Source organism: Chiloscyllium plagiosum, unplaced genomic scaffold, assembly GCF_037043375.1.
Source record: "Chiloscyllium plagiosum isolate Xiang-an unplaced genomic scaffold, Cpla_swu_hap1 HiC_scaffold_5, whole genome shotgun sequence".
Lineage (NCBI taxonomy): Eukaryota > Metazoa > Chordata > Chondrichthyes > Orectolobiformes > Hemiscylliidae > Chiloscyllium > Chiloscyllium plagiosum.
This window is the reverse complement of record NW_028270143.1, coordinates 12,149,797-12,407,175: the sequence shown is the minus strand read 5'-3', so window position 1 is coordinate 12,407,175 and position 257,379 is coordinate 12,149,797. Positions and strand designations below refer to the sequence as shown.

General features: G+C 40.4%; 1 protein-coding gene across 3 annotated transcripts; it reads left to right on the top strand.

The window, feature by feature from the left end:
* Positions 1–29,320: 29,320 nt before the first annotated feature.
* Positions 29,321–193,218, top strand: LOC122549716 (apoptosis regulator Bcl-2-like). 3 transcript variants are annotated; one of them, XR_006311648.2, is made up of 3 exons: positions 29,327–30,756; positions 187,181–188,219; positions 188,699–193,218. XR_006311648.2 is itself a non-coding variant. In XM_043689604.2 (2 exons), exons 1-2 carry the CDS (start codon positions 30,256–30,258, stop codon positions 55,550–55,552), a joined length of 558 nt encoding a protein of 185 aa, XP_043545539.1. In that variant the 5' UTR covers positions 29,321–30,255; the 3' UTR covers positions 55,553–55,644. The 3 variants fall into 3 exon arrangements, 2 of the variants coding, with proteins under 2 accessions (XP_043545539.1, XP_043545537.1); XM_043689604.2 differs by lacking the exons at positions 187,181–188,219; positions 188,699–193,218 and adding an exon at positions 55,496–55,644 and having other exon boundaries at positions 29,321–30,756; XM_043689602.2 differs by having other exon boundaries at positions 187,181–193,218.
* Positions 193,219–257,379: the final 64,161 nt, after the last annotated feature.

Below are 257,379 nucleotides of genomic sequence, written 5' to 3'. Positions count from 1 at the left end.
AGTTCGTTCATGGAATACAAATGGCATCAATAGTTCAAAAGGAAAATACTGTAAGTGCTGGAAATCTGAAAAGAAAGGACAAAACAAAAAGTTGGAAAAACTCAGTAGTTCAACAAAAAATGGAGGGTGGAATCTTCTAGCAAATGTGGCAGAATTGTGTGAGAAGTCCGGCAAGATCTATCTCATCAGGTACAATTTGCTGTCTTTTAACTCGTATGTGGGTGTTCAGGTGAGATTCTCACAAGGCAAACAACAGAACAACACAGGAACAGGCCCTTTGGCCCTCCAAGCCTGCACCGCCATGTTTTCGCCTTCCATACTAAAACGGTCTTCACTTACAGGATCCGCATCCCTCTATTCCCCTTCTATTCATGTATTTGTCCAGGTGCTTCTTGAATGCTGCTATTGTATCTGCTTTCAGCAACACCTCTAGTAGCGCATTCCATGCACTCCCCACCTTTGATGAGGAAAGGATGCCTTGCGCATCTCTCACATTTTCCCCCTTCACTCCTTGAAGCTGTGTCCTCTAGCAATTGACCCCTTCACCTGGGGTAAAAGCCTCAGACTTTCCACTTACTCATCCTTTCACAATCTTTTAAACTTCTACCAGGTCGCCCCTCAACCTCCTGCATTCCAGTGAAAAACAACTCAGTCTATCTGACTTTTCTTCATAGCTAAAATTCTCTATACCAAGCAACATCCTGGTGAACCTTTTCTGTACCGTCTCCAAAACATCCACATCCTTCTAGTAGTGTGGTAACCAGAACTGTACACAATATTCCAAGTGTGGTCTAACTGAAGTTTTATAAAGCTGCAGCATAACTTGTCTATCCTTATACTCAGTGCCCCTCCCAATCAAGGCAAACATGCCATAGGCCTTTTTTACTACCTTATCTACCTACACTGCTACCTTCTGTGGACCTGCATACCCAGATCCCTCTGCCATTCACTGTATAGTTTCCACCTTGACCTTGACCTTCCAAAATGCATCACCTCACATTTGGACAGATTAAACTGCCATTTTTTTCTGCCCATGCCCCTGACTGATCTGTATCCTCTGACAATCCTCCTCACTATCCCCAAATTGACCAATTTTTGTCTCATCCACAAATTGCTAATGAGACCAGCCACATTTTACTCCAAATCATTTAAGTAGACCACGAACAACAGAGGTCTCAGAACTGATCCCTGTGGAATACCACTAGTCACAACCCTCCATTCTGACAAGCATCCTTCCACCGCTACTCTCTGTCTCCTGTGACCAAGTTCTGTATCCATCTTGCCAGCTCACCATTAATACCATGTCACTTCACTTTTTCAACCAGTCTGCCATGAGGGACCTTGTCAAGGCTTTACTGAAGTCCATGTCGAACAACATCAACTGCTTTTCTATCATAAATCATCTTTGACACCTCCTCAGAAAACTCAAATCTGATAAAACGTGAGGCAGGATCTCCGCGGCACATGACCATCCTGTCTATTGCTAATAAATCCACTTGCTTCTAAATGCGTGTAGATCTTGTCCCTGAATCTTTTCCTATAATTTCCTCACCGACGTGAGGATCAGAGGCCTGTAATTTCCTGGGTTATCCCTGCTACCATTAAACAATGGAACAACATTAACTATTCTGCAATCCTCTGGAACCTAGGAGAAAGTGAGGACTGCAGACGCTGGAGAGCAGAGACAAAATGTGTGGTGTTGGAAAAGCACAGCCAGTCAGGCAGTATCCGAGGAATAGGAGAGTTGATGTTTCAAGCAAAAGCTCTTCATCAGGTACTCTTCCAACACCACACTTCAATCCTCTGGGACCTCCTCTGCAACCAAAGAGGATACAAACATGTCTGTCAATGTTCCAGCAATTTGTTCTTGTGGAGTGATGCCTATGAAGGGGGATTAATCCATGTTAGTGACCTTTTTAACAGCACCTCCATTAATTTGCGGCTCCTATTCTAGCCTCAGAATTCTGGACATGTAGATCAGAGCAGGTCCAGGCAAGATCAACAGGCACTAGCCACTTGTACCCTTTGTCTATGGACATTGGCTTCCCACAATTGTCAACCTTTCAGGATCTTCGTAGCACTGCTCCCATCCACCTGCAGGGTGCTTAGGAAGTCCAGACCTTTATTGCAGTGTGCATCAGCAGCTAACATTGAAAGACTGGCTTCGGAAGACTTGACCACATGGACAGGTACCCACCTCACTGATTAGACCAGCCTGCACCTCAGGGTTTCTCGCACACTGTCTTAGCACTTGCATACTTAGCACGTACATTCATGCTCGCAACATCTATGTCTTGCCTTACTGTGCTATGCCTATCAATGCTTTGGCTCAAAGTTCTCAATGCTGCTGTACTGCTGTATTACTGTGCTGTTATGCGTAGCGGCATGCTGCTTGTCATTTGGGATCTGTCTCATTGGGGGGGGGGGGGTGGAGAGGATTGTGGAATGGTTGGCACACAGAGACATTAATGTAACACTTAAAGCATTTGCCATATGTTTTGTATAGCAAACACGCTGCAAATTTATGTAACCAACTAGCCATGTCAGAATGTAGGTGGAGGTTAGTCCTTAGTCCAGTCAGGATTGGGGGCAACTCAGGGGGTACTTATGTTATCAGTCACGGCAGCAGTCCACATATAATCAAGGTATGGATAACAGTCAGTCTTGAAGGGTCATCTCAACTAATCAAGAGTATTATGCCTTCAGTTGGGGAGCTGCAAAAGTATTAGTCAAGGGTCTGGCCAGTCATGTTTTGAGGCCTGTTCGATGAAGTTACTCAAAGGTCTGGATGGCAGGGAGGGTACAAGGGTGAAGAGGGATCATTGCTGAAAGTAGCTGGGGCAGTCAAGGCTGAGAGTGGGGACGAAGGGGCATGTATCAATTTGGAATCTTGGATTGGGGATATGGATGTCAATCTGTAAGGGGATATGCATTACAATTTCAGAAAGCATGATTGTTTTGGGGACAGGAGTTATCATCAGTGATGACTACTATAGGAAGAGCGTACAGGACCACTGTAGACATTGGTAAGTTCTAATGTCGGGTCTTGGGGACTAGAAGAATAATTGGAGACAAAGTTAAATTTGATCGGTCTCCACTTGGGGTTGGGGGAAATGGATTGAAATGTGCTGAATCATTAGTCTTCATGCTTGCAATTGGTTTGCATTGTTTGCATGTATTTCACCATCTCATTTATACTTAAGTAATTGGTTTTATTTGGTACATTTTTGGGTGGTGAGAACATTTTGGGTACATCATGAACAGTTGAAGCAAGTCATTATCAAAGATATTTACTCGTTTGTCCTCAACTTTGCTTTAAGCATGTTGGCGCCTTTCATGTGTTCACTTGCTCTTTGATTTTTCCTTCTTGTTAGCAATTCCTTGGAGTGTCGGAGGCTGAGGGGTGACCTTATAGAGGTTTACAAAATTATGAGGGGCATGGATAGGATAAATAGACAAAGTCTTTTCCCTGGGATCAGGGAGTCCAGAACTAGAGGGCATTGGTTTAGGGTGAGAAGGGAAAGATATAAAAGAGACCTAAGGGGCAACTTTTCACACAGAGGGTGGTATATGTATGGAATGAGCTGCCAGAGGATGTGGTGGAGGCTGGTACAATTGCAACATTTAAGAGGCATTTGGATGGGTGTATGAATAGGAAGAGTTTGGAGGGATATGGGCCGGGTGCTGGCGGGTGGGACTAGATTGGGTTGGGATATCTGATCGGCATGGACGGGTTGGACCGAAGGGTCTGTTTCCATGCTGTACATCTCTATGACTCTAAGTGTCACCAGCAGTTCAGTTGATAGCACTCTAATCTCTTAAGTGAGAAAATTGAGGGTTCTGCTGAGGGACTTGAACATGAAAATTTACTGCAATACTGGGGGATTGCTATTGTTTCTTTCAGATGGGATGTTAGACCAAGACCCCTCAAGAGGACAAAATGAGATAGGAGAGTTTTCTGAATGTCTTGGCCAATAGTTACGCCTCTTTCAGCAGAACAAAATTCATATCTGGTTGTTACTTTATTGCTGTTGTAGGTGTTGGTGTGCACACCTTAGCCACCTTGTTTCCCACTTTGCAACAGTATCACACTTTGAGCACTTCATTAGTGTAGAGTGCTTTGGAGAGCAGTTGATCGTGCAAGTTCTATAGAAACACAAATCTTGCTGCTACTGCAGTTTTGAAATATGTTTCTTTTACAGTTTTGCAGAACCAGAATTGTTTTCCTTCGGTATCTTATCGTTTAATACGTTTTGTTAGTCCATGTATTCTTCGCAGAAAGGCCATTCTCCTTTCTTTTAAATGTTGCCATGATGGTAAAATCAATTTTCACCTTCATTTATCTGATTTAATAATAAGGTAAGAGTCCGTGGTGTTAGGGATGAGGTAGTTCCATAGCTGACTGGCAGAAGGCAGAGAGTAGGAGTAAATGGGTCTTTTTCAAGATGGCAGACAGTAACTTAGTGGAGTTCTACAGGGTTCGGTATTGGGACCACAACTATTCACATTATACTTAATGATTTGGACAAAATTACTGAGGGTATTGTTGCTAAATTTGCAGATGAAATAAAGATAGGTGGAGGGGCAGAAAGCATTGAGAAAGTGGGGAGGCAGCAGGAAGACTTAGATTAAGTGTGGGCAAAGAAGTAGCAGATGGAATACAATATGGGTAAGTGTGAGGTTATGCACTTTGGTAGGAAGAATAGAAACATAGACTGTTTATTTTCTAAATGGGGAAAGGCTTTGGAAATCTAAAGCACAACAGGACTTGGGAGACCCAGTTCAGGATTCTTTTAAGGTTGCCCATCTTCTCTCCTGCCTATCTGTTCCACCAATCTATTACAATTACCTTCTACCTGCATCCACCTATCTCCATCCCACCAACCTACTCCCCAACACCACACTCCCCCATTTATTTCTCAGTCCCCTTCTCCCCCCCTCTCCAGTCCTGATGAAAGGTCCAGTCTGAAATGTCGACTCACCTGCTCCTCAGATGCTGCCTGACCTGAGCTTTTTCCAGCGCAACACCTTATCAATTCTAAATCTCTAGCATCTGCAGTCCTCAGTATCTCTTGGCAGTTAGGAAGACAAACACAATGTTAGCATACATTTCGAGAGGGCTGCAGTACAAGAGCAGAGATGTCCTGCTGAAGCTATATAAAGCCCTGGTGACATTGCATTTGCGATATTGAGAGCAGTTTTGGGCCCCATATCTCAAAAAGATGTGCTGGTATTGGAAGGAGTCCAGAGGAGGTAACAAAAATGATCCAGGGGATGAAGGGTTTGTCATATGAGGAGTGGTTGAGGACTCTGGGTCAGTACTCAAAGGTTTAGAAGGATTGGGGGGTTTGGGGGGGGTGGGGGGGAGGTGGTATCTGTTTTAAAGTTACAGATTACTGAGGGACCTGGGTGGAGTGTACATGGAGATGATGTTTCCACTGGTAGGAAAGGATAGGATCCAAGGACATAGTCTCCAAGTGAAGGAGGGAGCCTTTGGAACTGAGATAAGGAACTTCTTCAGCCAGGTGATAGTGAATCTGTGGAGCCCATTGCCACAGAAAGCTGTGAAGGTCAAGTTATTGAGTGAATTTAAGACAGATTCTTGGTTGGTATCTAGGATAATGGAGAGAAAGCAGGAGAATGGGTTGAAAAACACCTCAGCTAAGATCGAATGCCAGAGCAGATTTGATGGCCTAATTCTGTTCTTCTGTCTCATCATCTATCTGGGACTCCCACTGATTCTGACTCTAAGTCACTTGAGGTTTTTGTAGTTTATCTTAGCTTGTTGAAGATTCCTGTTTTTTTTAAAAAAAACTTTTTCACACATTTTTGTAACATTCACATCACAAATGGCAGATGACAGTCATTGCCAAAAAGATAGAATCAAACCAATCCCCTTTGATATTCAATGGTGTTATTCCTGTTGAATACCCTAGTATCAGCATCCTGAGGGTTACCATAGTTCAAACATAACTGGACCAGCCATATCAATACTGTGGCCATAAAAGCCAGTCAAAGGTTAGAAATTCTCCCAGGAGTATCTCCCCTGTCCATCACCTGTAAGGCACAAGTCAGGAACGTGATGGAATATTCACCACTTGCAGCTCCAAAAGCACTCAAGGTTGACAATATCCGAATCAAAGCAGACCACTTGCTCTGTACCTTAAACACACACTCCCTCCATCCCCAAAGGTATGTACTGGACAGGGGCAGAAATAATGGGACTTGGCCCCTAATTAAAACGGGTCTCTTACAGCCTGATTACAGGGCCTTGGTGTACCCCTCACAGCTGTCCCTGGGAGCACTTATTCAAGATGCAGTGCAACAATGTGTCCTAACCTCCTTCGACAGCATCTTTCAAACTTCTGACTTACACCATGACCTTATTGAATGGTGAAGAAGGTTCAATAGGCTGAATAGATTGCCCATGATTTTTATTTGGTTGTGTGTCGACTCAGCACTTGTGCAAGAATGTGTTTGTCAAAGAGAGTAGACTCACAGTTGTGAAGGCTAGGCCATGTTTTCAGGCTACATCAGATTCCGATTCAATCAGGTGACGCTGATGGTACCTCCAAAAGAAATTCACCTGTCAGGAATATAGACTTCACTGCAAGTTGAAATTCTATCCTACTCTGTGGTAGGGTCACTTGACCTGAAATGTTTGCTGTGAACTCTCTCCACAGATGCTGCCAGACCTGCTGAGCTTTTCCAGCAATTAATATTTTTGATTCCAATTTACAGCATCCACAGTTCTTTCGGATTTTATTTGAAATCCTATAGATTGGAGGGAAAGGAGAGCTAAGGTAATTGCTTTGTGGAGCCAGAGAAGCCAGCCCTGCCCTTCTGACTCTGCTAAATACTGAAGACACCAAAATTATTGGATTCCTTTATGAATTGCAGATTATGTTGATCTAGATCTGAAGGTACCACTTGGAATTTATACATTGTATGATTTTTTTCATCATGCCTACAAAGCTAATTGGGAAATTGACATTATTTTGAAAAAATCATAAGGACATTGTACCTTCACAGGATGGACTTCTATGATTCCTTTTGTGGTTTCTGGACAGATCAGAAAGGCATGTCTACATTTTACCATTTCTGACTGCTTTAAAAGAGCTTTAAAGTGACAATGACTGGTAGATCTACTAGCTCCCTAAAGATGAGATGTCAAACATTTTCCTATTGTGTCAATTACATTAGCTACAACCCATTGTGCATGCATTGTTATACATTAATATTGCCAATGCATAACTGAAACTGGCTAAAGAGAAAATGAATGCCTTATTAATTAACAAGAGTGGCCCACTAAGATAGTTTGGGATAGGCAATCTGATGGAAAGTTCATTCAGAAGAAAGAAGTAACTATCATGAAAAGATGGTCATCTCAGACAATGGAAAGGGGCTAAATTGTTTTACCTGCAAGATTATACTTTAATACAGGAGCTCACCCACAATTTAAGAAAATTCTAATCTTCCTTTGTCTTCAAGAAACCAGGACAGAATCTATCAGGCCTGCAATGTTTTTGGTGATCATCTTCATGACTATGAATAAGTGACTTGTTTCTTATTACTCTGAGTAGTCATGTTACATCTCAAGTAATGCTTTCTTGTGTGTGTATTAAATTGACATCTCTACTTCTGTGAAAATAAATGTTTATCCTTTCTTGTTTGGTGTGAACTAGTATGGACACTCTTTCATGTCTGTTCTTTAAAGTTACAGTACTCAAATATGTTAAAATACTCATTCTCAAAAAAAAATCTTGTAGTGGTCAGCCAACAGATGAGAAAAGGTGGAAAATTACTCCAGACACCTTCTTGCACATAACAATTGCAATTTCTGGTAAGGGCAAATGAGTTGAGTTTTTGTCTGAAATTAGCTCAGGCCTTATTTCAATATAAGATCTGAAAGATTGCCCTAACCAAATTTTAGCCGTGGCTTGAATTCCCTTGAGGAGTTGTAAAATTCTCTCTCCAACTTGTCAGAAGTACTGGGCATGTCCACCATATCGTCATATAAGTGTAGATTAATACAACTCATGTAGTCTCCTTTCAACATGTGATAATTTAAAGTAGATGTTAGTTAAATATTTGGTTTATTACAAGTTAGTACTGAAGGTTCCTTAGGGATAATGAAAGTTGGTAACAAGAAATTACAAATATTAAGATTAGAACAGTTACAGATAAGAGAAAAGAATGTTTATAAGAAGATAGTCTTAGTAAGTTGCTGTGGTGTACCATTGAGGCCTGTTGCTGAAATGAACAATTTGAAATTGAAGTCAGATCCAGTAACTGTGATAGCGTTCATCAGAAGTTAAAGTTGTGTTCTTGTAAAGGCAGGTTGCTCAAAACAGCAGATTTTGGGAGGGAGAGAAAGTTTCTTGTTCATTAGTTCTGTAGTTCCATTACTTTCAGTCTGACTTTCCTTCAACAGAACAGAATATGGTTTCTGCATACCTTTTTTGGTCAAAACTTCCCTGAGCAGCTGGTTCTCAAAGGCTTTTCTTGGAGTTTTAAACACTTAAAAAAAAAGTTGTATAGTCAGTTCCACACAGGTCCAACTGATGACTCATCTTCACATCTGAGGGTTATTAGCTCAGCTGTGGCTAATGTCTGCCTCTGGTCTCAGTTTCTCTCAACAATCTGATTTCTGGAAGGAATCCTGAATTTAACCCAGTTTCCAACTGCATCTGATCTGCACAAACAGCTTTTGCGTGTAGCCAAGTGAAAGGACCTCCACTAAACTTTGACTAGTTGGATTCAAATTCATATGAATTAATGGCAATCACTTTGACTTTGAGTAATTCACAATTTTTCTTTTGTTTTTTCTTTCTTCCTTCAAAGTGTGGGTGTGTGCACACTGCAAACCATCCCTGATGGGTTTTGAATGCAGTCTTAAATTCTAATTTGCTTTTTGTTGTTTCCTCTAAGGAATTTGCTGTGGGTCATTTAAAACAAAATGAACTGCACAAACAAGGTTTAGGAAAACACACCATGGCCAAAAGGGAAAGGAAATAAACAAATTCGAAACGATCTCTGTTACAGACAAGGAGAAAGAAAAATGTGAAATAAGTCACTTCTTCCTCTTGTCCATGACTAAGTGATAGAGTAATGTCTCATTACAATCTACCTTTGTGTATAATACCCTTTGGGACTGGTTTAAATAAGTAACAATGTATTTTTATTGTTTGAGAGTTTTCAGCATCTGTCTACTTTGATGTCAATGGACTATTATTATATACAAAGATTCAGAGGAGCACCCTGAAAGGCAATAATACCAGCTGATCCCTTACTCTATATTTAAAATAGTCACCATAATCCCAGGAGACCAAACGGCTTTCTCAAAAGGCTCATTAGGTGAGTTTAACCTGAGGGTCATCATGCCTCAGGCAAGGAGTAAGGTCAAGAAGGTGGGACCTCTGCCAGTGTGGGAACTGAACTGGTGCAATTGGCATCTCTCTGCATCACAACTAGCTGTCCAACCAGCTGAGCTAACCGTCACCATGTTTCAATATTTTCATATGCAGGGAGTAATCTAGATCAGTCTTTCATTTTTATTTTTAACTTGTTTTTGTCTAAAGTCAAAAATAATCTCTTTTGAAATGCCCAAGCTGTATTCAACAGATAATGTTAATATTCGGGAATATGTTTTTTTTTAGATTAGATTCCCTACAGTGTGGAAACAGGCCCTTCAGCCCAATAAGTCCACACCGACCCTCCGAAGAGTAACCCACCCAGACCCATCTCCCTCTGACTAATGAACCTAACACTATGGGCAATTTAGCATGGCCAATTCACCTGAGCTGCATATCTTTGGATTGTGGGAGTAAACTGGAGCACCCGGAGGAAACCCACACAGACACGGGGAGAATGTGCAAACTCCACACAGACAGTCAGCCGAGGCTGGGATCAAACATGGGACCCTGGTGCTGTGAGGTAGCAGTGCTAACCACTGAGCCATCGTGCCGCCCTTTATAGAGTCATAGAGATGTACAGCATGGAAACAGACCCTCTGGTCCAACCTGTCCATGCTGACCAGATATCCCAACCCAATCTAGTCCCACCTGCCAGCACAAGGCCCATAACCCTCCAAACCCTTCCTATTCATATACCCATCCAAATGCCTCTTAAATGTTGCAATTGTACCAGCCTCCACCACGTCCTCTGGCAGCTCATTCCATACACATACCACCCTCTGCGTGAAAATGTTGCCCCTTAGGTCTCTTTTATATCTTTCTCTTCTCACCCTAAACCTATGCCCTCTAGTTCTGGACTCCCTGATCCCAGGGAAAAGACTTTGGGTATTTATCCTTTCCCTGTAGCATGTGATGGAGTTTGGGAATGGTCTTTCAAAAGCTGCTCAGTTCTGCCATCTGGTGACCAGAAGCTGCATTATCGTGTTGAGTTAACAACTAACATTTAATTTTGCTCTTAATAATCAATTTATAATGCTAAGTTTTGTTTCTTTTTTTAAAAAAGGTGATTAAAACTCGAACTGAAAACAACTTTACTTTTCATTCATTAAAAGTAGGGATTGCTTGCAAGGTCAACACTTGAGCCTTTTATTTGCAAAAATATATTTTAGTTTTTAAATTTGTGGAGGTACATTACAAAATAGTTCTGTTTGCAAATTACAGAAGTGCAATAAAATTCAACTTGCCTCCATAACATGTTCCACCCTTAGGTATTGTAATACTTTTATATGCATGATATACTCAGTGGTTAGCACTGCTGCCTCACAGCACCAGGGTCCCAGGTTCAATTCCAGCCTTGGGTAACAGTCTGTGTGGAGTTTGCACATTCTCCGTATCTGCTAGGATTTCCTCTGGGTGCTCCGGTTTCCTCCCACAGTCCAAAGATGTGCCGGTCAGCTGAATTGGCCATGTTAAATTGCCGATAGTGTTAGGTGCATTAGTCAGAGGGAAATGGGGCTGGGTTACTCTTCAGAGGGTCGGTGTGGACTTGTTGGTCCGAAGGGCCTGTTTCCACACTGTAGGGAATCTAATCTAAATCAGGTATACAAGTCAAGGGAAAATAACTTCAAATTGAAAATTACAGTAGCAGCAGTAAAATGAAGCTTTTTGCTATAAAGCATGTTCCACTCTGGGGTGTCTCAATGTCTACTACTTCCAGCCCTTGGTGTACAATGTTTGAAAGGCATTAGACAACAACCTTTCTCCTCGTACCTCTATGGCAGCTACCACAAATTTTAGGTGGTCTCTCAGCTTGGAATGTGCCAGGATAAACACTCAGTTGAGGGCATGCCTTTGCACTGGACACCCAACAAGTACCAGGCAAACAAGAGTGTCTCTTGTCGATTCGATGGCCCTCTAGCCACAGTTGATTTTTTGCCTGGGTGTGCATCTCTGAGACAGTCATAAAACACAGAATCATGTGTCATAAAGCTTGGGATGAACCACAACAAAATCCACTGCCTTCCTCTTCAGATCTTCTTTACAAAGGCACATTCCACAAGGAGATTGATAATGGTTGCTTCATAGCCACAGCCAACTGTGAGGATCATGTGTGGAGTCAATAAACTCGAGGCATAAGTGGCTCAGTGGTTAGCACTGCTGCCTCACAATGCCAGGGACCCTGGTTCGATTCCACCTTGGGCGACTGTCTGTGTGGAGTTTGTACATTCTCCCTGTGTCTGCGTGGGTTTCCTCCCACAATCCAAATATGTGCAAGTCAGGTGAACTGGCCATGCTAAATTGCCCATAGTGTTAGGTGCATTAGTCAAGGGTAAACACAGAGTAGGGGAATGGGTCTGGATGGGTTACTTTTGGGAGGGTCGGTGTGGACTTGTTTCTACCTGAAAGGCCTATTTCCATACTATAGGGAATCTAATCTCGCATGTAGAAAGCACCAGACTGGGGTGGGGGTGTTCTCACAACCAGCTGAGGTTTGTCTTGGTGCTTGTTTGAAAGTTTTGCCAATGTGGGATTCTGCCAAATGACCTTGACAGTGCTCAGGGAAACATCCCACAGGATCCATCATCGCTCAAGATTTTATGTTCAAATGCAACTAGATCTGGACAATATCCAAGCTTGTGCTGACATGTGGCTAGTAACATTCACACCACGCAAATTCCATCATCAATAAGAGACAATCTAACCATTGTCCCTTAACATTCAATGGTGTTACCATCACTGAATTCCTCTACTGTTAATATCCTGGGGGGTTACCATTGACCAAAATCTGATCTGGAATTCACTACATAAACACAGTGGCTACAAGAACAAGTCAGAGGCTACTGCAGTGATTAACTCACCTCCTGACTCTCCGAAGCTTGTCCACCATCTACAAGGCAAAAGTCACAAGTGTGATGGAATACTCCTCACTTACCTGGATGATTACAGCCCCAAACACACTCAAGAAGCTTGACACCATTCGGGACAAAGCAGCCCAAGTGATTGGCACTACATCCACAAGCATCCATTCCCTTCATCACCAGTGCTCGGTAGCAGCAGTGTGTGCTATCTATAAGATGCACTGTGGAAATTCACCAAGATCCTCAGACAACCCCTCCCAAATGCACAACCACTTCCAAAGACAAGGACAAGGGCAGCAGATACAAGGGAACACCATCATCTGCAAGTTTTTCTCCAAACCACTCACTGTCCTATTGCCATTCTTTCACTGTTGCTGGGTCAAAATCCTAGCATTTTGGTCGGGCAGCAGGTTGGCAGCAGCGGTTCAAAAAAGGAAGCTTACCACCCCCTTCTCAAGAGCAACTAGGTGATAAATGCTAGCCAGTCAGCTCACACCCCCCAAATCAATTTTAAAAAGACTGATCCCACACCATATACAGCATATACTGAGAGTGTCTTGCACCTGCTGATCAATTTCTTCCCCACAGTGGGAGATAGAGTCACTCACACATGCTCAATATTTGTTTCACCATAGCAACTAGCTCCCTTCAGTTGATAACACACTGTCCTGGCTCCTCTAAACCAAACCTCCAACACTGTCAGGTAATATTACCCAACTTTGAAGGCGTATAAGGATTGGTCAGCCACATTCTTAAAGACCACAGCACCACTCTTGATTTATCTTGGCTCTCCAGGCCAGTTCACTCACAGCTATTCGTCAGTCAGTGCACCAACAGTGGGTCTGACCACAAGATGGCGATATTATCCATGTCCAAGGCAAAATATACTTTTATGTCTGGAATCATCACCCTTCTCATGCTGCCACCTTTTCTGAATACTTCAGCAAAACATGTAGCACATGAAAAGGACAAAGGAGACACGACTGTCCTGCACTTCCACCAGATTTGATGGAAAGCTTTACAGTTCCCACTGATTGGTGAAAACAAGGGCATTTGTATCCAGTTGCGGATTCTCTCCTTAAACCCCATTTTGAAGAGCCCATGCATCATGTAGATGTTGATAGTTTGTCAAAAGCTTTCACCTGATGAGGTAGGTGTTCACTCTCCTGTCACGCACATAGGTAAGCCTGTGTCAGAATAGTTCAGATCTGGTCAATTTGGATCATCAGCTCCAGAGCTTGTCCAATGGGAGAAGAGCTTGCTCAGAATATAGTAGTTTATGTTCAGCAGTTAGCAGTGAATTCATTTCTAATGCCTTCACTTTACCTCTTCTGCTCGTAAATGATGATGTGTTTCATCATGGATTCTGATATGCTGCCTAATCAGCAGTATACTTGTATATATCGCCAGAAGGTCTGGGTTGATCCATTTCCACAGAAATAAATGTTACTCAACCAGTGACTAGCTGCTTCCTGGAATTCCTTCCTCAAAGGACTCAAGGGCCTAGTCAACTCATCCAGGATTAGTGAGTTGTCCAGATACTCCCATGTATTGTTAGCTAACATCTCCATCATAAAGAAAAAGGACAAGGAGACCAAGTCTGTGGCCTCATGCCACACAATCCAATATAAAAGGATTTCATGATGCTCAAAATTTCAGACTGCAATGACGTTATTAGTTCAGCATCTTCCTTTTGGCGCTACACAGAGCTATTTGTGTTCCTTTTGGAAGAAGTAATATGAGCATATCTTTTCCTGCTCCATGCAGAGGGCTCTGGACTAGAAGAGGAACCTGGAAGCCTTCAAGATAAGGCACGAGACTTGTTGGCTCCTCACCTTAGCAACCCTTTCAGAGAATGACCCTCATAAAGCTGCATCCTGCACAGTTTCTGCATGCTTTCCTGGAGTCAAGAGATTTTCTTCTTCCTTCTGTTCCTCTCTAACCTTTTGAATACATTTAAGGATGAAAACTCTCATGATGTCTGCCTTGAAGCCCACTATAAAGTGTTGGGAATTCAAAGAAGTGTTTCACTACTTTCCAACTTTTATAACCTCTTTTAAGTTCCTGGGTCAGCCAACTCACATTCAACATTTATTTCCCCTGCCAACCCAGTGGTGTTTTTGTAAATGCCACCAAGTCAATTGAAGGCAGTGGTCAAAAAAAATCCATTGGTGGATTTAAGTATGAGCACTTGGGAAACTCAGAGGAAGTCTACTCTGGACTCGGCAGACCTGTATTTATTTCAGAATTGCTGAAGACATTGTACAGTTTGTCATGTTTTACCACTCATTAGAAATCTGGACATGGCATTCAGTCTGTTATGGCTCCTACCAGATAGTCCAGCTACATCGATGGTGTCTGGCTCTGATTATTCTTGAGATGTGATCATGAGCCACCTTCTTAATTACAGGATGCTGCGATCATTTCAGAGTGAACCACATCATTTTGGATCTGGAGTCACATGAAGGCCAAAGGAGTTTGAGGAGGACAGATTTTCTTGCTTAAAGCACATTAGTGAACACGTTGGTTTTTACAGCAATCCAGCTGTTTCGTGGTCACCACCATTAATACTAGCTGCTCATTTCAGATTATGAAAAGAAATTGAAATTAAATTCTCCCACTGCTGTAGTGGGATTTGAACTCTACCTCCGGATCATTAATCAAAGTGTCTGGATTACTAACAACATGGCACTGTGCTACTGTATCTTCATTTGTACAACTGCAACACAAATTCACAGAGAAGTAGTGGATAGTTCTTTCATTAACATGTAAACACTCGCAGTTACAAGTAGAAAGAAAGATCGCCTTTCCGAGTCTTGATGTCCTCAAAAGTGTTGGGGAATCAAAGAAGGGTTTCAAAGTTTTCCACATTTGTAACCTCTTTTGAATTCCTTGGTATTTCCTGAGGTTAGCAAACTCACATTAATTGAAATATTTGCATGTATTGAAGAACTCTGACTCATGCTAGTGGTAGCAAGGGTTAATTGGACAGAAAATGAAATCTAAATATTATTTTGTCTTCTCAGATGTGGATTCTCTTTGTGGCTAAGAAATTTGGGGTATTTTATTTAATTAGAACATGCAATGAAATCAAATCAGATTACTATAATCCAAATGGCTTGATTCAGTCACAGTTAAGTTTAAAACTTTAAGCCACGGTGTCTGTACACTATTATGAAAATGCTTAAAATAAAATTATATGTACCTTGATGTGCACTTCAGCTACCTGGCTATTCACATCAAAGACTAAAGGCCCTCTGGTATCTACATTAAATATCATCAAAATGGAAAACTCTGTACTTCAGTCATCTCTGTGCCAAAATTAAACAGAGTTCCATCAGTACTCACATTCTACAATGTCATTGCACAAACTACACTCATTTCTGCTATAATGCACGTTTCTTCAACGCAAATTGGCTGTAACACGATTGAAGAGTTCAGACCATTATTTGTAGAACGCAAAGTTTTCTTACCTAGATTGGCTATAATGCAATACTGGTCCCATTGGTTTAAATGGCGCTGCGATTATGCAATTTTTTTTGTAACGTGGGATCACACGGGAACAGAACTATCGCGTTGTTTCAGAACCGACCTTACGGTATATCTGCAAACTACTCTCGATCTTTGTAATTCTGCAGGCAAGAAATATGACTTGTTCTTGAATATTGCCATAACAAACCACACCTGGTCAACCAATATTCCAGCAACTGGCGAGATTCTGGAATATGTTGAGCATTTATACCTTGCAGCCACCTGTCCGAAAAGACCATCATTGAAGAGGAGATACTACACCAATTTAGAGTCATAAAATCACAGACAGGCACAGCGCGGAAACAGACCCTTTGGTCCAGCTCATTCATGCCGACCAGATATCCTAACCCAATCTAGTCCCATTTGCCAACATTTAGTCCATATTTCTCTAAATCCTTTCTATTAATATACCTATCTAGATGTCTTTTAAATGTTGTGATTGTACCAGCTTCCACCAGCTCATTCCATACATTCACCATCCTCATGAAAAAGTTGACCTTTTAGCTCTTTTTGAAGTTTTTCCCCTCTCACCTTAAACCTATGCCCTCTAGTTTTGGATTCCCCCACCCTGGGAAAAGACCTTGCCTATTTACCCTATCCATGCCCCTCATGACTTTATAAACCTCTATAAAGTCACCCCTCAGCCTTCAGCGCTCCAGGGAAAGCAGCCCCAGCCTGTTCAGCCTCCCCCTCATACCCTCCAACCCTGGCAAAATCCTTGTAAATCTTTTCTGAATCCTTTCAAGTTTCACAACATTTTCCGACAGCAGGGAGACCAGAATTGCACACAATATTCCAAAAATGGCCTAACCAATGTCGTGTACAGCCACAACATGACCTCCCCACTCCTATACTCAATGCACTGATCAATAAAGGCAAGTATACCAAATTCACTATCCTGTCTAGCTGTGACTCTACTTCCAAGGAACTATGAATCTGCACTCCAAGGTCTTTTTGTTCAGCAACACTCCCTAGGACCTTTCCATTAAGTGTATGAGTCCTGTCCCGATTTGCATTTACGAAATGCAGCACCTCACATTTATCTAAACTCCATCTGCCACTCCTCAGCCCATTGGCCCATCTGGTCAAGGTTCTGTTGTACTCTGAGATAACCTTCGCTGTCCACTACACCTCAAATTTACTAACCATACCTCCTATATTCACATCCAAATAATTTACATAAAAAAGCAGTGGACCCAACACCAATTCTTGTGGCATACCATTGTCACAGGCCTCCAGTCCAAAAAGCAACCCTCCATCACCACCCTCTATCTTCTACCTTTGAGCCAGTTCCGTTTAGTTATTCCTGTATTCCATGTGGTCTAACCTTGCTAATCAGTCTACCATGAGGAACCTTGTCAAATGCCTTACTGAAGTCCATATAGATCTTGTCCATTGCTCTGCCCTCATCAATCCTCTTTGTTACTTCTTCAGAAAACTCAATCAAGTTTATGAGACATGATTTCCCATGCACAAAACCATGTTGACTATCCCTAATCACTCTTTGCCTTTCCAAATACAAATAATTCCTGTCCCTCAGGATTCCCTCCAACAACTTGCCCACTACCGACATCAGGCTCACCAGTCTATAGCTCCCTGGCTTTTCCTTATCATCTTTCTTAAATAGTGGCACCACGTTGACCAACCTCCAGTCTTCTGGCACCTCACCTGTGGCTATTGATGATACACATTTCTCAGCAAGACACCCAGCAATCACTTTCCTCGCTTCCCACAGAGTTCTAGGGTACACCTGATCAGGTCTTGGAGATTTATCCACCTTTCTAAGAGATCCAGCACCTCCTCCTCTGTGATATGGACATTTTCCAAGATGTTGCTATTTATTTTCCTACGTTCCATATCTTCTTTATCCTTCTCCAAGGTAAACATTGAAGCAAAATACTCCTTTACTAATTCCACTTTTTACAAACTACGGCAGCAAACATTTGACAACAGAGACGTCCAGAAGTCAACAATAGTCCTAGTGATCTGAGCAGCATCACTACCATACTTCTATACTGCAGAGACATCTGATTTGTGTATCAATAACAGATAACAGTGCCATAGATATTCCATCAGATTTGTCTCAGCTGCATGTTCTGGATTATCAAAGAATCCATCAAATATATAGCAGTGTCCTATTTGAGGGTAGCTCCAAGCAATTGGGGTAAACAACGGCTAAACCATCTTTGGTGGATGAAACACTGTGTCCTGATGGCTAAACTGTTTTGTCCACTAGGTTAAATGAAGAAATGAATGAGGAGCAGAAGTTGGATATCCAGCTCTTTGAGTTTGCTCTGCCACTCAATAAGATCATGGTTGAGCTGATTGTGTTTCAAATTTGCATTCTCATCTATCCCTGTTTACCCTTGATTCCTATCTCTGCCTTAAACATATTGAATGACCCACCTGTACTGCTTTCTGAGACAGAGAATTCCAAAGTTGCACAACACTCTGAGAGGAAATGTTTCTCCTCGTTTCTCCCAAAAAGGCTATCCCCAATTTTAAAACAGTGTCTCCTAGTTCTGGACTCACCTATAAAAGTATGTTCACCATGTCAAGATCATTTGGGATCTTATATACTTCAATTATATCACGCCTTGCTGTTCTGAACTCTAGTGAAAACGAGGTAGCCTGTCCCATCTTTCTTCATAACATAACCTACTCGTTCCAGGTATTAATGTGATCAGCTTACTCTGAACCACCTCCAATCCATTCATATCCTTCCTTAAATCAGGAGACTAAAATATTGAAGATGTGGTATTCAACATGTGGTCTCACCAATATCCTCTATCACAAATATAACATCCTTACTTTTATGTTTACTTCCTCTCGTTATAAAGGTCAACTCTCCCATTCGACATTAGCCTTCCTGATTAAGTGCTTTTTAAACTTTTTTGACGCAAGAATTTGGACATCTAAATCACTCTATACCTGTGAATTCTGTAGTCTTTCTCCTTTTAAGCGGCACTCTTTCTTTTTACTCTGCCTATGTTGAACAAGTAATCCAAATCTGTTTGCATCCTTGTTGTTTCATCTTCATGACAAACATTCCTATCTTTGTGCCATCTGAAACTTTAGCCACTGTGCCTTCAATACCCTCGTTTAAGTCATTGGCATAAATTGCAAACTTGTGAAGGCCCAGCACAGACTCCAATGGGATACCACTCACCACATCCTTCCAGTTTGAAACAAATCAATTTATACATACTTTGTCTTTTCTGCCAGCCATCTTTTATCCATCTATTATGTTATCCCATAGCAGGAGGTCTATTTTCTGTGCAACCTTCTACATGGAATCTTGTCAAAACCTTCTGGAAATGGAAGTACAACAATGGGCTCTCCTTTATCGACGGTTCATGACACTCCTTCGAAGAATTCCAATAAATTGGTTATACAGGGTTTCCCTTTCATGAAACCTCTTCCCAATTACCTTCAGTTTTTCCAAGTGCCCAGTTATAATATCCTTATTGATTGATTCTAACAGTTGCTAAGCCAAACAATTCAAAGTTTTCTGTTTTTTGCCTTCCTTCTTTCTTGAATATAAAGGGTTATATTTGCTATTTTTCCAAACTAAAAGAACCTTTTCAGAACCTAACAGATTTTGTAAAAAATAACACCAATGCATCTACTTTCTCAGTGACCAATTTTCAAATGGCCAATGTTCCAGTGGAGGGAAAAGAAAATTATTGAAACAAATGTTAAAGTTCTTGTTGAAATGCCACAGCATTACCTTTAATGACTGGGGATAATTGGTTGTGACAACATGCCCATCATGCTGCAGTTTGCTTTGAGTCCCATTGCCTTCATGATGTAGCAGAGTGGCAGCACAGAAGGAAATAATATAATGAAAACCTGCTCTCCTGACTCTACTACCTCACAGGAAGTCTTGCCCCAGTTTTCCAAAGTTCTGTGAGTCAAGAATCAGCTTCTTTATTCACATGATGATCCATGGCAAGAAAATTGTAACCATGAGTGGATATCACCCTCCAACCTGTGGCTGAAAGAATGGTGTAGGAAGGAGGGATTTAGAGTTATGAGGCAATGGACCAATTTTGGGAAAGATGATATCTGTACAAGCTGGATATATTGCCTCCAGCAGCATCAGCACCAATATCCTCCGTGGGGTGTTTGTTAGAACTGTGGAGTAGGGTTACAACTAGAACAGCCAGTGGATAAGAACCTGAGCAGAGAGACAAGGATGGAAATGAAAGATGGAAAAGTAGAATCAAAAGTGGAAGGCAGAGCAAACAAGGGCTAGCAGCTAATATGGCTGGAGTACAAAAAATTTACAAAAATGTCAAGAAGACAAATCTTAGGGCACTGTATTTGAATGCATGGAGCATTTGCAATACGGATAGATGAACTTACAAAGCAAATACTTATGAACAGGCATGATATGATTAGATTGCAGAAACGTGGATGTGGAGTAATCAAGGCTTGGAACAGAATATCCGAGTGTAATCAATCTTCAGGAAGAACTGGCAGAAATAAATAACAGTTGGTTGGCATTTGTTTTGTGAAAGATGCCATTAGTGCAAGTGTAATGGAGGATTTTGGTGCAGGAAACTTAAATGTGGAATCAGTCTGGGTGAAGTCAGGAAGCAACAAGGGATGGAAAAATTACTGGGAGTTGTATACAGGTCTTTTCAAAAGAACCACATTCACAATAATACTGTGCCAGATGAAAGCCTGGAATGTGTACAAGATGGTTTCTTAGACCAGTACCTGGAGGAACCAACAAGGGAACAGGCTATCGTAGATTAGGCTTCATGCAATGAGAAGAGGTTAATATAAAATCGAGATCCCAAATCTAAATTATGAAGGAAATTTGGAAGGTATAGGGATGCATTGGCTTGATAACTTTATTAAAGACATAACAAGTGTTAGGCAATGGGTAATATTTACACAACACATGCGTGCAATTACACATCCATTTTGGTGAAAGAAAACCATAGATAAGAAAATAAATTTCAGGATGGTATTCAATCCAAAAAGGAGTCCTATAAAGTGGTGAGAAAATTGTAACAGTCTCAGGATGGGGAGCAGTTTGGAATTCAGCAAAGGAAGACCAACAGGTTGATTAAGAGAGGAAAGAAGTTGACTGAGAGTAAAACTGCAAGGAACAGAAAAGCTGACTATAAGACCTTCTGGAAGGTATGTAAAAGGAAAAGAATGAGTCAAGACAAATGCAGATCCTTGGAGAAATGATCATGGAGAACATGAAAGTGGAAAAACAATCAAATAACTATCTTAGATCAGACTTCACAGAAGAAGAAACAAATAGCTGTACAGAAATCCATGGGAAGCAAGGAATTGAAGGAAATTGATATTAGTGGGAAAAAAATACTTCTGGAGAAATTAATGGGGACTGAAAGACAATAAATCCCTAGTTCCTGATAAGTTACTTTCGAGGGCACTAAAAGTCATTGAAGTGGTGGATGTGGTGATTGTCATCTTCCAATATTTTGGAATTTCTGAGAAAGGGAAGCGTATGGTAGAAAGTGAAGCTTACAACTTCAGATTCCCTAGAGGAGAATTGAAAATGCAAGGGGTTGCTGAATGAAATTAGGAACGCAAAAAGGAGACATGATTAAAACACTGGCAGGTAACATTACAAAAAATCCAAAGCTGTTTTATAAATATATTAGGGACAATAGAAAAGGGAAGAGTAGGGCCCATTAGGATCCAAAGTAGCAATCCATCGAGCCAAAAGGCATAACTGAGATTTTAATCAGTACTTTGCTTCTGTATTAATGATAGAGAAGGACAATATAGGTTTAGAAATAAGATAAGGGCACTGCAGTATACTTGGAACAAATTAGCATTGAGAAGAGTGAAGTATTAGTGGTTTTAGCAGCCTTGAAATTGGATAGGTTACCAGGCCCAGATGAAATAGCTCCAACATTGTTGTACAAAGCAACTGAGGAGATTGCAGTGGCTCTGACATCCATTTTCAAATTCTCTCTGGCCACAGGAGGTGTGGCAAAGGACTGAAGCAGTAATGTGGTACCATTATTCAATCAGGAAAGTAGAAAACTACAGATCAGTGAGTCTAACATTTTGGTAGGTATTGAATAAAAGATCTGAGAGACAGAATTAATTTATATGTGGACAGGCAAGGATTAACCAAAGAGAGTCAGTGTGGCTTTGTAAGGGGAAGATCATGCCTAACAATTTTGATGTAAGTTTTTGTGAAAGTGACCATGTATATAGATGAGCGTAACACAGTTGACATAGTCTACATTGATTTCAATAAGGCTTTTGACCAGGTCTTGCATGGCAGATTGATTAAGAAGCTAACAGTCCATGGGATCCAGGGCAATTTGGCAAATTGAATCCAAACTGGGTTCGTGATAGGAGTCAGAGGAGTGAAGATTTTTTTTGTTACCGGAAGTCTGAGTCCAGTTTGATACTGGGTCCCTTGCTGTTTTTTGTGTACATTGAACATTTAGACATGAATGGAGGTGGCATGATCAGTAATTATCCAGATTATACAAAAATTGGTGGTGTGGCAAATTGTGAGGAGGAAAGCCTTAGACTTCAGGACAATATAGATGGGCTGGTCAGATAGGTTGAATAGTGGCAAATGGAATTTAATCCTAAAAAGTGAGGTGATGAATTTTGGGACGACTAACAAGACAAGGGGGTACATGTTGAATGGTATGACCCTAGTCAGTACAGAGGATCTATAGGTGTACATGTCCATGGATCACTGAAGGCAACAGGACAGGTAGATAAGGTGGTTAAGAGGGCACACAGGATACTTGCATTTATCAGTCAAAGCATTCTATACAAGAGCAAGGACTTTATGATAGAACTGTATATAGGATTAGTTAGGCCACAATTGGAGTACTGTGTGCAGTTCTGATTACCATACTAATAGGAAAGATATGATTGGGCGAGACAGGGTGCAAAAGTGATTCACCACAATGTTGCATGGTTGAAATGATTCAGCTATGAAGAAAGACTAGATAGGGCAACGGGTAATTTCCTGAGAACAGAGACAGAATCAGGGATACCTGGTTGATGTGTTCATAGTTTAGGAGCATAGGTGGGTAAAATAGGGAGAAACTTTTACCCTCAGTAAAGGGGTCAATAACCAGGAAGTACAGTTTTAAAGTAAGGAGCAAGAGACTTAGAGGGGATTTTAAGAAAAATATTTTTACCAAGAGGGTTGTGGATATCTCTAACTCCTTGCCTAAAAGGGTGTTAGATGCAGGAACCTTCAAGATAGTTAAGATCTATTTAGATGAAGATGTGAAATGCCTTAGCATACACAGCTATGGGCCAAATGCTGGAAAAATAAGAAGAGATAGATGTTTGATGACCATCTGGACACAATAGGTGAAAGACTTCTTTCCTTGCTATGAAAACTTTGTGACTCTATGACTTTGTAGATTCTGGAACAATCCCATTGGGCTAGAGGTTGGCAAATGGATTACCACACTAAAAAATAGGGGAATAGAGAATACCGGGAATTAAAGACTCCATATCACCAGTAGGGAACCTGCCGGAGTCTATTATAAGGGATGAAATAACAGGAGACTTAGATATTACCAACAGGATTATACAAAGTCACAATGAATTTTTTAAGGGGATGTTGTGTTTGACAAACCTTCTGAAGTTATTTGAGGACACAACTTATAGATGAGGTGAACTGGTGGATGTGGTGTATTTGGATTTTCAGAAAGTTTTTGATAAAGTTCCACATTAGAGATTAGTGTACGAAATCAAAATGCAATATACTGGCATGGATTGGCAATCAGTTCAAAGACAGGAAGCAGAATAGCAAATGAATCATTTTTAGATTGGAAGGCAATGACAAATGGGATACTTCAAGAGTCATTGTTTGAGTTCCAGTGACTCTTAGTATTTATCAAAAATGTGGATGAGGGAATCAAATGTAATATTTCCAAGTTTGCTGGTGAGAATGATGTAAAAAGGGTAATTTAGAAAACTTGAGTGAGCAATTTCATGGTAGAAGCAGTATAATGTTGATAAATGACAAATTGTACATTTAAGTAGAAAAAAAATGGATAGCATATTATTTAAATATGTTAAGAAAGGTGGGTTTGAGTAGAAGACCAAGCTTGCTGCAACTTTACAAGGCCTTGGTGAAAACACTCCTGGAGTATCGTATGCAGTTTTGGACATCTGACCTAACAAAAGAAATAATTATCATAGCCAGAGTGCAATAGAGGTTTATCAGATTGATTCCCACAATGGCAGGTTTGTCCAAAGAGAAGACTGAGTCAGCTGGGCCTGAATTCACTGGAGTGTAGAAGAATGTGAGATCTCATTGATATATATAAAATTCTGGCAGGCTGGAAAGATGATGCAGAGATGATGTTCACCCTAATTAGGTTTTCTAAAATAAGGAATTACCGTCTCAAGATAGCCAGTGGGCCATTTCCAGAATGAGATGAAACATTTCTTCACTCAAGAGGATGGTGAACTTGTAGATTTCTTTATCACAGAAGGCTGTGGATGTCAAATCATTGAATATATTTCAGACACCGCACAATGATCAACACACAGGGGGCGGGGAGGGGGGGGGGAGGGAGGGTTCCATCCTAGTGGGTGAACACTGCGGTCCAGGACATTCAGCCTCTGACCTTCGGATGAGCGTCCTCCAAGGTGGACTTAAGAGATATGCAACAATGCAAAATCACTGAGGAGAGGCTGATAGCTAAGTTCTATACTCATGACGACAGTCTCAACCACGATCTTGGGTTCATGTCACACTACAGGTAATCCCACTGCACTATATACATTCACACACAGACTCACACATACTCTTGCACACGTACTTGCACATGCACCCTTTCCCACACACAAACACTCACACATGCACACTCGCTCTCCTATAAACACACAAGCATACACTCACACTCTCTCTCTCTCACATACACACAATCTCTCTTACCCACACGCACACACGATGGAGTGATTAGTTCAATCAAGATACTTTTCGGTCAAAAAAAAACACACACATACACGCTAGGGGGAGTTATTTTATTCAAGACTCTTTTGTGTCAAAGAAAACCAGACCTCAGCTTAAATCGTAGACAGAAGCGGGATCTCATACCTAACGTGCATCTTCTAACCTGAGATATCACCTAATAAAAGCAAATTACTGCGGATGCTGGAATCTGAAACCAAAAGAGAAAATGCTGGAAAATCTCAGCAGGTCTGGCAGCATCTGTAAGGAGAGAAAAGAGCTGACATTTCGAGTTTAACTGACCCTTTGTCAAAGGGCAAAGGGTCAGTTAGACTCGAAACGTCAGCTCTTTTCTCTCCTTACAGATGCTGCTAGACCTGCTGAGATTTTCCAGCATTTTCTCTTTTGCTCTGAGATATCACCTCTTGTATATTGATAAAACCTTTAACTGTCTAGGACAAAAACTTGAAAGGAGTCTGGATTTTGTATTTTAATCAGCAGTCTACCTCATAACTGATTAAAGGATTCAACAAGAACAACTAAATTTAAGTCATGATTTGGAGATGCCGGTGTTGGACTGGGGTATACAAAGTTAAAAATCACACAACACCAGGTTATAGTCCAACAGGTTTATTTGAAATTGCAAACTTTCAGAACTCTGCTCCTTCCTCAGGTCTGGTATGATAGAAGGTATAAGACACAGTATTTATCAGCAAACATTTAACAACTTTAAATTTAGTTAAAAATCGCACAACACCAGGTTATAGTCCAACAGGTTTAATTGGAAGCACACTAGCTTTCGGAGCAACGCTCCTTTACAATCACCTGATGAAGGAGCAATGCTCCGAAAGCTAGTGTGCTTCCAATTAAACCTGTTGGACTATAACCTGGTGTCATTTGATTTTTGACCTTGTCCATCACAGGTCAACTCCAGCATCTCCACATCATCCCATTTAAGAAATAAATAGAGATACCCGGGATTACATGTCTAAAGAGGTGTTGAGATATAAAGCACTAGATTAAAGTAGCATTGTTTAGACTCCTGTAGCTAATAATGATTTCGCGCCTTAAAACGGCGGTGCTCGCACCCGACGTAATGCACCAGTTGGAAGACGCTCAGGTGTCCGGTGGGATCCCGTCCGCGCTCACCCCAGCCCGGCCGGAATTTCACATTGGCCCCAAGGTCCCGTACTTCCCGCGGGAGCCTGTGCCCCACAACCTGAGCCGCCTCCGAAATTTTAACTTTGTTTTGTTTAGGGATATGAAAAGAAGAACCCTGTACAGACTGCTGCTGCACACCGTCCACCTCTTCTCCCTCATCCACCGTCCGGACACGCCTTGGCGTGCCCATTTGCCACCGGGCGGTGGGGATCCCCAGTGGAGGGCTCTCTACGCGGGAGTCCTCCCCCTTTCTCTCGGGGATCTGGGGTGGAGGGTGCTGCACGCAGCAGTCCCCTGCAACCGCAGATTGCAGTGGTTCACGGACTCCCAGCCCAACTGCTTGTTCTGTGGCGCTGTGGAGTCCGTGGACCATGTATATATTGGGTGTGGGCGTTTGCACTCCCTTTTTGATTTCCTTAACCTTCTCCTCTGTTTTTGGCTGCACTTCAGTCCCACGCTCCTGATCTTTGGGCACCCGGTACGGAGGAAGGAGGACAGGTCTGAAGACCTCCTCGTGGGTCTGCTCCTGGGCTTGGCCAAACTGGCCATCAACAGGTCCAGGCAGCGGGCCGTGGAGGGGGTCGTTAGGGCCGACTGCCTGCCCCTCTTCCGCGGTTACGTTAGGGCCCGGGTGTCCTTGGAGAAGGAGCACGCGGTGTCGACCAACACCCTGGAGTTGTTCAGGGAGAGGTGGGCACCGCAGGGAGTGGAGTGCATCATTTCTCCCTCCAATTCTATTTTGATTTAGTCCCTACCCTCCCCTTCACTGTTTTGATCACACAGCACTGCCCCTTGATGTGAAGGGCAGTGCTTGTCACTGGCTACCCGGGTGTTTTCCTGTCTTCCTGGTGGTGGAAATTGAATAAAGATTTGTGCACTTTGTGTCTTTCACTGTGTCTCACACCTGCACACACACACCATGAAGAAAAAAAAAATTAACAAGGAATTCCCTCCCCTTCACTGTTTTGATCACACAGCACTGCCCTTTGATGTGAAGGGCAGTGTTTGTCACTGGCCACCCGGGTGTTTTCCTATCTTCCTGGTGGTGGAATTTGAATAAAGAAAAAAAGAAAAGAAAAAAAAAGATTTCATTTTTAAAATGGTCAGCCTAAATTCTCTAATGTTTCGTGGAGCCATTTGGTGTATTGCAGTTAGTGACACCGTTATTTTCATCATCGAGAGAATGAACAGTTTAAAACTTGTTATTTAGCTTGCTTTCGTTTTATTATGTAAATCATCTGCCCAGGCCCACAGCAGGTTCCATTTAATCAAGTGAAAAGCTGGCACATGATGGCAATGCCTACTTTAAGGGTTCATCTTGCCAAATGCTGATACTAACCCAGTGCAGGTGAGGGACTTGCTATTATTGCACAACAATTAAACCCTGGCATGGGTGCTTACCAGTTTCAATGATTCTCCTCATTCAAAGGCACATTGCCTGATTGAGGGTCCTGGCATTGGGAAGTATAACACACCCTGCTGAGAGCCACATGCCCACCCCATTCTCTTCCTCCACTAACTTTATTCCCCACCTGAACCCCTTCTCACCATCACTGACCTGGAAACATGGGATCTTGCCGGGACATTTTTCCCTAGAGTGTAGAAGACTGAGCAATGACCTCATAGAGTTCATAAGACCATGAGGGGCATAGATAAGGTGAATAGCTAAGGTCTTTTCCCCAGTGTAGGGGAGTCCAAAACCAGAGGGCATAGGTTTAAGGTAAGAGGGAAAGGGGGTTGAGAGACAACCTTTCGTGCAGAGGATGGTGTGTGTATGGAATAAGCTGCCAGAGGAAGTGGCAGGTGCAATTACAACATTTAAAAGACATTTGGAGAGGTACATGGATAGGAGAGATTTAGAGGGATATGGGCCAAACGCAGGCAAATGGAATTTGTTCAGTTCAGGAAACTTGGTTAGCATGGACAAGTTGGGCTGAAAGGCCTGTTTCCGTGTTCCTGCCAAACCTAAGTTTTCCCAACAATTTGTTTTTATTTTTCTATCTCATATTTTGTAATATTTTGCTGGGTCTTATGGTGCTGCTTCACAGACATTTGATGAAGGAGCGTCGCTCCGGAAGCTAGTGCTTCCAATTAAACCTGTTGGACTATAACCTGGTGTTGTGTGATTTTTAACTGTTGGATTATAACCTGGTGTTGTGTGATTTTTAACTGTTGGATTATAACCTGGTGTTGTGTGATTTTTTTTCAGAACAGTTGGGATACAGCCATCATCATGCTGACAGGCGGAGCGGCTGGTCTGGGCTGAATGGCCATTCCTGCTCCTATCATCTGTGTTTCCAATCAAGGGACCACCGACAAGGATATACTGTCAGTCATTAGGTTCGGATGACAGAACTACTCGAGTGATTAATATTTTCCAATTACATTCATTTCTTAACGTCTTCTTGCATGTATCCTCTACATGGCCTATGGAGTTGATCACTGACTGACAATACCGGCTTTATCTTGGAGAACTGAACCTAAAGCTCAAATCCCTTCAGCTCGATTGCTCTTTCAACCACATTACTCCATCTTGTGTCTCTGTGTTCAGCACAACCCTGGCTCAATATTAACGAACATTATTTATCTGAAAATTGGTACACAGCTTGCATACATCAACAAATTGAGGGGAGCTTGCCGACAGTCCTTACAGCCCACCCGAGGTTTCCATCTGCAATTCAGATTTTGCATCGGAAAGGGCAGCAGCCTGTAACACATTAACTGGCGAGAAATGATCCGCCAGTTCGTGCGATTCCTGTCCACGTCTAGTTAGCTCCCACCCTCCATAACAAAAACAACTAATGGATTGCTGCGTTTGTGGACTGCGCTCAAAACCTTTCTCGCTTCTTCCCGGTTTCGAGGGGGCTCCACCGCGGGAAAGACATTTTGCTGAAAGGGCTGAGGCTTTGCAAATGTCCGAAGCGAGCGAGCGAGCGGGCGAGCCGAGGAGAGAGGCTTGTGCAAGCTGGGCGGAGGAGCCTGGCGCCTCCCACTCGGGGCTCTGAGAGATTTTAGTGAATGAACATGCCATGGGCGGCAAAAGCGGTGACGTGCAGGATATTGCGTGTTTTCTGGGGAAGAGAATGAAGTGCAGAGTGTGAAAATGAGAGAGGGAGGTCTGTGCCCTGGGGCTCTGACTGACTGACTGCAGGAAGCAAGCAAGAAGGGAATTGGAGATTGCAGAGTCCGAGGACTTTTCCCTCTGGCTGGGTGCAGCCGCTGTGGAGGTGACTGCGAGCTGCAGGACATATCTTCTCCGCCGGGTTTTCAGGAGTCGTGGGGGGAGGGAGGGAAGGGGCGGTGAACCGAGCTCTGCACAGGAAAAGAAAAACCGCTTGGGAGGCAAGTGTGGGGCGGGGTGGGTAGTGCTTGCCGGCGGGGTCTAGGGGGGGAAAAACGGGGGGAGGGGGTTGTCAAACATCACCAACTTGCCCCCTTCCTCCCTCCCTCCCTCCCCCTTCAAGTGCCTGTCGAGGAGGAGCTGCAGCAGTTTCGGATCTCCTTGCTCTGACTGTGGGAAGCGGGCAGCTTCACTCACTCACTCCCCACACCCCACTCCCACTGCTTTGGGATTGTCGCTCGCTCCCCTTTTCCTTCCTTCACTCACCGACTGTGAAGCAGCAGTTGGCTGTGGCAAAGCCTCTCCCGCTCCCCTCTCACATCTATCATCTATCTACACGTCAGGTTTCGGAGCGACTAGGCTAGAAGCAGCAGCAGCAGCAGCAGCAACAGACACACACAAAATCCCTAGTTCACTGCCATCATAACGAGAGGGAGCGTATGTCAGACAGAACAATTCCTTTCTCCTTCAACCGACGGAGCTGAAAAATCTCTCAAAACTACCCCCGGGGCCAGTTCCCACATCGTCTCGCAACATCAAGACAGCAAACTCTGTCCAAAAGCGGCGGCGGCGGCGGGGGAAAAAAAAATATAAGAGAATGCGTTCAGAATAAGAAGAGGGAGCGATTTGCAATCGACCGAAAAAAAGAGGAATCCGTTGCCGCAACGCAAGGAAAGTGGAATTAAAACGGGTAAAAGGAAGGAAAAAAAGGGAACGATTTTTAACGAGGAAGATTGACCAAGAAAGGGAACATGTTTGAAGGCAGAAAATCGAATTGAGTAAGGTTGCAAGGGACCAATTGAAGTTTGACACCTTGAAGGAGTTTTTTTTGGGGGGAATAAAACACTTATCCAACGAAGTGGACCCTCTAAGTGCTTGCAGGGATGTGCTGCTGTTGGCTGTGATACAGGATTTGAACCTCTTTTTTTGTTGTTGTTGTTGTGACATCTTTTATCATCATCATTATCTTCTCCTCCTCCTCCTCCTCCTCCCCCCGGCTGGATCGAGATGCCTTACAGTAGCCGTGAGTTGGTTTGCCATTACCTGTACTACCGTCTGTCCCGCCAGGGGTTTGTGTGGGAGGAGCCCCTGGAGTCAGCAGCCGGCTCTCCGACCCCCGCCGGCTCACCGAGCCCCGGGCGGACCCGGACCGGGACCGGGGCCCGGGCCCGGGCCAGCACCGCCGCCGCCGACAAAGCGCACCGCGTGCTCCGGGAGGTGGGCGACAGCTTCGAGCGCCAGTACCAGCAGGAGTTCGCCGACATCGCGCTGCAGATGCGCTTCGAGCCCGAGAGCGCCCGCGGCCGCTTCGAGGCGGTGGCCGAGGAGCTGTTCCGCGACGGGGTCAACTGGGGCCGGGTGGTGGCTTTCTTCGTGTTCGGGGGCACCCTGTGCGTGGAGAGCGCCAAGAGGAGGGACATGGCATCGCTCGTCGACAACATCGCCACCTGGATGACCGCGTACCTGGACAGCAGCCTCACCGACTGGATCCGCGCCAACGGAGACTGGGTATGTAGTGAGTGACCAGGACACACCTTCACCTCCCCTCTCCCTCTCCCCTTACCCAGACCCTACCCTTTGACTGTTCATGAGATTGTCAAACATCTGCCCACAACTTCACCTGCAGGGGAGTGTGTTTGGCGGTCTGTTTTTCTGCATCACCTACACACCTACCCCACACAGTTAAATGTTGCCCCTCCCCATCACCATCACTATCACTTTTGCTGTCCACTCCCCGTCGCCCAACATATCCACACAGCTTCTACCTTCATCCACGTCCGGCCATGGTTTGGCTGGCCATCTCTTTTCTGTCTCTTGCTCCACCATCCACAGGTGGGTGTTTGTAAATGTTTCCGAGGCCACGTGCTTCTAGTTATGTTTGAATGCCGATGTAAGTGCAACTGTTTCTGCATGGCATTCTTGTTCAGTCATCAACTGTCCTAAAGTTGAGTATTTCTGTTGAATATTTAGCCTACATTCCTCCTTCAGTCTGTATTGCGAATGCGTTCTGCCCCCAATCTTGTATTCTTAGAGAAACCTTGATAAGCTGTGAAATGCTTTGCTGCTTCCTGAACAAAAGAAAACTTCCTATTGTTTTATGTTCATAACTTTTTAAGGTACACATTTATTTTGTAAACTATAAATCATAGTGTACCACTTCAAAGCAATTGGCAGCCAGCTATTCAATGTGTAAAATGTTATCATCCATGTTCTATGCAAGGCTTGTCAGTTGAGTGATGACCTCATTTCTTAGATGTACAGGTTTGGTGTTTGTTTGCGTATACTGTAGTCACCATGATGTGACATAGCAGGAACTAACAGTACCGTGTGCATTTAAAGATTTTTTTAGGATTTTGGCTGAAGTATAATATAGTGTCTGTGGGATAGTTTGGTTGAAAGATTTAAGTGCTAACCAATACGTGAGCAGTTTTGAATAACACACAAGGCTTCCCAAAATGGGGGTCAGGACCCAAAGTGGTGTTGAGAACTGAAACTTTGGAATCGCAAACACTGAGACAACAATGTGGAGTTCTGATAGAGTTATAACAGCTGTGGTCCCTCTTTAACATACCGCTGCCCTCACAGAGCACCCCCCAGCCCACTCTCTCTGTTTTCGTTGAGGGGTCATGACCATTTTCAAAATTTGAAATGGGGTCACAGTGGGAAAATGTTTGGGAATCAAACTATCAAGGATTTTTTTTTGACTGTGATATATGTTCATGGTTGAGTATATATCTAGGAGAAATTTGCCGTCATTAAATTTGCATGTAAGTCAATAAGATAAATCTTAAATTTTATTTTGATATTTCTCTAATCAAAATAATCTTTACAAAGATTGCTCATCAATTAAAAAGTGTTCAAGACTCAACAAAACATTAGTGTTTAATATTGTTGTAAACACTTTAATCACTACTGGCATTATGTCTGGTTCTGTTTTTTTTAGTCAACAGCATATGTTCCTTTTGGGGGATTATGGGTTTGCCCTCCCTTATAAATCTTTTCTTTCTCCATCCTACATCTACACATCTGTTCACAAAATATCTTATTTATATATGCAAAATATATTATCACAGCATACTGTATTATCAAGGATAAATTCAAGTTAAAATCCTGATGAGTTGTTTTCAATGAAATAGTTCAGATGTATGGAATATTGGACTTTTAGCAGACATAATGTCAACAGTTAATCATTTAGTTAAATCTTCGAAAGCAATTACAGATAATCTGTTTAACAATTGCAAATGAGAACTTTGTTAAATTCTCTTCAGATTAATTTGTGCAGCAAAACTACTTTAAAATACCAAATGTAAATATTTGTGTTAAGTACCTTAAACTTAATTATGATTAGCCTCCAGATTAAACAAATAATATGACATTAAAACATTTGCATCCATATAGCATTGTTTTTGTCTTTAAGCTGTTCCAAAGCACTTTACAGTTATTACAACAATGACTAACTTTAAATGTAAAAATTTATAGGGAAAACCTCGTTAATGGTTACAAACTACAAAAGCCCAGTCCAGACCACTGCTTTTACTTTACAATTTTTTTCTTATAAAAATTAACAAAATCATTTGAATATAAGCATTCAAAGTACAGATCCTATGTGAATTAAAACAACTTTTTGCTTTTTTTCACAAATGTAAATAGTCACTGTTCTTTCTTTCAGTTGTTTTATACGTTTTTTAATTACTGCTTTACAGCAGACACTTAGGACATGAAGATTGAACAGGAATGAAGTTTTACTATCTGTTGAACCTATAATTTTGTCTACCATATGGGATAGGATGTCTTCTGTGGCCATGCTGCCTATATTCTGCACCATTCAAACTGGTCACAATATCATCATTCCTCAATTCCCATGTCAGACAAATAGCTTTTCCCTTTTGCAGTACCAAATTATACAACAGTTGTCTGCAGCATTCTTTATTTTTCTCTCTGCAAATCTGTTCTCTTCCTAGTTTCTGCGCTGTATATATCTCTTTTGGTGACTACTCTTTGTTTGAAACATGAAAGTTTCAACATAAGATTTTAAATAGGTAGAGAATATGTACTCACTGAGTTGGTCAGAACAAGAGCTTATACATGATTTAAAGGTAGTAGAAGTTAATGTTTTTAAAAGAAACTTCAGGTAGTTGAGAGTGAAGAGTTTATGGGGATGTAGACAACAGGTAGGAATGTAGCCGTAAGCACAAGAGCTGTTTCAAACAGCCAGTACAGAGGCATATGTTCTCTACCTGTGCTATGAGCTGCTGTACATTTCTATGATTCTAGCAATGACAGTTGCTCCATGATTTATGAAACCATGCCATTTCAAGATGCAGAGTTAATGCACCAAGTTTCAGTCCCACATAGTGACTGTGGTTAGCCTAAGTTTGGATGGTAATTATAATGTTTAATCTAAAATTGAGGTTTTCAGACAACATTTTTAAGGTTCCTTTTATATTAAGGAAAAGTTTTACTTGGATCTTATTGTAAAATTCCTATTTTACTCTAGGATCATGGCAAACATTGACAATTGCTTACTGATTTACAGTTGAATTACTCTTTTTAATATTGCTTTTGCTCCATACAGTTTGTTAGATTTCTTTAATTTGATTGGGGATCAAAAGCTAATAATTGATCCGGGCAAAGAGAGTCTTAAAATTTTGTTTTTATGGCATGGATTGAAGAGCTGACGTCTCGTTACCCATTTTCCAATTCTGTCCCATCTTTGCTCTGATTGAACATCTTCCATTAGTTAGATAAACCATATTTGCAAATGAGTACTAGTTACAGGTGGTTCTGTCCATTCTGAAGTGACAAGGTTAAATATTTCTTTAGTTATTGAGGGGTTTAGGAAAATGCAACAAGTCTGAATATATTCTGTGTTCGCAAATTATAACTAGAATTTTATGACTTTCTTCTGCATTTGTCTGGAGGTAAATATTTGTTTGTACACCACAAAGCTTTTCTATGTTTAACATCATCAGTAATTTTACAATGGTTAATGTTAGAATGATTTGATAATTTCTATTTATACCATGGTTTGTTGGCAACCACTTGAAACTGTATATCAAATAATCTGTTTATTAGATTGCTCATGCTTGTGTTGAATGATTGTTGCAAATCAGTGAACAAGGGTAATCAATGGGCATAATTACATGTGATAGAAACGAAGATTCACAATTGCAGGTTATTTTGGAATAAATAAGGATGATTTACAAGAACAAAATGAATTTTCTTTTATTATTTGTGAAGTCAGTCTATGTATATAATGGTTAAAAAAAAGCCTAACCTTTTTTTGGTTGAAATATTGAAAATGTCTTGGACATATTAACATTCAATTACAGACCAAACTTACATGCTTTAATAGCTTTTGCAGCAAAATCTTCTTGGGTGTATGATAACTTAATGGTTTTAGCACCGTTAGTTGAATTTATTTTGCAAAGAAGATCTAATAATCTTCCTTGAAGTTAATTGGAAGTAAAAAAAATTTTCATTGTACATTCTATTTTGTTAACTGGAAAGATGTACATACTATTTTCAAGCTATGCAAAGTTTTCTCTCTCCCCACCAAAGCATACTAGAATTCGTTAGGAAGTTTTATACAATTGGAATGTTGATGCTTAAGCAGCTATTCCATTCTAATTGAAACTTCCTGATATTTCTTTTCCTTTAAATCACCCCATTCAAAACTTTCTAAATTTAACAGTAAAATGGGTAGTTGCTATGGAGGGAGAAACCTAGTTAATGCTTCAAGTCTGGTATCATATTGGACTTCACAACAGAAATTCTGCCAGATCTGCTGAATTCTCCAGCATTTTCTGCTCTTATTGCAGATTTCCAACATTGACAATATTTTGCTTTTATTAAAGAGTGGTTTTCTTCAACATAGTTACTGTCTACTACATCTTGTGGTTTAATTGATTGTCAGGCAACTATTTTGTCTTATCTCATGTGTTTAATTATATGGAATCATAGAACAATAGAACAGTACAATAGGTCTTTCAGCCTATTGTACTTGACCTGGTATTCTCACCTACCAGTTTGATGTGCTCCCCTGATTTCCCCAGACTGTAATTTTAACCTTTTTCAAGTGTTCATAGTTTTCAGAGGGAGAGGGTTAAACTGATTCAAGTTATTTCCCAGATTTTTTTTACTTGATTGGTTTTTAAACTGTTCTTAGTTTAAAAGAATCTTGTAAGTTTAAGTAAAAGCAAACCATTCAATGGTTCTCTGGCATTCCATCCTTTTAGGAAAGAAAATCTAAAAACAGTATTCATGCAACAATATTTTTAGGCACAACTGAGTTGAAAGAAAGTTGCAAGTTTGTACACATTCTTGGATTTTTGTTTTAAATGTAATGTACTTTCATATATGATACAAAATTGTAGAATAGACACATACAGGAATACTTGAAAGATTAACAGAATTTGCTGGAAAAAAGATCTGGCAGCATCTGTGGTGATCCTCCTTCAGAATAGGAATATCTGGAAAGTATACTTATGTAAAACTTGTGTTGGTTTGGAGAAGGATATTGTCTTTGGAGAATTAGGAATTTACAAGCAAGTAATTTACATTTTCTGAATTAGCATTTCGTTCTCTGTCACAAAATTGGTGAAAGGAGGCAACTGAGGGAACACTATCAATACCAAACATAACAGATGCTGTTTGTAAACCTCTTAACTGTATCAAAGCTCTAACAAAGGAACACACCAGCTGTAAAACTGTGAGAAGAGATTTTCCCAATGACTGGTCATAGTACATTTATGTAAATGCATATAGTGTGAAAATGGTGACAAAATGTGTGTTTACATTGTTGAATTTGTTGCAGTTTGTTTTTAATGGAGAAGTGGGTGTTAAGTGTACTACTGTAGAAGCACTGTAGTATTCTTAATTTAGCAATAAACAATAAATTCTACGGGCTGAAGATGATATATTGAAAAAAGTGAATGCTTCAACCCAATTATTTTCTGTTAGTTTGCCTACTTGTGTAGTCTACAAAGTTTGGAGCCCTCTGCTCGAACAAGACCCAAGAGTTAACAATGCAATTTCCTAGATTTGTTTCTTCTTCCCTAGTTCTACTGAAATTAGAATTGTAGGTAGAACTTTTAGTCTCCAACTCTGTTTTCAATGTTAGAATAAAATAGTTTGCTGCAGTTGTTTACTTTTTTTAGAGCAGTCAGCTGAGTGTGCATGAGTGAGATACTGTGACTAAGACAGCATGCTGTTGACCCAATGACTGGATAAGGACTTTAATTTTAATCTATTTGTTTACTTTTAATGTTGCAACCATCTGTTATTCAACCAATTTTAGTTCCCTCTTCTTGTTAAGGTTCTCTTTGGAAGCCTATTTAGAATTTAAAAAATAATATTTGTATATTGGGAGTTTTCTTTTATTTGCCATAATATCACTAGATGAAGAGATGCTCGACTTGCATTAAAAATTGCATGGAGTAGAAAGGGTCCATAAAGAAATTTACTGCAGTTTTGTTTTCTTGGAGTGTTACTTTATATTCCCCAATGTCTCTTGGAGATGTCAGAACAAAACTGGGCAGAGCACATGATCAGTTATAGTTTGTGCAAGGCAAACTCATGATGCAGATACAAATTGCGCTGTCTTTATTTGTGTGCAGAGCAAATGTCAGACTCCAGTCTCTATTATCTGAAGCATGTGAGTGCCTTGAACAGGGAGTAGTGTGCCATATGGTTACAAACAAGATGTGCATGAGTTATCCACCCTGCACTCCCATCCTTTATGTTCAGACCAATCCCAGCATTATTAGCAATGTATTAAAGCAATAGATGAATGGAAGGCAAAATATCAATTAAAAAGCTCGACTTAAATTTTAAGTTGTTAAACTAATAATGTTCAAAATCTTTCAAGTTATTTTCAGAATCTTCTGAGTATTTGGAGAATATTTTGTTGCATTTTGAATCGTGGAGTTTCACCTGAATATGCAATGTGGCAACTAAGAATTGAAACAAGGGAGTTGGGAACTGGGAAAAGCTAAATTCTTTACATGTGCTTTTGTTGTCATGGATCAAAGTATCTCTCTTCCCTAGTCAAACAATTTATTAAGAATTTCTTTCTTAGGTTATGATGTGTACATTATAGCCTTTCAATCTAGTCAGACTTCACATTTGTATTGACATTCAACTCAAATAGATGGTACCAAGAGATCAATTTTTATAGAATGTTATTCATTTGCATACTTTACATGATTTGAACAATTCAAAGCAGGAAAGAAATTTTAATATGTAGCAAGTAATATCAAACCTTTGAGAGACTACTTATGGAGTCAAGAAATTTATATATTTCTGGACTAATTTATTTTAATTTGCTTGTAACAAATTTACAAACTGATAATTTTATGTTTGCTGTATATTTAGATTGAAAATACTTCTGGCTGATTAAAGATTACATTGAATAGAGAGAATTTGTGGTGAGTTGGCATGGGATGGTTCCAGCCTTTTGTCTCATTTTGATATTAACCCACCAGTTAAAACCTAAAATTATTGTCTGTCCTGCTGACCAAATGTAGGGTAATGACAAAAATGATGCAAGTCAAAAATTACTTTTTTAGGAAATCCCCAGGATGTTTTGATGCATCTTAATGTCTTCTAGTTTCTAATCTCCATTAACAACCAGAAGGCCTAATATAGAGTTACAGCCCTGAAAGGCTTGCAGCTGTGCTTGTAGATGTTCCCATATTTTAAATACAGGTTTAAGATGCCTAGAATTCCCTAGACTTCAAAGGAACAGCACACGTCTGTGTGTTGTGACTAATCAGATTCAGGGAAGGAAAAACCACTATTGATTTTACAGATTGAACACCCTATAGAAGCTGGACTTAGCTTTCCTTCCATTACATCCGTTTCATTCAGCAATGATGTAAATTGGAATATCATACAATGCGCACATTCATTTCTGTAGTGCCCAATGCTTTTGTAAACACTTTAGTAAATGCTTGCATTCCATCAGTTTATTCACCTCAAACATACAGTCTTCAATGTGAGTTGGTATTGTTAGTATTGTATATTTTGTACTTCATGACTTCATTTTAATATTTGGAAGTAAACCTCCTGGAATGCATTTTAAACATAAAGTTGAATATCCATTCCAATTCAGTTGGATAATGTTTTCTTTCCCACAAGTATCAAATTTTCTGTCTCCGGGCTTTTAAAACTAGCTGCAAGTGTTGTAAACAGCCTTGCATTTAATGGAACAACGAACTTCTTTACCAGGTGAAACAAGTTGTCTCAAAGATTTTCTTTAGAAAAATCAGCAGTGGTTTTGTGGGAAGGAGGAGTGGGTGTGCATGTTGATACCAACTGAGCTGGTTGGAGGGTGCACATGAGTTTGTTTGTGTGTGTGTGTGGTGGGGTGGTGTGCTGTTAAGGAAGCAGCAAGAAAAAATGTGCAGGTGTTGAGAAATCTAATTATTGGGACTTGTAAAGAAACCACTGATAAAATAATTGGAAAAGAAAGTGTGGGTTGTTGTAGCAGACCTCCTCCTCATCTCACCAACCCACAAACACCTACATCTGATATTTGATTTTTGTTTTCGTACTCTGAGATCATGCTTTTGGATGTGGTGCAGGGCACTCTGCCACGTGAAAGCAATGACTAAACTGTTTTTGTTTACTTTTTACTGAATGCTGCTTTGTTCAGACAGTTAATAGAAATTAGTTATATCCAAATAATTTATTGCAGAAATGCTACTATGTTCATTTTAAGGTTGAACAGGAAAAGAAGAAAAACATTTGTTCAAAGGAAGCATTCAGAAAAAATCTGGAAGAAATCCAGAATAGTTCACAACTTCAGAATTAGCACATAATGTTTTGAAGACAACTATTTCTGATGAAAACTTCCTAAATAATTTTTCATTATTATTATAGAAGTTTGACACCTGCTGATTTGAATTGACTTAGCACATACAGAGCAATTTTTTTTTGTCTCCCTTTATTGGATTATTCTGGAGTGTCCTACAGTAACCTCAATTGCAGGCCAAAAAGAACAATAACATACTTCACATTCACACTTGGTCAATCATCTTGAGAATAGCCCTCATGATAAAGTTATATCTACTTAATACTGTCTATAGTCAGTCAGCTATCTATTGTGTTAACTTCGTATCCATAGGTCTCATTTACAAATATTTTTAAAGTTGCTTCTCTGAAAAATCAGTTTTTGATGATCAGATAAGCTCTCTGAATAGGAAAAATTGTAAACAAGAAAGTTATTGCTTTCAAGTGCTATAATGAACTGTACCATATCCAGAAACAAGATAACCTTGCAGAATAATAAATCATATTTATTAAGTTTACTTAAAACTTGCTACAGATGTCCTGTTGTATTACACAGTGTTCATCTGGGTCTGCTGTGCAGCTGAATGTTTTAGTATGGACCTATTACTAGCTAAGATTGGAGTGCACCAGTACCCAGATTATGGGTGCAGCAGAGTAAAGGATGGATAAGGGAGCTCCTGCAGTAGAAATTGAGGTTGAAACAGGGTACAGAATTGTAAAGTGATGAAATCTGGAGCTAACAGAAAACAGTTGATGTGGTGAGGAAAGCATTTGATGTGGTGAATTGTGATGGCTCTCCACTTCTGAATTTACAATTGGAATTCTGTCTTTGAAGTAAAGAAAAACTGTTTCTCCCTATCAATTGGAAAGGATATTAAAAGCATGAATGGTCAGCAAATCTGTCACAATTTAGGTGTGCCCACCCCATATGACAGTCACATGTTATGAAATTGATAAGCATCCCAGAAGTTGAGAATTCAACTGGTAATAATTTGTCAGATTTAGTTTGTTTAATACTGTGATTTGCGGCCAAGGAAAACAACCATGAAAACTGCCAGATTGCCAGAACCGAAATGGTTCACTAATGTCCCTCAAGGAATGGGAGCTTTCAAGCCCGAGTTGTTTGACAAAAATTGTAACTCTTAACATGTTGCTGATTCTAAATGCACTCCCAAGTTGTCTAAGTAGTCTAAGTAAGCAAATTGCTGTAAAGTTCAATGATGAGAAGATTGACAACGATCAAGGCATTATATCAGTTTTATGACGAAAGAGCATTTCAGTACAGTTAACTGGTTCCTAACATCTGGGTTAGTGCCTCAGTTCAGAGAACTAGTATTAAGTGATGAAGGATTAACCACTGATAAGTCTTCAGCAAGAAGAACTACATACTTGAATTAAAGATGTAGTTTATTTCATACTAACAAAGTTAACAGGTTACATTGGCTTAAGACTAGTTAATTGTAATGTATTTGACATATGATGGTGGTACTGCCAGGCTAACTGAAATTGTTTGGTTGTTGACAGTGGAAGTAAGACTAATAGATTGGAACTTAAGAAATCAAATGTTTAGAAATCAATCAAGCAACAGCCTAAGATATTTGTATTACAGGAATTACATTTATCAGCCTACACCTTGAATTCATCCATAACTAACTGTTCACTGGTATTTATGTCGTACTATCAAGCAACATGGGAAGCTGCTATCATGGTGTGCTGTCAAGTGCAAGTGTCCCTGAGAATCTCAAACATTACTCCAGATTCATGAAATCACCTGGCTTTGAGTCAGACATATCCAGGAAACTTACTAAAGCTGCTTCTCTGTACTTGACTGGGAATGCACATACATACCTGTGACTCCATTTTACTGAATTATTTGTACACGTCTGAGAGTCTAGATGATGGCACTAATTTACTGGTGATGTCAGATGAGTCAACAATGTGAAAGACGTAGATTCTGTTTTACTCTAATGCTTGTAATTCATCAAACTTTTGAGGCATAGTATCATCTCTTAAGATGTATGACTCAAATTTATAACTTTTCTTTTACCAGCAATTGCTGCAATTCAGTAAATGACAGTACAAGATTCTGAAAGGGCTTGATAGTGTACAGCCGTGAGGTAAGGGACTGATTTAAGACTAAGATGACAAGATGCTATTTCTCTCAAAGTGTTGTGAATCTTTGGAATTTTTCATGTCAGAGTGTTTAGGAGACCTCGATATTTAGGACTGAGTTGGGCAGATATTTGGTCTTTTGAAATCACATGATACAGGAAGTGAAGAGTAAATGGAATTGTTTTAAAATACAGAGCAAATTCAAATGAGCTATATCATCTTCTGCTGCTGTGTTTTCTGTCCTTATGCAAAGTTTTGAGTTTGAAAAGGAACTTTTGTACTAAAAGTGTCCTCTGCTTTTGTGTCATATTGATGGGATCTCCTTTGGGTGCTGCCACCAATCCCTCATTTAATTCTAGTCTGTGGGATTCACTAGTATTAAGTGATTAAGGATTAACCACTGATAAATCTTCACCAAGAAGAGCTACATACTTAAGTTAAAGAAGTAGTTTATTTCATACTAACCAAGTTAACAGGTTCCATTGGCTTAAGACTAGTTAATTGTAATATATTTGACATATAACAATGGTACCTGCAGGCTAACTGAAATTGCCTGACTGTTGACAGTGAAGGTAAGACTAATAGATTGGAACAACTACAACTGACTAGCAAACTAACTATATAGTATAGGTCAGTGGGTGGAGCTGTGCAAGGCCTTCAATTAACTCTTTCAGGCTAATTGCCTTACACAGACTTTAATGAAGGTCAACTGGCTCATTTGTGTAGAGTTTGTACTTTAATTATACTAGTAGATTTTCTCCATGGAACAAAATTATCATTTTTTTTAAAGAATGTTTGTGATTTTGTTATTTGTAGTAAATGGAGAAATCTTTCCATTCTTATAAATTACTTCAGACTCTACTAAACCAGAAAATGAATGGTCAGATGAGTCAACAATGTGAAAGACGTAGATTTTGTTTTACTCTAAAGCTTGTAATTCATCAAACTTATTACGTTTATATTTTCAGAGGTGGATAAATACAGTCACCCATGTAAACCTATTGGAACTAACTTGTGGAAAAGAAAGAGGTGTCTGACCAACAAATTAGCCAGCAATCTGTAGCAATGAAGAATACATCATGAATTATGAATTGCCACAACTTGCCAGGCCAATTTCTGTTGCTCCATTGTTAACCTTGCAAAAATAACATTGCTCTGTTACACTCTGTGATTTGCATGAACGTGCTGCATTTTTATATCAATTCCTCATTAAAGTTGCTACAGGAAATAGAGCCGAGCAGTTAATAGCTTGAGTACAGTTTGACTGTGAGTAATAGTTAATGAGTAGTTCCAAATTGCTTTTGCCAGAAAGTAAATAAGTGTATTTTCATTCTTCCAATTTATACCTAGTCTAAGATTTTAAAAATGTATTTTTCTGGTTTTCTCTCTCTCTGTCCAGTCTTTCTTTTCTGCTGTTTTTATTTCACTATGAATTCAATACCAAAATCGGATACAATGTCTTCCTCAGGCCTTCTTCTGTTTATTTCCCTACATTTGTGTCTGATAGGATCAACACTGTATCTATTATCCTCCAAGCCTGCTATTGCTCAGTCACTTTGCATTTTAGCTCATGCTTTCAGCAGCCCTGTATTTTTTTTAAAGAACCTACAGAATATGGGAAAGACCAAGTCAAACTAACAGAGCTTGCTGCTAGATGCCCCACTCCGGCAAAATCTGGTGTGTAGAAAGAAAGCTTAACAATGATTGGACACTTTTTTATAACAGTGAATGTTTAAACAATTACAGTACTTGATCGGCTTGGTCATTGCCAATTCTTCTAGAAACATAGAATCATAGAGATGTACAGTACGGAAACAGAACCTTCTGTCCAACTCATCTATGAGGTCCAGATATCCTAGCCTAATCTAGTCCCATTTGGCAGCATTTTGCCCATATCCCCCTCAACCCTTCCTATTCATATACCCATCCAAATGCTTTTTAAATGCTATAACTGTACCAGCCTCCACCACTTTCTCTGGCAGCTCATTCCATACACGCACCACCCTCTGTGTGAAAAAGTTGCACCTAAGGTCTTTTTTTTTTATCTTTCCCCACTCACCCTAAACCTATACCCTCTAGTTCTGGACTCCCCCACCCTGAGAAAAGACCTTATCTATTTATACATGCCCCTCATGATTGTATAAGGTCAGCCCTCAGCCTTTGATGCTCCAGGAAAAACAGCCCCAGCCTGTTCAGCCTCTCCCTATCGCTCAAATCCTCCAACCCTGGCAGCATCCTTAAATCTTTTCTGAACTCTTTCAAGTTTGACAACATCCTTCTGATATGGAGGAAGCCAGAATTGCACGCAATATTCCAAAAGTGGCCTAACCAATGTCCTGTACAGCCGCAACATCATTTCCTAAATCCTATACTCCATACTCTGACCAATAAAGGAAAGCATACCAAACGCACCTTCACTATCTTTTCCACCTGCGACTCCACTTTCGAGGAACTATGAACCTGCACTCCAAGGTCTCTTTGTTCAGCAACACAACCTAGGACCTTACCATTAAGTGTGTAAGTCCTACTCTGCTTTGCTTTTCCAAAGTGCAGCACCTCACATTTATTTAAATTAAACTCCATCTGACACTTCTCAGCACATTGGCCCATCTGATCAAGATCCTGTTGTAATCTAATCTTTGTTGTCCACTATACCTCCAATTTTGGTGTCATCTGCAAACTTTATAACTATACCTTCTATGTTCACATTGAAATCATTTACATAAAAACGAAAAGTAGTGGACCCAACACCGATCCTTGTGGCACTCCACTGGTCACAGGCCTCCAGTCTGAAAAGTAACCCTCCACCACTACCCTCTGTCTTCTACCTTTGAGCCAATTCTGTATCCAAACGACTAGTTCTCCCTGTATTCCATGAGATCTAACTTTGCCAACCAGTCTCCCATGAGGTACCTTGTTGAATGTCGTACTTAAATCCATGTAGATCATGTCTACCGCTCTGCCCTTATCAATCCTCTTTGTTACTTCTCCAAAAACTCAATCAAGTCTGTGAGACATGATTTCCCACGCACAAAGCCATGCTGACTATCTCTAATCAGCCCTCGCCTTTCCAAATACATGTAATTCCTGTCCCTTGGGATTCCCTCCAACAACTTGCTCACTACTGACATCAGGCTCATTGGTCTATAGTTCCCTGGCTTGTCCTTACTAAGCTTCTTAAACAGTGGCACCACGTTAGCCAACCTCCCGTCTCCAGCACCTTACCTATGACTGTTGATGATACAAAGTATGTCAGCAACGGGTCCAGCAATCACTTCCCTAGCTTCCCATAGAGTTCTATTCTGATCAAATTCTGGGTATTTATCCACTTTTACACATTTCAGGACATTCAGCACCACCACCTCTGTGATATGGACCTTTTTCAAGATGTTATCATCTATTTTCCCAAATTCTATATCGTCCATGTCCTTCTCCACAGTACACACCCATGCAAAATACTTGTTTAGTATCTTTCCCACCTCCCACAGCTCCACACATAGGCCACCTTGCTGATCTTTGAGGGGCCCTATTCTCTCCCTAGTTACCCTTTGTCCTTAACATGTTTATAAAATCCCTTGGAATTTTCCTTAACCCTATTTACCAAGTCCATCTTATGTCACCTCTTAAGTATAATCCCACTGCCTTTATACTCTTCTAAGGATTCACTCAATCTCTCCTGTCTGTACCTGACATATGTTTCCTTCTTAACTGAAACCTCAATTTCTGTAGTCATAAAACATTCCCTACCCCTAATGGCCTTTCTTTTCACCCTAACAGGAATATGCTTTCTCTGGATTCTTGTTATCTCATTTCTGAAGGCTTCCAGTTTCCAGCCGTCTCTTTACCTGCGAACATCTACCCCCAGTCAGCTTTTGAAAGTTCTTGCCTAATACCATCAAAATTAGCCTTCCTCTAATTTAGAAATTCACCTTCTGGATCTGATCTATCCTTTCCCATCAATTATTGTCACTGGCCCCAACGTGCTCCCCCACTGACACCTCAGTCACCTGCCCTGCCTTACTTCCCAAGAATAGGTCAAGTTTTACACCTTCTCTAGTCGGTACATCCACATACTGAATCAGAAAATTGTCTTGTACACACTTAACAAATTCTTCACCACCTAAACCTTTAACACTGTAGCAGTCCCAGTCTATGTTTGAAGAGTTATAATCCCCTACCATAACCACCCAATTATTCTTAGAGATAACTGAGATCTCCTTACAAATTTGTTTCTCAATTTCCAGCTGACTATTAGGGGATCCATAATGCAATCCCAATAAGGTGATCATCCTTTTCTAATTTCTCAGTTCCACCCAAATAACTTCCCTGGATGTATTCGCAGGAATATCCTCCCTCAGCACAGCTGTAATGCTATCCCTTAATAAAAATGCCACTCTCCCTCCTCTCTCACCCCCATTTCCATCCTTGCTGTAGCTTTTGTATCCTGGAACATTAAGCTGCCAGTTCTATCCATCCCTGAGCCACATCTCTCTAATTACTATGATATCCTAGTCCCATGTTCCTAACCATGTCCTGAGTTTCTCTGCCTTTCCTGTTAGGCCTCTTGCATTGAAATAAATGCAGTTTAATTTATCAGTCCTACCTTATTCTCTGCTTTTGTTCCTGACCCTGACTGTTTGATTCGCTCTCTTTTCCCAACTCTACCACTCTCCGATTTGATCTCTTTCCTCACAATATTCCTAGGTTCCACCACCCCCACACACCAACCTTACTAGTTTTAATCCTCTGCAGCAGCTCTAGCAAATTGCCCTGCCAGTATATTAGTCTCCTTCCAGTTCAGGTGCAATCCGTCATTCTTGGACAAGTCACTTCTACCCCAGAAGTGATTCTAATGATCCAAAAATGTGAACCCTTCTCCCATACACCAGCTTCTCAGCCATGCATTCATCTGCTCCACTCTCCTATTCCTACCCTCATTAGCTCATAGTACTGGGAGCAATCCAGATATTACTATCCTCAAGGACTTTCTTTCTAAATTCCTGTGTAACTTCCTATATTCTCCCTTCCAATCTGTACAATGACCTCATGCTGGTCTCTCTCCCCTTTTGAGAACATGCTGCACCCTCTCTGAGATATCCTTGATCCTGACACCAGGGAGGCAACACACTATTCAGATTTTTCACTGCTGGCTGCAGAAACGTCTGTTTGTTCCTCTGACCAGAGAGTCCCCTATCACAATTGATCTCTTGGAACCCGACTTACCCCTTGTTACATTCGAGCCAGTCTCGATACCAGAAACTTGGCTGTTTGTGCTGCATTCCCCTGAGAGTCCATCACCCCCTACATTTTTCAAAACAGCATACTTGTTTGAGATGGGGATAGCCACAGAAGACTCCTGCATTACCTGCATACCCCTCCTATCTTTCCTGGAATTAACTCATCTACCTGACTGTATCTCTGGCTTTTCTCCTTTCCTATAATTGCCATCCATCACACCCCCTAGCTTTTGTAAATTCCTTATTACCTTTAACTGCCACTCCAACTGATCTATGCAATATGACAGGATTCGCAACCAAAGACATTTCCTGCAAGCATAATCAACAGTAACATGGAAACTCCATAAAAATCCACATCTGACAGCAAGAGCATATCACTCTGGATTTAGGTTTGCTCGCTGAGCTGGAAGGTTCATTTCCTGATGTTTCGTCACCCTACTAGGTAATATCTTCACTGGGCCTCAGGCGAAGCACTGTTCATGATTCCTGCTTTCTATTTATATGTTCTTGTAGAAAAAGAAATGATATCACCACAGGAAATGACAACACCAACACACAGAAAACCAAACTTGGAAATAGAAAGCAAGAATCACGTACAGTGCTTTGCCTGAGGCCAACTGATGATGTTACCCAGTATGGTGACAAAACATCTGGAAACTAACCTTCCAGCTCAGCAAGCAAACCTACATCCAGAACCTCAACCTGAGCTACAAATCTTCTCAAAACTCACTAAGCATATCACTCTGCTAAAGCCATCGTTGCTCCTTCACAATCTACAGATGCAGAAAATAGCACTGTCTTTTTGCTCTTAAAAAAAAAATTGCTCCAGGATAACTTAATACTTATGGTTTATATTTTTAAAATTTATTCAAGCGACAGGTCTCAATAAAACATACAATCAAGAAAGAACCCATCCTACTCATTACTGTAGGCTTATCGCAAGGTTACCTGTTAAAAGCTATGCACTTACCTGTTCCTGTGCTGTGAGCTCCCCCACACAGGTTCCTCCAAGGTCAGCTATGAATTTTGCTGTTTATTAATTTTTCCCAGATGCCCTGCAATGTCCAGAGACACATGAACATAAACAGCAAAGGCAGTAACTGTGCAGATTCCCTACTGTGTCAGTTAGCAGAGTAGGTTTCCTTCTCTCTCTCCCCCTCATTGATCGTGGTGGTCGCTGCCTTTTGTCTGTCTTCCTCTCTTTTAGAAATACAGTTAGTTTGACTTTTCTTTTTCTCCCCAAAGTTACTCAATGTACTTCCATTAGCAAACGTAGACATCTTGCATGTATCTCTTACAGTAAATTGCTGTCTTTTTGGACAGTTTCAGCAATAGCACTTATTCAAATTCAATTGGAAAAAAGTCCATGTTGTTTCTCCTCTGGCATGATGATCAGCATGCAGCTTAATAAGGTTGTAAATGTATTGAGATATGAAGGCAGTATTTACATGGACAATGAGTAGAAAATATCAAGTGGTGGGAATTGGTATCATTATTCATAGTGTTCATTACTAGAGTTTACACTTGTAACACACCCTAGCCACTTCGGAACCATATGTAATGCAAATGCTTCTGACAAACATGAAGAATTAATCCTGGCAGCTCTAGCTACTCGAATGGATAGATCATTCTTAATCAGCAACATTACACAGATAATAAATTTATTTACTCTAATCAGTCATTCATAATATGTAAGAATGTCAACCTTTGCATTGGTCGTGTCCCTACCTCTGGGCTAGAAGGTACAGATTCAAGCCCTACTTGGACCAGCCATATGTCATAATGTGTCAGAACCGATTGATTGAAAATATCTATAACAGAGAAGAAAAAGTGTGTCAATATAACTATGCATTGTTGCTGCATTTTCTTGGTGCATTTAAGATAATCCTAGCAATGAATGCCGGGCATTAGACAATGATGTCTGTATTTTCAGGCAGTTATTGCTTTATAGTTAGATCAGATGCATCTACTGCATGGAAGATGTGTGAATTTACACCATAATTGTAACACTGGATTGTTTTGCATAGTTGCAGTTATAATTCAGGTGTAGTCCTGATTGGAACTGGGATCATACAGTGAACTGGGAATGGTGGAAGAGGAACCTCCTGCCTAATTTGCATTGCACAGGTTGGTACTGAGCCAAAATCACTTGCGTTAATGTTAAGGCTGCAGTGTAAGTGCAACCTTTAACTTGCCTCGGTGCGACTTTATACTTGTATACGTCAGCCTGACAGCTAACAATAAAAGCTTGTCTCTGTGCTTTGGACGCCTTTACATCCCAAGGTAGGTAATGTTACCTTATCTGCTGGCAACTTCCTTCACTGTTAGGCATTTACCAACACAGAATCAGGACATGCCCACTCAAAAAAAAAGCAAACAGGCTTTTCCAATTTTTGTGTTTTTTTTTTTAAATCAGTGTTTCCTGTGTCAAGCTCCATAGCCTTAGTTTTTTAAAATAAATTACATGAGATGTGGGCATTGCTGGCTGGCCAGTATTTATTACTCTTTCCTCGTTGCCCTTGAAGGTGATGGTGAGCTGCCTTTATAAACTGCTGCAAGTATACCTGCAGTTAAATTAGCAGTTGAGCTTCGTGACTTCTTTCATTTCAACGTTTTGAATGATTGTTATATTGACAATGTACTCTTGGATAAGGATAAAATGTCATATCTGAGCAATTTTTCACTACACTCAGAAATCCCATTCAACATGGATTTCTTTGTATTGCTTTGCACAATGGTTATTAGAATAGTGTGAATGTTTTGCCTTTATATCAAGAATGACAATATCAGTGTAATGTCTCCAAAGAATAAATGAAAATAGTTACATCTGTTGGAGGTCATTTTATTTACAAAAGGGGCAATAGTATTGTCACCTCTTTCTTTCCATCTTATTTTATGTCAATAGGAAGGGTTATCAGATATGGTTTAATTATATAACTAGTAAACTGTTTCATTTTGCCTATTAGTCTCTGCTGGGTTGGGTTCTTGACTCAAAGACCTCATTGTTCAGAGAATAATTCTATAAGGAAATGTTTGAATATTATTTGAAATAATTTTAACTTTATGTAGACACTTGAGCGAGCTACAATGATTGTTACAATTTTAGAAAACAAGTGTGGAAGCATAATTTGAAAATTTAAATGGTCTTGTGTTGCTTTGGCTATATTCTTGAGGAGAACTAATGATCTTTTACTTCCATTGGACCGATTTGTGTAATGAAATGAGCACCCCTCATAATCCCTACTGCTTTACGTACAATTAGACAACTAGTTCCTGTGACATTTTTGAAGAAAAGTGAAGGAAGTCTCCATCCTCTTACCTTGGTTGGATTTGAACTGAGACAGCAGAGGCCAAAGGCAAATGTAGATTGAGCTTATTAAATGCTTTTTAAAAAAAAACAAGCTGAACATACCTTGGTGCTTTTTCTTTCTGTCTTAAGCATATTTTCAATTGGATGTGATCATTATACATCAAAGGCAATGCTTGCAAAATTTCTTTAAATCACTGTCTAAGTTTAGGTCAGTCTATCTTTATTGGGCTACTGGTTTGCAAGGCCAGGGAGAGCAATCATTGAGTCTGATGCTTTGTCTGTTTCCAAGCCTTTTTTTTAATATATGCTTTATATTATACAGACAATGTGGTCATTCAGATTGTGTAACCAACTCTGTTGCTTTGAACCTGGCCCTATACATTATTCAAACAGCACCATGCAAATAATTTAGTTTTATTGGCAGAAATACATATTGTGATACTTATTATGAAAATATTGTTTATTGTGACAAATCTATCTTCTTTTAGTATTGGTGCATTAAGTTTCACTTTACAAATCTCAAGATCAAGAAGCTTTTCTCGGGTACATGTGGGGCACTGTGCACTGTTAATTTACCTCATTCTGTGCTCCTTCAGCCCCCAGCTATGTTCAGCAGAACAGTCTTAATTGCTAACATGAGGTTAGGAAGCAATGAGGAACAGTGGAATTTGGCACGCCCTTTGTAGCCAATAATAACTGTTGTTCAGAACAGTAGCCATCATTGGATGATCAGCCTGTCAATTGGGTTGATTAGTACATGTGACTGTTTGTTTGCTTTGGGCACACTATCAAAACTTTTAAAGTACTTGGCCAATGAACCTGAGCCCCAGTGATCAGCATATGCTACCCCTACCTGCTCCCTACTGATTTGGATACTTCAGGACTTTCTGATGAATGTGCAGGAAAACAGAAAAAAATGGTGGCTGATGCATGATGGCTTAATTCTTCAGTGAGAATGTGGTCATAGAGAAGGTTGAGAGGGGAGGTAATGAGGAAATGGGAGAATGCGAGAATAGATATGCAGTTATTGTAAATAGAAACATAAAAATCATTAAACTGCACGCGAGTAGTAAGCAGGCTGTAAGGGATTGAGTGGGGCCCATGAGGAACAAAGAAGATGGATAGGTGTTTAGTGGGGAATGGGGTGAAAGCAAACATATAGCATTGAGAAAGAGGATCATCCGTGATCATATTGAAGGGCTTAAATAGTCTATTTCACCTCCTAATTTCTATGTTTCTCTATTCAAAATTGTAGAGCAAGGATAGAATACCCAGAATCCTTTACATCAGCTTTTTTACTAAAGAGGCAAAATATTGGTAGAATCAAGGAATATGGTGAAAATTGAGATGGAGGTGGTACTGGAAAGGTTGGCTGTGCTTCTAGTCTGGATAGCTCGCATCCCAGCTTGCTGCAGGAAGTGGAGTAGAGATTGTGGAAGGGCTTGCTATGATCTTCCAATCTTCCTTCGATATGGAAGAGGTGCCAGAGAATTGGGAATAGTGGATATGATACCCTCGATCGAGCAAGGGATAAGCTCAGTGCTGACAAACACAAGGCAGTCTAACACAAATAGTGAGTAAGGATTTAGGAACAATAATAGAACGTAGAGCGGGCTGGTGGGGAAGATAAAGTCATCAGGCACTTGGAAAGATCTTCGTTAACATAGGAAATCCAGTACACATTTTTCAAAGGCAGATTATGTGTGACTCAGCTAGCTTAATTTTTTTATTTAAGTAACAAGAGAAGGTTAATGTAGGGATTATGATGGATATATTAATGGATTTTAAGAATGAATTTGACAAAGTACCACATGAAAGGCTGGTAAACAAAATTGAGTTCATGAAAAAGGAGAATCCGTGTCTGATTGGATTAAAAAATGTCTTCAGGACAAAAAACTGGGCTGTGGTAAATGGTTATTTTTCCGACTGGCGGATGACAGACATTAGCATTCCCCAGGCGTCAGTGCAGGTACCACTTTCTTTCTGTTATAATAAGCTTGAGCCTTTGAATACAGAGTGGACTTTCAAAATTTGCAGATGATACCAAACTTGGAATGGCAAATAGTCAGGATGATATGAATCACCAGCAAAAATGGCACAGATATGGTTGCAGAATGGCCAGATAAGTGACAGATATAATTTAGTACAGAGAAGTGTGAGGTGCAAAATTTTGTTCAAAAGAATTAGGAAAACAAAAAGATTTAAGAAGTAAAAAGTGTGCAGGAATAAAATGATCTGATGGTATAGTTATGTTGATTGTTGAAGGTGGCCGGACATATTGAGAGAGTAGTTAAAGCATATGGAATCTTTGGAGTTTATTAATTAGAGGCATTGAGTACAAAAGAAGGGACGTTATACTGAAGCACTATTTAGGCTGCAGTTCTGGTCCTGGAAGGATGTGAATGAGGGTTTTTGACAGGATGCAGAAACCATTTATCAAAATTATTGCAGGGGGATGGGGAAGTTTATTTTTGAGTTTAGGTTAAAAGCTGGGCCTATTTTCTTCAGAACAAGTGTCTAAGATTATGCAAAATTTGGATTAGGTTGACCAGAAAAAAAATCGTTGAGTAGATAGAGATTCAAAGTTTTAGACAAGAAATGCAGTGGGATTCTGAGGAAAACCTTTTGTTGCAGTGGTTGATGTGAATGATTTGGAAGTTGTTGCTCATGAGGATGGTGAAATTGTCATTTGCTGGTAAACTTGAAAATGTAGTTGAGTAGCTTATCTTTGTAATTATTAAAAACATTATGGCTAGTGATAGTCTCTGACTGTGATCAGTCACAAATAAAGCTAAATGACAAGCTACTATGTTTGCAACAGTCCCTTTACTTATCTCGTAATTCAGGTTTTGAAGATCAAGTCTTCCCACTTATTTTTGTGCTTGATCTTTGGTTTAGTTCATTGGTACATATTAAAGTGGTGATGCCTGATCTTTGGTTTAGTTCATTGGTACATATTAAAGTGGTGATGCCTGATCTTTGATTTCAGATATCATTTTTTCTGAGCGCAACAGCTCTTTCATATACATACATTTGGACTAGCTTTAGAATCTTCTTGGAAATTAGCTTGAAAATGATCATGATTATACACAGTAAACATATGGTTCTTTTAAAAACTGTAGCATGAAATATATGTAAGTTCATGACACTGCTTCAAAACAACTAATATGTTTTGTTTTTATTTCACTGTGCCTTTAATCAGTCCCTGGGTTGAAAGCCAATATTCAGCTGCTTTGAATGGATGCTTGATACCACTAAATATAATCTACTTTGTCGGAGCTGAGTTGAATCTGGATATTTTGACATGAATATCAGATACCAAGGCACAAATTTATGTTCAGCATTGTTGCATTTAGTTTGCTGGCATGACCAAACCTTTTAAGCATTCTGAGCCATCATTCTCGATCACTGAAACTCTGTATAAATAAATGTTGTACATCTTAATCTTGCATGATCTCAACTAAAACCTTAACAAGTGTTTAGTTGTTGGCTGATGTAAGCAAGTAGTGTTTTGTTAATTTCTTTCGTTACAAGTACTCCATGACCAATGAATGCCTGTTGAAACAGACCATAGCAAAGATCTAATAGATTATTTTAAAAAGAAAATCAGTCTTGCTCCTATATTCTTCATTGGGACAGTGGCTATATATAGTCAGATCAGAGCGATAGCTTACTTGTCTGATAATATGTATTGGATGTTTGTTCTTATCTGTGTAATATTCTGCAATGATTATTTATTGCCAGCCTTGAGATACTAATTTAATTCAGAAAAATGAATCAAATAAATAATGTTGTTAATTTATGGGGTCCATTTTGTTTTGGGCTTTTATATGAACGAATGATTGACCCCCAAGTACACCACATATCTCGTCATTCATTCTCTGCTCTCCTTCTACGTAGACTTGTTTAAACTCGATTCATGTTTTAAAATAAAGGATGCATTCATTAAAGTATCTTCTTCACTTCCACGTGGTTAAGGAGGTGGGCAAGGAAGTAATTCCCAAGCCTTTGCCTCTGTCAAATCAGCCACTAGGCGGTGTGTTTTTTTGAATATAATGTCTGTCAGTTCAATTGTTCCTTGAGATACTTGTAGCTGCATAATAACGTGTGATATTTGAAGTTTAAAGTGTTGGTAGCAATGTACTAAAGCATGGCTTGTGTTTTTGGAAATTTAATTCAGGGTGATGTTCAGCATCACTGATTCAATGTTTTGATTTAGTTTTAAACGCAAGTCCTCAAGAGTAACTGTCTTAATAGATGGTCATATTTTGGCAATATTATTGAGAAGAATAATTTTTTGTCAACAGTGTAAGATGCATTTGGCAACCATGTATTCCTTTTTAACAGCTTATCTTAAAGTTCTGTGCTAAAAAATAGTTGTAGGTTAACTGTTGAAATTCTCAAGGAGTAAGGAGATAAACTTTAGACTATGTAAAATACCGCCTAAAAATAACTTTCTCTTCAAACCCTCCCCTTACAGTACCCCTGTGAACCAGCTGCAGTCCACTTGGCTGGTTGTCTATAGCCTTGGGGGTACTCCCAGATGACTAATATATCTAGGGAAAAGAATTTCAACCAAATCAGTTACCTGGAATAGAAAACCAGGGCTGACATGAAATCGACTTTTGGCAAGTTAGATACACAATGATGTTTTTGTTCGAGTAGAAAGTGGTAATGTGAATTTGTGAATTTGTGGAAGTGGTTGCATGAATAACATATTTACTGGCACAAAACTTTGAGGCACAGCTGTTATGGATCAGTTTGTAAAAAACTTCTAATGGGCTTGGGAAGATTTTATAACAATTTTAGTCGTTTTAATAATTCCTTTTATTTGTAAATCACTACTCAAAACCGTGGTTATTTTACTTTAATAACATTTCCTGAAATGAAAGTTGAGTTTTGAAAGCTTTGAATGGATTAACACAACTCTGATTTTTTGATTGATGTTGATTTGTGAAATGTAAAATTAAGATTAAAGTTTGCCCTTGCAGGTGTGCAGATACACTTTGGATTGTTGTACTGATTAGCCATCTGCTGAGATGCTAATTGACTACTATTTGAGCATTTCATAACATGATTATATTTTGTAAATTATGATTTGGTCAATTGTTTCAATTATGATCCCCCTAGCAAATTAAAATTTATCTCTAAATTGAAGATCTTGAAATATTGTTTCAAGATAACATTTTACCATCATCTTCAACCTTGGAGTACCATAAAACTGCACAATGGGATCTTCTTAGATGTACATTCCTTTCATGTTAATATGTAATACTTTTATTTTTGCAGTTTGTTAGAAATGAATAAGAACACATTTGCTGAAATATTATAAACGTCGCCTTTTCTTTATTCAAAATATTCTTTTCACATCATACTATTGATTTCCAATATTTGAATGAATTAATTATACTGAGGTAGCTTTCCTTTTGAAAAGTGATGTTCATGTAGAATACTGTAAAGATTGTGCTTTTGGCCTTGTACTTAAGACTTCTCATTCCGACTTTCTAATTATCCCCAACAACATAATGAAAAGTATATTGTGACATTTTGTAATCTCATGAAATATTTATCAAAACATGAAATGATATCAACATCTTTAATGTCAATGACCTGATTAGTAAAATATTTTGCGAATCAGTAAATTTCAGTAATAAAAGTTGTGGTATAATTTAAGTCTGAAGAACCGAAATGTAAAATGATGGTTGGTATTTGATTTATGTGATATTTGCACAAACAATCAGGTTCAAAACCCTAATGGCCTAAAAATGTTAACTCTGTTACTCCCCCTCCACAGATGCTGCCAGACCAGTTTTTCCAACACTTTCTGTCTTTGAACATGGTGAAAATCTGAAACAATGTTTTGTTTGATGTAAATCAGAGCTATTCAAACTGCTTACTCTCCTTGATCTATATTTTTCAAATATTAAGGTTTCTTCAGGTCTTGACATCTCTTATCTTAATAGTTTCCTTTGCAATTAAAGGTTTATGTTATAATTAATTTAAAGGTCGATGGAATGTCTCTAAAACAAATATTAAAATGACTGATTTAAAGATTGTTTGTTTGAAAGGAGTTTGAATAGTTTGCATCAATTGTAAATGGATCATTTGTAATTTTCATAATGAGATGCACTGTAACATGTGACTTGTGGAAGTGATCTCTGACTTGTGAAGGAAGTTAAAATATGAACATTTTGTGGCCTGAGACACACAAACTGTAGCAGGGATGGAACAGGGAATGGATGTTTAGTGTGTGTGTGTGTGTGTGTGTGTAATGTAAAAGAGATGACAAACACTGTAAGCATGGTTCAGCTGGGATTATGAATTTGGCAATTTGACTCCTTTTTGCTTTTGTTTTTTTGAACCCAACCAGACTATTAAACAAAGTTTTTTTTATGAGAAGAGCTAGCTGAAGGAGTCTCTGGAATCTGTGCCATCAAAAGTGTATGAATTTAACTAGGTAGATTTTGCACAAGTGTGACGTCTGGTGATGCCTGTCCCTGGGAAGTTTAAAAAGAGTTCAGTTAATGCTGCAGTCCTTTTAAGTGAGAAAAAAGTGAATTTTGAGATGTACTAGAGGCAGATTTTGAAAGACTGGGAGATTTTGTGTCACAGCATTGAGTGATGTAAGCACCTTTTTCTCATAAGATAATCTTTGTCTAGATATCTGATGATCTATCTGTAATTTCTTATTGTACTAACTGTTGTATAAGCTAATGATTCTGAAGAGAATAATGTTAATGTCACATAGGCTGCGCCCATCTTCCTGATATCGCATACATGGAAATAAGGAATTCTGCTGTAACTTTTAGAATGTGCAGATGTAACTGTCCTAGCTCCCTAATGTCCTTGTAGTTATGCCTGGCCAAATCTGGTTGTATTTATTATTGTTATTGCAATAAATCATTTTTATCAAAGAACAATGTCTGTTTTGTAGGTACTCTAGGGTGATGATCCCTCTCTAATTAATCACTACATAGACCTGCAACACATCTTGAGTACTGGAAGACTCAAGGCAGTGAAGTACCTCAAGCAACTCTTGCCCAGCAGCGTGCTAGCACCTGTCATCTGGGAAAATACTATACTGACTCTAATTTGCTAGTTAGTTAAAGTATAATTTATGTTGATTCTGATTTGTATTAAAGTAAAACTTAGAAAAAGTATAACCTTGTGAGAATCTGTATTGGGTATAAGCAGGCAGGGAAAGGGTTAAGTTCTGAGTTTTGTAAAACAAGAGGTTCAGCTGAGCATGACTCAGATCAGATAAGAACTTCCAGTTAACAACGGGGTGCTGGAGGCAAGGCTAATTGGTTAACAAGGTGGAAAAGCATTTATTATGTAGGGCCATTTAACAATATTGGAAGCATTCAGTATGCAAGGTCAGCTAACAAGGGGAAATGTATCCATTGTATGAATCCAATTAACAAGGTTAAGAACATTTATTGTATAACAGTAAAGGGCTTGATCTTTGTTATTGATACTCATTGATTGTAATGGTCACCTAATTAATATGTATGTTGCCTTATCTGGATGCTCTTCTCTGTAAAATGACTAAATAGTTCATTGAGAAACTGGTACTCCAGAGAAGACCATGAACTCTGTGTGCACATGGGCAATCGTTCTCTCTCCCTCCAGGGTCCGGAATAAAGATGGAGGTAAAACTATACTGTGTCTCTGAGTGTTTTGCTTCAACTGAGGTGGGGAGTGGGCGATCCTGCCAACTACGCCAATATTGTTGTCAAAATTAATTGGGTGACCATTACAATCGAGCATCATAGCAGAGACCAAGCCCTTTACTGTTATATAATGAATGTTCTTAACCTTGTTAACTGGATTCATACAATGGATACATTTCCCCTTGTTAGCTGACCTTGCATACTGAATGCTTCCAATATTGTTAAATGGCTCAGCTGAACCTCTTGTTTCATGAAACTCCGAACTTAACTCTTTCCCTGCCTGCTTATACGCTATACACATTTTCATTTGTTGGTAAACGTTTCATTTTGAGATGGTTTGATAATTGGTTATTTTGGTTTACAACATGATCGTAACTCTCTTAATGTACAGACAGAATCTTTTCTCATCATACTTGTTCATGCAGGAATATTTGGGTCCCCTCTGCGCACTGCCCCCTCATCCTTTCAACAGTACATTAAAACACAACCATGAATTACATTAGCAAGTGACATATTGGCCAAACCGGCCTGTGAATGTCTGGAACCAGTATTCATCATCGAGTCAGGAGTGATTGAAGTAGAGAGGAGTTCATTCCACCATTCAATTTCTTTTGGAAATCAGTCATCATCTCTGTTTCTGTCAACCTGCGAGGCAGCAAGTTCCAAATTGTTGTTGCTCGCATTGTTAACTTCAGCATTTCTTCCCTAAAATCTTAAATCTGTGTTTCCTTATTTCTTGTACCAGCACTTAATAGTTAAAGAAAAATATTTTTTCCACTGCCTTTACTGAATATGTTATAATCTTGTGCACTTCTATCCAATCTCCCTTTTAATCTCTCCTACTGCAAGGAGAAGTTTTTTCCAAGCTAACTTCGTTGCTGAAATACCTGCTTTCTTGAGCGTACAGATAAATCTCTTCTGTACTCTCCAAAGGAGTCTCGCATCCTTCCCAAAATGCAACCACATTCGGCACAATACTTGAGGTGTGGCCTCACCAAAGTTTTATACAAAATAAAATAACTTCCATACTTTTTTGCCGACATTTATGAAACTTAACATCTACATTGCTAACTGTTCTCTCGATAGCTCTTTCAAAGATCAATGCATATGCAATTTGAGATCCCTCTGTCCTTACCCACATTTCAGAACTATGCAATTACTTCCAATATATCTGCCAGTTTTACAAACAGTATTTTAAGTAGTAGAATTTAGAGCTTCCAAAATTGTAAGCACAGGGTGCTGGTTGGGAGCCCCATACATGATTGGGACTACGCAATAATCCACTCCTGGATAATGAATAATTTGGACAAAACCAATGTCCAAGCATATTTCTGCAAAATATTTCTAAACATTTCTCCCCTTGCTCTCATCATAATTACGTAACGCTTGAAACACAAAAAGCAGTGGGTTTGACTCATTGTGTCTTGGTTGGGTTTTCAACAGACCTACTCAATTTCGTCCCACATGCCAGAATTTTCCTGTTACCCTGCACATTATTCCTCAAATACATATCTCATTGCCTTTTCATAATTCTAATGGAATTTGATTCTGTCACTCTTTTAAATGATATACTCTGGACCATAAGGTACCATGTGCAAGCATTTCTCCTGTTTCCCCTGTTTTTTCTTTGTCATGTTATTTACTTAAACTTGCACTCAGTCTACAGCACAGAAATGGACCATTTGGCCCAACTAGTCCATGCTGTCATTCATGCTTGCCTTGAACCTTCATTCCGCCTCTTCGCACTTCACCTTACCCAATCAATCTAGCCTTTCAATTCATTTCTCCCTCCTAATACGTATCTAGCTTCTCTGAAATGGATGTGTGTATTCACTTCAGTTACCCCTTGTGGTAGTGATTTGAATAAAAGCATTTCTCTTGAATTCTCTATTAGATTTATTGGTGATTGACTTGTACTTGAATATTGTACATTCGGGGATACTCTCACAATGGAAATATCTTCTGTGTCTACTCTATTGAACCCTTTCCATAATCTTAAGGACAGCTATCAAGTCAACCTCAACACTTATACAGAGAATACTCAGCCAGGTCAGGATGAATATAACACCTCCATTCTGATATCATTCCTGGAAATGCTTGAAGCCCCCATTAAATCTGTGGTAGCTGGTTATTGACTCACTTGGCAGGGAAAACAGTTTCTTCCTCCTTACTCTGTCAAAAGCCCTCCATTTTAAACAGTTCTGTCAAATCTCACCAATTGCCTCTGCTGTAAGGCAAGTAAACTCAGCTTCCTCAATCACTTCACATAACTGAACCCTCTTACCCTTGTATCATCCAGGTATACCTTCTGAAAAGCCTTGACATTTTCCTAAAGAGAGCTGTGCAGAATTGTGTGCAATACTGCAGCTGAGGTCCAACCAATGATTTGTAAGGCTGTATCACGACTTTGTTATGTATTTAGTCTGGGAAATTTGTCTTTGTATATAGAGGTACATAGTTTGTGCATGTAGGTTTGCTCACTAAGCTGAAAGGTTCGTTTTCGGACGTTTCATCACCAAACTAAGTAACATCACCAGTGAGCCTCCAGATGAAGCAGTGGTGGCATGGCCTGCTTTCTATTTAGTGTTTAGGTTTCCTTTGGTTGGTGATGTCATTTCCTCTGCAAAAAACCCAAACAAGCAGACAAAACACACCCAGAGACCCTAGTCACTCTCCCCTACATCAAAGACATCTCTGAAATGACTGCCAGACTACTCAGACCTCTTGGCATCATAGTAGCCCACAAACCCACTAAAGCAGCAGCTAATGAACATATAAAAGACCCTATACAGCCAACAAGCAAAATGAACATCATTTACAAAATAACTTGCAAGAATTGTAACAAACACAACATTGGACAAACAGGTAGAAAACATGAATATTAACTAGTCACAAAAAGACATGACCCACTATCACTAGTATTCTTACATACAGATCAGGAAGGAGACCATATTGACTAGGACAACACACCCATCCTAGAACAAGCCAAACAGACACACTTGAGAATTCCTAGAAGCATGACATTCCATCGGAACTGTATCAACAAACACATTGACTTGGATCCCATTTACCACCCCTAAGAAAAAGAACAGGAAATGACATCACCAACCCAAGGAAACCTAAACGCATAAATAAAAAGCGGGCCATGCCACCAGTGCTTCACCTGGAGGCTCACTGATGATGTTTCCAAGTATGGTGACAAAATACCTGAAAACTAACCTCCTAGCTCAGTGAGCAAACCTACAGCCAGAATCTCAACCTGAGCTCCAAATCTTCTCAAAACCCGCTCCCATAGAGTTTATTATTTGAATACATACACCTGGGTCCATCTGCTGTTGCACTGCTTCTTCTCAAAATACTACCATTTAGATAATGGGGTTTCTATGTTGATTTTTCTAAAGTGTGTCACTTGATATCTATCTACAATAAATTTCATCTGCCAGGCATCTGCTTACTTCATAGGTCCACTAATATCCTGTGCATTACTTACTGTGTTGTCAAGCTTTATATCATACACAAATTTTGAATTGTACTCCTTAAGTCTAGGTCATTTTATATATAACCAGAAAAGCTAATTTTCTAACATTGACCTTTGGCAGACCCTGCTAGATACTTTGATCCAGTCAGGAAAACTACTAGTTTCTGTTTTCTATCTCTTTGCAAATTATGAACTTCAGTTACCTGTGTACCCGAGTTATCAAAGTCCCTTTATTACCATGGACTTCAACATTCCAAAAGTCTCTTATATGTTACCTTATCAATTGTCTTGGTAAACCCTTATATACATCATCTACTGTTGCAAAAGCAAAGCACTGTGATTGTTGAAGATCTGAAATTTTTAAAAAATGCTGGAGAAACACAGCAGGTTTGGCAGCATATGTAGAGAGAGAAACAGTTAATGTTTTGAGTCCAGTAGGGCTCCTCTTTGGAACTGATCATTCTTATTGGTTATCCCTTGATTTGAAGTTGATGTTCAGGCTCTGCTGCGGGTCTCCTTGTGATTTGAATGGGCTCGTTTTCGGTTTTTTGGCATCTGGGCAGGCCATCCGATGAAGTAGTTGGCTTAAAGTCCTGGATCTGTCTCTTTCTTGCCTTCTCTGCTGCTGTTCTGTCTCATCATGAAGATGTTTGGACAGAAACATGATGTACAAATTGTTGTCATTTTGACATTGGTACAAGCTCTTCCCAGTCATTCATATCAAGACTATAACCCTTCAAAGGATGGTATCAGAATCTTTGTAGCTTTTCATTGTCCTCCCCTGGAATGTAGATCTTGACAGAATGAGATAACAGGACCTGGCAGGGGAAATGCTTTTAATCGTAGTATTCATTCCATCATAGCTGTTTTTACAGGAGCTATGCCTGAGTACGTCTGGAGCTTATTTCAAGAGCGTCTACTGTACTGGCTTATTCAAAGAAATCTTAGTAACAATTTGGAATTGATGACTCTTTGTCAAAAGAAACTAGTTTTTCTTAAATGCATTATCAGAACCATTCATAATGGAAAAATATGTCAGATTGTCATGTAGCCCACACTTAACCTGATGCCAAGGTCAATTTCCACTGTGATTGGAAAGCAGCAAATCCTAAGATAATTTAACACTGGAGGATTAATTAATTCCACCCATAGTCTATTGGCATACAATTAGGATAATGATTTGAACCATAGAAATATTCTATTGTACAGAAATAACCTGTTATATAGTGTGTTGCATTCACCAGTAAAGAAACAGATTGTCACATAAGTCAACCAAAAAGACCAGTTGAATCCAGAAGTACTGGTTGAAAAAGTAATGGTGAAGTTGAGATTCTGAACCAGTCAAAGGTATGAAACACTCCTCTCTGACTTTTCAGATTCTTGCCAAAACTTTACCACAAGACAACCATCAAACTTTGATTACCTTCATCTGTCCTTTCAGTTGAAAGCACTCGCGTTGTAAAAAACGTCTTGTGGTTTCTGCTTGAGGGCAGGATGTTTGGTCTCCAAGTGGCATTTAGTTTGTTTGGTTTCATGTTATCCTGAGAAAGAAATTCAGTACAAACAACAGATTATTGTTTGATAACAATTTTCACATAAGTTAGTAAAAGTGCATCCCAAGTCTAAGTAAGAAGGAAAAACTTCTTATCTTTCTTTTGCTCAGCTTTACTTTTCCTTCCTTTTATTTAGTTGTCCCTTCTCAATTTTATACGTCAAAGAAAGACTCCATTTCTTCACAAAATTGACCCCAGACCTTAATTTTAACAATGCTATGGGGTTAGTGTCAGAGAAGATCACAGTCTTCGTCAAAATAATACAATATATTGTTCTACCAAGGTGGAAAAATGCCTCTTTTAATACTCCAATACTGTACCTAGTTATAAGGTAACCATCGCAAGATAGATTACACTTTGATAATTGCTTACACATTTCAGGTTCCAGGTCAGTTATGATTTTTTTAATGCCTCACTTTCTTAAATTATTGTTTGCCAGGCCTCATTATTATATAAATCAAATGCAACATTTTTCCAACAACACAATTTTATAGTCGCTTGGCATCAATTTCTATAATGGGTTAAGAAAGCATACATGCACGGCTGAAGTAAATTTATGTTGAAATGAAAAAGGACTGCAAGTTGTTCTTGGGACTCATTATAATTTTACAGCTTCTGTGAAGCTTACCTAGAGATTGCTTTTTCTAAACAAATGGACAATATTGTGGTCAGTGTCTGGTATGTTGTTATAGTGCAAGGAGTTCACTGTTGCTTCTTAACTTGAAGGGTCACAACATAAAACAAAAATAATTTTACCAGTTGGTAAATTAAGTGATGTCATCTTATGTCAGGTTTTAAATAAAAAGATCAATCAATTAGGTATCTTTTAATAAAGACAATCACTTCTCTAAACAAGTTAAGAAGGAAGCTGCAATAATTGGTTAACATATGCTATTGATAATGTGGAATTATTAATGCCTGTCCCTCTAAATAGCCAACATTTGTCTCATTCATGAACATATGCGCACACACACACACACACACACACACACACTTAAAAAACAAACAAAATTAAAATGCTCTCTGTTGAGGTTCACATAAAAAGTAGAGAAATATATACACTTTCTGACCGTTAGGGTTAAGCTTTAAGGTCAAAAAGAAAAGGTGTTGATGTTTCAAAGTCTTTTGTGCTGATATCTTGGTGTATGTGGTCAATTCAGTAATTGCACGGGGTTGTTGCTGCAGTCTTAGCACACACAGCTTGCTCAGGAAGTGCAGTGTTGAGAAGTTTCTTCAAATGCCATCCTAGAAGAATGAATATGTTTTGTCCTGTGCTCCACAAGAGGATTTTTTTTTCTCAGAAATGAGAGAGATCAGCTGGACAGTCCATCCTCTCAAGTTTCTTGTCCCTCAACTAATCCTAGATGTCGCAGTCACATTTCAAACAATCCCAGCTGAAGCAGTTACCACCAATCTTGTGATTTCTAATAAGTTATTTTTATTTTAAATAAAAGTCTCCAATGATCTCTTTTAAAGAAATCACTCCACATATTTCTGTATAACTTTTGACTTATTTTTTAAGATCTTTCAAAACTTAAGTCCTCCACCAATATTAAATGTGAAGCAAATTTGCAACATTTGCTATATATTTTATGGGCTTAACAAAACTGAAGAAGAATGTAAGTCAGTTATCTTGATTATAATTGAAATTTTGTAAGTTCTAGCTTGGGTAAGTGAATAGATTAAATAGAGTAGACTCATTCAATAATACAGCACAAAAAGGAGTAATTCAGCCCAATGCATTAATGTAACTCCCTCTTTCTAAGAGCAATTTATTAGCCCTCCTACCCAGCCCTGAAGTGTTTTCTTCAAATGTGTTTCCAATTTTCTGATCAACTGCTCTGCCCTCATGACCCTTCAAAGATTTTGGCTACAATCCAGACTGTAAAAGTAAATAAATGCAAATATTGCCCTGAGTTTCCACAAGATGGGCTTTATTCCACGGTGCATTCGTTGTCTATCACGTGGCTGACTTCTGTTTTTCATAAATATAAATTTCTTCATTATTCTTGTGTATGAGTTGTACACAGATGTTTATGCATCATGCTTCAATTGTTACCATGTCTGTAACCTTTTAAATTCATGTGGCTGTTAAAATAGCTATTTAAAATAAACTCATTAATAACTTTAATCATGGGTTAGTATCATGTGTTCTTATACCCTGGTATTTGTTCCAAGTATGAGCCAAACTTGTCATTTCCAGTGGAACCTCCTAATTGGCAGACATCTTAGAAATTAGAGAATTAATCATATATTGCATATAAATGAAATGCTGCTTTCTTATAGCACATAACTTCTGATTTGGATTGATTGGTAAACTGTTAACGCATCTTTTTTCAGTAAGTATTTTTGACTTAGCTGCTCGTATCATTGTAAGATTATTGCCATTTTCATGTCTTTGAACTGCATATGCATTTCACTTGTTTTGTGGAACTGCTTTCTATGTATATTGTTATATTTTAGGTAAATAAACTGAGGGCAATGTGATTACCTTCCATTCTCCATGAATGGAGGTGACACTGGCTGCTCCTGAACTACTCACTTTGATTATATTTGCTGCACATTAGATTTACTTGTGAGGAAATTTCAAAAAGATCAATGTACCCAGTAATTTCATAGGACAGCATGGTCAGGGCACTACCCAATCTTTCCCAATAGAATTTACCAGGAGGCTTCCCACGAACCTAATGTTGTCATGTCAGTTTAATTGCAATGAGAGAGAGATGAAATGATTGGAACAGGATCAAATACTGATCAAACTGACCTTAATTGAGCATGATACCAACTCAGATAATGTCATTGTGGTGTTGCTGTATCTTATTGAAGGATTGGGAGTGATTTCATGTTTGCATTGCAAACATGGATATGTATCTCGTCTGAGTTAGCGGAACGATGTTGCTTAAGCAGCAAGTGGGTGTAATTCAAACCAGGGAATTTTTAAACTTGTTTGTTCCTGCAGAGTAGATCAAGAATGGAAAAGCACACATAAGCCATGCGTGTTACAAATCACCAGAGTAGGTACTTTTACAGCTGACTTTTGCTATGAACATTCACACCCTGTGGAGTAGGCATTTCTTACATTTTCATTCTTTGATAATACATAATGATGTGTAATCCTCCTACCATGGTGAAAGCTAAATTGTCTTTTGAAAAGGTCATGGGTGTAAATCTTCCTGAGCACCATCCTGTAGCATGGACTGTTTATTTTTGGGTGGCCTTGTCTCTAATTTTATTTGTGAGATAGCACAGATATTTTCATTGCTTGTTTAAGTGTTATTTAGTGTCATGAAAGTGCAATTGTGTACACAGTCCAATATTATACTTCGGTTGTGAGAAGTCTAACAACTTGATGTTTGGCCTGTACAGGATTTTGAGCTTTATAGCATTATAGAGGGTTACTGCAAGAATGCATAGTTACTGTGTCAAAACCATATATTTATCATTCTCAGGATATGGGTGCTACTGCTAGGCCACTTGTGAAAGAAGTTAAGAGACAAGCATGTGGCCTTTAAGGATGAAATAGGTCTAAAATTCAAGTTTTATGTGGTTGTTTCAAAAACAAAGTAGATGGGGAGAAAATAATTTCTGAAACAGACATTTTTGTTCTGGTATGACAAAAATATATAAATTATACAGCCACACAATTCTTATACAAAACAATCTTGTTTGGACAATAAACATGATCAGAAAGCTTTGATTTCCTCTCAGCCTTAGTTCAAGAAATGCAGTTCACAGACTCCCAGGCTCCTGTGTCTTACATTGGTGAACTGCAGCATGACTCAAGTCAGAAGCACCTCTATGGTTCCCCCACACCCCATCTCACCTCCCACAGTTACGTGATCCATTTAGCTGCTTTGATCATTAAATAAAAGTACAATCATAAAGCTTTTATAAGGTATTATTTGAATTTTAAAATTTTCTTTTTAAAAACAAGCTGAACTTTCAAAAACTAAAAGCATGAAAAACACCCAGTAAGCATATATGATTGAAATGTACTTATTACATTTATCACTTCTACTAATAAATGTAAAGGCTAAAGTTCAAATAATTTGTCTAGGGCAATTCTCTCATGATCAGAGGCCTCTTTTTAAAGAAATGCAAATAAATGTTAGGAGAGATAAAAGAAGCGGCAGCTTGAAGGGCAGCTAAAACAATTACGAAAGATTGTTCATTATTTAACTGTAATTAAGTAAGGACCTCACACTGTAGAGGGCCAGCCAAGCCCATAGCAATCAGAAGCATCTACCTCTTTCACCAGGACAGGTGATCCAGATGGGAATGTGACTACAAGCCCATGAATATTACAGAGCTTGAAATCCCACTCTTTTCAACATTGACAGCACTGGCTAGTAATAGGTTTAATAACTGGTTAAATGCTGCTGGACTGCAAAACCCCGAGAATTCTGAGGATCTTAACAATTGCGTAAGCAAATTTGCTGAGGCAGTACGGGTAAGCTTGGAAAAACAGACCTAGAAGGAACAAGAGTCCTGGAGTCATGTTTTTCAAGGTGTTCTAGCAGTGTTATGCACATTATGTGAAATAGTTTTCAATGGGGAGGGTGGGAGGGGCGTTGAATGAAAAGTCGGGCTCCGCACATAATGTGAACTTTCATGGCTTGAAGAATTCATTGCCAAGTTTGATCCAACTTTTCTTGCCAGTTCTTAAAACATTATTGAGGCAGTGGATCAGAGTAGCCTTCAAATTCATCCAAAACAATATTTGATTAACTCAACCACCTTGTGGCTGAAAAGGTATCTTGGATAGCTAAAGAAAAGCAGGGTACTTTAGCTTGTTCACCCTACAACAGATCTTTTATGTATTGATCAACCACATAATACACTGTAAACTATGTATTATCCAATGATAGTGTTCTCATTGAACGCTTTCTGACTTTCCTTGGCTCAAAAGCATATTGATTGCAAAGTTGATTTTGGAAAGTGCAGTGGAGAGTCGTATGATAATGTATTTAGCATGGCAGGAAATTATAATGAACACAGCAAAATTAACTACCTAAGATATGTTCCTTGTACTGAATATACATTGAATCTTGTTAGCTCTGCTGCAGTTGATTACTGCCTTGATGAAGTAATTGTTTTGTTGTTCAATAACTATACATTTTTTTTCACTGCCTTTACAAAATGTGGACAGTTTTCTATCTTCATTGGGTTCTGATTCCCACTATATCAAAATATCTCTCTAATACTGTGTGGAAAGCACATGCAAAGGCTACTTTAGCCTTAGCTGAGAGTTATGGTTCAATTATTGCTTCTCTTGCTCATCTTTGCACTCACTACAATGAATAAGGAGAGAATTCTGCTTTCTGCAGAGAAATTTGAGGAATTTGTACTTGAGTTCATGTTACAAATTTGGAATTGTTCATTAGGTCAGTTCCACAAAGCACTCCAGGCTCCATAGGATGTGGCAAAAACATTGATTAGATGTGCAACATTTTGCACGTAACACTCCTGCTTCTTGAAAGAACCTGAAAATGCAAAGGAAAAGAAAACTGATGTAGACTACAAATATGTGAATAAAAAGCAGAGAATGAGAAAAAATGCCCAATGGTGGGGAGCCTTATGCTGATGAACACTCTCACCAATAAAGAAGTTTCGGGTGAAATCTTTTATTCCTGTGATAGATGTGTTTGAAGCGAGATTGAAGAAAAGAAAAATCAAATAAGAAAATGTTGCAAATTATTCATGTTTTGGTTGATTTTGAGAATCAACTATATTAAATTGTAAAGCTTCTGATAAGATTATTCTGACAATGTTGATGTTCCCCTTTATTGGGAGAAATAAATCACTTCCAAGCTTACATCAATGAAAACTGTTCAAACATAGGACATTTATCCCACAAGGACCTGTTATCAAATTGTTAGCCAAATAAGATTCAACTGGTTTTCCCTAATATAGAAGCGATGTTACATCTGTTTTTGAGTAGCAGCTCTAATGATAACCAAGTGGGACATTTTTCATGAAAAATGAAGTGCTGACAATGTTGTAAGAAATTATCTGCAGTAAGCATTGAGTGATAAACTTTGCAGTTTATCATTCAAGAACATTATCAGTGAACTTGCAGTCTGAAATTTATGAAAGAATACATTTTAAATTTTATGCAGCCTTGTCTTCCTTCTTTCATTTAATAAGTTCTGATCTGTGAAACTATTCTTGTATTGTTATGCATTAAAATTTTTCAGTTATGTTAATCAAGCAATAATGAAGTATTTTATTTGAAAGTATTCCATAATGCAAATAGACTTATTACATGATATGTTTTAGTTAGGTTTTGTGGTATTCACCTTCACGTGCATATATGCAAAAATAAGGCATTGCTATTTCCAGATTTGTTGTTGCTGTTAGCATTACCAAAACAATGTTTAATTCTACCAGGGCTCTTAAACTTGGCCTAATATGCCTCCGCATGTTATAATCCACCCTCCATTTCAGTCAGTAATGAACCAATTGGGTTTTTGCAGCATGCTTGCAACTGATAACAGATTTTTAAAATTAAATTCAAATTCTCAGTTGCTATATTGGGATTTAAATTTATGTTCTCTGGGTCATTGGTCCAATCTGAGTCAATGTTTTGTCTGCTTAAGTATGTCGTCCATTTTTGGCAAAACTTTCCCAGCTAAGGAGATTGAACTGGAATAATTTTCAGTATTAAAGCTTTGGAATGCATGAACTTCTATTGGAAACAGAGCTGTAGTCTCAATCATGGGGATATTTGTGGCATAAAAAGTGAGAATGTGATTTAATAAGCATGCATTCTTTTTAAGACCATGTATTTCATAAGTCAGTGAAAATGATATCTCTTGAAACTCTGAACAATTTTTTGCTCACTTTTGAGTTTGCAGATGTCAGTTGGGTCCGCAAGTTAAAAAATATTATCAAATTACTTGGAAAACATTCACAGATACTTTAAATTTAGAAAAACGTTTATTAACTGAAACTGTAACAATACTTGGTTGTGCATCAATTCCCAAAGTAGTTGAGAATGAAAAATGCTTGTTTTCACTTTATTTTTTAATCTTTGATTTCAGCCTCATTATTATGTAATAGGTGTGAATATGTAATTGTGCTAATCTTTGGCCTTTAAAGGGCTACCCATGTATGTCTTTTTAGATGACTTAGATTTCCCATTTAAGATTTTCTTGTCTACAAATTCCAAAAAAATATCTGTCTTGGTGTTATTAAAAATATGGGGACTCTTGTATGCATCAGATGAGTGAGCTGGTCTCTCAAATCATTAGCACTGTTTGGTGACTCAGTTTTTTTTTCTTTTAATCCCTCTTACAATGTACCCTCTAAGCTGTGCAGTTATTACACGGGCCATTTGCAAACATGCTAATTTATAAAAGCATGAATGTGCAGCAGTGCAAACAAAGATTAAAGGTACTGTGTAGACACTTAAATGAAATGGTTGTGTACTACAGAAATAAAGGGGTACTTTATTAGGCTTCTTTCTCTGCCATCTCTCTATCACACCCACATGCGCGCGCACACCCACACGCAACGTACCCTGGCCCAAGCATATTTCTGATTTGAAGGGCTGCTGGAACATTATCAGTACCAGTACATTTTAGTGAATAAATGAAATCTGAAAGTACAATCCCTCTGTTGGAAATGGTCTTGAACCATTTGTATTCATGAATTGGAAAACCAGGCCATAATTACACACAAATTCTCATATGAACTTTAAAGTATATGATAGAAATTTGGTTATATTGTCTGCTTTGGTATGTAACTTTATATTTTATCACAGCTATGCTTAAAGGACAATAAATAGTGTCATGGACAAATTTGGCAAATTCTTTCCAGATGCGTAGTTGTCCTGTTAACACCCATAGAATTGGGTGTGTGATTTATGTGAAAATTGTTCTATAAGACAATGAATTTGGTCTGAAACAATGATCCATAGTAATACTGTTTTTATAAAAAAATTGCCGTGGGTCGAATATTCAACTTAGTTCCAAGTTGTAGCACATTGCCAAGAATCCAAGGACATTCTGATCTGATTCTGAAGTTTGTTTTTAAAAAGCTATTTTGAATCCACTTCATCCAACAATACGTAAGTCTCTGTCATGGATTTGCTGCTTCATTGGATATCTTAAGCAGAAAAGGTAAAGCAAGTACCTTTCCTCCCCCCCCCCCCCCCCCCCCCCCCCCACCCCAGCATGCCATTCCATTCAATGCTATTCCACCATTGCTCTGTCCAAAAGTAAGCTGTTGGTTCATTGATATATCCTGAGCTGCTTTACTTTGCAGCTCTGGTGGTGATGGGCTTGCATGGCACTCCATGATTTGAGGCAGGTCACAAAAACTACCTCAGTTGGGACAGAAATTGAGCTTGCACCATTAGTGCTATTCTGAGCCACATGCTAGCATCTCGTCAAACAAACATCATCCAAATAATTGCATCGACTGGGAAAGACATGCAACAAAACTGTAGTTTCACAGCTGCTCCCCTGGATGTGGTGTACTGAACTGAGGTCATCAATCACAGTTGTAACCTTATTCTTTGACAGGAAACATCCAAGAATATCTTGTCTGTTTGATTTTATATGATTGGTTGCAGTATGTGTAAAGAACTTGTGGAATGGCAAAATTTGGAGTGAAGGGTCACTAAATCCAAAATTCCTGATTTTTTTGGAGGCATTGCAAAAAAACACAAGGAATATATTGTTCATGAAGTTATCCCATAGTGAGTTGCTTTTCATTCAAAGGATGTGGGCATCACTGGCTAGGCCAGCATTCTTTGCCCTTCCCTAATTGCCAGAGGGCGGTTAAGAGTCAGTCACATTGCTGTGGGTCCGGAGTCACATGCAGGCTAGACCAGGTAAGGATGGCAGTTTCCTTCCCTAAAGGACATTAGTGAACCAGATGGGTTTTGTTCCCTGACATACGACAATGGTTTCATGATCATCATTAGACTTTTAATTCCAGATTTTTATTGAATTCAAATCCCATCATCTGCCGTGGCAGAATTTGAACCCAGGTCCCCAGAATTTTATTTTGTCCTTTGGATTAATAATCTAATGTTAATCCTACTAGGCCGTCGCCTCCTGAGTAAGGGAGGAAAAAACTGAACCAAATTATAATCTATTCCATTAGATTTCCATAAATGTGTTTGTATGTTACAGATTTAATGATGTTTCTTCCCCAACTATGTGTTTGCAGAAGTGAGTGTGAAACAGATAATGCTCATTCCAGTAATGTCAGCTGTCACAGTTTAATCATGCTCCAAATCCTTTCCATTTTCCTCTCGAAGCGTGGCAGAGGCTGGGAATTCTGCAGCGAGTTCCTAACTGTGTTACTCCCCAAATCCTGTCCACTATTCACATGTCATAAGTTCAGGATTGTGATTGAATATATGAGGAGAAAGTGAGGTCTGCAGATGCTGGAGATCAGAGCTGAAAATGTGTTGCTGGAAAAGCGCAGCAGGTCAGGCAGCATCCAGGGAACAGGAGAATCGACATTTCGGGCATAAGCCCTTCTTCAGGAATAAGCCTGAAGAAGGGTTTATGCCCGAAACGTCGATTCTCCTGTTCCCTAGATGCTGCCTGACCTGTGATGGAATATACTCCACTTTTGTGGATGTGTACAGCACCATCAATATTCAATGAACTAAATGCTGTCCAGGAACAAACTAATGACAGTTTGACCTACCATTCACCATCTTAAACAGTCACTCCCTGCAGCACTGGTGCGTAGTGGCAGCAGTGTCTACTATTTTGAAGATGCAGTGCAACAACTGACCAAGGTTTCTTCGACAGCACCTTCCAAACCCATAGCCAACAACACCTTGAAATAGAACAGTGCATGAGAACACCGCCACCTGCAATTACCCCTCCCAGCCACACATTACCCTGAATTGGAACTTTGTTACTATTGCTCATGGCTGGATCAAAGACCTATAACACCCTTCCTTATAGCACCTGTTTGCCTCTTTATCAAATTGACTGTAATAGTTCAAAAAAGTGGCTCACTGCCAACTTCTCAAAGGGGTTTTAAATGGCCAACAAATGCGGAATCGCCAACAATTGCCAAAACATCCTATGGCAAAAAAGTTTCTTCGTTATTTATTGGCAATGCTTGGCCTTGTGTAATAAAATTATAATTTAGCATGTGTTAGTTCATATTCAAATGTCTTATTGCTGAGATGCATTGTTGTCAGTAGGTCTTTCCAACCACGAGATAACATTAGGGGAATACTTTTTTTTGTCCTCATGATGGATTTTTTTGTCTCTTTCCACTTGCATTGAGGAGGGGTAGAGTGCGAACTCCTTAAATGCTGCTGCAGCCCTTATCATAATGGTGCTTGATTTATCTTTTGGTATTTAGTTTCTTTCAGAACTATGAATTGTACGCATTGTTCTGAATTGAGAGAATTATTAATCAAAATAATGTTTCCACTTGACCAACTATTGTGCTTTCTATTGAATTGGAGGTCACTAAAGAATTTGAACACTGTTCAACAATTGTATATGCCTTCGTTGCTTCATTAATTCCAAAGTTAAACAAAGACTGTTTAGAATGGAATCCCTCACAATGGGTTAAGCTGTCAGTTGAATTCAAAGACGTGAACATTGTTATGGTTGCATCATTGCTAACACTAGAACTGCATGTGTGCCCCCGTCATCATCATCCAACCTGCCATTGTGTCCTTTTGTTTTCTCATGGCTTGGGCACCATTTGTGGCATCATTTATCTGAGATGTATTTTGCAGCATGTCTCATCGGGGTATTAATATATATTTGGTCATTTTCCTGACGCTGAGTAATAGGCAATGGAATAAAGCTCTTCCCACACGTAGTTATGCTTTTTAAGGAAATATCAATACTGAAATCAATGACAAGGACTCAAAGGTGACAACGATACAGGCCTTTTGGTTGATGTGTGATTTTAAAAATAGACAGTTCCCTGATCTGAACAAGTCATGAAAATCTTGTCAATTTTGCAGAAGTTTGTATGATTTTGCTGCTTGTAGTAACTTTTAAACATTGCATTGAAGCTGAAAATGTCTTATGGCTCTCTAGTTTTCCTAATCAGGAATGGGCAGTGCTGAGAATATTTTAATTTATTTGTAAGTCCTAACTTTCAAAGATTTTCCATTGTAGTTCCATTTTTGCTAAAATAAAGTTTTATTTTTCATCATTGCCATTTTCTAGCCCGTCAGTAACTTCGCTTCGAAGAGCTCAACTGTAAAAACTCATCCAAACCTTTTCATCTCATACTTTACAATTATCTGAAGAAAGGTCACTGGACTAGAGATGTTGACTCTGATTTCTGTCCAAATGCTGCCATACCTGCTGAGTTTTTCCAGCAATTTCTGTTTTTGTTTCCGATTTCCGGCATTTGCAGTTCTTTCGGTTTTCCGGCAATCAACTTCATTATCTTCCTGTCATAGTTGTATTTTTAAAAGAAATTACACTTCATTTTCTTTCATTGCAGGTGTGTGTGTGTGTGTGTGTGTGTGTGTTTGTCTTTGTCTTCATTTTTGGTGTTTTGATGGTTAGTTTATATAAGTAGTTAATATGAGTAGAGCTGGGATACATCTACAGGTGGCACGGTGGCACAGTGGTTAGCACTGCTGCCTCACAGCACCAGAGACCCTGGGTTCAAATCCCGCCTCTGGCAACTGTCTGTGTGGAGTTTGCACATTTTCTCAGTGTCTGCCTGGGTTTCCTCCCACAGTCTAAAGATGTGCAGGTTAGGTGAATTGGCCATGCTAAATTGCCCGTAGTGTTAGGTGTAGGGGAATGGGTCCGGGTGAGTTACTCTTCGGAGGGTCGGTGTGGACTTGTTGGGCTGAAGGGCCTGTTTCCACACTGTAAGTAAGTAATCTAATCTGTCTATCACATTGAAAAGTAATCCATCACCTCAATATCGATGAGCATGCTTCTTTTTCTAGCCGTTCCATATTGATTGATTGATGTTGGACAAAACACAACATCTCATTCCATCAGAAATGCCAATCTGTGCTCCTGCTTTTCAGTTTATCAATAAAGGCCATTTGTGAGTTATGTTCAGCCCCTCAGCTATCTGGCTAATTTCAGATAGGACTGGATGGATGTGGGTTCTGAACTGTAGAAGTAATTTCTGTTTCAATTACATTATAATGCTACTTTCAATGGAAGTGATGCCTTGTTCCAAATGAAATTGCATTACTTACTCATATAGGTGGCTTGAAGGGTTACCCCTCTGCTAATGAGGTCTGAATTAGTAGATACAATCATGTGCTAATAGGGGTCATGGTTAAATAATCTTTGGAGGCAGTAAGTCACATACATCTTTGTTTACTTTCTAGCAGCACCTCTGATAGTGCTGTTCATTCAAAGTTAACTCTAAATGTAAATGGTGTATTAAAGTTGCTTGCACACCCAAAGCTCATATTATGACCAATTTAGTGATGGGTATGCAAATAACTTGTAGTGATCCTTAAGAAATAAGTCAAGTTTATTCTTATTGAACTTGCTTTATGTTTTTCAACATGTGAATGTAAAGAATGCCCATAATTAAAAATACAAAACTGTACTTTGGAGGAGTGACTAGAGAGCTACCTGTATCCCAAAGAACAAAATCACATGTTATAGCTTTTAGGAGTAATAGGTGCAGTATAATAAAAAATTCAGTGTTAATATGATGACAAGGTGACAGGAAAGACTACACCCTGAATAATCTGTATAATGGAATTGTATGATACAAGTTTGTGTTCTGTAATTCTTCAACCAGTTTATCTACTTAAAATGTTCTTTATTATAATACTTCCCTTTGATTCCCTCATGACAAATATCACAATTGTGGATTTCTTCCTGGCTATGTTTAGGCTTATGATGTCTTCCCTTGCTATGCAGCAAGTGCCGAAACCTTAGAGAAACAAGTAAATATCACCTTTCTCTGTTTTTATTGCTGCCAACCCCAAAGCCTGTATGTTAAGATATGACATAACTGTCATGAATAGTGACTGAAGTGCCAGCAGATGTCAGTGGATCTTTTAACACCGAGCTTTTAACTTTTATGTTCTTGTGATCAGAGTTGTTACAAAATGTTTTGCCGTGTTTTCAGAGTATTTGCTGTGCATTGTTCCTTTGCCTATGCTGGGCATAACTCTGACACTTGGTTCTGCAAGTGGCGTGTCGTTAAGAGATCCAAACTAAATCCCTTATCATTCAGAAGGTTGAGTTTAAGTGCCACTTCAGGGCCTTGGAAACAAAATCTAGGCTGGCAATCCAGTGCACTTCAGTGCCTTTTGGGAGAGACATTAGATTTAGATTTTGTCTGCCTCCTTGGGTGGATGTAAAATGGGTGTTTCCTGCATTGCCATATTTGCTGTACCTGAAAGTACTTCACATTTTGGTGCATTTTAATGTGTAATTGCTGTGAATTTAAGATTTTATGTGCAAACCCCACGTTGGTAAAAGTTGGAGGCAGTGAGATCAAAGTGAGTGATTTGAAGTAGAGACTCTGGATGATTTAAATTTCTCAACTACTTATACTTGGATAGTGGGCAATATTTATTTTAATAATGGAAGTTCTGCTGTTTGCCTGATTGAAAGAATTCTATGCCCCATAAGGTAAAAGACCTTTTTAAGAAGTGTATTATTGGGTAGTGGATGTGCGAAATTACCTTGACTTGTAAATTAGTTAGATTTACTTTTCAGGTGCTTTAAATACTTATTTTGTGCCAGTACTTCTATGATTTACTGGAATAATACTTGTGACGTTCATCTCTGCTTCTCTACGCGTGAATGAAACTGAAAATGCCACAAGTTTCTGTTTGATTAAACATTTTCCAAGGTTGTGATATTTTGTTACAAAGTGACTAATTAAAAGGAAAAGTCCCTCTTTTGGTGCCTCACTCTAAAGTACAACGGTTTTACTTATCACCTTCAGATATTTAATTTAGTGCTCTGCTCAAAAAAAGGGACCGATGTGAATATGGGGATTACCCAGAGTAACAGCATGAGGTTAAATGAGCAAATGCCACTTGTGTAACGTCTTTTTTTAAAAAAACATTTCTGCAATTTTTAGGTCAGTTGTTCAGGATCCCAAAATATGCCTACAGTACAGTTGAGGATTCACCATTTCACTGCAACATTAAACTTATTGTATGTGAAGGTGGTGGGGTGGGGGGAGGAGAGAAAGCTTTTTATATACTTGTTTTCATGCTATACTGTACTAGTGAAGTGCTTGTCAGTTTAAAGCTGCCGATTGTTCTTCAGTTGTCATCCAGTCCTCACCTACATCACACAGGACCACACAGAGACAGCAATAGATAAAAAATGACATTGGAAGCAGAGCCTGATATTTGGGAGGCAAATTAACTAGCCATGGAGCAGCTCAGCAGAGCAAGGAGCAGGAATGGAGTAGAAGCTGCTTGTGGAGTGGGGTATCAAAGCTCAATAACACTTGAAATGTAAGGCTACGATGAGAGCAGGAAGAGCAAAATTTTTTTTATTAAGGTGCCCTCTGATAGGGATTTCAATTTGTTGGTTAAATTGTACTGAGTAGCTTCACTAGAGTTGCAGTTACTTTAGAAGACCAGTGTTGAGCATCAGACCTGGCATGATGTTGTGATCCATGGCCATTGCTGTATTAAATGTACTCAACTGTTTCTTGAAATCATGTGGAAGAAAGCAAATTGGCTGAAGACAGTCTTCAAGTACGAAGAGCTCAAGAGGAGATCATCTACTCAGGACCTCAGGCTGACAATGGTTGTAAATGATTCGGTCTGTCATTTGCACTGATATGTTGGGCTATACCACCACTGAGGGTGGAGATGTTCATAGAGCATCTTCCTTTGGCTGTTTAATTGTTAGGTACAATTTGCAACCAAATGTAGCAGAACTGAAGAACTTTGAACTGTGAGCCCCTGTTGTGGGATTGCTTAGCTTTATCTGTAGCATGCAATATGTGTTGTTTTGTATGGTAGTGGGACTGTGTTGTAGCTTCTTGGGTTGGAGATTCATCTTTTGTATATCTGGTGCTGCTGGCACGTCTTGTACCCTCCTCGTCGCACCAGGTTTCGCCCATTGCTTGATAGTAACCAGAGTGAGGGTAATGTTGAACCATGAGGTTACAGATTATGGTGAAATCCAGTTTTGTTTATGCTCATGGCCCTCACTGCCTTATACATTCTCAGTTTTAAATTGTGAGATTTGTTTTGAATATATCTTGTTCAACAAGTTGGTAGTTCCAAAAAACTTGATGGTGGGTACCCTGAAAGTGAAGACAGGACATGGTATCCACAAAGGTAATAAACCAATGCATCTGTTGGTAGATCAGTGACAATGAAGTTAAGGAGGTTTTCCCTCATTTATGTTCTCTGGCCACATACTACAGGCCCTATGTGGCAGATATATCCTTTAAGACTGTGTGTCAGGGCTGTCAATCCTATTGAGCCACTCTTGGGATCGACATTAATATTACCCATTTATTGTCCATTCTGTGACTTGCTGCCCTCTTCCAAGTGATGTTGAATATGGTGGAGTACAGGTTCATAAATTGTAGAAGCCTTTCTCGTCATATTGAGCAGGTCAGAAGATTTGAGAGAAAGTGAGGTCTGCAGATGCTGGAGATCAGAGCTGAAAATGTGTTGCTGGAAAAGCTCAGCAGGTCAAGCAGCATCCAAGGAACAGGAGAATCGATGTTGAAGAAGGGCTTATGCCTGAAACGTCTATTCTCCTGTTCCTTGGATGCTGCCTGACCTGCTGTGCTTTTCCAGGTCAGAAGATTGGACAGAATATAAAACCATAGCAAATAACTACTAAAAGATTAATAAGGAAGGAAACATTTGGGTACAAGTGAATGTGAGCCAAAAATATTTTTTTAAAAAAGTTTGTTCAGACTCTGTTTTTAAACAAAAAAGTTAATAAGTGTTGGTCCTATTAAAAATTAGTCTGGGGAATTAGTAATGGGAAGATAGAGATGAGTTGAACAAATATTTTGCATTAGTCTTCATGAAAGAAGGTACAAATAGAAAATCTGAGAAATAGTTGTAAATCATGAAAAGAGAGTGAGGGAAGCACAATTACTAGGGAAGTTATACTGAGTAAATATTGGAACTGAGAATTGACAAGTCCCCAGGTCCTGATCAATGTCATCCTACGGTCTCAAAATAAGTTTCTAGTGAGATAGTTGATGCGTTAGTTTCGATTTCTCAAAACTCATTAGATTTAGGAAAAGTTCTTTAGCTGTGGAAATAGCTAATGTAACACCTTCATTCCAAAAGGGAAGGAGGCAGAAAGCAGGAAATTACAGAGCAGTTAGCTTAATGTTTATCATGGGGAGCTATTATAAAAGACGTTATAGACAGAGGACTTGGACATGTTCAAGGTAATCAGGTAGTTTTTTCAAAGGGAAATTGTGGTTAGCTAATTTTATCAGAGTTCTTGGAAGAAGTTGCGTGGATAAAGGGGAACCAATGGATGTATTGTAATTAGATTTCTAGGAGGTAGTTGATAAGGTATCATATCAGTTTATTGTGGAAAATAAAATCTCATCGGGTAGGGATTAATATATTGGCTTGGAGAGAAACCAGGTTTGCTAATGAAGCAGAGAATAGGAATACTTGAGTCTTGTAGGGTGGCATGGTGGCTCAGTGGTTAGCACTACTGCCTCATAGCACCAGGGTCTCAGGTTCGATACCAGCCTCGGGCGACTGTCTGTGTGGAGTTTGCACATTCTCCCCTTGTCTGCTTGGGTTTTCTCCGGGTGCTCTGGTTTCTTCCCACAGTCACAAAGATGTGCAGGTCAGGTGAACTGGCCATGCTAAATTGCCCATAGTGTTAGGTGCATTAATCAGAGGGAAATGGGTCTGGGTGGGTTTCTCTTCGGAGGGTCAGTGTGGACCTGTTGGGCCGAAGAGCCTGTTTCCACACTGTAGGGAATCTAATCTAATCTTGTACAGCTTGGCAGGATATCAAGAATGGTGTGCCACAGAAGTTAGTGTTGGACCTCAATTCTTGACAGTTCTATATAAGTTGTTTGGATGAAGGAATCAAAGCTAAATTTACTGATAGCACAAAGATGGTAGGAAAGTGAGTTATGAAGAGGACGTTAGGAGCCTGCGAAGGGATCTAGATATGTTAAATAAGGGGTCAAAGAAAAGACGTGACAAATGGAATTTAATACGGGAATATGTGAAATTGTCCATTTTGGCATAGAGAATTAAAGCAGCACATTATCTAAACAGTGAGAAAATGTTGGGAGATCTGGGTGTCTTATGCAGGTACAGCAAGTAGTCAGGATATAATGTGTTTTATTGCAAGGGGAATTGAATGCAAGAGTAGGGAGGTTATGGTTCAGTTATGCCTCACTTGGCGGCGTGGTGGCGCGTGGTTAGCACGGCTACCTCACAGTGCCAGGTACCCAGGTTTGATTCCAGCCTTGGGTGACAGTCTCTGTGGAGTTTGTATGTTCTTCCTGTGTCTGCATGGGTTTTCTCTGGGTGTTCCGGTGTCCCCCCTCAGTCCAAAGATATACAGGTTAGGTGGATTAAATGTGGTAAATGTGGGGTTAGAGGATGTGGTAGAGGTTTGGCTGGGATGCTCTTCATAGGGTCACAATGGACTAGATGGGCCGAATAGCCTTCTCTTGTACTGTAGAGGTTCTATGATTCTATACAGGGTATTAGTGAAACTGCATTTGGAGTACTGTCTACAGTACTGGTCACCTTACTTACAGAGGATGTTAATATGTTGGAAGCAGTTTAGAGAAAGCTTATTGGACTAATACTTGGAGTGAATGATTTGCTTTCTGAGGAAAGGCTATACAGGCTAGGTCTGTATCCTCCTCGAATTTAGAGTGAGAGGTGACTTAATTAAAGCAAATAATATCTCGAGGGAAATTGACTGGGTGGATGTGGAAAAGATATTTCCTCTAATAGCAGAATCTAGAAGTAGAGGTCATAATTCAAAAATAAAGGGTCACTTATTTACAAGAGAGGGAAAAAAATTCTCTGAAGGTTGAGCATCTTTTGAATTCTCTTCCTCAAAAGGCAGTGGGTGCAGGATCTTTAAATATTTTTAACGCAGAGACAGTTAGAATATTGATTATCAAAATGATGAACAATTCTTATTGAATAGTGGAGTAGATTTTAAGATGGCTTACTCTTGTCCCTTGTTTGAATGGATGCGATAAGACTTAACAAAGACCTCAAAGATTCAGGGCCACACTCGCCACTATGTATAATTGGGTCTGTGGGGCATAATCTGGGAATGTGTTCGAGCATCCTGGGATGTTGGCTGAATAGAATGGTTGTATGTAGGGTTATGTCGGACAGGTGCTTGACTAATCTGTGGAAGACCTCTCCCAATTTTGGCACAAGTGCCCAAATATTGGTAAGGATGATTGGGAGGGTGGCATGGTGGCGGTTAGCACTACTGCCTAACAGGAACCTGGGTTCGATTCCAGTTTCAGGCGACTGACTGTGTGGAACTTGCATCTTCTCCATGTGTCTGCATGGGTTTTCTCTGGGTGCTCCAATTTTCTCCCACAGTCCAAAGAGATTCAAGTTAGGTTGATTAACCATGCTAAATTGCCCATATTGTCCAAGGGTGTGCAGGATAGGTGGATTAGCCACGGGGAGTGCAGGGTTACAAGGATAGAGTGGGATGCTCTTCCGATGGTCAGTGTGGACCCAATGGGCTGAATGGCCTGCTCCCACACCATAGGGATTCTATGAGTTTGTAGCATTGACTAGCTGAATGTGCCTTTATCCTGTCTGGTGCCCACGTCAGTGCTGTGTGGTTAGCTGTGTGGTTTTGTTACTCTTGTTTTTGTTACCCATGTTTTCAGAGATATAAAAGTTTTGCTGAGTTATTTCCGAATTAACAATCGACATTCCTACAGGACTGGAATCCTAGAATGATTGATTATAATGCAGGAGGTGGCCATTTGGCCTGTTTATGTCTACTGATTCTCTGAAACAGCAATTCATCTCGTCCCACTCATCCTATTGAGTAAATCATTGATGTCCATAAACTAGAGAGCACTAAAAGTCCATGCCCTATCGAAGTTCTTTTTCTTTCTTTCCTCATCTAAATTTATCATTGCAAATCTCTAATCCTTTCTCCCTCCATATGCTTGTTTCACTTCCCCTTAACTGCATCTATCCCATTCTGTTTAATCACTCCTGGTGTAGAAAGTTTCATCTTCTTCTTCTCTTTGCTCAGTAGTTTCTTAGGAACTTCCTATTGGATTTCTTGGAGTCTATCATATATTAATAGCCTCCGCTAATGCTCTACCGACCAAGAGGAAGCATTCTCTTTTTATCCATTTTATCAAAATTTTCTTTAATTTTAAAGGTCAATATTAGGTCATCCTTGAGTCTTTTATTCAGACAAGAGACCCAGTCTGTTTATCATACCCCCACACGTCTGACACCACCCTTGCAAATTTTCTCACGTCTCTTCAATGCCGCTGTGTGCTCTTTTTTGTAATTTTATAACCAGATTGTACACCTCACTCACTCCTCTGCACTTCTTTGTGTTCCAGAAAATCTCTTCAGATAATTAATTTCCTGTTGTAATCCATGATTGACTCTGCCTCCACCACACCATCAGGAATTGTTTTCCAGATCCTGACAGTAAGCTGCATAAACGAACCTCCTCTTCCTCCATGACTATAACAGTATCTTTAGTGAAAATATATGCAAAGTACTTCTTCAGTTCTTCAAGAAATGAACCAGAGACATTCTAACAACTGTACAGTTGCTATCTTTTTATTATAAGTGTTTATTTAGTCCACTAATGGAATCACTAGTTTTTGTTCAGAATACTGGTGAGGGTATCAGTGCTTACTGCTCTTATGAATTAAATCAAATAATAACCTTGTGCCCTATACACATGCAGTTAAATCTGAGAACAAGGAAATGTTGCTGAACAAAGAGACTTTGAAGTGCAGGTTCATACTTCCTTGTAGGTGGAGTCACAGGTAGACAGGATAGTGAAGAAGGTGTTTGATATGCTTACCTTTATTGGTTAGAGTATTGTGTATAGGAGTTGAGAGATCATGTTGCAGCTGTGCAGGACACTGGTTAGGCCACGTTTAGAATATTACATTCAATTCTGATCTCCCTGCTATAGGAAGGATGTTGTGAAACTTGAAAGAGTTCAGAAAAGATTTACCAGGATGTTGCCAGGGTTGGAGAGTTTGAGCTATAGGGAGAGGCTGAATAGGTTGTTTTCCCTGGACCTTCAGAGGTTGAGGCCTGACCTTATTGAAGTTTATATGTTCATGAAGGGCATGGATAAGGTCAATAGCCTTAAGGTCAAAATACCAAGTGATCTTTTCCTCTGGGTTGGGGGAGTCCAAACTTAGAGGGCATAGGTTTAAAGTGAGAGGGAAAAGATTTAAAAGAGACCTAAGGGGCAACTTTTTTCATGCAAAGGGTGGTGTGTATATGGAATGAGCTGCTACAGGAAGTGGTGGAAGCTGATACCCATCCAGATGCTTTTTAAATGTTGTAATTGTATGTGAACAGGCAGAATTTGGAGGGATATGGGCCAAATGCTGGCAAATGGGACTAGATTAATTTTGGATATCTGTTCAGCATGGATGGATTTCACCAAAGGGTCTGTTTCCATGCTGTATAGCTCTGTCTTTTAGCTAACCGAGGTACTTGGCATTAAATATATAAATGCCAGGAAGTTGTATTGCATACCCATTAATTACCAGCCAAACATGCCATAAAAAGTTAGGCATTTTCTATTCTCGTGCAGCTCAATTTTTAATTGTTTGCTAAAAGTCTTAATTCCTGCTAAACAATCTCTCTACCATTGAAAATGAAGTATGAATTCTCATTCTTACTGGTTTCATTTATCACAGAGTTTCGAAAGAGTACCTTTTACCTTTTTCTAAATCTCCCATTTCTCTCTTCTATTTCTTTTCTTCTGTTTCTTTGTGTACATGGTTGTACAGTAAATGATCTATTCTTAACTTTGGACTTCCTGGATTCGACACTGGAGGCTGGGTTTTCATGTTGGAGATTGGTGTCAGAAGGTGGGAAATTTCTGGCTTAGTGCACGTACTTCAGAAAGAAATGCCTGGAAAAAAAGACATTTTCACTCGATTGTGGGTAGGAGCAGGGCGGTGGGTGCTGTAATTAGCCCCTTGGAAATAATTTAGAGATGGTCACAGGGGCTGCTGAGTGCCTTGATAGTCAATTTTATGAATCCTCTGGTCTTTGGGAGTAGTTGTTTTATTCAACATTAGGCCCTTTACACTAAAGCCCTCAAACCTCCACTCTTTTTCACCTTTCTTCCAGTGCCCCCTCATGACCTTCATGCCATCCTGACCCAGTGGTCCTTCATGCCAACTCAAAACTTCCATGCTCGTGCACTCAGTAAGTCCACTGTGTAGGACTAAAGAATGCAGTTAACAATGTCATGTATGGGAAAGCATAAATTTATTAAAGGTCCTGCCGCTCCTACAAACCTATGTCAGTGAAGAGACCATTTGTATCAAAAGTAGAAACTACAAACACTTGACACCTCTTTATATTGTGCAAATAAATATTGAATCATTGACAAAATAGATTGAAGTGAAAAATTTGGGAGTCGAGCATTGCTAAACAGTTATCTGTGAAGGAAAACAATGTATTTGATCTCTGGGCTCTTGGCGAAGGAAGCATACATTGAGGGAGGGGCTAAGAGATGCCTATCCCTGCAAAGGAGCTGGCCCATGTTAGGAATGCAGACTCATACCTGCAGACATGGAAATTGGGGACACCAGGAAAAGGGGTAGGAATTCTGGAATTGGGTACATTCTAAAGGTCAGTGGTTTCTCCCTGACTCTGAAAATACATTCCTGTAAGCCTCATTAAGTATTCTTTACTACGATGAGTTGAATTGAATGTGTTGCTCACATAGGTCGCAGCTTCCCTACAAAGGATGCTTTGGACACCAGATGACTATATGTTATCAAAAGGTCTGTGGGAATCCATAAGTTTTACACATATAAGCATTGTTCATTGGTGCAAACCCTAATAATCCAGGGTGCTATGCCATTGTGTACATATTGTGCACGATTGCATGCAAATGTTATGATATGTTTAGGTGATGACTCAACAATAAAAAGCTGTTTTTAAAATTTTATCTTTGCCTCAGAGGATGCTATAATTCATTATAATACCTTCAATTTGAAAAATTACTAATTTATCCCATGTATAAATCAATTTGACAATGAGATTGTGAGAGTTACAAATCTAGAATAACAAATTAAATTTCTATCTAAAAAGGGACATTCTGTGATGCTAGGATAAGCACACATTTATAGGAGTGTAAGTCTCTTCCTCTTGTTAAAAGTCTAACATCCTTTCTCAGATGTAGCTGAATTGCTGTGCTAAATTATTTGCTGTTCAATAGCTGATGTTTGCTCACCTTTCCAAGATTAATTTAAACTCCAGTAGTTACTTCCTTTGGTAACTGATTTGTTTTTTGCTTTTAACTCCAGCATGTACTCACTGAGCTGAATATTCATTGAGGTATGGTTAGTGAGGGTTATGATTTTGGATCAGGTGATTTATTCGCACAGCTTGTGGTGTGATGAAAGCAGGATGAGAACGTTCAGCAATCTGGGTGGGATGGAAGATGTCTTCTACTTTTATCCAAGTCTAGTAGAAGTGAGGACTGCAAACAGTCCCCACCACTAGGAATGTATTCACCTCCCCACCCTTACCTGCGTTTTGGAGAGACCATTCCCTCTCCGACTCCAAATGGGGCAGAAATCTAATAGATCATCTGAATTGTGCTGTTTTCCTGCTACAGTTGTATATGGACTGATACCCTTTCCACCTGGAACTTCTAGCTTGCAATTTTGAATATCATTTGGATCATAAGTGCAGACAGAAGAAAATGAACTATGGCGTTAGTTTTGAAGTTAACGCTGAAGGAGATCACTTTGCAGACATTATCTGCACAAATTTGATTTGCTTTGCTTTTGAATGGAAACCTCCAGTCATCAGCCAATAACTTTGGGGATGTTAAATCCTCTCTGAATGCAGAAATTCCAAGCTAGGAAGTGTGAGATATATGTGTGACTTCAGACCTGAAACATTGTGCTAATTTCTTAACTACTATCTGAAATAAATGCTGAGCTTTGTGCAAAGTTTAAAAATCACACCAGCAGGTTATAGTCCAACCGGTTTAATTGGAAGCACTAGCTTTCGGAGCTCTGCACAACCACCTGATGAAGGAGCCGTGCTCTTAAAGCTCGTGCTTCCAATTAAACCTGTTGCACTATAACCTGGTGTTGTGTGATTTTTAACTTTGTACACCCCAGTCCAACACCGGCATCTCCAAATCATGAGCTTTGTGGATTGTCTATCATCTGGTAGGCACGCCAGGAGATTTGTTCCCAAAACATGAGATTGGATGATCAGTTAGTTTATTTTGGTTGAATAAAGCCAGAGTCCAGGCACCCTCTGCACAGGGCCATTGGGGAGGTGGTCACCTAGTGGTGATGTCAATTCCACTGGTAATCCAGAATTCCAAGTTAGTGTTCTAGGCACATGAGTTCCAGTCCTGCCATGGCAGATGGTGAAATTTTCAATCAAAATTTGAAATAAAAATCTGGTCTAATGGTGACCAAGTACCCACTGTCGATTTATGTCCTTTGGGAAAGGAAGTCTGCAGTTTTTACCTGCTCTTGTCTACATGTGACCCCAGGCCCACAGCAATTTGGACAGTAAAGTATGGTCTAACCAGTGGCCCCTGCATCCCATCAATGAATTTAAAAAATATATATAAATAGGAAATAATTGGATTTTACCTAGGTTAGATGGAATTGGTTGAGTGAGGAATGTATGCCACTATACTAAAGCATTTTGTTTTTTAAAACAGTGCCATGGAAATTTTTATGGTGAGCTAAATATGCAAATTGTTGAACATGTATTATGAAGGACAATCAAGCATTCATTCAGTACTACGTTGAATTGTCAGTCTGGAATACACACTCATGGATTTTGACTTGTGACCTTTGACTTTGGTGTTAACGCTTCTAAGTGATCGAAGTAACTGCCAAAATATTTGCATCAGTATTTACTGTGGAAAAGGACATGGAAGATATAGAATGTAGGGAAATGGATGGTGACATCTTGAGAAATGTCCATATGACAGAGGAGGAAGTGCTGGATGTCCTGAAACGCATAAAGGTGGATCGATCCCCAGGACCTGATCAGGTGCACTCTAGATCTCTGTGGGAAGCTAGGGAAGTGATTGCTGGTCCCCTTGCTGAGATATTTGTATTATCGATAGTCACAGGTGAGGTGCCGGAAGACTGGAGGTTGGCTAACGTGATGCCACTATTTAGGAAAGGTGGAAAGGACAAGCCAGGGAACTATAGACCAGTGAGCCTGACGTTGGTGATGGGCAAAGTGTTGCAGGGAATCCTGAGGGACAGGATGTAAATGTTTTTGGATAAACAAGGACTGATTAGGGATAGTCAACATGGCTTTATGCATGGGAAATCATGTCTCACAAACTTGATTTTGTTTTTTGAATAAGTAACAAAGAGGATAGATGAGGGCAGAGCTGTAGATGCGATCTATATCGACTTCAGTAAGGTATTCAACAAGGTTCCACATGGGAGATGGGTGAGCAAGGTTAGATCTAACGGAATACAGGGAGAACTAGCCATTTGGATACAGAACTGGCTCAAAGGTAGAAGACAGAGGGTGATGGTGGAGGGTTGTTTTTCAGACTGGAGGCCTGTGACCAGTGGAGTGCCACAAAGATTATTGCTGGGTCCTGTACTTTTTTGTCATTTACACAAATGATTTGGATGCGAGCATAAGATGTACAGTTAGTAAGTTTGCAGATGATACCAAAATTGGAGGTGTAGTGGACAGTGAAGAAGGTTACCTCAGAATACAACAGGATCTTGATCAGATGGGCCAATGGACTGAGAAGTGGAAGATGGAGTTTAATTCAGATAAATGCGAGGTGCTGCATTTTGGGAAAGCAAATCTTAGCAAGACTTATACACTTAATGATAAGGTCCGAGGGAGTGTTGCTAAGCAAAGAGACCTTGGAGTGCAGGTTCATAGATCCTTGAAAGTGGAGTCACAAGTAGATAGGATAGTGAAGAAGGCGTTTGGTATGTTTTCCTTTATCGGTCAATGTATTGAGTACAGGAGTCGAAAATGTGTTGCTGGAAAAGCACAGCAGATCAGGCAGCATCCGTGGAGCAGGAAAATCGACGTTTCGGGCAGGAGAGCCCTTGATCTCTCTACATTGAGTATCGGAGTTAGGAGATCACGTTGCGGCTGTGCCACTGTTGGAATATTGTGTGCAATTCTGGTCTCCTTCCTATCGGAAAAGTACTGTGAAACTTGAAAGGGTTCAGAAAATATTTACAAGGATGTTGCCAAGGTTGGAGGATTTGAGCCATAGGGTGAGGCTGAACAGGCTGGGGCTGTTTTCCCTGGAGCGTCGGAGGCTGCGGGGTGACCTTATAGAGGTTTACAAAGTCATGAGGGGCATGGATAGGATAAATAGACAAAGTCTTTAACCTGGGGTTGGGGAGTCCAGAAGTAGAGGGCATAGGTTTAGGGTGAGGGGAAAGATATAAAAGAGACCTAAGGGGTAACATTTTCACGCAGAGGGTGGTACGTGCATGGATCGAGCTGCCAGAGGAAGTTGTGGAGGCTGGTACAATTGCAGCATTTAAGAGGCATTTGGATGGGTATATGAATAGGAAGAGTTTGGAGGGATATGGGCCGGGTGCTGGCAGGTGGGAACAGATTGGGTTGGGATATCTGGTCGGCATGGACGGGTTGGAACGAAGGGTCTGTTTCCGTGCTGTCTATCTCTATGACTCTAAGTGATGCATCGTGTAAAATATAGCAGTATTCATCATTTCGGTAATGGATCTGAGCATCTTGCATTTGGAAGTGAGTTTGGGGTATAACTTAGTATCCCATTGTATTCTGAACAATATCCCTGTTTTATTCATATACTGCAATAATTTTTTTAAAATTGAAGACTGGCAGAGAAACTGTTTAGTGAGGCAAAACCAAGTACAAGTTATTGATTTTGAGTATGCATTCAATTTTTCAGTTAAACTACTATCATTTCTGACTAATCTCTTATTCTGTTGAACAATTTCTTTGCTTGTCTCTGCAATTGATCATTTTAGTCTTGTCAGAATTAATATTAAAGATAAGTTGCTTAGCATTTTAATCTTGGTGCCTTTTTCCAACTTGTATATTAATACACTATTTTGAATGTAAAAGTGACCTCAAATGCAATTTAATTCTATATTAAGGCAATGTTTGGATGACATTCATCTTTGGCTTGTTGGTAATCTGCTGGATTGAACTAGAATCCATGGAATGAAATAGGTTCTATAAAGGGTGATCAGTTCACTGTCCCAGATTTTCATCTTTACTGTCCTTGGTGACAATCCAACCCTTTGTCATGAGCTTGTTTACCATTCAGAATTAAATGCAGTGTTTCTGCACTAAACATATTTTCAATGTCACTTGTAAAATTTTAGAAACTGGTTTCCCCATTCCATAGTGATGGCCTGAGGTTTGTTTGCATTTTAGTTCCTACTTCTTACTGAACCTCTTAGTAATTCTGTGGCTTGAACTCCAAATATTCTACACATTTCACTGAATTCCTGAAATGCCTGACAAGTTTCAGCAGGTCAGTGGGAATAACAATTGAGGTTAGAATGATTCATTCCTTCAAAACTACTTAACAGCAGGGATATTAGTTTGAATTTCAGCTTCAATCAGTGAAGAAATACAAATCACTGTTGTGGGTTGGAGCAAATTCTTTTGTCAGTTGTTTTGCTTTTGCATGATTTTAGTATTGGTAATTTTATTATAAGAATGATGGCCCTTTCTTTGGGCCCCCTGAATAGTCAACCACCCATGTTGTTACTTTGGCAAAAGCAGAGTATTAAGTTAAATTCCACTAATTTCAATATTTCATTTAACTGTGATACTCCATTTTAATGGTTTATGATTAGAATATAATTATGGGATGTTTCCGTACACGCAGGACATTCAGCTCAGCAAGCCACACTGGTATTTTTCTCCATTAGCAGCTTAGGGTGGAATCTTTCCCTTTTCTAATGCTGCATGAGCAGTGGCAAGAAATGTGGATAATACAGAGGAAAAAAAATTGATCTCCTCGTGCAAAACATTTGGGATCCTTCCCTCAAGTCTTAAAGGGCAATTTCTGAATCTCGCCATTGAGTGAGGACTACCTTATTTCCATGCACTTGCATCTTGAAGCCCTAACTTGATTTACTTTTAGATCACTTCCAATTTGCCTTTTCTTCCCTGGGAAATGACATGGACAATTTCCTGATATGTAAATCAGAGTGGGTACTTGAGACTGTGGTTCCCAATACTTGTTCCGGCCACAACAAAGTCCTGCATTCTCCATGGCTGCCATCCTAAATGACTGTACACCCATGCAAGTCTCTATCAGCAAACCACTGTTCTCCCCATGTGTTCTTTCAGACTTCAGTTCTTCAACACTTTCCTTTTGGAACTCATGAACACCTAAGAATTGCACAGTCTGCATGTAGAGCATACTCTACGCATAACTCGTGCAACAACAGAAGATGTATCTTACAGATCTTGAGTTGCTTTCTTAGTGTAGGCAAGCAGTCGGGTTAGGCAACTTGCATAGTCAGGGGCATAGATAGAGGTTTCTGTGGCTGTGCGTGAGACTCCAGGATGTTGTGTTGCCTCTCCGATGCCCAGGGTCAAGGATATCTCTGAGCAGGCATGGAATATTCTGAAAGGTGGAGATAAGCAGCCAGAAGTATGAGTCCATATTGGTACTAATAAAAGAGGCAGGAAGAGAAATGAGGTTCTGCAAAAGGAATTTAAAGAGTTAGGCAGAAAACTGAAAAACAGGACCAATAGGATTGTCATCTCAGGATTACTCCCTGTGCTATGAACTAGTGAGCCAGAAATAGGAAGATAACACAGGTGAATGCATGTCTAAAGAGCTGGTGTAGGAGAGAGGGCTTCATTTGGATCTCTTCCAGGAAAATTGGGATTTGTACAAGGATAAATTGTACATAAATTGGAGGGGCACCAATTTACTAGGGAGATTTGCTAGAGCCACTCATGGTTTAAACTATTGTGTCAGGATGTTGGGAACCAGAGCAGCAGGTCAGAGTGTGTGCAGAGTGATTCTGGAGAAAGTAAAGGTTAACTCAAGTTTGATGGGAATAATGGCGAGGGCCAGGTTAATGAACATGGTAGCTCTGATGTCTGAAGTGCATTTATTTTAATGCAAGGAGTATAACAAGTAAGACAGATGAGCTTAAAGCCTGGAGTTGGGTGTTGTAAAGGAGAATAAGAAAATTGCAACCACTATGATGGGGCTATACTATAGGCCTCCCAATAGCCAGTGGAAAATAGAGGAACAGTTATGTAAGCAGATCGTGGAAAAATGTAAAAATGATGGGGTTGTTGTATTGGGTGATTTTAACTTCCCCAACATGGAATGAGACTCTCTTTGTAACAAAGGCTTACATAGGGCAGAATTTGCTAAGTGTATCCAGGAGAGCTTCTTAAAACAATATGCAGATAGTCCGTACTAGGCCTTATATTGGGGAATGAGCCTGGTCAGGTCATGAGAGAGCATTTTGGGAACAGTGACCATAATTCCATACGTTTTAAGATAGTTACAGATAAGGATAAGACTGGTCTTTGGATGAAAGTGCTAAACTGGGGGAAAGCTAATTGTAACAGTATTAAGCTGAAGTTGGAGAAATTAGATTGGGGACAGCTGTCTGAGAGTAAATCCACATCTGACGTGGGAGCCCTTTAAAGGCAAGTTGATAAGAGTTCAGAACCAGCACATCCCTGTGAGGAGGAAAAAAAGCGCTGGCAAGTTATGGGAACCCTTGGAAGCTCTGTCAAAAAGAAAAAGAAGCATATATCAAGTTTAGCAAACTGAAAACAATCAAGGCTCTCGAGAGATATAAAGGAAGCAGGAAAGAAATTAGGAGGAATTAGGAGGGCTAAAAGTGCCCATGAAATGTCTTTGGCAAGTAGTCAAATTTTAAAAATCACACTACACCCGGTTATAGTCCAACAGGTTTATTTGGAACAGCTGCTCCTTCCTTAGGTGGTTGTGGATTTTGGCAAGTAGGATTAAGGAGAATCTCAAGGCATTTTATATGTATATTAGGAGCAAGAGAGTAGGTCCACTCGAGGACAAAGGAGGAATTTATGCAAGGAGTCAGAGGAAGTGGGTGGGTTCCTTAATGAGTACTTTGCATTGGTATTCACCAAGGAGAAGGATGTGGACGGTAAGGTTAGAGAGAGGTATATTGATATTCTGAGGCACATCGATATTAAGGAGGATGACTGTTGGGTATCTTGAAAAACACTTCAGGTAGATAAGTCCCCAGGCCTGATGGGATCTTTCCTCTGATACTGAGGGAGGCAAGGGAGGAGATTTGTTTGTTAGTTAGCAGAGATTGCTTGAAAAGTTCAGCAGGTTTGGCAGCATTTGTGCAGAGAAATCAAAGTTAATGTTTCAGGTCTAGTGACCTTTCCTCAGAACTCAAATCTGAGGAAGGATCACCGGACCAGAAACATTAAATAACCTCTTCAACCACAGATGATGTCCCAGAAGTCTGGAGAATATCTAATATGGTTCCTTTACTTAAGAAGGACAACCAAGATAATCCAGGAAATTTTAGGCCAATGAGTGTTGCATCAGTGGTGGGAAAATTATTGGAGATGATTCTTAGAGACAGGATCTACTTGCATTTGGAAAAGAATGGACTTATTAGAGATAGTCAACATGGCTTTGTGTGGAGTAGTCTCCTCTCACAATTGAGTTTTTTGAGGAAGTGACAAAGGTGATTGATAGTAGGGCAGTTGCTGTTGTCTACATGGATACAAAATTAACTTGGTCAAAGAAGTCAAAAGATAATTATGGAGGGGTGTTATTCTGACTGATCCATGAGGCTCCACAAGGATCAGTGCTGGGACTGATGTTGTTTGTAAAATATGTAAATGATTTGGATGAAAATGGAGGTGGTCTGATTAGTAAGTATGCAGACACTGCAAAAATTGGTGTGGTTGTCAAAGGATATAATAGGATCAGTTGGAAAGTTGCATGGAGAAATGGCAGACTTAATCGAGACAAATGTGAAGTATTGCATATTGAGAGGTCAATTGCAAGAGGAAAGTGTACAGTAAGTGGAACGTTGTTATATAGAAGGATGTAAGGGTGCATTGCTCCCTTAAAGTGGCAACACAAATGGATAAGATGGTAATGAAGGCATACGGCATGTTTGCATTTATCAGTTGGGGCATTGAGCATAAAAGTTGGCACGTCATGTTGCAGCAGTATAAAACTTCAATTAAGCCACATTTGGTGCATTGTGTGCATTTCTGATTCGCATTCTATAGGAAGGATACAGAGGCTTTGGAGAGGGTGCAAAAGATATGCCAATGGTTTGAATGCTGGAAGAAGCTGACAGTGGCAAGCACATGTGGTTCTCTAGCTATACAATTCTCTGTGAAAGATGCGCAAGAGCCCAGTTGCATTGTTAATGTGAGGTAGAGCAGAAGATTGAGAGAGAAAAATCACTGAGTCATGGTGGACCGGACACCGTGAATGTCATTCGACAAAATACCAAATTAAAATGGAAAATTTCCTCCCTTATCTTTTTTTTTTGTTGCTCCTCACATATCCTCTAATGAACATTATTGCTGTTTATGGAAAGGATAATCTTTTAAAATAATTGGAGGACTATCAATAAGTTTTTAAACCTAACCTTTAATTTGCTTTGTGATTATCATAGTTTGGCTTTCTGATGCCTTCAGCTGAGCAATAAAGAAGACTTTTCTTTCTTTATCTAATCATAGTTAGTTTTATTTGGTCATGTCTTAAACTCTGGTCATAAAAGCCCATGCTTCTCGAGACTTTCTTCAAGCTTATTGATGATCAGATCCTACTGTAACTATGCTGTACTTTTAAGATGACGTCTCTTTCCTTCACAAAACTGCGAATCCGAAGCTACAAAGGTATTCCAACTGCAACTGTGAATCGAATGCTATGTCTTAGTCTTTAAATATAATTTTGTTTCAGATCTCTTCATTCTGACACAACTGCACACATGCATATGTTTAAACATCAATTTTTAATCTTTGAGAGACCTGAAGCATGGAGAAAGGGGATGCAAAACTGCATTTCTGCTGAGGGACTACATGTCAACTTAGACAGTGAAGACATACTGATTATCCATGTCCCAAGATGTTTGGATGATTCGTTGCTGAGGAGCTGCAGTGTGTGGATTCTTTCCCTTCATACTCATCCTAAATATGTGTTATCTGTGCTGCAGTTTTCATTAATCATATTTGTGAATTACATTTACACCTGCCTGAGCATTTGGAATCCCTTTGCCAACCCCAGGTTCTGCTGTTTTGAATCCTATATGCAATGCACTGACCAATAAAGACAAGAATACTAAATGCTGCTTTCACTATTCTGTCTACCTGCGACTCCACTTTCAAGGTACTATGAACCTGAACTCCAAGCTCTCTCTCTTCAGCAACACTCCCCAGGACCTTACCATTAAGCATATAAGTCCTGCCCTGATTTGCCTTTCCAAAACACAGCACCTCACATTTATCTACATTAAACTCTATCTGCCACTCCTCAGCTCATTGGCCCATCTGTTCAAGATCCCATTGTAGTCTGAGATATCCTTCTTCACTGTCCACTACACCTCAGAGTTTGGTGTCATCTGCAAACTTACTAACCATATCTGCTATGTTCACATCCAAATCATTTATATAAATGATAAAAAGCAGTGGACACAGCACTGATCCTTGTGACACCACTGGTCACAGGCCTCCAGTCTGAAAAGCAACCCTCCACCACCACCCTTGTCTTTTAGCCAGTTCTGCATCCAAATGGCTAGTTCTCCTTGTATTCCATGTGATTTAACCTTACTAACAATCCGCCATAAAGAACCATGTCAAATGCCTTACCAAAGTCCATTTAAATCACATCCACTGCTCTTCCCTCAACAATCCTCTTTGTTACTTCATCAAAAAATTCAATCAAGTTAGTGGGACATGATTTCCCACGCACTGACTATCCCGAGTCAGCCCTTTCCAAATACATGTAAATCCTGTCCCTCAGGATTCCCTCCAACAACTTGCCCACCACCGATGTCAGGCTCAAATGGTCTATAGTTCCCTGACTTTTTCTTACCACCTTTCTTAAATAGTGGCAGCGTGTTAGTTCACCTCCAGTCTTCTGGCACCTCACCTGTGATTATCGATGATACAAATATCTGAGCAAGGAGCCCAGCAATTACCTCCCTAGCTTCCAGCAGCATTCTAGGATACACCTGATTGGGTGCTAGGGATTTATCTATCTTTTTTGCATTTTAAGACATCTAACACCACCACCTCTGTAATATGGATATTTTTCACAACTTGGAAAGTGAGGACTGCTGATGCTGGAAATCAGAGTCCAGAGTGTGGTGCTGGGAAAGCGCAGCAGGTCAGGCAGCATCCAAGAAGCAGGAGAATCGACATTTCGGGCATACGCCTTTGTTCAGGAATTTTTCAAGATGTCACCATTTACTTCCCCACATTCTAAATCTTCCATGACCTTCTCCACTCTAAATACTGATGCAAAATACTCATTTAATATCTCTCCCATCTTCTACCGTTCCACATACAGACTGCCTTACAAATCTTTGAGGGGCCATATTCTGTCCCTCATTACGCTTTTGTCCTTACTATATTTATAAAATCCCTTTGGATTCTCCTTAATCCTATTTGCCAAAGCTATCTCATGACTCCTTTTTGATTTCCCTCTGAAGTATACTCCTACCGCCTTTATATACTTCTAAGGATTCATTGATATCTGCTGTCTATAACTGACATATGCTTCCTTCTTTTTCTTGACCAAAACCTCAATTTCTTTAGTCATCCAGCATTTCTGACAACTCCCAGCCTTGCCTTTCACCTGTCTCTGGATTCTCTTATCTCATTTTTGAAGGTTTCCCATTTTCCAGCCATCCCCTTACCTGCGAACATTTGGCCCCAGTCAATATTTGAAAGTTCCTGCCTAATACCATCAACATTAGCTTTCCTTCAATTTAAAACTTTAACTTTTACATCCGGAACCATGTTCCTAACTCAACCCTGAGTTCTTCTGCCTTCCCTGTTAGGCGTCTTGCATTGATATTTATCAGTTTAATTTATCAGTCCTACTTCATTCTCTATCCCTGCCTGCCCTGACTGTTTGACGTACTCCTTTTCCCAAATGTACCAGTCTTAGACTGATCTCTTTCCTCACTCACTCCCTGGGTCCCACCTACCGCCTTACTAGTTTAAATCCTCCCAAGCAGCTCTAGAAAATCTCCCTGCCAATATATTAGTCCCCTTCCAATTCAGGTGCAATCCGTCCTTCTTATACAGGTAACCTCAATCCCAAAAGAAATTCCAATGATCCAAAAATGTGAATCCTTCTCCCCAGCACCAACTCCTCAGCCATGCATTCATTGGCTCTATCTTCCGATTCCTACCCTCACTAGCTCATCGCACCAGGAGTAATCCAGATATTATTACTCTCAAAGACGACCTTTCTAAATTCGTGCCTAACTTTCTATATTCTCCCTTCAGAATCTCATCTGTTTCCCTTCCTATGTCGTTATTTCCAATATGTATAATAACCTCCAACTGGTCCCTTTCCCTTTTGAGAATATTCTGCACTCTCTCTTGATCAAGGAGGCAACACACCATTCTGATGTTTTGCTGCTGGCCGCAGAAACTTCTGTCTGTGCCTCTGACTAGAGAGTCCCCTATTACAATCGCTCGCTTCTAACCTGATGTATCATCATTACATTAGAGCCTGTCTCGATACCAGAAACTTTGCTATTGGTGCTACATTTCCCTGAGAGTCCACTATGCCCTACATTTTCCAAAACAGCATACTTGTTTGAGATGGGGGATAGCCACAGGAGACTCCTGCACTACTTTCCTCCCTCTCCTACCTTTCCTGGAGTTAACCCATCTACCTGACTGTGTATCTGCTGCTTTTCTCCCTTCCTATAGCTGCCATCCATCACACCCCTTAGCTCCTGTAAATTCCTCATTGCCTCAAACTGCTATTCTACCAAATCCATGCAATCTGATAGGATTCTCAACCAAACACACTTCCTGCAGACATGATCATCAGTAATCTGGAAACTCTTCATAATCTTCCACATGCAGCAGGAAGAGAACGTCACTCTGCAGACCTAGAAAATAGCACAGTCACTGCTCTATAAAACACTGCTACAGGCTAACTTAGTTACTATGTTTTATATTTTTAATCAAGAGACAGATCTCAACAAAGAATATAATCAAAAAAGAACCCACTCTACTCATTATTGTAGATTTATCAAGAAAAGGAACAGCAAAATAGCGCTTTTAAACAAAAAAATGCACTTAGGTACCCCGTGCTGTGAGCTCTCAAGGTCAGCTGTAAATTTTGCTGTTTGTTAATTTTCCTTAGATGCGCCCTGATATCCAGCGATACTTGAACTCAAAAAGCAAAGACAGTAGCCATGCAGATTTGCTGTGTCAGACAGCAGTTTTGGTTTCTTTCTTATTTGATTCACTGACTACATGGTCTCTGCCTTTGTCTCACTTCCTCCTTTTTAAAGAGCTGTTGTTTTGATCTCTTTTCCCGAAATTTCCAAAACAAAGCAACGGCTTTGTAATTACTTCTCCTGCAAAGCAGCTCTAATGCGAAAAATACTTCAAAAAGGAGCAGCCCTTACAGCCTCAAATTTTTCCTGTTCTCCATCTTGGATTACCCAGAGTCCTTGTACTTTTTATTTATTAATGCACCTAGGCCCCCCCATCTGTTCCTCTACCTGTATTGAAGTCTGATCAGTCAAAGGAGAAAGTATGCTTTTCCTGCTCCAAGAATTGGGAATATTGCAAGCCAGTGCTTTTGATAGATATCTGACATAACCAGTCTCAAACTCTTTTTTTCCCCTCTCTGCTGTTTTCCCAACTACAGAGAAATAGGAAATTGTTTAGTAGAGAATTTAGAAAATAGATTAATCATCAGTGATTTATGGAATATGTTTCTCTGATTATTGAAAGGAAGTATAACGATTAGAAAAAAGTGTACTATGTTAATAAAAGTTTCAATTGTGGTTTCCCACACCTTGGAATTCATGAGAGGATCCAGAATGTCATTAGATCTATGAAGGAAGCATTAAACTTCTATGTTGCTGCTTGCAATGTCCTTTTTTTTTCCTCTAAAGCCGTTTTTAGCTACTTTTTTTTCTGTGATTTCTGATGTTAGCTGCTAGAAATAAAGATAGGATTGCAGTGTTCGTTGGGAGTCCTACATGGAGACAAGTTTGAAAATTACTAAAGCTAGTTAATCGCAACAAAATGGCTAGACTCCTTGCAACTGTCCTAATGAATTTGTTCAGAAGGCTTTCTTTTGTAATTGAATATTGCTATGTTGAAGAATATTAAATCGCGTTGTAATGGAAATACATATTTTTAAGCAGTAAAGTTGCACGACCTTGCAATTTTCTTGACTAAATAAAACAACCGCATGTCATACATTTCCTTTATCATTACTATGCTATAGTAATGTAATATTTTTGTTTACTTTTTAAAACTGTCAACCATACTGTGGGACAACATCCTGTAATCTACTTAGTCAAGCTGATGTGTCCTTTAAAAGGTTACTTTGGGGAAGTAGTTGTAATACACTTCCCCTACAGTTTTCGTTATCTTGTAACTTCTATTTATATGCTCAAGTATCTTATTTTGATCTGTACAATGGTGTTTACACTATGTGGAGTTAATTGTAAATAAATTAATTTTGGGAGCTATTGCATTGCTTATACCACGGAACAAGTTTTAAATTTGGGGTGGCTTTGTAGTAAGGCATTTGCAGATATTTGTCTTCAAGGTGTTTTAGCAGTAAATTCAAAGGAAGTTTTCAAATTCAAACTGCGCTAATGTTTCTCACACTGAACAAACATTAAAATTAGCCTGACATTAGTATTGTATAACATGGGCAACTATGGCTACCTGTTATATACTCGCCCAACTTTCCTTTCCAGTAAGTTGATTTTAAAAGAAAATGGCATGGGCTTAACCGGCAGTGGTTCGAAATCACTAATTTTGCACGGTTGCGAGGAGTTAAGTATATTCCTGTTACACCAGTCAGCATGCTTTTGAATAAGTTGATCTCTCTGCCTTTGAAGGATACAAAGCTGATTATTCATGTTCTTGAGACCAACAGAAATCTGAGAACAAAGCTTTAATGTGAAAGTGGGATGTTGTGGAGGGGGTGCGTTTGTACCATGCACTGGACAATGATCCCACATTAGATGGAGAGTCAGGGACCAAGTCACAGTTCTTATTTTGACTGCATGGTTAAACAGAAGCCAGATATTTTCTTGTGGAGAGGAGTAAATAAGCAAGATGTGAGGTGATTAAAATGTTATATTCAATAACTTGAGCATCTTCTTTCCAGAATAAATCATCTCTGACCTTCCACATATGTAGCAAATCATTTCAAAATGGAATCAATAGGGACATCAGGGATGGTCTTTAACATACTCATGATAACACATGATTTCCCAGAAGGGGGAGGAGGTTGACCGAAACTGTCTTAAACAGGAGTCTTGCCACTTTATGCTTCATTCTCTTGCTGTTGTAATAAATTAGGTTTTCAGCAGTTTAGTCTTGTGATGGTTCCTCGTGTTTGTTGTGTGTAAGACATGTGAGCAACAACTTAGTTGTTGCCAATTGTAGTTCTTAGTGGTAGGTCTAATATTCATAGAAACAATAATTTCATTTAGAGTCATATAGCTGTACAGCATGAAGACAGACCCTATGGTCTAACTCATCTATGCTGACCTGATATCCTATATTAATCTAGTCCCATTTGCCAGCATTTGGCCCATATCACTCAAAACACTCATATAACTATCCAGATGCCTTTTAAATATTCTAATTGTACTAGCCTGCACAACTTCCTCTGGCAGCTCATTCCACACATGCATCACCCTCTGCATGAAAAAGTTGCCCTTTAGATCCCTTTTAAATCCCTCCCCCCTCACTTTAAAACTATGGCCTCTTTTGGAGTCTGCTATCCTGGGAAAATACCTTGGCTATTCAACCTATCCATGCCCCTCATGACCTTATTGGAGTTTTATAAGGTCATCCCTCAGCCTCTGATAATCTAGGAAAACCAGCCCCAGCCTATTCAGCTTCTCCCTTTAACTCGAATCCTGTAATCCTGGCAATATTCTTGTAAATTGTTTCTGAACCCTTTCAAGTTTTACAACATCCTTCCTATTAGCAGGGAGACCAGAATTGAATTCACTTTTCTAAAAGCAACCTAACCAATGTCTTATACAGCTGTAACATGACCTCCCAATTCCTGTACTCAATGCACTGACCAATAAAGGCAAGGATGCACCTTCACTATCCTGTCTACCTGCAAGTCCACTTTGAACAAACTATGAACCCACACTCCAAGATCTTTTTGTTCAGCAACACTCCCAGGACCTTACCATTAAGTGTATAAGCCCTGCCCTGATTTGCCTTTCCAAAATGCTACACCTCATATTTATCTAAATTAAACTCCATCTGCCACTCCTCAGCCCATTGGCCCATCTGATCAAGGTCTTGTTGAACTCTGAGGTAACCTTTGCTATCCACTACACCACCAATTCCGGTGTCAACTGTAAACTTACTAACCATATGTTCTTTGTTCACATCCAAGCAATTTATATCAATGACAAAAAGCAGTGGACACAGCACCGATCCTTGTGGCACACAATTGGTCACAGGCCTCCAGTCTGAAAAGCAACCCTCCACCACCCTCTATCTTCTACCTTTGAACCAGGTCTGTATCCACATGGCTAGTTCTCCCTGTATTCCATGTTATTAACCTTACTAACTAGCCTACTGTGCAGAGCCTTGTTGAACGCCTTGCTGAGGTCCATTTAGATCACATTCACTGCTCTTCCCTCATCAATGCTCTTCATTACTACTTCAGAAAAAACTCAGTCAAGTTTGTGAGATATGATTCCCCACACACAAAGCCATGTTGACTATCCCGAATCAGTCCTTGCCTTTCCAAATGCATGTAAATCCTGTCCCTCAGGATTTCCCCAACAACTTGCCCGCCATTGATGTCAGGTCTATAGTTCCTGGCTTTTTCTTACCACCATTCTTAAATAGTGACACCAGTTTAACCAACCTCCAGTCTTCCGGCATCTCGCCTGTGACTATTATGAAGCAACTATCTCAGTAAGGATCCCAGGAATTGCTTCCCTGGCTTCCCACAGAGTTCTAGGGTACATCTGATCAGGTCCTGGGGGTTTATGCATTTTAAGACATCTAAGCATCATCACCTCTGTAATATGGACACTTTTCAAGATGTCACTATTTATCTCCCCACGTTCTATTATCTTCCATATTTTCTCCACACTAAAACATTGATGCAAAAATACTCATATAGTATCTCTTCTATCTCCTGTGGTTCCACACACAGCTGGCCTTGCCTATTTTAAAGGGGCCCTATTCTCTCCCTAATTACTCTTTTGTCCTTAATGTATTTATAGAGTCCCTTTTGGATTCTCCTTAACCCTATTTGCCAAATATCTCCGTTTTGCCCGCCTGATTTCCCTCTTAAGTATACTCCTCATACCTTTATACTCTTCTAAGGATTTATTCTATCTCTGATGTTTATACCTGACATATGCTTTGTTCTTATTCTTGACCAAAAGCTCAATTTCTCCAGTCATCCAGCATTCCCTACACCTACCAGCCTTGCCTTTCACCCTAAAAGGAACATAATGTCTCTGGGCTCTCATTATCTCATTACTGAAGCTCCTCATTTTCCAGCTGAACATTTACCTGTGAACATTCGACCCCAACCAACTTTTGAAACTTCCTACCTAATACCGTTAAAATTGGCCTTCCTCCATTTAGAACTTTTGACTTTTAGATTCAAAATAGAACATTCACGTTACCTGTGATAACAGAAGTGAAAGCTATAAAAATAATGTTTATGCTGCCTAAACAACTGGTTCATATTGCTGAACTCATGATCATGCGCAGTCATAACCATTTCCAATATGGTACTTATAATCCTATAACAGCACCTATTGAAGCAAGCTATTGCTGCCTACCAAAGTCTTAGTAAACTTTCATTTTTGTGTCAACTGTTGAACTACTATAAGGTTTTACTGTAATTGAGGCAAGGTAGTCATATGCAAAATTCAGAAAAGAATGTGGTTTTGAATTTTTTGAAAGATATAGGCCAAGTTATGTGGTAAGTTACGTCTCTTTAAATATGTGTGTGTATGTATGTGTATATATAAGTGGCTTGTGGTTTTCTTATGCCGTTGGCTTTATCAGGAATTTGCTGAGATGCGTGTGTTATTTTTTCTAAGAATACACACTTCCTAGTAATTAAACCTTAGTGGCTATATCGCTATTGGTTCATGTTGCTAATTCAATCTGTTGGGTTTAACCAAATTGTTTCTTTGTAAAGGTTTAGTCGAGTTCAGCAGTTGAGATATTACCCATGAGAAAGTGATTTATATTAAGGTGTAACTGTCAAACACAAACCAATAAAGATAAGGTAATACAAGATAATGAAATTTATGCTTCACTGGCATTTTACAAAGAAAACCACACTGAGCGAGGCATAATTACTTTTCTAGTTTACTATTGAAAAATTACCCTACTGGCCTAAATATAATAAAGTGTAATTCTTCCTTATTGGTTCAGCTCCTAAGTTATTTGGCTGTAGCCCAAGAGGTACATTTCACCAGTTAATTTGAAACTTGACATCCTTGCAGTAGACATGCCAGACCCTAGCAATGCCAATGTATTGCCAATCCCATTGCTGTGGGTCTAGAGTCACATGCATGTCAGTTTGATAAGGATTACAGATTTTTCTCTGCTGAAGGACATGAGTGAAGCAGGTAGGTTTTCATGACAGTGTGACAATTTCATACTCATTAATAATGACACTAGCAGTTTGTCACTCCCTAACCATATCTAATTCCCTCAACTACAACGGTAGGAACACTAAACCAGGATTTCTAATTCAGTAACATTGTCACTATACTATTCTCATTAGTTGCACTTTTGTGCTACATTAATTTTTTTTGATTCAGAATGCTTATTTTCAATGTAGCTTTCTCAAGATTTACATGAGTTATTTTCTTTGTTTCTCTATTGAAGCTTCAAAACTAATATTCAAGTTATTTGGACAGAAATTCAGTGATGAACTCAAAGATGATGTGCACTGAGTAAATGTTTACTGTTAATTTTTTTTCCATTGCTTGGTTACGCTGCATAATAAAGGTATAACCTCGTAGCTTTGTAAATCTGGGCTGAAGTCTCCAACTAAATTCAAAATTTAAATAGTTTGAAACTTTATTGTTGCAAGCAATGAACATCTCACTCTGCACACGTGTGTGTGAGGGAGGGCTCTATGAATTGCTTCCACCTCAATTTGAATGTGAAAAGTTGATCTGTCAGAAGTTACACTTGTATTTGTTACCACGTCAAGAGTACAAGTGATTGCATGGGCTGTTTCCTTGTTTCAAAGCTACAGTAATTTGAATAACTGGCTAGTGCCATTACTGACATGGAATATGTAATTTTCTCTTTCCATCAAATCACCTTCACAAGTAACCTTCAGCATGAGTGTAACTGCCTGCACATTTATGATGGTGGTGAGCACCCACACCCACTCGTCCAGCTGGCTTGCTTTAATTTGTCATGCTTTTAATTAGTAAAAGGCAGATGGGTGGACCTGCCCACAGCCCCTCGTGTGGCAGTGGAGATATTGGGTGCGCACCCACCTCTGGCCCAATTGAAACCTATAAGTGGTCCATTACTGTCTAATTAAGGGTGTCACCCTGACAACAGTCTAATGAAATAGGTAGTTGTAGCAGCTGGCATTCAACATGCTGTCTAGCAGGTTTAACCTGGTGGGCTGCTAGCCTGTTGAAGGCAGGAGTGAAAAGGTGCCTCTTGCTGGGGCCACTTTGTGAATCTGAGGCCCCCTCCCAGAATTTTTCCTTTTCTCTACCACCCCACACTGCCTGACCAGCATTCCCCCTCAAGTCCTTACTGAGACCTGTCATCTTGGCTCCAGGGAGATTCCTGATGTAGCCGATTATTGCTGAATGCCTCCTCCTTAGCCTACTTGCAGCATTAGTAATAGCCATTACTCCTGCTTGGCACTAGCGGTGTGAGATGCTCTGGACCTCCATTTGACTGGTAGCTTTTATGAGGTGGGCTTTGTTCCTGGAGACAGCTGGAAGCCCTGCCTATCATTGGTCAAGAAGCCATCATCAGAAACTTAAAGTTAGATGAACTGGTCAAGTTGGGAAGGGTGGTATTGAAGCCCAGCATTGTGCTGGGCAATCATTCCTCCATGTGAAATCTAGCCCCATTTAAATTTGTGTTAATGCTAATATTTCATTAAGTATGAATCAAATATGGGTTTGAAAACTGTGAACTCAAAATTGAAATGTAAACTATGAGCTCGCCTGGAAAGGAAGAATAATTTGTTGCTGTCGAGAATATGGCCATGTTTAATATTTCTTATGCGGGGAATCCAATATGACATTGTATGTGGTATTTTATGTGGTATGCTGGTATATAAGGACAGAACTGTTATACTATGCAATGTGTCCTAAACATTCTTAGAAGATTAAATAATCTTTCTTTAAACCACAAGGTATCATTGATCTAACGGCAGGACCACATTCCTCTTTCTGCCCATTGGCAACTGGGCTGTTTACTTAATTTAGCAATTTAAGTTCTGATTAACTTAAACAAGCTTAGACTGAAGTTCCTGATGTATTTTTTGATTTAGACCTTGGCGTACAAGACACAATTTCACAACTTGCATGTATAAAACTTATAAGTCTAGTCAACCATAAGGACGATAGTATAAAATTTCAAAAGCGCATAGGCTGTGGAATAAGTAGCCAAATAATAGATAATATTTAAATGCAAAGAACTGTAAGGTAAGTCATTTTGTTAGGATTTTATAAATGGTGTAATTCTAAAGCGATGCTAGATTAGAGGGATCTTTCTGTACATAAACCTTTGAAGGTGACAGGCTGGTTAGGAGAGTAGTTAACACAGGATACAACATGCACTATTTTATCAAAAGGGACAGAGTACAAAAGCAAGGAAGTTATGACTAACTTCTATAAATCTTTTGTTTGGCCTTAATTTTAGACTTGCACCTGATTCCGAGCGTCACATTTTAGGAAGGATGAGAAAGCATTAGCATGAATGCAAAAAAGATTCACAATTTCTGCTTGGAATATTTTTATGCGCAACAACTGGAAATGCTAAGACTGATTTCTCAGAGGAGGAGAACATTGATTGGACATTTACTAGAGATATTCAAGATCATGAGAGACTTGTATAGAATAGGTAGGGAGAAACTCTTCCAATTGATGGGAGGATCAAGAACCGGAGGATACCAATTTTAAAAAGTAATTGGCAAAGAAAGCAATGGTGACAGGAGGGAATCCTTTTTCAGACAGTGAGTGAATCTGGAATGAATCTCTGATTGTCTGGTAGGAGCAGGGTCATGATCAGTTGAGGCTTTGAAAAGGGAATTAGATCATTATTTGAAAAAGGATTAATTTTCAGGACAGTGGCGCAAGGTGAAATGCTCCTTCAGATGGCCAGCGCATGTTGAATTGCTGTGTGTCTTTAAAGGACATCTTTTATAATATTGTCAGATTTCCTTTGAACATGAATCAAAACTACATATATTTACAGGCATAGAAAAAAAAAATTCACATTCAAGTTTCAGGAAGTTTTACTGAAGAAAAATGTGAAATAGTCTGATAATTGATGACTTTTGTATTTACACTTGTATCTCAGTTTGAATATTTCTAACACTTGCAATATTGGTTCCTATTTAGACATTTCATAGAAAGTATACCATCCTAAAGGACTAAATTATCCATATAGTATTTTATAGATTTTTTTTTAATTTCCTGTTCCATATAACATTTCTTCCAAGATCTTGGATAAATAGTGCACCATATACACTGCACCATGTGCACAAGTTTGTGGCTAGTGTACTCTCTTTACTCTGCTTATTTTCTTCACCTCCCAAAACAGAGGGCGTAGTTTCTATGTCTCCCATGAGTAATATTCCAAACCATACCTGCACCAGAAAATCCATCACCAAGGTTGGCACGTGAGGAATTGCTTAAGATGAAAAATCATATTCTTGGGATTTCCCAAAATTGGGAATATCAGTGTGACCTCCATTGTTGTATTTCTCAAGACTAATTCTTGCATTGAGTCTTGTTTGCATGTCTCACCAGTTAAACTGTCGACAACACTCTGCGGCTGCTCCATTCCAACTTTGGAGGAAGCTGCATTTTGTTTTGTTTGGCCTGGTGTAACCAATTATGTGGGTATTGATCCTCTCTCAATTTAAGTTTGTTGATGTAAAATTACATTTGATTCTCCCTGTGTTATCTCTAAGCCAACATAATTTACAAACACAAGAAACTGGATGACCAATTTGAAATTTACTTTCTGATCTAATCAATGAGATTTTTCAAACCCATAAGAACAAAAGTCCATACGCATCATGAAGAAGCTGTGGTGTTTTCCATCATATTGCCAAGAGTGTTGTGCATAGCCTAACATTAGTAGAGCTGCCCTCACTGGAAAGTACCATTCTTGAAAAGTGTTGTTCAATCAATAAACGCATCTGCTTTTGCGGTTTCCTCTCCATGTTGGATCCATTCTTCAGAGGCTGGAGAAGCATGTTTTTGAAGAAGGTTACTCTGTGGGAAAATCATACTTATAGCTATGGATTTACACTACATAAGTAAATAATGTGGCCAAAGAAACTCCAAATCAACTGCTTCCTCACACTGCCAGGGATCCAGGTTCGATTCCAAACTCGGGGTGACTGTCAGTATGGACATCTCACTGTGTCAGTGTGGATTTCTTCTGGGTATTCTGATTTCCTCCCAGGTCAAAGATGTGCAAGTTAGGTGCTTTGGCTAAATTGCCCATAGTGTCCAGGAATGTGTAGGCTAGCTGGATTAGCCAGGGTAAATACGGGGTCACAGGGATAGGGTGGAGACTGGGTCTGGGTGTGATGCCCTTCAGAGGATCAGTGTGGACCTGATGGGCCAAATGGCCTGTTTCTGCGCTGTAGGGATTCCATGATTCTAGGTGAGTCTACTTTCATCTCGATTACCCAAACATTCCTACTATTAACCTAGCCTTGATCTTTGTAGGCACCCCCTCGTAAGACTTTAAAATGTAGATGTGTATTATTGAGCAGTTGAATGTACCTGCTGCCTCTGAATACATTCCAAATTCTTTCCAATTTTTTTACCTATTGCTGTTCAAATTTGCTTACTGCTTTGTCTTCTAATTTACTGGCAGCTAAAAAAAAGTCTTCCAATCATGGGGGCTGCTTCTGTCCTTTTGCTGAGAATGCTTTTGCACCTTTGCTACTCTGTGTATCTCATTTAGTTGTACCCTCTTAACTCCTCACTTGTTAAGGTCTCTCATGACTACCCCTGTCACACTACTTACCAAAAAGGTCTAGCCTCAGTACATGATCTTTTACTCTTTCTAGACCTAGCTCCCGAATCATTACTTGAATGGTAGTCATGTTTTCTTATTCTCCATTCTTTTACTCTGTTTTATCAATCCGTGGGCCACACTTCTTGTATATTTAACCAATTTTTTGCGCTTGCCCATTGACGCCCCTGCTCTTCCCGCTGTCATAGCCTTTCTCCAGTTACCTGACCCCTCTGGTTGGTACACCACTTGGGAACATAGCTGAGCAGATGATCTCTGTATGAGATTGATTTATCTTGTTCATTAAAATCATTATGTGCATTGACATTTACCCCTTAAAATATCAGATCTTCTCTCACTGGCTCTGATTCTCAGAATACCTCAGTACATACCAGCTTCTCTTAACATTCTCAGTAGGGGAAGTGGGCGGCACGGTGGCACAGTGGTTAGCACTGCTGCCTCACAGCGCCGGAGACCCGGGTTCAGTTCCCGCCTCAGGCGACTGACTGTGTGGAGTTTGCACGTTCTCCCCGTGTTTGCGTGGGTTTCCTCCGGGTGCTCCGGTTTCCTCCCACAATCCAAAGATGTGCAGGTCAGGTGAATTGGTCATGCTAAATTGCCCGTAGTGTTAGGTAAGGGGTAAATGTAGGGGTATGGGTGGGTTGCGCTTCGGCGGGGCGGTGTGGACTTGTTAGGCCGAAGGGCCTGTTTCCACACTGATATATAATCTAATCTAATCTAATCTAATCTAATTTAAAAATTTGTGATACGTTGCTAATATTTGAGGAAGGCTTTCACAGTCTAATTTCCCCATTATATTATTACAGCCTTCCCATTACAACGTCTTCATTCCCCATTCTCCTATCCCTTATAATAGACCATATCACCAGAAATGAAGTCTTCCCCCAGATTTTCTTGTGCAATGTCCTCATGTTCTCAGAAACTTTTTTTTGATTCCTTGGTTTCCTGTGGCTATCAGCTTCGGCTCATTTACGAGGTAGAGAAAGCTGGACTAACAGTTGTTTCATCGAGAGGCAGGGGAATTGTCATGTAATATGGAAAACAATTCACTGGATCAGAACATTATTGAATTCTGTTCTTTGCAGAAACCATTTTATTTTTGTTGAGAAGTTCACAACAGATTATTGACTTCTATAGATGGTCAATGCAATTTCCAAATCATTGTCAATTCCCCACCATTCAGTAAAAGTTAAAGCTTCTGTTGGCATTGTGTATAGAACATAGAACAATACAGCGCAGAACAGGCCCTTCGGCCCTCGATGTTGTGCCGACCTGTGAACTATTCTCAGCTTATCCCCTTGACTATCCCAAAATCATCCATGTGCTTTTCTAAGGATTGTTTAAATCTCCATAATGTGGCTGAATTGACTACATTAGCAGATAGGGCATTACCATTCTCTGCGTAAAGAACCTGCCTCTGACATCGGTCTTAAATCTATCACCCCTTAATTTGTAGTTATGCCCCCTCGTACACGCTGACATCGTCATCCTAGGAAAGACATTCACTGTCTACCCTATCTAATCCTCTGATCATCTTGTATGTCTCTGTCAAATCCCCTCTTAGCTGCCTTCTTGTCAATGAGAACAGGTCCAAATCTTTCAGCCTTTCCTCATAAGACCTTTCCTCCAGACCAGGCAACATCCTTGTAGATCTCCTCTACACGTTTTCCATTACTTCCACATCCTTCCAGAAATATTGGGACCAGAACTGTACACAGTATTCAGAGTGTGGCCACACCAGCTTTTTGTACAGTTGCAGCATGATATTGTGGCTCCGGAACTCAACCCCTCTATGAATGAAACCTAACACCCCGTATGCATTCTTAACAGCACTATCCACCTTGGTGGCAACTTTCAGGGATCTATGTACATGGACTCCAAAATCCCTCTGCACATCCACACTACCAAGAATCTTTCCATTGACCTAATACTCTGCCTTCCTGTTATTCTTCCCAAAGTGCATCACCTCACATTTAGCTGCATTGAACTCCATTTGCCACCTCTCAGCCCAATTCTGCAGTTTATCCAAGTCCCCCTGCAACCTGTAACGTTCTTCCACACTGTCCACTACTCCACCGACTTTAGTGTCGTTTCATGTGATATATGTAGCAAGTAATAGTTGAGCCAATAAATCCCACAAACTGAAGTGTATCCACTGTTAAATGTAGCACAATTGAATGAATCAGTGAATAAGATACTCATAGCTCAACTTGCAGTAAATGCAATGTTTTTATGCCATTCATTCTCGTTATAACAGTAATCAGGATCACCTACATAATGAATTACTTCGAACGCAATTGTTTGATTTATAATTAATACACAATTCATTGTTATCAGATAATTAGTTGAGTTGTGATACCTTGACTCAAAGCAAAAACACCTAGTAAAATCATTCCCTTATATTTCTGCAGTTCATTTGCTCTCGGCTGCCATGCCAATCTAGTGTTTTGCCTTCGTCCATAGATTTAGTAAAAAGATTTATGGGTAATTTATACAGTCCACCTCAGAATGTCTTGCAGCAGCTCTACCTTTGTGCAAATACCTAGATTTAGCACCCCGTCACCAAGCAATTTTGAATCACTGAGAGCGTTTATTTTCTGTATTGTAATGGAACATCCAGTTCGTGACACGAAATAGGCAGGCAACAATTGTCTTCTCAAAAATTTCTTTATGGTAGCTGCCATTTAAAAGAGGATCTTTACTTTAAAATTGAGCACAACCAAACATCTATGGGACTTATGTACAAACCTATTAATTTGAGCACAAGCACAGACTCAAGATTGTCTGGATTGACATTATCTTTGATATAACCTATCAATATCTATGATGAATTCTTCCATGGAGAGATTGACTGTTTGAAATTTATCAAAGATCGAATGCACCTCATATACTTCTAACAAATAATCAATTTTTTAAAATCTTGTCCACTCATTGTAATAGAATCAAAATCACAAATCAAATGTTGAAAATAGTCAGTTCTACTATAACGTGTGTTTCTTCAATTCCGATTGGCTTTAACACGATTGAAGAATTTAGACCGTTATTCGTCAATTGTGAGCTTTCCTGAATTGTATTGGTTTTAACACAATGCCGTCAGCATTAGTTTAAATGACATTGCTATTGCACAATTTTCTCATAACGTGAGATCACACGAGAATGGAACTATCACATTATATCAGAACTGACTGTATTTAGCTTCTAATCCTACTCCTAATCCTGGTAAAGATAAAGCCAAGGCCAAACTTTATTTCGTCTTGGTTACATTAATAACTTAAGTCCACAATTCCACCTCATTCTCCCATTGTTCATACCATATACAATAACAAAACACTGGGATGTAATTATAGTTGGAGAGCCCTCAAAATGATACAGGAATTCAGAGTTAGGAGCTCCAAGAAACTACTATTGTTAGAAAGAAAATTCTTGTTGATCCTCCCACTGAAGAGATAAGTTAATTCCTCTTGATATTGTGCCCATCATCCACATGCTGAAACAGGGAGCAAATCTGTTTTCCAAAACTCTTGTACCTTGTGATTGCAAACTCTAGTTCACTATGTCTATATTTATCCCTCACCCCTCTATCTAATAGGTACGCTCTCTGTGTACCCCAGGTGATTGCAATGTTTTTCTGAAATAGAATTAGAATTAGGTTTGTTGTCACGTGTACTCACATGAGTGCAGTGAAAAATTTACACAATCACCACTTATGGTGCCATTCTAGGTACAAAGGTACCTCGCTACAAAATCTTAGAATAATTAGAATAATAAAGAAATAAAAAGTTCAGCAATACGGTCCTTCAGTTTCTCCGCCATTTATTGCAAGTAATTTACATGTGACACAGGAAGTGTTACGTGAGAGGAAATACATGCAAATTAATTGTTTTTATTATGAGTTGCTGACCTACAATTGTTATTCCTTACAGTAATTCAAATGATGAATTATAAGTGTAGGCGTTTTGTACGCTATAAGGTTTCCTGATCAAACAACCATTATGTTGAGTGACCTGAACTTTTTAAAATTCATTAATTGGATAAGTGCTTTGCTGACTAGGGCAACATTTATTGCCCATGCCCAATTCCCCAAAGGACTGTTAAGAGTCAACCACATTGCTGTGATTCTGGAGTCACGTGTCATTTTTGTTTACTTAACAAATTGCCTTTGCCTTTAAAGAGCACATAGTTTGAGCAGAATAATTGTATGAATTGTACAGGACTACTCACTCGTAAGCATCTATTTGTTTTACAGTCTTTTTGTATCTGTAACAAAATATGCCTTCTATTCATGCCAGACATCCAATATTCATATCATTTATTGGCTGAGTCAAGAAGGCATTTCTTGTTGTAAGTTAGATGCCATTGTGTTTCAACAGAATAATGTATGTATGTATAAGTGAGTTTTTCCTATCCAACACTTAAGATGTTACAAATATCAAAGGTAGGGACGTTTTGGTCAACCTTGGACAAGGCATTGGAAGAAGAAGTTGGAAAAATAATAACTAATTTGCAAACTCACAAGCAGCAAAACATACTGAGCCAGATGCATTCAGTCTTTTAATGAGCTTAACCTTTGTAGGGCAACACAAGGTGAATGCAATCAACAATGTTTACAGTGCAGAAGACGGTAATTCTTCCTTTGTATTTATACCTGTCTTCTCTGGAGCGATCCAAACTATTTCCCACTGTCTATCTTTCTCGGTAAAGGCTTGCTTCAAATAATTATCCAAAAGCAACCTCATTGAATCACGCAACTGAACCTTTCACTGGCCCAGATTTTATCCTTCCCAGGTAGGCCTAATTATCATCCTGTGTTCACAATGAAGTCTTCTTCATTGTGCACACTGCAGCCCTCTCAAATTCTAATTCTTTTATGGTTACTCTAAGACACTTGTGCCTCTACAACTCAATTTACTTTTGTGGAGCACAGACGTCAATATTCCATAATTCACTTTCCCTTCCAACTATCCCCCCTCTATACACTCCCAATGACAACAAAAAAGAACTGAACTGCTTATGGTCACTAAGCATCTTGTGGATTATGATTGTTGCTCAGTTTTCCTCCTTATTCTTTTTGATTTTTTCCACAGACTTCACAAATTTAAACAGTATTGGTCTCCAGTACTTGACAATTTCTCCTCCAAATCCATTTCCCTGTTTTGACACTTGGGTCTTCTGGTGCTTGTCTGCATTTTCATTTTTGTTTCTTTAAACACCTTACTCCCATCCACTGAAACATTCTGTTTCCACAGAAGTTAGCATTTATAAAGCACAAGTAATATTTTAATATTTTTGAGTTCCTTCAGGCACTTCATAAGTGTAAGAAAACTGACTGCTTTGTATTGTTTTTAAAAAATTAGCTCATGGAATGTGGGCTTTGCTGGCTGGTGCAGCATTTAGTGCCAGTCCCTAGTTGCCCTTGAGAAGATGGTGGTAAGTTTCCTCCTTAAATTGCTGCAATCTGTGTGCTGTAGGCATACTCGCACTGCTGTTAGGGAGAGATTTTAACTCTGCAACAATGAAGGATTGACTATATACTTCCAAGTCAAAGTGGTGAGTGACTTGGAGGGGAACTTGAAGATGATCATGTTCCTTTGTATCTGCTATACTTGCAGTTCTATATGAGAATGGACGTGGGGGTTTGGAAGGTGTTGCCTGAGGGGGCTTGGTGAATTTCTACAGTGCACTGTAGTGGGGGAGGGAGTGGATGTTTATGAATGTGGTGATAATCAAATGGGCTGTTTTGTCCTGGATGATGAGTTTCTTGTGTTGTTTGAAGCTGCACTAATCTGGGCACTTGATCATATTTTATCACACTTCTGACTTGTGCCTTTGTAGATTGTGAACAGGCTTTGGGAAGTCAGGAGGTGTGTTACTCACTGCAGAATTCCTAGCCTCTAACCTGCTCTTGTAGTCACAATATTTATAGTTCAAAATCACACAACACCAGGTTATAGTCCAACAGGTTTAATTGGCAGCACACTAGTTTTCGGAGTGACGCTCCTTCATCAGCTGATTGTGTGTTGCGATCGAGCCCTCCACAGTCACCTGATGAAGGAGCGTCGCTCCGAAAGCTAGTATGCTTCCAATTAAACCTGTTGGACTATAAACTGGTGTTGTGTGATTTTAAATTTTGTGCACCCCAGTCCAACACCAGCATCTCCAAATCATGACAATATTTATACGATGAGTCCAGTTCAGTTTCAGGTCAAGAGTAACCCCTCTCCTGAAATGTTGATAGTGAGGGATTCCATGATGGTAACACTATTGACTGTCAAAGGTTGAAAATAAGGTTTTCTCTTACTGGGGATGGTTGTTGTTTGACATTTGTGGGAAAAATGAATGTTATTATGTTGTTTACCCCCTGCCAAGAAACACTGTCCTCAGAACATCATCTTTGATTCGACCCTTTCATTGTCTCTTCTGTTTCGTCTACAATTACTATATCCAACTTGCTGTAAGCCTTTTATTTAGCTGTTCTAACACACCATGGGGATGATGCAACTTAAACCTGAAGTAGGGACGTTACAGCTGCACCATAACCCATCTAAATTTTTAGAGATTCTTTTCTGGACAGCAAATGCTTAGGAAATGTAAATCAGTGTTGATAGCGCCATCATTCAAGTTCATAAAGTAGGTATGTAAGAATGACACAGCATGTATTTTCCCCAAAACTATGATGTCAGTTGAAGGAAAAGTGTAACTGCAGAATTTGCATTTTCTTAATTTCCAGTGTGAGTGGAAGGATACAACTCCACGTGCTGTTGAAAGACTTTTTGTTTGTTTTTGCCAAGTGATTTGAAAATGATCCATTGAGTCATTATCTCATTCAGTTGGTTTTTTTATTTGAACATGGGATGTAGGTGGCACTGGACAGGTCTGCGATTATCGGCCTTGAGAACATCAGTTAACTGCTGTCTTGAATTAGTACAGTCCAAAGGATAGAGTTTTATCATCCCTTAATCTCTCCTGCCTTCCATCCCATAACAGATCTTACCTTTTGTTCCTTCCCCCCCCCCCCCCCCCCCTTCTCTTGCTCTGTAAACCCACAGTGCTGTAAGGTTGGGAGTTCCAGTGCTTTGAAAAGGGACTGTGGAAAAAACAGTTTTGGTGATCCAAGTCAGGATGCTGGATGACTTTGGGACTGGGGGCAAGAGGTGTGGGGACAGGGTAGAGGGGGTCAAGGTGTTCCCATTGCATGTCCTGCTTTTGTCTTTGTAGGAGATAGAGGTCACGCATTTTGAAGGTGTAATGGAAGGAGTTTGGTGACTTGCATTATGTACTCAACACACAGTGCTGCTACTGTGTCTCATTGGTAGAAGGAGAGAATCTTTAAGGTTATGTATGGGGTACTAATCAACCGCTTAGTCGTGAGCAGTGTTGTTGGAGCTGCACTCATCCAGGTTAGTAGAGAGTATTCCAATACCCACCTGACTTGTGTCTTGTAGATTCTGGGCCTGCACTAGGGAGACAAGAGGTGAGTTTCTCTTCACAAATTCCCAGTCTCTGATCTGCTCTTGTTATGACAGTATTTATAGATGTCAGTGTTGTGCCTGTATTGAAGCAACTAGGCTGTCGCAGCCAGTTGTGGTGCACAAGTCTTCAGTCCTAAAGTCAGGATGTTGTCAGAGCCCAAAGGTTTTGCAGTATCCAGTGGCTATATCTGTTTTTTGGTACCACATGGAATGCATGAAATTGACTGAAGCATGGATATGCAATGCTGGGTTATCAGATGGAGGCCAAGTTGGATCACCCACTTGGCACTTCTGATTGAAGATGGTTAAAAATGCTTCAGCATTGTCTTTTTACATTAAAGTACATGCTCCCATATTGAAAATGGGGATATTTCTGGAGACATCTCCTGTTGTTTAATTGTTTACAGCTTTTTATGTCTGGATGAGGCAAAACTGCAAAGCTTCAATCTCTTTCGATGTTTGTGGGATTGCTTAACTTTGTACAAAAAAAAATTATTGTCGAAAATTAGAAGTTGCAATATTTTATCTTACTATGATATTATGATGTGATAATTAGTTAGCTCCGTTGGCTAGATGGCTAGTTTATGCTGCAGATTGACGACAACAACAATATTGGTTAAATTCCTGTATTGGATGAGGTTGTTATGTCATACTCTCCTTCTCAACCTCTACCCTTTGCCTGAAGTGTAAAGAGACTTGGGAGTTGTAGTCCAGGATTCTGTCAAAGTAAACTTGTAGGTTGAGTCAGTAGTTAGGAAGGCAAATGCAATGATGGCCGTTAATTTGAGAGAACTTGAATATAAAAGTAGGGATGTATTTCTGAGGCTGTATAAGGCTCTGGTCAGACCATGTTTGGAGCAGTTTTGGATCCCACATCTCAGCAAAGACGTATTGACCCTGAAGCATGTTCAGGGGACATTCACGAGAATGGTCCCCTGAATGAAAAGCTTAACACAAGAGAAACATTTGAGGACTCTGGGTCTATACCCAGAGTTCATAAGGATGAGATGGGATCTAATTGAAACATACAGAATATTGAATTGCCTGGACAGAGTAGATGTTGAGAAAATGTCTCCATTGGTAGGAGAGACTAGGACCTGAGGGCAAAGCCTTAGAGTAACAGAAAGATTTTTTAGAATGGAGATAAGGAGAAACTTCTTCAGCCAAAGTATGGTGAATCTATGGAATTCACTGCCACAGAAGGCTGTGGAGGCCAGGTCATTGAGTGCATTTAGAAATAGATAGATAGGTTCTTGATTGTCAAGAGGATCAAAAGTTACGGGGAGAAGGTGGGAGAACAGAGATGAGAAACTTATCAGTGATGATTGAATGGAGGAGCAGACTTGATGGGCTGAATGGTCCAATTTTTGCTCCGATGTCTTATGGTACGGTGACCCTCTGATGAAACCAGCACCATGCATATGTTTATAATGAGAGTTTAGCTCAACTATGGTTGAGTTGGACTTTAGTGACTTTACCGTATTTTTGTAACGGTGTCCTTTGTTTTATTTAGTCAATATAAAACAATCCACGTCATTGTAAGCAAAGTTGAGTGGATGTTATAAGTATTACATATATTCTGTTGTACTCTGATGACATAGTCATCTTATTTATTTCCCTGACATTGCTGACTGGAGAGTTTAATATTGCTACATTAAACAAAATCCCAATGACATGACTAATCTTACATAAAAATATTGTTTTTTATTTTCTGATCAATCTGTTCAGAGATGTTATTGCACACCTCTGGAGCAGGTGGGACTTGAACCTGACCTGTTTCAGAGAAAGGGACACTGCCACTGAATCACAAGAGCCCAAATCTTCTCATTTATAACACAGTTCACTGGATATCCGATTTACACAAAAAGTCTGTACATGTATAAGTATGATTCTTTCATAGCAGATTGTGTGCCCTGATGCTGATATTAGTTTTCTCAATTTCTTTATTTCGCCAAGTTGTCCTAAGGTATGATATAAAACTGATTACAAGTTTTGAGTTAAAGTTTTACTTTTAAGTAAAACTATTTAGCACTCTGAACAAAGGGAACTTGGTTAGTCAAACCTTAGCAGGAATAGAAATGGATGAGAAAAGCTTAGGGCATGAGTGGATATAGGTGAGAAACCAAAGAAAGACGCAGCTTTGGGGCTGGATCTCCCTCATCATCTGCTCCACTCGCTCATCCTCCCACCGCCTGTTCTCTCCCCCCCCCCCCGTCAACAACGTAAAAATTATTCTTTTCCACTTCCCTTGAATTCTGAGGAAGAGACATATTATGGTCAAAATGTTAACTTTGTTTCACTCTCCACAGTTACGGCCAGACAGCATTTTCTGCTTTTATTTCACACCTCCAGCATGAGCGGTATTTTGTTTTAAGTTCACTGACCCAATGATATAGTTGGCAAGAAGTGAGTTGACGTTCTTAAGGGGCTATTAATTGACCCCTTGAGTGGTGAGTGGAGAAAGTCCTCAATGTATCCTTGTATCCAACACAATTGTGGAGGTGGTGAGAAGGAGGCCAGTATCTCTTCAACCCCAACTTGCCCAGTTATTTGCCCTTCTTGCCAATCGTAAATTGTAAATCTCTTATTTAGAAGCTTTAATTCATGTTAAAGATGGAAACCCTTGGCGATTTGATCAATCGGTCCAAAAGGGAGTCTGCCAAGACATGATGCTAACAATGGACCAGGTCGCAACACAAATGTTTTTCCTGTTTCTTGGGTCTTAAAAATAATTAAACTTTGTCTTCACATCATGCCAATTGAATCAAAACTCAAAATTTGTTTGCTGTGACAGTAATCCTGTTTTTGAATTGAAAACAAACTGGAAACATACTTTATGAAGCATGTGTGTTAAAATGTATAAGTTATGATCTTCTAATTTCAGGGTCTAGTAGAAAACAGGACAAATATGTATGTTTATAACACCTGTACTCACTGCTCCACATTTGGAATTACAACATAATTGCTGTCTATATAAGAAACAAAACCAGAAAATTCTAGAAATGTACAGGAAACTTCTTGGTATCTGTTGAAAAATAAGACCAGGTAATCTTATGGGTATAACCTCTTGTCAGAGCTGAAAACCACAAGATAATTATTTTATCGGCATCAGAAAAGATAGAGAGAATAAAGCTGAGTGCTGTTGCAGAGATATTTGTGAGTATCTTCTAGTGAATTAGTTTAATGATCAGGTTAATCATTTAACGTTTGCCATAGTATATGGTGTTTCCTGTAAAAATGACATTCAAATTGTATAGCGCCAAATGAAGCGAAACAAGTAGACATTTTCAGCTATCATTAATCTGGAGTTAGCTGTTGTTCTGTCTTCTAGTGGCTACTTAGGTTGGTATTATTTTGACATAGCCTTGCTAAGCTTTTCCTGGAGAATTCAGTTTAAAAATGTATTCACATAAAGGCAATTGTGGCCAGTCCAAGCAATGCATATTAATTATTCGGTATAGTTTGTGCAATGGAATGTCCAAAGGTACGTAACAGGAGCATAACAAAGTATGATACCAAGTCATACAGGAGTGTATTTAGTTAGATCACCAAGAGCTTGGTCAAAGAGCAATGTTTAAGTGTATCTAAAAGTGAAGTGTAAGGTTAGGAGTGTATAGGGCAGCCACTGATGGTAGAGCAATTAATATGGGAAAGCAAAAGAGGCCCACACAAGATGAGCACAAATATCTTTTGAGGATTGTGGGGCTGGGGTAGATTACAAAGATGGGAGAAGGAAAGCCAGAAAGGGACTTGAAAGCAAGTATCAGAATTTTAAAATCTCAGTGTTGCATGATAAAGGAATGGGACTTACTGTGAGTTAAGATGTGAGTGAAAAATTTTGAATGATCTCATTCATACGGAGTAGAATATGAGCGACCAGCCAGCTATGTGTTGAAATGTATCTAGAAGTCTAGATAGGGTATCTAGGGTCTAGAAGTAACCCAGCTATGAGTAAAGGCTTGAGCAGCACATGAGCTGAGATAGGGATGAAGTACGAAAATGTTACGTAGGTGGAAATATACAGTCTTAGCACGAACCTGAGGACAGAAGTTTACCTCAGCATAAAATGTGACATGAGATTGCAAATGACTGGCTTAATCTCCGACTGTTGCCAGGGAAAGAGATTGAAGTCAGTGGCTATAGAACAGAGCTTAGAGCAGGAACCAAAAACTGTGGCTCCAAACTTAACGGTATTTAATTGGATGAAATTTCAGGTCATCCAGTACAAGACAGCAGTTAAGTGCTCTGATAATTTAGCAACAGTGCAGGAGTTATGAAAAGTGGTGCAGTGGAGCTGGGTATTTTTTTTTTTCAACATACATATACGACATAAAGCTGTGCATAAGGATAATGTTGACCAGGGGCAGCAGATGATGAGAAACAGAAGGCCAGCAGAAGTAATGTTGCAGAAGAAGAGACCACAGTGCACGCTTTCAAGGTGAGAGGTGAAAAGCTTAAGGCAGATACATGCGGTAAATACTTTACACAGAGGGTGGTAGGTGCCTGGAACGTATTGCCAGCAGAGGTAGTAGAGGCAGGCACGGTAGATTCATTCAAGATGTGTCTGGACAGATTTATGAGTAGGTGAGGAGCAGAGGGATACAGATGCTTAGGAATTGGGTGACCGGTTTAGACAGTAGATTTGGATCGGCTCAGGCTTGGAGGGCCGAAGGACCTGTTTCTGGGCTGTAAGTTTTCCTTGTTCTTTGTTCTTTAGATAATTCTCTGGTTATGGCCAGATGAGTAGCAATGATACCACCTGGATGAGAATGGCGAGGCATTGGAAGTGGATTGTATGGTTAGCCATGTCAAAGTTTGCAAACAGGTAGAGGACAAGAAATTCAATTTTGTCAGAAGGGCTTATGCCCGAAACATCGATTCTCCTGCTCCTTGGATGCTGCCTGACCTGCTGCGCTTTTCCAGCAACACATTTTTCAGCTCTGATCTCCAGCATCTGCAGTCCTCACTTTCTTCTAGTTTCAATACAGGGGCAGAGAAGTTCACCTGATTGTGGGTTTCAAACATGGTGTTCTGAAAAAGATGGGATTAGCTTTGGGAAATGATAACCTATTCAAAGACTTTGGAGAGAAAAGGGAGTGACTGGATATGGGACAGTACTTTGGAAGGATGGTGGGGTCAGTAAGTTTTTTGCAAGGCGAAGGTGATGCAGACATAAAAGAGAGGGAAAACAACATTTGACAATATCAGTTAATGTGGTTGAGGAGGGAAATTTGGGTGTTGTTTTAGAACTGACCATGGCCCACACCCCTGACCAACTAGAAAGGGCAGCCCCAACTGATGAGTGACCAGACTACAATTGTTTCTGCACAACTCTGACCGATATTCATTCCTGGACTGGTTGCTTTTAACCTGCAGGACTGACCATGGTCCACTCTATTGACCGTAACAATATGGAACCCCTGATGCATAAGGCCATAAGAGAGAGATAGGAAAAGGAGTAGGTCGTTGAAGCCCTCAGTCTGTTCCGCCATTCAGTAGCATCATGGCTGATCTCGCATTCCTTACACCCACTTTCTTGTCCTTTCCTCATAACTCTTGATTTCCCCTACTGATCAAGAATCTAAATATCTCAGCCTTAAATGCACATGAGCTCTGTGCCCCCCATGGCAAGGAGTTCCAAAGAGACACGACACTCTGAGAGAAGAAATTCTTCCTCAACTCAGCCTTAAATTGTTTTTTTTTATTATTCTGAAACCTTGCTCTCTGGTCCTAGACTTCCCTCATGATGGGTAACATCCATTAGGCATTTGTCCTGTCAAGCCCCTGAAGAATTCTAAATATTTCAATTTCAAGGAGATCACCTCTCATTCCAGTGAGTAGAGTCCCAACATGTTTAGCCTTTGCTCATAAGACAATCCCTCCATACCAAGCATCATCCTAGTGAACCTTTACTGAACTGCCTCCAATGAAATGATAGCTTTCCTTAAATAAGGGGATCAAACTGTTCAGTTCCCCAGATGGAGTCTCACCTTGTACAGTTGCAGTAAGAATTCCCTACCCTTATACTCCAATTCCCTTGAAATAAAGGTCAGCATTCCATTCACTTCCTGATTCCCTGCTGCACACTGTGTGCTAGCTTTCTAGATGCATGTGCAAGTACTCCAAGTCCCTTTGTGTTGCAGCTCTCTGCGTGTTTTTCTCCACTTAAATAATACTCAGTTCTTTTGTTCTCCCTTCCAAAATGAACAACTTCACATTTTCCACATTATACTCCATTTGCCAACTTTCAATATCTACCTGTAAGCTGTTTGTATCCCTCTCGCCTTTCCACCTATATTTGTGTCATGTGCAAATTTGGCATTAGTAGGTTTACTTCCTCCTTCCAGATTATTAATATGTATTGTAAGTAGTTGAGATCCCAACACTGGTTGCTGTGGAAAGGGTTACCAACCTGAAGCAAAATCCTAATCCTCACCCATTAGCCAATTCTCTATCCATGCTAGTATACTACTTCCAACACTGGGCTTTTATCTTATGACTTGATATTTTGTGAGGTACCTTGATGAATGCCTTCTGGAAATCCGAATACAAGTCTGGTTGAGACTTCCTCAAAAAACTCTAGTAAATTAGTCAGACAAGATTTCCCTTTCATGAAGCTATGCTGATTCTGTTTGATTAGATTATGATTTTCCAAATGTTCTCTTATTGCTTCCTTAATAATTGATTCCAGTACTTTGCCAACAATAGATGTTAGGCTAATCAGACTGTCATTACCCACTCTTTGCCTCCCTCTTTGAATAGGGTGTCACATTGGCAGTTTTCCATTTTACTGATGCTCCTTCAGAATCCAAAGACTTTTTGGAAAATTACAATTGATGCATCAACTATCTCTGTAGCTACCTGTTTTAGGATCCTAGGATGCAAACCTTCAGGGCCAAGGAGCTTATTTGCCTTTCGCCCCATTTATTTTGTCTAATACTATGTCTTGAGTGATGATACTTAATTCCCCCCCCCCATATTATTTTGTATTAATGGGATGTTCGAAGTATGTTCCTCTATAAAGACTCATGGAAAGTATCTATTTAACTCCCCTGCCACTTCCTTCATCCTAATACCGTCTTACCAGCTTCCTATTCTAAGAAGCCTTTGTTCACTTTAACATTTCTCCCTTCCTTTTTATATATTTAAAGAAACTGTTATTGTCAGTTTTTATATTCCTTGCTAGTTTGCCTTGGTAGTTGATTTTCTCTATCTTTTTTTTTAGTCCTCCTTTGCTGAATTCTGAATTTTATCCCAGTCTTTGCAGCTAGCACTGACTTAAACTTCCTTAAATGCTATTTTTTTAAACTTTATACTTTGCTGAACTTACTTAGTTAGCCATAGTTAGTTTATCCCTCTCTTGGGATCTTTCCTCCCTACTGGGATTTATTTCCCTGAGTCCTGAAATCCTTTTATTAAATGTCCACCACTGCTTGCTTGCTGTCACTCTTGCTAATTTATCTGCCAAGATAATTTTAGCTAACTGTATCCTCATTTTATTGTGATTCCCTTTCTTTAAGTCAAATACAGTTGTTTCCAACCCAAGTTTCTCATTCTAGAATTTGATATTCAATTCAATCATGTTGTGATCACTAGTTCCATGGGGAACTTTATGTTGCATTCATTTATTAAACTTGTCTCATTACTCATTACCAGATCCAAGATAGCCTTTTCCCTAGTTGGCTCCATGACATATTGCTCTAGGAATCTATCCATAATGTACACTGAGTTTGTTGACATAGCTACCCTTTCCAATTTGGTTAACTCACTAAACGTGAAGATTAAAGTCACCCATAATTATTATATTTTTACATGCTGCTATTATTTGTTTATTTATAGTCTTTCTAACAGAATTGCGACTGTCTCGGGGTCTGTACGCTACGCCTAGCAATGTTATCTTTCTTTTGCTGTATTTTTTTGTACTTCAGCCCCAACGGACACTCTATCATCAGAAATTGCCTCTGTTTCTGACCCTGATCACCCCAAATGGCTGATTGACTGTGTCCAAGATGTTGAACTGAGATCAGATGCAGCCCTTGACTGACTGCCTTTGGTGGCATTGATGGCAGTCTGTCTCGATGTAATTAAGGACTGCTCCCTATTGATTTTGAGACATGATCATTTGGTTGAAACACACAGTGCTTTTGCCACATGAGCTACTGACATATGGTGTTCGTGTCATGTTAATGTAACACAGTGCTGTGCAGCAACACATCCTGCCCCTTGACTGATCAATATTGGCAAATGTGACAAGTTGAAAAGTGTGGTGTTGGAAAAGCACAGCCAGTCAGGCAGCATCCGAGGAGCAGGCGAGTCGATGTTTCAAGCATAAGCTCTTTGTCAGGCTCCTTGGATGCTGCCTGAACGCCTGTGCTTTTCTAGCACCACACTTTTCGACTCTGATTTCAGCATCTGCAGTCCTCACTTTCTCCCAAACATGACAAGTTGCCTGGCTCTGCCTACACTGCAAGGGCAGGGCAATATAGAATATTGTGAGCCTGTAAGTTCTGAATGATATGGCAAGGCAGTGATGCAGTGAACATTCAAGTAGGCACAAAGTGAATGAATGCTAAGAGAGTAAGATGCCTGTCCCTGCACATACAGGCCTGGCAACAATATTACAAAGCAAGGTTTCAGTACACTCTAAATTGCAGCATTGAAGTGGATAACCATGTGCTAAGTGAGTCATAGATGTGCTGAGGCTGGTGCATGTCTGAGGCCACCCTTCATACAAGGGTGCAAGTGGTCACTGCCTGTGGAGTGTACCTTGAAATGTTAGGGAATGCTCGCCAAGTGGGGGCCCAAAGGAGCAAGTGGCAAATTGGAACCTGGCCTGACTTTCATATCAGGAATTGTCACTGTCTAATTTCTCTCCACCTTGTCAGAAAATAGAAAGCTGCTATCCTCATATAAATGAGCTGAGGTAATAGGTAATAAGAAAATATTACTGCTTGCAAATAAGCCTATCATTGCTCACTAATGACATTCTTACCTTGCTGTTAAAACCTTGGGTGGAAAATTGAACTTTTTTTCCTTCAGAAATCATATTTTCTCAATCGATTTGCCATTGCCTCATTGTTCAGTGAATGGGAAAATTTCATCAATAGTGTTCCTGGGGACGAGGAGATATCAGCATTTGGAGGTGCGAGTGTGTAAAATAGAAGTCGTTGAAATGTTGTGGCAAACTGCGAGCTAAAGACCGATAGATGGTATTTTATAAATGCTCTTAAGAGAATATAATTCAGCAACATTTTAACACACTTGTGCATTGTCTTTCCATTTAATAAATTCACGGTGGCTTGGTGGTTAGCACTGCTGCCAGGGACTCAGGTTCGATTCCAACGACTGTCTGTGTGGAGTTTGCACATCCTCCCTGTGTCTGCGTGGGTTTTCTCTGGGTGCTCCAGTTTCCTCCCACAATCTAAAGATGTGCAGGGCAGGTGAAGTGGACATGCTAAATTGCCCATAGTGTTAGTTGCATTATTTAGCAGGAAATGGGTCTGGGTGGGTTGCTCTTCGGAAAGACTTATTGGGCCGAAGGGCCTGTTTCCACACAGTAGGGAATCTAAAAGAAATTGGTGTACTTCCAATTTACCTTATTGCATTGATATGAGGGACTTTACATCTGCACTTTAACTTTTTGACCAGGTCTAGAGTATTTAAAAAAAACTCCTAATTATAGATTATTTCACTACAGATAGGTTGTCAAAAACAAACATATCTTTTGAGTAACCTTGGCCAAAAAGTCAAACTGAAACAGTAGCTAGGTTAGGAAGAATTATTTATAGAGGACAGGGACTTTTTAGACATGCTGATTTTAAAACTGTTTCTGATTGGCTGCCTTGTCTCATTGCAGCCCTGGTTTGGGGGAGTGGGGAGAACCCTTTTTTTGTTATGACTGAGATTTTGTTTCATGTTACAAAACCCTGCACTTTGCAAGGTCCATTATTGTGCTACTTGTCCAGAATATGCAAATACTTAATAACCAGGTGAGCACGAACCGTGAGTCTTCATTGGTTATAATTAGTTGAAGTGTTAGGTTGCATTGCTCGAACTCTAAGAACACCGGTAGTGGTAACGAACTTCGTTCTAAGAAATTAGGTGGTTTTGATGCAATACAATCTTTTGTTACTTCTTAGTGCTTCCTGTAGAGCACATACAAAATTGTTGCATTGGAAAAAAAGTAACTGGACCTAGCTTGTAAAAGCATTGTATAGGAAATGCTGCATTAATGCTTGCTAGCAACTGTTCACTGCTGAATGAATAAATTATGAAGGATGTCTAGCTTCCTGTTGATAAAATACTGTACGCTTTAGCTGCTCGTTAACGAAACCCCATACATATTTAAAGTAATGCGCTATTGCACTAATGAGTGACTAGTCCAGAGATGTGGTTGTTGGTGCCTAGGATAGTTTTTTGTCGAATAGAAGTTGCAATGGAAAATCAGCATGCCAAGTAAGAATCACGCTCCTTCTGCTACAATTGGGAAGGTTTCTGTGCTTTTATAGAATAAGGCTTCAATTTCTGGCTAAGTCTTCACTCGCGCATCCGTTTGAAGTAACTTCTAAATAATAATCAGGGTTTTGCCAGCTTTTTTTCGTCTTTTTTTTAATTTGTGAACTGCAGCTTGCAAGTATAGCAAAACTGCCATTTCTTGCAAATTATTTACCGTGAAATTTCATGAATTAATAGGATCATAAATTTTGCACGGTTTGATTTTCAACATGATAATTAGTACTGTAAAAATAATGCATTCATCAATATTAATGATTTCAAAATAAGTAGTGTGAAAAATGGAGCAAAATACATCTTTGAGTTTTATTCATTCAGTTGGTACAACATGGGACTAAAGAGGAGCATTATGTGAACTTGCAAATATTGTGATTGCTCTGTATCCTCAAAGATCTTGTTGCTGATAATCCAGAGGATTCACTCTGCCGGAACTCAGACTCTGAAACATCACTATTCCTCCTAAAACCATATGTCGGCATTGGTTTGCAACTTCACTGCTTTGAAAACCAGGCCTACTGCGATACTTTCAATCTACCTTGTTCTTAGAGTGAAATGAATTGAATAAAATAGATGAAGCCTTGAACGTTAAATGATTTATGAGGAGCACATTTCATTAAAGATAGCGAATGAGAGCTTTATCTTTTGTAGTGGTCAAACTACAGTTTAGGAGTGTCTGATTTCATTAATCAGATCAGGTTGTACAAATATGTACATATTCCAAAATCTTCCCCATTTAAAATTATTTCTTAAAATGAACAATATGGGGTAGTAGGGAGAAAAGAGCCACTTTGTCCTTCCCTTCTGAAGGTAGGCTTGAATTAATGTGTTTGAGCACGTTGCCACCACTCAACGTATTTAAAGGTATTTTCAGTTATACATCCTGAATTGTCTTTGAATTGATAATCACTGTCTGGGGTGCCAACTGCCAACATTCAGAGGTCACGATTGTGGGCTGTATTTGTTTACTTTGTTTGCCCATTATGTGCAAGGTTGATTTGACTCACCACACTATGAATCTGCTGATGTAGTGAGTAGGTTATGGAAATGACTAGAGCTGTTTTCACAAGGTACAGTATACTGCTGGGACTTCAAAGCAACCTGTGGGCGATCTAAAATAATGCTGCTATTGCAGTTAAGTGTAGAGAAAGATTGGGTAAGCTGCAGAAAATGATGGAAATGCTCAGCAAATCAAATGGCATCGATGGGAAGTGAAAGAGTTAATAGGCTGAATTGATCAGAAATTGATGAAATATTGATTTTTGGCGAGTTTCATGCAAAGTTTTTGTACTCTGAGTTCTAATGAGTTTTCTCAATCTATTCTCTGAAACTCGCCTTATTACCGATGCACCATGCTTCGACAGTGCCCCAATCATTCTACCTTCCCTTTCGCCAGAGGCAGGAGTGTACTCCACAGCCAGGACCTGATTGCCAATTCCAGCAGTACACCAGGTCACGTGCTGTGAGTCAGAAGTTGCTTTCACTGTGCACACGAGAGACAAACCAAAAACAAATGGGTTCTCAGGATACAGAGGTGGCACAACTGGCATTTTATTGCAAATACAAGTACATATTCAGAAATGTACTGCTACTTAAGAAGCAAGCTGCTCAGATTACCCGTCCTTGACATCATCTATCTTAGAACCCTATCTAAGGGAGGCCAGTCTTTTCTCCAAGTGTCTGGATCAGTGGTGCTGGAAGAGCACAGCAATTCAGGCAGCATCCGAGGACAGGCAAAATCGACGTTTCGGGCAAAAGCCCTTCATCAGGAATAAAGCTTTATTCCTGATGAAGGGCTTTTGCCCGAAACGTCGATTTTGCCTGTCCTCGGATGCTGCCTGAATTGCTGTGCTCTTCCAGCACCACTGATCCAGAATCTGGTTTCCAGCATCTGCAGTCATTGTTTTTACCTTTTTCTCCAAGTGTGTCAGAATATGTTCTCATTGTTCAGTGTGGGACTATCACATCTTGGAAGGCCTTTTAAATGATTGAGAGTCTTCCCTTTTATTCACTTACAGCAAAACAGAATTACAAACAGAGGCTGTATTTGTCTCTGGGAACAGACAGGTACTGCTTGCCTTTTGAACAGCAATAAATTTGTAGTATATGAGTGCTCAGTGCACCCACCTTTTCTTTACTGGAACTTGGCATTAAACTCTGGTGACTGTCTGTGTGGAGTTTGCACATTCTCCCCTTGTCTGCATGGATTTCCCCCGGGTGCTCCGGTTTCCTCCCATAGTCCAAAGATGTGCAGGTTAAGTGAATTGGCCATGCTAAATTGTCCATAGTGTTCAGGGATGTGTAGGTTAAGTGCATTAGTTAGGGGTAAATGTAGACTAATAGGGTAGTGGAATGGGTCTGGGTGAGTTACTCTTCGGAGGGGAGGGTGTAGACTTGTTGGGCCAAATGGCCTGTTTCCATATTGTAGAGTTTCTATGATTCTATTGAGTCCTGTCTAGTTTGAGTCTGACACTGCAGCGCTCTGTTTTGCAGAAGATGATGTTTCTCCTGCTGTGTGTCCTAGTTATCCTTGTTAGAAGATTGCTGCTGCATTCCCAGCTCTTCTGTGTCCATCATATCTCCCCTTTTCCCACGCAGTTTTACAGAGCACAGTATGCCAGGGTTATGTGGCAAACCATCTCTGGGTCATGACCCCCCCGCCCCTCAAGAATCGATTTGAAGCATCAGAATCTCATTTTCAGCAAACCTATCATTTGCCCTGGTTGAAGAGTGGGCCGCATTATATCTACTCTGTCTCAATTGGAGAGTTGCATAAGAAGCAGGAACCTGAGAGTTATCAAGGATATCGATGTCCACGCAGCTCCTAGCAAAGACTTTGAAGATTTGGTACTGATGATTACAGATGACTTGCATGTTAATGGAATTGAATTTTTTTCATATTCAGTGTTAGCTGTGCTACGCTTTCAATGCAACGTGTACAAAGTCTATAGTGCACTACACCTGGGGGAGGCCAGCTCTACTGCCCAGGCTGCTGCACTGACCTCGTCACAGGGAAACAAGATCAAGTGGTGTGATCTGGCACAAGTTGCATTGGTAACTCCCCGGATACATATGTGGTATAAAGGTTGTGAGATGCCACGCAGATCTGGGTCCAGCAGTTGGCACAATTCTGTGATTGTGTTCTGCGCCATCCTAATTCTGTGGATTTGTGCATTTGAACGGAATCTTCAGCTGCCTCCTCGTCATGTGGAGGCTGTCCAGCAGCCCCTGGAGGTTGCTGCTGGACCTGGCTTGCTAGCACATCAATTCCTCCTCCATTTTTCTGCACCTTTGTCATATTATGGCAACAGCAATAATAGGCCCTGCTGTGGCTGGATTTATTGCTCACACTTCGAAGAACAAAAAACAGTACAGCAAAGGAAGAGGCCCTTCAACCCACAAACTCTGCACCAACATGTGGTGCCTTTCTAAACTAAAAACCTTTTGACACTCCACAGTCTACATCCCTCTATTCCCTGCCTCTTAAATGTTGCTTTTATATTTGCCTACACCACCTTCTCTGGTAGCATTTCCCAGGCACCTATCACTCTGTGTTTTAAGAAAAAAACTTGCTTCTCCCATCTCCTTTAAATTTAGCTCCTTTTATCTTCAACCTATGTCGCTGGTAATTGTCATTTCTACCCTGGGAAAAAAAGACTCCAATTATAGATCTAATTGCACATAAGTACAGATTGGGAGCAATTGTTCCATAGAAAGGGCACAGCAGATATGTGGAGATTGTTTAAGGAACAGTTGTTGCGAGTGATGCACAAATTTGTTCTTCTGAGGCAGGCAAGAAGGGATAAGATTATGGAGCCTTGGATGACGAGAACAGAGCAGCTTCTCATAAAAAGGAAGAAGGCAGCTTCCGTAAGGTGGAGGAAGCAAGGATCTAAGCACAGATTTAGAGGATTACACGCTTACTATAAGGGAGCTCAGAAATGGAGGGAGGGGAGCCAGGAGTGGACCCAAAAAAGACTTGGCAGGAAGGATTAGGGAAAACCCAAAGGCATTTTACTCATACGTGAGGGAATAAGAGAATGATCAAAGAGAAGATAGGGCCGGTCAAAGATAGCACAGGGAACTTGTGTGTGGAGTCTGAAAGAGATAGGGGAAGCCCTAAATGAGTTTTTTGCTTCGGTTTTCATTAAGGAAAGGGACCTTGTTGTGAATGAGAACTTTGAGGAGCTGGGAAACAGGCTTGAACAGATCAAGATTGGTGAAGTTGATGTGCTGGAAATTTTGGCAAACATTAAGATTGATAAGTCCCCAGGGCCAGACTAGATTCATCCTAGGCTGCTCCGGGAAGTGAGAAAGAAGATTGCTAAGCCGCTGGCAAAGATCTTTGCTTCCTCACTCTCCACAGGAGTCGTACCGGAGGATTGGAGAGAGGCGAATGTTGTTCGTCTTTTCAAGATGGGGAACAGGGAAATCCCTGGCAGTTACAGAGCAGTCAGTCTTACGTCTGTGGTCAGCAAAGTTTTGGAAAAAATTCTCAGGGATAGGATATATGACTATTTGGAAAAGCATAGCGTGATTAAAGGCAGTCAGCATGGATTTGTGAGGGACAGGTCCCACCTCAAATCTTGACGTTGGTTAGGCTGCTTTGGAATATTGCGTGCAGTTCTGATCTTCCTATCGAGGGGATGTTGTGAAACGTGAAAGGGTTCAGAAAAGATTTGCAAGGATGTTGCCAGGGTTGGAAGGTTTGAGCTACAGGGAGAGGCTGAATAGGCTGAGGCTGTTTTCCCTAGAGCGTTAGAGGCTGAGGGGGACCTTTGTAGGGGTTTATAAAATTATGAGGGGCATGGATAGAGTAAATAGACAAGGTCATTTCCCTGGGGTGGGGAATCCAGAACTAGAGGGCATAGATTTAGAGTGAGAGGGGAAGGATATAAAAGGGATCTAAGGGGCGACCTTTTCACACAGAGGGTAGTATGTGTATGGAATGAGCTGCCAGAGGAAGTGGTGGAGGCTGGTACAATTGCAACATTTAAAAAGCATCTGGATGGGTATATGAATAGGAAGGGTTTGGAGAGATATGAGCCAGGTGCTGGCAAATGGAACTAGATTAGGTAAGGATATCTGGGTCGGCATGAATGAGTTGGACTGAAGAGTCTGTTTCCATGCTGTACATCTCTAAATCTTATTGAGTTCTTTGAGGAGGTGACGAGACTGGTCAATGAAAGTGATATATATGGAGTTCAGCAAGGCATTTGACAAGGTTCCCCATGATAGGCTCATTCATAAAGTCAGGAGGTGTGAGATACAGGGAGATTTGACTGTCTGGATTCAGAATTGGTTGGCTGACAGAAGGCAGAGAGTGGTTGTAGATGGAAAGTATTCTGTCTGGGGGGGTCAGTGGTGAGTGGCGTCCCACAGGGCTCTGTTTTAGGGCCTCTGCTCTTCGTAGTTTTTATAAATGACTTGGATGAGGAGGTTGAGGGGTGTGTTAGTAAATTTGCTGATGACACAAAGGTTGGCGGTGCCGTTGATAGTATCGAGGGCTATTGCAGGCTGCAGTGTGAAATAGACAGGATGCAGAGCTGGGCTGAGTTCAACCTGGATCAATGCAAAGTGATGCATTTTTGAAGGTCGAACTTGAATGCTGAATATAGGATTAAAGACAGGATTCTTGGTAGTGTGGAGGAACACAGGGATCTTGGTGTTCAAGTGCATAGATCCCTCAAAGTTGTCACCCAAGTGAATAGGGTTGTTAAGAAAGCATATGGTGTTTTGGCTTTCATTAACAGGGGGATCGAGTTTAAGAGCTGCGAGGGTTTGCTGCAGCTCTACAAGACCCTGGTGAGACCACACTTGGAATATTGTGTCCAGTTCTAGTCGCCCTATTATAGGAAAGATACGGAGGCTTTGGAGAGGGTGCAAAGAAGGTTTACTAGGATGCTTCCTGGACTGGAGGGCTTGTCTTATGAAGAGAGGTTGACTAAGCTTGGACTTTTCTCTCTGGAGAGGAGGAGGAAGAGAGGTGACCTGATTGAGGTATGCGAGGTAATGAGAGTCATAGATAGAATCAATAGCTAGAGACTTTTCCCCAGGGCAGGATTGACTGGCACAAGGGGTCATAGTTTGAAGATATTAGTAGGAAGGTTCTTTACGCAGAGAGTTGTGAATGCATGGAATCCATTGCCAGCAGTGGTGGTGGAAGCAGAGTCATTGGGGACATTTAAGTGACTGCTGGACATGCACATGGACAGCAGTGAATTGAGGGGTGCATTGGTGAGGTTATTTTAGATTAGGAATAATCCTTGGCACAACATCTTGGGCTGAAGGGCCTGTTCTGTGCTGTTTTTTCTATGTTCTATGTTCTATTCTATCCATGCCCCTCATAATTTTGTAAACTTCTATCAGGTCACCCTTCACCCTTCGACATTCAATCTAAACAAACCAAGTTATTCAACCTCTCCTCATAGCTAATACCCTCCAAACTAGGCAATGTCCTGGTCAACTATTTCTGTACCATCTCCAAAGACTCCACATCCTACTGGTAATGTGACAGCTAAAGCTGTATGCAGTATTCCAAATGTGGCCTAACTAAAGTTCTACATAGCTGCAACATGACTTTCTCATTTTTATATTCCACACTCTGACAGATGAAGGCAAGCATGCCATATGCCTTCTTGCCCACCTAATTTACTTGTGTTGCCACTTTCAGGGAAGTGTGGACCTGTACGCGTAGATCTCTCTAAGTTCTCTCACACACGCGCGCGCGCGCACACACACACACTTATAAAAAAAAATGTCTGCAATTCACAAATTAAATTAGTCAAATCGTGTTTATGAAACACGTGTTATAGGAGAACTACCTGTACTGATGCAAAGTATTTGTTAAGGACCTCCTCCATTTCCTTTGGCTCCATGCATAAATTTCCTCCTTTGCCATTGAACGGTTAACCATCTTGCTCCTTATAAGCGTATAAAATATCTTAGATTTTCCTTAACCCTGTTTTCCGAAGACATTTCATGGCCCCTTTTGGCTCTCCTAGTTCCTTGTTTGAGTTCTTTGCTTGTATCTTTGTGTACTCTTCAAGGCCTCTGTCTGTCTTCAAGTTTCCTAAACCCTTATGTATGCCTTTCTTTTTGACTAATCCCTTAATTTCTGTTGTCATCCAAGGTTCCTGAATCTTGTCATCCTAATCCTTCATTTTCACAGGAACAAGCTGGTCCACAACTCTAATCAATTGGCTTTTAAAAGATTCCCACTTGCTAGATACCCACAATCTACATTCCCCAGTTTTTGCCTGATATTGTAGTAGTTAGCCTTCCCCTAATTTGGTACTTTCACCTGAGGACTACTCCTATCTTTATAGAGTCAAACAGCATTGAAGCAGACATTTCAGTCCAGCTAGCTCATGCAGAAAACATTCCCAAATTAATCTAGTTTCACCAGCCTGTGCTTAGCCCACATCCTTCCAAACCTTCCTTATTCACGTACTTATCCAAATATCTTTTAAACATTATTAATGTACCTGCATCCATCACTTCCTTTGGCAGTTCATTCCACACACTAAACACTAAAAAAAAATGCCCCCATGTCATTTTAAAATCTTTCTCCCATCGCCTTAAAAATATGCCCCTAGTTTTGAGCTCCCCCACCTTCGGTAAAACAACTAAGGTGGTTTTTTTCTATATTCTTGCTAATCACCTTCTCTATGCCCCTTACAATTTTATAAATCTCTATAAGGTTACCCCTCAACCTTCTATGCTCTAGTAGAAGAGAAAAGTCCCACCCTATCCAACTATTTTTAGAACACAAACCCTCCCTTCCTGGCAATATCCTGGTAAATCTTTTCTGAACCGTCTCTAGTTTATTAATATCCTTCCTATACCAGGGCAAGCAGAATTGCACAATACTCCAGAAGGAGTCTCACCAATCTCCTGTCCAACGTCAACATGGCGTCCCAACTCCACCTCTCAAAGGTCTGAGCAATGAAGGCAAGCGTGCTTAAATGCCACCTTAACCATTCTGTGTGATCCAAATTTCAAAGACTTATGTACCATAATATGTCATTTTATGCATACCACAATATATCCATAAGCAACATAAAATTTAGAGAATTATGATCAGTATCCCCAAAATACGCCCCCCCCCCCCAAAAAAAGACTTCAATCCCCTGACTGGGCTTATTTCCCTAATAACAGGTCCAGTATGGTCCCTGCCCAAGTTGGATTATTTACAAATTGGTTCTCTCAAAAAAAAAAAGGCAGTATTGTATGTAAGAACAGGTTGGCAAGTACTTAGATGAGATTAAATCAACTCTGTGCAGCCATATTAAATCTTGAATTATTTTGGTCAATTATTGATCTGCAGATGCTACTTTTACTGTTGTCAGTGAACACTTCTTCTTAGAAATTACTATTTTTCACTCTGAAATGACCAGTGACATGATCGAGGTTGCATGCAGCCAGGATTTGCCTCCCAAACAGTTGGGCTCTGCATTGCATTTCATGTGATTGTGGATGACTTAATTAGGCACCATCAAGCCCATCAGGACTGAGCTTCCATAGATTGAATTACAACTTGACTCTATAGCTTAAACATGTTAACAGTTGCACAACAACTGCACATCTGTTCTAAAAGGCAAATCAAGTCCGTAGGACTGTGAGCCTTAAACTTTGGCTGAAGGATGCAAAGCACAAAAAGGTCAGGTAAGCTGAGGCAGAGATGCTGCAGCAAGTGAGGAGCTTTGAGATGCATCCTTGTCTTAAGCGTGAGTTGGGTGCCGTACATGTAACAGTAAAAAAAATCGCAGGAAACGTAGAGGTGAGTTTGGATACATCTCTGCCAAGCATAATGACTGCCTATTTCCACTTCCATAACTTAGCTTGCTTCTGATCCTAGTTCTGCTGAAATGCTCTTTCATACTTTGAGCTTGTGCAGCTCTTTGCTCCCCATTTCTTCATAGGCCAAAAAGTCTGTACACTCTTCACCCAGTGCTTAATGACCTATGTTCTTACTTTCACTGGATTATTGGTTCAAGTTCGATGGTTGTTGCATTGGGGGATGACATCAATTACTTAATGACCTTTAGATTCCTATTGAATAGAGTAAATGCTTTAGCAGGTGTGAAAAACAGGCGGTGTTTGAATAGCAAATGAACGAGGGACAAATTAATTATTTTTCACTTTTAGGTAATGTTACTTTGGGATGTGTTCTGTCTATCTGGCCCAGCTAGAAAGGACTTTTACTCCAAATCTCATTGGATAGACGGAGCTTAAATAATGCAATACACATTCACTATTGAACTGAAATCAAAACAAAGTGTGTTCATTCCAATAAAATTTAGTCTTTATTGGGTTGAATTTTATGGGGATGAAGTCAGGGAGGGATCCATTGAGTAGTGAGGGAAGTTGGTGAGTCATTTCACCAACAATGAGGACATGAAGGGCTGATCACCTGTTCAGACTGATTGAAGATTTCTTCCTGCTGCTCTTGATATTTTATTCCATTGATGGCTGCCCTCTGACAACCTCTCTACAAGCTTGTTGGTGGGGTATCTCTCCTAAGAGGGTACTCTGTGGTTTACTGGCAGTAATTGCTCCCCACATACCCAAGTCCACTCCTGTGGTCCTACCATTGCCAGAACCACAACCCCCTTGCCTCTTTCAGGACCTGCCTGACAGCAAGGCATAGTACCAGCAGTAGCCAGTGCTTCCAGATACACTGCAAAAGATTGGCAACTCTTGAGGCTGGTGCTTACCCTTCAAGGGGATGGGACAGCTCTTTTGCTGTATGGCTAAACCATATCGCTGGGGTTCTCCAAAAGGCCAAGGTGGCATCTCTGACTCTTTCTTTGGAGCTGCTACTGCAGCAACAGAATTCTGGCCGATGTTTGTTATGATACCTTGTTTTTTGACTAAAAGTCTTCAAAATAGTGCATGAGAGTTTTGCCAGGATGCTGCCAGAGATGAAGGACAATGAGAATAACTTTGGGAAAGTTAAGGTTGTTTTCCTTGGAACAGAAAAGGTTTAAAGATAACTATCAATGTTTGAGATAATGCAAGGTTTTGAAACAGTAAATGGGGAATAATTGCCTTTGATTTGGATTAATAACTACAAGCATCCAAAATTATGAGGAAAATGTCAAGAGGGGAGGAGAGGAAAATTATTTTGACTGAGCATTGGGAATTGAAATGCTGCACCTTTGCCACCTCCTGTGGAATATTATGAATGCATGAATTCATGTAAAACTCTGTTATCTCACTTTTTAGATTAGAATCAATCTAAAAATCTAAATGGGGCTAACACCTTCAACATATTGTCTAGCTAACACCAATTGTTACAGTTAACCTGAGAATGCAACTTTTTTAAAAAAAATTGTGATTTACACATCAAAAAAGTGAAACTATCATGGTATTCGAACCGATGAAAGACTCAACAAATAATTAAGGTATTTTTCAATATATAATTTCAGTTACATTACACTCTAAACTTTTGCTATAAATTCTGTCTTACAATTGTGTCCTCCACAACCACCTGATGAAGGAGTGGAGCTCTGAAAGCTAGTGTGCTTCCAATTAAACCTGTTGGACTATAACCTGGTGTGTGATTTTTAACTTTGTACACCCCAGTCCAGGACTGGCATCTCCAAATCCTGTGGAATATGTTTTTGTGGTTCTACATTTCAATCTTTCAAGACATTGATTTTGTACTGACTTTAAAATCAATCAGTTTCTCCATCACTTTGTTTTTATTTCAGACTTCCTGCTGTAATTTGCTTTTATCTGAAGCCACTCAGTGCTGTTAAAGGTTAACTCATTGAATTGTTTGTTGGCCATTTGAGCTTGTGGTATGTCTCCCACCCCACCTCCAGGAGTATGCTTTCTGTCATCTGTGACTGATTCTTAAAATCCTTCCAGCTAGTTTCCTTCCTTCCTCTCCTCATCCACCTGTTTCAGAAGGAATACAACATAATTTAACTACTGCACCTAAATACCAGGCCAAAATCTAATGAAGTGACCATTAAAAGAAATTTAAAAATCATTTTTACTTAAGGTACATTTAGCATTCTCTGATATATTTCTTTCTTTCTCCTTCATTATTGACCGTATGTAACCACCCGGTTGGTATTGTACTGCGACAGTTCTTTGAGAGAGGATTTTGGATTTGCCAACTCACTTAATTTGTTATTACTTTGTGCGATTAGTGGTTTAAAGTGAGGGTGAGAGATGGCTGCAGGTTGAGAAAGTATATTGCGCAAAAGTCACCATATTTGTGGGAAAGCTTTCTCTTAAGAAACCAATACGACTATAGCATTCCTCCAAATGTTGTCCACATGCAGTAATTAAAAAAAGCAGCTGATTCCCCATAAACTATTGAATCCTGTGTTATGGAGTGCGCATTCTTTGGCACCAGAGCTATGGCAAGCTTGAACAAAAATGATACTGTTTCCTGTTTTGCCTAAAACTGGAGAATTTTCGAGAGGAGTGGTTTGCAGTGTGGTTATTTCGCAAGCTGTTGGCCAAAAAAAGATTAATCCTCATTATGGGCTAAAGGCATTATGTCATTTTAGTAAGGGACCTACTTTTGTGAAACTGCTGTTGTTTCATTGGCTCTGTTCAATATTCATCAGTTTTGCCTGAACATCCATGAACTCGCTGTGAAGTTTACATAAATATGGCATCGTAACTGCAAAGAGCAAAAATCTTTCTGGAAATGAGTAATTTATTGTACAAAATAATTAGATAAACCAGAATTATTCAAGATTTATGTAATGTAAATTATTTTGAAGTTGATATCAAACTTTTTTAGACACCAATATTGAGCAGAAACAAAGATAATGAGGTAAATAGTTAAGGCTGGTCTTTTTAAAAAAAAAAGTCAGTATTAAGGACAAAGATTGGTGGCTGACCATCTCCTCTTTTCCACTGCCCCCACCCCCCCCCTCCACCGTCACACTTGCAGTCTCGCTTCCTGACTCTCTCGCTTACATTAGTCTAGATCAGAGTGGTGCTGGAAAAGCACAGCAGGTCAGGCAGCGTCCAAGGAGCAGGAAAATTGACGTTTTGGGCAAAAGCGCTTCATCTATTCCTGATGAAGGGCTTTTGCCCGAAACGTCTATTTTCCTGCTCCTTGGACGCTGCCTGACCTGCTGTGCTTTTCCAGCACCACTCTAATCTAGACTCTGCTTTCCAGCATCTGCAGTCATTATATTTACCTCCCACACTCGCTCCACTCATGCACTCACTCCACTCATTCACTCACATGCACAAGTGTTCACACAAATATCTTACATACCTGCCATCCCAAAATAGTAAGTGCCCAATTGTGTTAGGGGACTCTCTGTTCCAAGGTACAGATGGATGTTTCTGTGGCCAGCAGCAAAAAAGCAGAATGGTGTGTTGCCTCCCTGATGTCAGGATCAAGGATGTCTCAGAGAGGGTGCAGAAAGTTCTCAAGGTGGGGAGAGGGCCCAGCAGGAGGTCATTGTACACATTGGAACCAACGACATAGGAAGGGAAAAGGATGGGATTCTGAAGAGAGATTATAGAGAATTAGGCAGGAATTTAAAAAGGAGATCCTCTAGAGTAGTACTATCTGGATTACTCCCTGTGCTATAAGCTAGTGAGGGTAGGAATAGGAGGATAGAGCAGATGAATGCAAGGCTGAGGAGCTGGTGTATGGGAGAAAGATTCACATTTTTGGACCATTGGAATCTCTTCTGGGGTGAAGTGACCTGTACAAGAAGGATGGATTGGACCTGAATTGGAAGAGGGCTAATATACTGGCAGGGAGATTTGCTAGAGCTGCTCTGGAGGATTTAAACTATTAAGGTGGGGGTGGAGGGTGGGACACAGGGAGGTAGTGAGGAAAGAGATCCATCTGAGACTGGTACAGTTGAGAAAAGAAATGGGTCAAACATTCAGGGCAGGCAGGGACAAAGCAGAGAACAAGGTAGGACTGATAAATTTAACTGCATTTATTTCCATGCAAGAGGTCTAACAGGGAAGGCAGATGAACTCAGGGCATGGTTAGGAACATGGGACTGGGATATCATAGCAGTTAGAGAGATGTGGCTCAGGGATGGAGAGGACTGGCAGTTTAATGTTCCAGGATATAAATCCTACAGGAAGGACCAAAAGGTAGGCAAGAGAGGTGGGGGAGTGGTGTTTTTGATAAGGGATAACATTACAGTTGTACTGAGGGAGGGTATTCCTGGGAAGTTATTTGGGTGGAACTGAGAAATAAGAAAGGGATAATCACCTTATTGGGATTGTATTATAGACCCCATCATCGTCAACAGGAAATTGAGAAACAAATTTGTAAGGAGATCTCAGTAATCTGTAAGAATAATATGGTGGTTATGGTAGGGGATTTTAACGTTCCAGACACAAACTGGGACTGCCATAGTGTTAAGGATTTAGATGGAGAGGAATTTGTTAAGGGTTTTCACGAAAATTTTATGATTCAGTATGTGGATGTACCTACTAGAGAAGGTGCAAAACTTGACCTACTCTTGGAAAATGAGGCAGGGCAGGTGACTGAGGTGTCAGTAGGGGAGCATTTTGGGGCCAGTGACATAAGACTGTTTTGGCAAATAGAGTTGAGGAGAATCCAAAAGGTTTTTACAAACACATTAAGGACAAAAGGGTAACGAGGGAGAGAATAGGGCCCTCAAAAGTCAGTAAGATGGCCTTTGTGTGGAGCCACAGGAGATTGGGGTGATACTAAACAAATATTTTGCATCGGTGCTTACTGTGGAAAAGGACATGGAAGATATAGAATGTAGGGAAATAGATGGTGACATCTTGACAAATGTCCGTATTACAGAGGAAGAAGTGCTGGATGTCTTGAAATACATAAGTCGATAAATCCCCAGGACCTAATCAGGTGTATCCTAGAACTCAGTGGGAAGCTGGGGAATTGATTGCTGGGCCCCTTACTGAGATATTTGTATCATCAATACAGACCCAAAGGGTCTGTTTCTGTGCTGTACATCTCTATGAATCTATGATTTTAATATTGCAAGAAATGCCTCTATCCAGAAGGTTTCTAAATTATTGACAAACATCCAATGAAATTCAGCACTTTTGATTGTTTTAATGATGAGAAAATGCCTTGAGAACCAAGTCATGCTTCAAATAGAAAGGATATTGCAAGCTAAGTATCCTTTACTACTGTTGGTAGACTGCTTCAAATTTTCCAATTGCAAAATTTGTTGTAAAATCATAAGTTTGAATGCATTTATGAATATAATAATTTTGTTTAATTTTGAAATCCTATTCCTCTTCCAAAGAATTTATACTCACTTATTATGAATTGTGTATGTATTCTTTGCTTTAATTGATTATTTGGAGTCAAAAGCTTAAAAGATGATTTTTCCTGGTCCTCATAGGCAATGTGCATCACAATATTACACAAAAAGAAACCCATAAGGACTAAATTATTAAATTAGGTATCCCAAGCTGGCTTCATTTTTCTGTTTGTGCTGATGGGAAACAAAATGTCACTTGTATCCTGTCGCCTAGTATTTGCACAATATTCTATTGACGAAATGATGCTGAATTTTGTTTCATCAACTTAAATCCTGAAAGTTGCAGCTGTATAATATTTTGTTCTTGTGCAACCAATGGGGTTGGATGCTGTTTTCTAGTCTTGTCTGTCCCCATGTTCTTCTTGGTATTAGTGATATCAGAATGCAATTTGCTACTACCACTACTGGGAAGTGGAGGGGTGAAACAGTAGCGCTTGCTGTCTGTTCCCTATCTCCTCCCCTTATCTATACCTATATTTATTCTTGGTTCCAAGTATATGTACTATCCTTCATCAATAAACAGTGTGTCCAGATTTCCTATTCCCAAGACTTTGCTAATTCTGTTCATAAACCATACTGTAAGGAGCAGAAAGGAAAACCATTTACTCATTTACTTCATTCAGTCCTTCCCAGCTGACTGTCTGGTAGAGTCCTATCAGACCTGAAAAAGAAGTGGGGACTCTTTAATCTTGAAAGAAGGTGACCGAGGGAATGTCACAGAAATAAGAAGTAAACTGGAGTGTGACTGCATGGTAAACTATAGCAGGATGCTAAAATGATATAGTTTCAGTTTTGTAAAGGACAATTTTGTAATTGATATGGGAAAGAATTTTTTCATGAAAATCAGCAATTAAAGGAGGAGAGACAAACTAAATGTTTGATCAACCAATAATCACTTGATGGGATAATTGAACAACTGCCAGTTGATCGTGCTTTCCTCAAGATTCCATTGAGTTAAACCACAAAGGTTGCTGTCTAGATATGTGTACAGCCTCATCCCAAGGCAGTCAACTGGAGAGAGTAGGGTGACCACGTTCATATATCTGTTTAAAATAAAAGTTTTGATGAGATTTAAATATTTCCGGGAGTGCCAATTGACTAATTGAATTTTAAAGCATATTTTCTTCCAGGGTAGAGATTGTTTCACATGCAATGCAATCTCCTTGAAGAGAGTTGATGCTGTTTGATTTTAGTTTGCTCATGAATCAAGTCCACATCTTATTGATGATGCCAAAATGATTTTGTGTGAATGTAACTGTGTCTCCTAAAAGTTAATTTAATAAAGTAGAATAAGATACGTCACAAATATGTATCTTCCTTGCATTATTTGTGTTGTCATGTTCTGTGTTTTGTCGAGTGAACCAGATTAGTAAGAAACATTTTATGCAATGGAATTTCCTTCACCTGCATAATGGATTAAATTTCACAGCATTAATGTCGTTTTTGGCTGTTGGGTTATTCCCAATGGTGGGAATTCAGGCTACTTGCATTTGCAGTTTGGGTAAGTGCTTGGTCTAGCTGAGAATACCATTCTGGAGTCAGTGTTATTGGAAACAAATGTTAACTTTACGCATGGTACCACTGTCTCCCAGAGGTACTGGAGAAAGTGTCCTAATCTTTCTGCCAAAAGATGCACCTCTAATGTTATTTGTTTTGGAACATCCATTGTTACTACTATTCTGGGGAATGACAGTGTACTAATATTACATTAGTTGGTAAATTATTTTGGGTTTGAATTGCTGGTAATAAAGCAAACTGATTTTTTCTTTTCAAGTTGCTTTTGGAATTTTATAAAGTATGCGTATTATCTACCCAACTGATATGCTTATTTGCATACTTTATGGAATAAGAAACTCCGATAACAAGCAGAATTATCCAGCTTAGTAATTAGTCAATTTGCCAGTGAAGCCTCAAACAAAATCTCAATTTGCAAGGGAAAAGGGTTGTTTGTTTTTAATGGGCATAAGATTGTATACAACAGATCGAACTCTAGAAACAACAAAGCTAGTTTCCGGTATTTCTAAATATAATACTGAATATCAATTTCTTTTTTTAAGTGAAATGAATTAGTCCACAAGTAATTTAGTAATACAGGAACAGATACAATCTTCACCCATAATTCTCACGCTTGAATTTATTTAAGAAAATCACAAAAGAGTCTAAATTTAGACCAGCATTGTCGCCATGGGAGCCCAAGGTGGTGCACTTGTTACTAATTCTGGTCTAGTGCAGGGATTTCACCGAATGCAAATGCAAGTGAACAATGTATGACTCATACTATCCACTGTGTGCTTTCAATTTGAGTCTGCTTGTTGACCTTCACAAATCGCTGAAATATTTTTACTGTATTGCGGGTTTTTTTTAAAAACAGATTTGCTCTTTCCGAAAATGATGCTTTTACACTTTTTTTTAAATTAACAAATTTGAAGTGCAGATGGTCAAATAGAGCAGTGCTTTGATCTGGTATCAAAAATCAGATTCTGACAGACACCAATTTCAGAAACATTTTAACAGAATAAAATCCTTTACTGTTTGCATCAGTAAATAGCCATTGAAATGGCATTTGTAGTGCTTGTGTTTATTTACTTGGGCACATTAATCGCAATAAATCTAGCTATTGGTATAACACCGGCTGGTCAGAAACAGGAGTTTTTCAAGTCATCATCATTGTGCTGGGATCAACAGCTAACAAATTAAGTTCACAGTAAGAACTGATTTCATAGGCATTCATCAGTGGAATTTCCCTCTACCGGCAAAATGCGTTGTCATGGAAGATTTGCAATTGTCCACAATTTTAGAGATGCATTTGTTTCCCTACAAGTGGAAGTGAGGATGTTTTGAACTAAATTATTTGAGGGGGCGGGGGTACTTCAAATTGAATAGCCTTTTACGTAATCCTATGAAATGTTTGGAATAATCCTTTGCTTTAGTATATTCCTCTGACCTGGTGCTTCAAAATGCTGTAGTCTGTACTGAGCAGGGCCACTAGATGGCATTCCATGAGATTGCATGTTGTCTATCATTTAGTCATGCTACTGTCTTGATAATTTAACGTTGATAGTATAGAGTCATAGAGATGTACAGCACGGAAACAGACCATTCGGCCCAACCTGTCCATGCCGACCAGATATCCCAACCCAATCAAGTCCCACTTGCCAGCACCTGGCCCATATCCCTCCAAACCCTGCCTGTTCATGTACCCATACAAATGCTTTTAAATGTTGCAATTGTACCAGCCTCCACCACTTCTTCTGGCAGCTTGTTCCATACACGTACCACCCTCTGCGTGAAAAAGTTGCCCCTTAGATCTCTTTTATATCTTTCCCCTCTCACCCTAAACCTATGCCCTCTACTTCTGGATGCTCCCACCCCAGGGAAAAGACTTTGCCTATTTAACCTATCCATGCCCCTCATGATTTTATAAACCTCTATAAGGTCACCCCTCAGCCTCTGACGCTCCAGGGAAAACAGCCCCAGCCTATTCATCCTCTCCCTATACCTCAAATCCTCCAACCCTGGCAACATCCTTGTAACTCTTTTCTGAACCCTTTCAAAAGACCAGAATTGCACACAATATTCCAACAGTGGCCTAACCAGTGTCCTGTACAGCCACAACATGATCTCTCAGCTCCTGTATTCAATACTCTGACCAATAACGGGAAGCATACCAAACACCTTCTTCACTATCCTATCTACCTGTGACTCCATTTTCAAGGAGCTATGAACCTGCACTCCAAGGTCTCTTTGTTCAGCAACACTCCCTAGGACTTTGCCATTAAGTGTATAAGTCCGGCCAAGATTTGCTTTCCCAAAATGCAGTACCTTGCATTTTATCTGAATTAAACTCCATCTGCCACTTAGCCCGTCTGTAACGTAAAGTAACCTCCTTCACTGTCCACTACACCTCCAATTTTGGTGTCATCTGCAAATGTAGTAATTGTACCTCTTATGCTCACATCCAAATCATTAATATAAATGATGAAAAGAAGTGGACCCGGCACTCCACTGGTCACAGGCCTCCAGTCTAAAAAACAACCCTCCAGCAAACTACCTTTGAGCCAGTTTTGTATCCAAATGGCTAGTTCTCCCTGTATTCCGTGAGATCTAACCTTGCTAACTAGTCTCCCATGGGGAGCCTTGTCGTATGCCTTACTGAAGTCCATATAGATCACATCCACCACTCTGCCCTCATTAATCCTCTTTGTTCCTTCTTCAAAAAACTCAATCAAGTTTGTGAGACATGATTTCCCACGTACAAAGTCATGTCGACTATCCCTAATCAGTCCTTGCCTTTCCAAATACATGTACATCCTGTCCCTCAGGATTCCCTTCAATAAGTTGCCCACCACCAATATTGGGATCACTGGTCTATAGTTCCCTGGCTTGTCCTTACCATCTTTCGAAATAGAGGCACCAGGTTAGCCAACCTCCAGTCTCCCGGCACCTCACCTGTGACTAAATATCAAGAACACTACAGATCTAGTTCTTATTCTTTTGGAAACTCGGGGAGTTGAGACAGATATTTGGCGCGTTGAAGAGGTTGGATGTGTAAATATCAGTTGATAAACACCTTTATTCATTTTTGTTGAGTGCAGCCTGATTTCTGTTAGATAATGGAAAGTCCTCAGTGATGTAATAAGTTTCCAATTTGATATCACGCACATGTTGATATGATTATCTGTGTTCCATTTCTGTGCTGTCAGATTGGTTGTCCACCTCCAGTCTTGGAACAAACATTTCCTTCAGCTAAACATTGTGATACCATTATTCTGGTGCTTTGTATTCAGTCTATTTCCCGCCCCCATTTATTGTTGTAGGATGAGTCACATTGCTTGCAAGTTTGGATATTCTTTTTAATTTTCATTCATGGAATGTGGTCATCTCTGTTAATGTCCCTCCTCTGACTGCCCTCAGGAAGATAACAGTGAGCTATCGCCTTCAACTACTGCTATCTGTAGTGAAAATATTCCCACAGCACTCTTAGAGAATCCCAGGATTTTGACCAAATGAAATTGAAGTGATGGCAACAGAGTAAGGCTTGGAGGGGTAATTGAAGATTATGATGTTCCCATGCAGATGTTATCCTTGTCCTTCTAAATAATTGAGTTTGTGGGCTTGGATGGTACTATTTGGAAAATGTTGATGAGTCGAAGTGCTGTGTGACATTGATATTGCACACAGCTGATAAGGTGCTCCAGAGTTGGAGTGAGTGTTTTAAGGTTCCTTCGCCCTGGATGATGCAAGCTTTTTGAGTGTTGGAGCTGCACTCTTCTTGACAAGTGGAAAGCCCTGACATTAGTGACACTTGTGCTTTGTAGATGGGGGAACAGGCTTTCAGGAGTCGAGGTGAGTTGCCTGTCCTATAGTACATACCATCCCATCTGTTTTGAGATGGATGACCTTGTAAGTTTGTGGTCAGTGATAGTCCAGAAATGTTGTTGATGGGGGAATTTGATGATGGTAATGTGATTCAATGTCGGGGATAAGACTCATTGTCGGCACTTGAAATGGATTAAGTGCTACTTGCCATTAATGAGCTCAAGCCTAAAATTATGTCTTGACAACATTGTTATGGCACAGAAGGAGGCTGTCTGACGCATCATGTCTGTACTAGTTCTGTTACTTAGTGCCATTCTCCTGGCTTTTGCCCATATGGCTTTTGCCCATATCCATTTCTATCCAAATAATTGTCCAATACCTTCTTGAATGCCTTAATTGAACCTGCCTCTATCACCTTTCCAGGTAATGCACTCCAAACTGCAAATACTTGTTGTGTGAGAAAGTTCTTTCTCCATCGCCTTTGCTTTAGTTGCACATCACTTTTTAAACCTGTGCTCTCATTCTTTTTTTAACAAGCAATCACTGACTGCTTCATTATCTGAGAAAATGTAAACAGAACTGAACATTATGCAATCAATAGAGAACATTCCCACTTCTGACCTTAAAAAAAGAGGCAAGTCATTGCTGAAGCAACAGAAGATGCTTAGAGTGGGACAGTGCCATGAGGAACTTCTGCAGTGATGTCCTGATATTGAGATAATTGGCCTTCAGTAACTACAAACCTTTTCTAGTTGTACTTGGCATAACTCCAGTGAAGTGGAGAATTTTTCTCTTGATTCCCATCGACTTCAGTTTTGCTCAGCCTCCTTGAGGCCACACTTGATCGAGTGTTGCCTTGTTGTCAGAGGCAGTCACTGTCACTTGCACTTCACCTCTGAAAGTTAGCTGTTCTGTTTGTGTTTGAACAAAGTCTGTAATGAGGTTTGGAGCTAAGTGGTCCTTGCAGAACATGAACTAAGCAATGGTGAGTATCCAATCCCTGACAGGGCTATTGGTGGCCCTTTTCATCACATTTTTGCTGATTGAGAGTGTATGACTGGATTGGTATTATGATGATTTTGATTTGGGCAGGAAGTAAATGGATCATTTTCCACTGTGTGTTCAGATATGTGTTAGTGTCATTGCTGACGTCTCCAGACCTAGTTTCACCTTTGGCCAAAAAGTTGTCAGCACGGAGTTGGAATGTTCTGGGGCTCACAACCTTTGAACTATCTAGTGCCTTCAGCTGGTACACGTGAAGTGAATTGTCCGATGACTAACATCTTTAATGATGAGCAAATTAAGGACTGAAATGGGCCATCTACTTGGTATTTCTGAGTGAAGATGGTCAAATGCTTCTAACTTGCCTTTTGCACTGAATGTGTGGGACTTCCCCATCATTGATGATCATTCATGGATCCTCTTCCCCCTATTTGTTGATAGTTAAGTTTGAGATGTTAGAATAGGAGTCTGTTCTATCCTTGTGCAGCCTAAATATTTTTACTTCAACAATCTTTGCATATTCATTTGTTTATTTGTAATAAACTTGTTATTAGTTGTTGATTAAAGGAAACTGGCTGAACAGTTTTTAATACAAAATCAGATACAGTCTGCGAACTATGTTGTTGGCCTTTTCATCAACATAGAATCTCTATAGTGTGGAAGCAGGACATTTAGCATGGCCAATCCATCTAACCTGCATATCTTCTGACTGTGGAAGAAAGCTGGAACACTCAGAAAAACTCCACCCAGACTCAGGGAGAATATACAAATTCCACACAAACAGTCACCCCAGGGTGGAATCAAACCCAGGTCCCATGCGCTATAAGGCAGCAGTACTAATCACTGAGCCACCATGCTGACTATGGTTAAATTTAAAGTGGGCGATGGGACTGGAAAGTGTTTGGCACACTCTTCCAAGCTCAGTCGCAGCAGCATGCTATTATCATGATTAACTATGCATATCACTCTCTCATTACCAAGTTGAAGCCTCATTTTTAGGTGTACCTGGTACAGATCCTGATGGACCCCTCTGTGTTGCTTATTGAACCATGATTGAATGCCTGCTTGAGGATTATGGTACATTGAGAACTATGCTGGGGCATTAGCTTAATAATTGTGGTAACTTACAACTCTGTTGCTGCTGAGGCTGTCTGCACCTCGTTGATGTCCAGTTGTGGTTAGGTAAATTTGTACTGAGGACATAGTGAGGACTGCAGAACCTGGAGAGTCAGAGTCGATAATGTGTGGCGCTGGAAAAAGCACAGCAGGTCAGGCAGCATCTGAGGAGCAAGAGAGTCAACATTTCAGGCATAACCCTTCATCAGGACCTGAGGAAGGGTTATGCCCGAAACATCAACTCTCTTACTCCTCGGCTGCTGTCTGACCTGCTGTGCTTTTTCCAGCACCACACTCTATCAACTTTAAATTTGTACTAAATATATCCCACTTAACAAAGTGGTAATAGCACACGTGCCACAGATTGACCTTAGTGTGTAGATGGGATTGCATTTTCACCATGTTCACTCATACCAAGCTTATGAGGATGAGGTTGACTACATTTCTTCTTTGTGTAAGATCTGCCATGAAGTGTCATAAGCCCTGACTGGTAGCGATGCCCTTCAGGGCCTTGTCATCAGTTGTATGATCAAGTCATTGTTGAGGCTGTGCATCAAAACCGTCCAGCCAAAATACAGTCTGTGCCCTATCTACACTCAGTCCTTCCAAGTGTGTAGGATACAGATTTGTATATTCATTTGCTGAGGAAAGGCAGTCGGTGGTAATAAACCAGAAGTTTCCTTATCTGATGCCCATGAGACCTCATGCTGTCTGGAGTCAATATTACAGGCTCTCAGAACCACCCACTCTCTTGGTTTTATGTTGTCACTTCTTATAGGTCTGTTTTGACGGCATGGGTCGTAACCAGGGAAGAGGTGGCTGATTCATTGACTGTAAACTATGATTCATTGACTATGAATACATCCAGCTTTGCTGTCCCAGTTTTGATTTAAGTCTCCAGATGTGGTTGAGGAGGACTTTATGGAATTGAGTGGCTTGGGTGTATCTTTGTTCTGTCCACATTCAGAAGCTAATTGAAGCAGGTGGTTCATCCAGTATTGGTCCACTGTCATATTTTTGATTCATTTGAGTGTCTTGCTATTTCTGAGGGTTTGGAGTCATGCTGTAGACCAGAACCACATAACTGGCCGCTTCCTTCATCTAAATGAGGTTTTTGAAATAGAGATGTTGTTAATGACTTAATAGTTTTATGGTTAGCATTACTGGTACGAGTTTTTTTTTAAAATCTAGATTTATTCATTTAGTTTAGATTCCCTAGCTGTCATAGTGGTATTTAAATTCATGTCTCCAGATTAATAGTCTAGTCTCTCAGGATTACTCATCCTGTAAAATGATCACTATTCTCTTACACTCAGAATAATCTCTAAATCCAGTTTCTAAGCCCATATTTGCACATGCAGATACACATAAAGACGCAGACCCATGCATTCTCGGACTCAACTATTCCTCTTCTACTCTCCTACAAGGCACATAGTACATTCTGTGTAAATTTTGGCTCAATCAGAATGTTATGTCCCATATTACACTTCATTGAAATTTCTCCCAAAAGCACATGTCCCTGTTGGCCTTCATTTCTCATTTTTTTGCATTAAAATCCCTCCATAGCCTTCGTCCCACCTTCATTTTACATTGTCCTGTGAACGACATGAATATGCATCTACCTCTCGTGCATACATGCATTCTGTTTGCTATAATATTGTTTCCTGTGTCTTTTGCAGCACAGCACCTACATTTTCAGATTTTCCTCCATATTCAACTCCTCTTGCTCCACTTCCCATCTCATTTTAAGATATTCTTTAAAATGCTTAAACAAAGAAGGTTTGGCCATTCATCGCTACCTCCATTTGGTTTAGCTTGTTTTGTTAATCCTGACTATTACTTTATGCAATGACTTTGGACCTTTTTTTTCTACATGCAACTAGGTGTTAATGATTGGACACATTTTGCTCCTAATTTGCTTTGTGGTAGAATTTAACAGTGTGGGTAAATTTTAATCCTTTGTTTGGTCATTCCATCAGCATAATATTTTGTAGGTATGATAGCTTTTGGCCCATTGTCATGGATATAAGCTCTCACACATACAATGCTTGCAAATTTGCATCCAGGTAGCCTGTTGAACTAATTTTAAAAAAAAACTTTACTGGAAATTCCCTCTGTTAATGGTGAATTTTTAATTGTGAAGAGTGCCGCATTGATTCAGAATGTTGTGTTTCACTTTTCGTTTTTACCACAGAATCTGTCATTTTGTACTTTAAAGGGACTGTTTTCTTTTTACCAGTTTCGTAAAAATTATTTTGAAAATTTCCCTTGTCTGATTTAGTCATGATGGAGTATGTGGTTCAATATGGCAGTCATAACTGTATGTGTAGGCGGGTGGTATTCAAATAAGAACTTTCTGTTGCTGTTAAATTATAACCCTCATTTTCATGTTCTATCTTATCCTTCCTCCCTTTTTCCTTTTGAAAGTTGATCAGTTGCAAAAACGATGAATAATAAAAGTAACTGCGTACTTAAGTGTTTTTGTCCATTTTCTGTTTTTTGTTCCACGTTATCCTGTGACCTAGCAAGCAGGCAGCTTACAACTCTGAGAACGACTGTTCTAGCACATGGCACACCTTGAAGTATCTCTTTTAAACCCCTCTCCTCTCCCCCCTCCTTCACCAACCACACCATTTCCAGTTGGAAAGCATGTATTCTCAATCCAATTGCTAACAGCACAACTGAGATTGAAAATTCTGGGATGCAATGACTTCAGTCAAATGTCTTGAAATCTTTGTTATTGTGGGCCACTTTCACTTGTATTTTTGAGATTTACAATTGAAACGTGTGGAACTATGTTTGTTATAAAAACATTTAAATAGTGTGTCTTCTGTTTTGTCATTTTTTAAAAAAAAAGTGCCAAATGCACTAGTCTAATCCTTTGGGGCAGACTGGTTTAAGGTATATTGCTTGCTAGTCACAAAGTCCATACTCCCTTTTAATTGTTGATTAGAGATATGGTAAAGTGAGTAGTCACCCATTTGGGATGAACAACGGATAAGCATGGCCAGCTCTAATAGCAAATGTGTCACTTGCTGATAAAATTGACCAAAAAAACTTGTTAAGAGGAAGTCACTGCCTGGGACTGAAGTTTCAAGCTTCCAGCAAAAGATGGTGTTGGAGATATGAGAAGAAGAATGGGACGGGGAAGGGGAACGTCTGAGGATTCCATGTCGGGTTGGGAAGAGTACTCTTGCTCTTTGTTGCCCATTAGGGAAAAAAAAACAAAGTGGTAAAACAATCTTTTCTAAGTATCCTCTCTCCCTGGCAGCATTTGCAGTAGTTACAACCTAATAGGGAAGCTGTCACTCTTCCCCTTGCTGAATCACTCCTTTGGGTGAGAAACCCTACAGGGGCAAAAGAGAAACCTTTTCTAGTCATTTGTTTTCTTGTGAACCACTGAGCACTTGGTTTCTCAGTATGGTTTAATCCATACTTGATATGTGTTTTGTCCAACGTGTGCATTTTGCACATTGTTAACAGAACAGTAACAGCCTAAAAATAAAATTAATTGCTTTATTAATGTGACATTTTGAAAAGGATCTAGTGGTAGGTGTTCAAAATGGTAGGCTTGTTTTTTTTTACATGAAAATTTGGGTCTTAGGACCACAGATGCTATTTTAGAATGGAACTGGTTGGAACATATATGCTTTATAATGAGTAATACAGGCATTAGAATTGAAGAGGCTGAATAAAGATCAGCTTTAAATTGTTTTGTGGAACCTGCAAGACTAGAACATCAGTTTGTCAAACAGTAGATCTCCAGAAAACTAGTTTGTATAGGTTCTTGCATTCAGCAGATTGTTGAAGTGATTTTATTTAAATTAAACATTAAATATTTATGTTTGTTTCTCAAGCTTTCTGATATTCTGATGGTCAGTTCCTCTTTGGAGCTGCTTACCTTATCATAGAATCCCTACAGTGTGGAAACAGGCCATTCAGTCCAACAATTCCACACCGATGCTGCGAAGAGTAACCCACCCAGACCCATTTTTCCCCCTACCCTATTACTCTACATTTACCCCAGACTAATGCACCTCACTTACACATACCTGGACACTATAGGTAATTCAGCATTGCTGATCCACCTAACCTGCACATCTTTGGACTATAGGAGGAAACTGGAGCAAACCCACGCAGACATGGAGAGAATGTATAAACTCCACACGCAGTCACCCAAGGCTGGAATCGAACCCAGGTCCCTAGCGCTGTGAGGCAGCAGTGCTAACCACTGAGCCACCGTACTGCCCCAATTATGAGTGTGCCACATTTGGTCAGCTCTTTATTGAGATACTGAGCTTAACCAAAATGATGCGGGAATACTAATGTTTTTAAATCCTGTAAGGAAAAATAAGCTGTCTGCTGTCCAGTGACCTATGCAAGAAAGTATCCATATGGATGAAGTCAGGATTATGTTATCGTTGAGGAAGCTATCACTATTCACAGTAGAAGAATATGTATTTGGGTGAACTACCAGAGTTATGATCAGTGTCTGTGAAAGGTAATATTGTAGTTATAATGTTAACCCCTTCCATCCTACTTAATATTCACGTGGAAAGTTATTTGAAGCACAAAGTTCAGCATTCCAATATAATGATGTATTAAAGTTGAACAATAAATCTAAGAGTGAAAACCTCCTTGTTTAACATTTTTCACTTATCAGTGCTTTCCCTACTTAGAAACTGAGTATTTTGTTTTAACGTTCAAATAGAATATATAGCATTAGTCCATTCTGCCAGTCCAATGGTTGGTTGATGGTAATTCCTTCACTTTTATTCTATGATCTCATAAACATGATTTATTGGAAATATGAGTTTGAACTGATGAGTTAGTGAATTGTATGAAGTTGAGCTGCCTGCAGCATTCTTGTCAGAGAACAACATCAATTTCTACTTGGCCACTACGCTACAAAGCAGTTTTTTTTTTAAAAAAGAACTTTTATCCAGGCTACGTTGAGTGGTTGTTAAAAGATTTCAAAGCTTTTTGATAACATGAAGTGTAGAAGTCTGTGTTTATTTGTTCACATTTTGAATTTAAACCTGTGCAAACCTTTTCAAAATTGATTTGATGAGGATCAGTTATGTAACTATGTTTTCAAGATATAGTGCACTTCCTTTTTTGGATATCTTGCCCTAGGAATGCTCCTTCTGTCATTTTGCCATATTTTGTTTGATAGTTATGCTGTTGTTGTTTGCAACATTCCTTTCTGTATTTGCAGTCGACAAAAAATAGATGACGACAGAATTTTCATTGTTAAAGGGAAATGGTTAAGATGTATGGGAAGCAAAGCACAGAATTACCTTCTCGTGTGTCTTTTTTTTAGGCTTTTTCTCTGCAGATGAATATTATTTTAACATGAATTCCAATCCGTGGCTTAAAAAGGTTCTTCATGTTTCTTTTCGTTGGCACTTTTACCTCAATGGTAAGCCCTTTAGAAGAAATTAGTTATTACTATCAGTTTTTAAAAAAATTCTGCTACAAATTACTCTTATTATGCCTAGCTACTGTTTTGACCCGAAGTTATTTGCTTTCATCCCTTGTCAATACTGCTTATAAAGTATTGTTTGTAAATTTATTGTGATTTCGGCCCTTTTCACACACTATCCTTTGACATACCACCTCTTTAGAAGAATTTCTGGCATCTGCTAAATAGAAGATTTCATGGGTCAGTATTTATTGTGGACAAGAGCATGGAAGTTGGGGAACTTGGCGAAATATATAGTGATGTTTTGGAAAGAGATCATATTAGAGTCATAGAGATGTACAGCATGGAAACAGACCCTTCGGTCCAACCTGTCCATGCCGACCAGATATCACAACCCAATCTAGTCCCACCTGCCAGCACCCGGCCCATATCCCTCCAAACCCTTCCTATTCATATACCCATCCAGGTGCTTTTAAATGTTGCAATTGTACCAGCTTCCACCACTTCTTCCTCTGGCAGCTTATTCCATACACGTACCACTCTCCGTGTGAAAACGTTGCCCCTGAGGTCCCTTTTATCTTTCCCCTCCCACCTAAACCTATGCCCTCTAGTTCTGGACTCCCCCTACCCCAGGGAAAAGACTTTGTCTATTTATCCTAACTATGAACCTCATAATTTTTGTAAACCTCTATAAGGTCACCCCTCAGCCTACGATGCTCCAGGGAAAACAGCCCCAGCCTGTTCAGCCTCTCCCTGTAGCTCAGATCCTCCAACCCTGGCAACATCCTTGTAAATCTTTCCTGAACCCTTTCAAGTTTCACAACATGTTTCCGATAGGAAGGAGACCAGAATTGCATGCAGTATTCCAACAGTGGCCTAACCAATGTGCTGTACAGCCGCAATATGACCTCCCAACTCCTGTGCTCAGTACTCTGACTAATAAAAGAAAGCATACCAAACGATTTCTTCACTATCCTATCTACCTGTGACACCACTTTCAAGAAGCTATGAACCTGCACTCAAGGTCTCTTTGTTTAGCAACACTCCCAGGACCTTACCATTAAGTGTATTAGTCCTGCTAAGATTTGCTTTCCCAAAATGCAGCACCTTGCATTTATCTGAATTAAACTCCATCTGCCACTTCTCAGTCCATTGGCCCATCTGGTCAAGATCCTGTTGTAATCTGAGGTAACCCTCTTCTCTGTCCACTACACCTCCAATTTTGGTGTCATCTGCAAATGTACTAACTGTACCTCTTATACTCGCATCCAAATCATTTATGTAAATGACAAAAAGTACAGGACCCAGCAATGATCCTTGTGGCACTCCACTGGTCACAGGCCTCCAGTCTGAAAAACAAAACTCCAACACTACCCTCTGTCTTCTACCTTTGAGCCAGTTCTGTATCCAAATGGCTAGTTCTTTCTGTATTCCATGAGATCTAACCTTGCTAACTAGACTCCCATAGGGATCCTTGTCAAATGCCTTACTGACGTCATACAGATCATATCCACTGCTCTGCCCTCATTTGTCCTCTTTGCTACTTCTTCAAAAAACTCAATCAAGTTTGTGAGACATATTTCCCATGCATAAAGGGGGCAGCATGGTGGCTCAGTGGTTAGCACTGTTGCCTCACCGCACCATGGTCCCAGGTTCAATTCCAGCCTCAGGTGACTGTCTATATGGAGTTTGCACATTCTCCCCATGTCTGTGTGGGTTTCCTCCGGGTGCTCCGGTTTCCTCCCACAGTCCAAAGATGTGCAGGTCAGGTGAATTGGCCATGCTAAATTGCCCATAGTGTTAGGTGCATTAGTCAGAGGGAAATGGGTCTGGGTGGGTTACTCTTCGGAGGATCAGCGTGGACTTGTTGGGCCGAAGGGCCTGTTTCCACACTTGGGAATCTAATCTAATCAAAGCCATGTTGACTATCCCTAATCAGTCCTTGCCTTTCCAAATACATATACATCCTGTCCCTCAGGATTCCCTCCAACAACTTGCCCACCACCAACGTCAGGCTCACTGGTCTATAGTTCCCTGGCTTGTCCTTACCACACTTATTAAACAGTGGCACAATGTTAGCCAACCTCCAGTCTTCCGGCACCTCACCTGTGACTATCGATGACACAAATATCTCAGCAAGAGGCCCAGCAATTACTTCTCAAGCTTCCCACAGAGTTCTAGAGTACACCTGATCAGGTCCTGGGGATTTGTCCACATTTAGGCGTTTCAAGACATCCAGCACTTCCTCCTCTGTAATATAGAAATTTTGCAAGGTGTCACCATATGTTTTGCTACTTTCTATATCTTCCATATCCTTTTCCACCTTAAATAAGAGGAGGTGCTGGAGATCTTAAAATGCATAAGGATAGATAAATCCCCAGGACTTGGATCAAGTATTTCACAGAACTTTGTGGGAAGCTAGGGAAGTGATTGCTGGGGCTCTTGCTGAGATATTTTTATCATTGACCGCCAGAGGTGAGGTGCTGGAAGACTGGAGGTTGGCTAATATTATACCATTATTTACGAAAGGCTGTAAGAAAAAGCCAGGGAACGATTTGACTGGAGAGCCTTACAAAAGTGGCGACTAAGTTGTTGGAGGGTATTTGAGGGGCTGTATTTACATGCATTTGGAAAGGCAAATATTGATTAGAGATAATCAACATGGCTTTGTGTGTGGGAAATAATGTCTCACGAACTTGATTGAGTTTTATGAAGAGGTGACAAGGAAGACGGGTGAAGGCAGAGCGGTAGATGTCTATATGGACTTGTGGAATCTGCTTATAAGCAGATTCCACGTGGTAGACAGGTTAATACTGTTAGACCACTTGGGATCCGGGGGAGATAGTCAATTGGATAAAAGGGAGGGCTGTTGGCTTGACAGTAGGCTGGTGCAGAGAGTTGCTTTTCAGACTGAATGCCTTGGACTAGCGGGGTGTCACAAGGATCACTGGTGTGTCCACAGGTTTTGTCATTTATATAAAATAATTTGGATGAGGATATAAGAAGATATGGTTAGTAAGTTTGCAGGTAACACCAAAATAGGTGGTGTAGTGAACAGTAAAGAAGAATATCTTGGAGCATAATGGGACCTTGATCAGATGGACCAATGGGCTGAGGAGTGGCAGATGGTGTTTAATATAGGTAAATGTAAGATGTTGCATTTTGGTAAGGTAAACCAGGGCAGGGCTTATAGAGTTAATGGGAGGGCCCTTGAGAGTATTGTTGAACAAAGAGACCTACAGATACATATGCATAGTTGCTTGAAAGTGGTGTTGTGGTGGACACTGGTGAAAAGGCATTTAGCACGCTTGCCTTCATTGATCAGAATGTTAAAATAGGAATTGGGATTTCATGTTGTGGATGTAGAGGACATTGGTTAGGCCACTTTTAAAATACTGGTCTCCCTTCTATAAGAAGGATGGTGTTAAATTTGACAGAGTACACACAATATTTATAAGGATATTGCAGGTACTGGAGGGTTTGAGTTATAAAGAGAGACTGAATAGACTGGGGATTTTTTTTTTACCCCGGAACATTGTAGGCTGAGGGGGGACCTTATAAAGACTGAGTAGAGGTACTTTCCTGCCTGAAGGATCAAGAACTGTGAACAGTCAACTCAAGTTACAGCACTGACCATATGGGTTTGAGCTGAAGAGAAATCATTTTATTCAGTATTGTGAAATTTGGAATTCTGTGAATGTAGAGTGTTGGAGACTATATTCAAGACTGAAAACTATTGATTCCTAGACACCAATGGAATTGACATGAGGAGCTTGGATAAGGTGAATAGCCAAGGCCTTTTCCCTAGGGTGGGGGAGTCCAAAACAGGATGGTATAGGTTTAAGGTGAGAGGAGAAAGATTTAAAAAGCATCTGAGAGTTAACTTTCTCATGCAGAGGGTGCTGTGTGTGTGGAATGACCTGCCAGATGAAGTGGTGGAGGTGGGCGCAATTGCAACGTTGAAAGTGTATTTGGATGGGTATATGAATAGGAAGGGTTTAGAGGAGTCTGAGCAAACTGCTGAAAAATGAGACGAGGTCAGATTGGGATGGACAGGTTGGACTGAAGTGTCTGTTTCCATGCTGTATGACTATAATTTTGAGTTACCTGTAGTAGCTTAACTAACATTGGTAGTTCTGCAATACTTGTGAATGATGAGTGTAAACTGATGAAGTGCAATTCATTCATACTGTTATGTGATTAGGAGTTGTCACTTTGTATTCCTTCTGAGCAACGTAATAATGACGTATTTTCAACACAAAGTACCATGAATAAATGCTTTTTAGAAATTGCACAATAACCCCAGTCTGTACCACTACTGTTCTTCCTCAATGAAATATTGCTTTGAATGTTAAGCACTTCACAGAGTATCACCAGGCACCTTACTATCGAATGGTGATGCTACTAAAAGCTGAATTTCTGTGGGGTGCAGTGTCTGCTTCCCGTTATAAGAATGTTCAGCAGTTGATGTGCCCCAGAAATACAGCCCATGAGAGATGGAGTAGAGGTACTTTCCTGCCTGAAGGATCAAGAACTGTGAACAGTCATCTATAAAGTTACAGCACTGACCATATGGGTTTGAGCTGAAGAGAAATCCCTTTATTCAGTATTGTGAAATTTGGAATTCTGTGAATGTAGATTGTTGGAGAGTATATTCAAGACTGAAAATTATTGATTCCTAGACACCAATGGAATTGACAGGTAGTAGGATAGAACAGGAATGTGGACTTGATGTCGAAGTTCAACCTTGGTATTATTAAATGGCGGAACAGGGTCATAGCCAAATGACCTATATATGTCTCTTGTTTTGCGCTGTGTTCTTCTGAAGGAAGGTGTGGATGGAGTGCATTTCAGTCAATGATTTGTGCGTATGATAGTAGGACAGGAAAAAGTTAGTGAGATAACTAGGGACTAGATTACAAAGAATTTTAAATAGAGCATTAGATTTTTGAATTCGTGAACATGAATGAATGTAGGTTATCAAGAATGGAAGTGCTTGATAAATGAATTAGATTGCTGATACAGAAGAGCTGAATTTCATGGTGATTGAAGGAAATATTGGACTAATTAAGTTTTCAAATTAGAAAGATATAAATGAGAATTCAGCAAAAGGTGAGGTGGGGGTATAAATGTGCAATTTCATGGATGTGGGATGAGATGATCTTTCAGGTGGAGAGATTAATGTGGAAACATTGATTAGGGTTGAATAGGATACTGAAGTTACAAACCGACTGGTTTAGCCTGAAATTGCAGCTTGGTGAGAACTGATTAGAACAAGGTATATTTTTGACAGATGCCAGAGACAATGACTTTTGTCTTTAGTTTAATTGGAGGAAATTCCAACTCATTCCAGACTAGATATCGGTTTAGTTGATGATTAGGGTGTAGAGGTCTGTAATGAAACTATAGTTTCCAAACATGGGAGGTTTAGGATAGATTTTTACATGGAAGAATTAAGCCTTGGTTTTGAAAGAAAGAGTATGCTACTTGATGACATGGAACTGATTACCATATCGGCTAGCTTTAAGACCCTAAAGGAAAATTAAATAGTCAACAGCTTAGGGATCCAGGGAAGAGGATTTGTGCATCATATCTGGGCATGGGAGAACAAGGGATTCACACTCCACTACTCTGAGTTATTTTTGTGATGTACAAGTGTGAATTTGAAATACAAGTCAGTCTAACCTGGCATCTTTCTCCAAAAGTATTTGTTTTTGAAGATGCATTACTGGCAGGGTCAGCATTTATTGACCATCCCTAGTTACCTGGGACTTGTCTTAGCCTTTGGCTGAAACTGCTGGGTGGGGAAGCTGGCTGCTTTATCTTGGTTGCTGTGCAGCTTCTTGGGCATTGTTGGAGCTGTACACATTCAGACAACTGGAGAGTATTCCATCGACTCTTGAGCTGTGGCTTGTAGGTGGTGGACAGACACTGGGTTGGCAGGACGTGAATTCCCAGCATTTGACTTACTCTTTTAGCAACATTATATATATGTCCGATTAGGTTTGTTTCTGGTCAACAGCAACCTGAAAGATGTTGTTAGTTAGGAATATTAATATCATTGAGTGCAAGAGATTCTCTTTTGTTTTAGGTGGTAACGGCCATGGTACTTAATTCACAAGTAACAGTCATGCCAAAAGTCAATCATTCCTGAAAGTCATACAGGATTTGCTGCATATGGACATAGACTGTTTCAATATCTGAATAGTTATGAATAATGCTGAACATTAGTGCAATCCTCATATACTTTTGAATTTATGATAGATAGAAGACCATTGAAGGAGCAACTGAAGATAGTTAGGCCTAAGGCAGTACCCTGAGAAATTTCAGCAGAAGTGTCCTGGACCTGAGATAACTGATCTCCAACAACTGCCCCTAATTTCCTATGTTCCACATCTTATCCAGAGAATATCCTACTTCAATTTTGCTTGCTCAAACTCAATCTATTGCTGCCTTGATTATTTATTCTCTCATGGGATGTCAATGCAGCTGGCAATGCCAACATTTGTTTCCCCCCAAAACTAATTGCCCTTGAACCACGTGGCTTGTTGGGGCAGTTCAAGTGAGCAGTTAAGTATTGACAGCATTGCTGTGGATATAGAGTTATGTATGGACCAAATCATATAAGAATAACAAATTCCCCTCCCCAAAGGGCACTACTGAGCCAGATGAGATTTTACAATGGTGGATGGTAATTTCATGCTCCCCATCACTAAGACTGGCTTTCAGTACCAGATTTTATTAGTTTAATTTGAATTCAGTCAGCTGCCTCTGTGGGATTTGAACACCTGCTGTCAAGGGATTAGTTCAGGCCTCTAAATTATTTAGTCTAATGAAATTACCACTCTGCCACTCTTTCCAATAATGTCAAGGGTGATCACTCACACCGCATCCCTGGAGTTCAGCTGTTTTACCCTGTTTGGACCAAGGCTGGAATGAGATCAATGAAACCCAAAGCAAATGTTATTGAGCTGGTTCAAGCTGTGCAAGTTTTGCTCAAGACCGCCACTGACATCATCACTGTCTCTTAGCTAGTGACCAAGGGTAGACTGAGAGATGTTAATTTGTCTGCTTTTTGTTAACAGAGCATACCTGGACAACTTACCACATGTCAGGTAGATGCCAGTGGGGTATCTGCGCTGGAACATCTTGGTATACGTTCCGTTTGTTCCAGAGGACAAAGCCTTACTGCTGGAATGTTGTTAGGGCCAATAACCTTTGCATTATCCAGCGTCTTCGCTATTTCTGATATCATATGGAGTGAACTGAACTGAATTGACTGAAGATTTGGATCTGTTTTAAAGGATCTTAAATGACATTACAATTGAGAAAGTTGAGATCGATCATGCACTCTGCACTCTTACCTGAAAATATTTGCAAAAGGTTTAGATTTAGAGGGCGGCATGGTGGCACAGTGGTTAGCACTGTTGCCTCACAGCACCAGAGACCCGGGTTCAATTCCCGCCTCAGGCGACTGACTGTGTGGAGTTTGCACGTTCTCCCCGAGTCTGCGTGGGTTTCCTCCGGGTGCTCCGGTTTTCCTCCCACCATCCAAAGATGTGCAGGATCAGGTGAATTGGCCCTACTAAATTGTCTGTAGTGTTAGGTAAGGGGTAAATGTAGGGGTATGGGTGGGTTTCGCTTCGGCGGGTCGGTGTGGACTTGTTGGGTCGAAGGGCCTGTTTCCACACTGTAATCTAATCTAATCTAAATTTATCTTTTGTTCGGATGTGCTAGGCTCCCCCATCATTGAGCATAGAGATGTTTGTGGGATTCTCTTCTCTGGTTATTCATTTAATTGTCCATCGCTGTTCACAATTGGATATGGTGGAAGTGCTGAGCTTTGTACTGATCCGTTGGTTGTGAAGGTGCTTAAGTCTTTGTATTCCAGATGATTACTGCTGTGTGGTATGCAAGTCTGACTTCACCAGGTTGACACCTCATTTGCATATGCTTGTTGCTACACTTCATGAGCCAGGTTGATATCTTTGCTTGATCATAATGAAAGACAGAGGGATATATCAGGCCATGAAATTATAGATTTTGTTTAAATTCAATTCTGTTGTTGCTAATAGCCATAGCACCTCATGGATGTCCAGTTTTGAGTTGCTAGGTTTGTTTTAAATCTATCCCATTTGGAGTGATGGTATTAATACATGTCATGATGGAGAATATCCTCAGTGTGAAGACAAGACTTTGTCTCCATAAGGATTGTGCAGTTGTTAATCCTACCAAGTATTATGTACTGATGCACCTGTGCAGGGTAGATTGGTGAGAATTGTTAGAACTGAGTGGCTTGCAAGGCCAGAGATGGTTTAAGAGACTGCCGCATTGTATGGGTCTGGAATCGTATCTAGGCCAGATCAGGCAAAGGTTTCTTTCCCTAAAGGATATTTGTGAACCAGATGGATCTATCGATTCTACCAGCAGCTGTGGAATTTGAACATGTGTCCCTAGAACATTAGTCTGAGCCTCTGGATTATTAGTCCAGTGACCTTATGCCATTGCCTTCCCTTAAATATTCAATAATCACCCCAAGGTTAGAAACTTCCTTTTGAATTGTTTTAGCAATAACTTGCATCTCAGGGCTCCGCTGCTAAAATGTACCATTTAAACAAATTACTCATTATGAAAATTCATAGAATCTGCTTTGTTTTGAGCTCATACTATACTACATTTATGGGCCTGTGTGCCATGACTTGGTACAAGGTTACCTTTTCATCTTAGAAGTAAATTGCACCTGAATATTTGCTTTGTTTTGTTTACATAATTGAAACTGTTTGTTCTTAAACAATCATTTCACAGTAATAATGGTTCCAGTGTAATAGTATTTAGGATTCCTTAAAGTAAATCTGTGACACCATTGTAATAAATTTCTAAAGAGCTTGTAGGGAATATATGTTCCTAATTGATCTATCTTTATAGTTAAATATGCTATACTACATAAAAAGCAAAAAACTTTGCAGAAATACTTTTATCTTTTAATGCTGTCCATGGCCTTGTCATCTCATACCTGTGACCTGATGTCAGTGTGAAGTTTGACTGATCTATTGGTCACTTGTCCTAATACCTATTCAACTTTGTGCCAAACTTAATGTGATGATCATTTCTGAAATGCATCTTGGGGACATTTTATTACATGAAAAGTACAATGTATATAAAAGGAATTGTTCTGTAGCCTGATTTCTGTAGATCTGTCCTATCTTTATCAGAGTGAATGTCAATTAAATGACACCAGTGCTGTGCCTGCAATTGGATGGTCCTTATTTTGAGAACATGTTTGTCTCAACCTGGAAAATAGATTAAAAGTTGCGTTGTGCTAAATGTTGGGAGAGCCGAATGAACTTCTTTTAAAGCTTTAATGAATTCCAACCTTATTCCCCCATTAAGCCATTTCAAATTTTTTAAAAAGTCATGACATCTCAGTGATTTGCAAGAGCCTGTGTGTGTTGGTGGAGACCTAAGAGAGCTTGGGGATGTGGGAATAGTCCTAAGAGCACATTACTGTTAGGACAGAGGCATTGCAGTTGTAACTCAAACTGAGCACAATGTTGGCAATTACTGCCTCAGGACTCATTGTCCCAAATTTGGGAAGCGTTGTGTTAAAATCCTAGCAGATGTTGTTTCTGTATACATCAGATACCAGATTGAAATCTGGCTTGATAGATTGTATTTTGGGTTTTTTCTTGGTATTAATGAGGTGGTCTTGCACTCAAGCAATGCCATAAAACACTGCAGATTACGTTTTAACAATAAATTTAACACAAATTTATGGCACAAAAATGAAAAACAGGACAAAACAAATTATATTTAAATATATCATAAGTCTAAAGATTTTGGAATAGACAGTAAAATACAATCCCATAATCGAAGAAGCACCCTTTTACAGTACCAAATAGCAGAAAGAATTCCCTTTGTCATATCTGTAGGGCTTAACATTACTTCTCAGTCCAGAAAATCTGATAGCCTTCCTTGTAGCTAATCTTGAACTTTCTCAGCTTCAAATAACCCCTTCAGGGTTTTAACCAAACATTTCTGATCTGGCACTTTCAAACTAAACTCCTTCCACTGGGGGACTATTCTAAACTACCTCCCTCTTCAGAAGAAACTGTTTTACACATCTATTTTCAACCAGTAATCCAGCATACCTGAATTGAAACCAGAGCTCTATTCAAACTATGGGTGTTTCCCCTAAGGGGTTATCTTTATTTGCACATAAAAACTGTCCCAGTGTAAAGACATTTCCGATTAGCCCCAAAGTACTTTTGTTCTACATAAACTATGGCTTCAAAACTCTTGCCAGTTAGTACCTCAATCCCTTTATATAGAGACGGGGTAAATTTCTCTGAGGAATAGAAAAAAATAGACTGCAGAAAATTTGAAAACCTTGCAGGCTTACCTAGAACCCCAAGCGAACATAACTTGTGAACAGTAGGTGTTCAAATCCAAGCTCTAAATTAAATGATTATAAAATGTAGATAAGTCATGCACCTATATCACACCTGCTTTAAATGAACAAGAGGAATGAAGTTGAAATGAGGGAGAAACAACATCATTAAAATAGAGAGAAGTAAGGTTACAACCACAGGGGTTGAGTATTAAAGGGTTAGAGTCAAGGATGAAGTTGCTCATTAGATTGCAAATTCAACTTGGATCCAGTCTTCTGCCCAAGAACAAAGATTATAGAACATCCACCCTCCCTGGCTCACCCATCCCCATCCTCACCAAACCAGCATGTCCTTCCTCATCTGCTATAGTCATAGTCATCTGCTTTACCATGAGGAACATACTGGAGGCAGCCATTTTATAAGTAACTCAATAAAGACATAGTACATTGCAAGCTGCCAGCTTGTTGGCAGTGAGCACTGAGTCAGCAGTAGAGCTGAGATTGTGTTAAAATCAGATTTAAAAATAAAGCACAGCTATTTTGAGAGATACAAGAATGTTCAGAGCTACGAACGTTTCTGCACGCAACTGAAAGAAGCTGGAAAAGAACAAGAAATAGACATCAGCTGGAAAACTGGTATTTCTCTCCCAATCTCTGGCCAAAGTACAGACAATTTTTTCCATGTACAATGGGAAAATTCTGAAACAGCAGCAGATTTAATTGACAAACCAGAGCAGCTACTCTCTTTTCACTGCTGTGAAATCCATTTCAAAGTGTATTCCCGGATAAATTTCTCTGAGGAATAGACTGCAGAAAATTTGAAAACCTTGCAGGCGTGCCTAGAACCCCAAGCAAACATAACTTCTGTGAACAGTAGGTGTTCAATGTTAGGCTCCATGGTTAACGAGAGAAAGTGAGGACTGCAGATGCTGGAGATCAGAGCTGAAAATGTGTTGCTGGAAAAGCGCAGCAGGTCAGGCAGCATCCAAGGAGCAGGAGAATCGACGTTTCGGGCATAAGCCCTTCTTCAGGTTTCAATGGGCTCGTTCTCCATAGTTAACGAGCCCATTGGTCCATATGTGAGCTCATTTATTCAGCTTGCAGCAGCCTGTGAATTTGTGCAACTAAAAGATTAATTAAAAGAAGGATTGTTTTAGGCATAATTGATCCTGCAGTGACGGCACAGCTACTTAAAAAGGAACTTTACTCTCAGAAATCTAGTTGTCATGCAGTTAGTCTGCCATCTACATACTTGACTTCAGGCACCTTTAAATTGCAGTAGCTTCTTATTTGGCTTCAGGATCATCTCTCAAGCTCTATCTAGGGTCAGGTTAGATTTTGGTAATGGTCAGCGATAGCTCTGTATTTCCATATCCATAACTCAGCAGATCATCCACTATGACTTCAATTCTGGGAAGATCATTGTCTCATTGAAACTCCTCTGAAACCATGGACTTACCAAAAGGCAATCCTAATGGGCATCCAGAATGTAGTTAAAAAGCTGCTGAGCTGGTATGGAGAATAGTCCAGTTCAAAAGTTGTGGGTGGCACAGTGGTTAGCCCTGCTGCCTCACAGCGCCAGAGACCCGGGTTCAATTCCCAACTCAGGCGACTGACTGTGTGGAGTTTGCACATTCTCCCCGTGTCTGCGTGGGTTTTCTCCGGGTGCTCCGGTTTCCTCCCACAGTCCAAAGATGTGCAGGTCAGGTGAATTGGCCATGCTAAATTGCCCGTAGTGTTAGGTAAAAGGGGTAAATGTAGGGGTATGGGTGGGTTGCGCTTCGGCAGGGCGGTGTGGACTTGTTGGGCCGAAGGGCCTGCTTCCACAATGTAAGTAATCTAATCTAATCTAAAGAAAAAGCTAATGTCATGCTGCACCCAAACTACTCTCCTTTTTTAAAAAAGATTCCCATCCCTTACCGAGGTAAGCATTTGTAGTTTTAGTCAAGTCCTTGAAGTTTGAGATAAGGTTTGTTCCACAAATTGTACAGAAAATGCTTTAAGATGAAATAAAGGATCAGGTTTATTCTTGAAACATTCAAAATGTAGGTGAGTTGATTTGTTACAGTATCCCTGTTCACAAGCATTCAAGAGATCAAGGGAGGCAGGACAGGAGAGATTGGATTTACAAAAATTGATAATTTATGACATGAGGTTTTAAAATCATGAGTTTCAGCACCCAGGAGGTCAGTGCTTATTAATAGTTTCCTTGGTGAGTTGGACTCAGTAGTTTTCCTTCTTTCAGGCAAAGTATAGACATCCAGTAACTTGGAGGCAGTGATGAAGTATCTGAAGCAGGCTGAAAAATAAACCTGGAATCCTGCTTTTCCTTGGAGTCCCAGCAGCAACTGACCTAGTGTCTGAAATTCTATTTTAAGCAATTCAACAAGTTTTGATTTCAGTATGTGACAAACACAGTCTTTTCAGGTGCTGAAGACCCATCTCACAGGGCTAATTGGAAGGATATTAATACAATACTGGAGCTTTATCTTCCCCGTCAGACTTTGCCTTGTAAGGTGAAGCGGTAACTAAAAGCATGAGTGCCCAATGGAAACATCAAAATACAATATTTTTAATTGTCCACAGGAGGCAAGCAACCTGGCTCCAAATCCTTTGTGTCAGCTTTAGGTGAAATCTCTGTTCAATACTGGGGGTTCAGAAGCTGCTGAAATACTGGCCATTTTATGAGACCAAGGAGGTTATTTGTTTTTTAAAAGAAACATATTTAAAAAGAAAAAATTTAAAAGAGAGTACAGCTTTTCTCCCGCTTTGCCAGGGGTTTGAAGATAAAACCCAATGACAGCCTGCTTCAGCTGAAACTTTGCAAAGTTCCCTGAGCAAGCTTTCCAATGACGCCTGAATAGCATATCAGTTACATTGGACACATGTGGGTGTGAAAAATAAACACAACTTGAATACTTTCAGGTGGTGCTTCCTTGTATTTACCTAAACAAAGGTGTTTTGTGGATACATCTTGTGTTAATTAGAAAGGTCATTCTTTGAATCAGTTGATGACACATGACTTGGGACATGTGGCTCTCAACTGATGCAGTGCAAGCTAGAACTAGTTACATTGCATTTACCTCAAAAATGCTAATTTGACTAATTTTAATGTTGCATTCAATTTAATCATTCATTTTCATGGGATGGAGCAAAGTACTAATTTGAAGTACTGTGCATTTGAAATCCATTTTGACTGTTGTTCTGTGAAGGATGTAGCGTCATAGAATCATTTGAGATGTACGGATACAGATCTTTCGCTCCAACTTATCCATGCCGACCAGATAACCTTACCTAGGTAAAAACAATGACTGCAGATGCTGGAAACCAGATTCTGGATTAGTGGTGCTGGAAGAGCACAGCAATTCAGGCAGCATCCGAGGACAGGCAAAATCGACGTTTTGGGCAAAAGCCCTTCATCAGGAATAAACTGATGAAGGGCTTTTGCCCGAAACGTCGATTTTGCCTGTCCTCGGATGCTGCCTGAATTGCTGTGCTCTTCCAGCACCACTAATCCAGATAACCTTACCTAATCTAGTCCCATTTGCCAGCACTTGGCCCATATCCCTCCAAACCCTTCCTATTCATATATACGCCCAGATGCCTTTTAAATGTTGTAAGTGTACCAGCCTCCACCACTTCCTCTGGCAGCTTATTCCATACACTCACCACCCGCTGCATGAAAAAGTTGCCCCTTATGTCTCTATCAAATTTTTCCCCTCTCCCCCTAAACCTATACCCTCTAGTTCTGGATTCCCCCACTTTAGGGAAAAGACCTTGACTATTTACCCTACCCATGCCCCTCATTTTTTTTAAACCACCACAAGGTCACCCCTCAACCTCCGATGCTCCAGGGAAAATAGCCCCGGCCTTTTCAGCCTCTCCACATAGCTCAAACCCTCCAAGGCAACATCCTTGTATATCTTTTCTGAACCCTTTCAAGTTTCACAACATTTTTCCTATAGGAGAGAGACCAGAATTGCACACAATATTCCAACAGTGGTCTAACCAATGTCATGTACAGCAACAACATGACCTCCCAATGCCTGTACTCAATGCACTGATCAATAAAGGCAAACATATCAAACGCCGCCTTCACTATCCTATCTACCTGCGACTCTTCTTGCAAGGAACTATGAACCTGCACTCCAAGGTCTCTTTGTTCAGCAACATTTCCCAAACCTTACCATTAAGTGTAAAAGTTCCGTCCTGATTTACCTTTTCAAAATGCAGCACCTCACAGTTATCTAAATTAAATTCCACCTGCCACTCCTCAGCCCATCTGATCAAGGACCCGTTGTACTCAGAGGTAACCTTCTTTGCTGTTCACTACACCTCTAATTTTAGTGTCATCTGCATTACGAACTATACTTCCTATGTTCACATCCAAATTATTTTATATAAATGACGTAGCAGTGGACCCAGCACCAATCCTTTTGACTATATGGATCACATTACAAGTTTGTTATTATTTGTAAAATGAAGTACCTTTTATAATTAAGAACTTTGATTGTTCAGCCTGTTAGCGGTCATATCATTTTATTTCCTATCTGCTGGAAATGAAAGACAAATATAGCTACTTGATGGTCTTAAGCTGTTGCTTCTTCCTTTCTCCATCCTCCCTGTATATCCCACACTCATCCCAATATCCATCCCTTAATCATCGTCTCAAAAAAATCATAAATCTTGCCATTATCAAATTACTATTTATGGTAGCTTGGTGTACACAAATTTGCTGCAATGTTTCCTCCATTAAAATGACTACATTTAAAATAAAGTATTACTTGACTGTAAAGTGTTTTGAGACATCTGTGGTTGTGAAAAGCAACACTTAAATAAAGTCATAGAGATGTACAGCATGGAAACAGACCCTTCACTCCAACTTGTCCATGTTGACCACATATCACAACCAATCTAGTCCCACCTGCCAGCACCCAACCCATATCCCTCTAAACCCCTCCTATTCATATTCCCATCCATATGCCTTTTAAATGTTGCAATTGTACCAGCCTCCACCACTTCCTCTGGCAGTTCATTCCATACATGTACCACCCTCTGTGTGAAAAGGTTGCCCTTTAGGTCCCATTTATATCTTCCCCCCCCCCTCATCCTAAACCTGTGCCCTCTACTTCTGGACTCCCCCACCCCCGGAAAAGACCTTGTCTATTTATCCTATCCATGCTTGTGTATTTTACTTTCTTTCATAACACAGAGGCCTAAACTGATGATCTAATTCTAGAGATTGTTGTTTGAATCCCACATGGCAGTTTGTGATTTTGAATTTACTTTAAGAAGTCTGGAAATAAATAAAATGCACTGACTACATCGGGCTTTTATCTTCTTTTATGGAGAAAACGTGGTTTGCTTCCCTTTCCCATTCTGGCCTATTTGTGTCTCCACTTTTCCTCCATCTCTCATAAGTGTGTATTTCTAGAAAATTACAGTTTGAGAAAAGAATTCACCTCCAGGGCAATTAAACAATTGATGTTGTCTGAGCTCAAATTCAGCAAATGAACCTAGAGGGGAAAAAACAGTGTTACTTTGGCACTGCTTGCAGCATCTTGCCCTTCACCCTGTTGTCACTCTTGCAATATCTCCTAACAATTAATCTGTTTCCTCATACTATTTTCCATATTTTTCACTTAGCATATGTCAGGACATCTAATCAAACACTATTTGTGCAGCTTTTTTCCTCTTACAAATGGCAGCACCAACTGGCCTACAAGTTTAGATTATCAGTTAATTAATTAATATTCTTAAACATAAGTGGGTGACCATTCATCTAAAGGTAATTTGCATATTATCTAGAGAATGAAGCATTTGCTTCAGTCTAACAGAACATTTATTTGAAAAAGATGTTTTGAAATGTATTGATCTAAAAGAATACAAAGCTACATTAAAATGTGAGGGGTACTGTTAAGTTAAACTATGGCCATGACAGCCATTGCTGGTCAATGTAAAAGGTCCCGCAATGCTGTTTGTTTGAAAAAGGAGGAAAAGTTCTTCACTGTTCCAGCCAATATTTGTCCTTTGACTAATATGAGGAAAATAGATTATCCAATTGTTACTTTCAATTGCTGGCACAAATTTGTTGCTGACTTTGCTATGCTACTACAAAGAAGACAGTTCCTCAAAATATTTCCATCAGTTGTAAAAAGCTCAGTGTGCCGAGCTTTTATTTTATGTTCTTTGTGTTCTGTTTCATTTTTGCTGACTGTCTTTTTTTCTGCACCTGTCTTTTTCTCTCCCTCTCCCGCTGTCACTCTCCCTCACTCTCTATGAAATTCTGACTCCGTGAACCTGACCATTTAAAAGTGACACCAGCACTTCCCGGTTTTTAATCCAGGAGTCAGGGCTGCGTTGGAATTCAGCCGAGGTGACCCGGGAAGAGCCAAAGAGGCTCCCTGGTTTCTGATGCGGTCCAGCAGGGAAGTCTGTCTGGAGCCTCCGGCATGGTATTCAAAGATTAAAACTGAAAGCATAACTGCTTTAAACCTCTCACTTTCCTCACTCTCTATGCCCTATCCAATGCCAACCCATGTTCATGCATCCACCCCATGGCTCTTTATTTCCCATGTGCCACTCTCTGCCCCTCCCCCCCCCCCCCATGGCCATTCATACCTTTTTGAGCCCTCGCATGTCCATCTCTCATGACCACTCAACTTCCGTATTCCTTCAATTCATCCCTATGGCCCTTTGTAGTTCCTGTGCCAACTCAGTGCGGTCTTGTGTTCCCCCACCCACCACTTTACCCTTGGCTTCTGGATGTCAATCCCACCCCCCGTCATCCTGATTGAAAATGAAGTCTCTGTTGGAAAACCAGCACATGTTCCAACGAAGTAATCAGCCAAACGAATAAAGTTGTTTTAAAAAAAAATCCCACCTTCCTTATGTGCTTACTGCTTTTGTTAACAAACACTTCCTTTCAATTGACAGGTATTGTTGTCCATGAGTAGGCACCCCATTGTGAAAATAATAGTGAGAAATCATAGAAACATTGAAGCAGGAGCAGGCCTTTCAGCCTTTTGAGCTATTCAATATAATCATGACTGATCCTCTAAGTCAATGCCATATTCCTGATTCTCCCATAAGACTTGATACCTTTATACCTAAAAATCTGTATTTTCTTTCTGAACAAATTCAGGGACTTGACCTCTATAGCTGTCTATGATAATGAATTCCACAGGTTCATTAGCCTTTTGAGTTTTTCTCATCTCAGTCCTAAATGGCCTATTCTGTGTCCTGAGATTTTGACACCTGGCTCTAGATTCTTCACTAGGGAGATATCCTCACTCAATCTGGTCTGTCAAGCCCTATTAATATTTTATATGTTACAATCAGATCCCCTCTCATTCGACTAAACCCAAATGATTATGGGCCTAATTGGGCCAATCTCTCTCCACAGGACATATCTCCCATCCTCAGTATCAGCCCAGGAAACCTCTGCTGCCATCCCACTATGACAAGCGTATCCTTTCTTAGGTGGGAAGACCAAAAATGCAAGCATTTCTTCAAGTGTGGTCTCACACCCAGCCCTGTATAACCTCAGGAAGACATCTGTACTTCTGAACTCAAATCTTCCTGCTATTGAGGCCAATGTACCATTTGCCTTCCTAATTTCTTGCTGCACCTGTCTATTATGTTGACTGGTGTACAAGGACACCGAGATCACTTTGTACATCTGCATTTCCCAATATATCACACTTGAAATAAAACACTTTCTTTCTGCTTTTCACATCAAAGTGATTTCATTTTCATATTTAGCCAGCTTATACTGCATCTGCCACGTGTTTGCCCACTCATTCAACTAAATCACAAAGAAACCTCCTTGCATCCTCCTGACAACGCTCAATTTCACCCAATTTTGTGTCATCAACATCTTGGAAATGTTGCACGTGGCTCACTACTTCAGATCATTTATATCGGTTGTGACTAACTGAGGCCCAAAGACTGATCCTTGCAGTGTTCTATTCGTCACTGCCGGTAACCTGGAAAAAGACTGATTTTTTTTTCCATTCTGTTCCTTGTCTGTCAAACAATTTTGAATCCAATTTCATGTGCTTTAATTTTGCTCATTTATCCGTTACGTGGGACCTTCTGAAAATCCAAATATTCCACATCCACTGCTTCTTCATTAACAAATCTGCTGGAATATTTTGAGAATGTAACTAGTTGAATAGGTAAGTGTGATTTGCCTTAAACACATGCCACTTTGTGCAATTCCATTAAAGCTTTCTAAATGTTCTGTTATCAAATCTTTTGAATAGACTTCTAACATTTTCCCCACTATTGATTTTAGGCTCGCTGTTCTGTAATTCTGTTTCCAGTGCACCCTCCCTTTTTTTGAATAGTGTGGTTACGATGCCACCCTCCAATCTCTTATTTTCTAGAATATATAAGTATTTAGAAAATGACTGCCATTAATGAAGTCAACATTAGAGTGGTGCTGGAAAAGCACAGCAGGTCAGGCAGCATCCTGATCAAGGGCTCTTGCCTGAAACGTTGATTTTCCTGCTGCTCGGATGCTGCCTGACCTGCTGTGCTTTTCCAGCACCACTCTAATGTTGACTTTTTAATCTCCAGCATCTGCAGCACCCACCTCTGCCACTGATGAATCCAGTACTTTCAGTATTCTGGGATGTAGATTGTCAGACATTGGTGATTCTGTCAGCCTTTAACCCCACTAATTTCCCTTGCACTATTTTCTTACTAATTCTGATTATTTTCAATCCCTCCCTCTCACTCTACCCTCAATTCCCTAATGCTTCTGGGAAGTTAGAATCAAAGTACATTTTCCAGTCTTCAGCCGTTTCTTTGCTTCACATTATAATTTCCAGTTTTCTGAGTGTAAGGGGCCCACGTTTGTTTTTTCTAATCTTTTTTTCTTCACATTTTTATCAAACTTTTTATGGTCAGTTTTTGTATTCCTTGCAATTTTGCGCTCATTCTCTATTTTCCTCCTCTTGATCAGACATTTTGCAGAATTCTTAAATGCTGCTAAACTTTCAACTTGTGTTTTTCTGACGCTTTAATATGTCTCCTCTTTGGATCTCCTACAATTCCTAATTGCTTTTGGAAGCCATGATTAAGACGCCTTTCCTACTTCATTTTGTACCAGATATGAATTATAACAATTATTCATGCCTGCACATGTTCATTTAAGTATTATCCATTGCATATCCACTGTCAGACCTTTGATTATTGTCACATGTACTTAAGTAAGTGAAACGTTTTTAGTTTTGCATGCAGTACAGGCAGATCAATACACACAAAGTGTATTAGGATCATAGATCAGAGCAACGAGTACAATGTTACAGCTGCAGAGAAGGTACACAGAGAGCGAGATCAACATTAAGTTCGCGGTAAGATTCCCTAAATCACGCTTGCCAATTTGCACCCTCAAAGTTCACTTTATTCAGGATCCTTGTTTTGGATCCAGTTATTTCACACTCCATCTTAATGAGGAGTTTTATCTTATCGTGGTCATTCTCTTCCCAGTCAGTGGAGACTGTTCCATACTGTGTGGCAACTTCAGAGCAGGTTGGCATGGTCTGGTGTCATGTCCTCCACTGCTGCTGCTGGGGCATGAGCAAGTCCCAGCATGAGCTCTACAAACATGCCCACAAAGTAGGGTACTGATTTTTCCCTCTTGTCTGCCACGTCCAGGGCAAATATCAGGAACTATGCAGGGTAGCTCCAAACTGACAGCACTTATCCACTGCACAGCTGCCTTTAAATGTGGTGCTGTCGCCAGGGATGCCAGACAGTTCAGTGAGTGGCAGGTTGCTCTGGGAACGGATAAGGTGGGGTGGAAATTGAATGTGATTCTTGCTGCAAGAGCTTAAACATTGATGGATACGAGTTTGGTAAGATACATCCAGAAAAATGGCTTGGCCTTACAGCAGGAGTTGCTCAAACAGAGCTGATGTGACTTAAGGACTTTCCCAAATAACGTAGGATTCAACTCGTGAATTATATGCTATGAATATTTATTTTCAAAGTAATGATGTGTGCAGTGTTCAGACTCATGATGAGGTAAATGATGGCTTCATTTAACACCAATGTAACAGTCTGACTGAATTTTTTTTACTCTCTCTCCATTTTTGGCATTTACATAAACCACTCTATAAAGACAAAGTTTCAAATCTTATTTCCTTTTCCCTAAATGATAAATTTGGTTTCTCCAAATGTCTGTAGTGAATGTTTGGCAATAGAAGCATGTGGTACAGGTCGAACAGATGCAGATTTTGCATTTTTTTTAACAACAAGCAAACAATAGGGCATTCCCTTTCATTAAATGGAAACCTCGCTCTGCCTCATTCAACACAATGTAGCAAGGATTTCCTGTTAAACCAATGGTGATAACCATGGAAATAAATTCACTTCCTGCCCAGCTGTTTAACGCTAAATTCATCAGGAAGTTCTCACTTCCTTTTTGCTTCACTTTACCCGCCTACATTGATAATGGTAAGCTAATACAACAGGACATTACTGAATGAAATTTTCTGCAATGTGTAAATCATTAACTAATTACTTGATTTACTTTGATTACAATCATTTCAGCAAGGCAGATTGCTATATTTTGAAATCCCTATACTCGTCCACCCTCTACAAATTTCATTTCACTCAAACCTCTGCCATTGTCCTAAATTGCAGCAAGTCCTGATCACCTGTCACCCATATGCTCGCTGAACTAAATTGGTTCTATCTTCAACAATGCCTCATAATAAAAATTTGGATTCTTGTTTTCAAATGCTTCTCTTCTCCCTAATTTGCAATCTTCCCCATCCCTGTTACTATTAAAACTGTGTTCCACGCATCTTGGCTTCTTTTACATCAAAGTTCCTTCACTTGAACAATAGTGGCCAATTCTTCAGTAGCTCTTTCAGGCCCCAAGCATTTGCAATCCTTAAAAGGGTCTTCACTTCTCCACCAATCCTCATTCTTTTAGGCACTCCTTAAATCTGCTTGTTTGTTGAAGCTTTTGGTCTCTATTTGTAAATATCATAGAGCACTATGCAACATTTTGTCTGATAATGCTTCTACAAAAAACTTTGGAATACAGAACAGAAATGCAAGGTGTTGTAGCAATAGAAAATGGATTGATGGTCACTGAAAAAGACAAAATTCAACCTGCAATACTGAAAATTGGGTTTCAATTTGGGAAACAGTGACAAAAGAGAACATTTCATAGAGAAGCACACTTTAAACAGTAATTTCCTTCACAGTTTCTCAATTTCCGCCTTAGTATATAGAGAAGTACTTTTTAAAAAAAAATTGTACAAGAAAGGATTTTCCAATTCATGCACACATAAACGTCTCATTGAATTATTTGGTGAAGGAAAATTAAGTCAATATAAAATAGTATAGTATCATAGCATTGTTATAAATTCAGACTACTGAATGGTTTGAATGTTAAAGTTACATTTACGTACAGGGTAGCATGAGCTTATTAGGTTTCTGAACCAGAGGAGAGTCCGTAGAAATTAAAAATGAGACAAAGAAATGTCCAGTGAAAATGTGGTTTCGAGGTAGTTGACATCTAATTGACATTTGTTATTCCAGACAGATGGAAAATATCTGCATTAACGTTGGACGTTGAATAGAAAGGACAAATTTGCAGTTTAGTAATGGTGGGAAACCTCATGAATATAAGACTTAAGGAAAAAGGTGGGAAGAGAATTCACGAAGTCGTAGTCAGACAATGGAATGACACACAAAGAATGCAGTTTAATTCAGAGAATTGTGAAGTGGTATATTTTTGTAAGACAAATGAGAAGAGGCCATATTAATTTAAGAATGTTTTTTTAAAGGGATGGGGGAGGTCTGAAAGACCAGTATATGTACAGAAATATTCAAAGATACTAGAGCAAGATGAAGAGACTATTTAAAAGAGGAATGGAGTGCTATACAAGGTTGTCAGGCTAATCCTTTTAAAAAAAATTAATTGTGACTCCCCCTCAGGATATTTGGGGATAGGGAGTAAATGAATCACAAACACCCATGTTCCATGAATGGATTAAAAAGTCACAGTGCAATGTTCATTCTGGATAGTTGGGATTTTTTACAAAAGTGTCAAAGGCCGAGCACAGTGCAGAAGACATTTGCTTGAATAGTCTCAGTTATCTGTAAGAATAATAGGGTAGTAATGGTAGGGGATTTTAACTTTCCAAACATAGACTGGGACTGCCATAGTCTTAAGCGTTTAGATAGAGAAGAATTTGTTGAGTGTGTACAAGAAAATTTTCTAGTTCAGTATCTGGATGTGCCTACTAGAGAAGGTGCAAAACTTGACCTACTCTTGGGAAATAAGGCAGGGCAGGTGACTAAGATGTCAGTGGGGGAGTACTTTGGGGCCAGCGACCATAATTCTATTAGTTTAAAATAATTGTTGTGGTTCTGTTCGCCGAGCTGGGAATTTGTGTTGCAGATGTTTCGTCCCCTGTCTAGGTGATATCCTCAGTGCTTGGGAGCCTCCTGTGAAGCGCTTCTGTGATCTTTCCTCCGGCATTTATAGTGGTTTGAATCTGCCGCTTCCGGTTGTCAGTTCCAGCTGTCCGCTGCCACTCATCCACAGATTCAATCAATAAGCACATCGATCTGGACCCAATATACTGGCCACTGCAACGGACAGCTGGAACTGACAACCGGAAGCGGCAGATTCAAACCACTATAAATGCCGGAGGAAAGATCACAGAAGCGCTTCACAGGAGGCTCCCAAGCACTGAGGATGTCACCTAGACAGGGGACGAAACGTCTGCAACACAAATTCCCAGCTCAGCGAACAGAACCACAACAACGAGCACCTGAGCTACAAATCTTCTCAAACTTTGAAAAGTTTAAAATAGTGATGGAAAAGGATAGACCAGATCAAAAAGTTAAATTCTAAATTGGACGAAGGGTAATTTTGACTGTATTAGGCAGGAACTTTCAAAAGCTGATTGGGGGCAGATGTTTGTAGGTAAAAGGATGGCTGGAAAATGGGAAGCCTTCAGAAATGAGATAACAAGAGTCCAGAGACCGTACATTCCTGTTAGGGTGAAAGGAAAGGCTGGTAGGTATAGGGAATGTGGGATGACTAAAGAAATTGAGGGTTTGGTTAAGAAAAAGAAGGAACCATATGTCAGGTATGGACAAGATAGATCAAATGAATCCTTTGAATATAAAGGACATAGCAGTATACTTCAGAGGGAAATCAGGAGGGCAAAAAGGGGACATTAGATAGCTTTGGCAAATAGAGTTAAGGAGAATCCAAAGGGTTTTTTTCAAATACATGAAGGACAAAAGAGTAACTTGGGAGAGAAAAGGGCCCCTCAAAGATCAGCTTTGTGTGGAGCCGCAGGAGATGGGGGAGATACTAAATGAGTATTTTGCATCAGTGTTTACTGTTGTGAAGGACATGAAAGATATAGAATGCATGGAAATAGTTGGTGACATCTTGCAAAATGTCCACATTATAGAGGAGGGAGTGCTGGATGTCTTGAAAAACATAAAAGTGGATAAATCCCCAAGACCTGATCAGGTGTACTCTAGAACTCTGTGGGAAGCTAGGGAAGTGATTGCTGGTCCCCTTGCTGAGATATTTGTATCATCTATAGTCACAGGTGAGGTGCCAGAAGACTGGAGGTTGGCTAACGTGGTGCCACTGTTTAAGAAGGATGGTATGGATAAGCCAGGGAACTATAGACCAGTGAGCCTGACCTCAGTGGTGGGCAAATTGTTGGAGGGAATCCTGATGGACAGGATGTACATGTATTTGGATACATGTACATGTATCTTGTCTCACAAACTTAATTGAGTTTTTTGAAGTAACAAAGAGGATTGATGAGGGCAGAGCAGTGGACGTGATCTATATGGACTTCAGTAAGGCATTCGACAAGGTTCGCCATGAGACAGTGGTTAGCAAGGTTCAATCTCACGGAATACAGGGAGAACTAGCCATTTGGACACAGAACTGGCACAAAGGTAGAAGACAGAGGGTGGTGGTGGAGTTTTGTTTTTCAGACTGGAGGCCTGTGACCAGTGGAGTGCCACAAGGATTGGTGCTGGGTCCTCTACTTTTTGTCATTTACATAAATGATTTGGATGTGAGCATAGGAGGTATAGTTAGTATGTTTGCAGATGACACCAAAATTGGAGGTGTAGTGGACACCAAAGAAGATTATCTTGGATTGCATTGAAGTTTTGATCAGATGGACCAATGGGCTGAGGAGTGGCAGATGGAGTTTAATTTAGATACATATGAATTGCTGCATTTTGGGAAAGCAAATCTGAGCAGGACTGATGCACTTAATGGAAAGGTCCTAGGGAGAATTGCTGAGCAAAGAGACCTTGGAGTGCAGGTTCATAGCTCCTTGAAAGTAGAGTCGCAGGTAGGTAGGATAGTGAAGAAAGCGTTTGGTATACTTTTCTTTATTGGTTAGAGTATTGAGTACAGGAGTTGAGAGGTCATGTTGTGGCTGTACAGGACATTGGTTAGACCATTGTTGGAATATTGCGTGCAATTCTGGTCTCCTTCCTATCGGAAAGATGTTGTGAAGTTTGATTCAGGAAAGATTTACGAGCATGTTGCCAGGGCTGGAGGATTTGAGTTGCAGGGAGAGGTTGAATAGGTAGGGGCTGTTTTCCCTGGAGTATCAGAGGCTGAGGGGTGACATTCTAGAGGTTTATGAAATCCATAAGGGACATGGATAGGATAAATAGACAAAGTCTTTTCCCTGGGGCGGGGAAGTCCAGGACTAAAGGGCATAGGTTTTGAGTGAGGGGAAAGATACAAAAGAGACCTAAGGGGCAACATTTTCATGCAGAGGGTGATATGTGTATGGAATGAGCTGTCAGAGGAAGTGGTGGAGGCTGGTACAATTGCAACATTTAAGAGGCATTTGGATGGGTATATGAATAGGAAGGTTTGGAGGGAATATGGGCTGCATGCTGGTAGGTGGGACTAGATTGGGTTGGGATATCTAGTCAGCACGGACGAGTTGGACCGAAGGGTCTGTACATCTATGGCTCTTATGAATGATTTTAGTGAATTGAAATGATTGAAGGTGATGGGGTTGTTCTTGTGAGAACAGTGAAGCTCAAAAGGATATTTGATTGATATGTTTTTAAAAAAAATCATAAATTGCTTTTGTAGAGTAAATTAAAGGGACCATTTCTTTGTGGCAAAATGGTCAGTATCCAAATCTTGAACCAAGGTAGGGCAGTTGACCAAAAAACCGTAAGGAAACATTTTTTGTATGGACATCTCTTTGACTCTGTGAATTCAGGAAGTGTGGTGGAAGCAGATTCAGTAATAATGATGAAGTCACCATATCTTACTGGACCGTATGGCTGCTCTCAGAGAGACGGCAGGTGGGTGATTTAACCTGCAGATTACTATCACTTGGCTACATGGGACCTTTATGGTAACTTCAGCAGATATGGTAATTGAACCTGTGATGTTGGTATTAATCTGCATTGCAAATCAGCCATCCAACTAACTGAGCTAACTATTACTCAATGGGGATTGATGTTCAAAAGAGAATTGGATGAATATTTACTGAAACTATTTAGACTGTTGAGTCTGTTCTGCCATTCAGTGAGATTATGCCTGATCTAATAATTAATAATTCCATTTTCCTGCTTGATTCTCTTACTGATTTAAAAGGTCTGACTATCTCAGCCTTGAATATTCTTAATGACCCAGCCTCCTTAGCCCTCTGAGGTAAACAATTCCATATCACCAAACTTCGAGAGCAAAAATCCTCATCATCTCGGTCTTAAATGGGTGACACTTTATTCTGAGATTACACCATCTGGTCCAAAAAGCTCATCAGAGAGAAACAACCTTATCTCATTTACCCTGTCAAGCCCCAGAAAATCTTGGCTGCCTCAATTAGGCCACGACACGTTCTTCTAAACACAAATACAAAGTCAACCTCTCCAACATCTCATAAGAAAATTATTGAACTTGAATGTTAGTTTTTTTATGATTCATGCACCAGGACCTCCAATTCATTCTAAGTGCAGGTTTTTTTTAAAACAGTTTTTATTTAAGTAATATTTTTCTCTGCTGTTTCTGCCAAAGTATATAACCTCACATTTTCCCATGTTATATTCTAGCTGCATGTTTTTGCCCACTTAACTGGCTGTATTATGCTGCAGATACTGTCTCATTACTCTGGGTGAAGGCCTCATTGTATTCTTGCTAGACTAGCAATCTGGAGACCTGGTAATGTTCTGGGGACCTGGGTTCAAATCCCACCATGGCAGATGTTGGGATTTGAATTCAATAAAATCTGAAAAGTCTAATGATGACCATAAAACCATTGTTGATTGTCAGAAAAAAACCCCTATCTGATCACTAATGTCCTTTAGGGAAGGAAATTGCCATCCTTACCTGGTCTGGCCTACATGTAACTCCAAGCCCACTGCAATGTGGTTGACTCTCGACTACCCTCTGTGCAATTTAGGATGGGCAATGAATGCTGGCCCAGTTAGTGATGTCCACATCCTCTGAATGAATAAAAATAAACTACCTGTCTTCTCACCTTTTTAGTGTCATCAGCAAACTTGGTGATAGTACATTCACTTTTATCTTCCAAATCATATATCTTTAGTAAATATTAATGCATTTGAGAGAAAAACACTTTGTATTGTAGCTATTACATTGTAGGAAACAGTCAATATGATGGAAGTCGGGCAGAAACCCTATTTATGCACTCATGCATGTGATGGGCTTTGGTTCACATCAGGATTCTTTGCATTTAGCCTGCGAATTTGGGAGGAAGTAGAACTCTTCTCTTCTCTTTTCTTCTATGCCATCCCCACCACCATGACCATGTAATTCAGCAGCATAAATGCCATGAATGGGAGAGAGAAATCATGCAATGGAAGTTTTCAAGGTCGTTCTCTATTGACCATACCAGAGAAAATCCTGACACACCTTCTAAATTATCTGCTGCTTGTGGTAATCATGCTTGAGACCGGGTTTGGCTTTTAACCTTCCAGAAGAATGTGTAATTGGTCTTTATTGCTAGGCAAATCCAAAAAAAGTGTTGTGAACGACACCAGGAATTCATCGTTGCATTCTTCAGTCTGACTGAACATTTGATTCAAAGACTTTGTGGATAGTTCTTCAGGGATTTGAATAACCAGGAACTATCTTCATATTATCAAATTGGAGAGGGTGCAGAAAAGATTTACCAGAATGTAACCGAGACTAGAGGGATTGAGTTACAAGGAGAGGCTGGATAGGCTGGGATGTTTTCTTCACTGGAGCATAAGGGGTTAAGGAGTGCCCTTAGAGAGGTTTATAAAATCATGAGGGGCATAGATGAGGTGAATAGCCATGGTCTTTTCACTAAGGTATGGGAGTTCAAAACAAGGGTGCATAATTTTAAGGTGAGTGGAAAAAGATTTCGAAGGGACTTATGGACAAGTTTTTTTGCACAGAGTGGTTTGTATGTAGAATGAGCTTCCAGAGGAAGTGCTAGATGAAGGTACAGTTACTACATTTAAAAGACATCTAGACAAGTACATGAACAGGAAAAATTGAGGGATATGAGCCAATCATAGGCAAATGGGATTAGTTTAGTTTGGAAAGTTTAGTTGGCATCGGCAAAATTAAACTGTCCACCATTGAGCTCTTGTCCCAAAGAGTGTGTTTTCATGATGTTTGACTCCATAACGCTAATCCTGCAGCTATTTCTTGATAAAATTACAACTATATTAAGTGAAGATCTGAAGTAGAGATATTCTGAATCCGAGTGAAGCACAGCTCTGTAATAGCTGTATACTATTTACTGTCTATCCAACAGTGGCTGTTCACCACGTCAGACATCAATTACCCTCTGGTGTCAGTACGAAATACCATCTACATGGGAAATTCTTTAACCTCAACTCGCATAAAGACATATAAAGTAGGAGCAGGAACAAGCAAGGTTGAAACTTTATTGCTGGAACAGCACAGCAGGTCAGGCAGCATCCAGGGAACAGGAGATTCCTGCTTTTGCACTTTGGTCCCTTTTAGCCCTAAGAACCATATCCAATTCCTTCTTGAAACATTCAATGTTTTGTCCTCAATCACAATGTTTTGTGGCTGAGAATTCCAAAGGCTTAAAACTCTGTGGGTGAAGATATTTGTCATCATCTCAGTCCTAAATGGCCTACAGCATCTTTAGACCCCAGTTCAGGACTCCCTGCTCATCGGAAACTTTCTTCTTTATTTCATCTAATCCTCTTACATTTTTATAGGTTTCTGTGAGATCCCCCTCATTCTTTAAAACTCCAGTGAATATTGTCTTAACGAGTCCTGTCAGCCCAGGAATCAGTCTGGTATCACTCAGGAATCGCTCTTTGTTGCTCTCCATCAATGGCAAGAACGCCCTTCTTTAGATAAGGAGATAAAAACTGCACACAGTGTTCAAGAAGTAGTTGGTAGTCCTCACCAATGCCCTGTATAATTGCAGTAAGATATCCTTGCTCCTGTGCTAGAATCCTCTTGTTATGAAGGCCAATATACCAAACTATCTCAATGCAAAACTAAACTGTCCACCATTGAGCTCTTCAAGTTTGTATATACAAGAGATTTGGCTTGTCCTTGAATATTGGCAAAATAAAACTCTGATATATCAGCCAAGACCTGGTCAGTCAAATATTGTACCTCCCAAATCTGATGGAGAGACTCTGAACAATATTAAACACTTCCTCTATCTCTGCCATCTCTCTCAAACTGTGACCATTGATGAACGCCAGTTCAGCCTTCTCCAAACTACAGAAATAAAATTCTGATAACAAAGACATTCACAAGTCAAAAAGATCTCAGCATACAAAGAAGTTGTCTTCAAATTCTTGTGCTGCAGAGAGACCTGAATTGTCCATCATGACAACTTTAAAGAGCGCTGTAGAATACATTGCTGCCATATTCTCCAGATTCAGTGTAAAGGTCTGTTGAACAAACATTAGTGCCCTTCTTGAAAACAGCTGTTCAAGCATTTGGGCAAAACTGCTGCAAGACCAACTCCAAAGGTTGGGCACTGTCTGGATGGCTGAAAACAGCCCCCTCTTTCAACACACACGTGGTCAATATTCCAGTGGACACCAAAGAAAATGCCGCAAACATACTCAGACGTTTTCATTGAAGTAATGTAGCATAGATAGTAATGCCGATATTCTGCTAGTTGTGCTGAATTCATGAAAATTGTGGTTATCAAACGTTAGCAAAAGTTGGACTAAGTCTTTTTAGACCCTTTTAGATTCATGGCTTTAAGTTATTTGAGACTAAATGCATTTGAATTAAGCAGACCCAGGACAGTTGAGCAGATATTGTAGATGTATGGATGACCAATCTGTTCACAATTGCCATCTATAAAATTGTATAATTGACACATCAACACTGGGGGCTGCACATGTGCAGTTAACCACGGAAATCCACAACTAACTGTTATTGACTACCTGCTCCTCTACAGGGTGCACTGTTGAATTGCCCACAGATGGTAATCTTTAGAAGTCACTGAACTGACAATAACTTCCCTTTTTACTTAGTTATAGCGCTATTAAAAAGCTCTGAAAAAGTAGTGCCTTGTTAAATGAGGTATAACTGGGTTGTTAATGATGTACTATGCCATAATTACTGCTGAAGTAGCTCTCTCATCCTGGAAATTTGATTTTATTATTCTTGCAGTGCCATGTTTTTTCATTTTGATCATTCTGATTTTTGACGTTAATTTTGTAACATTTCAACTTCTAAATTTTATGTTCCAATTTTTATTTCAATCTTTGTTTAAAAAATTGGAAGCATTTTACATCAAGTGGATTTTACATCTTGCATTATTGTCTGTGAGAATGTCTTAATGTGATTAGCTATCTGTTTGGTGACATCACTGTTGCTAAACAGCAGGAAATCCCTCTACTTTGGTGCAAGATCTGAATCAGAGTTGAGAAATCTAAGATCCATTTTGCTGAGATTGCTAATCTTTGTGAGCAACTTTCTTTTGACGTTAGCAGCGAGTGCCTTTACTGACTGCAAATATCAGGCCGAATGTAAGAAAGGATAAGGCTGTGCTAGCCTTTTCAGAATGAGGCTAAAGTTGTTGTGAATGTATAGCAGACAAGCTGTTAGACCTCTACCGATAGAGTGAGAGGTGGGCAGCAGGTTGCACAGCAGTTGAAGTTGCAAAGGTAGTATAGAGGAATTGGAAGGCACAAAGTTCAAAATCACACAACACCAGGTTATAGTCCAACAGGTTTAATTGGAAGCCCACTAGCTTTCGGAGCACCGCTCCTTCATCAGGTGGTTCCAAATCAGTTGGAAGGCAGTAAGCTGAAGAAAGCTTAGTAGCTATAGGTAATACAAGTGGATGTGAAGGATAGAATGATCAGCATACATGTGGCATTTAGAATGCCTTTCTGCAAGAGTTGGATTGGGTCCTGCAGAGTAGCAGCATTTGTAGGTGTGCTGCTATCTGTTAGGGGAATCGGGAGGTTGTATCTAGGTAGAGGTCATCTGTTCATTTGGCAGGAGAGAAAGGGAATTGATATCAAAGTGGTTGAACAAGTGGAAGGCATATGAGATTTTGTTTTCCTTAAATACTGGTGATTGTAAGCTCTATTAAGATGAGATAACCGATAGTTGAGGAACTATCAGAACATCTGAAAAATAAATTGTAGAATGTAGTAATGATTTTTGAATTTGATTGGTTTCTGAATCTGAGTTGATGGTAGATGCCAGATTCTGGTTGATTAGAGTTCAGATAATTGGTTGAAGTAAATCAAATTTTCATTCTTTGGTGCCTTCCAGATTTTCAGGACATCCAAATAACTTCATGTTCAATAATTTAGCCTGAAATGTAGCTGACCCTTATGATTAAACAGGCAATGTGGCCAATTCTGAACAACATGGGCTCACATCTAGCGATGCGATACATGATTAGAATTTTTTTTGTTGATTTGAGGATTAACTGTTGGCCAGGAGAATACAAGTAGTTTGCTTTTCTCTTTTTATGCATTCATAAATGTCTGTGTCTGACTCAGCCAGCATGTATTATCATCCCGAACTGTCTTGCAGCAGGTGATGGTAAACCGTGCAGTTATATTCACTGTGCTGTTATGGAGGCACCTCCAGGATTTTGACCCAGTGACAGTGGTGATATAGTTCGAAGTGAAGATGATGTATTCATTAGAGGGGAACTTACAGATGCTGGTCCCATTCATCTCCTGCCCCTTTCCTTCTAGGTGGTAATTGCACATTTGGAAGGCCTTGTTGCAAGAGCTTTTGAGAGTTACCACAGTGTACATTAGATGGTGCACATTACTGCCACTGCATTGAGGTTGGAGTGGGTGGGGTACCAATCAAGTGGGTCACATTGTCCAATGGTTTACAGTTGAGAGGTTGTTGCTTTTGGAATCATCCACATTAACTCCTGACCTTCTGAGGTCTAATGGCATCAACTTAAACATGAACAAGGAAACCTTTTGCTATCACCCACCACCCCTCCCAGGCTTAAAATGGGTTTTGTTGCAGGGAATAGAGAGTATTTTTGAGCTGGTAGATTTCTGAAGGCTCCTCCCTATCCTGTTCAGTTCTTACATCATTACTGACAAGCAGAAGGTCGTTGACATAGATAACTGGACACTAATTCACAATACTGGTTTCTGGCTCAATCTCTGTTTGTAGCCACTCCTTAGCTTGTGTGCAAAATATATTTCACCTACTGTTGTAACATGAAGCTATGAAACAATGTTTACAATGAAGATAAGGAAGCTTTCTTTTAAAAACTATAATAATCCTGAAATCCTAAATTAGCTTTTAATTAATTAGAAAAACAGTTATTTTTGCATTTCTGTTCCAAGAATGAAAACTGCAGAAAATTAAGACACCAGTTTTTATAGTTGGAAGTGTAGACCATCCTATATGCTTTAGTCTTTTAATTTCTGCCTTACAAAATAATACAAAATATCGGCTGCCCAGTGCACTGGCAGTCCCACCACAGGCCTCATCAACATGCACCTACAGCTGGTGCAAACATTGTTCATGACACACACGCGCGCGCACACACAAACACACCATGTCACTGAGGCCCAAAGACACACTCCGCCAATACGCTGCTTGCAGCAACCCGACTCGACCAGCCCCAAGCATGCAACCCCTCTGGTCCTTTTCTGACCCTTCACTGTCTCTCTTCCAATCCCTCCTGCCTGTGGACAGGACAGCATGACAGTGAGTGATAGGGAGGGAATGAGCAGTCAGGAGCTGGGGTGGACAAGTGTTTGGAGCGGGGCAGTGAGAAAATTGCGATCCCAGGATTTGAATTCATTCAGAACATTTGAAAATACTTTTTTCTTCTGCTCCTGTACCTTAATGCAGACACCTTGCTATAGAGTCACTGGTTGTGAAGTCATAGGCACCATTACTGCATGGGTGATAAGTGCCTTCCCTCCCTCTACAATTGCGGTGACAATAAACACAGACAAATAATAAATGTGGCACCACCTACGTGGTGGTTTACCTCCTTTATTCTTTTTATGCTTGGTGGTGCCCAACACCATTGTGGCACCTCACCTTCCCATTCTGTTACCATCTGCATGCTTTTATGTATACATGAATGAAGTTGTTTATTTTTAGGATCATGTTGGTTTCTGTTCTAGGTTCATTCACTTCAAATTTTGAGAACTGCAGAGACAACGTGTCGCAAGGTTTTGGCTATACATCATAAAATACATTTTATGTCAGATATACAAACTTATTGTGATGAATACACTGTGCCCTCTAGTGGTTAAAAGATTTTCATCATGTGATTTATGATCTTCAAAATTTAATTTCTTTGGAAAGAATGATTTGTCAAACTTGAGGATTCATTAAGGCAAAACCCCTTGTTTTGTTCTTCTTTACTGGAATAGATGGATAAGTCATGCTTCTGCCTGAATGAAATATGTTTATGTTCATCCATTTATTAATTGTGAAGCTATTGAGATCAATCAAAACTAAGAGGTTTTCCTTATATTACACATTTCTTGACAGTCTAGCATGGCTATTATTTTAGAAACTTGTAACTTGGCCACTTCAAAGAGCAAATGAGGACTGCAGATGCTGGAGATCAGAGCTGAAAAATGTGTTGCTGGAAAAGCACAGCAAGTCAGGCAGCATCCAAGGAGCAGGAGAATCGATGTTTCGGGCATAAGCCCTTCTTCAGGAATAAGGAGGGTGTGCCAAGCAGGCTAAGATAAAAGGTGGGGAGGAGGGACTTGGGGGAGGGGAAATGAGGAAGCTGGAGACATCTGCATTCATCCCTTATGGTTGGAGGGTTCCTAGGCGGAAGTCATAGGCACCATTACTGCATGGGCGATAAGTGCCTTCCCTTGGTCTACAATTGCGGTGACAATAAACACACAAATAATAAATGAGGCACCACCTACATGGTGGTTTACCTCCTTTATTCTTTTTATGCTTAGTGGTGCCTAGGAACCCTCCAACCATAAGGGATGAATGCAGATGTCTCCAGCTTCCTCATTTCCCCTCCCCCCACCTTATCTCAGTCCCAACCCTCGGACTCAGCACCGCCTTCTTGACCTGCAATCTTCTTCCCGACCTCTCCGCCTCCGCCCCCACTCCCTCTCCGGCCTATCACCTTCACCTGAACCTCCTTCCACCTATCGCATTCCCAACACCCCTCCCCCAAGTCCCTCCTCCCCACCTTTTATCTTAGCCTGCTTGGCACACCCTCCTTATTCCTGAAGAAGGGCTTATGCCAAAACGTCAATTCTCATTCTCCTTGGATGCTGCCTGACGTGCTGCACTTTTCCAACAACACATTTTTCACTTCAAAGAGCATCAAGAATCAACCATGTAGATTAAACTAGAGTCACACTATGTATGTATGTATGTATGTATGTCAGGTTAAGTTGTATGCTGTTCATTGCTGGCAAGTTAGTGTGCTTATTGAATTCAGTTTCATAATTTACTGAAGTGGGATATTAACTCTCCATCTGTGAATTGTTAGTTCATTCCAAACTCCGTATTCTGTGATTTGAGTACATAGAGATTTATTGATCATACCTTTGATTAACAAATGGGTGTTATTAAAATTTTTGTGCAAAACAGAAACTTAATATTTAGCTTAAATTTAAAGTTGCTTTCAATCAGAATGGTATGCAATACTTGCACTTAACAAACTGGGCACAAAATTAAAACTGGAAGAATACTGCAAATATACACCAGCACTAATGAGAAAAAAACACAAAAATATTGCTTTAGTAGTTAGCTAATGTTACCAGAGGTTGCCATGGCAAAACATTGTTTTTGAAAGTAAACAGAAATGCTTAATTGTTCTCCATTGTCTAAATGAAATGTTGCTGTTGTAGAGTATTTTGTGGTTTAATATGGAAAAAAAACATTTAGTTTATATATTTCAGAACAAATCTTTGTTAGACTTGCTGTTGTTTGACCAATTTGCTACCTGTACCACGGATCACTTTGCCTCTGTCCCATAAGGTTTAACACACAAAGTCTTGCAAATAAAGAGAGGTTTTAGAGTAACTTTTATGGCCGATTAAATTCCATGCATTGTACTGAAAGCTGTATTGACACTGTGGTGTACGCAGCAGTTTAATGTTTTGGTAACTCTGAAAAAGCTTCTTCACTAATTTTTACTTGTTCCTTTTTTTCCAGGATGCTTTTGTAGACCTATACGGAAATAATATGGAACCTCTTTTCGACATCCCATGGCCTTCTCTTCGGACTGTCTTGGGCATTGCTGCTGTGGGGGCTTGTATAACCTTTGCTTATCTAGCCCACCAGTATTAACCATGATTATTCAAGAACTTTCTTTTAACTAGAACTAGCTTGCAAAAATTTACTAGGCTGCTTTGATGTTACAAGCAAGTTGTTTTATCTAATTGCATCAAATTATCAGCCTTTTTGACACCATAAAATATTCTTATATTTATAGTCATTGAGACTCTACAGGTTGGTTTATAATGTTCCTTTGGAGTTTGCAAAAAAATCATTATTGAATATGTACATGTGAAGCCGATTCTAGAAGTACGTTTCACTGTGGATTGAAATTCTTAAGGCTGACTGGAATTTACATTCCATAATAAATTGGATGGATTGTGTTACAAGATTTGAGATATGACTGAATGGAATTTTGCCTACAGCAAGGACCCTGACTTCAGCTTTGTTTTGTAACATATTGATGACAATATATTGCTTGGCAATTGAGCATTATATGAATTACGATCAGTGCATGACACAAATTGCCCAATACTCTGCTTCCTGAAAATGTTGGGAACTGAGGTTTAAGTAGTCGCTTTTTTTAAAAAAACTTTCTTTTACTAAAGAGGAAGTCTGTGCCTTTTTAACAAAAAAAAATTTAGAAATTACTCATGATCTTCAAGATTTAATATTGTACAGAAATGCATGGAATGGCTGAAGAAGACATTTTTGGGCCATGATTTGAAAATACTCAAATATATTGATCACGTCATTAAACAGCAAGTGGATATTACAGGATTTCTTTTGTATAAAGCAGAAACTTAATCCTTGGCTTTTATTTGGAACTGCTTGCAAGTGGCATGACATCTAATACCAGTACTAAACAAACCAAGAAGAAAGCTAAAACTGGATGGAAACTGGAAGCAAAATAACTATCACTTTTGCAAATGTGCATGAGTATTTAAGGAAAAGAAGAAAACAAAATGATGCTCGGGTAACTTGTTAACATTGCTGAAGGTTGTAGTGGTAAAACTTAGTTTTTTGAGAGTAAACTAAAAGGCTTACATTTGTTCTCAATGTCTAAAATATGTCGTTTTTGTGGCTTAATGTGAATAACATGTTGATGAGCTTTTTGACCTCGGCACAAAACTTTTTAAAAATATTAATTTAACCATAGACCATGTAGAAGGTAACAGCTTTTTAAAAAGAACCGTTCAAAAGTCCATTTCATTTCCAATTTAAACTTAACTTAAAGCTTTTTCTTTATTTTTATTTGAAGTTTACAATTCTTACTAAATGGGCTGCTATTAGGTGAGTATTGTAGAATAATTAAATGGCTTTAAATAGAGTAAATACCAAAGGGCGATTCCCAAACTGCTGCGGTGTGAAGATTATAAGATACTGCATGCTTTAGATAATGCCTCTAGTTTTGAACGTTGTGCTAATGAGATATAAATGTTTAATGACTTCCAGCTATGTGACATGATATTGCAAACGTCTGCCCACCAACAAAATCTAGAACATTCTCTTTCGAAAAAATTATGTGCAAGGAATGCTGTGACTTTGGCTCATAGAAACTACCACACCAACAGCAAACAATGGAGGAGAGTGCTTACTTTTGTAACACTTCGATGGGGACTGATATCAAAGACCTTGGGGATGTTCACCATGCTTTCAGGATAACTAAACTTCGGATGACTTCAAGACTTGTGCTAAAATGTCTTTCAACTCAAATTTCTAAGGCATCCACCAAAACATCTGCAGCAGAAGCAAATTGTCGTAACGATTCACAGATACAAAAGGAAAATCAAATTGCATTTGCAGTAGTACTCCATCTACTGATGACAACCAATTTCAACATACCAACATTGTGTAAGACAAAGTGAATGTACCGTGAAGAAATGAGCATAACTGAAATCACCAGTAAGCTAACAGTATTGTAATTTCATGTGGAGTGATAAAAGCTTATCAAAAAAAATTAAGCACGTTAGAAAAAATATTTTTTTAAGCATTTTATGTGGATCTTAAAAATACAATATTATACTTGGTATAAATTGTGTTTGTGCACCTTCAGTTTTTTTGGCATGTCATTTCTGTTGCAAGATGAAAGAAAGCTCTTGTAATTTTAGAAGTTGTACTTTTGTGTCTTGGGTGTAATATTTTGTTAATTGATTTTTTTTTAATATATCGTTGTGCTATAATACTCACTGCTGTCTGCTGTTTGTCACCACAGTGAGCTATAATTATTTGATAAAATTACGAATCTGAAAAATGTAGCAAATGAGCAAAAACATACTATCAGAGTCGAGAAAACTGGTCTGCAAGATGTTGGCTTACTGTTTTTTGAAGCTTAAATGTAGCCCAATCCAAAATATGCAAATATTTTAGTTTAGGAACAGGGAGGTGAGATGCATTGTTTAGAATATTTGGAGTCTAGCCCAATCTAGATACCTAGCAACATTTGCAAATTAACTCCCTAACCTTTAATGCAAGTCAGTCGAGCTACTCGGGCGTGATCTCTGGTAGACATATCTTTCAATTGCTATATTAAATCCTTGTTATAAAATATACAGCACCAATTAAGCACCTTTTTTCTACCCCAAACCATTAATACTGTGCAACATCCACAGTATAATATGGACATGTTTATCCTGCAATGTGTGTCTAATACAGAGGAGTGACCTGAAAATAAATTACATTTTTGACTTTAACCCTTAAAAAATCTGTCAATATCTGGAATACTGAAATGTATTTTTCTGAAAGAATTTGGTGCTGTTTTGGAGATGGCCTTACAAACCTTATTCATGTATGTATTTTTTATGGAGTCAATCCAAACAGAATGCATAATAATTAATTTCTACAATTCTTACTGTAGCAAGCAATGCTTTTTTTGTTTAAAGAAATTCTGCAAGTTATTACCAATGATATTTTATAAACCAGAATTCAACAGCGATATGCACATTTATTGCTTCACTATTTCAGTACACTTTAATGCTTGTAAGGAATATTTTGTTCATTGTCCTGAGATTCTTTTGATTTAGCACACTTCTTCAAAATTATTTTTAAATGTGTCAGCAACAAATGGAAGATTATTGTTCAAATTCCTTTCTAAAATAAAGGGTTTTCAATCAAATTTCCTTCCAACAGTATTGTAGGGAATTAATACCTCATCAGAGGTAAGAGACCTTTATCATTTTCAATTTCCCCTATCTCAACACCAAGACAGTTGTAGCAGTAGAGATAAAAATTGAATGAGAGATTCTGAAACTTTCTTTTTCTTTTAAGTCCTACTAATGTAAACATTATATAATAGTCTTTTTCTAACAGAATTGAGGCTGATGGGGTTAGCTTCAAAAGTGTCTACTTATGATATGCTTTTTTCATAAAAAGCACTCAAGGGTCATATTATATTTTCAAACTTTCATTTGATATGCACCCCTTGTTGTGCAAAATGGAAGAAAAGGGGGTTTGGTCTGGACATGCAAACAAACCTAGATTTAAATGGTTTACCTTCAGTTGACCTCCTTTTTGCAAGTCTTGATTTAGTCCAACCTGATCTTAAGCATTGTATGTTGTTTGTCTATAGACTGTGTATTGAGTGAGATGAGAATGCTAGATTGCAAATGTATCCTTTTACGTTTAAGCTTTTGACCGAATATGTTGTTTAATCCACCAGATTGAGCACTAAGGGTGCTGCATATGACTTCTGATTTGAGTGTGCTGTCTGTAAGTTAATTAAAGTAGTTTGATGAAATATATGCATGCTTGTAAATGGAACGTGACCACCAGTGAATGATAGGCATCAGGGTGTATCAAAGAATTCATTGTTTTTACATGGACCATAGGTAGCTATAGAACTGATACGTCATAATTCCAGGTACGAAGCATCAAAACCTGTTGACACTGTTTGTTTTATAATACTTCTTAATATTCTATACAATCACATGTATCGTTTCTGGTATGAATTAAACATATTTTGTAATGAAAGTGACATCATGCATGGAAGAAAGGTGTTGCTGAGGACTTGATTGTTTTTATAAAGCTATCGAGGAACCCTTGACTGGCTTTATTTTATAACTGTTTTCCCTGTTGGCCATTGATATACTGAAAATATTTTTCATTTAGTCATGCTTCTGGTGTGCAAGAACCACATTTTAGGTACTTTACAAGTTGCTTTAGATGTCAGTGGTTTGTATATAAATTGAATGTTAATTCCATCAGTTTGTTTTTTTTTGTTTTTCACCACAAATAATTCATGCCATTAGTTACTGACTTTTTAAGCTGATGAAGTACTTAACAGACATTGCAGGTTATTGTACTCTTTTATTAGATGGAATGTCCATTTTTCAGAGGTTACTCACATGTTGAATGTGCCATTGCTTTACGTTATTGTAGTTCATTTTTAAAATATCAACTGCACTCTATCATGGAGGAAGTGAGCTTGCGCTCCATCTGAAATAATGGGGATGTGCCCTTCTCTATAGTGTGGGCAAGTTGTGATTTTATTTTCTGGTGATCAGCCTATTGAGTGGGGGGAGATGTGGTGTGTCAGCACTGGCTATTAATACTTGGGGGAGCTTCTGTTTAGTGCAGGCTGCTCAAATAATTTCCCCTCTTCACCTTCCTGCCATCTCCACACCGTGCACATTGCATGATGTAAGGCATGCTTTGTTAGTTTTTTTTTTTATTTCTTCATGGGATGTGGGTGTTGCTAACTAAACCAGCATTTATATCCCATCTCTAATTGCTTAGAGGGTAGTTAAAAGTCAACCATGTTGCTGTGAGTCTGGAGTTACATGGAGGCCAGATCAGGTAACTATGGCGGTTTCCTCCCCTGAAGTACATTAGTGAATCTGGTGGGGTTTTCCAACAATTGACGATGGGTTCACTGTCATTATTAGAATCTTAATTCCTGATTTTTGAGTTCTGATTCCTCCAGAATTTGAATCTGGCTCCCCAGAACATTACCTGGGTCTCTGGATTAATAGTCCAGTGATAATACCTCTAGGCTATTGCTCCTCAGTAAACACATTGGTAACGCATTAATGATACAGATCTGCAGGGCTTAGCTGACCCAAAGCCAGGCTGACCATCAACATCTACCCAGTGGAAGAAGGTTGTTAACAAGCAGCCACTTCTGCCTGTCACCTGATTTGCTGAAGTGGTCTTTGTTTGTACCACATTTTAAGGATTCTTACACCTTCCAAAAAAGGTTGAACCCACCCCCCACCCAGTTTACACTGGAACTTCCAATTAAATCCTAGTTTTGCTCAATGTATGAGATGTGTTGGTGTTCAGGAGTGAATAATCATTTGAGTGCTTTGCCCTTGCAAAATTGATTAATTGAAATTGGCATTCCTTTGGTGAGCTATATTCTTCCCTGCATCTTTTTAAAGTTGTTTTTCATACATTCCTATCCGCACCATTTCAAATGCCCCAAAACCAATGCATTCAAAATCAAACACCTGATGTTTCAAGTGTCTGTCTGTTTCCTTCGTGAAAACTGTGAAATAAAAATAGTAAATTGTTTGTAATGTACATATCACAGGCACTATCACTGACTGTCAAAGAAGGATATTACTAGGACAGATATTCTCATAACAGTTTTATTCGCAAGTCACAAAGTAAAATCTTATTTTGTATTAGATAGCCCTGCTAAATATGAGAAGCTTCATACATCTGGGAATATTATGAGTCAGGATAAAACTTTGGAGAAAGGACATAGTAAATGCTAATGTGTTCCAAAGGCAGCCTTTTTGATATAACCTTCAGGGGAGATTAATTTTAAGGAGACAATGACTTGTATATAGTCTAGATTTCCTATATAAGCTACATATTACCTATATAAGTTTCTTTAAACTGTAGTATGAAAAATGACAAGAATTTCATAGTTCTGTTAAAAGATTTGAACCATTGTGTGATTTTGATGTAGTAAGTGCTTATACAGACAAGGTTTGTTAACAAAAAATACTTATAAAGTTTTTTTTAATATACTTACGTGTGATTATTTTGTAGTAGTCATCACAAATATACCACTGCCAACATTCATTCACTCTATTCACTCTATTCGTGTCATAATGTTACACAGAACAAAATAACAACTTATGTTGCTTTTTAATGAAGCCAACCTTTATTTCCTTGAATTTGTACAGAGCATGGCGTCATCCCATTTGATTGAGGGGAGAAATGAAAACTTCAAGCCTTGATACGTGTTTATATAAATGTCAACCTTTGGCAGGAGGGGGCAAGGAAAGATGACAGTATCTGCCTTTCAAACCCAGTGAAGAATGATTAGACCAATGTATGTTATACCTGGATTCTGTAATGATTATATCAATTATCCAGAAGATTTTTCTACTCAGAGTCCCATCATAATGCATCTAACTATTGATCTGTTCCAGCACTCTTCAATAACAAACTTTAAGGCTTGTATTATTAGTTTCAATTTGCTCCTTTCCTATTTTCATGTATACTTTAAATTTTCTGGATGAATAGCTTCTTTTCCATTTACAATCTCATCTGTCTCTAAGATTACTTCCCTTCAGAAAGAAGGGCCAGGTTTCTCCACTCTTTTCACATATCAAAGTCCGCAATACTGTTTGTAAGTATAATGAAAGGTTCAAGTACTTTTTTGGAAGTTGAGGCAGAATGTGACACCGAGCTTTTTGCAATTCATTCTGAATTTTTCTCTTTAAGAATGAATTGAAATTCTTATGCTGGACCTACTGCACCATGTTGACCACTGTTCACAGTATCAGTAATATTGACATTTGCTCCTGATTCTTTCCATTAATTTTATCAAACACCAAATTGTCTGGAGTTTGGTAAACCTGGTTAGTAACCTCTTTTTGAAAATGATCTTCTCCTCAGGTCCTCAATTTCAGTCGAATTGCAATGTTTAATGTTTCAATTAAAAATTCCAAGTGGTATAATGGTGGTCTGTGGTGATAAGGTTGAGATAAGGTGAAGAAACAAGCCTGAAGCCAAAATTTATAAGTGCACGATAGGTACGCATCATCATAGTTGCCAATACCCATGCATTAATGCAGTAAATACCATCCCTTTCAAAATTAAACTTCCAAATTAATTCACCAGTAGATAGGCAGGAGACTGGAAGAACACAGCAAGCCAGGCAGCATCAGGACATGCAGAAGTCAACATTTCACCTGAAATATCGACTTCTCCACCTCCTGATGCTGCCTGGCTTGCTGGGTTCCTCCAGCCTCCTGCTTGGCTACTTTGGATTCCAGCGTCTGTAGTTTTTTTTTGTCTCTAAATTAATTCACTAAATAGACACATGTCAATTTTGACAGAAAATGTATTTAATGTGCCACTATGTCTACTTTGTGTGTTCATTCGAATAATCCATATGAGTTTTTAAACAGCCTGCAATATTTGAAACAAACAGACTTGTACCCAGCATCTACAAGCAAATGCCTTTAAAATGCAGCGAAGAAGGAAAATAACAGGGTTAATGAAATAAATATGGCTTGCAAGTTGTGGTCTGCACATTGGCAGCTTCAATCTAATACTTGTGCACTTGTTAATTTTTTTTCTAATTACACGGTACACTAACGTCCTAAAAGTATCACAACTTTATTGGAACTTTTGAACAAATGTCTAATATATTCCCAAAGGATAAGATTATAGCTGGAGGGGATGAACAAATTTGTCAATGTTGCAGCAGAGCGAGAGAGAGAGACCACAGTACTTTTTATACAGCTGTACATATAACCTTGGAATGCTTTCAAACCAACACTTAGATTTTGAATTTTACCCCCCTCCCCGATGATGATTGCTCTGAGCATGTTGCATTCTACCCACTAACAGAAACCATTCCTGGATTTACCGGATCCTGCAACTTCTGTTTCCAACAAGCACTAATATTAGTGTAATGGTGCCTGAAAAGCTCAGTGGACCATTTCCCTCACCGTTTGATATATATTTCATCATCTACACTCTGCTCATCTACAATCCCAAGAATCTTACCGTTAGTCCAGTACTCTGCATTCCTGTTACACCTTCCAAAGTGAATCACCTCACACTTTTCTGCATTCAACTCCACTTGCCGCCTCTCAGCCCAGCTCTGCAGCTTATCTGTGTCTCTCTGTAACCTACAACATCTTTCGTCACTATTCATAACTCTACCGACCTAGTTTTCGGAGCAGTGCTCCCTCATCTGGCGGGGCTTCAAAAGCTAGTGTGCTTCCAATTAAACCTGTTGGACTATAACCTGGTGTTGTGTGATTTTTAACTTTGTACACCCCAGTCCAACACCTGCATCTCCAAATCATGACTTTAGTGTCATCTGCAAATTTACTAAACCATCCTTCTATGCCTTCATCTAGGTCACTTATATAAATGACAAACAACTGGACCCAAAACAGATCCTTGCGGTACCCCACTAGTAAATGAACTCCAGGACGAATATATCCTATCAGTCACCACCCTCTGCCTTGTTTCAGCTAGCTAATTTCTGATCCAAACCATTTAATCACCCTCAATCCCATGTCTCCGTATTTTTGCAATAGCCTACTGTAGGGAATCTTATCAAATGCCTTACTGAAATCCATATACATCACATCAACTACTTCACCATTCCTCACCTGTTTGGTCACCATCTCCAAGAACTCAATAAGGTTTGTAAGGCACAACCTACCCTTCACAAAATTGTATTGATTATTCCTAATCAACTTATTCATCTCTAGATGATTATAAATCCTAGCACTTCTAACCCTTTCCAACACTTTACCCACAACCGAAGTAAGGCTCACAGGTTATAATTTCCAGGGTTGTCCTGGAAATTTCCCCCCCTTGAACAAGGGAACAACATTTGCTATCCTCCAGTCTTCTGGCACTATTCCTGTAGACAATGACGATGTAAAGATCAAAGCCAAAGGCTCTGCAATCTCCTCCCTGGCTTCCCAGCAAATCCTAGGATAAATCCCATCCGGTCCAGGGGACTTATCTATTTTTACACTTTCCAGAATTGCTAACATCACCTCCTTATGCATCTCAATCCAATCTTGTCTAGTAACCTGTATTTCAGTATTCTCATCAACCACATTGACTCTTTCTATTGTGAATACTGACGAGAAGTATTCATTTAGTGCTTCCCCTATCTCCTCTGACTGCAAGCATAACTTCCCACTCCTATGCTTGATTGGCCCTAATCTTACTCTAGTCCTTTTTTATTCCTGATATAGCCATAGAAAGCCTTAGGGTTTTCCTTGATCCTATCTGCCAATGATTTTTCATGTCCCCTCCTGGCTCCTCTTCGCGGTCTCTTTAGGTCTTTCCTGGCTAACTTGTAACGCACAAGCACCCTAATTGAGCCATCACATCTCATCCTAACATAAGCCGCCAACTTCCTTAGTAAACGAGGACTCCCGCACTCAACAACTTCCCTGTCTGACAGGTACATACTTATCAAGGACACGCAGTAGCTGTTGCTTGAATAAACTCCACATTTCAATTGTGCTCATCCCCTGCAGTTTCCTTCCCTCTTATGCATCCTAAATTTTGCCTAGTTGCATCATAATTGCCTTTCCTCCAGCTATAACTTTCGCCCGGCAGTATATATCTATCCCTTTCCATCACTAAAGTAAACATAACCGAATTGTGGTCACTATCAACAAAGTGCTCACCTACCTCCAAATCTAACAGCTGGCCAAGTTCATTACCAATACCAAATCTAATCTGGCCTTTCCCCTTGTTGCTTGTCTACATACTGTGTCAGGAAACCCTCCTGCACACACTGGACAAAAACTGATCCATCTAAAGTATTTGAACTATAGAATTCCCCGTCAATATTTGGGAAGTTAAAGTCCCCGAACAACTACTCTGTCTCTCTCGCTCCTATCCAGAATTATCTTTGCTATCCTATCCTCTACATCTTTGGGACTATTCAGAGGCCTATAGAAAACCCCCCACAGGGTAACCTTTTCTGTTTCTAACCTCAGCTCATACTACCTCAGTAGAGGAGTCCTCAAATGTATTTTCTGCTACTGTAATACTGTCCTTGACTAACAATGCCACACCACTCCCTCTTTTACCATTTTCTCTGTTCTTACTGAAACATCTAAATCACGGAACCTGCAAAGAAATTCCTGTGCCTCCTCTAGTCATGTCTCTGAAATGGCCACAACATCAAAATCCCAGGTACCAAACCAGCTGCCAGTTCACCCACCTTCTTCCGGATGTTTCTGTTGTTGAAGTAGACTCAATTCAAACCAACTTCTTGCGATCTTGAAATCTTAGTTCTGACTTCACTACCCTCAACTCCAGTATACTCGAACTACAATTTCAGTTCCCATTCCCCCTGCTGAATTAGTTTAAACCCACCTGAAAAGCATTAGCAAATTTCCCCCCCAGGATATTGATACCCATCTGGTTCAGGTGAAGACCATCCTGTTTGTAGAGGTCCCACTTACCCCAGAAAGAGCCCTCCCTCCTGCACCATTCCTGTAGCCACATGTTCAGCTCCTCTCTCTTCCTATTCCTCGCTTCACTTGCACGTGGCACAGGCAACAAACTAGAGATAACAACTCTGTTCTAGCTCTAAGCTTCCACCCTAGCCCCCTGAATTTCTGCTATAAATCCCCATCTCTCTTCCAACCTATGTCGTTGGTGCCTACGTGGACCACAGCTTGGGGCTGCATACCCCCCTCCCCCGAAAACACGATCAGAGACATCACAAACCCTGGCACCTGGGAGGCAACACACCAAATGCAAGTCTCTCTTGTTCTCACAGAACCTCCTATCTGTCTCCCTAATTATGGAGTCCCCAATGAATAATGCTCTGCTCCTCTTCCCAATTGCTTACCTCTGGTAAGTTGTTCTCTTTCCCCCCCCTCCCCCCCCCACCCCCAAACAGTATCCAAAACTGTATACTTTTTGAGGGGAACGGCACATGGCATCCCTGCCCTGCCTGCCGGTTCCCTTTCTGACCCCTGGCATTAACCCATCTACCTGCTTATTTTACCTGAGGTGTGACTACCTCCCTGTAACTCCTCTCAATAACACCTCTGCCTCCCGAATGACCCAAAGTTCATCCAGCTCCAGTTCCTGAACGCAGTTTTCGAGGAGTTGGAGTTAGGTGCAGTTCCCGCAGATGAAGTCAGCAGGGACACTAGTGGTGACTCTTACCTCCCACATACTGCAGCAGGAACATTAAATGGCCCTAACCTCCACTCCCACTATTAAGTTTCCAACGAGACTCCTGAAAAACTAAAAAAAAGCAGTCACCTTACCAATTGGCGCACAGAACTTTTTTTGGTAAGAGGAGGACGACAGTGGGAGACATTACCTGAGCTCAGGGGAAACCTGACACAGACTCTGATAGAACAATCTGGTAAACACCACAGAGACAGCTGTACAGTTGGCTAGGGAAGAAATGGTCCTGGCAACTGGACTGCCAGCGACCAGGCAGCGGCTGAGCCTCTGACAGGAGATGACCAAATGACATTAGCAATCAGGGAATTAATCCATATTAATGCGCAAGGTGGAACAGCAATGACAGATGGGCACAATTGCCCTCTTTGGCCAGAAGCTGCAGCAGTCCAGTGAATCCTGGGAGCATGTGTCTGCCTCACGGAACAGATGGAGAAGCCAAACCCAGCATACTCAGGTGCACAAACTTATGCTCCATTGCTCCACCCAGTGGTCACCAATACTGAGTGCATGATAACAGGTGCAAGGAGTTGAGGAACCTGGATCCCAGTCCAGGTGACCTGTCCTCACAAGAAGATGTGCCAGTGCCAGGAGGCACCCAGCTGGACCCAGAACCTCAAACACACGGACACCCTGCGGTGTCCATTAAGGACATTACAGAGCTGGCTGGATCCTCCACCTCCATCCTATCTGTTCCTCTCCAACATTTGCAAGTTGAAGCCAAAGACTGTGAACTTGTCTCGTAAGAAGACCTCAACATATCTGGTCCAGTGAGGCACGTGTCCCTCAGAGTTAAGCACAGAGCAGGTTCCCTCCGCCCAAGCTGTGCAATCAGCAGCTGTGTTAAGATTTAGTGGAAGTGGCTGGAAAATGAAAACCTATTGTGGGCATTTTGGTAGCGCAGTTGAAAAGACTTGTATTTTTTAAAAATTCACCCAAGCACAGATATTGCTGGCTGATCAGTATTTGTTGCCTGTCCATTGTTCATCTTGAGAAGGTGGTGGTGAGCTGTCTTCTGAAACTACTGCAGTCCACAACTTTACATTGACCTGCAATGCTACTAGGGAGGGAATTCCACAATTTTGACCCAGTGACGGTGAACGAATGGCAATATATTTCCAAGTCAGAATGATGAGTGGCTTAGAGTGGAATTTGTGGATGACGGTGTTCCCATATATCTGCTGCACTTGTCCTTCTTGATAGATTTGGTCTTGTATTTGGAAGACGCTATCTGAGGATCTTGGTGAATTTTTGCAGTGCATCTTGTGGATAGTACACATTGCTGCTGCTGCTGCTGCTACTGCGCATGGATGGTGGTGGTTTGTGGATGTGGTGCTCATCAAATGAGGCTGCTTTGTCCTGGATAATGTCAAACTCCAAAGTGTTGTTGGAGCTGCACTCATCCAGGCAAGTGGAGAGTATTCCATCACATTCCTGACTTATGCCTTGTAGATGGTAGACTGGCTTTGGGGAGTCAGGAGATGAGTTAACCTCTGCAGTACTCCTAGCCTTTTGACCAGCTTCTCTAGCCACTAGGCTTATGTACTGAGTTTAGTTGAATTTCTAGTTTATGATAACCCCAAGGATGTTGATAGTGGGAGAGTCAGTGATGGGGATACAATTGATGTCAAAGGTTGGTGATTAGATTGGAGATGGTCATTGCCTGGCATTTGTGTGGCATGAATGTTATTTGCCACTTCTTTGCCCAAGTCTGGATTTTGTCCGGATCTTGTTGCATTTGAATATGGACTTCTTCAGTGTCTGAGGAGTCGTGAATGGTGCTGAAAATTTGTGTAATCATTGGCAAACATCCCCACTACTGACCTCATGATGGAAGGAAGATGATTGATGAAGCAACTGAAGATGGTTCGGCCAAGGACACTACCCTAAGGAGCTTCTGCAGAGATGTCTTGGTGATTAGATGATTAATCCCCAACAGCCGCAACCACCTTCCTAGGTGCCAGGTATGACTCCAAGCAGCAGAGAATCTGCCCCCCTCCCCCAACCCGATACCCATTGATTCCAGGGCTCCGTGCTTCCATACTCAGTCAAATGCAGCCTTGATGTCAAGGGCTGTCACTTCCACCTCCCCTCTGGAATTCATGTGAACCAAGGCTGTAATGAGGTCAGGAGATGAGTGACCCTGGTGGAATGTAAACTGGGCATCACTGAGCAGATGCTGCTTGCTGGCACTGTTTATGACCCCTTCCATCTCTTTAATGATTAAGAGTAGACAGTGGGGCAGTAATTAGCTGGGTTTGTTTTGTCCTGCTTTTTGTGTACATGACATACCTGGGTAACTTTCTGCATTGTCGGGGAGATGTCCATGTTGTAGCTGTACTGGAACAGCTTGGCTAGGGGTTGTTTCTGCTGTTGTCCATTCTGGTGCCTAGGTCCATGCTAGGTTCTGGAGCACAAATCATCAGTACTCTTGCCAGAACATTGTCAGGGCCCCTTGTCTTTGCAGGATCCAGTGCCTCCAGCTGTTTCTGGATATCACATGGAGTGAACGGAAATGGCTGAAGACTGGTATCTGTAATGCGAGGACCACTGGATGAGGCCAAGATGGATCATCCACTCGGCACTTCTGGCTGAAAATTGCTGTTAAATCTTCAGCCTTTTCTTTTGATGTGCTGGGCTCTTCCATCATTGAGGATAAGAATATTTGTGAACCACCTTCTCCGGTGAGTTGTTTAATTGTCTGCAACCATTCATGACTGTGTGGCAGGACTGCATAGCTTTGATCTGATCCGTTGGTTCTGGGATCGCTTAGCTCTGTCAATCATTTCTGGTATTTGGCATGCCAGTGCTCCTGTTTGGTGGCTTCATCAGGTTAACACCTCATGTTCAGGTATGTCTGGTGTTGCTCCTGGCATGCCCTCCTGCACTCTCCATTGAATAGGATTGCTCCCCTAGCTTGATGGTAATGATTGAGTGGGGGATATTCAGAGCCATCAGATTGGAGTATAATTCTGCTGTGTTAAAGGCCAATAGTGCCTCATGGTTGCCCAGTCTTGAGTTGCTCGATCTGCCTGAAGTCTGTCCCATGTAGCACAGTGATAGAGTCACAGAACATGGAAGGTATTCTCAGTGTGCAGGCCCAACTTAATCTTCACAAAGACTATGTGGTGGTCACTTTTACTGATAATGTCATAGTTAGATGTATCTGTAGCTGGCAGCTCAGTAAGGAAGAGGTCAAGTGTGTTTTCCCTCTTGTGGTTCCCTCACTACCTGCAGACCCAGTCGAGCAGTTACATCCTTTAGTTCAATTCAATAGCGCTGCCACTGAGCCACACTTGTTGGTAGATATTGAAATTCCCCACCCAGAGTACATTTTGTGCCCTTGTCACCCTCGGTGCTTCATCCAAGTAGTGTTCAAAATGGAGGAATACTGATCCATCAGCCGAGTGAGGATGGTATGGTGATCAGCAGGGGGATGCTATGCCCCAGTTTAACCTAGAACCTGGAGATTTCCTGGGGTCTGGCATCAATGTTGAGGACTCCAAGGCCTACCTCGCTCCAGACTGTGTACAGCTGTGCCTCCACTGCAGATGAGACAGACTGCGTTCAGGGATGGTGATGGTGGCATCTGGGGATAATCATACTCTCAAAATCATTCCTGACAGACTATGTCAGGTTGCTGCTTGACCAGTCTGTGACACACCTTGTCCAATTTTGGCACAAACCCTAAGATGTTAGTAAGGAGGACATTGCAGGATTGCCAGGGTTGTTTCTGCTGTTGTCCATTCTGGTGCCTAGGTCCATGCTAGGTGATCCCTCTGGGTGTATTTCTTTCTTAAGACTTCTTGGTATTTGAACCACATTACTGTGGGTCTAGAGTCAATGTAGGCCAGACCAGGTGGGGGTGGCAGATTTTCTTCTCCTCTGAAGGGTAATAATGAAGTTCATTAGTGAGCCAGATGGGTTTTCCCGACTATCGTAGATTCTTAATTCCAGATATTTTTTTATCAAATTCAAATTCAAATTCCACCAGCTGCCATGGTGGGTTTCAAACCCGGGACTCCACAATGCTAGCTGTGTTTCTAGATTAATAGTCTAATGGCAATACTATTAGGCCATTGCCTCCCCCTTTTATGTGGTCATTAATGCATAAACTGATATTTCTGATGTTAACTTCCATAGGTTTGAGAGTCCCACTGTGCAGGTGCTAAGCATGTTGTCACACAGTCTGGCAGCACTTCATGGCCACAGACAAGGTTCCCCAGCTGGAGGTCTGTGCTGGGAGCCAACTGCACCATCTCAAAGTCAGGGAGCAGTGTGTACATCAGGCATTAGGTCCTGGTGACACCTTTGCACCTCCTTGTTTAGCATCCTTAATGTTTGGCTCTGCTTTTGTGCCCAATGAGTTGTCCAGCAGTGGCTGTGCCTGGCAGGTGCAACACACAGGCTCAATGCTGAGGGATGTCCAGGAAATAGGCAGCCTGCATGCCTGCGAACTGTACACTGTGAGAGTTTTGAGCCATGTTCCCTCCCTTTGAAAGCCCTCTGATTGTGTTTGCAGCAGATCCTCCCTCACTTGAGCACCTCTGATTTCCAGCACAATGAAAGGTGACATTGGGTGCTCCTCTACCACTGGCTTCCAGCCTCATGTCAGTGAGCCCCAAACATTCACATGCCCTTCCTCGTGGCCAATTGTGTAAACTCCAGAGTTAACAATTCCCCAGTGTCCCTATCCAACCCATTTACATCCGCTTACTCCTGCCTATCTTTCCGAGTCAGACCGGGTAAAAAAAAAAGGTGACCATGCCAAATGTGTTAAGTCACTGTCTCTTCACTGAATCCAGGATACTCCTGAATGTGAATGACAAGCCCCCTGCCTCCACCCTTTGGAACCGTATTTTACTGTATTATTTACTCCCTTGCAAAACCTGTTGCCCAACTTCACAATTATACTGTGCACCTTCCCAGAGCCTGTGGACCATTGTCCTGAAGACTAACCGCCAAGGCTCAGTGCCATTTGTCTCTACATCATCTGACTGCATTAGTTCTACCCTTGGATTGACAGTGAACCATTCCCCATACTACAGAGACACACTCTCTGAGCAAAAGCATCCCAACTGACCATACCCTGGACTGATAGGAGAAGGAACCCTTGATTTACTATGCCAGGACACCCTGCCTGAAGGGTGCCTCCATGGACTTCAGTGAAGACAGCTTCCTTTCAACTTGGTTATATGGTTTCCTGATTGCTGTACATGTAGTGTGCAGCTACCTAAGCTGCGAGCACATAGAGTAGTTATAAGATTGACAAAGCACATTGCCACTTAATAAGATGAGTAGGCTGGGGCTGTTTTCCCTGGCACATCAGAGGCTGAGGGGAGACTTTATAGAGGTTTATAAAATCATGAGGGGCATGGACAGGATAAATAGACAGTCATTCCCTGGAGTGAGGGAGTCCAGAACTAGAGGGCATAGGTTTAGGGTGAGAGGGAAAAGATATAAAAGAGACCTAAGGGGCAACGTTTTCACACAGAGGGTGGTGCGTGTATGGAAACATTGCCAGAGAAAGTGGTAGAGGTAGAATAACAACATTTAAAAGTCATTTGGATGGGTATATGAATAAGAAGGGTTTGGAGGGATATGGGCCGGGTGCTGACAGGTGGGACTAGATTGGGTTGGGATATCTGGTCGGCATGGACGAGTTGGACAGAAGGGTCTGTTTCTGAGCTGTATATCTCTATGACTCTATGACTAAGTGTGATTTAATATTACAAGAAATGTCTCCAAGTGCTGGCAAATGGGACTAGATTAATTTAGGATATTTGGTCTGTTTCTGTGCTGCACATTGCTATGACTTGAAAATGAACATCCTGTGGACTGAGGACTGCTTAGCAGCAAGACAGGCTGCCTGTTTTTGCTACTGTGCTGACAAGCAAAGGCGAGGCAGGGATTATGAGCGCAAGTCATAGTGAGTGAGCTTGAAGAGAGCAAGTGAGTAGCTATGAGCTGCAGCCTAGTACAATATGTCAGACCATGTGTGCAAAGAGCCCCTGTTGTAGCCTTTCAATGCCAGTGTGGTGCAAGTCTGTGCTGTCAGAGATTGTGCCACCATTCCCATTAGCCTAGCTTTTAATTACAGATTTATCAATTGAATTCAAATTTTGCCATCTACCTTCATGAAATTCGAGCCCATATCCCAAGACTATTAGAATGTGTCTCTGGATTACTAGTCCGATTACATTCCTGAAGAAGGGCTTATGCCCGAAACGTCGATTCTCCTGTTCCCTGGATGCTGCCTGACCTGCTGCGCTTTTCCAGCAACACATTTCCAGCTCTGATCTCCAGCATCTGCAGACCTCACTTTCTCCTCAACGATTACATTACCCCTCTGCTACAGCCACCCCTATGTATCAAATGCTCCTGTCCTTAATAACCGAATCCTCACTGAGGCAGTATAAACAGTCATGCATTCTAAAAGACTGAAGCAGAAGTTGAGATGATCATTAAATAAGTTTTAATAGTGCATCTTAAGTTTTGGAATGCCAGATGTCCTTGCTTATCATTCTTCAAGATACAGATCGCCTGTTCTGGAGAAAGGCAAGACATCAACTAAAGCTGTCCGAATGAGAAGTGCATTATGAGATCAATGCGTGCTTTCTTTATGTAACCACTAAGAAGCTAGAAAAGGAAAATTGAGGAAAGCAAGGTATTTGTTTATTGCCATGTTCTAAATATAGACTTTATGTTTCTTCTCACTGTAAACATGAAGAAAGAAAAGATGAGGAGCCACATTTTCAGAAAGTGGACTCTGCTGCAAACTCAGGAAGAATGTGATCATACCCTCAACATTAGGTTTGTGCGTGTGAAAACTTTGCTCAAACCAAGCTTCAGCTGAATAGTTAAGTGGCATGTTTTCACTTCAAACAGATGAAAGCATAAGTTTTGTAGTTGCCATGGCAGGTAATGTCAGAATGGAATGCATGATTGAGGCCTGGAAATTAATGTCCGTCTTTGTGGGTCGTCATGATCTTTTGGCTGAGCTTAAAAAACACGTGATAGGTCAGTTTTGACATAGCACACAATGTTCTGGCTGGGAATACATTCTGCACACAGTTTACCCAAATAACACAAATGATCAAAGGGACACATCCTTTCAAATTATGCAAAGTTGATGTGTTGAGGAATCCACTTGATTTCAATTTAAAATACATAAGAATTTGACTTTTACTTTGTTTGAGATTTTTGTTTTAGCTTTTTAATCTTCAAGACTTATTGGCAGCAAGATTTGTTTTTATTAAAATACCAGGTCAGAATATTCCTTTGCCTTTTGTTGAAGATCAGAAAAGAAGATCTGCACATCGGATCCTTTCACTAGAGATTGCATGCTCCACCTTAGGCCAGGTAGTCCAAATGAGACTTCAGCACCATCTGTTAATATGCAGTACATAATATGACACCGCTATCTGCTACTGTGTCAACTTCATCAATTTTCAACTTGGAAACCCAGCAGTAGAATAAGACCATTGAGAAATCATCTATATAAATTCAAGTCCACAGAATCACTGTCAGTATTCATGTACACAATTTCGTGAAAATGTGTGAACTGAAACTTGTTTCTCAACGTACATTTTAAATGATGAATCCTTCCATCCACTAGCTGTAGCTCCAATGTGGCTACTGGTGAAGATCAAAATTTTCTTCCTTCACAGGAATGTTTTATATTTATTTGTCCGTTCATTATCAATTTTCTACTTGATTGCTCTATCTTTCTTGAAAGAGTTGCAGCTGTAATTATTATAGTATTAAAGCATGTGGATAGGGGTAAACACAAAAATGTTATGGCATATTTCTGGAAATTGAGGTGGTGGTGTGATGGGGGGCACAATCTTAAAATTCATGCTTGGCCATTTAGGTGGAAAAAGTCCAGAAAAAAGATAGTCAAAATCTGAAATTCTCTTCCCAAAAGACTGTTGGTGTTAGGTTCTTCAGAATTTTCGGGATTGAGATTTTTGTGGGTTATGATTTGTCTGGATTATGATATCAATGCCTATGGCAGAAAGGCATAAATGGAGTTGAGGTGCATGACATTAACTTAATTCATTGAACAATAGATATTAGATCATTCAGACCCTTTCCCAGTCTGTTTTGTTACTGTAAATGCCAGAATACACAAATCAGTAGTTATTATGGCTTTAAGATGTGAATTTTGTCCTCTTTCTTTTTAATGAAAGAAGGTTGGGACAGAGGTACTGAGCAGTCTGCTCAAAGTCAACAGAGTAACAGCCTATGAGGCCTTGTTTTGAGAGTTCGAACAATAGACGCAGCCTCAATGAGTGGGGTCAAGCTCCCACAGAACAAAGATGTTTAGTTTTTGCTTTCAGCAGTTGTTGGGGTCTTGAAGCTGGATTAGATGAGATTAGATCCCCTACAGTGTGCAAACAGGCCATTCGGCCCAACACGTCCACACCGACCCTCTGAAGAGTAACCCACCCAGACCCATTTTGCTGTGACTAATCCACCTAACACTGTGGGCAATTTAGCATGGCCAATTCACCTGACCTGCACATCTTTGGATTGTGGGAAAAAACCGGAGCACCCAGAGGAAACCCACGTAGACATGGGGAGAATGTGCAAATGCCACACAGATGGTCGCCCGAGGCTGGAATCAAAACCAGTCCCTGGCGCTGTGAGGCAGCAGTGCTAACTACTGAGCCACTGTGCCATCCCTTTGTAGAAGCTCTTATTCACCTCTCTGTTATAGTTAAAAGTCGGGGTGCTCTTCCTGCCAGTTGATCAGAGTTCAGCACTATCTGTGAGGATGATGGGTAAGGATGGCAAGAGTCAGGAGCCCTGGACGCCAAGAGATATTGAAAGTTTAGTCAAAAAATAGAAAATGAAGTATAAATAAGGTTTAGGAAACTGGAATTAAGCAAGGAACTTGCAGAACAGAAAGAAAGCAGGAAATAACTTAAGCAAGGAATTAGGAGGGCTAAACGGGACAATGAAATGCGCTTGGCAAGTAGAATTAAGGCGAATCCCAAAGCATTTTATACATATATTAGAAACGAGGGTAGCTAGGGAAAGGCTAGGTACATGCCTTGCTTTGTCTAAGCACCCTATGATCTATAGGTCCTTGTTTGCTATGATCTGTTCTGTACTACTCGCAAACCAAAACTTTTCACTGAACCTAATTACATGTGACGATAAATCAAATCAGGTCCACTCAAGGACAAAGGAAGTATGTTGTGTCATACCAGAGAATGTGGGTGAAATCCTTAATGAGTAGTTTGCATCAATATTCACCAAGGAGAAGAACATGAATGTTGGTAAGATTAGGAAGGGGTATATTGATATTCAGAAGGAGGTGGTGTTGGGGTATCTTGAAAAATATCAAGGTAGATAAGTCCCTAGGGCCTATCTTAGGATGCTGAAGGAAACGAGGGAAGAGATTGCTGGGGCCTTGACAGATCTTTGTGTCCTCTTTAGCCACAGGTGAGGTCCCAGAAGACTGGCGGATGGCCAATGTTTTTCCTTTTGTGTAGGAAGGACAACAGGGATAATATTGGAATTTAAGCCAGTGAGCTTTCCATCAGTGGTAGGGAAATTCTTGGACAAGATTTGAAGAGACCGGATTTACTCACCTTTGAAAAAGAATAGATTTATTAGGGGCAGTCAACATGATGTTGTGCAGGGGAGATTTTGTCTCTCAAACTTGCTTGAGTTTTTTGGGGAAGTAACAAAGATGATTGAGGGTAGGGCAGTGGATGCTGCCTACATGGAATTTACTAAAGCATTTGATAAGGTTGCCCTTGATAAGCTGATCTAGAAGATTGAGTCATATGGGATACACGGTCAGTTGGTAAGTTGCATTGAAAATTGGCTTGGTCAGAGAGGACAGAGGGTAGTTGTGGAGGGGTATATTTCTGATTGAAGGTCAGTGAACACCAATATTGTTCCGCAAGGATAAGTGCTGGGTCATCCTTTGTAAAAATTACTTAGATGAAAATGTAGGTGGTCTGATTAGCAGGTTTGCAAATGACATGAAAATTGGTGGAGTTGTGGATAGTGAGGAGGTTGTCTGAGGATACAGCAGGATATAGAGAAGTTGGAAAGTTGGGAGGAAAAATGGCAGATGGAGTTTAATCCAGACAAGTGTGAGATGATATATTTTTCCAAGTGTGAGGTCAAATATAAGATCCTTGCATTATCAGAAGAATGTGGTGGCTTGGGAGAGACTGCAAAAGAGATTTGCTAGGATATTGCCTGGTGTGGAGTGTATTAGTTTCAAGGAGAGGTTGGACAAACTTGGATTGTTTTCATTTTATCATCAGATGCTGAGGAGTGACCTAATTGAAGCATTTAATATTGAGAGGCATGCATAGGGTGATAAAATTGAAAGGGTGGAGAGTCAGAGTTGTTCCTAGGATAGAAATGTCAAATACTAAAGGTCATAGGCTTAAGGTGAGAGGGGAAAAGTTTAGAGGAGATGTGCACAGAGAGTTTTTGACACAAAGGTTGGTAGGTTACTGGAACATGATTCCAGGGAAGGTGGTAGAACCAGGTCCAATAACAATGTTTAAGAGGCATTCAGACAGACCCATGAACAGGCAGGGAATACAGACCATGTGCAGGCAGGTTGGATTAGTTTAGTATGGCACCATGGTCAGCACAGACATGGTGGGCAGAAAGGCCTAGTACAGTGCTTTAATATTCTATATTCTATCACTTCCACTTTCTGTACTTTCCTTTCTGGCCTGAGGAGGACATCCTGGGATTTTCCCAGTAGTCCTTTCTCATCCCTAGCTACTTGCATTTCTTTCACCCTCACACTTTCTATATTTCTTGTGGGGTTTGAGAGCAAAGTGGTTTGTTGACCAACTGATCCACAACCATCTTGGCTCCTTGAGTTTCTGCTACAACTGTCCATTTTTCTGTGGAAGGCCATATGATAGGAGGGAATGAGTTTTTAAGTTCCACCAGGAGAGTCAACCTGCCAGCGGTTTCATAAATAATCTCTATCTTTAATGCCCAGATTCACCTGTTCAAATTATTTTGCTTTGTGCTCCTAAGTTCTACACAAGTATTTCCAGATATTCTGAAGTTTCTCCATATCAGTCTACTCCCTGACCAGTTCATATGTCTGTCTAAACATCAGGGGCCAAATAGTATACGCTACGATAGCCCTTTATTTCCCCCAGCTGATATAGAAGCTTCCTTGGAAAGAAAGGTATAAATTTCACAAGCTTTGACGAGCAACGTGCTTTGTATGGCCAATGGCCATGTCCTCTGCTAAGCAATCTTTACAATAGAAATGAAATGTGCTATGGCATCCCTTTCACTACATTTTGGGAGGGCTTAAACAAAATTAAACAGGTCCCCACTTGGTCTTGAATTTGACTCATACCTTTTCTCATAAGTGTGAACTTTGGAGTCAGAGACCTCTTCAGTTCTAGCCTTTTAAGCTGATATTCTATCTCTCTCTCTCTGTCATTTCCCCCAGTTCTAAATACTTAAGTTTGTATTCTTTTTCCTCTGAATTGCTTTTGCTCTTTTATTTTACTAATACCTAGAGAACTTATTTTGTTCAAGTTCTTTTAACACCGATTCCTCTTTGCTGTTCAAACTGCTTTGTCTGCAATTGAGTTCTCACTAACTCCATTGATTCACCATTTGGTGTTTGTTGCTATTTTTCCAGTTTCAAGTGTTGTGCCACCACCTGAATGTTATCTGTTTTCACAGCTTTAACTTTTACCTCTCACCATAACCCCTCTGCCAACTCAATTCGCCCAAGCCAGGTTATCCTTTGCAAATAAATAGGTTTACATTTTTCCTACCCAGAAAAGATTTAGAAACTACTAAAGCCATTTTGATATACTAATGCAGAAGATCCTGGTGTATTTAATGTATCCCTATCAAATTATTAATATCCCACTTGCAATTAAATGTTGCTAGGTAGCCTGTTGCAAGCTCCCATCTTCCTGTAATTACTGAGGCTGGAGGTTTGTGCTGTCAACCTGGACTCACCAACCCATAGGTCACAACAAAAAATATATGCACATTTTCCTTATTAAGCTGACCGTTTACATACAAGCCGCGATAAAGCTGAGAATAATTTAATAAATTATTCCTGCTTTAATCATAGTTTTATGTAAGCTGTGAACAGCAGGATTTATACAGGCAGTCCATGAAAAAGATAGAAATCCTTAATTTTATATGAGGGAGTTTGAAATTTTCCACTTTAGCCATGTCAAAGCAAGAATCTTCAATTTTAGCCATACAGCATGGGAAAAGCCTTCCACAGCGGCAATAAGTAGAATTACTGCTCTTGTTAAATAAAAATCTTTTAAGGGTGGCACGGTGGCACAGTGGTTAGCACTGCTGCTTCAGCGCCAGAGACCCGGGTTCAATTCCTGCCTCTGGCAACTGTCTGTGTGGAGTTTGCACATTCTCCCCGTGTCTGCGTGGGTTTCTTCTGGGTGCTCCGGTTTCTTCCCACAGTCCAAAGATTTTCAGGTTAGGTGAATTGGCCATGCTAAATTGCCCGTAGTGTTAGGTGAAGGGTAAATGTAGGGGAATGGGTCTGGGTGGGTTGCTCTTCGAAGGGTCGGTGTGGACTAGTTGGGCTGAAGGGCCTGTTTCCACACTGTGTAAGTAATCTAATCTAATAAAAAAACAACAATACATAATCACATTAGGAAGATATAGCAACAAAAATAATATTGCCAAAAATGCATTTATTGCAGAGTTGGGCTAGCAATATCTGAAATAAGTAATCGTTTCTAGATAGATAATTAGATAGAAAATCAGAAGTTGAACAATTAAATACACTTCTACTGTATACATTGGGACTATAATGCCAAAGCTCTCCAAGAACTGAAAGAAGCAGCAGATCCTTTTGAATAAGTACAGAAAGTCTTTGACATTTACTTCAATCACAGAACTAATACAAATCTTGAAAGACCCAGATTTAATTCGAGTTAAGCATCCAAGGGAATCAAACCATGTCTTAACTGATGATCTCTAAAGATTTAAAGGAGAAATGTGACAATGATGACTTTGTCAGAATTCATAATGGCTGGAATTGTGATAGGATTTCCTGTGTGTGAAGGAGAGAAGAGCTCCTGTATCCTCCACCATCCCCCTGCAGATCAACAAGGGTGCCCTTTTGCCATTAGATCCTAATGTCACATTTAACTGGTGATTTCTCTCAAGCTCAAGTCAAGAATTGACTTGCTCGTAGAGGACAAAGAGTAGCAGTGGAAGGGTCTTTTTCTGACTGGAGATCTGTGACCAGTGGTATTCCTTGGAAAAAAGGTGCTGGGCCCCTGTTGTGTGTAATATGTATAAATGATTTGGAGGAGAATGCAGGTGGTCTGATTAAGAAGTTTGTGGATGATACAAAGGTTGGGAGAGCTATGGATAGTGAGGAGGATTGCCAAAGGGTACAGCTGAATCTGACAGAAGTGGCACTGGTCAGGAAGCACAGCTTTCCGGACTCTCCCTCTTTCTTACAGTGAAAGTGTGAATCCCTCACAGTATACTGTTGCATATTCTACTACATTCTTTTTGGTCTCCATAATCGAATGGCTTTGTGTACCACATTGCTTTGGTCAGTTAGCTCATCCACACTGCATCCAAAGAATGCGAATGAACTTCAACCTGGCGGAACAGTTGTAAAGGTGGAGGCTCCTGCACTGCTTCCCTCCACCTCCTGTTATGTGCACTCTGTTCCCTGCTCAGTGACCAACATCTGAGATGTGTTGAAGTGACTGTAATTCAGCCTCCAGCTCATAAACTCTAAATCGAAAACTGCTTGAACTGCAAACACTTACTTTAAATGTATTTGCCTTGGATTCAATTGACATCAGGAGCACTCACATTTTGCAATTGTAACATATCATCTGCCTGACTAATTAGATTGTCTTAGTTAAGTAATTCATCGTTTTATTGATTATTAAATAGATTGATCTCTCTACATTATTACTTAATGTGCTAAGTTAAAAGGTAGTATCTGTACACTTTACCACAAAAGGATAAGATAAACAATGAAATCATTAATTTCTTTCTTCGCTTCTGATAGTATCTCTTAAGTAATTACAAGTGAGGTGATTTTCAAAATAATAATTCTTCTCAATATCAACACTTTACAGATTGTCCCGAAGAGCAGTTACTTACCAGTCAATCAACTCAACTTTCCTGTGATACCACGGTTCCCTGTTTCTTGCAATCTGCCTGTCTTTGGAATCTCTCACCCGTTCCTGCTGTTGCTGTCTGCCTATCTTGTGATCCTTCTCTTACCTATGCTGCCAATGTCAATATGTTTGACAATTCTTTTAGCTAAACTATCCAAAAGTATGACTGTGTAAATTGTAGATTTTAGGAGATGTCCTTGGTAAAACAATGAAGATTATGGACTGTGAAAACATAATTTGCGAGACATTTTTTGCAACAGTTTAGCATTTTGGGAAAGCAAATCTTAGCAGGACTTATACACTTAATGGTAAGGTTCTAGGGAGTGTTGCTGAACAAAGAGATCTTGGAGTGCAGGTTCATAGCTCCTTGAAAGTGGAATCGCAGGTAGATAGGATAGTGAAGAAGGGGTTTGGTATGCTTTCCTTTATTGGTCAGAGTATTGAGTACAGGAGTTGGGAGGTCATGTTGCGGCTGTATAGGACATTGGTTAGGCCACTGTTGGAATATTGCGTGCAATTCTGGTTTCCTTCCTATTGGAAAGATGTTGTGAAACCTGAAAGGGTTCAGAAAAGATTTACAAGGATGTTGCCAGGGTTGGAGGATCTGAGCTACAGGGAGAGGCTGAACAGGCTGGGGCTGTTTTCCCTGGAGCGTCAGAGGCTGAGGGGTGACCTTACAGAGGTTTACAAAATTATGAGGGGCATGGATAGGATAAATAGACAAAGTCTTTTCCCTGGGGTACGGGGAGTCCAGAACTAGAGGGCATAGGTGAGAGGGGAAAGATATAAAAGAGGCCTAAGGGGCAACTTTTTCACGCAGAGGGTGGTACGTGTATGGAATGAGCTGCCAGAGGAAGTGGTGGAGGCTGGTACAATTGCAACATTTAAGAGGCATTTGGATGGATATATGAATAGGAAGGGTTTGGAGGGAATATGGGCCTTGTGCTGGCAGGTGGGACTAGATTGGGTTGGGATATCTGGTCCGCATGGACAGGTTGGACTGAAGGGTCTGTTTCCATGCTGTACATCTCTATGACTCTATTTGGGATTGTCTCGGCCCTAGAGATTTTTCAATGGACTACGTCTAATATTCTAAAGGTCTTCATAGAGTTGTATGCCTCATGCACAATATATTGATAAATGGAGAAACACTTGAGAAGTGTGAACAGAGTTCATGCAATCCTAAAGCACTGACCAGCAGAAAGGCTCATCCTTAATAAAAATGAATTCTCCAAGTAATCTATTGGATTCCTAAGCTTTCCGAATTCAATCCAGGCTCTCCAAAGGTTCTTTGGTATGACAAGTGGCAAAATGTTTGCTTCACTTTCAGTCAACTCCTTAAGAAGATACAAGGATGGTATCAGAGCGATAGACCTTTAGACTAGCTCTTTGGTATGCACATGGTCACCTTGGTAAATGTAACATAGTTTCTTTTATCGTGTGTAATGAGCTAATTAAGGAGAAGAAGAAGTTTGGGGAGACATAAAGCTAATGCATCTAAAAGATTTAATCTGAGCTAGGAAGAGGCTCCACCAACTCGTGCATATCTTGTCAGAGATGTGGGAGAACATCAGGAAGATTTCGATTTGTAACAGGACCCAGGCTATCCAATTGAAAATGTTGGCACTCTTACTCATTGCTTGTGATCATGCCACAAGCTTCACAAGTAATGGGATGCCTTAGCAAGTGTATTGGAAGAAGTTTTGGGAACTGAGGTTAAGTTGGATCCAGAGTTGCTCCTCTTTGGTCTTCCAAATCTTCCGTTTTTGGATGTGCATGGGAAGAAATTGTTTAATATTCTTTCACTTTGTGTGAGGAAGAATATTCTAATGAGCTGGGTGTTGGAGAATCCCCCTGGACTTTCAGGCTGGCGTAGATTAATTATGGAGTACATCCCCCTGGACTTCCTTATGAATATGGTGCACCAGAAAACAAAACTGTTTTATCTAACATGACAGTCCTTTCTGAATTATATAGATGCAGACTTGTCAGCTATATTGTGTAGTCATGAATACTATGTCTGGTGGTCCGGGGACCCCAAGGGGGGGGAAGAATCCTGAATAAATACAGATTTGCTCATGAATGCTCCCAGTGGTGGGGAGCTTTGGTTGGATTGCACTGAGTGTGGTAACTTAATTGAATATAATTTAAATTACCTTGGTATAACTTGGTTTAATTTTATTTTATTTCTTTTTCTTTTTTTTTCCTTTAGTTATTTATTGAATTGTAGTTTTTGTAGGGTTTTTTCTTCTCTCTCATTTCAGCGATTTGTGGAATAGAATAATAGTTTGGTTCCTTTTATTGTCTTTATATTATAAAGTTATTACACTATTTTGTAGTGATTTTGTAATTTTGTAAAACCTTTAAATCTTTTTTCTTAAAAATATTTACAAAAAAAAATGCATCATGTTACATTTCTCTATATTTAGGTTTCATCTCTCACTGGCACCACTTCTCCCAGCCTGTCTAAGTCTTTTTTTTAATAGATATTTTTATTAGAAATTTAACATTTTTACAAGTTTACAAAAATAAACAAAACTCTCAGATATAAACATTGATATACAATTAGCTCAAATATACAATAGCCAAAATTTGACAAAAAAAACAAAACAACAAAAAAAAAACGAAAAGAAAAAAAAACAAACAAACAAACAAAACTCAACTATCTACTAATCTAACCTACAACTAACCAGGGTGTATATTTAAGTCTCTTACATGCTCGGGATGTGTTAGCATCAGATATAATAAAACCCGTATTCGTGCGGGATTCCTCCCCCGAGGGGCCGCGGACCAGCCAGGTTTGTAATCTCAATTAAATAAAAGCCCTTGTTAGGATAGCCGAAATATCTGTATTTATGTAATTCAAAAAGGGCTGCCATATTTTATAAAATAATTCGGTCTTTCGGTGCACCATATTTGTAAGGAAGTCAAGGGGAATACATTCCATAATTAGTCTGTGCCAATTTGAAAGTCCAGGGGGGCCCTCAGCCGCCCAGTTCACCAAAATATTTTTCCTTGCACAGAAAGAAAGAATAGAAAATAGTCTCTTCCCGTACGTGTCCAGGGAGGGAAAGTTCGAAAAGCCCAAGTGGAGAGATACAGGGTCCACTTTAATTTCCGTTCCTAAAATTTCTGTCAGGGTACTTGCTACTTTAGTCCAATATCTACGGATCTTATGACAGGTCCATAAGCAATGTACAAGAGTGCCCACCTCTATTTTGCATTTAGGACACATTGGAGATGCTCCTGCCTTAAATTTTGCCAGTCGAACCGGTGCTATATGGGCCCTATGAAGTATCTTCAGCTGGATAGCCTGGGTTCTGTTACAAATAGTAATTCTTCTAGCATTTTCCCAGATATCATTCCACGTTTCTGTGGAGATTTCTAGTCCCAGATCCTGATCCCATGTTTTAAGCAGATTATCCATATCTCCCGATACTTCATCATGTAGTAAATGATAAATATTACTGACGGAAGATACCCCCACTGGTCGTAGGACACTACATTCTCTATCGGATTTATAAAGACTATCTAATAACGTAGTCTTCTTCTGTATATAATCTCGAATTTGGAAGTATCGAAAGAGGTATCCATTGGGTAATCCGAATTTCTGACGCAGCTGTCCGAAAGACATCAGGACCCCATCTTTAAATAAATCCCCTAGACATGAGATACCCCTGGATCTCCAGAGTTTAAAAGTGGCGTCTGTTAACCCCGGTTGGAATCCCCATGCTCCCACTATCGGTGCATAGGGGGATGTTTTATGTGAATTACCCTCATTTTGCCGCATTATATTCCAAGCCTTGATTGTATTTAGTATTATAGGGTTTTTACAGTGATCTGTAATGATTTTCCTCTTTTCTGAGAATAAAAGGTTAATAAGTGGCTATTTTACTTGAGAAGCCTCGATGTCCAACCAGATTGATTGTGGATCAGACAAGACCCAATCAGCTATGTAACTTAATAGGGAACTTAACTGATATTTCCTAAAGTCTGGGAAGTCCAATCCACCCCTTGCCTGTGGAAGCTGTAGCTTCTTCAGCTTAATGAGGGGCCGCCTATGATTCCAGATAAAGGAACTCAGCCAGCCGTATAATTTACATAAAGCCGTCCTCGGCAGCATCACCGGAAGCATTCTCATAGGATATAGGAGACGGGGCAGGATATTCATTTTGATTAATGCTATTCTACCCAACCAGGAAATTGGTAGGTCTCCCCATCGCTGGAGGTCCTGCTTATCCTTTCCAATAAATACACAAAATTAGCCTTATACAACTCCAAATACTGGAGTAATAAAAATGCCTAAATATAAGAAACCCTCCAGGGACCAGCGAAAGAGAAAAAGCGAACCGTCCGCTAAGCGGGGTATCATAGCAAGGCCACCCATTGGCATAGCCTCCGATTTTGAAAAATTAATTTTATAGCCTGAGAATGCACTAAATGTATTAATAACTTGGATTAAGCGAGGTATGGACATCAAAGGGTTACTGAGGAATAGAAGAACATCATCTGCATAAAGGGTAATTTTATGTTTACCTGTACCAATCCTCGGGGCCATTATATTAGGATCAGCTCGTATAGCTTCTGCTAGTGGTTCAATTATTAGCGTGAATAACAATGGCGAGAGGGGACATCCCTGACGGCAGCCCCTACCCACACTGAAGCTATCCGAGCCTAATCCATTGGTAACCACAACTGCTTTGGGATCACTATACAATGTTGAGACCCATTTGGTAAACACCTGTCCAACGCCAAAGCTCTCCAATGTGTAAAACAAATATGACCATTCGACCCTATCAAATGCCTTTTCCGCGTCTAATGAAACCACTACTCCTGGTATCTTTCCCTGATGACAAGCTTGAATCATATTCAGAGCCCTTCTAACATTACTGGATGATCTACGGCCCTTAATAAACCCCGTCTGATCCTCCTTTATAATATGTGGCAGTATCCTTTCTAGTCTCAGTGCTAACGTTTTAGAGAGGATTTTAAAATCTACATTTAGCAAGGATATTGGTCTGTATGATGTACAATCTTCTGGGTCCTTTCCTTTTTTAAGGATAAGAGAGATATTTGCCTCTTTCAGCGAAGGCGGGAGACAGCCCTGACTATATGCATAGTTATACATGTCCATAAGTGGACCAGCCAGTATTTCTGTAAATTCTTTATAGAATTCAGCTTGAAAACCATCTGGGCCCGGCGCCTTACCATTTTGAAGGTGCCTAATTGCATCAACTATTTCTTGGGGTGTAAGAGGAGCATTTAGGACCGATACTTGTTCCGGAGTTAGGTCTGGAAAAGTCAAATTTTTAAAAAATGACTGCATCCTCTTCGTCCTATCTTCACAATCCTGTGATTTATATAACTCAGAATAGAATTCTCTAAAGGTCGCATTAATCTTTTTATGATCATGAGTCAAAATACCCGTACTTTCCTTGATAGACATAATAGTCTGAGGGGCCTTTTTTTTCTTTGCAAGAAATGCTAAGTGTCTACCCGGTTTGTCGCCATATTCATATAACCTTTGCTTTGCAAATAATATTTCCCTCTTAGCCGTTTGAGTAAGTGTAGTGTTTAGAGCTGTCCTAAGAGCTGTAATCCTTTGCAATTTAATAATAGAAGGTTTATCAGTGTATGCTGTTTCAGCCGCTTTTAAGCGGGCTTCAAGCAGACGCTGTTGTTCTCCCTTTAATTTCTTCTGGGTCGCTGAGTAGGAGATGATCAAGCCTCGCGTGTAAGCTTTGATGGTCTCCCACATCATTGACGGGTTGCTAGCTGTACCTGAATTAATTTCTAAAAATGTTTTAAATTCTTGAGAGAAGTACTTTACAAATTTACTATCTTTCATTAGGAAGGGGTCCATACGCCAATGCCGAGGGGATATCCCACTGTTCCTCGCCTTAGTTTCCGTATATACAGCAGCGTGGTCAGAAATTGCTATATTACCTATTTTACAGGATGATATGGAATTTAAAAAAATCGAGGGGGCAAAAAACATATCAATTCTGGTATGACATTTATGTGGATTAGAGTAGAAAGAAAAATCTCTACCCTGTGGATGAAGACATCTCCATACATCTACTAATCCTAATTCTTTGTTCAGATCCATCAATTGTCTAGATCTGGGAGATACTCCTGCAGTACTCTTGGGAATCCTATCTATTTCCGGATCCATAATACAATTAAAGTCTCCCCCTATAATTATATGACGGGCATCAAAAGCCATCAATTTTGAAAAGGCTTCCGTTATAAATTTAAAGGGGTGTGCCGGGGGGCAGTACAAATTTAAAATCCCATATTCCTCTCCATTTATGAGGGCTTTAATCAAGATATATCGTCCAGATTCGTCTTTTATCTGCTTTAGGATTTTGAAAGGGAAATTCTTCCGAACAAGAATAACAACTCCCCTGCTTTTTGAGCTAAAAGAAGAAAAAAAGGCCTGATCAAATCCGCCCTGTCGTAATTTCAAGTGTTCTTTATCTGACAGGTGTGTCTCCTGTAGGAGAGCTATATCAACTCTTTCCTTCTTAAGATTTGATAATATTTTCTTCCTTTTGAGTGGCGAATTACTCCCCTTGACATTCCAGGTGCACCACTTAACTGACTGATCAACCATAATCCTCTGGGCCAATCCGAGACCCCTCGGGAGGGGGAACCCTATCCAGAACATCCCGAGCGTGGAACATGTAGAATTTACAAAAATAAAGCCTCTTTAATACACCCACAACAATACAGTAAAAAACTATTTCTAAATAAAAAAAATATAAAACGTATCTAAGTGGAGACTTTCCCCCTTGTTCCCAGGGGGCGTCACTTCCTCTCCAAAAGTCCCTCATATCCTCTCCCAACCAATGCCCTACCCTTGACCCAGGCACTCCTCAATAAAATGAGGAGAATTCAAATATAATACAAAGCTAGAGTTAACAGTGAGCACCCCACCCCCACCCATACCAACACCTGGATATATTTGGTAATGTTGATACCATATATAAACATATAACTATAAAATTACCACTTCAACAAATAATAATTAAATATGATAATACAAAATAACGAAGGGAAAACAACCCCGCTCCTAAAGACAGAGGTAAAATTGAATAAGGTAACCACCTCCCCCCACCAACATTAACCAAAGCCCCCAGCTTATATATATATATATATACATACATACACATACATATATATGTATATATACATATATACATACATCCCTCATATATACATAAAATAATAACAGAAAACAACTCCAAGGGGGTGGGGGGGGGAGAAAATCAAATCCCTCTCCCCACCCCCCATGATAATATTAAGCAGTAAGGTAAGAGAAAGAAAAAAAAAAGGAGGGGATATAAACCAAAGCGGGGGGGGAAAGGCAGACCAACATCCATTATGTCCTACAGTTTATCTAAGAGAGTCCAAGAATTCCTTAGCCTTTTCTGGTGATCCAAAGTTATATACGGATCCTTCATGGTTAAAGCGTAACATCGCTGGGTAGCGTAAGGAGTACTGAACATTTAAGTCCCTTAAACGCTTCTTCACCTCGTCGAATGCCTTCCTCTTTCGAACCAGAGCCGGGGAAAAGTCCTGAAATAGCATGATCTTGAATCCTTTGTAGATCATAGCTTGGGAGTCTTTTCCGAGATTTCTAGAGGCTTCTAGGAGTATCTGCCTCTCCCTGTAGCTCTGCAGCCGGAACAGGACCGGGCGCGGGCGCTGGTTCGAGCCGGGCCCGCGTATTGCGACCCGGTAGGCCCATTCTACCCTGACCTGGCCTGATCCAGCTTGCAGATTTAAAAGCTGTGGCAGCCACTCCTCCAGGAATGCTGCAAGCTGGCCTTCCTCTTCCCGTTCGGGAAGGCCCAGCAAACGAATATTTTTTCGGCGACCTCGATTATCGAGGTCGTCAATATGATTTTCCAAGGTCCGGACTCGCTGCTCGAGAGTCTGGACCTGATCCACGGCCGATTGAGCGGTTGTCTCGGAGGTCGTGGCCTTTAGCTCCGCCCCTCCGACTCGGCGTTGAATTTCTTCAATCTCTCGGTCGTGCTTCTGCAGCGCGGCCGAGAGCGACTCCCAACGATTTCTGGATTCGACAATAAAGGCATCGATCTTCGAGTCAAGCTTGGAAAGCATTTCTGCAAGGCTTGTTACTGTTGGTAAGTCCCCCGGGGCGGCTGTGGACGCCTCTGCTGCAGCTGGAGAGGGTAGTGGAGGGGTTCCTGCTTGCTGAGAGCTGCGGGCTCCCTTCCCTTTAGTCATTTTAACTTAGGATTAAATTGTTTAAATGTAATATTACACAACTAATTAAATTACAAAACTATTATAAATGATTTGGTGAGCTTGGTAGGGGGTAGGTGACCCAATGAACCCAAGTCTTGGGAGGAGCACTATAGACTCAGTCTTACTGGGTCGCCGCCATCTTGGATTTCCCGTCTAAGTCTTTTTAATGTTTAACACTGTCCACCAGATGGTGCACAATACGACGTGGTTCATCAATTGAAGTCCAGACCATTAATGTGAACAAAGAAAAGCAGGAGTCCTAAAACTGCCCTGGACAACTGAGTCAAATATGATTTGCCCCTAACAAATCCATGCTAGTTTGCCTTAATTCCTCTACATTTGAACAAGTAACTGTTAATTTTGAGCTGGAGTCATGTTTCTGAAGGTATTTCTACCGCCAAAGTTGAACTGAATGGCCAGGAGTTTCTGGGCTTATCCTCACACACTTATATAAATCAGAGTGCAACAGATAAAATTCTTCAATCCTCTTTCACTTTCCCTCTCCCCTATTTCAAGGGATGATTGAAAAGGTATGACCTATGAATCTGTAGTTTGTCTTTTCTTCCCTCAATATCCTTAGATACATCTCATTTAGTCCTGGTGATGTATCAACATTGCGTACAATCACCCAATCTAATATCGTCTCTTTAACATTTTTTTTTGAGCCCTGGGAAGGCTTTAATGTTCAATTAAACACTATCATCCATTAACTTCTCCACCATTACCAACCAATGAATCAATGTTGACCATCCCTTGGAGGAAGCAGTGATGGGAAAAAAATGAAGACAAAATGCATTCTCAGTCAGGCATGGCAATGTCTGCTTGCAAAGGTTGCTTGTTAGAGGCTGACTGAGTCCAGAAAGACTCTTGTGAGACTGGATGTGCAGCAGGTGGTGAGGGAACTAACAAGGACTCATCATGCGGAAACAAACTACTTGGCTTATTCTTCATCAGCTATCCCTGTGGAATAACGGCTACCCTGATAAGATTATTTATTGTTGTATATTGTGCAGGTTTCTGCATCCCCAGCCAAAAAAAAAATCACTTTTGTTCCTGAAAAGTGTCTGGCCCCCTGAGGGTAAGGACCTTCAAATTTTGAGCAACAGGCGAAGTTATCTGGTTCAAGTTGCTCTGATGCAATAGCAACATTGGAGTATTTACCACTAACACAGTGCTACTTTCAAGCAAAGAAAGACATTCTGCACATCACATAAATTAAGATATGATATATGAGTTTCAGCACCAGTGTGATGCTAAGTATACAGGCCATAAGACCTAACAGCATATCTCTTCTACTGTTCAGAACAAGCAAGATACTGACCAAGCCCAAACCACCCCTGCACTTGCAAAATGTGAAACCCAGTGTCCAACATTAGCTGTAATTTTGAAATCGGACGTCTTATGATGGTCCTGTGTCGTGATTAGAACATGGTTAGCCCTATGGACCTCATAGAATATGTGGTTCGTGACTGGGGCTATTAATCTGGTCCAATCAGGGAACCCAGGCTGACAGATAAAAAGGGGAGTATCAGAGAGGTTGACACTCTGGCAGCTGACACTGAATGAAGCAGTACTAAAGTCAAGCAGGAGGTGCAACACTTGCGCCCACACCTCCCCCCTCACTTCTCTCCAAGGCCCCAAAGGAAACTTCCATATCCGCCACAGATTCACCTGCACCTCCACCCACATCATCTACTGCATCCGCTGCAGCCGGTGCGGCCTCCTCTATATTGGGGAGACAGGCCGCCTACTTGCGGAGCGATTCAGAGAGCACCTCTGGGCCACCCGGACGCACCAACCCAACCACCCTGTAGCACAGCATTTCAACTCCCCCTCCCACTCCACCGAGGATATGCAGGTCATTGGACTCATCCACCGCCAAACCACAACAACGCGACGGTCGGAGGAGGAGCGTCTTATCTTCCGACTGGGAACCCTCCAACCACAGGGGATGAACTTGGACTTCACCAGTTTCTTCATCCCCCCTCCCCCCACCTTTTCTCAACCGAATCCCTCCAGCCCGGCACCGCCTTCCTGACCTGCAGTCTTCTTCTTGACCTCTCCGCCTCCATCCTACTCCGACCTATCACCCTCACCTTGACCTCTTTCCACCTATCACATTTCCAACGCCCCTCCTCCAAGTCCCTCCTCCCTACCTTTTATCTTCTCCTGCTGAACACTCTCTGCTCATTCCTGAAGAAGGGCCTGTGCCCGAAACGTCGAATCTCCTGTTCCCTGGATGCTGCCTGACCTGCTGTGCTGTTCCAGCAATAAAGTTTCAACTCAAGACTGTTCATGTGTAAATGTGACATGGTGATGGATACCTGCCCTATGTGGGGTTATTCCATCTGGAGTATGCAACGAATTACCTTGATAACCAATTTAGGATGGTCAGTTGAGGCCACAGTGTAGTGCACTTGCATGTAATAGAAGCTACATCTATCAATAGACAGGGAACCCCTCTTTATGACAGAAAGAACATTTCTATGCATAGCATTCATTTCAACTCTATTCATGACAGCCATTCACTGGGTTGTTCTCAGGGCAATGCCTTGACCAGATTTAGTCTGTCTGGTTTAAAAGTGAAACAAACCTAAGGCTAACTGGTAAAGTTAGGATTAGCTGTCAATCAACATGAGCTGTGCATTCTCACTGGCAGTGCCTTTACTAATCTGAGTTCATGGGCAAACCAAATAGCACTCATCTTTTTCCCTAAATTGATGTCACCACGAATTGTCCTGATGATTGCAGGTTTGACAAAATGTATATTTTTTCAGCAAGACTCAAATTCTGTAATACCAAATGACTCCTCATAGTATCCTCAGTTTTAAGGGCATCTGTTATGAAGGTATAGTTATGTACTGCACCTTTAAGAGACACTGGAAGCTGGCACGGACTTACAGAGGCACAGAGTGTGCTGAAAGAATTTAAAATGTAACATTTGACTATGAAACTAATAGTGCAGATGAGTTACCATGATACAAAAACAAATTCAAATTCAGCCAATCACTTTAAATTATACCCCAGATACCAAAATCCAATCGAATTTGAATTTAGTGTTTTGATGACATCAAACCAATGAAATGATCCAATGTTTCGGGGTATAAAACCAAACATTTTGAACAGTTAGGGTGGGAACTGCCAAGAAAACCAACAAGTATTGACTGTTAGCTGAATAGCTCTCTGAAATATACGGGTGCATATGAAAGACCTGAAGAGCAAAATGCTGAAGAAAAGATGACAGAGAAAAAATCTGCAGAGAAAGGTACAGAGAGAAGATTCAACAGCTGACTGGTTTTGAAATTTGAATTTTCTTGTAAATCTTAATCGGAATTTTTTAAATCAAACTCTTTAATTTAACCTTAACACTTGGGGTAAACCTCTCTGCTAAGTTAAACCCGACACAGAGAAGCTCACATCATGCCGTAATCTGTTACATTTTGAGAGGCAAAGAACTATCCCAGAGGTCACTACTTAAAGAATAAAATAGTTAATTTTTACTTTAAGTCCAAAAGAGAACATTAGACAACTATTTACAACACATTTCTCTTAAACCCATATTTTACCTCCCACTCTATAATACTGGTCCAATAAAAACCCTGAATAAGATTTAAAAAAAAATCAAATTTCAAAACCAGCCAGCTGTTGAATCATCTTGTATCTTCCTCTATAGATTTTACTCTGTCGTCTTTTCTTCAGTATTATGCTTCACAGGTTTTTCATATGAACAGGTACCTTTCAGAGAGCTATTCAGCTAGCAGTCTGTATTTGTTGGTTTTCTTGGCAGTTCTCCCTCTAATGTCTGGTTTTAGACCCCACAACATTGGATCGTTTCATTGGTTTGATGTCATAAAAATACCAAACTCAAATTCAATTGGATTTTAGTATCTGGGGCATAATTTAAACTGATTGAAAAATCGAATTTATTTTTGTATCATGGCAACTCATCTGCACTATTAGTTTCACAGACAAATGTTACATTTTTTCTTTCAGCACACTCTGTGCCTCTGTAAGTCTGTGCCAGCTTCTAGTCTCTCTCAAAAGTACAGCACACACCTACACCTTCATAACACATCTAAGTGGAGTTATTGCCTTTATAGCACTTACCTTAGGTGCAATGAGATCTGTATTTTTATACATATTGTATCTTTTTGCCAGTTTGAATGGATCTTAAAGAAATTGTAAATCACGGAGAAGCAGCTGCACTTTACACAGACCAAAGAAATGAAAAGCTGGGGTTGTTATTGTGTTCCTTACACATCAGTGCCAACTGTATCAGTGCCAACTTAAGCATCCCCATGTAAATGTTGAATTTCATAAGGTCAACTCATTTACATAATGTTCATTTCCTTCTGATTATTAATACATGCTGTAAGTGTCCAGAGTAAACTAGAAAACTTCAACAGCTAGTAAAGTGCTGCTGGGCATTTTGCAAGCATAGTGAGGAAAACTAAAGGCACAGGCTCACAAAGATTAGATTTCCTACAGTATGGAAATAAGCCCTTCAGGCCAACAAGTCCACACCGACCCTCCGAAGAGTAACGCACCCAGACCCATTCCCCCATCCTATACTTACCCCTGATAAATGCACCTATCACTATGGACAATTTAGCATGACCAATTCACCTGACCGGCACATCTTTGGATTGTGGAAGGAAACCAGAGCAAACCCATGTAGACATGGAGAGAATGTGTAAACTTCACACAAATAGTCGCCCAAGGCGGGAATCAAACCCAGGTTCCTAGTATTGTGAGGTAGAAGTGCTAACCACTGAGCCACCATGCTGTCCCAAGTGTGGTAGGTGGTGAAGTATTGACTTTGGTGTCAAGAGAATTCAGGTGGGGTTGATGCAGTCCTAAGATTAGGTTGGAAGTGAATAGTCTTGTTTGTAGATATGATATGAGATATGGAGCTGAGCTTTAGGTTGAACTGAACTCCAAAGTCATATTCCCTTCAAGATAACTGTGCTGGGGTAAAAACCAGACATGAGGTTTCAGGAGAAATTAATGTGTACCTTAGGAAATGACAACATTTTCAAGAAAGGGAGATTAAAGTTGTAAGAATAAGAATCTGATGGATCAGGGAGAGGAAGGTTGAGGAATATAATTATGATGGAAGTTTCGAAAGAAAGAAGGAGCAGCAATAGCAACTAATAATGTCAGCAAGCATTAGACTTTAAAATGTAGCTAACTGTTGAAAGGTAACATTACATGAATGATTTAAATATGCATGTTCACATATTTATTAGATAGTAAATAAATCTGTTCATATTAGATCTGCAAACTACTGATATCTTGTCATGCTGCAGTTGTACACTCCTGCTGGTAGTGGCACTGTAGTATCATAGTTTTCTATGTTCTCTCTCTTCATTGGAAAAAAACCCAAATATTCTGAAGGCATTCACTCGAGTAATCAGAAATAAATTAACAAGGAAGTATGTTTGTAAAAGGGGTGAAATGTTGGAATATATAGTGATGACTGAATTATGTTTGTATGTACTGGTCTAATTCTCTCAGCTCCTTGAACCTGGAGATTATACTTAAAAATAGAAAAAAAGTAGAAATGTTTGAAACACAGATAGAAGCCATTTGGTTCATCATGTCTGTGCCAGCTGATAATACAACCTAATTTCACTTTCTTGCTCTCACTCTGTAGATCTTTAGAATATGGTAGTCCAAGCACATATCTAAGTAGTTTAAAATTTGTAGAGCACGACTGCCCTTTCAGGCAGTGAGTTTGAGATCCCACTAATCTCTGCTAAAGTGATTACTCCTGCAATTCCCTCTCGTTCTCCCATCAATTACTTTCAATCAATGGTCTGTGGTAGCCACAAGAGGGTGCTATTATACTACTTCTTCCTTATTGGAAAAGTTGCACAAAAGTTCAAATTCTATGCAACTTACTTTTTTGTTTGCTTCTTCTTTCTTTAAAAATCCAACTTAACCACATGCTTTCCATTCTTAAGTGGTCACCTGTTTTTGTGACCAAACGTTTAGGACTTGAGAACCTTGACCCATCTGGGTCTGACTTCAGGGAGATGTTTTCTCCAAAACAAACATAATTTGAACATGACCTTGGAATTGTATTTTCCATTTCATCCACCAAGTCTTCTGACTCCAACACAGATGTGAACTGGTTTCAGACATAACTTGTGTTGCAGTAACTATTGGTATTCTACTCATATCCCAATTATCAGATGTATTAGAACAATTTAATTCTTCACAACCTCCTTCTTCGTGAACACTGAAGGTGAATATGGCCTCCAAGTACAAACCTAACCTTCCACAATCAAACATCTTGATCAAATGTGTGCAGGGACTACACTATTGACCCTTGTCAAGTTGTGGGGAAACCTGTCCAATTTGTGTAGCTGTCACCTCTCCCAAAATTGTTCCCAGTGCCTAGGAATCTGAAATCCTTCCGACTATTCCATTTCTTTAACCTTACATTCAGCTGCACTCACCTCTTATTTCTGTTCTAACAAGCACCGGCAGTAACCTGAATACTGCTACTTTGGAGTTCCTACTGCTTATTTTCTATTCTAGTCTCCCAAAACTCTCCGCAGGAAGCTGATCTGTCCTCCAAGCTTTTGAATCCCCAATCACCATTGCTGTCCTCTCCTTTGCCCTCCCCAAGGGCACAGCGAGATGGATCATGGGTCCAGTGATTTGGCTCTGGCTGTATTCTCCAGAGGGATCCAGTACCATCAGTTGGATTCAGAAATAACTACTGGTTAGAGAATAAGGTATACTCAGGGTAGTCACCCATTCTGCACAACCTTAAGCTGTTGCATCCCCTGTTGGATGACCATGTCAGAGCACATGCTCCCCAAGTGGTTCTCAGCCTTGGAGATGTGCGGCTGAGTTGCCAGTTGTTTCTGAACTACAAATGCCTGAGCTCAATTTGATAACACTATCTGCAAATGTGGATGGAAAGGACACTTGAAGCAACTTCGAATTGCCACTAGCAAAGTAAAAAAAAATCACAATGCAAAATTAATATTGTGTACAGTACAATAAATTGGAAAGCAGTTAAGAGTTATTCCCCTGCAGAGCTGTATTTTTAGATTGACGAGAATCTGTCCATTTATTAGCAGAGGTTGGTTGATGCAGGTACCAGCTGGTCACAATTGGACTGTCCATCAGCTACCATTGGATGTACCACAAGACTGAAGAACAGATCCCAGGTCACATAGGAACTGAGAATGATGGCAGGAGCAGGATCCAGGTCAGGACTCAGGCCAGGAAACAGAGAGAAAGCCAGCTTTCAAAGTAAACAGAACCTCTAACATGTCTGTTTATTCTCTTGTGGGACGTTGGCATCGATGGCTGGCCAGTATTTATTGTCCATTCTAGTTGCCTTTGAGAAGGTGGTGAATGAGATAACTCCATCGAGTTCGGTATCCCGTCATCAAGTCACCCTTTATTTATACGTAACGAGTCTTTGATGCTGATCCAACTCCTTCAGAGCCACACTCCTGTTTATTTTTAATTTTATTAAACAATTCACATATTACAAAACAATTAACATTAACAGCTGTGTCCAGAGAAACAGCAATTTTAGAAGGGAGAGGGACAGCAAAGCCAGGCCCCAAACCATACCGTACAACCAGTTTTCAGGGAAATGAGGACAAACCTCAAATCCCAGTTTCAAACATTACAAAACAGTAACAATGACATTTGTACATACAAGACAGTTTAATTACATAAAAAACAGTGCATACAATACAGACCCCCAGAAAACCCAGCAAGCACCCTCATCCCTCCAACCTTCCAGCCACTCTAAGGCAGCCCGCCCCTACACACTTTCCGGTTCTTGGTCCACTCTATGTCCCTTCCAGTTCACACTCCTGTTTTTTGTTTTTTTTTAAATAGAGTTGGAGGGAGAAATGATGCACTCCATTCCCTGCGGCGCCCACCTCTAATGTCCCTTTCCCCCCCCCCCCCCCCACTACCACCTAAGTGCGGTAGTGCTTTTTTTTTTTTTCCCCAGCACTCATGGTGTGTGTGTGCAGGTGGGAGACACAGTGAAAGACACAAAGTGCACCAATCTTTATTCAAATTCCACCACCAGGAAGATAGGAAAACACCCGGGTGGCCACTGACAAACACTGCCCTTCACACACACACTCCTGTTTATATCTACCAGCTAGGGCTCTCTTGTTGGACCAGATTAACAGCCCCAATCAGAGAATTCATCTTCTATGATATCCACCTGGCTGACCTTGTTACAATCTCTACAATTTGTCTACTCCCCCAGTACCGCATCTGCCTCTCTGCATGTTCCCAACATCTCTCAATGCGTTTGGACCTTTCCACATCAGCCTTCTCTGTATTGACCTATCACAGGCCATGGCAGGGATGTTTCACATCTTCAAGAATTTTTTTAGGATATTGCTAAATACTTTCTACTGTCCTCTTCAGTGTCTCCTGGAGTGACTATTTTCCAAATAGAGCAGTCATTTAGAGAGTCTGTTATCAGGGACTGAACTACACTTGGACTGGTTTTACGTGATTTGTGCCTCAATGTTAAACAATTCGATTTGGGTGACAATGCTGTTGACTGGATCAATTTTCTTGTCTGGGATTTGGAGGATCTTGTGAAGTAACCACTCACAATAATACTCCAGTTCAAGGCACATTTCATTCCAGGTTATTACTTTTGGCTGCTTCAAAATATTAATTACACTCAATTCTGCTTAGAAATAGATGTAGGATTAATTGCAAAGTTTTCGACAGGTCACTTAGGCCAGTTAAAGGTCATTGAAGAGAAGTTCAAAGGAGACAGATGAAGTCTGGCAGTTTGTGAATACGTCAGGGAGCGAGAGAGAAGACTCCCTGTCTGGTGCTTTCATTCTGTACCTCTGGGAAGATAGCTGAACTACACACAGATTCTGTGCAGGGAATTCAATAAGGATTCCCAAGAGCTGTTGGATGTCTCTGTGCTGTTCGAATTCAGGCAGAGTTTTTGGAGTTAGCAAGCAGCAATATGTCAAGTACTGGAAGCTGTGGGGTCTCAGAAGAATCTGTGTGCCATGAATAGTCCTGTCCAGCTGAAAATAGAGGTTTAAAAGCCACAAGTGCTACTTACTCGGTGCAGCTGTAAAAATGAGATCTCAGGGTGATATTTCCTGAATCCAAATTTTATGGTCAGTGGATAACTAATGATATGGACATGAGCTATGTACGTATTGAGCAGAAAGTAAGAAATGGATTTGGAATCGCTGCTGTCTCTCCACAGATGCTGGCGACCACCTACATTTTTCGAACAATTGTTGTTTTTGTCTAGGAATAAACAAGTCTTTTTTCGAATGGGAGGTAGTCTCTAGTGGGGTATCAGAAGGATCAGTGCTAGAATCCCAACTACTCACAATATACAACAATCAGTTAAATGAAGGAACTAAATGAAATATCTCCAAAGTGGCAGATGACACAAAGCTGCGTGGAGGATGCAGAGATGCTTCAGTGGGCAAGCTGAGAGAATGGGTAAATGCATGGCAGATGCAGTATGATGTGGATAAATGTGAGGGTCCATTTTGGTAACAGAAAACAGGAAGGCAATTATTATCTGAATGGTCATAAGCTGAGAGTGGGGAATGTGCAATAAGACCTGTGTAATACATCAGGTAGGTAAAAACAAGGACTGCAGATGCTGGAAACCAGAGTCTAGATTAGAGTGGTGCTGGAAAAGCACAGCGGGTAAGGCAGCATCCGAGGAGCAGGAAAAATCAACGTTTTGGGCAAAAGCCCTTCATCAGGAATAGAGGCAGGGTGCCTGCAGAGTGAAGAGATAAATGAGAGGGGGGGGGAGGTGGGCATGGGGAGAAAGTAGCATAGAGTACAAGAGATGAATGGGGGTGGGGATGGAGGTGATAGGTCAGAGAGGAGGGTGGAGAAAGGTAGCAAAGAGTACAATGGGTGAATGGGGGTGGGGATGAAGGTGGAGGGTGGAGTGGATAGGTGGAAAGGAAGATAGCAGGTAGGATAGGTCATGAGGACGTTGCTGAGCTGGAAGGCTGGAGCTGGGGTGAGGTGGGGGAAGTGGAAATGAGGAAACTGGTGAAATCCGCATTGATGCCATGGGGTTGAAGTGTTCCGAGGCGGAAGACGAGGCATTCTTCTTCCAGGCATCAGATGGTGAGGGAGCGGTGGTTGAGGAGGCCCAGATCCTGCATGTCCTTGGCAGAGTGGGAGGGGGAGTTGAAATGTTGGGCCACAGAGCGGTGGGGTTGATTGGTGCAGGTGTCCTGGAGATGTTCCCTAAAACGTTCTGCTAGGAGGTGTCCAGTGTCTCCAATGTAGAGGAGACCGCATTGGGAGCAACGGATATAATAAATGATATTGGTGGATGTGCAGGTAAAACTTTGATGGCTGTGGGATGCTCCTTTGGGGCTTTGGATGGAGGTGAGGGGGTGGTGTGGGCGCAGGTTTTGCAATTTTTGTGGTGGCAGGGGAGGGTGCCAGGAAGGGAGGGTGGGTTGTAGGGGGGCATGGACCTGTCCAGGTAGTTACGGAGGGAGCGGTCTTTGCGGAAAGTGGTGGGGAGGGAAATATATCCCTGGTGGTGGGGTCCGTTTGGAGGTGGCGGAAATGATGTCGGACGATGTGTTTGTGCGATGGTTGGTAGGGTGGAAGGTGAGCACCAGGGGCGTTCTGTCCTTGTTCCGGTTGGAGGGGTGGGGTCTGAGGGCAGAGGTGCGGGATGTGGACGAGATGCGTTGGAGGGCATCTTTAACCACATGGGAAGGGAAATTGCGGTCTCTAAAGAAGGAGGCCATCTGGTGTGTTCAGTGGTGGAACTGGTCCTCCTGGGAGCAGATACGGCGGAGGTGGAGGAATTGGGAATACGGGATGGCATTTTCGCGGGAGGTAGGATGGGAAGAGGTATAATCCAGGTAGCTGTGGGAGTTGGTGGTTTGTAAAAAATGTCATTAGTGGAGATGGAGAGGTCCAGGAAGGGGAGGGAGGTGTCAGAGATGGTCCAGGTGAATTTAAGGTCGGGGTGGAATGTATTCGTGAAGTTGATGAATTGCTCAACCTCCTCGCGGGAGCACGAGGTGGCGCCAATGCAGTCATCAATGTAGCAGAGAAAGAGGTGGGGAGTGGTGCCGGTGTAACTACGGAAGATGGACTGTTCTACGTATCCAACAAGGAGACAAGCACAGCTGGGCCCAAATGGGTGCCCATTGCTAGCCCTTTGGTCTCGAGGAAGTGGGAGGATTCGAAGGAGAAATTGTTAAGGGTGAGGACAAATTCAGCCAAACAAATGAGTGTGTCGGTGGAAGACTACGGTTGGGGACTTCAAGAGAGGAAGAAACGGAGGGCTTGGAGGCCCTGGTCATGGTGGATGGAGGTGTAGAGAGATTGGATATCCATGGTGAAGATGAGGCATTGGAGGCTGGGAAAACGGAAGTCTTGGAGGAGGTGGAAAGCGTGGTGGTGTCTCGAACGTCTGTGGGGAGTTCCTGGACTAGGGGGTGATAGGACAGTGTCAAGGTAAGTGGAACAGAGTTCGGTGGGACAGGAGCATGCTGAGACAATGGGTCGGCCAGGGTGGTCAGGCTTGTGGATCTTGGGAAGGAGGTAGAACCGGGCAGTGTGGGGTTCCCGGACTATGAGGTTGGAAGCTGTGGATGGGAGATCGCCTGAGGTGATGAGTTCAGTATGCTCTGGGAGATGATGGTTTGGTGATGGGGGGGTGGGGTCATGGTCAAGGGGGCGGTAGGAGGAGGTGTCTTCGAGTTGGTGTCTGGCTTCAGCGGTGTAGAGGTCAGTGCACCAAACTACCACTGCACCCCCTTTATCTGCTGGTTTGATGGTGAGGTTGGGATTGGAGCAGAGGGAGTGGAGGGCTGCGCATTGTGAGGGTGAGAGTTTGGAATGGGGGAGGTGGGTAGATAAGTTGAGGAGGTTAATATCTTGGCAGCAGTTGGAAATGTAGAGATCGAGGGCAGGTAATAGGCCAGCACGGGGTGTCCAGGTAGATGGAGTGTGTTGGAGGCAGGCAAAGGGGTCCTCGGAAGGTGGGCGGGAGTCCTGATTGTAAAAGTAAGCACAGAGGCGGAGAAGGGCTTTTGCCCGAAACCCCGATTTTCCTGCTCCTCTGATGCTGCCTGACCTGCTGTGCTTTTCCAGCACCACGCTAATCTAGACTGTGTAATACATTAGTCAATTAAGGTGCAGCAGGCAAGAGGATTGAAGTACACGACAGGAGTGTTTTGTTGCAATTATACAGACCACTGATGAGACCACACCTGGAATAGTGTGTGCAGTTTTGCTCTCCTTATCTGAGAAAGAATGTTCTGATTATACAGGGAGTGCAGCGAAGATTTACCAGACTGATTCCTCAAATAGCAAGAATGATGAATGAGGAGACATTGAGTTGGTTAAGATTATATTCACTGGGTTCAGACGAATGAGGGGAGATTGCATAGAAACCTACAAAATTCTAACAGGATTAGACAAGGTGAATGCAGGAAAGATTTTCCCAATGGTGAGAGAATGCAGGACCAAGGGTCACAGTGTATAAATATAGGGTACACCATTTAGGATTGAGATGAGGAGAAATTTCTTCACTCAGAGAGTGGTGAGCCTGTGGAATTTGTCACCACAGGAAGTTGAGACCAAAACATTGTATGATTTCAGGAAGGAGTTGGATATAGCACTTGGGCCTAAAGGCATCAAAAAATGTAGGGAAAAGGCAAAAACAGGCTATAGAGTTGGATGATCAGCCATGATCATTATGAGTGGTGGAGCAGTAACAAAGGGCTAAATAGCCTACTCCAGCTCATATTTTCTGTGTTTCTATGGATTCCATACAAGCTGAACATTTGAATCTGAATTAGGTTTATTGTCACACGTACTCACATGAGTACAGTGAAAAGTTTACAAGTTGCCACTTACGGCGTCATCTTAGATACAAAGGTACCTAGGTACAGAGTCTTAGTTTCAAGGAAAATAAGGAAAACAAAATTAAAAAGTTAAACATTACAGTCCTTTTCACTAAAAAGTAGAAAAACAAAGAAACAGTTAATAGTTCAACACCACATTCCATAAATGCCTGGCTATGCTGGGCTCACATTCCTCACAAGGGCTCAACTTTGCCCCCACCTGCACCCCAGGCTGCCTGCTCCTGCTCTCGCCTCTGACCACCCCAGGCCACCTGATTCTGCTAATGCTGCCTTCAATCATCGTTGCCGCCTGTTCGGGCTGCCCATATCTGAGAGACACAAAATGGCTAACAGTTAAGCTGTCCCTCTAGCCATGCAGAAAATAGCTGACAAGTGGTTAAACAGAATGAAAATTCTGATCCAGCATTTAAGTGAGATCATGAGTTGACACAATGGTATTTTTGAACAGGAATTATTCCAAGGTAAAGAGAGTCTTGCACAAAACAACAGCTGTAAAAGGTTTGTTAGAGACAGTTTGAAGATTTGTAACATTGAAGGGAAACACAAGTGAACGAATGGGTTTATGGTTCCTAAAAATCTGGAGGATCAAACAACTGCATTAAATTATATAACAGTGATTGACTCCAGTCTCCCTAACGAAAGGATATTGTCCTATTAGGCGAAAAGAATTAGTTAGGACAAGGGGTGTAAATCTCATCCCAGAAGACAGCATGCAGTCAGCCTAGGTCACAGTATGGCTGCAAAAACAATGAGTAACAGCATTTTGCAGTAGTTAGCTGTTTCTACGAAATTATTCACAATATTAAGAAATAGGTTCTAGTTAAAGATTCTTTGGATAATCAGAGATACATATTAACATGGTTATAAATACACATATATAACAATACAAAGATCACTAAAACCATTGGGGAAAAGATGCAAATATAGATGTGAGTGTTAACTGGTCTCAGATGACTTTCCCTTTATCATTAAAGGAATGCTTAGTGCACACTGAGAAGCAAATTGCTCACAACTCATTAGCGAAAGAATGCTAACAGGAGGGGTAGATATAAAAACTGTACATACAACTAAATTTCTGATAGAACTAGTAGTATGAATCGTATAGCACTTAGTAAGAACCAATTATCTTTTGTATCTTTTATAATTAGGACAGTGGGAAATATAAGAGGAGTAATACATTTGATGGAGATAGCAAATGAATATAATGAATAACAGAATTCAAGCAGTCCTTAGAGATAAGCAAGTCTGGGACATGTCCGAAGGAGTATAGCTAATAACTTTAGAATGCAAATTAATAGATGCATTGAAAGATCTCAAGACCGGGTGATTACCATGTCTGTTGATCATCATCAGATTACGGGGAACTTCGGGCTGTAAATAGGAATATCCATCATTGGGTAAGTATTTCACAGGATTGGATGTTTAGAATAAGGGGAAGGGCACAGTAACCATGTTGTATGTGATTAGTGTAACAGAAAATGTATATAAAACAACTATGTCTTATTGGGAAAATCAGAGCATCATTGACTTCTCTTCTGATCCGAGCCAAAGACTACAGGAATAATTGTAGCGTCACATAGAGGCCAGATGTGAGAGTGGTCTTTGGCTCTCTCCCTGCATGACCCTGTGACTGCTTGAATAAAGACTGCCATGTGCCTGAATTCTGACTGCCTCCTGCGTCTTGGTCCCAGTAGGGGTTTTCTTTCCTTTCCCTCAGAAAAGATGATGTGATGAAGAAAAAAAGAGAAAAGGAGAAATAAGGATGCGGGCAGCCTGCTTTTGGGGAGTGGATGGGCTTAGGTGTCGGAACGCTGCCTACCCTGCTGTGGCCATCCTGGCAAGTGAGAACATAAACTCAGTACTTTTAAAATTTATATGTATAAAATTAAATCCCAGTGAATTTTAAGCATTTAAATTGCTTTCCTAACCTGCAATGCTGCTTTTAATGACCTGCTAATCTGCATTCCTAGAATCCTTTGATCTTCTACCACATTCAGTTTCTTATTTTCTAAAGTATAGGTGGTAACAGGACATGAGGAAAAACATAACACGTTGGGTGAAGTCACTATGGATTGGTCAAAGCTGTTAGAATGTTTGAGGTTATTGGTATGGGTTAGGGTTCGCCATGGAGTGGATGATTGCGCCATATACTGGTCTGTCCTTTTCAAAGGCTCAGTTTGTGTCTCTCCCCAAAATTTGGCTTTGAGAGATTAGGGGTTTGAGTTTTTTTTTCATACTTCCTTGGGCAATTAATGGGGATGTTGTGGTAGGATTAGCTGGTTGACAACACAGTGTTTCACATTATGAGTCCTTCCATGACTAACAAGTGCTGGAGTGAGACTTAAACCCAGAAAGCCAAGGTCAGTGGCAGGGGCACAACCTACAGAAACACAAGATGACCACTGTTTTGGGGGTAACACCATATCGCGGATTGAAGTTGGTTAAAGGAATAGGAATACATGAATCATTTTTGTGTTGGCATGATATAACTAATCAGATTTTTTGAAAATCCAGAGATTAGAAGATGGCCCTAAAAGGAGCAATTGAGTACTCATACCCTATGTTCCTCAAAGATGACCTCATTGAAATGACTAAAACATTTTAAGAGCCTCTGTAGGTAAATGCTCAGGAACATTTCCTTTAGCCAGAAGTCTAGAACCAGGTGGGGCCCATGTATCAGAATAAGGAATTGGGTAATTCACACTGAGATAAAACATTTCTTCATTCAAACTGTTGCAAACCTTTAGATGCTCATTTGAGTACATCAAAGACTACAGATAATTGATTTTTGGATACTAAGGGAACCAATGGATAAGGGGATGATGTGGGATGATAGCAATGAATAGAAGATCAGTCCATCATAACCCCCTAGCTGCTCTGGCCCCTGCCACCTAACTTGGTATCAGTTGCACATATGAATATTGAATTAAGATCCTAAATCCAGATTCGGATAACAGTAGTCCCAGCTCTGACCTTTGTGGAAGACCACTTTCTACCTTTGCAGTTTATGGCTTGGTAGCTTTATCCTGAAGCTAGAGCACATCAGCACTGACATCAGATCAGATAGAACTGGAAACTAAGTGAAGATATTGCCACAGAAGTCTAGGCCTCGACACATAGTGTAAATAGTTAATAAATGTTTATCAGTGTGGTGTCCAGTCCTCATCTTTCAATGGCTCCTCTAACTTGCCTGTGATATTAATATATCTTCTTCCAAGTACCATTACTTTACTCTGTTTTCTACATTTTTCCATTTGGATTTTGAGCCTCGTATCAGCGGAAATTAAGCAGCTTCTTTTTCCCATACAAAATTAAACTTCCTGAGTGCTGCTGTACCTGTAATCAGCCAGTTCCATGAAATTCCATCAGCTTTCTGATTGGAGGTTCATACATGGTTAAGAGCTTTGCAAACCCCGAGCCACATGACATTAAAAGTATTAACTTCTGCCATTCTCCTTTCACCTTTTAATGATTATTTGGGACTACAGATTTAAGAGGGAATTTACTGATGTTGGTGCTGTTGAAATTCAGTATTGGGGTAGGTTTTCTCTTGTATGAGGTGGTCATTATGACAATTATGTGGCAGGAATATTGCTTAACAACCCAAGACCAAGTACATCCAGGTTCTCTTGAAGGTTGCATGGGCTGATCCATTTGCTCTCTTGATTCCCCTATGTTAGTTCACAACAAAAATGGCATAAAACCTCCGAGAAAACTAACTCTCCTTGAATTTTTTTTAAAAAGGACAAGAGCATATAACAAGCCTATTTGATACTGACCTGGAAAGAGCAGATGTGTGATGGAGTAAGCAGAAAATGAGCTTAGGCTTGATGCTGGGTGGAAGGTTCAGCTCAAGCTGGAGTCGTTGCAGCTGCTCTAAGTTTAGCCTAAAATCGCTACTGGAAAAATTGGAGGACTCAAAGTCGATTTAAATTTGGAAGGAAATAAATCTCTGTAGGTACACATTCAACTTTTAAAATAAACGTGCAAGTGCTTTTTAATCATTGTCACATTGCAATACATGAAAAATATTAAGAGTTTGATAAAATATAGTTTCATGTACACATGATTAACAATATTAGCAGACATAAATACGTGCAGGTTTCTGATAGTTTTTCACCCAATCCTACCTTAGTGGCACAGTCAAAGCAGAGTCTAATTTGGGTCACTGGTTTGTTGCTGTAACATTTTACAATGTAGAATGGTTTCACTCAGGACAAGGGCATCTGCAAGATCACCCAGGTCAGCTGGGACACTTCACCTGACGAAGGAGCAGTGCTTCGAAAACTTGTGATTTTAAATAAACCTGTTGGACTATAGCCTAGTATAGTGTGACTCCTGAATTTGTCCACCCCAGTCCAACATCAGCACCTCCACATCATATTAATTTTGAAGCAAAGTATAGAGCGTAACATGCAAACATTATACAATTCAACATTTCTATGTCTTTATTTGGGGGGTTTTGTTAAGCAGGAGTGTATACTGACTTGGTGACTGATGAACAGCCTCACAAAACCACATCATGGATTCATTAGAACCTTTTATCTGCCATGTAATGTAGAACGTATCCATACTGAGTAGTCTCATTTGGCTAAACTGGTGTGTGCTTTGCTTGCCTCGTAGAATATCTATCCATCATTGAAGGTGTTGACACCCCATCAGTCAACTCTGTCCACATTAAGGTGGTGTGGAAATCCACTGTGGCTGGAGGACACTCATATGGATGAAATATTGAGGCAATGGTTTGGTTTGGCGGTTACTTCCAGATCATGTGGAGTTATTGCCAATATCCTATGGTATGCCCATGTTACCAGTCAATACAGGAACTTTAGCAGAGTATGTGCACTATGAACTATCAACTTGCTGAAACCAGGATGTAGGTGAAAAGCTGATGGCCCAGAATGTCTGGCTGACAGGTATTTCTCATCAGTCAAATAAGTAGGTTCATACAGGAAGCACTTTTCTCTGAATCACTTTGCAAAGTACAGGTGTGTAACGTTTTAGTGTAGCACCAACTTGTTCAGGTTTGGGAGCAATAAGACATGCTGTCTGGGCAACAGCTCTTTTCTGCTGTATAGTCTCCTCAGTGGATTTTTGAGTCCATTCTGACTAGACTTGGTCACCACAGCCTTTATGTGGTGCATGGGGTTGTTTCCAGACATTGAAGAATAAAAATCCAATGATCCTCCACTAGCCCAAGGAAGGAAGATTGTGCGGTCTTTGAGATAGGCAAAGGCAGGTGTTGAATAGTCTCTTTTCTGTGCCCACCAGCGCTAATACCAGATGAACCAACGTGGACACCCAGGAAGGTTGGTGATCCCATATTAGCCATGCTTTTTGTGGATGAGCTTTAAACCCAGCCTTCCAGAGTGACTGCAGTCATTCCTTCGCGAGGATTAAGTGTTGGAGGCAGTCTTCACTGGTTTTGAGGAGGGGGTGGCCCATCAAAGTAACCAGGAGAGCCGATAAATTTACGTTAAATTGGATGGGTGTTAACAGTCTGGTGGCAAGCTTAACTTGGTGTATCTCTGGCCTTCAAAGGTAAAAGCAAACTTAAACTGGTTCTTCTTGTTTCACTGAATATATTTCAAAGATCATTTCATAGAGTCATAGAGATGTACAGCATGGAAACAGGCCCTTCGGTCCAACCCGTCCATGCCGACCAGATATCCCAACCCAATCTCGTCCTACCTGCCAGCACCCGGCTCACATCCTTCCAAACCCTTCCTATTCATATACCCATCCAAGTGTTGGAATTGTACCAGGCTCCACCACTTCCTCTGGCAGCTCATTCCATACATTTCACCAGAGATCATGATATAGTGACAGTGTAAAAAACCTGGAATAATAATCTAGTCTAATAGCAACATTGCACAGTTTACCATCATTTTAAAAATCTGGTTCAGTAATACCCTTCAGGAACTACTGTCCTTACCTTGTCTGGCCTACAGGTGACTCCAGACCCACAGCAATATGATTGACAAGTGCCCCCCTCCCAGGTAATAAATGCTAGTCTAGTGAGCAACATCTGCATCTAATGCATATATTTGAAAAACATTGGTCAATGACTACTTTTTTAACACAGTGCTCCCTACTAAGTCCAAGACCAGGAGCAGCCCATTCAGCTGTGCACCTGCTCCATTATTCCATATAATCAATAATAACTGGCGAATTGAAGATTTCAAAGCCTTTACCCACACTGCCTCCGTAACCCCTTACCATTGGTGATCAGAGATCTACTAATCTCTTACTTTAACTATACACACAGACTGGGCTTCCACAGTCCTTTGTATTAGAGAATTCCAAAGATTCACAACTCAGTGACTTAAAAAGAACATTCTCTTCATCTCAGTCCTAGATGTCATCACTCATTAAATTCTGTCTTCTGGTTCCTTCTCAACACCTTACCTGTCTATCCTTAAATATCTTTGTGAATACACAAAGTAAGTGTGTTTGAAACAATTTGTAAATGTCATGGTTAGGAGTAGTAGGCCTTAGATAATATTGTAAACAACATTTTGATTATATTAAACAAATGAAATGAATTACGTTGTCATAATATTGATACTTTGAGCACAAACTCATTTGTCCCCCTAATTCCCTTGTGGAAAAAAAACTATATAATTATTTTCATTTCAAATTTTCCTGACTCCCCTTCCAAATATACCATCAGGCGAAACACAACTTCTCCAAAGCCTGAATTTGAGATATCTTTATCAGGTTGAATCAATCATATTAACTCTTTAAAACCGTTGAGCAATGAAATTGCTTAATTTTCCGCCAGCAATTATCACATGGACACTCATACTGAGCGTTTAAGAATTCATTCAGGAAAAAGCAGGACAGGTATCAGTGGGGGAGCACTTTGGGGCCAGCGACCATAATTCTATTAGTTTTAAGATGGTGGTGCAAAGGATAGGCCTGATCTAAAAATTGAAGCTCTAAATTGGAGGAAGGCCAATTTTGACAGTATTACACAAACTTTTAAAAAGTTGATTAGGGGCAGATGATTGCAGGTAAAGGGATGGCTGGAAAATGGGAAGCCTTCAAAAATAAGATAACGAGAATCCAGAGACAGTATATTCCTGTTAGGGTGAATGGCAAAGCTGGTTGGTGTAGGGAATGCTGGATGAGTAGAGAAGTTGAGGTTTTTAGTTAAGAAACGGAAGAAAGCATATGACAGGTATAGACAGTAGAGATTGAGTGAATCTTGAGAAGAGTATAAAGGCAGTCGGAGTATACTTAAGAGGGAAATCAGGAGGGCAAAAAGGGACACAAGATTGCTTTGGCAAAGGAATTCTATAAATACATTAAAGGCACAAAGGTAGCAAGGGAGAGAATAGGGCCTCTCAAAGATCAGCAAGGCAGCTGACATGTGGAACCGCAGGAGACTGGGGAGATATTAAATGAGTAGTTTGCATCAGTGTTTACTGTGGAGAAGGACATGGAAGATACAGAATGTGAGGAAATAGACAGTGACATCTTGAAAAATGTCCATATTACAGAGGAGGTAGTGCTGGGTGTCTTAAAATACATATAGGTGGAAAAATCCCTGGGACCTGACCAGGTTTACTCTGAAACTCTGGGAAGTTAGGGGAGTGATTGAGGTGGTTAAAGACTGGAGGTTGCTATCATGGTGCCACTATTTAACAAAGGTAAAGAAAAGCCAGGGAACTATAAGCAGGTGAGCCTGACATTGGTGGTGGCTAAGTTGTTGCAGGGAATCCTGAGGGACTGGATTTGCGTGTATTTGGAAAGTCAAGGACTGATCAGGGATAGTCAACATTGCTTTGTGCGTGGGAAATCATGTCTCACAAACTTGACTGAGTGTTTTGAAGATGTAACGAAGTGGATTAATGAGGGCCGAACAGTGGACGGTGATCTGTAAGGACTTCAGCAAGCTGTTCGACAAGGTTCCTCATTGTAGAATGGTTAGCAAGGTGAGATCTCATAGAATATAGGTAGAACTAGCCATTTGGATACAGAACTTGCTCGAAGGTAGTGGAGGCCTGTGACCAGTGGTGTGGCACAAGGATTGGTGCTGGGTCCCCTGCTTCTCGTCAATTATATGAAGGATTTGGATGTGAACATAGGAGGTATAGTTAGTAAGTTTGCAGGTGACACAAAAATTGGAGGTGCAGTGAACAGTGAAGAAGGTTATCTCAGTGTACTGAAGAAGGGCTCATGCCCGAAACGTCGATTCTCCTGCTCTTTGGATACTGCCTGACCTGCTGCGCTTTTCCAGCAACACACTTTCAGCTATCTCAGTGTACAATGGGATCTTGATCAGATGGGTCAATGAGCTGAGAGGTAGCAGATGGAGTTTAGTTTAGATAAAAGGGACATGCTGCATTTTGGAAAGGCAAATCAGTGACTTCTATACTTAATGGAGAATGTTGCTGAACAAAGAGACTTTGCAGGTTCATAGGTCCTTGAAAGTGGAGTCACAGGTGATAGGATAGTGAAGAAGGCATTTGATATGCTTTCCTTTATTGGTCAGAGCATTGAGTATAGGAGTTGAGAGGGCATGTTGCAGCTGTACAGGACATAGGTTAAGCCATTTTTGGAACATTGTGTGCAATTTTGGTTTCCCTCCCATCAGAAGGATGTTGTGAAACTTGGAAGAGTTCAGAAAAGATTTACAATGATGTTGCCAGGGTTGGAGGATTTGGGCGATAGGAGGAGACTGAATAGACTGTGACTGTCACATCAGAGGCTGAGAGGTGACCTTATTGAGGTTTATAAAATCATGAGGGGCATGGATAGGATAAATAGACAAGGTCTTTTCCCTGGGGTCAGGGAGCACAGAACTAGAGGGCATTGGTTTAGGGTGAGAGGGGAAAGATATAAAATGGACCCAAGGGGCAACTTTTTGTTTACACAGAAGGTGGTGCATGTATGGAATGAGCTGCCAGAGGAAGTGGTGGAGGCTAGTACAATTACAGCATTTAAAAGGGATCTGCATGGGTATATGAAAAGGGTTTCGAGGGATATGGATGAAATGCTAGCAAGTGGAACTAGATTGGGTTAAGATATCTGATCAGTGTGGACGAGTTGAACCGAAGGGTCTATTTTTGTGCTATAAATCTCTATGACATGGGCATCGCTGGCTGGCGAGCATTTATAGCCCATTCCTGATTGCCCTTGAGAGCTTTGCTATTTGATGTTCTGGTCAGTGACATCCTTTTAGTGACACCTCCTCCAAAATGAGGAAGTCAGATCCATTAGTGCTGCTTTCTGTGAAGGCTTGAATTCAGACGAGAGATGTAATTTTAATAACATTAAAAATGTCAGAAATATCCTGATAGGAACAGAAGTCCATCTCTAGTAAACATTTAACTTTGCATTTCATATAAACTTCTTCACCTCCCTACTTCCAAGATTTATATGGCAGGCAAGGCACTTTTGTGTTAGAATACTTTCACAATACAAGAATAGTTTATTTTCAAATAGAACATATAATCTGAAACATAGCAGCAGGTTAGCCATTACACAATTGGACAAGAGGATCCAATACATTCATTCAACTCCAACGGATGACGTGAAACTGCAAAAAAGCCTCGTGGTTCACTAATGTCCTTTAAGGAAGGAAATCTGTTATCAGTGACTGGTCTAGCCTACATGTGATTCATGTCCTCCTCCAATCCTGTCAACATCCTTGTAAATTTTTTCTGAACCCTTTCAAGTTTCACAACATCCTTCCGATAGGAAGGAGACCAGAATTGCACACAATATTCCAACAGTGGCCTAACCAATGTCCTGTACAGCCGCAACATGACCTCCCAACTCATGTCCTCAATACTCTGACCAATAAAAGAAAGCATACCAAATGACTTCTTCACTATCCTACCTACCTGCGACTCCACTTTCAAGGAGCTATGAACTTGTACTCCAAGGTCACTTTGTTCAGCAACACTCCCTAGGACCTTACCATTAAGTGTATAAGTCCGGCTAAGATTTGTTTTCACAAAATGCAGCACCTCACATTTATCTGAATTAAGCTCCATCTGCCACTTCTCAGCACATTGGACCATCTGGTTAAGATTCTGTTGTAATCTGAGGTAATCGTCTTCGCTGTCCACTACACCTCCAATCTTGGTGTCTAACTGTACCTCTTATGCTCACATCTAAATCATTTGTATAAATGACGAAAAGTAGTGGACCCAGCACCAATCATTGTGGCACTCCACTGCTCACAGGCCTCCAGTCTGAAAAACAAACCTCCACCACCACCCTCTGTCTTCTACCTTTGAGCCAGTTCTGTATCCAAATGGCTAGTTCTCCCTGTATTCCAAGAGATCTAACCTTGATAATTAGTCTCCCATGGGGAACCTTGTCAAACGCCTTACTGAAGTCCACATAGATCACATCTACTGCTCTGCCCTAATCAGTCCTCTTTGTTACTTCATCAAAAAACTCAATCAAGTTTGTGAGACATGATTTCCCATGCACAAAGCCATCTTGACTATCCCTAATCAGTCCCTGCCTTTCCAAATACATGTACATCCTGTCCTTCAGGATTCCCTCCAACAACTTGCCCACCACCGACGTCAGGATCACTGGTCTATAGATCCCTGGCTTGTCCTTATCACCCTTCTTAAACAGTGGCACCACATTAGCCAACCTCCAGTCTTCCGGCACCTCACCTGTGATTAGTGATGGTACAAATATCTCAGCAAGAGGCCCAGCAATCACTTCTCTAGCTTCCTACAAAGTTCTAGGGTACACCTGATCAGGTCCTGGGGATTTATCCACGTTTACACGTTGAAGACATCCAGCACTTCCTCCTCTGTATTATGGACATTTTGCAAGGTGTCACCATCTATTTCTCTATGGTGTCTATGTCTTCCATATCCTTTTTCACAGTAAATACTGATGCAAAATACTCGTTTAGTATCTCCCCCATTTTCTGCGGCTCCATACAAAGGCCGCCTTTCTGATCTTTGAGGGGCCCTATTCTCTCTCTAGTTACCCTTTTGTCCTTAATTTATTTGTAAAACCCTTTGGATTCTTCTTAATCCAAATACAGTCATAGAGATGTACAGCATGGAAACAGACCCTTCGGTCCAACCTCCGGGATACAAACAGAGAGCCTGAAGGGTGGAGAGGTGGAGACATCTCTCCACCCTTCAGGCTCTCTGCTTGCATTCCTGATGAAGGGCTTTTGCCCGAGACGTCGATTTTACTGCTCCTCGGATGCTGCCTGAACTGCTGTGCTTTTCCAGCACCACTAATCCAGAATCTGGTTTCCAGCAAATGCAGTCATTGCTTTTACCTTCGGTCCAACCTGTCCATGCCGACCAGATATCCCAACCCAAACTAGTCCCACCTGCCAGCACCCGGTCCATATCCCTCCAAACCCTTCCTATTCATATACCCATCCAATTTCCTCTTAAATGTTGCAATTGTATCAGCCTCCACCACATCCTCTGGCAGCTCATTCCATACACGTACTACCCTCTGCGTGAAAACGTTGCCTCTTAGGTCTCTTTTATATCTTTCCCCTCTCACCCTAAACCTATGCCCTCTAGTTCTGGACTCCCCGACCCCAGGGAAAAGACTTTGTCTATTTATCCTATCCTCATAATTTTGTTAATTATAAGGTCACCCCTCTATAAGGTCACCCCTCAGCCTCCGACTCTCCAGGGAAAACAGCGCCAGCCTGTTCAGCCTCTCTCTGTAGCTTAGATCCTCCAACCCTGGCAACATCTCATGTCCCGTTTTTTCCCTCCTGATTTCCCTCTTAAGTATACTCCTAATTCCTTTATACTCTTTGAAGGATTCACTCGACTTATCCTGTCTATACCTTACATATGCTTCCTTCTTTTTCTTAACCAAACCCTCAATTTCTTTAGTCATCCAGTATTCCCAATACCTACCAGCTTTTCCTTTCACCTTAACAGAAATATACTTTCTCTGGATTCTCGTTATCTCATTTTTGAAGGCTCGCCATTTTCCAGCCATCCCTTTACTTACGAACATCTGCCCCCAATACCGTCAAAATTGGCCTTTGTCCAATTTAGAACTTCAACTTTTAGATCTATCCTTTCCCATCACTCTTCTTGGGACCTGGATTTGAATTCCTCCATGGCAGATGGTGGATATAGACGTTAATTCCAATTTTTATTTCCTTATTAAGAGTCCAATGATGATCATGAAACCATTGCCGATTGTCAGGGAAAGTCCTTCTGGTTCAATAATGTCATTTAAGGAAGGAAACTGCCATCCTTACTTGGTCTGGCCCACATATGATTCCAGCCAATTCTTAAAGAACAATGACACTTAAGACTCCAACAAAACATCTTGAAACTATTCAAGACAAAGCAGCACATCCACAAATATTCACTCCCTCTGCCACTGACACCCAATAGCAATAGTGCATACCATCTACAAGATTTCCTGCAGAAATTCACCAAAACTTCTCAGACAACACATTTCACCTCACAACTGCTACTATATAGAAGGACAAGGGCAGCAGTTACAAGGGAAATCCACCAGCTGCAACTTCCCTTCCAAACCTCTGATTTGGAAACATATCATCGTTCATTCAGTGTTGCTGGGTCAAAATCCTGGAGCTCTCTCTTTAACAGCATTGTGGGTCGATCTGGACAAATGGATTATAGTGATCAAGAAAGAACTCAGCACCACTTCCTCAAGGGCAACTAGGAATGGGCAATAAATGCTGGCTCAGCCACTGATGCCCACATCCCACAAATGAGTAAAACCAAATGTAGTCTATAAGAAACAATTCATGTTGGTCCTAATTAACAACATGCTTTTGCAATTCCCAAAGTCAACTTCAATCCGAATATGAAATTCAAATGTAATTAGTTTTCGGAAGCATTAATATTTTTGTTGCTGTAATAAATGTATCAATCTTCAAATGTTTGCCATTTACAACTCCAAATACACATGCAGCCACATTATAGGCGGTAAATGATGTTTCCTTCTGGGTTCCTTAGACAGTAAACACATGGAAAATTATACCTGTGAAGAAGTAGCTACACAGTTTTCCTTGCCAAATTGTTTTAGATTTGATAAAGAAAACAGTAAGGGACTGGAAGGTTTGGTATTTGCTGTGTTACATGAGGACAAAGGATTAGGGAGCCTGAGGCATTACAGGCCTGGATGTGACTTGTGGGACCTCGAACAACTTGCTCCTTCAAACCCCAGTATATCAAGGATTGTTAACCTACAGAATGTAATGAAAGTTTTATTTTAATCTATACTAAATTTTGGGATTTGGATTTTAAAATAGATGCGAGTCAGTTATGTTAAGGTTGTTTTTAAAAAGAAAATCAGAAAGTCCTTTGTATCAATAACCTAAGTGCATCAATTCAAAGAAACCATACGACTGCAGTCAAGAACCTGCATGTCCATGTGTGGCAGCAACTTTCACAAGTGACAGCCATTATGTTGGCATGCCGATCAACATGGATCCCTGTCATGTTAACGCATGGAATGTTTATACTGCTGAGTTTATAGACCAGGAACTCATTCATTTCATATTTTGAGTTTTAGTTTGGAAGAAGCAAGAGTTCAGTTCAGAATATTGAACATTTTCTTCCATTAGGACGGTCAAAGTTTCAGTTCAACTTATCACGCAAAGTAAATTGTATTTTGTATGTGGAACTTCCATGCCAGGAGAGTTTGGATAGAACCAACATTCCTAGAGTTGTATTTTCCAATGCACAGACCGCCAAGGTCCGTGTGCTGCAGCGGCTTCTACATGTGGAAGCCAATATGGGTGAGATGAAGTAGGGAGGGAGAAGCTTGTGAAGATCATAAAGACCAATATTGAATAATTAGACCAAATGGCCTCTTTGAGCACTTGTAACTTCTCTGTTTTGATGCAATTCCGTTTCCATCAAAATTATGTTGCCCCCTTTCAAAATTTAGTGAATAAGCTCCAGTTGTGGCTTAACAGTTCCAGCATAACCTCTTTGCTCTTGTATGCTGCAGCTAACAAAAGGAAATATCCCATGTGCCTGCTTAACCATTTTGTCTCCTCACCCTGCTTCTGTCAGGCCTCAGTGGATATGCATACCAATGTCCCTCTGATCTTCAGTATTTTTCAAGGGCTACCATTCAATGTAATCCCTTGCCTTGTTAGACCTCCACAAATCCTTTCCATCTCAGTTTGCCACCAATCACCCACATGGCCAGTCCACTGATATCCTTCTACAGTTTACAGCTGTACCCTTCACTATTTATCTATGTAAACAGTTTTCGTATCATCCACAAGCTTTTTAACATTTCACCCTACAGTCAAGTCCAAATCATTAATGTACTGCACAAACAGCAAGGACCCCAGTACCAAGTCTGTAAAATAGACTTCCAGTCACAGAAAAAAAACATTCTACCATCTTTCTATGCTTCCTGTCTCTCAGCCAACATATCATGCTGCCTTGGATCTTAAGGGCTCTTACCTTCCTAACCAACCTGTCACAAGAGACCTTATCCATCTGTGTCTTTCTTTACCATCACAAAGTGAGTATTATGCCCAAGTTTTTTGGGTCCATTCAGGGACTACCTCTATGATTCTTAATGGGCTCTACTTTTTCCCTATTCTACTCAGCAATGCTTTCACTTTTCTCCCCAACTTTATTTTTCAATTTTCCTCCCTATACTTCTCCAGGATCTCTTCTATACTGAGCCCTCCAGCATCTGCAGTCCTCACTTTCTCCTTTTCCTCAGATTCCTCCTGTATCTCTTTTGCATAAAATCTGTATCCAGTTGCCCTTGTATCAGCAGCCAATGGAACAGCTTCTCTGTCTACCTTACTTAAAAATGTCATAATTCTGTACACATCTATCAGATCTCTCCTTTATCTCTTTTGTTCTAAGGAGGGATAGGGTTGGGAGAAAGCTCTATGTAGGATGCTTTTCGGAGGATTGGTGTGGACTCGATGGATCAATTAACCTGGGATTCTATGATTCTGGTAAATCTCCTCTGCCCACTCAAAGATTTTGATATCTTTACTAAAGCGTGGCAACCAGTACTAGGCACAATACTGTCATTTATTTTTAAGAGTTTGGCACAATCTCCTGACTTTTGTACAGAACAGCATTACATATGAAACCTCTCCTTTTATCTTTCTGCCTTTGCAAACTACTTTCTCAACATGTTCCAACTGTCTTCAAAAATTGGTACAAACAAAACCCTAGTTCCCTTCATCTCAACATCTTTAGATCTGTGTCATTAATCATATATAGGCTCTCCTTACCCCTTCCACCAAAATGCATCACTTCCTATTTGTAGGTATTAAATTTCATCTAGGCGAAAGTGAGTACTGCAGATGCTGGAGATTAGAGCCCTGGGCTTTTGCCCGAAATGTCGATTTTCCTGCTCCTCGGATGTTGCCTGATCTGCTGTGCTTTTCCAGCATTACTCTAATCTGGACATTAAATTTCATCTGCCAGTTATCTTCCCTTTGTAATTTTACTCCTTATTCCAATATCTGAATCATTCCTAGTACATCCTTGTGTAAAAGACAAATTGTTGAGACCAACATTTTTGGTCAAAAGTCATGAAGTTGACATTTACACAGATAATGTCATTGAGCTATTTACATGCATGTTTGATTTGATCTTACAAAAGACCTTCACAATTAAATCAAGTAATATATTTACTTATTTTATAACATTACAGACACGATACATTTCATGCACGTTGCATCCAGAGAATAGTATGCATCAATCAATTGGCATTGGATGTATGGCGGAAACACGAATGAACTGTATTTACACACTTAATGGTAAGGTCCTCGGGAGTGTTGTTGAACAAAGAGACCTTGGAGTGCAGGTTCATAGCTCCTTGAAAGTAGAGTCGCAGGTACATAAGATAGTGAAGAAGGAGTTTGGTATGCTTTCCTTTATCAGTCAGAGGATTGAGTACAGGAGTTGGGAGGTCATGTTGCAGCTGTACAGGACATTGGTTCGACCACTGTTGGAATATTGTGTGCAATTCTGGTCTTCTTCCTATCAGAAAGATGTTGTGAAACCTGAAAGGTTTCAGAAAAGATTTACAAGGATGTTGCCGAAGTTGGAGGATTTGAACTATTGGGAGAGCCTGAACAGGCTGGGGCTGTTTTCTGTGGAGTGCCTGGTCTATCCTTTTCCATCACTATTTTAAAACGAATAGAATTATGGTCGCTGGCCTCAAAGTGCTCCCCCACTGACACCTCAGTCACCTGCCCTGACTACCTTGAGTTTCAGGTATTGCAGTTGTTATTTATCTTTTAGTGATTGTGAACAGTTCAATGAACTACTGGGGCCTGCATTTCAGAACAGTTCTCCATTTCAGTTTTGCCAGGACAATAGATAGTAACTGTTAGTAATTCCTCTGGGAAAACTAGTCTCCCAAATTGCAGTCCTGTTAGGAATTCTTCTTTGATTAGTTAATATACTGATCACTCGTGTCAATGTGAGTTTAATATAGAGGCACAAAAATACACTAATTATTCTGTTTACACAATGAGATTGTGGTTTCTTGAAGACATATTGTGATAAGTTTTGACTTTTGGAGGCATTTATCTTCAATTTGTCTAGGAGCTTTGCCAGCAGACCATTAATGTTCTGGGGAAACCTTATTTAACCCTTCTCTAAAATCCAGAGCCTTGCACGCAAGATGTTAAATCATCACCTGATGTTCAACGATATGTACAGACTTCAGGTTATACTACAGTGGCTATTTCTGAGACAAATTAACAGTAAATATTATTGCTATACTTATCCATTAACACTTTCCACCAAACCATTGTTAAAGCCAAACTACAATGATTAAATCTATGCGCGCTTGAAAAGATTTCAAGTTGTGAACACATTAAAATGGATAACTTGACACAAAGCTAAGAATAATTTGGTTTAGAAATATAGCAAAGCAGATTTAACAGTATTGTAACCTCCAGGAAACACCACAGAATTGCGTGTTTTGGCACTCCAAGAAGGTTCATCAGTACTGAAAAACCAGTCTGTGATTCTTGAATATTTTAACATTCCAATCATGGTATGGCCATGGCATATCTCAGCCTCTGCAGCTTTACTGCTGTAACACATAGCATCTTGAACTGATAATTCCCCGTGCATCCAGGGCTTCACTCAGTACTAATCCAAAAAGACAAGAAACTTATTTTTATTCATATTCAACAGGAGGATGCTGTCATGGCCAACATTAATTTCCAATCTTGTCCATGTTTTGGACACTTCAACAAGTTAATGTATTAGAAAACTTCATCCAAGCACTCTTGTTGGTGAGGCAGACAAAAGGGCACAAAACCCGATTTGTGGTTCAATGTGACTTTATTAACAAAACATTCCTTATTAGAAACACCTTGTGTGCATTTCCCAAACTGCCACATTTACTCTCTATCCATCTGAAAAAAGATATTACCTGCAATGATCCATGTGTTGGAGCTGGGCTTTTGGAATATCCTGCCTCTCCAACATGAGACTGGCTCTCTTCCACAAAGGTAAGTCTCGCAGGTTAGGGTGGATCTTTTCTCTCTCCAGGTGTGAGAGCTCTGCTGCTGGGCCAGGTTGTGCCTTCACTGTGAGTCTTCACAGAGGGGGTGGTTGCCAGGTGTGTGTTTTTGTGCACCTCACTCCAAACCTTCCAGAATGTTCTGTGGTCTTTGGCCAATCGGGTCATGAGTTGTGTTTGAATTATCCAATGGGGTTGTGCTGACACCTTCCCTGTTGCCATGTCATGCAGTGTAAAGTACATGTCCTCAAGCAGTCAAGATGCCAGAAAGTCTGACTTCTCCAATACACAGCCCTTAGGTTGGTTATAAGTGTTATCCTGAACGTTTGTGACATCGGTGACCTTGCTTTCCACTCTTCTCTCTCACCAATAGCTGCTGGTTGCTATTTAATTTAGTTCAGACAATTTTCTGTCAGGCCCGATTTCTCTAGCTGTGGGTCAATTTAGAATATCCCCAGTAGTCAATGGGAAATTGTGGATCAAATGTGTATGGAGATTGCATAAAAATAGTAGCGTTATAATGGGAGGGGATTTGAACTTTCCAAGCATAGATTGGGACAGCCAGTGTCAGGGGCTTGGATGGGGGGGAAATGTGTTAAGAGTGTTTAAGAAAAACTCTCTCAATCAATATGTAGATAGTGCTCCTAGAGAAGGAGCAAAATTAAATCTCCTCTTCTGAGGAATGGTAAGGCAAATGACTGAGATGTTGTTGGGGGAGCAGTTTGGGACCAGTGACTATAATTCTATTAGTTTTAAAATCGTTATCATAAAGGATAGCTTGGTCCACAAGTTAAAGTTCTAAATTGGGGCAAACCCAATTTTGATGGGATTGAATAGTAACTTTCAAAAGTTGACTGGAGGAGGCTGTTCACAGTTGAAGGGATGTTTGGCAAATGTGAGGCTTTCAAAAGCGAGTCAATAAGAGCTCAAAGAGCATGTTCCTGCCAGTGTTAAGTGCAATGCTGGCTGGAGTAGGAAACACTGGATGAATAGAGATATTGAAGCTTTGTTCAAGAAAAAGGAGGTAAATGTCAGGTCTGGACAGCTGGGATCAAATGAATCCCTTGAGGGGATTGTAGGGTGTAGGAGTACCCTTAAGAGGGAAACCAGGAGGACAAAAAGGTGGACATGAAATAGCTTTGGCAGATATGAGGCCATCTATGTGTGGAACTACAGGAGATGGGCAAGATTCTGAACAAATATTTCACATCAGTATTTATTATCGAGAAAGACATGGAACTCAGGGAAATAAATACTGATGTCTTCAAAAGATTTCATTTTACCAAAGAGGAGGTGCTGGAGGTCTTAAAATGCATGAAGATAGATAAATCCCTGGGAACTAATAAAATGTAACCCTGAACATTATGGGAAGCTAGGGAAAAAAATTGCAGGGCATCTACCAGAGAAAGTTGTATCATCAACAGCCTTGGGTGAGATGCCAGAAGACTGGAGGGTGGCTAATTTAAAGAAGTCTACAAAGAAAGCCAAGGAACCTTTGACTGGTGAGTCTGACATCAATGGTGGATAAGTTGTTGGAGAGGATTCTGAGAGACAAGATCTGCATGCATCTGGTAAAGCAAGGACTGATTAGGAATACTCAGCATGGCTTTGTGCATGGAAACTTGTGTCTCTAAACTTGATTGGGCTTTTTGAAGTAGTGCATAAGAAGCTAGATGGAGACAGAGTGGTAGATGTTGTCCATGTAGACTTCAACAAGGCCTTCCACAAGGTTCCACATGATGGACTGGTTAGTAAAGTTGGACCCATGGAGAGCTAGCCAACTAGATACAAAATTGGCTTGACAGTAGGAGACAGAGATTGGTGGTAGAGAGTTGTTGTTCATACTGAAGGCCCGTGACCAGCAATGTGCCACAAAGATCGGTGTTGGTTCCACTTTTGTTTGCCATTTACACAAATGATTTGGATGAGAACATAGGGGGCATGGTTAGAACGTTTTTGAATGACTCCAAAATTGGTTCTATAATGAACAGTGAAGAAGGTTATCTAAGAATACAACAGGATCTTAATCAGCTGGACCAGCGGGCCAAGGAACAGTATATAGAATTTAATTTAGATATATGTGAGGTGTTGCACTTTGGTAAGACAAACCAGGGCAAGACTTACACAGTTAACTCTGTTTCTCTTTTTACAGGTTCTACCAGACCCGCTGAGTTTCTACAGCATGTTCTGTTTTACTTCTGATCTGCAGTACTTGCTTTTTTTTAAAGGATGTTTTGGGTGGCTCTCAACAGACATGGGAGTCCCATGAGAGTTCAGTTCAATCCCTGAGCCTCCTCTAAACCCTGGCGCACTCACAGTAGTGCAGCAAGGTAATGTTTGGTAAGTGGATTCTGATTGATCAGTGCATTACCAAGAAGAATGTATCAAGCAACAATGAAAGCAAAAAAAATGTTTATTTAAATTCAAACCAGGCATGGCAACTCTGAATGCTCAACGAATAGCCAGAGGAGGAAAATGTTATATATTATTTTGATATCTCCTTTCCCAACTGTAGCAGACATCTTTTCAGGGTGTTACATATTTTAATATAAGTTAACAATGATTGGGATTAATTGGGTTACTGGAATAGCCACTCTTAGTGAACAGGGTATCGAAATGCCACTTATAATCGATTCTGGGTAATTCAAGATGGAGGAGGGGAAAGATTTCTGGCTATAACAGCTGCTCCTTTTTTGAGGTATTTTAGGTGTTGGAGGTGATTTCCTTAAAGTTCAGGAGCAGCAATTACTGTTTTATATGCTGTTGCATTGTTTTGGAACTTTGGAAAAAAAAGACAAAATAATAGCAGTTTTAAAAGGGAGAAGAACAGACAAAGGAAGCACATGGTAAGGTCAGTGCACCACAGCGTAACTGCACAGTTACTGCCATTGCTATTTAAATTCATGTATCGCTGGACATCGGAGTGCGTCTGGGAAAATTACCACAGGATCTTGACCAGTTGGGCCAAGGGGCTGAGAAGTGGCAGATGGAGTTTAATTCAGATAAATGCGAGGTGGGAAAGCAAATCTTAGCAGGACTTCTACACTTCATGATAAGTTCCTAGGGACTGTTGCTGAACAAAGAGATGTTGGAGTGCAGGTTCATAGCTCCTTGAAAATGGAGTCACAGGTAGATAGGATAGTGAAGAAGGCGTTTGGTATGCTTTCTTTTATTGGTCAGAGTATTGAGTACAGGAGTTGGGAGGTCATGTTGTAGCTGTACAGGACATTGGTTAGGCCACTGTTGGAATATTGTGTGCAATTCTGGTCTCCTTCGTATCAGAAGGATGTTGTGAAACCTGAAAGGATTCAGAAAAGATTTCCAAGGATTTGCCAGGGTTGGATGATTTGAGCTATAGGGAGAAGCTGGACAGGCTGGGGCTATTTTCTATGGAGCGTCAGAGGCTGAGGGGTGACCTTATAGAGGTTTACGAAATTTTGAGGGGCATGGATAGGATAAATAGGCAAAGTCTTTTCCCTGGGGTCAAGGAGTCCAGAACTAGAGGGCATAGGTTTAGGGTGAGAGGGGAAAGATATAAAAGATACCTACAGGGCAACATTTTCACACAGAGGGTGGTATATGTATGGAATGAACTGCCAGAGGAACTGGTGGAGGCTGGTACAATTTCAACATTTAAAAGGCATTTGGGAGATCCAAGATGGCAGTGACCCAGCAAGTCTGAGTCTCCACCCAAAACTCAGGGAAAGTGGGCTACCTGCCTCCACTACACCTTCCAAACCATTCAAAATAACTGTTACCTAATTCATTTGGTCATTCTGCATCAAATGTGAGTAGTTTTGTACAGTGCTAAAATAATTAAAGGAAAGAATGCCCGCAGCTCGCAGGAGGCAGGAACCCCTCCCCCAACTCCTCCAGCAGCAGCAGAGACGTCCGCGGCCGCCCCGGGGGACTTAACTACGGTGGTGAGCCTGTTCTCTGTAATTAACAAACTGCAGGAGAAGATCGACACTTTCAGAGAGGAATCCAGATCCAGGTGGGAATCGCTTTCGGTTGCACTGCAAAAGCACGACCGAGATATTGAAAAGCTCGAACTTCGCATGGGAGGGGCGGAGCTAAAGGCCGCGACCTCGGAAGCTGCTGCAGAGTCGGCCGTGGGCCGGGTCTGGACTCTCGAACAACATGTCCAGGCCTTAGAATTGAGGTCGCCGAACAAATATTCGTTTGCTGGGCTTTCCCGAATGGGAAGAGGAAGGCCAGCTTGCAGTCTTTTTGGAGCAGTGGCACCCTCAGATATTGAAGCTGGAGTCTGGCTCAGGCCAGGTGCGGGTAGAGTGGGCCCACTAGGTTGCTATACGCAGGCCCGGGTCGGACCAGTGCCTCTGCCCGGTCCTGTTCCGGCTTCAGTGTTACAGAGAGATGTAAATGCTCCTGGAAAGCCTCCAGAACCCTCGGGAAGGATCCCCAACTATAACACATAAGGGATCTAGGATTTTGCTGTTCCAGGATTTCTCCCCAGCTTTGGTCCGCAAGAGGAGGGCATTTGATGAAACAAAGAAGGGTCAAAGGGACATAAACGTCCAGTATTCCTTGCGTTACCCAGCGATGCTGTGTTTTCACCATGAAGGATCCGTCTATAACTTTGGATCGCCGGAGAAGGCCAAAGAATTGTTGGTGTGGGTGGGGGTGGGGAGCTCACTTTCAACTTTTGCTTTATAGAACACTGGAATTTCTTTATTTTACTATGTGGTGCCTGGATTGAGGGTGGGGCATTGGTTGGGAGAGGATACGATGGGTTTTCTGATAGGAAATGAGCCCCCTGGGAGCAAGGGGGAAAATCTCCTTTTAAATGTGTTTTATATTTTTCTTATTTCGAATTAGTTTTTCATTATATTAGCGTGAGTGCATTAAAGAATTTCTACTTTTTGTGAATTTTCTACGGTCTACGTTCGGGGTATTTTGGATGGGGTTCTTCCTCCCGGGGGGGGGGATCTCGGACTTGCTTGGACGATCATGGTTAGTCATTCGATTAAGTGGTGCCCCTGGAATGTCAAGAGGAGTAATTCACCAATCAAAAGGAAGAAAATACTATCAAACCTCAAAAAAAACGTTGATATAACTCTCTTACAGGAGACACATTTACTGGATAAGGAGCACTTGAAGTTACAACAGGGAGGATTCGATCAGGCCTTTTTTTTCATCTTTTAGTTCAAAAAGTAGGGGAGTAGTCATTCTCATTTGGAAGAACCATCCTTTCAAAATCTTAAGTCAGATAAAGGATGAATCTGGACAGTATGTACTGATCAAAGCCCTTATAAATGGAGAGTATTATGGGATTTTGAATCTTTATTGTCCTCTGGCACACTCTTTCAAATTTATAACAGAAGCATTCTCCAGACTGATGGCTTTTCAGGGCTTGTTACACAATTATAGGAGAAGATTTCAATTGTATTATGGATCCGGAGGTAGACAGGATACCCAAGAATAAGGAGCTAGGATTAGTAGATGTGTGGAGGTGTCTTCATCCGCAAGGCAGAGATTTTTCTTTTTATTGTAATCCACGTAAGTGTCACACTAGAATTGATATGTTTTTACTCCCTCTACCTTTCTGAATTCCATACTATCTGGCAAAATAGGTAATATAATAATCTCTGATCATGCTGTTGTGTACATGGAAACCAAGACTAGGGACAATGAAACGACCCCCCGACATTGGCGTATGGATTCATTCTTAATGAAGGATAGTAAATTCGAAAATATTTTTCTCAAGAATTCAAAACCGTTTTGGAAATTAACTCAGGTACAGCCAGTAACCTGTTGGTGATGTGGGAGACTATGCACGGGGTCTGATTATTTCATACTCAGCAACCCAAAAAAAACAAAAGGGAGAACAACAGCGTCTACTCGAGGCTCGCTTGAAGGCAGCTGAGATAGCTTATGTTGATAGGCCCTCTGTTGCTAAATTACAAAGGATTACAGCCCTGAATACTGCACTTACCCAAATGGCAAAGAGGGAAATATTATTTGCAAAGCAAAGATTATATGAATATGGCGTTAAGCCTGGTAGATACCTAGCATATCTTGCAAGGCAAAAAAAAGGCCCCTCAAGCTATCACATCCATTAGGGAAATGATCTGACTCTGATCATAAAACGATCAATACAATCTTCAGGGAGTTTTACTCTGATTTGTATAAATCGCAG

Excerpts from the sequence above, each read along its gene's own strand:
- LOC122549716 (XM_043689602.2), top strand. The coding sequence starts at position 30,256 with ATGCCTTACAGTAGCCGTGAGTTGGTTTGCCATTACCTGTACTACCGT. Across the intron at positions 30,757-187,180 it reads TCCGCGCCAACGGAGACTGG|GATGCTTTTGTAGACCTATA; the intron begins GTATGTAGTGAG and ends CTTTTTTTCCAG.